The sequence below is a fragment of the Uranotaenia lowii genome, chromosome 2 (assembly GCF_029784155.1).
Source record: "Uranotaenia lowii strain MFRU-FL chromosome 2, ASM2978415v1, whole genome shotgun sequence".
NCBI classification, from domain to species: Eukaryota; Metazoa; Arthropoda; class Insecta; order Diptera; family Culicidae; genus Uranotaenia; species Uranotaenia lowii.
This window is the reverse complement of record NC_073692.1, coordinates 258,070,450-258,358,807: the sequence shown is the minus strand read 5'-3', so window position 1 is coordinate 258,358,807 and position 288,358 is coordinate 258,070,450. Positions and strand designations below refer to the sequence as shown.

The 288,358-nt window shown below is 36.9% G+C and overlaps 8 protein-coding genes and 1 long non-coding RNA gene across 16 annotated transcripts; 3 read left to right on the top strand and 6 right to left on the bottom strand.

The window, feature by feature from the left end:
• Nucleotides 1-5,854: 5,854 nt before the first annotated feature.
• Nucleotides 5,855-6,863, bottom strand: LOC129747001 (chymotrypsin-2-like). Its single transcript, XM_055741012.1, has 3 exons — nt 6,690-6,863; nt 6,107-6,627; nt 5,855-6,045 (listed from the first exon to the last, which is right to left on the bottom strand). The coding sequence occupies exons 1-3, from the start codon at nt 6,751-6,753 to the stop codon at nt 5,902-5,904; spliced, it is 729 nt and encodes a 242-aa protein (XP_055596987.1). The 5' UTR covers nt 6,754-6,863; the 3' UTR covers nt 5,855-5,901.
• A 51,751-nt stretch (nt 6,864-58,614) lies between these two features.
• On the bottom strand, nt 58,615-168,520 carry LOC129745659 (uncharacterized). Its single transcript, XM_055738916.1, has 5 exons — nt 166,625-168,520; nt 123,983-124,081; nt 62,710-62,881; nt 62,575-62,636; nt 58,615-62,504 (listed from the first exon to the last, which is right to left on the bottom strand). Exons 1-5 carry the CDS (start codon nt 166,761-166,763, stop codon nt 62,251-62,253), a joined length of 726 nt encoding a protein of 241 aa, XP_055594891.1. The 5' UTR covers nt 166,764-168,520; the 3' UTR covers nt 58,615-62,250.
• A 16,206-nt stretch (nt 168,521-184,726) lies between these two features.
• Nucleotides 184,727-186,782, top strand: LOC129744367 (guanine nucleotide-binding protein subunit beta-5). The gene is made up of 5 exons (XM_055736853.1): nt 184,727-184,973; nt 185,241-185,496; nt 185,559-185,970; nt 186,033-186,296; nt 186,358-186,782. The coding sequence occupies exons 1-5, from the start codon at nt 184,859-184,861 to the stop codon at nt 186,367-186,369; spliced, it is 1,059 nt and encodes a 352-aa protein (XP_055592828.1). The 5' UTR covers nt 184,727-184,858; the 3' UTR covers nt 186,370-186,782.
• Nucleotides 186,783-186,914: 132 nt separating this feature from the next.
• LOC129744366 (serine/threonine-protein kinase ATR-like) lies at nt 186,915-196,831 on the top strand. The gene is made up of 8 exons (XM_055736852.1): nt 186,915-188,304; nt 188,511-190,554; nt 190,692-191,090; nt 191,164-191,256; nt 191,316-191,516; nt 191,587-193,914; nt 193,982-195,385; nt 195,441-196,831. The coding sequence occupies exons 1-8, from the start codon at nt 188,027-188,029 to the stop codon at nt 196,458-196,460; spliced, it is 7,767 nt and encodes a 2,588-aa protein (XP_055592827.1). The 5' UTR covers nt 186,915-188,026; the 3' UTR covers nt 196,461-196,831.
• LOC129744368 (spermidine synthase) lies at nt 196,596-198,504 on the bottom strand. Of its 2 annotated transcripts, XM_055736854.1 has the most exons (5): nt 198,388-198,504; nt 198,127-198,236; nt 197,704-197,926; nt 196,994-197,591; nt 196,596-196,927 (listed from the first exon to the last, which is right to left on the bottom strand). In XM_055736854.1, the coding sequence occupies exons 3-5, from the start codon at nt 197,838-197,840 to the stop codon at nt 196,793-196,795; spliced, it is 870 nt and encodes a 289-aa protein (XP_055592829.1). In that variant the 5' UTR covers nt 197,841-197,926; nt 198,127-198,236; nt 198,388-198,504; the 3' UTR covers nt 196,596-196,792. The 2 variants fall into 2 exon arrangements, with proteins under 2 accessions (XP_055592829.1, XP_055592830.1); XM_055736855.1 differs by lacking the exon at nt 198,388-198,504 and having other exon boundaries at nt 198,127-198,308.
• A 562-nt stretch (nt 198,505-199,066) lies between these two features.
• On the top strand, nt 199,067-200,618 carry LOC129744215 (GPN-loop GTPase 1). Its single transcript, XM_055736627.1, has 3 exons — nt 199,067-199,526; nt 199,587-200,411; nt 200,503-200,618. The coding sequence occupies exons 1-3, from the start codon at nt 199,307-199,309 to the stop codon at nt 200,589-200,591; spliced, it is 1,134 nt and encodes a 377-aa protein (XP_055592602.1). The 5' UTR covers nt 199,067-199,306; the 3' UTR covers nt 200,592-200,618.
• Nucleotides 200,619-200,747: 129 nt separating this feature from the next.
• LOC129744214 (nardilysin-like) lies at nt 200,748-274,584 on the bottom strand. 3 transcript variants are annotated; one of them, XM_055736625.1, is made up of 11 exons: nt 274,450-274,584; nt 218,836-219,085; nt 209,112-209,475; nt 208,433-209,014; nt 208,291-208,376; nt 202,634-203,100; nt 202,300-202,570; nt 202,111-202,234; nt 201,889-202,049; nt 201,610-201,829; nt 200,748-201,550 (listed from the first exon to the last, which is right to left on the bottom strand). In XM_055736625.1, exons 2-11 carry the CDS (start codon nt 219,066-219,068, stop codon nt 200,765-200,767), a joined length of 3,294 nt encoding a protein of 1,097 aa, XP_055592600.1. In that variant the 5' UTR covers nt 219,069-219,085; nt 274,450-274,584; the 3' UTR covers nt 200,748-200,764. The 3 variants fall into 3 exon arrangements, with proteins under 3 accessions (XP_055592600.1, XP_055592599.1, XP_055592601.1); XM_055736624.1 differs by lacking the exon at nt 274,450-274,584 and adding an exon at nt 236,130-236,279; XM_055736626.1 differs by lacking the exon at nt 218,836-219,085 and having other exon boundaries at nt 274,450-274,573.
• Nucleotides 268,072-268,786, bottom strand: LOC129744216 (uncharacterized). Its single transcript, XR_008736854.1, has 2 exons — nt 268,740-268,786; nt 268,072-268,551 (listed from the first exon to the last, which is right to left on the bottom strand). It is a non-coding gene; the product is annotated as an uncharacterized LOC129744216 (long non-coding RNA).
• A 758-nt stretch (nt 274,585-275,342) lies between the features above and the next one.
• LOC129747242 (protein suppressor of sable-like) lies at nt 275,343-282,228 on the bottom strand. Of its 5 annotated transcripts, none has more exons than XM_055741343.1 (6): nt 282,142-282,228; nt 279,718-280,072; nt 279,508-279,653; nt 279,139-279,444; nt 277,235-279,079; nt 275,343-277,044 (listed from the first exon to the last, which is right to left on the bottom strand). In XM_055741343.1, the coding sequence occupies exons 2-6, from the start codon at nt 280,007-280,009 to the stop codon at nt 275,971-275,973; spliced, it is 3,663 nt and encodes a 1,220-aa protein (XP_055597318.1). In that variant the 5' UTR covers nt 280,010-280,072; nt 282,142-282,228; the 3' UTR covers nt 275,343-275,970. The 5 variants fall into 5 exon arrangements, with proteins under 5 accessions (XP_055597318.1, XP_055597315.1, XP_055597316.1 ...); XM_055741340.1 differs by lacking the exon at nt 282,142-282,228 and adding an exon at nt 281,620-281,835; XM_055741341.1 differs by lacking the exon at nt 282,142-282,228 and adding an exon at nt 281,651-281,835.
• Nucleotides 282,229-288,358: the final 6,130 nt, after the last annotated feature.

The window sequence follows — 288,358 nt, the reverse complement described above, 5'->3', positions numbered from 1 at the left end:
AGGATGCAAAAAATTTCCACAATCAGTTTGCCAATGTTTTATTTTTTCCCTTGTGGAATAAAACTTTCCCGTTATCAGTCGATTGTGTTTTCGGCAACAAAGCAATTCATCAAGCTAACATTCGGAAGAGCTTTTTGTTACTTTTGACTTATACTGCTGGATTTCAAGTTCTAGACCAAATATAACGCGGAAACTGCTTTCATATGATCCACATAACAATTTTTAAATTTTGAATTAAAATCCAGTTTAAGGTTTGATATTCTACATCTGAAAGTAAGGCAATTTCAATTACAATTGATAAATACTCTTCACTAAAGTAACCCGTCATGACTTCATTCATTTTTCATAAATCAATATACTTTCAAGAGTTTGGAATTATGATTAGGTTCCTACATGAAGAAAAAAAAACGATTTTTCACTTTCTGTATAATTAATTTTTTGCTATTTCATTTGATCCAATACAATTAAAATTGAAAATTTTGTATAATAAGCTGAAATTTGAGAGCTAATCAATTAGAATTAAGTTCCAGAACCTTCATACTTCAGTATCTGATTTTTATAATCTTATTTTCAACTGAATTTATCTATATATAGAGTGTTGATTTTTTATATTCAGAATTTGAAAAATCAAACCAGAATTTTGAACGAGGGTTGTGTTTCCAAATTAAAAAAAAATCAAAATTTCCAAATCTCTATTCAGTAAATTACTTCATTGAAAAACTTAATCACCGTTCATCAGTTTGAAATTCATAGCAATAATTAACTAAAACTCATATCAAAACTATACTTTTTGTTTGGCCTAGCACTAATACTCAGAAGCTCAACAACGTGTGTATAATTTTAAATTGTAAAATGACATTTATAACATGAAATTCTTTAAAAATCTGAAAGTGACAATTTCAAACTACCAGATATACAAATTATGACAATTTTCTTTTTATGAACATTTTTTTTGCAGTAAATATTGTAGATTTGCTGGTTTTTCTATTGATATTGAAAAAGTTTGTTAAAAAATTTCATTATTCTTCTCTTATTTCGTATTTTTGGAAATAAATTCAATTTTGTTTATTGAAATTTAATTGGGAGAGGAGGAGCAGTGCAAGGTTGCCGAAAAAAAATCTGTGTTTTTGAAAAAAAAAATTCTCGAATTCTGTGATTTGAACCTAAAATTCTGAGACGGTTTTCTGTGACGCTTATTTTATGGAGTACATAGGGAAATCACGTCAAACATCAACAAAATCGGAAATTTGTTACAGTTTTTATTGAAAAAAATCAATTAACATTACCCTGTTTTCATATTTTCATGTCTCATAGTCAAAAATAAAAAGTCGAAAATTACAAAAAAAAAATTTAATTTTGGAAATCTGTACAAAATTTAGAAAATCTGTGAATTCTGTGAAAATTTTAAAAATTCTGTGATCTGTGACACAGATTCTGTGACGAAATTTTGCTCAAAATTCTGTGAAAATACAGATTTTTCTGTGATTTCGGCAACCTTGGAGCAGTGTGCAACTTATAATTACTCATTTGAAAGTGGAAACCCTCAAACACCCCCCCCCCCCTGCCACCCTCCCCCTCTTTTCACTTTTTCAAAATGATCGTTTTTTCACCAGATATTACGTTCCCTTCATATTGACTGATTTTTTAAAATTTGGAAAATCACCCCCCCCCAAGAGCCAACTCTAGGACCGCCCCTGGTTTGGCCTGATTTTCAATCAGTTTACCTACTATTTAAAGGATGTCCTCAAGCGAAAAAAATTTAAGGTCCATACCGAACTATGAACGTTTTCAAAAAATTCGTTGAATTCCGTTGAAGCAGAAATCTTAAATTACTTAAAGAATATTGAAAACGCTGAAATGTCGTGAAATGTGACGCAGGACGCAACGAAGGAAAATGGCTTTATCTTGTATACAACTGCATAGAAAAAACCACTATTGGTTTCAAATTAACACGTTCGTAGCCAAAAGTGGGTGATGCAAAATACGTCTATATTTGAAAAGTCACAACGCAAATTTGGAGATATATTTTTTATTAAAAATTATCTCGGATTATAACCATATTCTCCTCCGCAGAAATGATATTTTCTGTTGGTGTTTGGCTTTTCAAATTTTGACATTGAGTGTGTGACGCTTGGCGGTGAACGTATTAAAAGTTAACTTGTGCAAAGCTGTATAGTTTGTCTGATGAAATTCCAACACCTAACAGTTATTTTGAAATTAATAAAAAGGTTTTCCAATTGATATGACGCAACGGGTCATTTACTTTTCAACTACATCGAACCTATATAATAAATTTCGATGTTCCCTGGATTTTGAGCATGTTAACGCAAAGTTATTGCATATTATGGCCCTTGAAAGGGACCGCCTCCGAATTGGATCGCATTTGAGGCCCTCAGAGCCAAAGGGGTATACGTGACAAAATGGTCGATTTTGAGTTAATGATGCCAAGCAATTCTGCATACTTCAGATTATATTTGATGATTTTTTCTGATTTTTAGAATTTTATTCTCATACTTTTATGTTCCAAAGCAAAATAATAAATTTTGAAAAAAAAAATGGAAAATAGTCAAACACTACAACTTAAAAGCCTGTTTTATCGAAATAAGCTTCTATACACTCATACCCCTTTGGCTCCAAGGGCCTTACTTGAACTAGAAGACTTCATAATAAACTTCCGTACCAAATATCGGCTCCGCAGACATATTATAACTGAGCCTTTAGAAGTTTTAAGATGTGCACTCAACAATCTGTAAAATTATAGAAAATTTGCTTTAAAAACTTGCATTATTGAAATAAAATCTTGAATCAAACTGCTGTTCTCTTGTTTTGAGTTGTACCCTTCTGTGAAAATGATACACCAACTTTTCTTCAATAGGTACAGTACTCGCTCGTTGATCGGACTCTTTTGAATCGGATACGTTTAATAATCGGACGTTTTTGGGAGCTAATTCCACTACCAATTTTTCTCAAAAATCGGACGTTTTGTTTAAATAATTCCAAAAATATATTTTTTTAAATTATTTCACAAATCGAACGATTTACTGTTAATTAATCGATGGATGTTTGTGCTTGGTTTGTAATCAGACAAAACTGTCATAAATTTTTTATCAAAATATCATGGTTTGAAAGAACTCTGCTCCTGTGGATAAAACACAAAATTTTCGTGACGAAAACTTTGGTTTTCGATGCTTTAAAAAGTTAAAAAGAGAAGACTTGTTTGATAACTTTGTAACCTACGATCTCAAATAATCGATTTCACTTTTAACTGAATCTTATGATGATTCTACTATGTTTTTGTCAGGTTATGAATGCTAACATTCCAATGAAAACGTGTTTTAGTGGCACAAAAATAATCAAGTCTTTTTAAACCGAAAAAGCTGAATCCACAAAATTGTACATTGTTTCTGTCAAATAAAAAGGATTGATCAAAACAGTAGCGGAAATTGAGGAAGAAGAATTAAGAATCTGGGAGGGTGGTCTTCCATATAAACCGTCCAATGCACTGTCCAATTCCAATTCGGCCTCAAAAAAAAAACACACACACACAAAGCAGCCGGTTGAGTGTCTGGAATAGCATTTATCACACGTGAAGTTTTCTCAGAAACTCAAATCCACCTCTTAATTTACCCGAAGCCATTTGAGTGGAGTGTTATTCAACCTAATTTGCCCAGTGTTGAGCGTTTTTCTACCTACCAACATAAAATTTTATGTCTTTAAAATCCCATAGAATGAACTGAAAGGTATTTAATGGTTAATTTTGAAGTGGCTATTAACAGGTGAAAAGATTAGAGAACGTGATCTGTTTTGCCCCCTTTTACCCCTATGAAGAAGATGCGATTATAAAAAACAAATGTTTTAGGACTCAGTTGGAAGTCGATCGATTTTTACATAATGAATCTCAATTTAAAACTTGAAAATGGACACAACAACGGCCAAAGCTTCAGATCGTTTGACTGATTTATGCTCATGATATACAATTTTGTATAAGATTTTTTTTTTCGAAAAGTTAATTGATTTAAATATCTTTTTCATATAAGTGGGTTTATTTGTAATTAATGTAACCTCTATAGCATTTCATCAATCTTCAGGAAACAATCACATCTGGATGATAAGGGCCAAATAAAGCTTCACATTTATGTCTCCAACTCGTCGGCAGATTCGAATTGCTGGGAAAATTGCACGTCAGAAAAGTAATATTTCGGGTCTTCCAACCTTCGACTTCTAGTTTTTGGGATTAAAGGTCGTAGTTTTTCTCCTGTACCATATTTGATAATATAATTAACAATATCAAGGGGATCGCTGTTGACATGGAATAAAATTCTTTTAGATTTGTGTCACGAAATTAGAGAAACAGATTTTTTCAGACCAGCTTTTAGATTCTTTGCGTAACATGTTGAGTAAATGGTCGGGATAAAGGATTTCAAAATAAATCTGATAAAAAAGTAGTCTCTCAAAGCCAATGCAGTTGAGTTGACTTTGACACTTTTCAGACAATGCAAATTGCCCGACTTTTATACAAACATAAGTTTTTTCAACGAGTTTAATAATTTCAAAACTTCATTTTTAAGATTTAACGGTAGAAAAAACAAACTTATGGATATATAAAGTGTCTTTGAATTATTGAATTTATTTTTAAAAATCAACATTGAGTGCAAAAAATGTGAAAATTCTGAGTGAAAAATAACTAATTAAAGCACAGAATTTACTAAAATTACTAGTTAAATGTAAATATCCACTTATTCAGAAAAAAAACATGTCATATCAATAGTCAATTCGAGTTGTTTGAGTTGCATGTAGTCAATGAACGTGTTCATTTTTGTATGACAATTTGTATGCAAGAAGAACTATTCGCATATACAAGAAATTCAAATAAGTTTGAAATGAATTTTGTTTTAAATTATGGATTTTGCCCGTTCTTAAGATTAATTGTTAGCCAGCATGAGAAGAAGCAAAGTATTTCATGAAAAAAAGTTATAAGCATTTCAAAATAAAAAATCGTAATCCATTGAAAAGTATTGTAAAATTGCAGGATTTGCTTTCTGAAGCTTTCAATAATTTCGCGAAAGTTTTAAATATTATTTTTTTGAACTTTCAGTACATTTCTGATGGTTTTTGAAAGAAAATTTGGATTTTTCCTGCCTCCTTATTAATTCAAAACACGTTGTTATAATTCCGGACTTAATCAATCGCTTCCAAAACTTTTATTGCTATTTTTAGCTATAAATGCAACCAAACAAAGTTATTGGAGGTATACGAATTTATAAATTGGAAATTTCTAAACAAATTTTGCAGCGGAATTATGTACAACAATGGGGCAGGAGGAGATTGAGCGGACCAATTGTTGCACGATCCAACATATTTTCTGATTAAGTATGGATCATAATTTTTTTTCAAAATCAGGGTGTTAAAATTGTCCAACAAACTTTTCGTATAGAAAACTGATACGAAAAATGTTTTGTTCTGACGTAAAACATTATTTGCCGTAGAAGGAATGTTAAGGTTTTTGTTAACAATTAGCACAAAAACCGCGCGAAAAAAACAAGAAAAATTACAACTGTCGTAAGATACACACTTACCAGCAGAAAATATCACAAAAGCCTCATTTCATTAGAAGACATTCCGAATTACATGATTCAGTATTATTTTTGAGGAAAAGTTGAAAAACAGCTGAAATATTGACAATTTAAGTCATGCTGTGCAACAATGGGTTAGGGGACAACGATTGGCAAATCTCCCTACGTCAAGACCCTCTCGGTAATCGGACGTTTTCGGCATTCGGATGCACCCTTCGATCCCATTAGTGTTCGATTAACGAGCGAGTACTGTATAAGAAAAAGAAAACAGTTTTATCGGTGTTTTCGAATCGATTTATCATTCAAAATTTCCTAAATTCCTATTAGTTCATTTGTTTGTATTGATCCACGAGGTATAAGGTAGCACATTCATGAAAACATCAGGCTTATTTCCAGTGCATTGAACACCGTAAACGTAGATTCCAACAAGCTTTCCAGTAGCAACATCGACCAGAGGTCCTCCTTCGTCACCCTTAAAGTATTCAAATGATAATAAACTAGTTGAAATATATAATATGTCTTTTTTAAATTACCGAGCATGCCGCTTGACTTGGTTGGATTCGTGCACAGATTTGATTGGTAGTAAGTGTCCCGGAATTTCCCATTAGCTTAGCACAATCCGCATTGGTTAAAGTTCTTTGATAAAGAGTTTGCAGTTCATTCGACCTTGTGGATCCGTACTGCAGCGCACCCCAGCCGTAGAATGCAGTCGTCTTTCCAGTAGTTATTGCAGCATCATTAAGCGCTATAACAGCAACTAGAGACGATGTTACAGATTTTTCCAACTTCAGAATGGCCAGATTGTTGGCACCAGTCGTAGAACTATATGACGAGTGAAGTACAGGACTAGCGTTAACCCTTTCTCGATTTGTAAGAAGTCGGTGAGACCCAACAAGGACTTTGATATTTGTCCGACCAGAAACACAAGATGCAGTTGTCAATACAGATGAAGTTCCTACCAAAGCCCCTCCGCAAATGTGAGTTGGATTTTGAACCGAAACCATGAAGTGAGCTGAGCTAGAATCCGCACGGTGGCCTCCAACGATACATTCCACTGTTTAAAAAATGTTCATTTAATTTCGAGTTAACTAACTGAGCAAAGAAAGTTATTATCACCTTTCGTAATTCCCAGTAGACAGCATGCCAAAAACGTTAATATGAAATACGAAACTCCACCCATTTTGAATTGAATTTGTTGTTAAAAATATTCTTTTTCACCGAAACCACTTTCTGCTATTCCTCCAGAACAACCAACTCGTTACACTTTTCAGCACGGATTCCAACCATTCGATTTTTAGCAACTTTTTATAAACAGCCAAGCTTCTATAGGAAATGGTGGACGAACAAACAAATCATCAATAGTATTGTCAAACACTTGAGGGAAGTCGGTATCAAAAGTAAACTATCTTTATCTGTGATAACACCTATGAAGAAAGCATCTAGCAATTGCAATCAATAACACGTGATTCGGAAGCAGCAGCAGCGCCCATCGGCTGACTTAATGACTAAATAGGGATAAACTCAATTGCACACATTTCATTACCCAAAGATTGTATTTTGAGACTTTTTTTTCTTAAATAATCTTCACAGTTACAGGGAAATCATATTTTAAAGATTTCTCATATGCATTTGCATCATTTTCAGATTATCTCAAAAATAGTTCTTGTACAGTCAGTTCATCTGACTTCTCAACTTGTGCACTAAGCAGTGAATTAAAAACATGGGAAAATTTAAAAATAAAATTTAAATGGCTTGTGGCTATTGGTGCTAGGCAATCAAAAAGATCCATAAAACTCGACCCAAAGAAAACTCACGACATTTTGAACCTGTCGAAAAGTCCTTTTAACATGGCATTATGTCCATTAGACTGAGTCGATTTGGAGTCAGTTTTGAATTTCTCAAACCCTGGGGTCTAAAAAGCTTCGTTTTGGTTTAAAACTCATTCATAATTTTTCGCAGAGTTTTTAAGGAAAGTTTACATGAGTTTACAAACTGAATATTATGTTCTGAAAAATCAACCCCCTGGCAACTTGACAGTTCTGGCGAGTTTCGTGTGCCTGATTCAAAATCGCAGATGTCGCATGTGTACTGCTTGTTTACATACTTTTCAAGCCATGCGTATGGAAAGGGCACATCATCAAATGTGGTGCGAATCAGGCAAATTCATAAATTTCGAATGAATGAAAAAAAGATTCAACCGAAATTATTATACACATTCAATAATCTACCTCTTCATTTATTGTAAAGGAACAGTTTTTCCATAAAACAGGAAATGTTCTGCTATCATGTGAAAGTTTTGGCATTCTAAAATTTTCATATGTATCGCAGTTTATGAAATTACTTGATGATTGTTGTAGTAATGTATTGTTTTATATTTATTGTGTACGATTGTCTACAATAGTTTCGGTGGAAGGGATACTTGTTTCAAAAAACTGCCGTATATCAGTGGATTATTTTGATCAGTCCAGAAGTTTTAGACCTAATAAATGACACACAGATTTACGTCTGTGAATCGTTTCCATCGACTAAACTTTTGAAAACAGATCATTTTTACATAAAACTGAGCTTAAATTTTTAAATTCAAATCATGTTTTCATTTGTTCAATCAATTGAAAGAGAATATATTTCAATATGTGTCCTTCCGACATGTTAAGTCGCTTGATTTTCGATTTGACAGAACCAGAGAACCAGAAAAAACTGGCACACGCGATTTGTATGGGAAACGTCAAGTTGCCAGGGGGTTGTGAAAAATCAACATCGTTTTTGTTTATTTTGTGGAACCAAACCTGCTTATAGTTCTTGTGCCAATTTTTAAATTCTCTAAAGGAAATTATCCGCTGAACAACTTTGTTGAAGACCGTAGCTTCGTATCTTATTGGACAAAAAATTTATTAACTGTTTAACAGAGGAATGTCTTTTTTCATTGATAAACCATAAATTCAATAGACATCACTGATGGGTGCCTAGCGGGGTATTGCATACTTTTTTCATGCAATACTTCCATGTCCATGCAATCATCACTTAAAAAAAAAAAATAGCTAACTCAGTAATGATACATGCTTCGATAAGCAGTAACTGCATAGCACTTAATGTCCGGCTGTGGATATCTTATGACACATCGACTAAAAGTTGTTGGTAAGTAAATCCTAACGCCCGATGCCACTTAGAAGACGAAGGCCAGTAAGGTGATGGGATTCATAATAAAAAAACATCTCAAACTGGAATTATGTCTTGATTTCGACAACAACTGACATCTCAATTAATGATGACAGTACGATGTGATCAGACAATATTCAATTAGCTTTTTACACAATAGATCAAATAAATTGGTCCCAGTGGATTTGCTCATACAAAAAAAAGTTCTTCAATTTGGCCACAAAAGTTTCATAATTTTGTTCCCAACGTATATCAAAAAGTTTGTAGCGAATGAGACTCTCAATGGAAGGTGGCGCAATTTGTGGCCCAGAAAAAGAAAAGGCTTAAACTTCCGGCCTAATGCCGGGCACCCTAGCGTGAGACAAATTTGCGTGTCACTCACCTTCTAATTCCGGCAGCAGCGCGGGCCTCTTGGTGATATTCGCGCTAACGGATCTCGCATGAGCGCGGCACGTCCTCCGAGCCTTCCACTTCCTTTCCTCGTGCGCCGCCCTGGCTCTCTCCTCCTCTGCGTTGCTCGCCCAATCTCGCTTTTCGCTGGAGGCTTTCAGACAAATTTCATCTGCTCCTTCCAACGTTTGGCGTGCGAACGTGCGTAATGTATGCGCGATGATTGAACCCGCACTAGGAATCTTCCGCACCGCGATGGTCGAATATCCAATGTTTCTGACCCGCACAAGCTCTCACTGTACTTTAAACCGGACACCGTACCATTGAGCAGGGTATGTGAGCAACGAGGCAAAATCTTCCGATTTTTATTGTTGTTGCTTCTCGACGACGAATTCGATTTAGGATGCTACTTGCTCGAGAAATCGGTGCTCTGCAATGGGGCCCCCTTATTCGGAAAATAAGATGGCGTGCACAAGGTGAAAAATTTTCCGATTCCCACAAAACGCGTTTCACTTTTTTGCTCGTTTCTGCGACGGATCACGGGGTCACTCTCGTGGCTAAATTGAGCTTGTAGCACCGGGTTTTTGGCAATCTATCGATAAGCTACGATTTTCTTCCACTTTCTCGGCCAAATTGATGTTTAAAAATCGACGGAAAATTAACGCGGGTAAATTTCTTTCCGCACCAATGAATGTTGGATTCAGCCGCGCCACGTCGACACCTCTTCCACCGTCGAGATCCGAAAAAGAACCGAGAGCCTTTTTTCTGCCGCGTGGCCTCCTTTCTTTTTTGACGTTTTCTCCTCGGTTGTCATAGATACACGCTCAAACGCATTTCATTATTTTAGGGTGCTTAAGCCATATCATACTCAATTTTGATAAAGACGTTACAAGTTCCAAGTTTCAAGTCACGCTTGTCATTTGTCATTTGTTATTTATTTCTTATCAACGGATCACATGTTGATCCAAATTTTTTTTTTTTTTTTTTTATAATCAAAGGTCTGTTTATTAAGGCATTTTACTTACAAAGTTTCATTTTGCCGAGTGTATCACTTAACTTATCTATGTTAGTAGAAGGGGGAGCCGTAATAGTCGCGGCGACTCAACTGTTAGATTATAATTTAATTTAGGAGAGGGAAGGGGAACGTCTAGGGTTCAGTATAAAAATTTTCCATCTGGGTACGCTGGTGGCTTCCTGTAGCTGAGGTTCCGATAGCTGCTCCAGATGATCGTCTTCCTGGCCAGCCTTTTGGTAGAGTTTATCGGACCCATCGCATGAGAGGTTACTCTATTAATGAAACGAAGCCACGATTAATAGGGTACATATACAGGGGGGAAGATTAATAGGGTACATATACAGGGAAGGTAAGAGGACTAAACGACCGAGTCAGACATTTTAAGATATTTGTAGATAGGGTACAAATATTCAAGATCAAGTTTTGCCAAGATGTCTCGAATTGGAACACCAGGTGGTTTACGTCGGGCCCTAAGGGTATCCAGTAGCCAAGCCCTCGATCGATCAAACCGTTCACACGTCCACACAACATGATCAATGTCGTGGTAGCCATCCCCACAAACACAAACATTGCTTGTAACTAGTTGTATACGAAACAAATGCGCGTCAAGCCGGCAGTGATTTGACATGAGCCGAGAAACCACGCGAATGAAATCGCGACTCATGTTAAAATGCTTAAACCATGCCTTCGTCGGAACCTTAGGGATAATCGTATGGAGCCAACGTCCCTTTGTGCCATTGTCCCAGCTAGACTGCCAAGCGTTAATCGCTAAAGTGCGAGGTATTGAAAAATATTCATTGTAAGTTATTATCCTCTCAAAGATTTCACCTTGTAACGCGCCCACCTTAGCCAATGAGTCCGCATTCTCATTGCCTTGAATAAGACAATGAGACGGGATCCAAGCTAAGGTAATCCTGTACGAATTTTCGATCAAAGCGCCCAATATCCCTGAAATTTCCAGCAAAAAATGGGAAGAGCGCTTCATCAGTTTCATCGATCGAATTGCCTCAACGGAGCTGAGACTATCCGAATAGATGAAATAGTGGTCTGCGGGCAGTGTGCGAATGTGTTCCAAGGTGCAGTAAATAGCGGCTAGCTCAGCAGTGTAAACAGAGCATGGCTCTCGAAGCTTGAACGAAGCTTCAAAGCCCTCATTATACACTGCGAAGCCAGTCGCGTTGTCGATTCTAGAACCATCAGTAAAGAACATTTTTATAGGATCAATTTCACGTACTTTTGAAGCAAAGATTGAAGGAATAATGTTGGGTCGGACGTGATCTGGAATTCCACGGATGTCATCGGTCATGGACAGATCGAATCTTATCAAGGAACTGCTACTCGGGTAAAAGTGACTCGTGTCCGAATTTAATAAAGAAGGATTTATTTCTAATTGACTAAAAGTTTTATAATTATTTACATATTTTACTTGCGGATTAATATTCATAAGCCTTTTCAGATTTTCTATCACCAAAGGATTCATAGTTTCACTTCGAATTAGGAAACGTAGCGATAAATCGAAGAACCGATTTTTCAACGGCATTATTCCCGCCAGTACTTCGAGACACATCGTATGTGTCGACTGCATACAACCCATGGCAATACGCAAACAACGATATTGTATTCGTTCTAGTTTAATCAAGTGGGTATCCGCGGCTGACCCAAAGCAAAAGCTTCCGTATTCTATGACCGACAGTATCGTTGTTTGGTATAACCTGATGAGGTCCTGTGGATGAGCACCCCACCAGGTTCCAGTAATCGTTCGAAGAAAATTGATTCTCTTTTGGCATTTTTGTGTCAAGTACCTAATGTGTTTTCCCCAGAGGCATTTAGAGTCGAACCAGACACCCAAATATTTAAAACTAAGAGATTGAGTTAGAGTTCTACCCATCATAAGGAGCTCTATTTGAGGAGGGGAATGCTTCCTTGAAAAAACTACTAACTCGGTTTTACTAGGCGAAAACTCGATGCCTAGATTCCTGGCCCAATGTGATAGATTATTTAGAGTTTCTTGTAGCGGAGGTTTTATTTGAGTGTCTGTTTTACCTGTGATATGAACAACACAGTCATCCGCAAGCTGTCTTAGCGTACAATTTTGTGCCATACAAGCATCGATTTCTCGGACATAAAAGTTGTATAGCAGGGGGCTTAAACATGAGCCTTGGGGTAGACCCATGTAACTAATTCGTTTAACGTTGGTTTCTCCATGGCTAAAATGCATGATTTTTTCAGACAACAGGTTATATAGAAAATTGTTCAAAATTGGTGAAAGTCCGCAAGAGTTAAGATTACTAGATAGCACTTCTATGGACACCGAATCGAATGCCCCTTTGATGTCCAGAAAGACTGCCCCCATCTGCTCTTTTTGGGCAAACGCCAATTGAATGTCTGATGAAAGTAATGCTAGACAGTCGTTCGTACCCTTGCCTCTACGGAATCCAAATTGTGTACTTGACAACAGATTGTTTGATTCAACCCATTTATCCAGCCGAAAGAGAATCATTTTTTCGAGCAATTTCCGGAGACACGAGAGCATTGCAATCGGCCTATACGAATTGTACTCTGAAGCTGGTTTTCCCGGTTTTTGGATGGCGATGACTTTCACTTGTCTCCAGTCATGCGGAACAATGTTTAGCTCCAAACACTTATTGAATAAATTCAACAAGCGTTTCTTAGCGGTATCTGGCAGATTCTTCAACAAGTTGAATTTGATTCTGTCCAGTCCAGGAGCTGAATTGTTGCAAGACCAGAGCGCAAGTGAAAGTTCGACCATCGAGAATTGATCCTCCGTTTCGGAACTATTCTCTGTATCCCGATAGTGTTTCTGAGCTGGTGCTGCGTCCGGGCAGACCTTTTTCGCGAACTGTATCAGCCATCGGCTTGAATTTTCTTCAGTTTCGTTCGAAGGAGTATGATTTCGCATGTTTCGTGCCGTTCTCCAAAGCGTGTGCAAAGACGTTTCTCGAGATAACCCATCCACGAATCGCCGCCAGTACCCCCGTTTCTTGCCCCTGATCAAGTTCTTGAACTTGCGTTCCAAGGCCAAGTAACGTTGGAACTTCTCTGGCATTCCGGTTCTGCGAAACTCAACAAACGCCTTGCACTTTTCAGTTCGCGCGCGCGAGCAATCTCCATCCCACCACGGAGTGGGAGGCCGTTTCTGTATCGTCGAGCTTTCATTCCGTCTGACCTGTGCCCCGATTGCACAGTCCACAATTGTCCCGGAAATAAAACTGTACTCTGCCTCCGGAGGCAGTTCGTCTGTTGAGTCGATGGCTTCAATGACATCCGATGCATACTTTTTCCAATCTATATTCCTTGTGAGGTCATAAGGAATATTGATTTCTTCGGGTGGACTACGACCACTGGTGATAGAAATATGGATAGGCAAATGATCGCTTCCCTGAGGGTCCTGGATTACCTTCCACGTACAATCCAAGCTCAGAGAGGAAGAAGCTAAAGAAAGGTCTAAAATACTATGCTGTGATTGGGATCCATTAATTCGAGTCACTTCCCCATTGTTTAAGACAGTCATGTTGAAGTCGTCGCACAGCTCATATATCATGTTAGCACGATCATCATCACGTGAGCTACCCCAGCCCACGCCATGGGAGTTGAAGTCTCCCAGAACTAGTCGGGGTTCTGGAAGAAGTGAAATAATATTCGCCAATTGGTTCCCGCTCACGCTTGAATTTGGCGGAATATATACCGAGGCTAGGCAAAGGTCTTGGCCTTTAATTCTAGCTTGGCAACTGACGACTTCAATACCTGGAGATGGTTGTAGTGGAATACGATAGAAAGAGTGGCATTTCTTGATCCCCAAAAGAACGCCGCCCCCTCTTTGACCATCACGATCCAGGCGAATAATGTTGTGGCTGTGGAAGGAGAAATCTACGTTTGGAGAGAGCCAAGTTTCGCATAAGGCGAACACATCACAATTCAAATTGTGTACCAAAGCTTGAAAAGAGTCTAATTTTGGTAGAATACTTCTGCAGTTCCATTGTAATACAGAAACAATTTCTCTTCCCTCATTGAATGAATTAGCCATCAAAAGAAATTGTTTCTGAAATGAGGGTCATGGTGAGAGCTTTCTTTTTTAAAATTTCTCTCAAAAGGGGTACAAACATATTAATCATAGTTCTCCATCCTGCTGGTACACTGAAAAAGTCCAGGATGAACGCAACAATTTCCGAGAATTTCATCTTACCATCAGTCGAAAAGCTGGGAAAACTATTCGACGATGGATCAGATGCAGTTTCTCTGGAAATTGTAGCATTCCTGTTAGCTACTGATGGGCCTGAGTTCTGAAGGGAAGCCTGGGGTTTTGACTTCCCAGAAAGTGGAGGGAAGTCCTTCGGGGATGGATTAAAACCCGGAGGATTCTGAATAGGAGGGGAAGAATTACTATTTCCACTTTGAGGATTTCTTTTAGTTTTAATTTTGCTGGCAGCTAATAGGGGTTGTTTGTTAGTTGTGCGTTTCCTTTTTGGAGCCTGTGAAACATTTTTATTAAAGAATGGCCCAGTTGATGTTCCTTCACATGGATCCTCCCCTTCGGACTCATCCTCGCTTAGAAGGCCAAACTGGTTTTCTGAGACGATTGGCAAAGACTTTATTAGCATGTCTCTATAGGACTTTTTGACACGAGTTTTTAGAGAAGTCTTGATTTTTTCCCGGCGCGATATGTACTTCGGACACGCCGAGAGAGCATGAGATGCTTCCCCAGTGCAATATAAACACCTGTTTGCTGCTGGTGTTGTACACGAAGCTTCCTCATGCTTCTCCCCGCACTTAGAGCAGCGTGCCTGATTGCAGCAGTAGGCGGCCGTATGATCCAACTGCTTGCACTTCTGGCAGAACATGACCGAAGGCACATAAAGTCTCACAGGTAGACGAACCTTCCCGATCGCAACGTAATCAGGAAGTGCAGTGCCGGAAAAGGTAACCCGAAAAGAGTTCGACAGGGAAAACTTCCGTTTTTCCCCCTCGCCAGATGCTGACTTTAGTTGACGCGCGTCCAACACCTTGACCGTGGGAAGAGCAGGGTCTTTGAATCGGCCAACCCCGGACTTCACCAGATCATCGACGGTCAAACCCTCTTCCGTTACCACTCCGTCGATTTCCACGTCACGAGCGGGAACGTAAACGCGGTATTCGATCGTAAACTTCGGGTCACAAGCAATGGCATTTGCTTCCTTCAAGCTACCAACAACAATGCGCATCTTGTGCGGTCTCATAGGCTGGTAGCTTATTACGGAAGGGTAAGATCGATCGAGGTCCCGTGCAATTGAAATCACGTTGGGTGATTTCCCATTAGTTTTGGACCGGATGTAAACCACCCAAGGTCCCGTCGATTCAGGTTGGTAAACCCGACGACGAGGGGGAGGTTTATCCAACTCTAAAAGGGGGGCGTTTGATATTGGAGGAGAAACATTTAAGGAAGGTTTGCCGAAAGTAAAGGCAATAGGTGAAATCGACCGTCGACAGGGTTGAGGGGTAGGGGAAGGAGAAGGGTTATTTTCGGTGTCCGATATATACATGGGAACATTAGGTGCTATGTCATGGTCAGATTCATCGGAAAAAAAATCTTTGGAAATAAGTGCCTCTCGGATGGGAGGATCTTTTCCTCCCTCGCCGCCGTCATCCATTAGTGGGTGACTTCCCTAGCTAATGGGTTAGTGGAGAACGAAACCGTGTAAAAGTTATATCGAAATTTGATTTATCAATTGAGGTCAAATTGTTGAAAAAAATTAAAATAAAATGAATAATTAAATATGTTAACATAAAAATATAGGTTCAGCATAGAAAACGAAAGGGTAAAAAAGGAAAAAGGGTAAAAATAATAAGAAAAAAAAAAAACCAAAAAAAAACTTGTTGGGAAAAAACAACTTTGTATTTTTGGGTAACCCTATTATTGGATACACCCTATACCACCTGTTTCCAACGTGGCCTTTTGTTGGCTTTTCAATATCTTCAGCAGGGTCTATTGTCTTCGCTGCTGGAGAACACCAAAGATGGAGGATCACTTATGGTGGGAAACACTGTGATTATAAAAACCACCCGCCTAGTCCTTCTCCCATAGACGAACGGCACATAAGACCGGATCTATCGGGAAACACGGAACGGCACGGACGGTAACCACTCACTGCACTGGTTGGTATCAACACTTCTCACAATTCGGTTCACTATGACAGAAACACAACCGCTTGAGTCAACTGTTGCGAGACGAATGATGTTGATCCAAATGATTACTTAAAATTAAAAATTAAAAACATAACATTAAGTCTAACTATGGGGTTCTCGAGGCCCGTATCACTTTTCTTCGGAAAACATCCCTCGAAACGTCGAAGTCAAAATGCGCCGAGAAACGGTTGAACGATCTCATTGCGCCGATGAGGGCGCTGTTAGCTCCGTAATTGTTCATTCGAAGAGGAATGTACAACTGAAGATCCAGATTTCTAAGACCACGGGGTCGTACACTAAGCGGAATAGCCTCCAGAAGCGTGGGACAGTCGATTCGCGATGACAGGAGGTCGGCGACGAATGAGGCACGTGTTGCTTGTCTGCGAGCTTGAAGAGTATCGATATCTATGAGGCGGCATCGATTTTCGTAGCTAGGTAAGCGAAAAGGGTCATGCCAGTTCAGGTGTCTAAGGGCGAATCGCAAGAATCGCCGCTGGATAGCCTCGAGCCGATCGACACCGTTCTGGTAGTAGGGACACCAGACAGCTGATGCGTATTCAAGGATGGAACGAACGATGCTGCAGTATAGGCTTTTCAGGCAATACACATCCTTGAAGTCCTTCGCCACTCTAAAAATGAAACCGAGACTTCTGGATGCTTTGTCAATCACGTAGTTGGTGTGTGCCTTGAATTCCAAGCGCTGATCTAAGATTGCGCCAAGATCGTTAACCTAGGAAGTACTCCGCGATTAAAGGTTGCCGCTTACGAGAAAAGCTGATGACTGCACATTTGTTGCGGTTTAATGGCAGACAGTTAAGGTCGCACCAATCAGCGAAGAGGTTGAATTGACATTGCAGAAAATTTATGTCGTCGTGGTCGTTTATGGTGTAAAATAGTTTTAGGTCATCGGCATAGCAGAGTTTGGGGACGTCGAGGAGTGACAACACGTCGTTGAAAAAAATTAGGAAAATGATCGGTCCTAGATGGCTACCTTGGGGCACACCAGAGGTGTATGGGAAATGCCTGGAAAAGGTGTCACCCGTTCGAACAATCAATTTACGACCGGTTAAGTAACTGCGGAACCAGCCCAGTAGCGTACCACAGAATCCTAAGCGTTCGAGTTTTCCGATGGCAATCTCATGGTTCACCTTGTCGAATGCAGCGGATAGATCGGTGTAGATTGCATCAGTTTGAGATTTGGCAGCAAAACTTTCATGCACAACAGAAGTAAACGTTAGCAAGTTACTTGTTGTAGAGCGTTTGGGCATGAATCCGTGCTGATCATTGGAGATGTAATTTTTGCAGGACGTGAAAAAAGGATCCAAGACCACCAATTCAAATAGTTTGGCAATAGAACATAAGGCAGAGATTCCACGGTAATTGTTAATATCTCTTCTATCTCCTTTTTTATGAACCGGGAACATGTAAGCTTCCTTCCATAGTAGAGGGAAGATGGCTCTATCAAGCGAAGCTTGAAAAATGAGCCGAATAGGGGTCAGCAAAACAGGCATGAAACTTTTCAAAAAAGCAGCTGGTATCCCGTCCGGACCCGTAGAAAAGGAATTCTTGAGCTTCGCTGCTGCTTTAGAGATGACTGCCTCCTCGATTTCAAAACCATTTATTGTCCTATATACAACATATTTATTGTCCTATATGAAATATACCCGCAAAGATGTCCCACATGTCTATTGTTATAGAATTCAAGGCAATAATTGGATTAATAAACATATTTTTTTTGTTATTAGTGTATTGTCGTTTGGTAAATAAAACTTAACTTATGTACAAGTATTTATAATTTGATGAAAATCTAATAACTCATTCAATCACCTTTCAGCTAAATTGCACAGCATAAGAAAGGTTATTTTTTGATGTGTATTTTTCATCGAAAGATTTTCAGTTTACTGAGTATGTTATCGTTGAAATTTAAAAATTTTTGTATAAATTTATTTAAACAATTATTCTTTATTTGAAACATAACTTTGCCATAAATTTAGCTATGTCAAAAAAAATTGTAGCAATATGATGGTCAAAAATCCATCTTTCAAGAATAATATTAGTTAATGAATAATCACTGCAAGTTTACGCTCTAGAATCGGTTGTAAGGCGTTTTGACGTAACGAAAATTCTACTGTTTTTCCAATTCATGATTCCCTTAAACGTCACATATTGTCGAAAATTGGGGGTCTCTTCAAACTATTTGAGAGGCATTCAACGCAATTTTCAGAATGAAAATCGGGTCAGAAGGTTGTGAATTGCACCCGGATAAAGAATGCGTGGTGACGTCACGAATATTGATTTACTATTTTTGTTGAAAACATTCACGACTTTATTATGGCATTTCTTAAATATAAGTTCAACATAAAAATGCGCTTCAATAAACGAACTCAATTATCAAATTTTAAACGAAACTAAGAATTTTGATCGCATTAACGCGGTTGTTTTTAAACATCTCTAATAAAAACATATAAAATCGGGCTTGTTGAACACTTGATTCGAGAATAAACAAACTATCGTAGTAATGAAATCCTCATCGATTTTTTTAAAGTATATTTTTGAATCAGAAAGCGGGTAGTTATTTGTAATTTCAATAGAAATCTAGCAAAACGATCAAGTTCTTCATATACATATCTATACTAGAATAAAACACCCCACTAGTAAGTAGCTTCTATTACTTACTGGCATTTTGTTCAAACAATATAAGTTCCATGAAATATACAATGATTAACTCTAAATATAAAAAAAATCATAAGACTTTCATAGAAAATAAATTTCTAGCAAAATTATTCTAAAAAACTGTCCTTTATTGAAATTCCCACCTCAAAGAATGTTACTAGAAAATCTAAATCGAACCCTTGTTCACATAAAATCTCACGAAAGAGACCTTTAACTGAATAACAAAATTAAACGAATTAAAATACGTACTAGCACAAGGTCCCATGAAAAATTTGAGCCAATCTAGGCGATAAGCCTTGGATAAAAAAACTGCTCAGCTCTGCATAAAATTTTTGAAACAAACAGATAAGAATAAAAATATTTATTTATCCTGTTGCCATATTACACACAATATGCATCATCACTTATTCTTTACTAGATGACAGATGAGTCATTTTAGTTGAACTCAAGTTAAACTTAATGCTAAAGCAAAAAGTGCAAATTAAATTCATATGGACACTCTGTAGCCCAATGAATCAAGAAAAAGAATGGGTTCAAAGTAGAAAAAATGTTTTTTTTATTAGACTGAATCACAGAAATTTTCTCTTTTTTGTGCTAGGGATCCTTTTTAAGACTTTTCAAGATTTAAACTTCAGTACCTTATCTGTTCATTAACAATCGATTGAAAAGCAGATTTTCAAGAATTGAGTGGATGAACAAAAAAATCTGTTCACGCTTCGTCATGGTATGAATATTTTCTAAAAAGTTTCATGTAAACGTCACACTAAACCTTAGAATGATGTTTCCGCAAAAAAGGGTTTGTCCCCCCCTCGCGATGTTCCATCTCCGAGTGACAAAAGAAGGATTTGAAATTTGTTCCGGCCTTATTTGAAGTCATCTACGATTTCGATACGAGAAATTAATATACGAGTAAAATGCGTCTTAAGAACTAAATACGACTTCATCCAACATTTCGTAAATAAGGTCGTATTTCATTTGGTTTAAACATCTTTTACGACGTATATACGAATGTCAAGTGTACACGTTTACGATTCCGATTTGAGTTGAATCCATATACGAGTTCGGCGATGATTCCTTTTACGATTTCATGTTGGCTGATCATGTAAACGTTACTTTAAAATTCTGCAAAAATCATGGATAAGTTTTGAACCAAAACGAAGCTTTTAAGACTCCAGGGTTTGAGAAATTCAAAAATGATCCCAAATCGACTCGGTCAAATATATACAACAAAGACACTTTTTACCACGTAATTACCGATCTTAATTTCAGTAATAATAAATGATCAACAAAAATTTTAAGCATGCAGGCGAAATTTCCAGTAAAAAATGACACTAGCATGATCGCTACAATATGATACGGTCAAAATTTAGTCAAGGGAAAACACGTGTAAATCGGTGAAATCGTTTATTTAAAAAATCAAATTAAATTTCTTTTTCAAGTTTAATTAGTATAAAATCCAGGAAAAATATTCAGTTAGGCTTCCGCTTTTCCAAATCCGAATTGCCGGGCTTTACGCTTAACCCCTGCCATCAGATTTTGTACAGCCACCTTTTCCACCTTCTTCGCCGCAGAAAGCCAGTTTGCCTTGAACTGCTGCTCGCCCTTAGCAGTTTTTTTGGTCTCTTTTTTTTTACTTTAATTCAGTTTATTGAGACCGAAGAAGTTTGAAAAAAACTGTTGACGGTCCCCCGACGGTGATACATTTCAAGTGTAGTGTGTGTTTGCTTTTTGCTTATCTACTACTTAAAACTATTCACTTTTTGCTGCCTTCAGGTTAAAAGAAAAGGAAAGAAGGGATAAAGGATGGGATTCGGGATTTATTTTGTAGAAGGAAGGGTAAAGGATGGATTTAAGGGTGATACTTTAAATTTCCCACGCCAGGTTGCACACGGTTATGAAGACCATTTCCTGTCTTCTCCTCCCAAGAGTCCATGGTGTTGACAAGGTTTACCGCGCTTGTCACGCGTTACTTTTGTGGTGAACTGTTTCTTAGGAGGTCCGTGCGATTTAATTTTGTGTTTTGCTTCAAGAAGCACAGTAAGATCACACCCCTCCACTAGCCATACTATCTATGTACAGTATGGTTTCGTAAGAGTGGGAGGACCCTACTGTGCTGAGTTTCGTTTAAGGTATAGTTGGTTTTATTGAAGTCTAGGAATAATTTTAATTGTTTTTTAAATATGGAGAATCTGTTAATGCTTTTTATTTCACTTGGTAGTGAGTTGAATATACGAATTGCTTTATTCACAACACTTTTTTGAGCAAAAGGTTCCGCTTTAGGTTCCGCTTGACAATAGCCCAGTATTTCTCAATTGGACAAAGCTCTGGCGTGTTGGGAGGGTTCTGGTCCTTGGGAACCACCTGCACGTCGTTGGCGGTGTACCACTCCATGGTCTTTTTACCGTAATGGCAAGATGCCAAATCCGGCCAAAACAGTACGGAACAACCGTGTTTCTTCAGGAAAGGCAGCAGACGTTTATTCAAACACTCTTTCACGTAAATTTCTTGGTTGACAGTCCCGGAAGCTATGAAAATGTTGCTTTTCAAGCTACAGGTACAGATGGCTTGCCAAACCAGATACTTCTTCGCGAACTTTGACAGTTTCATGTGCTTGAAAATATCTGCTACCTTTCCTCTTCCTTTTGCCGTATAAAACTCCTGTCCCGGAAGCTGCTTGTAGTCTGCTTTGACGTAGGTTTCGTCGTCCATTACCACGCAGTCAAACTTCGTCAGCATCGTCGTGTACAGCCTCCGGGATTGCGCTTTGGCCGTCGTATTTTGTTTATCATCGCGATTTGGAGTCACTACCTTCTTGTAAGTCAATAGCCCGGCTCGTTTTTTGGCTCGATGCACGGTTGTAGACGATACACCCAGCTTATTTGCGGCATCTCGGAGAGCGAGGTTAGGGTTTCGCTTGAAACTACCGGCAACTCTCTTTGTCGTCTCAGCGGCTTCCGGTTTTCGATTTTCCCCCGATCCAGACTTCCTGGCTGTTGACAAACATTCCCCAAACACTTTAATTACATTTGTCACGGTTGATTTGGCAACTTTTAGCGATTTTGCCAGCTTTGCGTGCGAGTAGCTCGGATTTTCGCGATGCGCGAGCAAAATTTTGATACGCTGCTCTTCTTCCTTGGACGGCATTTTGACAACTGAAGAGTGAATTCCAAAATCAAAATAGGAGCAACATTCTACACACACACAAAAATTGAAAGAAATACGTCAAGTTGATATTGATCAAATTTTGACCGTATCACCCTTGGGAGCAAACAAATGTTCTACAATGTTGTAGATTTTAACCTTTTACCAAACTTTGCTGAACACGTTAAAGCCGTACGATGGAACGTTTTCATTTTTTGACCATAACTTTTTCTAAACAATTGATCAGCATAACAGTGCGCACGTTTTTCTCTAAGATTATAGGGAGCTATTGTTTCATTTGCAGAAGTTAGGAGCACAAATGTGTTAAAAATGGACCATTTTTGGGCTGCAATATCTCTGATTTGTGCAAATAAAAGGATTATAATTAAGTAAAATTCTACATAAAAAATCACGAAAAATTACGATTTTCTAAACTAAAAATCTCGAATTAAAAGCAAAACCTAGATCCAATTTTATCAGCATTAGATATTCATATTTTTAGCTACATTTTGCAATAAATTTTAGATTTTTTGATTTGCACAAATCAGAAATATTGCAATCCAAACATGGCCAATTTTTAACACATTTGTGCTCCTAACTTTTGCAAATGAAACAATAGCTCCCTATCCCCTTGATGAAAAACGTGAACATTGTTATGCTGATCAATTGTTTAGAATGCATTAACACTGTACAACTTCACTAGAAAAAGTTATGGTCAAAAACTGTTTTTCGATACGCTGTAATATGTAAATCTTAAAAAAAATATAAAATGAAATTCCATCGTACGAAAGTTTGTTAAAAAGTTAAAATCCACAACATTGAAGAACATTTGTTTGTTCTATCTAGCTTCTAAAAGAAACCAGAATTAAGAATTCCCAGGAGGATGACACGCCCTAATAAAATATTCTTTCAAAATACGGCTCTCAAAATTATGAACAACTTTGCAGAAGACATCATATGTCCAAAACGTATATATTTGGCGTAATCTATATATATAAAAATGAATTTCTGTCTGTCTGTCTGTCTGTCTGTCTGTCTGTCTGTCTGTCTGTCTGTCTGTCTGTCTGTCTGTCTGTCTGTCTGTTCCCTATAGACTCGAAAACTACCGAACCGATTTGCGTGAAACTTGGCAGATGAGGGTATTGGAGGCCAGGGAAGGTTCCTATAATAGTTTGGGACCCTCCCTCTTCCTGGAAGGGGGGAGGGGGTCATATAAATAAATGTGATAAGTCGGCATAATTCGAGAACTGATAATGCAATTGAAACCAAATTTGGCATGGGAGTGTATTTTGGTATGAGGAATGTTTCTATGATGGTTTGGTACCCCTCCCTCCTTCCAGTGTGGAGATAGGAAGGGGGGAGGGGGCCTTCTTTACAATTTTTTACATATCTGAAGAACTGATCAAATAATTGGAACCAAATTTGGCATGGAAGGGAAGTGGAATACGAGAAATCGTTCTATGATTATTTCAGATCCCTCCCACCTTCCAGTGGAGATTAAGGAAGGAGGGGAGGGGTCTTTATCCCATTTTGTATTACATAACTTGAAAACTATTCGAACAAATGAAACCAAATTTGGCTTGGAAGGGTATTTGGGAACGATAAATAGTTCTATGATTATTTGGTACCCCTCCCTCCTTCCAGTGTGGAGATAGAAAGTGGGGAGGGGGCTCCTTTACAATTTTCAGAATTACTGGAAAACTTATCAAGCAAATTAAACCTAAATTGGCAATGAAGGATATTTGATTACCAGAAATGATTCTATGATATTTTGAGAACCCTCCGTTCTTCCAGTCGGAAAATCTTAAGGGAAGAGGGTGCTTTCGAACAATTTTTTACATCACTCGGGAAATTACCCAGCAAATGGAACGAAATTTGACTGATAGCAAGGAGAAAAAGGAGCTCCTTTACAAATTTTCGCATTATTCGAAAACTAATAGAGCATGGAAATAATTTTGGCATAGGAAAGCATTTGGATACGTATAATGGTTATTTGCCTATTTCAGACTTCTTCCTCCTTCAATTGGGGGTACAGTTAGGAAAGACGAGAGCTCATATACGATTGTTTTGCATAAACCAAAAACTTATCTGACAAATGGAACGAAATATGACATGGGAACAATCATACCATCGAACAAATGGAACAGAATTAGGCATGGGAGTGTATTTTAATACACGGAATGTTTCCGGAATCTTGGTCCCCTCCTTCCAAGTAGGGGATACGTAAGAAGTGGGGCTCCGATAAAAATTGTATAGGATAACTCGACAACTAATTAAGCAAACGAAACCAAATTAAGCATAAGAGAGTATTCGAGCACAAGAAATGTTTTATCCCGTGGTTTAGCAACTCTTCCCTCCATTCAGTGGAACGATAAAAAGTGGAAAGAGGGTCACTCATACACTTTATCTTTAATATTTCGATAACTAATCGAAAAAAATGGAATCAAATTTGTATGGGAGCCTATTTGTGCACGGGAAATGTTTCTTCGATGGTTTGAGACACCCTTCTCTTGCCAAAGGGGAGTTATAAAGTAGGGAGAGGGTCACCCATTTTTTGAATAACTCGAGAACTTATCGAAAATGGAGCCGTATATGACATGGGATTGTATTTGTATATAAGAAGTGTTTCTCGGATTTATGAGACCCTCCTTCATTTCATTAGGGATTAAGGAATGGGGGAGGTGTCACTCTCACAATCTGTAATAATTCGAGAACGAATAGGTAAAATAAGTGCCCCTTGGCGTTGTTTTGTTACAACAAAGATTTCTATGATAGTTTGAAACCTTTTGTACATTAAAAAGGGACAATGAAGAATTCATATACAACAAAAATATTTTGGCATAAGCTATAAACTTATGAAGCAAAGTAATCCAAAGTCATAAAAAGGTTTAAAACACGGTTTTAAAATAAAATTAATAAACATTTAAAAATAAAAAAATTGCAATTAAAAAAAAACATTTTAATGATTTTGAAATTGAATTTTAAAATTTTGAGCAAATAAATTAAAAGTTAATAACTAAGTACCACAAATTTCAGTTACTTCTGGAAGGTGTAGCAAAGCACACCGGGTCAGCTAGTTAACGATAAATGTTTGTTCTGGACCACTGTGAGTGGTGTCAATTGAGTTTATCGTTTATCAATGCTAAAAGACATACCCTCGTTAAACAACTAATAACTCTTTCGTCTAATAAGATACGAAGTTACGGTTCATAGTTATTCAGCGGAAAATTTCCTTTAGAGAATTTATTAATTGGCACAAAAACTATTAGCAGGTTCGGTTCCTCTGAAGAAACCAAAATGATGTTGATTTTTCAGTACCAAATATTCAGTTTTCCCATACAAACCTAAAAGTTGAAATTTACTCATGTAAACGTTACTTTAAAATTCTGCAAAAATCATGGATAAGTTTTGAACCAAAACGAAGTTTTTAAGACCCCAGGGTTTGATAAATTTAAAAATGACCCCAAATCGACTCAGTCTAATGCATACAACAAACACACTTTTTACCACGTAGTTGCCGATCTTAATTTCAGTATAATAAATGATCAACACAAATTTTATGCATGCAGGTGAAATTTCCAGTATGAACTGACACTCGCGAATATGATCGCTACATTCATATTAATTTCTACATCTAATTTTCAAATTCTGTATGGCGGCATCCATTAATTACGTAACGCAAAAAAAATGAATCTTCTTCTCCCGTATTTCACATTCCTCGCCGAAAAAAGTCGATGAAAACAACAAACAATTCATCGCGGCGATTAAACCAGTTAATCAACTATTTCACAAATAGTAACGTTGCGGCGTACCCCCCTATAAAAATTACGTAACACCGATTAATACCCCCTCCCCCCTCTACTCATATTTTTTAACTTTGGTCTTTGAAAGTTAAAAAAGGTTAAAAGGTTTTAGCATAATAGTTTTTTTTCATCATTCTTTAAATTACGTAGGTACAACAAAATAAACTGAGTTAATATCTGTTCAGGTCGCTTCTTAGAACTCAAAATGATAACTTTCTGTTAACACTTATTGATTGTCTCATTCCGGGTTTCTCTATGCTTGTGAGCTGATGGCTTCGTTTAAATTTTACTCAAGGAGCATAACTTGATATGTAAAATATACTTCACTTAGTAATATTCGTCGGAACTATTAATCTTTGCATGTTAAAATCTTGGGGGACTAACATACGGTTTTCCAACGGTTATTTCATGGATATTCAATACAGATCTTAAAAAATCTCTCTCAGAATCTTTATGAAAGGAAAAGATACAAACCAGAGGGATTTAAGTAAGCATGGATCGTTCGAAGATGTATTTGACAGTCGTTCCCGAAAATGTTCTACATCATCATGAAGATAAAGACAAAAAAAAATCTATACCATAGATTCAAGGAACGAGAGCTTTTGTTGAGGTTTAATGAAAACTTTTACATCACATGGTTGCCCTAGCCGTAGTTGATCTGTAATGCATGTTCTATGTATCAGAAATCTACTATGTTGAAACGAAAAATGGGGAACGCCAGTTTATCATTTTCCAATGTGCAGTTTTGGCCATGTAGATGTTAGAAGAAGAAGCAGAAGAAGAAGAAAAAGAAAGAGAAGAAGAAAAGAAAAAGATACAAATCAATTAGGATCTGGTTGAAGCTTACAAATTTGGTTTGCATTCCCAGGAAAAATTGCATGACATCAAAATATCTGAGATAAAAACGAAATTTGTTAAAGAAAAATTCGTTACATAACGACGAGCATACCTCCCTCCTCCCCTATGTCCCAAATCGTAACGCTCGAGCTTACTTCCTCCCCCTCCCCCCTAGGAGCGTTACGTAGTAAATAGATGCCCCCTAGAACCTGTGAAATCTGAGCAAAAATCAGGGAAAAATCTATTTCCAAGCAATATATGGACGCAGGGTCAAAAGTTTGTGTTTTACTGAAAAATCCGGCAACCCAGCTTCAATACGAAAAATAAATCATTCATAGGCTCAAAAGTACGTAATGGATTGATCTATATTCTGCAGAGTTTCATATAACAATATTAGAAAGATAGATTAATACCTATATAGATAAATGTCAGTATTTAAACCACCATCGAAGGGAGTTCTGTTAAATAATTAAAATAGCTACCTAAGGCCGTTGTCTTGGGCGCCTCAATCCGATACATACTTTCACAAATGATTAATTTTTCTGACATTTTGGTCGAGGGTTAAATATTATCATAAGTTACTGATTAGAACAAATTTGAAACATGTCTCCAAAAGGTTTTCTATTTCTTTGTACAATATTTGTTTTTGAAACATAAGCATAACATTATTTTAAACATTGGGGAAAGTCGGGTAAAACGGACACCCTAAGGTAGAATTGCAATAGAAAATCAGATATTGCTCTTTTCATCGCAGTTTTCGTGCAGATGGGCAGTTTAGGTTGTTTGCTAACGCATTAACCGTTGAAATTAGTAAATTTCCTTCATCAAAACTGTTTTTATAGCTATTCAAAACATGCTTGCAAATTACACTTTTCAAAAATGGTCGGGTAAAACGGACACTGCTCAGAAAAGGTACATTTTGCCGCAAAAATTGCTGAAAAATTAGATATTTTTGTGAGTTAAGTATTTGAAAACATTTTTCAACCAAAATGGAACCAACAGGTCCGAGTCCAGAAGCGAAACCGTGTGGTTTCGGAATTTCATATTTTATAGGCGCTTTCTTCACCGGAGATCATGTTTTTACATTTTTTATGGCCTGTTTGAGATGATGAGTGCTTTTCGACCGACAATTGCTCTTGCCAAGGTCTTCTGAAGGCATATGGAGGAACAAACCGATGAAAAAATTAAAATACCTGGAGAAATTTATGTGTCCGTTTTACCCGACCTTGAGGTGTCCGTCTTACCCGCCTTTGCTACTTTTTTTTTCAAAACGTTTGTTGTTTAAGCCCTTGGACTGAAATTCGCAGATTTTCCTCCGAATGGTTAAAAAAGAAGCCTAATAATCACTCTACCTTTGAAAACGGTTGAAATTTTCGAAAATTTTGCGAGTTATGAACTATTTTATGAGGAGAGAAAATTACATCAGATAATGGATCCTCAAAGTTTTTGTTTGTTTTGTTTACTATTGTGGGACCTTGCTTGCTATAAATAAGCAAAGGGTCTCGAAAGTGTTGATACACTTAGACGAACATATTCCCATCATTAGATTTGTGCGAAACATTGTAATTTTCGAAATATTGAAAGTGTCCGTTTTACCCGCTGTGTCCGTTTTACCCGACTTTCCCCTTAATATTTGAATAATTAACTAGGCACCCTGAATCGTAATTCTGTGTAGGTATACCACAAAAAATCACCGGGCGATCCTCCTTCTGTTCAAGATAATTTAGCCAAATAATTTAGCCAGATAATTTAGCCAAATTTTTCAAGTATCACACCAATAACACTCTGGTCGAAAATAACAACAGCAGAATGCTTCATGAAGTTTAGTGAATTGCTGCTATGTTTACTATTTAAAGAAAATATTATATCGATGAATCATATTCTATCTAAAATTATCAAACGTTTTTCGAATTCCTTTGTAGAAGAAAAACAAACACCTACGAAAATTATGCCAAGAATGAAGGATTTACTACTTTAGTAGCTTCCGCACGTTTTTTAGATTTGGATTTTTTCTACTCCCAATCTGCCTATTAGCTATTTTAACTCTTCCGTTTTTATTACAGTCCGAAAAAGTGGAAAATAAAGTCTTCCTACGCCCGCTGCCCGATTTCCGACGACTCAATGTGGTATGTGCCGGTAAGAATTTTCACGAATCCAAATCAACCTTGAAGATAAAAAGCAAATCCTGCTCAAGCTCAATCCGATGACGACCATATCGTTCAACTTACCCATGAACCCCGGACAGCCAGACCGAAGGCACCAGAATCCGGCAGCAGCAGATTCGACCACCCTGTCGGGTTTGATCAATAAAATATGTCACACGATGTATAATTTACGATGGACAGATTTTCAACACCAGCTCAATATAGAGTGGCCATTTTTTTCGAGCTCGTCTAAGCTAAATTTTCCGCCCAAAGTTTACGAGTTTCCGTGTGTCGGGAAATTATGCACCTTTCGTCATGTTTGACGGAAGCGAGCGATAGATCATAATCTCAGCTTCCACATCGTTACATTGAGCTGTCGTCGGGAACAACTGACAGAAAGATCAGGAGAAGTTTATTTGGTGATTACTGTTCCTCTGGATCGTCAAATAACATTTAAAAATTATCGTCCAAATAGCGACATTCAAATAAGTGTTTTTAGCATTACTTTAGTACAGAATTTCATATACAGTTCGTTTATTTGAAACGGCTAGGGAGATTTTTTGTTATGAAATTGCATTGTTCGAGACTGGTGTAGATATAAATAAAATAATAATTGAGAGTTGCAAATAAAATAGCCATCAGTAATAAATGAATTTCCGACCCTTTAAGTTATTTTTTTCCTTTAACTCACTTTTTTAAATTAAAACATGCGTTTTCATAGTCTGTTAATAAATTTGAGATCTTGGATTTTTTTCTTGATTCTTTTTATAAAAAAATCTCTCTTAGCTTTTGAACTTCTGATGTAAAACGAATCTTTTTTAACCTTTAATTAAAATTGAAATTTTTCCCAATGAAAAATGATTGAAATTCCTGGTTGGACGGTTATAGAATAAGAAATTAATTTCAAAGAATTTTTATTTTAATTTAAACATAGAAATCCGTATTTCTTATCCATGTTCAAAGTTTGGCATTGGGGATTTAAAATTTAATTCTTAATCATTTCTTAATCTTATTCTTAATCATTTTTCATGATTTTTAAAATTTGATAATAAACCAGTGTTCAGTAGTACATATTACCAAAACTTTTTCATTCATTCTTAGTGTTGATATTTGGTTATAAAAAAATGCCAGTGCTTAAAGTGTAAACTACCAAAACTGCTGATGATTTTCTTGCGAATCTGCATGATTTATTAGCCCAGTTGTGGAGCAGCTCTTCGTTCGCGTAACGTAGACAGTCGACACAGAGACCCCATGCCACCTGCAGTGGCCAGCTGCTGACCAGCCAAACATTCGCTCAAACATACTCAGGGTGTCACATTGATGTTGTTTTTTCCCCGGCATTCCCAAAATGTTTTAATCCCGAGACGCCTTTTGTCATAAAATTTCGTGCTTTGTTGATATTGTGATTCAATCTCATAACAACATTCTACACGATCAATTATCCTGAGATGTCAACAGCCTTGTTTAATCAAGTCAAGGAGATGTTTTTGGCATAGCACTACAAAAAGTGTGACCATGTAGTCACGCGTATATGACTTAATGCATCCTGACGTCTATTATTCTCATCCGACATTAGAAGCAGATTCGAAAATGATGGTTCTTGCTCAAGTATTTGATACCGATTATTTAGATTAAAATAAAAATTATAAAATCTAATAAAAACTTATAAAATCAATCAAATTCAATTTATGACCGCCTACATAAAAAGCCGATTCAACTTTGTGAACCTAACTCTAATGTTTTTCGCCGGCGTTCAAACTTCAATTGATTTATTTATTTATTTGGATCCTAATCTGAGTTAAAACTTAAATTAACACTCACTTCTTATTCTAATTTGTTGTAAAACACCTTCTAACACTTGTTTCAATTTGGTCTCTGGACATGCTCAAGTTGATTTCTTCGAAATATGCGTTGTAGAGTGCCATCATTCTATACATAGGTTCGTTTCGCGCGTAATTCATGATCCTATTTGTAAGCTGAAATGGCCTCGCCTCACGCTGCGCAAACTGCTGCGTCCTTGTTTGGGCGATATCTGGGAAAGCATATACGGCGAATAATACCTTCCACTTGCTAAATCCTTCAGAAACAATACATCGATTGATTTTCTACGATTTTCGAGCGAATCTAATCCAACCAACATGCACAAAGCACGGTAATCCGGCATTGTCTCTTGCCATCCAAAGTTTATCAGTGCGTATTTGAGAAATTTCTTTTGGACTCTTTCTAATCTTTTAATGTGGACGTTGTAATACGGTTGCCAAACAATATTTGCGTACTCAATTGTTGTACGAACTAAACCAACATAGATTTTCACGATAGTATATGGGTCATTCAACTCATGACAAATTCTGCTGATCATTCCAAACATAGAGTTTGCTTTGGCTACCACTTGTTCTATATGTTTCGTGAAATTTAGTTCTTTGTCCAATTCGACTCCAAGATCCTTTACCGATGTCTTCCTGGTAATTATCAAACTGTTTTCCAAGCGATACTCGTACATAATGTTCGTTATTTTGCGAGAAAATGATATAACGTTGCACTTGGATACGTTAATTTTCAATCCATGGCTTTTACAACATTCTAAAAATTGGTATAGCGCAGAGGTCGGCAACCTTTTGAGCCAGAAGAGCCAAAAACTTCAAATTTCCAAAATTTCAAAGTCTTAAGGAGCCTCATTCAAGATTTTTTTTTCTTAGAATAAATATGAATGATCATCAATGAACATAAGTTTTACAAAAAAAAATAAAATCAAGAGAGTTCGTTCTTTCTCTTGAATATATATTTTTTTAACTGTTTCTGATCACCATTACGTACATGGGTTCTCTTCTGGATCGTCGAATCTTCTAACATGGTTGGATTATAAATCAATTTGAATGAGAGTATTTTTATTATTTCTTCGGCAATGTAAAGCTTTTAAAATAACAAAGTGAAAAGAAATACATTTTCTCAAAATTATCAAATTTTTATGACATTTCGCCAGATTTCTCCGAAATCCAGAAGTATGAGGTTCAACCGAAATTAATGTAGACGAACATTTTAATCTTCAAAAATTATACTCCTGATAACTGGCTGTTACAGATGTAATTCCGAATTTTGAATTTTTTAAAATATATGACATCAAGCCAACGTGTCTTCAGAATTATTATGCATCTGGCAAATAAAAAAATCTCATTTTATGTCACATGTTCTTCAGTGATGTACAATCGATTGAATGAAGAATGAAATTTAATACATTGTAGATTATTCATCAATGCTTGCTAAAGCATAGATTACTGGAAAACAAATCTGTAGTGAACCAGTATAAATTTATAAAAATTAAATTTTGTAGCCTTTATTGAAAATTCGTTAAAGTATATAAAGCAACAGTTCATTTTAACTGGCAAGATAAGATCAAAGATACTTTTAAAGTTTCAAAACAAACATTAATAAAAATAAATCAATGGTAGTTACCTTTTGAAAATAAAATAAAAAAATATGTCTGTTACTGAAATTTCGGTCAAAATTTGTTTGCATTTGAGCATTCGGGCATCACACTTGAAATTTTAAATGTGTTAAAAAAATCAACACTTTACGTTTTTTCAAACAGTTTAATTAAACCTTTGCTCCGGGGTGCAAAGGTCAATTTAGTTATCAATTTCAAGTGTGTTGCAAATGATTAAGTTTACAAATATATTTTCAGAATTGAAATTTTCATTCATTCTCCCTTTTTTCTGTACGTCGCCAGGCCGGGTAAATCCGGACATTAAGGTTAAATTTTAAATTCAAAACCCGGTGATATTCAGGCAAATCTAGCCAAAACTGGGCATTTTCCATAAAGAGGCAAGATAAAGCTGAAAAAAATGTTCACCAAGGCACATCAGCGGATTTCAAATCTTATCTCAAAATTCTAAAAAAAATAAGATGCTCGTTTACTTCGATAAAACAAGTTGAAAATTTGGAGTTTCGTAAAAATTGTAAATAATCTGGGAGAAAACTGGGGCTTTTTTCTCCAGGTAACCGGACCGAAGCGGTATTTTCTCACTTTTATTTTGAATATCCAGGCAAGTCAGGTTGAAACTGAGCAATCTGGAATGCTAATCTATATTTAGATAAAAGAAAACTATCGTTTTCAATTCAAATCAATAGGATAACATTGAGGTGGTTTTTCAAATATTTTTATGTTGAGAAATGCTTAATTGATTCAATTTCGTAAATTTCAAATGAACGTTTTTCTTAGAGGGCAAAAAGTGATGAGTGCTAAATATAAAATGTGATGAGGGTAACGTTGATGAATAAAAAAACAGAGGTTATCTAAGAACTTCCTTTTGTAAATGATAAACTTTGATTTTCCTGTTAGGTACAGCTCAACTTTTGATTTCGATTGATTCATAATTATAAAAGCGTTTTGGTAATACATATTTTGATTTTAGTTTTTGTTGTTTGAAAACACGGTTAATGATAGAATAAATCTCGAAGCATCAGCATAGATGCTTTAAAAACAGTGAAATGCAAAAAAAAATGTAAAATTAGGCTTAAAAAAAACCTATTTTGACTTTTCGTCTTTTCCGCTTGATGCTACAGCGAATGTAAGCGCATTTTGCAAAATTAAGCAATCCTTCGGAGAACGAACGGGAAGGAATATTTTAAGATCATCTGCATATATCAGCACAAACACGTCCTGTAGAACCTCGGGAAACTCATTCAACACAGTGATGAAAAGAAGGGGTCCCAAGTGACTCCCTTGTGGTACCCCACTGTTAATCAAGAAAGTACCGGATCTGACGTTTCCTAACTTCACATATTGAACTCTTTGAACGAGGTATGAACGTATCCATTTGAGACAGGTACCACCCATTCCATTTTTACAGAGCACGAAAAGTAAAGCGTTGATTTCGTTCACATCAAATGCTTTCGACATGTCTGTGCATATAGCGTCAACCTGTAGTCCTTGCAGCATCCATTTTGAAGTTGTTGAGACAAACTTTCCAAGATTTGTCACGGTCGATCGTCTTCGCAAAAAACCATGTTGTACGTCGGATATTCTCCTTTCCAACCATGGGTACATATGGTCGTAGACAATAATGCTCTCAAAAAGCTTGGGTATGGCAGAAAGAATAGCGACTCCACGATAATTTTCAACAGGAAGCTTAGAAGCAGATTTATGTATCGGTATAATATGGGAAATCTTCCAAAACTTCGGAAAATTTCCTTCGTTAATAGAATCCAAGAAAAGGCGATGCAAGGGTGCTTCAAGCCCATCAACGCACTTTTTTAGGAGTGAGTTAGTTAAGCCGTCAGGACCGCTGCCTTTAGCTTCGTCAAGCATTAAAATTTTCCTTCTGACTTCTGTTATCGATATTGCTAGCCCGGGAATAACATTCCCCGGAAGCTCATACTCGAGATCTGTTCCAGTCGAGCAGTATACGCTTTGAAAATATTTTGCAAGTAGTTCCGAAGCCTCTTCTAAATTGTTTGCATATTTAGAGCAGTACGAAACATTTTTCGGTATTAAATTAGACTTTCGTTTGGAATTACAATACTTCCAGAATCGTTTCGGTTCAGTTTGAATATTTCGTTGAAGATTTTCAAAGTACAAACATCGCTGGGCTCTATGCAGGCTTTTAAATGCATCACCGCAACTCGATATGCGGTTTTATCAGACTGAGTTTTAGTTCTACGGTATCGATTATGTTTCCTTCGTTTGTCCTTTAAGAGACGTATTGTGTCAGCGTCAAACCACTCCGGGTATCTGGAGTTATCGATTCAAGCTTAAAGCGCTAATCGCCAATCGCTAACTGTTGACTAACAATAGCGTAAACAGCATGGCAACAGCATGGATTATGCATCTCATATTGCTTAACCATTGTAGAATAACCAAATTCAAATCAGGCAGCCGATTTGAATTTTGGTTGAACGACAACTGAACTGCTATTTTAAAATTGATATAAACAAATGTTTGCTTTTTCAATTTTTAATAAAGAAATTTGTAAATCAAATCGGAAGCTAAAAGAGCTGTATCTTACAGAAATATTACGAAAATGAACACTGTCATGATCCATCTCTCAGTAACATTTTTTCTCGACGATTTTTCTTCATATTTTATTTTTGGACCCAGAGAATTGTTTTGATTTGAGCTTCATAATAAGTTTCAAGCTGACTCTGATAATCAAAAGGTATTTCTAGTTCGTAGGAAGATGGCAAATGATTAAAACTTTTGAATCGTGATTCATTCGGCGTATCGTAGCAATAAGTCCCAGGTTTGGAAATTGTATATTGTTCAAAAGGGTGTTAGGTTGTGAGGTTAAAATTGATAAACCGCTGTAAAAACCTGCCTAAGTAGACGAATTAGTTTCCAAAAAGAAAATCCTTGGTTACCTGTTAAACGAGAAGATTATCGATTAACCGAAAAACACTATAGGTGAGTAGGAATGTGTTATCCTCCAGATTGAAAAAAATGATTCTGGGGCCAAAGTTTGATCTTCTGCCCAATAATTTCTTCGCTTCATGCTCATCCGACCAAGACGCTGTCATATTTTGACAAAATTGTCAACAGCAGAAGACGATACCAGGCATTGAGTCCTGTGGCAAAAATACGTCGACGGCATACCCTTTGGCCACCTAATTGGACAGTGATGCACGTTTGGCTTATTTATTGTTTATGATGGTTTCTGTGTGCGGTCACCGAAAAGCCACAACTTGGCGCGAATATCTCAATTAATTACCTGGTCGACGGAACGTGGTGGTCAGGAAACAACAAAGATTACGCGAGTAAATAAATATTCCTATCTCTCACAGCTAGCAGTAGCATGGGATGCCTACCGGAATGTTGGCAGCTTAGGAAGGAAGGCAAGCAGCTATTTTAATATACTTTGTGACATATTTAGATGAAAGTAAAAATAGGTGCCCAGCCGATTCAAAGTGACGAATAATATAAAATAGATATAAAAAGATGTCATAAATTTGCCCCTTGAAGATGATATTTTCCTGTTGAGGCACGTAAACAAAATTCGGATGTCATCCATCATTGACAGTTCTCATCATACAACAAATTTACATTAACGAATAATAGCGGCATTCTTGCTTTGAACTTAATTTCATAATGAAATTAGTTAAATGATTTTTTAAAACTTAAAATCCATCTTACATGTTTTGAGAATTCATTGTATTCTGATAATGATGTCTGATTCGCTCTTTTAAATGCAGCTATTTTTCAACAGCCTGTCTGGCAAACAACATTTTCGAAATTCAAAACACATTCAACTCAATCTCTCTTAATTCTCTACTACGCGTGAAATACAATCTGGAAGAGTTCGTTTGAAGTTTTTCAAACCTTCAAAATTAAAATCAAACGATGCAAAATCAGTTTAAGATTCAAGCTTTATAACTCAGAACTAAGAATTTAACTTTGAAATTCAGATTCAGAACAAGAAGAATTAGCAAATCGGAAAAAGAATGTAAATAAGTCTTTTATTCATTTTTACTAACGCATCACTACCGTAAAGTTTAGATTACCTTATTTACATTATTGCAATCACCTTACAACCTTACAACCCGGAATGAATGAGACGTTTCAGTTTTGCAGACTTTAGAATCAATTCTATCAATCCTCAATTCCGAACCGGTTCAAGCGGCTGCACCAAAACGAATCAAAACCGGTTCCATGTTTAGCACAACTGGTATGAACATTTTCACAAATTCTTTGCCTAACTGAAGGCGTTTCCATAGTGGGCTGAAATGGAGAGTTGAATGTTCATACCAGTCTCGCTGTTCGATCGCAAAACTGAGTGAAAAGAGAGAAAAACATTTCTGAAACAAAACCTTTCTGAACGTTTTAAAATCAAATAGGTATTTCGTTAAATTCTGTCGTTCAACTCAAGTTTTTTTATATGACTTATGGAAGTTCTAAAACTTATCCGTTTTGAGTCAAATCAATCAATAATTGAGAACTGAAGAGCTACACAAACATAGTTTGAATTTATTTAACATCCTCGAGATTCAAATGTTTAAGTCTCAGAGATGCAATGAATTAAGAAATAAAGAAAAGTTATAGAAGAAATAAGCAAAAGTTATAGTTTTGTATAAATTCCATCGTAAAGGACATGTTTGAGGTTAAGATAGTAAATTTTTTATTTACTTGTTGAAGACTGCAAAACATTCTAACCTATGCTTTAAAAAGAACAATGATTCATTTTGTTTTAAAAGGACTCTTAAAAGTTTTTAGAATATCATTCATACTTAACTACATCTGAAGTTTATATATTCTCCTAACTGTTTTCCAAGTTTGAAAGCTTAAATATCAAGCTTCCAAAAGGCAAAGTTTAGTTTGAATTTCATATTTATAGTAAAAGCTAGAATTTCAAATCCAAATTCTAAAATATTTGTTTATCGAAACCTGCGACCGAACAGCTCTTCTAATAAAATTCAAGCACGAGAAAGGAAACGCTTTGCTTCAAGTGAAAGATTTTGCTTTGCATAGGTAGGGGAGAATTAGGATACTTGATCCCTGGGGATACTTGACTCCCCAGCTATATTTCGAAACTGGAATGTCTTACATAGTTCAAATGTTCTAGAACAATTTGCCATATAAAACAATAAAAAACCTGCTACCTCGAAAAAATTTCAAGATTTTATTTTTGAGTTGCTGAACATCGTTTGAAAAATCTAACAAAATTTGACTTGAAGATCTTTTTTTAATCATTTTTAAATGTTTCCCACACGAAAAAATTACTATAAAAATTCCAAGTTTATTTCTGTTTTAAAATTATTCCGTCTCACGACATAACTTGATTAACATTATTCCTAAAATATTTTTTTTTAAGTTAAAGGAGTTAGGGGCCCTAGATCCATGGAAGATTTTTGGAAATATTACTTTTAATTCAAGAAAACGGCTATTCTAAAAGTATGTCTTGAACCCCGTAATCATAACATACTTAAAGGCATTTTTCAAATCTGTTGAGTCCTTTTTACTTTTCTGAAACTTTTCTATAATAAGTTGTGAGTTAGTCGACCTTCTAAAAATATGGTATTTTGATGTTTATATTATACCCTAGGGGAGAATGGGGTACTTGATCCCCTTTCTTTATTTTCATCATATCTTTTAACGAAAATTTAGAAACTTGCACTTTGCATTTTTTGACAGCGTGTAATTTCATGTTTATATGCCCCAAAAGTTAGAATGATACATAAACTCGTAGATAAACTAGAAGCATTTTCGTGGAACTTTAAAAAATTGTGATAGGTATTATTTATGTTAAAGGAGACTTGATCCTTAATTCATGATGCCTTGACCCTAGGCAAAATTCTAGTTAAATCGAAAGATAAAAGGTCCGTTGACTATTTTTTGCCACATTAGTTGAATTTGCCATATCATTTCACAGTTTGTAAATATCAGACAAATAGAATTCTAAAAGTATGTTTAATACCCTATAATCATTGCATACTTTGAGGCGCAATTTTCTAGTTTTTGGATAAATATAGTGTTTTAGTCCATTTCAACAGATAATTACCACTCGATAAACATTAGTTATTGGATGGATATTTGTAATCTCATGATAACCAATGTTCACGATCCATTCAGAAGAAAAGTATATCATTTTGGATTCTAGGGATTTTTCATGTGAGAAACATTATAAAGTGATAAAAAAAATCTGCAAATCACAATTTGTTAAATTTTTCAAAAAAGTTCAAAATCTCGATTAAAAAATTTTTTAAAACTTTTTGAGATAACAGCTTTGTTGTTTTGTTCTATTTGGCTCATTTTTCTAGAACATTTGATATTTGTGAGACATTCCTGTTTCGAGATATAGGGAAGGAATCAAGTATCCCGAGGGATAAAGTATCTTCATTCTCCCCTAATGATTGACATATTGGAATAAACATTTTTATTAATATTTTTCATATTGGAAACATTTGAAAGTTATGAAAAAAGATCTCCATGCCACGTTTGGTTTTTTTTTTTCATTCGAAGTTCAATAGCTTAAAATACATATTATATTTGTTTAAATTTTGTGAGCTTGCAGCACACATTTGTTGTGCTTTATTCGGAACATTCATCTAGAACATTAATTTGATCTTTTTAAGATATTGCCGTTTCGAAATAAAGCTAAGGAATCAAGTCACTCCAGGGATGAAGTAAACATCTCACTCTGCCCTCTCTTTATTTTATAGTCATTTTGTAGGTTCTGATTTTAATTTCTTGTAGTTTATCTTAGTGTTGTTTTTATCCAAAAATAAACATGTAAAGTAATCATCCAATGATCTGTTTTCCAGCGAGTTTTCTATTGTTTAAATTATCGAGAATTAAAATAAAAAGTTTTATCCTTAAACTTATGCATCCTGAATACTGTATTTAATTTAATTTGTAAAAGTGATTCTGAATTGTTAAGGGAGTCCTGAATTAGCAAACCCGTAATTTCAATTTCAAATTCCTCCTTCAAACTGAATTAAATGTCCCAATTTTATACATAACTTAATAATCTGCGTTTTGAATCAAAATTATTTTTTTGAATTTCCTAATTTTTTTCTGAATTTTAATTTCCATTTCATCATATGAATCCAAAATTAAATGATCGAAAACATCCAATTTTCGAAAGAAAATTGATAGCGCGTGTGATAAATTTTAAAATTGAAGTACCTACGAATAATTTTGAATCGAAGATCTCACTTGAATTGTGAATTTAAGATAAAAATCTTTATCTTTCATTTGAAGAAGAAACAAAATTTTAAATCAATTTTTTATACTGAATTGGAATGCTTGTTTTTATATCTTCAATAGTTGAGACTTAATTGCCTGCATTAAATGATGATATGGAGAGCATATCTCAAACTCAAGGCACAAAACTTGAAGACTGATCGTTCCATGCTATTCAATAAATTTAATCTGGAATTAAATTAAAAGTTGGGTTGTTTCTAAGCACTTATAATATTTGATCTTAATGTTAACATTATTTTTTAAGTTATTTCCAATTCCAATGAGATACTAAAGTTAAAAAAAAATCTGTATCAATTTAAAGCTTTTAGCAAAATCAATTGTTTCAGTTATTCGAAGTTCATTAAAACTTTCTATTTCTCTAGAACAAAAACCTATGAACCACATCGTGAGAAAGCTTGGAAAGTGTACAACTTAAATGTTTTTTTCCTGTAAGAATCCAGCTTGGTTTTCATTGCTCTTGGGAGATGATAATTATACACATTTGTATGATCTGATGTATTGGTCGCTTCCTCCAGTACAAAAGACCCGAAAAATATGTGGTATAACGTTTCCACTGATTGATTGGATCAGACGCCCTCCCGCTTTCTGGTCAATGAATAGGTAGATCCGTACGTTCTACCTCGCTCTGTAGATAGATAAATTATTCTCCCATCTAGAGCCTTCAATTAATCGAATTACCTCTTAGCATCTCAAAACACGCATTCATCTGCCCATTTTCAACAAGTCCATACATCATGATGGATCAGTTCTCGGCTCCTAGCGGCACCTTTTTCTCGCTCCTAGTTTGTTTTAGTTCTAACTTCGCCTAATTGGAACTTTCCTCCGTGATTTCAAATTTGTTTACCAGCTCTCTCGAATCTGGCCTGTCTGTCTGTTTGTCCATCTCGGAAATAATTTTCCATACGTTCGTATGGTGGGGGCAGTTTCTTTATTTTACTTTATTCTTACTTTGCTTGCGAAAGACGTTTTTTTATTGGTTGCATGATATAGCAGTTTTGGGAATATGTATTTCATTTCCGATTTTGTCAAAAAAAAAGTAGGAATAAGAATTGTATATAATGTATAATTGTATATTAATGCCTTTCTCCAATACACATAAAATTAAACTGAAAAAATGCCGGATATCGCTTACTATTTTGGAATCCTTAATTTCAGAACCAATTTTCCAAAATCTGATCACAGAAACCACGGAATATCGAAGAAGAAAGAATTTTTCTTGGTTTTGATTTCGATTCGACATCTCTTCGTTGTAGAAGTTTATGATGACTATTTGAATAAGGTCAGTTTCAACCCATGTTAAGAGCCCTTAATAAGAGTACATATAGTGAAACTTTAACGATTTGATTCAGCTTGAAAATATTACTGGATTCTATTAGTCAAATTTGTGTTTATATTTTTTTCATCACCGCAGGCAGCTGGCAAATGGTGGATGATGTCATAATGTGCAACACTAGACCCCATAGTGGTCATATCACCTCTTATTCACAACTCCTATCTACCCTCCCGTGGTGCCGGCTGGGTTACGAGTAACCTAAGCGGAGATCGGGTACCCAACCCCGGTGGATGTTTTGGTCGCATGCAGACTTAGAAGGTTGCCGCACGCGTCTGTTCTCCAGGTCAGGGGCGTTATGATAACAACCTGCTGCTCCTGATTTATTAAAATATTACGGAATCCGAAAGAAATGACCGACCTGGAACTTTGGCAACGACTTTTAGCATGAAAACACGGACACGAATTGGAACTTGGAACGTTTTAACCCTTGCCCAACAAGGCAAGCTGTCTCAACTTGCTAGAGAAGCTAGCCGCCTCAAGCTTGAAATTCTGGGACTGAGCAAAGTGCGTTGGCCAACACTGGAGAACACAAGACACAGTCCGTTCAAGTCCTGCTTCACCCTGGCATACGAGGAGAACACGCTACTCGGGAACGAGGAATTGGTTTCCTATTAAGCCCGCAGGCCCATGCGGCCCTCATAATACGGGAACCGATAAACGAAAGAATAATCGTAGCCAGATTTAGAGCACGGGTTAGAAACCTTACAATGGTCCAATGTTGTGCGCCAACTGACGTTGCCGATTTGCAGGAGAAAGAGCAATTTTACAGTCAACTGAACAGCATGTAGAGAAAATTCCGAAGGGTGACATTCAAATCCATTTGGGCGTCTTCAACGCAAAGATTGGCTCCGACAATCAGGACCTTGAGCGCATCATGGAGCGCCATGGCCTAGGACAGATGAGCGAAAACGGAGAGCTGTTTGTAGAATTCTGTGGTAACAACAACATGGTGATTGGTGGTCACTTGGGTATCACGAGATGGCCGAACAGAAAATCAAACTGACCACATCTGCATCAGCGAAGCGCAAACATTGCATCTGACCATTACCTCGTCCTTGGCGAGAAACGACTGAGAGTTGCGTGTGTCCAACGGCGTGAGGAGAAAGTCGGGTGTCGATACGACGTCCGCCGGTTGCAGAATCCAGTGGTGAAAAGGGCATACGTTGAACAGCTAGAATCTCGAGCCTCGGAATGGCCGACAGACGGAACAGTCGAAGAACAGTGGTGTGGAATAAAGAATGCCTTTATCAAGACAAGCCATGGTACTCTCGGTAAAGTTTGAGGAAGAAGAAGTGAATAGATGTCGGATGAAACTTGGAGGATGGTCGATGAACGGAGAAAGGCGAAAGTCGAAATTGAGCAGGCATGTACCGGATCAGCCAGAGAAGCCGGCCGTTTACGATATGCTGAGATGAAAATAGGCAGTTTATCGAGCTTGTAAACGAGACAAGAGAGTCTGGACAAACTCCCTAGCCGAAGACGAAGGAAGAGCCGCCGCCAATGGAGATATCCGTTTACTTTATGACATTTCTCGCCGCCTCGGTTGTGCAAGGACTAATGCAGGAATGCCGCTGAAAGACCAAGCAGGTCAGTTATTGGCCGATCGAACTGATCAGCTCAAACGATGGACTGAGCACTTCGAACAACTCTTCCGAGTCACGAATAGCCATGGCCAACAGAACCCGCAGCTTGAAGCGCCAACAGTAAGTCGCACAATGGCGTCAACTCGGAAGCGCCATCGCTGGCTGAAATAGAAGCGGCAATCAAAGACATGAAATCAAACAAAGCACTTAGGATCGATTGCATCCTTGCTGAAATGCCGACCCTGCCTTGTCGGCACAAATTTTGCATCGTCTTTTCGCTGATATTTGGGATACTGCAACATTCCCGTCCGGCTGGATGCAGGGTATTCTTGTAAAGGTCCCGAAGAAAGGTGACCATACAAAGTGCGGTAACTGGCGAGGCATAACGTTGATCTGTACAACCCTCAAAGTACTCTGCAAAGTGATCCTGAACAGGTCCAGAAGAAAATCGACGCTACACTCCGACGGCAACAAGCTAGATTCCGATCCGGACGATCGCGTGTGGACCACATCACAACGCTACGAATCATATTGGACCAAATCAACGAACTCCAGGACTCTCTTCTGCTGGTGTTAGTTGATTTCGAAAAAGCATTCGACCGACTTAACCATGAAAACATCTGGGCGGCTCAAAGGCGGCGAGGCGTCCCAGAGAAACTATTCCATCTCATCGAAGCACAGTACGAGGCATTTTCGTGCAACGTCTTGCACGACGGTGTCTTGTCCGTTCCAATCCCAGTAACGGCTGGAGTGAGACAGGGATGTATCTTAACACTGCAATTTTTTCTAATCGTATTGGTTGAGATTCTGGCTAGATCGATCGTCTGTGCACCAAACCGAGGATTGCCGTGGAATCCTTCAAAAATGGAGCAACTGAACGACCTTGACCTGGCTGACGATATTGTTTTGCTCGCCCAAACACAACCGGATATACAGAGCAAACTCGACGTGCTCACTGAAAGCTCCAAGACAGCAGGTCTCAAAGTCAATGTCGGAAAGACCAAGTCGATGGAGATCAACACATCTGGCGCTCAAGTCAGATATCACTACGAACGAAAATTCGAATCTTTAACACAAATGTCCAATCCGTATTGCTGTACGGGTGTGAAACTTGGTGAACATTTGCGGTAACGACGCGAAACTACAAGTATTTGTAAACCGCTGCCTACGGAATATCATCCGCGCTTGGAAGCCTGGCAACTGGATCTCAAATGAGGAACTAAATCGCCGGTGTCATCAAAAGGCGCTAGAAATCGAGATTCGAGAACGTAAGTGGAGATGGATTGGGCACACGCTGCGAAGAGATGAGAACGAGATTTGCAGAGAGACGCTTGAATGGAATCCAGAAAGACGTCGAAGAAGAGGCAGGCCCAGAAGGTCGTGGCAGCGTCACCTGTGGAGGTCTTTTACCACGGCCCCATGCACCGGAGGTTCGGCGCGGGAACATTGAGTAATTAAGTAAGCACTAAAATCACAGACTTATACCGCCAGGACACTCTTTTTCAGTTTTTCGCAAGATTTATGAGCAATGTCGGCACTAGAGGCACATCGATCGCACGAAAGACATCTAAGCTGGCGATTTCAGTTTGGTCAAATTTTATAGTAAAATTTCAAGTTGCAATGGATCGTTTGTTTTTGTTTGTTAATAGACTTGAAGGACTAAACTGCGACTCCAAGAATCCAAGAACCATAAATTAAAAAGTTTAATTTGTGCCTTTTTAAAGTTTAATATGAAATGTGAAGATGAAGAAGAATTGAAAATCCGATGAGTCCATCACAAACAACACGCTTCCGGGTATAAGGATTGTGTGAAGTCACTGCCGGCTGACGAAGGATTTGGTGAGATTGTTTTATGTTGAAACTTTTCAATCCTATCTGCCAAGTAGGATTTCCTAAATTGTACCCTTCCAGATCCCTTCTGAAACAGTTTCCTAGGTCGTATGAGTTCTCTGCACCTAAAGAGTTTATTTTGCTGTTTCAGATCTTCCCTACCATGGTTACATTGACTTGTCGCGGTGTGCAATACGGTACCACACTGATTTTCAAAAGTAACACTTGAAATAAGCACTGAATCCAGCAGATCCCTGCAACGTTACACGATTTGTCTATGTATCGTGTGACCAACATCTTTTAAATATGTGCTCGTGAATCTCGTTTTTAAGCTTTTTCCCTCAGATTTAAGCTTTTTTTGCCTTGAGAGCGTAGGGGATGAAAGCTCAAATCTGAAGAAAAAAGCTTAAATCTGTCAAAAAAGGGGAAATCTGAGGGGAAATCTGAGAGATGTGCTCCATACGGTTTGTATAGCATTGCCGGGAAGTGGAATCCAGGTACTTATTTTGGCATCTTGTGTTAGTTATGATTATCAGATTGCTTGAAACAGAAAAGGTGTTTTATAAAGATAAAGTGTTCATGTGGTTCAAAAATATATTTGGCTTTCTCCACAAAACTCACAGGATAGACCTGAAGAAAGCCAAAGTCATTGATAAAACACGAAGGCTAAGTTCTCTCCCGATCCTTGAGATGTGTCGTATCTACACAACAAACAAAACTCTCAATTTCAGAACTGATGTAAATAATCTCAGCTCAACTTACGCAAACATATCAAAATGTACCACGAACACAAGAAAAATACGACTCAATGTTAGTGTTACAACCAGAACCAATTACAAACATAACACTAATACAGTAATACCTCGATATAAAGCAACCTCTTTTTAAAGCAACCTCGATATAACGTAACCCAATATAAAGCAACTTTTGCCTCTATATTACGTAACTTTTAAAAATGTTTCTAATTTGAATAAGTATGTTTAATTTCAATACTTTTTTGTCATAAACATATAATAATGTTGTTTATGAGCCATGCGGTAAATTCTCAGAGGCATAAAGAGCGATTAAGCGCAGGGGTTGAAAATGTAACTCCAGTACTTCAGTATTGTGATAGTCGCTTTTGTGCTTTTGAAAATCCAGTCTAGAGCATGTACATATCTCCATTTTAAAACTTATTGACTATATTTGCTCCTCCAGATAAGTTGCTTAAGCTGAAGTGAGGTTAGTGCATGTAGTATTTTATTCAAATAAGTTTTTGTCATTTTTGTAATATTTGTCATTTTGGTAATTTTTGACATTTTTGTCATTTTTGTCATTTTTTGTCATTTTTGTCATTTTTTTCATTTTTGTCATTTTTGTCATTTTGTCATTTTTGTCAGTTTTGTCATTTTTGTCATTTTTGTCATTATTGTCATTTTTGTCATTTTTGTCATTTTTGTCATTTTTGTCATTTTTGCCATTTTTGTCATTTTTGTCACTTTTGTCACTTTTGTAACTTTTTGTCATTTTTGTCATTTTCATATTTTGTTCTTTTCATACATTTTTCAATTTTGTTATATGATTTAAATCGCCGTAGTTTTTTATGATTATAATTTTAATAGCATGTCCGGCGGAATGAAAACTAGAGAGAATTTATTTTGTAGAAATTTTAAAGAAAGGTGGATAGACAGGCATTAGTGCGCCAATAGGAGAAAGATTGGTTGGTGTTGAAATTTTAGGCTAGAGGGGCTAGAGGGCATTTTAATGAAAAGCTCCCATGAATTGCTCCCGCCTTTGCTCTACGCTAGCTAACTATAGGGGGAAGTGTTCCTAAATGCGCATGTTGGGTAATATGCGCATACCGCCGATTGACGATATGGCTGGAGATTCATCATATCTAATCAGTGCAGTTTGAGGGTAATACGCTTTTAACACATGGCATGAAAAAATTAAATTGTTATATAAAGTCGAAAAAATTTAAAAATTCAAACAAGATTTTGTCAGTTTTGTTAGAATATATTGAACTTTAATTATCGTGCGTACAGATTCTGGGAACAAAAATTTTGATGGTTTTTCTTTCTTATTCATCTGGAAATCGGAAATTCAACAATTTGAAGCTTTTGGCAAAGTTGTAAATGATAAGATATTGGAATATGAGACAGGTTCTGAATGCCCATATCAAGGCAGGTTAAATGCCTATATCAAGAAAAATAGATTAGTTTTATAATTTTTTTACTTTTTATCATTTGAACATTAAATCTACGCCCAAATCACGATCTTGCAGCGAAAAAATAAGAACTTCATACTGATCCGATCAAAATACGATATGAACAAAATATTACCATGAAATATGGCCATATGGCATACTTAACTATGTTTCATGCAAAAGAACAAGTGATGTAAAAAATTTCACCAAAATTTCAGCCTTGACGTATGCTTAACATCCGTTTCTACCATTTTCAATTAAATAATATCAAAATATTGCAAGTGTTAATGAAATATAGCTAAAAGTATAAATATGCGCATTTAGCCCGCCATTTTCGGAAATCGGCTATTTTGACTTCTTTTATTATAAAATTATTCTCACAAAAACTGATTTTAACAGAAAAAATGCTCAAACGTATATAAAACAGATGCCCGCTCATGTGTATATAGTTTTCAGACTCCTATCTATTGAAATATGGGAGAATATGAGTGCTTTCCTTAATATGCGCATATAGCCCGCCTCTCCCCTACATGAGAAACTCAGAAAGAGAATTCCCATGTATAGCGAGCTCAGTGATTTGAGAGCGTGTTTTTATGCACACTTCAAACGAGCAAAAACGTGACAACCCAAGAATACGGTATCCACCTTCTTAAACTAAGCGGAGAAAAATTGTCCAGTAATATAGAAATTATAGACGAATACATCGCCAAATTTACAAAAGAAGTCCAAAATAAACATTAACGATCACTATCGATGTTCCAAAGGACCATTTTAAGTAGTGTTTCGATATAACGTAACTTCGATATAAAGTAACCAGTGTTCGGCACAAAAGCGCTAATCCGCTATTCGCTAGTTAGTCCGCTAACTTTTCGTTAGCGGTTTAAATTTGCCGCTAAGTTTTGATTGATCTAGCGAATTAAAAAGTTCCGCTATTTGTTGGTTCCGCTAATTATAGACCGCTAACTTCCATATATTTGAATCAATCTCTCGAATTTTTAGTGACCGAATATACTTGTTATCATAAACAAGTTAAGGTGACATTGGGCATCATTCTGATTGATTAATTAGATCAGTTAACGGAATGCATACTTGACTTAGAGAAAAGATGTATTAGTGTAATTTTTTTTTCTCTTTTAGCACTTTTTTGCAACAATAAAAGGTGCTAAACAATATCAAACTATTTTTAACATCCCTTCATCAGCATTTGTTTTCAAATGGTTGAGATATTTACTTTTCACAATAGGGGAGATGAGGGCATAACGAGCACCCGAGGCATAATGAGAACTACGCTTTTCTACGAAAGTGCGTATTTTCTTAAATAAATTTTCATGAGGATTTGTTTCGTACTTCCTATAGTATTAATTTTTCACAAAAAAAGGAATCTCCTTATCATTTTTACAGAGATATTTAAAAAAAACTAGCTTGGTTCTCAAGTTACGAAAATATTATAATTTTTGAGCACCACGAAATAAGCTCTTATGATCTTAAAATAACCTTGATCTATAATGTACGCACTGCAACATGATGTACACATTGTTTCTCAATTTTCACCATCATAAAATTTTTGATTTTTCACTTTTATCAATTTTAAAACACGTTTTTATTTAAATTTGTTGACTAGGGGCATATAGAGCACCATATTATCGAGGCATAATGAGCATTTTCTGCCGTAGAATCTAGCAGCGAATAAAAATTGATTTATAGCGCCACACCTTGACTAGTTTTCATCCGACAATTCAGCCTATTGGTAAGGTGTCGGAGAGGTAATCAAAAGACTAGAGTTAGATTTCTGTTCGAGGTGATTTTTTTCCATTCACAATTCATGATCGATTTTTTTATTGTTACATTATACGGCTAGCAGCATCATCCTCCGAACAAAGCACTTAATGTATGAGCGTGCGTGAATTGTTTGTATTCTACAAACAGACCTAGATTATTTTGTTATTGCTTTGTTTGATGAATCTACGACTCACCTGACTTCATCGAATTGAATTCGCTGCTAGATTCCCCGGCAAAAACGCACATCTTGCTCTGATTAATGGTGCTCATACTGCCTCAGGGGGGGTTCTCATTATGCCTCCACAGTGGCTGGTTTTCAGCTTTTGGCAATTTTTTTTAAAATGCATTTTTTAACGTTTTCATCTAGTTTTTCACGTTTCAGCCCGTTAGGGAATAGGCTTTTCAAGTGTCTGAACACGAAACAATAATGTTACCTCCATATTATAGCTATTTTCTATGGTTAAATAACCGTTTTCCTTAAGGTGGCCATTATGCCCCCATCTCCCCTACAGTTTTTATGAGATTTTACGGATCAGTTCATATAAAAATAAGATAAAATCACCATTGTAGCCTTCGTTTTAAGTTCAAATAGAAATTGTATAAATTTTAACGTTTGACAATGCTCCTGGACAGTTTAATGATGATAATGTAAAATAGTGCAAAAAACAACAAAATAGAATAATTTTGTTGATATTGTTCGGTGAAATAAACGACTATGTACTTGTTCTTTAACGTTTCGAGTTACTGTTATTTTTCAATAATTTTCAAATCTCCAATAAAATATTTTAAAAAATTAATAAAACTAATTATAAAATGAGTTACAATGCTGTTCGTACATTAATTTTTATTCCCATATCTATCCGCATAGGGGTACAGAAATAGACTGATCTCTCGTGTGTGAGTGGTGGAAAATTATGCAAACACTGTCAAAAGTGTCCACAAAGATCAAATCAGGCATTGTATTGGAGCACATGATCGGTAGCATCGGTTTAGGGGAGGTCAGGGAAGTCAAGTTTCATATCAGCATTTTTTTATTTTGAATTAGCGAAAAACTAAGTGTAGATCGCTGAAATGTCCAAAAACAATTTCTCCAATAACCTGAAAGTGTTGCTTAGTTATGAGTCATTAAAACCTAACCTCAAACGATAATATTTTGCTCCATTCTCTCGCAGTCGTTCGATCAGTGCGGATGTGCGTTATCACTGCTGATCAAAGTATTATTTTTTTTTCCTCGCCGTATCAAAGTGGACCTTTCGTGAACAAAGAGTGCTTCAAGCGGAGTGTTTTTTCTCGCTTTATGGTTCGGTCGTTACCAAAAGACTTTTTGTGCTTGGAAATTGTGATCCAGCACAGACGCCATCGCCATCTTACATCGAGGCCGTTATCATTACCACACGGCGCCTTCCTGATAGCTCCTGATAAAGCCGGGTATTGGACACCGTAGGGGCATATACTAGGCTGATCCGGATTTGAGTGCCATAACCGGGTGAATTCGGAAAGGATCGATTGGTCTCGCTCTCCCTTTGACGTCGCCATCTTTCTTCAGAGGAAAACCACGTGTTTGGACAGCGGACGGTGGAAACAAAAATTAAAAGAAAAATTGTGAGTTCTTTTTTCATTCTTCCTTCACTTTACTACATCTATTTTTTCCCTACATTAGTTTTTGAACTTAGTTTGCATCGCTCATATTTTCAACACGGAAGACATCCGTGTCTCCGTAAGAAAATATGAGCGATGGCGGGGGGTTAAACCCGTCTTCGGTGGACGAAGAGGAAGGTATGTTCGAGAATGAAGAGCATCTGGAGGATTCAGATGATGCTGGTCCCTCAAATGCTAATCATTCTCGGACGACTGTTAATTTCTCATCACCCACAGCTGACAGTGTAGCACCCCGGCTCCGAACCTACACAGATGGTTCGTCTTTTTCTGGGCCATGGGTGGTTTTCATCCGGCCCAAAGCTAACGGTAAACAGCTCAACGTAGTGCAGATCACGAAAGATCTGGCTAGATGGTCCTCCGTAACCAGCGTGACTAAGGTGCGACCCAACAAGTTGCGCGTTGTCGTGGACAATCGAAAATTCGCTAATGAAATTGTTGCCAGCAAATTCATTACCTTGGAGTACCACGTCTACATTCCGTCTCGAAATGTAGAGATAGAGGGCGTGATCTCTGAAATGAGTCTGGAGGCTGGGTACGTTAAATCCCACGGCGTTGGTAAGTTTAAGAGCCTTGATTCGACTTCGGTCGAAATCTTGGATTGCCGACAACTCAACACTACCACCGTCGTAGAAGGAGTTAAAAAGTACTCGCCTTCAGCCTCATTTTGAGTGACCTTTGCGGGTACCGCCCTCCCTCACTACGTCTTGATTGACGGAGTTTTGAGGCTTCCTGTGCGGCTCTTCGTGCCTTGCCCGATGGAATGCAAAAATTGCATTAAATTGGGGCATACTGCTTCCCATTGTTGTAGCAAGAAGCGTTGCCCCAAATGCGGGGAGGTTCATGGGGATGGAGCGTGCTCAGCAATAGAACAGAAATGTGTCTATTGCGGGGGCTCACCTCATGACATCTCTTTGTGCGAGGCGTTTAAGAGCCGCTGGGATAGTCAAAGGCGCTCTTTGAAGGAACGATCAAAACGTTCCTATGCCGCCATACTAAAGGGCGCGGCGCCTCCGATCCAACCTCAGTCCTCAAACATCTTCTCAGTGCTGCCAGTTGACAACGAGGATACAACAGATGAGGAGAATCCATTTATTTTCGTAGCGAACTCACGAAAGCGTGCTAAAACGAATACCAAGACCCCCAAGATTCCGAATAAAATCCCGACGGTCAGCCCTACAACCAACATCACCAAGAAAGCGATTGCTACAGAAAAGAAGAAACAAATTCCTCCTGGATTCAGCGCGACCTTTTCACCACAGAATAAATCAACAGCAGCGGGGACCTCAAACGCCCCCATTACTGATGCAGTTTGCCCAGAATCAACTCCTCAAGCGGGACTTTTCAAGTTTTCTGACATCCTCGATGGAATTTTTTCGTTTTTCAACGTATCTGAATCTATAAAAAGCATTATTAGTGTAATGCTTCCTATTGTAAAGACACTTTTGAAGCAATTGATGCAAACTTGGCCCCTTCTTTCAGTTTTTATCTCTCTCGATGGCTAATTTACGCCCAGAGGTCGGAGATATCACTGTTATACAGTGGAATTGTCGTAGTTTAATCCCTAAATTGGATCCGTTCAAATTTCTTCTTCATGAAACTAGTTGCGATATTTTTGCCCTTTCTGAAACATGGCTTTCTTCTCAATCAAACATCTCATTCCACGATTTTAATATTATCCGTTTGCATCGCAACGATTCTTATGGAGGGGTGCTTTTGGGGATCAATAAGCGCCACTCCTTCTATAGAATCCACCTCCCTTTATCAGGAGGAATTGAAGCTGTTGCATGTCATACAACTATAAGAGGTAAGGACTTATGCGTTGTCAGTTTGTACTGGCCTCATAGAGTTGCAGTGGATCGAAATCACCTAGAGGATCTGTGCTCAGTACTTCCTGAGCCAAGGTTGATCCTGGGTGACTTCAATTCACATGGAACTGTCTGGGGAGAACAATTTGACGATAGTCGTTCTACTCTTATTTATGACATTTGTGATAGTTTCAATTTAACAATTTTGAACACGGATGAAAAAACACGGGTACCTAAACCTCCTGCAAGACAAAGTGCAATTGACCTCTCACTCTGCTCAAACTCACTATCATTGGATTGCCAGTGGAAGGTAATCTCTGATCCCAATGGTAGTGATCACTTACCAATCAAAATAACAATCACCAATGGGGCCAGCACTTCAAATTCAACATATATGGCATATGACCTTACTAGACACATCGATTGGAAAAAGTATTCGGATGAAATAACAGATGCCATTGATTCTATGAATGTTCTACCTCCTTTGGAGGAGTACCACTTTCTTTCACGTTTGATCCATGAAAGTGCACTTTGTGCTCAAACAAAACCCATCCCAGATTCATCTGTTCCTCGAAGGACCCCAAATCCATGGTGGGACCAGCAGTGTTCCAAGCTCTATAAGGACAAATCAAAAGCATTCAAAGATTTTAGAAAACATGGAACCCTCGTCCTTTTTGAATCATATGTTTCCCTTGAAAATCAGTTCAAAAAATTGATCAAAGGGAAGAAAAAGGCATATTGGAGAAATTTCGTGGGTGGTTTATCACGGGAAACATCCTTGAGTACTTTATGGAAAGTTGCACGAAGCATGCGTAATCGATCATCTACAAATGAAAGTGAAGAATATACACATAGATGGATATTCAACTTCGCACGGAAAGTCTGTCCAGATTCTACACCTGTGCAAAAAATAATCCGGAACGTGCCTCCTGATAGGTGTAGTCTGGATTCCAGCTTTTCGATGGTCGAATTTTCACTTGCCCTCCTCTCTTGTAACAATTCAGCTCCGGGAATTGATAAAATCAAATTTAACTTGTTGAAAAACCTTCCGGACGCCGCAAAATTTCGCTTGTTAAATTTATTTAATCAATTTTTGGAGAACAAAATTGTTCCTCAAGAGTGGAGACAAGTGAGAGTTATCGCTATCCAAAAGCCCGGAAAACCAGCGTCCGATGCGAATTCGTACCGTCCAATAGCGATGTTGTCTTATATACGCAAATTGATGGAGAAAATGATTTTGTTTCGTTTGAATAAATGGGTAGAAGCAAATGGTCTCCTTTCAGATACTCAATTTGGGTTTCGAAGGGGCAAAGGGACAAACGATTGTCTTGCTTTGCTGTCTTCAGAGATACAAATGTCGTACGCAAAACGTGAGCAAATGGCTTCAGTGTTTCTAGACATAAAGGGAGCTTTTGATGCAGTCTCAATAGAGGTGTTGTCAGACAAGTTGCACTCCCGGGGTCTGCCTCCTTTATTGAACAACATCTTATACAGCTTGCTTTGTGAGAAACATCTGAACTTTGCTCACGGAGATATTGCAGTTAGAAGAACCTCTTACATGGGCCTCCCCCAGGGTTCATGTTTGAGTCCACTTTTGTACAACTTTTACGTAAGTGACATCGACAGCTGTCTCTCTGAAGGCTGCACTTTAAGACAACTTGCAGATGATGGCGTAGTATCTGTAACAGGTGATACTGAGTCACATCTGCACAGACCTTTACAAGATACTTTAAACAGATTGTCTTCCTGGGCTTTGGGGCTTGGGATCGAGTTCTCTCCAGAGAAAACGGAGTTGGTAGTTTTCTCTAAAAAACATAGACCAGCTCAACCACAGCTCCAACTTCTTGGCAGAACGATCACTCAATCGAGGTGTTTTAAGTATCTTGGGGTTTGGTTTGATTCCAAATGTACCTGGAGAGCACACATTGAGTATCTGAAAGGAAAGTGCCAACAGAGAATCAATTTTCTCCGATCAATCACTGGCACCTGGTGGGGAGCCCATCCAGAAGATCTTTTAAAATTGTATCGAACAACTATTCTTTCAGTGATGGAATATGGTAGCTTTTGTTTCCAATCGGCTGCCAAAACTCACCTCATCAAACTCGAGCGCATCCAATACCGTTGTCTTCGCATCGCTTTGGGCTGTATGTCCACAACGCACAACATGAGTCTTGAAGTTTTGGCAGGAATACTTCCTTTGAAAGATCGATACAATCTACTATCACTTCGGTTCCTCATCAGGTGTGAGGTCATGAACCCATTGGTGATCGTTAATTTTGAAAGGTTACTAGAGCAAAATCTTCATACCAGATGTATGTCTATATACCATGTCCTCATGTCAATGCAGGTAAACCCTTCTTCGTACTCTTCAACTCGTGTTTTCATCCCAGACTACGATAATTCTTCTGTCCAGTTTGATTTGTCTATGCAGCAGGAAATTCGTGGAATCCCGGATTCGCATCGCCCACTTCAGATTCCAAGAATTTTCGAAGCTAAATATAGACACGTCGATGCTGACAAAATGTACTTTACCGATGGGTCTCTAATTGAGGAATCAACGGGATTTGGAGTTTTCAACGAAACAACTAGCGCCTCTTATAACCTCCAGTCACCATGCTCTGTATATATAGCAGAGTTGCACCATGCTCTGCGACGTAGTTCTACCTCCCCGTGGTGCAGAGTGGAAACGTGTCTACAGAATTGACCAGCTGTAGATGTACGGCCAAGAGAACTACACGTCACACTTGGTACAGTCAGCTGCGACGAGCTGCGTGCCGAGGGTGACAAAACGTGATGTGACTGGGCACCCTGGTACCAGTGCTCAGTTGCAAGAGGGAGGGGTCGTAACGTGTATCGGGTAGTCGCGACCCCGATATGCGGGACGACCAAATGTTTGGCGAGTCTCGATCGATCTGCCTTTCGGGGAGGTTCCTGGCCCCGATTCGCGGATACGATTGACTCACGACAGACAGAGGGGCCTTGTGCCGTAACATGTGGCGCCCAGTGGATGGGCCTCAGGTTGGGTCTCGAAGAGTCGAGATGGAGAAAAAAGGATATGTGTGGTTATCTCCAGACCCGAGGAGAGGCGAGTTGTTCTCGTCTCGAATTGGGTCAAGAGACGATTTGAGCGAGGACCCTCAAGACACGAGGAGAGGTGAATGAGCGCATTCTCGAATCGTGTCAAGAGGATGAGTGAGTGAAGGTCTCGAGTCACGAGGAGAGACGGGCGAAGACGGCTCAAATTGTGACAAGAGGCCATACGTGGGACTCGAGTCACGAGTAGCGGCTAACGGACTGCCAACCCGTAAGTCGTGAATCGTGACAAAGAGTGGTTGAGATTGCTGGTGTAGTACGAATAAAACGAGTATTTGCCGTGGAGCGCATTGCGCGAGTATGGTCTCCCATCATGGGTAAAGCCTTCGTTGCTAGGTCCGGATGGGAATTATGGCCAGAGGCCCCAGGTGGATTTTATGGCGTAGGGGTACATAGTATCATGAGTCGTCCAATTGCACCCATGGACCCAGAGTAGCAAACTGGGGGGACGCGGTGGCTCGCCGTGCCTTGGAATGCAATCCGTAAAAAGGATTTACCACCTGGGTGATCAACTAATAAAAAAAAATATATATATAGCAGAGTTTGCTGCTATTCACTGGGCCTTGGACAGCATCGCCTCACGGCCTGTTGGGCACTACTACATTGTAACGGATAGCCTAAGCTCAGTTGACGCAATACGCTCAATACGACCGGGAAAGCACTCGCCGTTGTTCCTAGAGAAGATACGGGATATTTTGAGTGCTTTAACAAGACGCCGCTTTTCCATCACCTTTGTTTGGGTTCCCTCGCATTGCTCGATAGTGGGCTATGAGAAGGCAGACTCTCTGGCAAAGGTGGGGGCGACGGAAGGCGACACGTATCCACGTGAAATCGTCTTCAACAAATTCTACTTCTTGGTACGAGGGAACTCTCTTGTCAACTGGCAGCGCAAATGGGACGAGGATGACAAGGGTCGGTGGCTCCACTCGATTATCCCAAAGGTAAGCCTTAAACCATGGTTCAATAGATTGAACTTGAGTCGGAATTTTATTCGTATATTTTCCCGTCTCATGTCCAATCATTGTTCCTTAGACGCGGTACTCTATCGTTTTGACATTGCTGGCAGCAATTTGTGTAGTTGCGGCCAAGGTTACCATGACATCGAGCATATTGTTTGGTCGTGTGAGGTCCATCTTGTCGCCAGAACGAATTTAATAGACTCCCTTAGGGCCCGAGGAAAACCACCTAATGTTCCAGTTAGAGATGTACTAGCTGTGCTAGATTTGGACTACATGTTCGAAATCTACCTTTTTCTAAAAGCTATCGATCTTCGTCTATAATTTCTTTTTTATTTTCATATTTCCCTCTCTATCTTCCTTTCTCCTCTCACAAAGTGTTAAGTTAAGAAAACAATTGTAAACAACAAAATCGATTTTGGCTCCTTAAAGCCTAAAGGTATGAGCCGTTTCAAATAAAGAATTGTTAAAAAAAAAATAAAACAATGTTTTGCTTGTTTCAGTGCTCGTAAGCGGTGTAGCCGGTACCGAGGCAATGAGACAGATGATTTCTGACATACGACAAAACTTATGAAAACCCCTATTTCAAACCAATTCCAGCGTTTGAATCTTATACCATGTCTGGTCGTGGCAAGGTCCCTAGCATATTAAAGTGATTGTATCCCATTTACCCGAAAACCATTGCCCAGAATGAATTTTTCCCAGAATGACAAATACCCGAAATCAAACCCCAGAATGAACCATTTCCCAGAAAAAAATTCCCCAGAATGCACCATTTACCAGAAATTTTTTTCCCAGAATGGACCACTTTCCAGATTTTTTTCCCCAGAATGGAACATTTACCAGAATGGCACAAATTCCAGATTTTTTCCCCTAGTATTTTTATTTGTTTTTTTTTCTAATGAATTCTTGTATATTTCATATGATTCGAAATTAATTTTTTCAAAATGATTTTTTAAATGAAACTACGACTTTGAAATTTTCCAACTAAATTTATTTTAAAACCAATATTGTGCTTTGTTTATGGTTTGGGTACTTTAATTGATTCAATGCTTACCATGGTCCTTTAGAAAACCGTTTTGGTATCCGACTCCTCACGCTACGCGTTCGAACTTGAAAGACGTTTTGTCCTTCACGCTGTCGCGTGGCGGACGGGGCTAAAGGATCACCCCTAGCTTTCACGCAGACCTAGGAAGCCCCGGCAGACCTAGACCAATGTCTTAGGGCCGCCGCTTCCGACGGCGGGTCGGCGGCCTCCTCGGATTTGGGAGCTTCGGCGGCTTTGTGCCGCCTCAGCCCCTTCATCTTCGTTGGTTGCGGCTTTGCCGCAAAAGAATAAAGTTATGAAACCCCATTTTTTTGTAACAATTCCTTTTTTTTAAATAATTTCTAGTAAGGATAAATGTTTTCAATTTTCTCGGAAATGGTTCTTCTGGCGAAAAAAATTCTGGTAAATGGTTCATTCTGGTGAAAAAATTTCTGGGAAATGGTACATTCTGGCGGAAATTTTTCTGGGGAATGGTTCGTCTGGGGAAAAAAATTCTGGGGAATGGTTCTTTCTGGCGATTGGAATTCTGGGGATTTTTCATTCTGGGCAATGGTTTTCGGGTAAATGGAGTACAACCTATTAAAGTATGTATTTGCTGGTTGTTTTGAATAACATGTAATGATTTAACAAGATTATGCTCCTGTGGAAAAAAACAACAATTTTCACAACGAAAACTTTGATTTTCGCTGTTTTTAAAAGCCTAAAAAGAGTCATCTTGTAGGTCCCCTTAACAAACTACGATCTATACCAACTATACCAATTTCACTTTTAGTTCAATCTCATGATGGTTTTACTTCGTTTTTGTCAGGTTTTGCGAGCAAAAAATCCTTTTAAAACGCTATAAAGTGGTTCAAAAATAATCAAGTTTTGTTATTTGCAATCAGCTGTATCCACTTAATTGCCCTTAGCTTCTTTCAAAAGAGAAGTATTGGACCAGAAAGTAACAAATTGAAGGAGGAGGATGCAGCCACCTAAAATACAGATTAGACGAAGTATAAGTTTCAAAAACTGATCGAAATCATGACTGAAAAAAGTGTGCGCTGGCGTGGGGAGGTACCAAGAATAAAGTAGAAATATTTCTTACAAAAAACGATAAACTATTTTTTTCAATTTTTTTCATGAATTATCATAAGATAACCTTCATTTCTTTCATAGAATGCATTTCGATTAAACAAATGGTTTCTGAGATACATGCTTTCGTAACTGTCCCATTTGAAAAAAACTAAGCTTTAGTAAAAAACATTCGTTTTGATTTTCAAAAATATGACTGACTCTAACTGACGTTAACAATTAAAAGTTCAAAATAGAAAATCTATAACTAAAAAAAAAAAAAGAAATATTGGAGCACGAAGTACACATAGGATCTCAGTGAAACTTCATGTTTCTTTGAAGAGATCTAATTCAAACTTAACACTAAGGCGTACATCTTTCAAGGACACAATGGCTAGCATCTCACAAATGCTAAAAGCACCAGCCCATAGAAAGATTACTACGTATGCCGTGACCGAGACTGGATCTCATGACCTCTAGCTAAGAAGACTTGAACGCTATCCTCAAGCCCATGTCAGCTCCATAGGTCTGAAGACATCTGAAAAATACAACACGAACTAACGTAGGCTCTAACTAAACAGTGAAATATTTACAAGTGAAAATTTCTTACGACTCAAACCTACAACTAGGGAAGTTATGGACGTTTCGGATTCGTTTTACGCATGGAAGCTATTCAAATTGTCTTTAATAGTTAATGACCAACAAAAACATGTTGATTAATTTTATTTAAAGCTCAAAATATACAAAAAAATGTGTGTTTCCTTTTTATACAAATCAATATTATACAAATTCTGATGTCAGTTCTAATACCATATTGCACTGCCTTTCAAATTATATTGGTGTCCGGCTGATGATTATTTCTTTCAATAAATTAGGAAAGTAAAATTGAACGCGCAGCTTAAAGGAATGTAAGTTTGGTTTGATTACTAGCGTGCCTCGAAAATGATGATTTTTGTTTGCGATGAAGTTATACCAGTAGTATTCTCAGATTATATTCAGCCCTAAAATGAAATAATCGTATCACACCGATACTTTGATGCTGCAAGACACCGAAACATTCGAACAATGGGCAGGTAATATTGACGGCGTGTTTCATTCACTTCTTTACATATATTCAGATTTCATTCGATTTTCTCATTGTAATTTCAAACATACATTTGGCAACCTACCAAACACGCCTCGTTATTAAGCGATAAAATAAAATAACTTTGTAATGAATTAAAAAAGGTCTACCTAGTTCAATGATAAACAATACATTCGATGGCGATGTTTGTTTTCTTGATTTATTTTTGTTTGTTTGCCGTTCTTCTATTCGAATTTGAAAACATATTTACAATACTTTCATGTTTTGATTTCTAGTGAATACTTTTGCCGGTGTCTGTACATTCGTTAGTTCCTAATAATATTAGATAATAAAATAGTGTTACTCGTGACGGTTTATACTGCGCTTTAATTAGATTGCTTTTCCTTGCCTTGGACAAATATCATTTCGGATCCGATTTTGGTTAAGAAAGTGAGGGGGTAAACCTTCAATTTCGCTGGGAAAAAAAAGCTCTGAAACTCATCAGGCACGACGAATTCTAAATAATATTTGTATAGGCGTTGGTAATTACTAAATAGCTGTCGAATTATTATTTCTTTTGAGCTGCCATTTATCGTTTAGTTCTTAGCAGCCTTAGCGTCTTTTGATAAATTATTTTTGCTAGTTTTGTCCAGGTTTTCGGTATGGGATGCTAGAGAAATGAACTAATGATTTACGGATTATCACAAACTATCATCGATATAGTAATTTTGATGGGTTCTTTTCCAAAAATCGAAATACTTTTTTGCTCTGCTTCGGACCGAATCGGAGCCAATTGAACCACATACCTTTGGCTGGTACAATAACGAAAATAAATAAATTAAATAATAATTATCGTTCTATTAAAGTTTAGTTGGGCGTTCGTGTATGATCGTGAGCTAGCAGACTAACAGAAATTCAAAGCCTATTCAATGGGATCGAACAATCAATCTGACAGAAGGAATCACTCAATAGTATTTTTTGTTTCAAAAACAAGAAAAAGTAGATAAATTCCATAATAAAAACATTTACTCTACAAAAGTGTAGAGCAATAATGAAGTAGTGAAAAAATAATAACAATCGAATTTACAAATAAATTGAAATGTATATAACTTTGGTGTTTTACAATTTTCGTGTTTTCAAATTGAGAGCAATTGAACGTCAAATTTCAAGCGAATGTGTCAGTTATTCAGCGGCTATTAGTAAAGCAGTTGTGTACTAGTGGTCCATGTGGTTAAATAAAAATCCTGTATGTGAAAATTAATTCTCCAAGCTCGGAAATGGTTCGTTTTCTGGAGTAATTGCAAATTAGCGAAAAGTTTTGTAGCAAAAAATATTTGAACTGTCAAAAATATTCATCAGTATGTTAGAAATACTCTGAAATTTGTAATGTTATTTTGCTATAAGAAGTTACTTTTCTGCATTTAAGTGTTAAAATGTCTGATTTTCAATACCGATTTCTTTGCAGAAAATTACTTATTTTCGACACCTTTTCAAAGCGGGAAAGTTCATTTAACTACGTAGGTACTTGATTTGAAATGATTTATGATCAATGATTTAGTCGTGCAACCTCAAATTTTCATTAAGATGGCCTTCTTGCAGGCGCAAATGATTTTTTAATAAAATGAAATTTGGAGCAAAATTTTCCACGAACCAGTAGTCAAAAAAATCATTTTGCAACCTATTAAATAAATAAGCGAATATTTCCCACAGCAAATTCCTTTTAATTCAAAAAAAAAATAGCAGAAGAAAATAGATACTGCTCCAAGCAGCTTGAACTGTTGCTGAGCTTCGAATAAATTTTTCAATTTGCTTAACCGTTAAAAGTCTACGAAGGAGTTACTCAGTATTCTGCTTGTGATACCTTTGAAAACGATGAGTTTATCTTCTGTAGACTAAAATGATTTTCATCTACTCCAAATAATGAATCAGATCTTTTCAATAAGCTCCTTAGCATAAAAATTAAGTCACTTGAATAATTTTGAAGGAAAAAAAATCCAGAACGATTGTTCATTGAATTGAATTGAATCAGTTGAAATATTTTAAATTATCTAAATGTTTCTGATTGGTAGTTTTTGTTAGTATTTCTTTTATACTGCCAAAAGTGCTTAGCATTGTAAACTTAAATAGAATATTCAGTTAAATTCTTAGGAGGCTTCAAAGCATTTTCAAAATTTCACATTTGGATTAAACAATTATTTCACCCAATTTACACTCTTAGGTTCGTTTCTGTTAGTCTGTGCGAATGGTAATTTGATTTGTAGAGTTTATAAGAATATGATTTTCGTTGAGAAGATTTTGATCTTGAAGATCAGCTTTGACTAACCAGATTCGTACAATCTGGGCCGTTGAGGGATTTCGTTCGATTTGAGTTTGAAGGTGATGTTAACCAACTGGCTAACTAAATGCTGCGTTATCTGAGGAATGTTTCCAACTAAGTTTGATTTTAGAGTTAATTAACTGAAATGGTTGACTGATTTGTATGTTTGCTGTTATCTCTGTTGAGTAATTTTAACTTTGCGATGAATTCCGAAATAAGAAAATGGCACGTCAAATAATTTGTTAAAAACTGTTAACCGTTCATGTTGGCAAGATCGTCAAAACTTTTTTTTATCTTTCTTCTAGAGGGACAAACAGTATAAAACCTAAGTAAAACTTTCGATTCAATCTTCGAAATACAACTTTTAGGTGCGTTTCATTGTTCTTGAAAAGGTTTGGATTAACAACGGCTAAAGTGATTGTGGGTCCCTGACTAATATTGTGGTCTATTTCTAATTCCCAATTGAGTCGTTGCTCTTCGTAATCTACATACATATGTATGTATTGGTTGTAGTTTGGGTTTGTTTATCTCAAAAACGGTTTCAGCTGCAGCTTGACTTCGTATTAGATTTGATTTCGCTCTTTCAATCACAAATGATCTACAGGCACCTGTTGTTGTTTCGTATCAGTAATATAACGAACATGTATAAAAGTAACTTTTTTGTCAGTGCTTATAAAAACTACACCTGGGCACTTAGTCTCTGGTCGTAAGAGAATTGTTTCCGATGTTTTCTTCCAGTAGTAACTGTGCATCATCTATCGTGTAAAATGTTACTAGAATCATGGCAGTTCAATGTTTCACTGAAAACACACCATAGGCCACAACGCACGGTCATCCGTATAGTGTCCAGCACTCTTAAAAGGCGCTTAAATGTCTTTTCAATCTTGTATCCTCTGATGGCTATAGGGTTAGTGTTTTTCTATCTACAAGGAGATTGCTCTCGGCGTCTATCGATTCAGCGATTCGCTCAAGGGTATCGTCTTCAGATGGTGTGACCCGAACGGTCGCTTTGGTTGATCACTTTGCACTGCTCGAAGTGCCCCATCTACCGTATCTACACCACCGTTGGTGCTTTCCAGTCTTTTCTTCTGCTGATGTTTCCGAACGCAGGCGTAACAGCACACGATCGTCGCCAGCACTACCGCAACAATGGCACCACTTGCTATACTTGCAGTTTCCAGCATCACCCGAGGTCGAGTTGCTACAAAATAGAAGAAAAACCAAGTTAGTCAAAGTTGCTCGGTGGACAAAACACTCCAGAAAATACTTACGCAAGTACGATCCATCTAGATCTTTGTATTCACATCTAGGACCCATGAACCCATCGGCACATCTGAAAGTGGAGATAAAGAATAGAAGTGGTTATAAACAAACAATTCCAAAATGTTAAATCTCGGTATACTTACTCGCAATTGTAAAGAAGCGAATCTCCTATTTTTACGGTGAAACAGGTAGCATCGTTGAGACAGTACCATGCCGCATACGCCGGCGGACATTTGTAGGTGTGGAATGTAATATTTGGTCTAGGTGTCGGACTAGGTGGACGAGGTTTGGGCGTTGTCCGACTCGAACACGCATCTGGAAAAGAGAAGAGAAATGATAACGAAAATTAATACCTATTATGTGTTGCAGATTTTTCTTAGAGTATTTGAAAAATCAGTGAATATAAAAAAAAATAAATCCTTTTACCCTCAATTCTGCCCAATTCATTGAACTGTCGAAGGTATCACGAAAAGAACGCCGATAACAAATGGAAATTATGTGGTAAGATGTAAAGCGGTTTTTTCCTTCCTAAGGGCATCTGTATTCGTGATCTATTTATTCTTGGGTCTAATTTATACAAGAATTGAACCAAAGAAATTAGATCCGATCCAATGAAAAAACTGGCAACTGCACTCGTGTTCCATTAACTGTCAAACGGTTTAGAACTGCGTCAAATTGGATCCAAATCTCATCAGTTTTGGATCAATCCTTATACCAGCTCTAAAAAAAGTTTAGTTGAAACTGGTATAATGGATCACCAATGCGGTTGCTCGGGTCGGAATTTGGGTCTAAACCGGCTGTTTGGACCACGGATACAGGTGCTCTAAGGTCGCATTATTATTGTTTTGCTATAACTTTTTCCCCTACATCCGAACAAACTGTGTGGGGTAAGCTAATTTGTGAACAACCTTCTCAACCGACTCGGTTGCGGCTACCTTTCCGACTAGGTAGGTTCCACTTGTCGTCAGAGCGACGGTTTGATTTTTTTCCTTCCTCCATCACAGGAGTTTCTATCGCCTTCAGTATGGGGAAACGTCGATCATTTTATGGTAAAGCATTCGTCGAAAAGTGATAAAATTTGGTTTTCATGGACTATTGCACTCATCGTAGTGAGCCATGGATGGGTTGTGTACGTCCAAGACAGGCCCCCACAATTCGATTGAAGCAGTAATCGTGAGTAGAAGACGGGCGTGTGCAATGTTCTACGAGTGGGTATAGTTCCAAGTCCGCCCTAGTAGGTGAACGAGGCTACAAAATGAAAAACCAATGAGTCGAAACGATTGTGTTCTGATGGCAGAATCGTCTGCATCATAGAGTTTCACATACACACAGGTTGTTTTAGGCGAATGTGCTTTTTTCAAAATGGACACAGCAGACGCCTAAAGTCATGTGCCCTAACAACCACTAAATAGTGAGGGAGTGCAACCGCAAAGCTGAACTGATCCTTGGAAATCCTCACTTTGCTTCAACGGGAAAGAGGAGGAAAATAAAACTTTAATCCTCAATATTCGAGGGTAAGCATAGAAAAAAAAACACACCTCACTTGGGAAGCCTTTCGTTGCAAATAAATAACACAACATTGCAATTTTATTGTTATTGTTATACCTAGGTACCACAAAACGTATGGGCTCATAAATCACACATCATTACAAAAGCGCCAGTGCGGGTTTACACGTAATCCTTTGCACCGGTAAGTGGCTCAGCTGATCTTGTTCAAGTGCTACAGAACTATAATCTTGTTTTTTTTTATTTCATTTGAACTATTTCGTTTGTTCGTTTTAGATGGGACATTGAATTGCATTGGCACAAATTTGTTGGGATACAAATTGACCAGTCGCACGAATTTCATCGGTCACTTTGTTTTTAATGAAAAACAAATGTTTTATTTCTTAGAGCAAGCACGCAAGTTCACTGGTGTTGGGAGAAAGTGGTAGAAATTTTGACACTTTTAGCACGTTTTGAAAACTTTACTATGCGAAAATATTTCAAGATCTGTGGCCTTCAAGAGTTTTTACAACACGTGTTGTAGTCTCGCATGCTGTGATGCAAAAATAGCAATATTTCTATCACATACGGCTGGAATAGCAGCAGTGCTGTAAAAAAATATAACGCCCCAGGATCTTGAAAACATTTTTTGCATGGTAAAATTTTCAAAATGTGCTACAAGTGTCAAAATTTCTACCACTTTCCCCCAACACCACGGAACTTGCTCTTATTGATCGTTCCAATCAGACTCAAACACTCATGATGCACTACGCCATTTTTATTTAAGATTGATTGAAAAAAGTAAGGCCCTAGTCAATCGATATGGTATAATTCTCTACAACCTCTTTGATGTTGATTTCACGATTTATCAATTTTTTTTGACAAAGAAATACGTCTAACGAAAACACTATTCACACGGGTGCAAATTGAATAAATAAAACTGTTTCACTTTGAAAGAAATCCTTCCGACATCTGTGTAAAGAAGCTTTCACGATCGGTTTCCACCATTCGAGTTTGTGCGCAAAAAAAAACGAAATATTTCTTTGTAAAATTGTTGTTATTTCAAATAACTTATTTGCTCTACTTCCAAGAGCAGTTAACTCTCCGCGCTGCGTTCCAAACCCCCAATTAAGCAATAATTCAATTTAGTGAGCTTCTCAACCACAAACCGCTGCTCAAGAATTGCAATATGTATGCTCAGCAACTGATTTTTTTAAGTACTGCCGAAATAGCAACCTGAAGAAACGGTTCAATCTCAACACAATAATCAGAATCTAGATCAAGATCAAGATTAGGATTTTGATTATGACAGAATTAGGATCAGGATCAGGGTTTGGATCAGGATTAGGACAAGAGTCGGAAAAAGGATCAGAATCATGACCGAATCTGAATCAAGGTTCGGGATCTGAATCAGGTTCACGATCAGGATTTTGATCCAGGTAGAGGTCTGTATCTATATCGGGATCAAGATCTGGATTACAATGATAACCAGTATCTGGATCAAGGTTAGGATTATGATCAGGATCAGAATCTAGATATGTTTATGGATCAGGATCAAGATTAGAATCAGGATCAGGGTCAGGACCAAGACCAAGATCATGATTAGGATCAGGATCTGGATCTGGATCAAGATAATAATCAGTAGCTAGATATTTTCGGGATCTTGATCACGATCAGGATCTGGTTCTGAATTAGGATTAGCGTATGGATCACGATCAGTATAGAAATCGGGATAAGAATAGGGAACTGCATTTGTATTAGAATCAGAATCAGTGTATGGAACATGGTCAGGATGAGCATCAATAAGGGAAAGGTTTCCTAAATGGTCCTATCGGGTTAAATGACCCTACGGCCGTTTGACGAAATGGCTGGCAAGACAACATATCTGATCAATGCATTTTTAGGGCAATACGCTTTGAACATAAGGCAAGAAAGAATTTTATGAACAAACCAACTCAAAAAAATTAAAAATTCATACAAGGTTTTGTTAATTTTGATGTGATTATTCGTAAAGAAGCTAAAAACAAAAAGTTGGGTGGTTTTGTATAAAATTCAAATAAACCGTAGAAGTAAAACAAATTCAGGCTTTTATAATGGTTTCATAATGATTAGAAAGTGGAATAAGAAAGTGTTTTTGTATGCCCACATCATGTTTGTAAAATGCCGCTATACTCAAATAACAGGTTAAATAGAATAAATATATGATTTTTATCATTAAAACTTCGAATTTAAGCTCTAATTAACACCTTTAGAAAGTTGAAGATCTCAAAACATACTTGATGAAGTTTTTCTTATGGATGAATTGCCTGCATAATATGGCAACCCTAACTTTTGTTTTATTTTATAAAATTATAAAAAGAAATAGATTGTCGTTTGAAAGTTATCAGTTTCTAGCATTTCCAATGAAATCATACGGAAATATTGCCAAAAAACAAAAATTTTGCCTAAAATATAAATAGGGTAAATGTACCCAATCTTGGCCCCTAAGGCATGTTCGACTAGATTTCCCATGATTGTAGTCTTCCTGTAATGTGTATCTTCAAAAGTCCTTCGACAAATATGATTGCTTACTAGCCTGAAATACAGTCAAAATATGTCCTTGCTTGAAAGCGGTTGATAATTTGAGATAAACCTGATCAAACTATTGATTGAAATGCTCCTTATTGTAGCCCCCGCGCCGAATTTTGGCCCTTTATGAGTTCCCTAAATTGGCCGTCTCTAGAAAAAATTTGCCTCACTAATACAACAACAGCCCCAACGAATTCATTGAAAATATCCCGAAAGGAAGCACATCAATGTTCTGTTTTCTTTTCAAAAAGTCGGAAGTACGAAATTTCAATAAATTTGTTGAATTGATATTTGTATGTAGAATTATAATCTTACCTAAAAAAGTTTTACTTGTTTATTTCAGTTTTTGTGTGTTTAAAATTTCTATTATAAGAATGATAATCTATAACAAATAGGTTCCAAACTATTGCATTGGTTAACATAAATATGTTCATTAATCAAGCAAACAAATCGTTAGCTCAATTTTTAACATGCAATCATGATAGATCTGTTTCCATTGAAGTGAACACGTTATTATGTTCATATTTTTTTTTATTCCACTCCCATAAAAAGAGGACCGACATTTTAAAAACCTTTATGATCGAGGCAAGAAGCAAACTAAAGCTTAAACTAAAGTAAGCGAACGATTCTTTGAATCATAAATGCTTAAAATGTCGCCCTCAGGAATTTTCTAGCAATCGTATGCGAACATACTTTTGCATACTCCAGCCAGCCTGATAGAAATAGATTGCATCTCACTCGTTCGTTTGGGAACTGTAGTCAATAGAAACGAACAGCAAATTCAAAAGCTGGGTGAAATTCGGATCTGGATCCGGTGAATTAATTTATTGAGAGGTAAATTTTATTGAGAAATTTACCATAAAAGAGCAGCTCAAATTATAGCATTATAATTCCAACTAAGATGCCAAACACGCTTGAGTCGGCTTGAGAGATAAATAAATTGATTTTAGTCCAAAATACATCCATGATATTTTTAAGTTATTTCAATCATTCATTTTACTTTCGACCGGCTTTTCAATTCCCAGACCACTGTTTTCACACATACATGCATACTTCTTTTTGTGGAATTGTGTGCCAAGACTAGGCAAAAAATATGTTTATATTTTCTTGAATTCTAGATAGAAAATGTACGTTGTTTGGAGTAAGTTATAATTTTATATTTTTTGCCATGTTTTGCTGCAACCAACGGTAATAGTTTACTGATTTTTCTATAATGAGGAGTGTTTTTAAAATCAATCCGAAGATGGCAGATGCACTAGCAAAGTAGGTTCATTTTAGATTTTTTCAGAAGATCATAATTTTATTTGCAGTTTGTCATGCAAAAAAAATTTTTTACGCAGTCATTTGGATTCAATTGTGGGCAAATGCTATGCAGAATGTTGCCATATGCGATTTTCTTTTATGTTTAATTTTTTTTTCATTTTTAGGCGTATGTTTGACATGAAAATCATCAAAATGCATTTTGGCATGCCAAGATTAGGAGCATGCCAAGTTAAGGCTCACCCTAGGCTATCCTAGGCGCATTTAGCCCTCACGGTTTGAGGTTCTTTTGACAACAGTTATAATAAAAACGATTTCTCAAAAACTGAAGGAGATTTCAACATAAAAATTACTCCAATGTATAGAAAACAGATGTTTGCTCGTGTGTTTGTAGTTTTTGTAAACATATTCGATGAAGTATTTGATTAAATCAATATTCTGCTTAATAGGCATATAGTCCGCTCCTCCTCGATTTGGATCTGAATCTCAATCTGGATTATGATCCTGGTCAACAGTAAATTTTATATTTATAATATATTTCAACAAAACTCAACGAAATCGAATAAACTTGTATTACAAAAAAAAATCCCGTTTGATTGGTGAGATGAAGACAAAATCGTTAGGTAAAGAAAATCTCCTTTCCGGCATTTTATTTCCTACCGTTCTTATTAACTCCCATCCCCCAAAAATTTAATATTTACACAACAAACTGTGTTGAAAAGCTGACTTATGTAGCAGTTTTTTGGTAATAGTATTTCGAGATGGTTCGAACTTTCATCTAGTGCAGTAATTTACTAATTAAGGGGGCTGCTCCGTGAACCAATTGCCTTGATAACCCGAGCAGACTTCGATACCTAAAACGGATAGCAAAGGATACCAAAATAAGGTGTTAGCATATTTAGGTGCAGATTATTTTTTTTTTTCTCGTAGTGTCTTCAGAACATATTTGTAAGACAACATATTGTATTGCTATCATGCCCCGTAAGCTAGGTTTTGTATCTTTTTGTCGGAAAAAAGGTGGAACGATACTAAAACTTTGAGTCAATTTTCATATAAGGATATCACAGATACGCCTAGTTTCAGCATTTTCGAAAGGCTAATGAATCCTTGTTTAGTCGACCTTTGTAGAGTGGTTTTTGAGAGCAGCACAATGATGTCACATTTATTCAGTAAATCATACCAATCAATAGTTTCATTATGCTTTCAAAACTCGTTTCGAAACGTTGGCCAAACAAGGCTTTAATTTGGGGTTCCAGTGAAACTTACACTTAGACTAATCGAGTTATCCGTATATGAAAAGTGGGACCCTAATTTTAGCATTGTACATCTACCATGATTCGAGCAAATAGTATAATTCGCTATCATTTTGCCGTCAAAGTCTGCTCGGGAAGCATCTCACACCCATCGATCGGTAGTCATAGTCAGGCGCACCCTTTCCAGCTGGTGGTGTCAGTCTTAAACTCGTTCTAGTGTGGTACTAAGAGGTTGAATTTTTTAAAATATGTTTGTATCAAATCTTATTTTAAAATTTTGAAACATAATTTTGAACAAGAAAATCGTTGATAAATCTCTAAATGAGAGCAGAAACATGTTGATTATCCTATTCTGTTTATTTATGAAATGGTTTAAAGGATACCTACTTGATTTGTAAAAGTGTTTTAGAGAAAAAATTGCTACATGAAAACCTGCTCAAATGTGTACCACATAATCACAGAATAAGGTGTCGTGGTGGCTTAGTTAGTCAAAAAAACTCAACGAGCGATCCTTTGCGAGTCGGTAACGAGCTCCTTGCACGAGGAATTTAGGATAATGAAGTCACATAAACTCGCAGCAGTTCTTCTCAAGGATTGTTGTGTAATAATGGACGGTGACCGGTTAGCCAGTTCGTAGTGCTACTTTTTCTAGCATTAAGAATCAAACCGGACAGGGTTCGGAGTGTTTCTTTTATAAATAGGTAGGTACACAATTGCATTCGGGCGGCTTCCATCAGACTCTCACTCACGTGAATCTAACATTTGTGACCCGCCCCCATCATCGTCACCATCGTCGTCATCATCATCATCAAAGGCGTCATCGTCACCATCTCGGAAGTTGATCAATATTGTAGTATGTAGTATTTTTGTTTTACTATATCCAACCACTTTCAGGACGGGGAAGTACTCACAAAACAAACACATGATTTTGTGTATGGCAATCATTCCCGTTCGACACGTAAACCACTTTACTGGATTTCTACTTTTTATAGCGTGAGTCTGATTTTACGGAGGATTGCATTCCGATTTGAAACGTAACTGTAGGTGCCTACAACATGCATGAGGGTACAGCAAGGCTCGTTAAGGGCTGATTTTTTGCCTGCTCTTTTTAAGTACGTACTTTCTAGATTTATGATAGGTGCTACGCCTTAGTCGTACTTCGTAAATTCACTATCCGATTCAGAAGTCGAGTGCCATTTTGTGAATTTTATAGTGCCTACAAAGTGTTCTGGCACAGAATTGCAGGGCTGGCCTTCAAGTGACTGCGAGCTGATGCATCATATCAGCACCTGTTGATAAACTGTTAAGCTGAACTTCCTCTAGGTTTATTTTGTGAAAATAGTAGTGGTTGCCAGAAGAACGAGTAGGAAATTTTGAAGTCTTTTACATACACCGAATCCGTTATATCTCGTGTTTGACTTTCCAGTTCGAAAATAATTTCGAAACTATTGCACATACCATGATATGTGTAGTTTTAAACCATTGGGTTGATTTTCGCGAAAAATTCTAGCTGCTAAATTGGTGACAATTTTTAACAAAACACACTAATATTACACTAACAGGATATATGTATGTATACAGTTTTATCGAAAAACGTAGTGCCTCCTCTATTGGGTACTACTTCTTCAATACAGTTAATTGGTGCGGGACAAAGAATTTAGTATGTGGTCAAGCTTCTATTTCAAATGCTCTTCGCTATTTGCACCACCTTAGAATTTTCTTCTGATCTTCTATCCGTCTTTCATTTCAACTCTTTAACTCTCACCGATAAAGCCGCAAATTAATTTCATTATTTTTCAAGTAATCTAAAAATTCAAATTGGGTTATTATAATTTTCGTTTTTTGCTAACAAATAACATTTAGTTTTAAAGCCAGTTTCAATTGAATAAATATGCGAAACAGGGTCAGGATCAGAATTAGGGTTAGAATCATGATCAAGATCTCAACAGAATCTGGATCTGATTCAGGTTTAGATTAAAAACACTTGAATAATCATCATTTGCATCATAACAGGCGAGTACCCAGTTTTATTTATCATATATATTGGCTCATTTATCCAATAACCTCGTGCTTTAGACCCGTGCTACGATGAAGAAAAAACAATCCTCTAAAAATTTTCACTATCAAATTTTCAATCATCAGCAGGCTTTAATTCGGTGTTAAGTACACGTGAACTCTGGATGTTCGTTTTTAATGCCCGGTCCATATCGTGATAGTGAAAACACCCCGCAAAAGGGAAAAATTTCGGTTTACAAAATGGGTGCCATGACTTTTGGTTTGTGGGAATGAAAACGAATGTTGTATGGGAGGGTCTCTTTTCTTAGATGGGAGAGGCTCAAAACTATTACTAAAACCTTACCCAGGTCCAAAAACATCAATGTACCAAATTTCAGGCTGATCGGTTAAGCGGTGTGGATTTGTATAAGGTGCATACAAACAAACAAACATATATAGGTCCAACTCATCTTTATATATTAAAAGAAAAGATGGACGTAAAATTAAGAGAAGTACAAATATTGTGCATATATTTAGGGGCTTAAACAATCAACAAATTTATCTTACAATTTTTACTACAATTCCATTGCGAATTGACAGCCATAATTTTTTCAAATCAAGAATTAATCCTTATTTAACGCAAACTTTTTGCATTGTTTAAAAATAAATTTGAAACAGAAACAGAATAATGCCCGTTGTTCTTGTTATTGGTATGTTGATTACTTAATATCTTAAACGGATATGAAGATAACAGTGTCGTCTTTCAAATAGTAAATAGCACACAACAGTCAACCTTCGAACGTAATCATTGGGCACCTTCATCGCAATCTCAGCTCATATGCAATCCATTTGAATAAAAAAGTTAAAGAAAAAAACCGCTCCAGGAATGTGTGATATCTTATCAGATCGCGAAGTTGTATTACTAGGTATTCAGCTGGATGCAATCACACGCCCTCGAGTCGACGGCGCTTAGCAGTTGTTTTTAATTTCCTCAATTTCCTTACCCGCTTAGTCAGTGACAGGACAGCAATCAGCAGCCTTGATTTGATCGTGGCCAATGTCGGTAGAAACCTTTATGAAGGTACCCATCGTTTCGATAGAGTTGTCTGCCACAGACCGTAGGATTAGATTCATATGTTTCACGATTGATTGCACACTGTATGTTATATGTATCGTCTGAATCGAAATGACTTGCACAAGGTTGTGTGCCAAAGGGTGCTCAAATATTGTAAATATCGCCATTACATTTCAGCTCCTCCCCGAGGAACGAGAAACTAACCGAGAACCAACCAGCATGATAGGAAAGTCCTTTTTCACACAAATTTTTCATCAAAGTGAAAACGTTACGTTGCGATCTGCAAGTCACACTCACAGCCATCAATATTCGAATGAATAAGTAATTGCGTTTCGCCGGCCGGCAGTTTCGAGCAGGGGTTGTTTTCGTAGGCGAACGAGCAAGTAAATAGTCTATTTGAAGCCTCGGCCTGTCTTCGGTGAAGTGGTCAATTTCTAAGAATGTACAGAGGTACTTTGTTGCCCGGTCCAAGGTTTCCTTCCACGTGGAGTGGGACAAAATGTCTAGTCTGCGGTTTTAATTGTGTCACGTTCATTTTCTCGCGTCAATTTCCTGGTGACAGTTTTTCCAATTACTGTGTCACTGGAGAGACAGCGCCAATCATTCAGGCTAATAAAGTTTCTTCACATCGTCTCACTATTCGTGAGAATTACGCCAACAGGTATGCAATTGAAGCGCCAATTTCTAAGCTTGGATCACAAAGATCACAGTTCTGGTTCTTATTTCGGTTCACATTTCCAATTCTGATTCTGTTTTCTAAATTTTGTTTCTAAAACCTGTTTTTTATTCTGACTTCTAAAATAAAAAAAAAATAATAATAAAGTCATTTAAAGAAACTCCAGCGAGGAGTCAAACTTTTTTTCCCTAAATTTTCTCCGTCATGAGTCCATTATTTCCATTGCTGTGGGAAATGTCGGCGAGTGGCGCAAACAAAAAGCAATACTTCCTGGAGTGAGGCCGCCCAGGTTATGCCGAAAACGGCTCCCGGAATTAAGTGAGATATAATCACTCAATACTGGGCAAACCGCGTCCAGATCATCCGCCCCAGGCAAATAAATAGGTACACCATCGTTACGAGCCCAGTCAGTTCCAGTGCATAAATAATAAATTGAAAGGAATAAAATGAAAAACATTAGAAACTTGCGCCGATTCCAATCAAAATCACAGTTCGACAACGCTAGATGGAGGCCACACATCAGCTGAAACAACGGAGAGGTCGATAGATCAAATTATAATAATCATACCAATTATCTGGTTTTCCCATTGCGGCGGCACTGAGCTGTTCTTTCTTTCTCATGCGCTTTTAGAACCTATCATCGTCTGGGGGTCTTGATTTTTTTTTCGAATGGCCAGGGTTCTATGAACAGTACAAAAAACACTTAGTCATTACACTGACCAGTGAATCTATCGTTCCACGCGGTAAGAAGCTTTCTTTGAGTGCTAGGTAGGATTCCGATAAGCCGCGTTTTGAATCGATTGGTGGTGCCTGAGATCCGTGCTATCCATTCCAATAGCTGGAAGTGACCCATTAGATGCGGTTCTACATTAGTTTCCTATGCATAGTTAAGGGTCCGGTGTGGTTTCGAATCAGGCATCATTAGCATTCAATACTTCCTAAATAATGCTTCCGAATGAAAAATTAAAAAAAAAAACATAACAGTGAAGTTTTTAAAGAAGGCCATAACAAGATCTCTTTTAATTTATTAATATTGATAATTAAATATAAGAAAGATACATCGACATTTGTTGAAGTCAGAGGAAAGTTATATTGAGTCCTCTCACAAAACAAAACACAAAGCGGAAATCAGTCACTGGGAACCTGTCTGCGGGAGGGAAAATGTTTTCCCTCAATCCCTGCGGCACATCTCGATGGGACGTGTGAACTTACCTACAACTTTATTGCCGAATGGGTGTCCAAATTACCTCGGCCTCGGCCATTAATGCAACCTGTCACCTTTGAAGGGTTCCGATCCAGCGGGTAGCTACGCCAAATTTAAGTTTAAGTTGGCTTAATGGGTAAATGAAGCTTTTATTAGCAGACCGCAGGCCTGGCCCAATATGAAATATTGCTTAGTATGATTTTTTCAATTGTTATTTATTTTTAAATTTTATTCAAAATTGATTCAGCTTTTTGATAAGAAAAACACATTTTTTTGACATTCACTCTAAAGCAAACAAACTTTAAAAGAATACTCATTCCGAGTGTTGGCACATCGAACAATTGAGTAAATAAAACATACCTTGGCTTAACTAACGTCGTAAAGCTGATGAGTGCGGTTTTTTTTTTATCCATTTCTTAACAAGAATAGATTTACTTTTATTTAATGAACTCAAGCGCGTTGTATGAGAATGCTTGGAATAAACACAAAAGATACAGGTATTTTATGGAAAAAAAACTTTACATTTGCATCTATTCTGTTTAAAAACCTGATCTCACAAATGATTATGATACTGATACCTTCCAAAGTCACTACGCGGATTCCTTTGAGCTGGTTCCATTATTAAAAAAATCGTTTGCTTTATTTACATATGATATTACAGTTTGAATGATAAAAGGCCAAAAAGATCGGTTTTCGTAGAATTACTGTATCTAATGCCACACAAACTTTAAAAGGCACAAATTTGGTGAAATAAAAGTGTGATTGTTGATGTATCCTCAGTAGAAAATTTGATCAAAAAATATCATCAGAATAAAGAGTTATGGAAGTTCGAAGTCGAAGTTACAGTGCGATTGCTCCCCATTTCTTTACAATTATGAACGTTACTGTATATCAAAATGTTTATCTTAAGCGTCAGCATTACGTTGAATGATATTCATATTTTTCTTTAGAGGTCAGAAAAATTGTTATATCGGGTTCGCAGCATCCCGATCAGATAAGTATTTGCATGGATTTTTTTTTCACACTATGAATATTTCCAGGTTTTTTAAGCTATCAAAAGTATGCTTATCGCAATCCATGTCAATTTGAGCAATTTTTAAGAAATGAACAGCCTCTCATTTGATAACTGGTTAAACAATTCTGATGTTACGATCCCCTTCGTTATTAAAAAAAAGTAAGAAAAAAAACTTTAACATTGTCCTACTTTGTAGAGACTATTTGTTCACTCGTGTTGGGAAAAAGTTGTAGAAATTTTGACACTTGTAGCACATTTTAAAAACTTTACCATGTAAAAACATTTTCAAGATCTGCGACCTTCAAGTTTTTTTTACAACACGTGTTCTATTTTCGCTCGATTTCTATCACATACGGCTGAAATAGAAACAGTGTTGTACAAAAATTGACGCCAAAAGATCTTGAAAACATTTCAACCACTTTATCCCATCACGGATGAACTAACTATCTCTAACGAATGGTCTGTTTTTTCTCTATGTATTGAACAGTTTTTTTTAACTTTAGAGCAAGTTCACTCGTGTTGGGAAAAAGTGGTAGAAATTTTGACACTTGTAGCACATTCTGAAAATTTTACCATGTCAAAATATTTTCAAGATCTTTGCGTGTTAAATTCTTTTACAGCACTGTTTCTATTTCAGCCTTATGTGACAGAAATATTGATATTTTTGCATCGCAGCATGCGAAATTAAAACACGTGTTATAACAAAACTTAAAGGCCTCAGATCTTGAAAACGTGTTTGCATGGTAAAGTTTTCAAAATATGCAGAAGGTGCCAAAATTTCAACCAATTTTTCTCAACACGAATAAACTTGCTCTTACAAACATTATTTTTTTTAAATTTTAAACTTATTTTTCTTATAATTGAATGTCCTGAATTAAATTCAGGACCATCAGAAAATCAGTGATTTTCTATTTGTGTCATAGTTTGTGCAAAATTTTTGAAAAAAAAAGAAAAATTGACAATTTCAACAACAAAAAATCAACTGTTTGCTATATTTAAAACAGGATTAGGTCCTTTCGACAATTTACAGCCCTATGTTTAGTTCAACTTTCGCCAACCTCATCCCTGATCGTTACTTCAAGTGTATAGCGTTCTGCACAATGATGGGACAATCGGTGTGATTACGTGCAGCAAACAAACGAAACCGTTTTCCCGCATTTCCACAAGTCGTCGGTTGGGCGCATAACAAATAAACACCATCAACCGTCGTCGTCGAGGGTTGCTGAAGGAATCCCGTGTCCGTGGGTGGTTATCATCACAGCGCACATCTATCAAAGAAGAACCATAACCTCTCCACTGTTGTTAAATACGAGACCATTCTACGGATCGGACTACATAGCTGATCGATCTAAGCCGGGTTGGTTTGTTTTTATCGGAAATGGCACTTAAACCTTCCTAACACTGCACTGCAACAACAACGGGGCAAAAGGAGCCACAACCAGACGAGCACTTGGTTAGGTTATAAGGACACGCTCGGGATTTATCGTTTCAATGCTTTTTTCGGTTCATGCCTGTGTCAATATTTTTACCGGGCTGGCCTGCTTCGTTGCAAAAACGGAACGATAAATGAATGGTGGTTGTAAAGTAGCACGTTTCTGTGTTTTTCGCACACCGAACTTGTTCAAGTCTTTCGTCGAGTGCCACCGATGCTCGACAGCGTAGATTTCCGTTTCCTTATTTGAATTGTCTTGAAAGATATACAGACCCCGTTCGATTTTGGCAACACGCCCGTACATTTTGTGTTGCCAAAATCGAATGTTGCCAAAATCGATCGGTTTTTTCCCAACTTTTTTTCAGTTATTTTTACAAAATGACTATTATTATTATCAAAAACGTTATTTTAAGTCAATTTGTGACCACTTGTAGTCATTTTTTATTTTTTTCATCAAGTTTTTGATGCATTTTGCACTTTTCTTGTTTTGTTTTCAATGGTTGTTTTTATTTGTCATAATTGCTGTTTTTGTCATTCTTCATCTTTTTTTAGTTGTTTTTTGTCTCTTCCAGCCTTTTGTTTGAATTTGTTTTTTAACTTTTTGAATTTTTTATCTTTTTGTAATTTTTGAGTACTTTATAAAATTTTTAAAAAACTTTTGTTTTTATAATTGCATTTTATCAACATTTCAGAACATAAAAACGTATTTATGGTATTTGTTTAAATTAAATTGGTCTTGTTATAACGAAAACTAAAAGGTAATGTTGTTTCTGAAAACCGTTCGATTTTGGCACATGTGCCAAAATCGGATGTTGCCAAAATCGAATGTTGCCAAATTCGGATGTTGCCAAAAACGAACGGGGTCTGTACATAATCAATTTTTCATATTTGAACTTTTCCAGCATAATTTCTAACACTCTGTCGATTGAAAACAGAAAAGTGATCCAGTATAACACTGAAATAGGGAATTTTAATAAGAAGATCTATGAAACAAATTCATCGATAACATTAATTCCATGATTTAAAAAACAGTTAAAAACATTTTAGCCATTTAGTTATAATATTATAGTAAACAAAACTATTTAAACTGCTTCAATAATTATTGATTTAATACTCATTTCTGGATCGTGTTAGGGATTTGTGAAATACGTGGACAAAAATTGAAGCCATACATACATACATTGCAGTGGGTGAGAAAACCACAAAATTCAAACAAGATAATCCACAAATTGCGGTTTTCACTCATCATGGTGTCTGATATTGGTTTTCTTTATCATCACTCAAATTTGTGCTGCTCACATGAAGGAGAAGAAATAAAAAAACAACTCATCAACTGTGTATAACTGCGGCAAATTGAAAATTAGTTTTTACTCTAATAATGTGTTGCTTGGTCTATTCCAAGTTACACGCTACATTTTCACTGTGCGTTACGACAGACAGAAAAAACATAAAATTATAGACTTGTTCATAACAATGAGCTCGTACTGAAAAGCGCATCGTCAGTTGCAATTAAAATGATTAATCTGTCTCTAATTCCTTCCGATGATCGGGTTCTCTAAATTATTTCTGTCTCGCGAGCCGTTTTTTTTTCGCGTTGCGATTGGAGATGTTTCTTCCCGAAAGTAGTTGGTCGCTTTTACTTCCCATCCCAGTTTCGACATAAATATTTCCTCAAACTATCGCACGCCTAACGATGATATTATTTTGCGTTCTTTGTTTGATCTCGTTATCCGGTCTAAAGAGGAGAAAAGATGAGCGATGCAAAAATCTGCCCAGCAACAAAAAACTTGTTAAGGAAACAATCGCAAAAACAGACCAATTTGCAGACTATAAAATTTACGACATTGCTCCGCAAATTGGGAAAATAGATTTCGTTTCTGAACGCTTGTAGTTGCAGTAGAATGGGTTAGACGTTTCCTCTAGCTCAGCGCAATAAAATAGGCTACTAATTCGGACAAGTGCAGCAATTTGTGGCTTATCATCATGCGACAAGAACGACTTCCGTTTGTACTTTACTCCATTCAGAGTTCAATAGACGAATAAATCGCCGAACGCGTTTTGTTTATGATTTATTATCGTGAGTGGCTTTTCTTGAAAGGATCAGACTTTTAAGTGAGGTAAATCTTGTGTAATTATTCATCCAAGTCTCATTACAAGACGCCATGCCATGGAAACAAGGGCAATAATCCTAGTTTTATATGCTCCTAATGCAATACAATTTTTCGTAATATGAACTCACCACTGTATGAATCAGTCCCCTTCAAAGTTGTTTTTTTCTGAACTGAAATATGCCTTTAATTAACATCAACATCAAATTAAGCAATAGGACAACTAATCAACAGACACAACAGGTCCTAGTAGGCAAGTATCAAGCCAAGGTGAAGTTTTATTGTTTCTTCCCATGGTTAAACTTGGTTAGCGCTGTTACTCGTAAACATGACAACATTTCTCCGCCTCCTTTTTTTGTCAAACTATTGTGGTGCGTTGCCGGTGGGTTTGATTTTTGCTCCATTTTTTTTCTGGAAACTAAACCGATATGCTCCGGTTCGGTGGTGCCTGATTTGCATTGCATGATTTCTGCCAAAAATGCCGATAATGGGTGGCAGGAAAACAAACTAATGGCTGTATTTACTTCGCCTATTCGGTATACGTATAAATCACGTGCGGAAATTTGAGGACGGATAATTTTTGGACGGTCATGAGATGGAATGATTTACACATTTGTAACCGCTTTCCCATGGGTATGAATTTTATGGATCCTTGATTGATTAAACAATTGGTTCTAACACTAACAATTTGTCGATTTCATGATTTGTTGGGTTGGTCCCAATTTAAAATTTAAGCCTCAAACTTATCCGACATAATCGTAAAGATCAAACAATTAGAAAGTTTTTATGTTTTCCAATTTATTAGATTTGAGATACAAAATATTTTTACATCGCCTTCTACAATAATACACAAGAAATTGTTATCGATAGTTGTATGTTGCGACACGGGGGAATCGAATTTCTGATTTTATTTTTCCTAAAACATGAACTTATTAGCTCGAGCCTATGAAAATTCGCATAATAACTTATGCTAACAATAGAAATTATGATAATTGTACCGCAATAATTTACTACCGATGGTGCACAAATAATTTCAGGGCGCCTTTTTCACCCTCGAGGCAGCTGTTGGTCGTTTTCAAACGAAGGAAAAGATTCGGGAACCTAATCCGCCACCCATAATTCGCCCTACAGAGAAAAAAACTCAAGCGATTCGTTTTTGGTAAATCAGGAGCGTGAAAGTGCAAAACAAGGAGCAAAACAAACTATGAAGCACGTGCCTCAGACCGGTAATCCGTAGTACATGTGGTTATAACAAGGTGGTTCTCCATGGCACTACTGCACGTTACCTTTCTCCTTGAACTTTTTTCATGATCCTGCTCCAAGAGAATCGATAAGGCGTAGGTACGAGCGAGTCAGCCAGGCCAGAGCACTGAGCCACCTGCATCTACATTTGAATAGCAATGAGGCCACCATCGATTCTTCTTCAGATTCGGCTAGACGGTAGAAGAACAAAAAAAAAGCAAATAAAACCACTCTCCCCATCCGAATGAGGAAAATTTGTGCGATACCTTAGAAATTTGCCGCATCAGATCATTCTTGCCTTTTCTTTCATTATTCAAATCCTCGGAATTGGCCTCTTGCCTCCTTTACGTCACGTCGCCTCGTCATCATCAGCCATCTAAGGATCAACACACTGTTTGGTTCCTGGCTCCTGGGTCAGCCCGCTCTAATAATTTGTGAAAAGAATGGAAACTCCCGACGAGATCGGATCAAGGAATCGAAACCAACATCTGGCAGCTGTGTGAGGTCGAGCGATCGCACTGAACCAGAAGAAACAAGAACGCAATCAAAGATATTGTGTTAGGACACGCTGCTTGCTGCTATCCACCGCACGAGTGCCTCTTCATTGCTATAGCAACGGCTGGTGTTGAGTAGGTATTTAAGGGATGGAAATCTCTTTAGCCGAAAAGCAAATTTAACCGATACCGATCTTCTTACGTTTCCAGTCCAGCCAGGATTTACCACCACCTCCACACCCGAGCATCCCTAGCAGCTTGCGGGAGTTATTCGTTCTAAGCGAAGTGTTTCATGGAAGTCCTCCTGGAAATGGAGGAATGAACTTATTCCTGTTTAGTCCCGTGTTAAAGGTAGCTGGTCGGGCACGCGGTTGAAAAAAAAACAACACACACCAAAGAGGATGAGAACAGCGACAGACGGTTGACGGACAATAATCAACCAACAGTCTGTCTGTTTCGGGCAGTGCCGGTTTGGCGTAAGACGACGCCACTTGTGCCCCCGACCGACCGAAAGCCGCTTGCTTATTCACTTGGTTTTCACTTCTCGTTTTTCTTAGCTCTCTCTCTGGATGTCTCCGGTTTACTACCATATATACCTATAGGTGGATAGGTATGTTGTTTGCCACCACCATAAACTTACTAACCCCTGCGGTGGTTCTTAGGACCATGTGGAAACTGAGCTTCGTACTTTCAGAATTTTTCAATAAAATTCTTCTCAGTGTCGATCCAAAAATTTTAGTTTTTATGTTACAAAAGGTGTGACAGATCACATCTGACGAGTTGGCCCAAAAGCAAAGTTTTGGAAAGGTATCTCAGAGGACTCGAGTTCGATCTTGGTCAAAGTGATTTTTTTTTCATTTACTATTAATGATTGATTATTTTGATTTTTGCATTATACGGCTAGGCTAGTCGCATCATCCACCAAACAAAGCACCAGAAAAATAATGTAGAAATGAATGTGTGTGAATTGGCACAGATTCATTAATTTGTTGTTGCTTTGTTTGATGGATGATGCGACTAGCCGTGTAATGCAGCAATCAAAAAATCAATCATGAATAGTAAATGAAAAAAAAACGCCTCCACCAGGAAGCGAACCTGAGTTCTCTGAGCTACCTCTCCAACACCTAACCACTAGGCCAGAGCCGTAGGAAGAACCGGCTCATGGGCCATCCCAGGTTTGATAACATTTTTTTCCTCATATCAGTTTTGCATGAACAAGTTATACCTAAAATGTGTAGGTTTGGTAAAATTATTCAGCTTAGAGTTATTTTACTATAATAGTTAGGTATTTATTTCAAATCTTAACTTTAGAAATTAAGTCCTCTGATTTGTTCTTATCTTCATTCTAGAGCAGAGTTTTCTGTATCCTCTTAAATAAGCAAATAATAACCTTATTCCTTTCAACCACAAAATATTTAAAACTAAAAGTAAAAGATTCTGTTTGCGGTTCAAATCAGTTTCATTTTCTACTCTTGTTAACTTGGTTAAAATTTAAAATATAAGTAAGACTTTATTTTTGAATAACTAAGCAGTTTTGATTAATTTATTTAGTCTGTACATCCTCAACCGTCAAAAACAGTGTATGTCTTTAATTTGCAATATGAAAAACCATCCACATATATTTACTGGCAAATTTTTGCTTGAAGATAAAGTACCAATATATCTGACGAATAAAAATTCATAATTAATTATTTTATGATTGGAATCCTGAGAATACTTTTTTTGAATCAAATCTATATTTTTCAAAAAATTAAATTCTCAAAATACATCCAAAATTAATTTAATTCTTTTTTAATGTGGTTTACGCTGGTTTGTGTCTACCAACTGACTCTGATTAAAAAATTAATTTAAATTTTCAACGTAGAATTAAAACTATGAAACAGCGATCTCCTGAAATTTGAATCCTTAATGAAGTTCTCACATTGATATGTTTATTTTGATTATAAAACTTAACTTCGAGCTGAATCTGAATCTGAATTTTTATTTGAATTCCGGATCTGGATCCTGCCTTTTAAACCTGAGTTCAAAGAGTATTTTCACATTCCGAAATGCTGAGTTTCGAATATGAAAAATGTATCTAGTTGAGGTTTCAAATGTAAAACCAAGATTCGAATCAGGTTTCTTTTCCCAATGATGATAAAAACTGGATTTCAATAACAAAAAAAAAACTGAATCAAGAATCCGAAATCTGATCACAGACATCCAATTTTAGTTTATAAGCAAATTTGATTCCACAAAATCGAGAATTATTTTACATAACCTAAGCTTACCCAATATTTTTCCGCTTATATCCGGGCCGTGCAATTTCGGATTATTTTCCCCAATATCCGCAATATCAAAATTATTTAATAAAAATCATAAAGAAAAGCACTTAAAACCTGTTTTTCATATTAAAACACATCAATAAATTTTAAATCATATTTTAAATTTAATCAAATATCGCTCAGGTAAATTTTCATGAAATTTTCTTAAACATTTTGGACGCAGAGTACACAATTATATTTCTAATTAATGAATTCAAATTTTCGTTTGTTTTTGCTAGTAAACTAACAAAATCGAGCTATATCTGGGCAATCTGGCAAGCTTAGTCTTATCTTATTCAAATTCGATATTCGGGACTCAATTTCTATCAATATAATTGTGAACGTTGAATGTTTTGGCATTAGTTTGAATTCGAGATTATTACACTTGAAAAATTTTAGTCGTTTATCAAATTTGATTAGGAATTTAAAATTTTCAGTTAAGAGAAGAACATTTTGCTAGGCTTTTTAGAACCTCATAGGGAGGGGTTAAACCCTCCGAAGACCCCCCTCCCATTCCCCCCTCGTTCCTACGGCCATGCTCTAGGCTTACTAATCAGATGAAATCTATCAAGCTTTCGAGTTGAATTCGCTGCTAGATTCTGTGACAGAAAATAAAATGCTCATCTTTCCCTGATCAATGGTGATTATACTGCTGGGAAAATTGGACCCAAAATCGATAAAAATAAAACACGAAGCCGCCGGTTTGAGTGTCTGGAATAGCATTTATCACACGTGAAATTTACTCAGAAACTCAAGCTTTCTGCTGAATTTAACCGAAACCATGTGAGTGAAGTGTTATTTGACCTCATTTGCCCAGTATTGAGTTTTTTTATTTGTCCTACCAATATGATTCCATAGAATGAACTGGAAGGTATTTAGAATTTTTTTAAAGTGCATATTTACAGGTGAAGAGATAAAAGGGCGCGATCTGTTTTGCCCCCCTTTATCCCTATGAGGAAAATGTGATTTTATAAAAGATTTGCTTTAGGACTCACTTGGATGTCGATCTATTTTAATAAAATGAATATCAATTTAAAGCTTAAAAATAGGCTCAACCACGCCCAAAGTTTTAGATCGTTCGACCGATTTATTGAATTTCAAAAATTCATTTATTTTTACCTAATTTTTTTTTTCATGAGAGTGGGATTATTTGTAATGAATGTAACCTCTGTAGCATTTCATAAACCTTCAAGAAACATTCATTTCACATTGAAATCTTTTCCAACAATTTTCCGGCTGAAAAACTGTTTTGATCAAATTAAGTTTTATGAAGTTATGACCGTTTATTTTTCTGAAGAGCCGAATAAAGCTTCATCCAAATGTCTCGACTTCGAGTCTTTTGGGAAGTTTGAAGTTTTCCTACTGTACAATATTTTGACAATATTTTTATCAAAATCAAGGGGTTTGCTGTTGACATGGAATACAGTTCTTTAAGATTTGTCGTCTCTAAATTTCAGAAACAGGGTTTTTTAGAGCATTAAAAAATCGGAATCCATTGAAAAGTACTATAAAATTGCAGACTTTGCTTGCTGGAGTCTTCAATAATTTCATGACATGTTTTTGGGAAGGTTAATTAAACTCATTGGCTATGCAAAGCAGTTACTTAATCACGATTTTATATTCTCATCCTATGGTTAAACAGCTTTTACGTTAGCAATCAAGAACACTAAAATTGATTTTTTTCTTTGACTTTTCTGCTTGGCTTCGTATATCATTTCTGGGGTACATGTTAGGTTTGGTTTTTGCTCACATGAAATGTATTGCAAGAACCTAATAATATTTCAAAAATCAAACAATTAAGTTTTTTAAACTTTTAGTACATCTCTGGTGATTTTTGAAGGAAAATTTTCCTTTCTCGTACAAATCAAAACACGTTGCGCTAATTCAAGACTCAATGAATTCCTTCCAAAAATTGTATTGCTATTTTTGCCAGTAAAAACAACCAAACAAAGCTTTTGGAGGTATACAAATTTATAAACTTGAAATTACCATACAAATCTTACAGCAGACTTATGTACAACAATGGGGCAGGAGGAGATTGAGCGGACCAATAGTTGCACGATCTGATTTTTTCTCTGGTTATGTATGGATCGTATTTTTTGCAAAATCATGGTGTTAAAATTGTCCAACTGACGTTTCGTAAAGAAAACCGATTCGAGAAATGTTTTGTTCATACGTGAAACCTCATTTGCCGTAGAAGGAATCTTAAGGTCTTGTTTAACTATTAGCACAAAAATCGCACGTAAAATTGACATTTTCTGAGGTGCATTTCAGAGCCAACTTTGAATAATTCGAGGCGCTGATTCCAAATATGCGATTAGTTTTTTTCTATCTGCTCTGGTTTTCAAGGAAACTTTTAAATATAGGTTAAAAAATTGTAAAATAAATTTTTGCACTATTTGAGAAAAAACTTCAGAGCTTTAGCTAAATGATATAGAAGTTTCCTTTTTGTAAATTTTCCCACAATTCTGCACAATACGAAAGTTTTTTTTTTATCAAATCGAACCCATGATATTTCTTAAAGCTCATGTAAAATCGTTTTGCAGTCTTCAACAAAATTGTTTATTAAGTTCAATATCAAATATTGAAAGTCTTTCTCAAATGATAAAAGAAATAATTTGATACTTAGCTATTTAAATTCCTTAAAATTGAATAATTTTATTTTTAAGCGTTGTTCTTTTGAAACTAAAATATCTATGCAAGATCTGAACCCTTAACTGAATGAAGGATAATAAACATATTCAAAACCTTTTTTAAGTTTTCATGTAGGTTTATTAGTTTATCAGTTATCAAAAATCGAATTTACTTAAAACTGATCAATCCAAAAAAGATCCTAACGCCATATTACCAAAACTAGAAGTGAAAGTTCAAATCTGACGAATGATTTTAATTCAGAACGCCACAACCTTCTAAAATTATTGTTATTGAAGCATAGGCTCCAAAAATGTTGTTCGCTTGTGATATGTTTGAAGAAAGGTTACTGTCCAGTTCTGTTGAATGTGAATCATGAAGGTTCAAAAATTGATAACGCCATTTACTTCATCAATACCTAGAGTCCATTTCTGGGTTGATGAGCGCCTGAGAACCACTGCCATCGCAGATGGATCCTCCTCCACCATCCATCGTTCAAAGGCCATCGAATTTGGAGCAACGAGGTAGAGGTAAGATGATGAAAGTCTGATCGGCACACGCCATACGCGTTCCGTACAGAAGACCCGGTGGACATACCCTAACTAACTATGTAGGTACCCCTGTATATCCAGCCATTGGGTATATTATGTGTAAGTATGGACGGGTGACGGCAAGGCGATATGGTGACCCGATATGTGTATTTAGCCTACAAATAGGTGCCCACCTTCTTCCCTGCCGAATGCAAGGACAGCCAGGCCCCGCGTGCGGTCAGTAGCAAGCAGCGGCGGCGCGATTCGGTCTTTATGGTTTCGTGTTCATACCCGGGATGGATGAACGAACGAAGGAAAAAAAAGTGTGTCGGTAGGTATTCCGCAGCAGCAGCAACGTGTCTGTGCATATGGGTTATCGTTGGTGAAAAAATATATGACAAGTAGGTATACGCAAAGTGACGGCGCGATGATATCATTCAGTAACAAGTGTGAAATGATGTTTAGGCTAAGCAATGAGGGACAAGGCGTTTTGCTGTTGTAACCCAACATGTTATCACAGATTTGCTAGGTAAGGGAAATGGTTATCAAATTTAGCATGTTTGCTGTAAGCTAATAAGATTTATAGGCACTGCGGCGCATCACCTGATTCTGATTTTTACCAATAGAATAAAAGTCATTGTCTCAGAGAAAGAATTTCTGATTCTTTTAAAGGTTAAGATAAGTGTAAGTTTTATTATTTGTAATTTTCATTTATCAATAAATACAATTCATAAATATTCTGAATCAATCTCATCTTTCAAACGTGAAAAGCTGAATTCCAAATGATTAGGAATTTGATGTTTTTTTTTTTAAAACATAAAACTTTCATTTGAACATAAAAATTAAGTAGTGAAACGAAAAAAGTTAATCCAAATGCAATAAAGGCACTTGCAGTTTTTTAGAGTACAGTCCTTATTAACTTTACCAAAAAAATGTTTCTTCTACAGTTCTACCTCCAAAAACATTAATATGACACTTGGAACCACTGCAGACAAAAACTGAATAAATACCTTCAATAGTTTGTTTTCTAATCAGATAATAATGGACGAATGGGAAACCATTGTCAGGGAATACAAATGACAAATTTGAAACAATGAAGAAGCAATTTTTGAAAAGAATACTTCTGTCCATCTTCTAGTCAAACATTTTAGCTTTGCTAACCTTAGGAATGGTTAATCTTCTGGAATTTGTCAACATTTGAAGAAAAGATCATAGTGAATCGACTGCGCCAATAATGTAAAAGGCTACGAACACGAAATTATTGCGACAGGGCATAACTTTTTTTATCATTGGGTAAAACCAACCAAATTTTGCACACTTTCTCATTGATGTGTATTGTTTACATGCTGTCAAACTCGAAGTCGTGTTTTTCTATTCAACGATAATAGCCCAAGCAACCAAAAGTCCCATAAAACAGGTACAAAAACGCTTACTCAGCCTCATCATTGATATGAAGTGCGTTCTATGCAGCTCAAAATTTAAGTTCTTTTTAATACTTTCAAGTTCCAAAACAAGTCTCAATGATCTTCTATTCAGCTTCCAGCGGCCTCTTAATTCAGTTTCCAAAAAATCACAAAATGAGCAAAAAAATTTCTCTCTATCTCAACTGAACAGTTGGCTTCGGTTCATATCACCTTCTCTTGATTATTTACTTTGTTCTGTACCGGTGCCGCCATGATGCTACGCGCCGGATTTCAAACTCGACAAATTGCTCAATTGCTTCTTTCCTACATTTCCTACATATATCGCATCAGAATGGTCACTCAAGTACAAAATTACTTATTGAAAAAAAAACTTACCCGGCTTGGGGATCGAACCCCGACCTTCGTGGTGAGAATCGAACACGCTACCACTAGGCCACGCCTAGATGCCAAAGCAACCAAAAGTCACATATTTACTTGAATGAAAGCATTGAAAGCTACATATTGGCTGACAAAGAGAATCAACTGCCCAATTCCTTTTAGTGAACTTTATGTACTCATTAATGAACTTGAAAGTTGCAAAAGTGATTAATATGTACGTTGTATGTGACTTGTTTTGCCCAATTCCCATTAGTGAACTATATGTACTCATTAACGAACTTGAAAGCTGCAAAAGTGATCTATACGTACGTTATACGTGACTTTAGTCACATAAAGGGCACAAAAGTGCTCAATACTGGATTTGGTAAGTCACATAAAGGGCACAAAAGTGCTCAAACGGGTTGTACGGACGCAGGATTCCGTTCTTAGTGTCCCACGAATTGGGTCCCAAACGGCGTCGAAGGATTCGGAATAGCAGGAACAACTTTGGTCATCAACTTGACCAGCGATGGCGGAGCAGAACAAAGGCCGAGAACTGATGTACTTTCGGGTGATAAAAAAGCACGTCCGTTGCGCGCGAATAGGTTTGAAAAGTGATTTTTATTGAAGCATAAAAAATACATACATGTCACTTATATACTAGTATTGGAATTCACTTATCACTTTCTCGTCATGTTTTTTCTCACTCTTAGAACTATATGGTGTGAGTGTGCAGTGTTGTCAATTCAATGTTTTGTGTTGTGTGTTGTGTGAAATTGTGTTCGGTGAAATTCATGTTTGTGTGTAGATAATATTTACATAGAATTTCTTCCCTTAAAGCTATTTCACTTCACATTCGTATTTTATAGTATTTTTTCGTATTTTCTTTGTAATTCATTGATGTCTTCGTATTTTATCGTAATTAATTGTTGTGGACCGCTGTTCATTGTGACTGCGCCGGAACATGCCGCCCCCCTTGAAATGTTCATTTCAACAGCATCTCGATTGGAAGGAACGGCTGTCGCGATGTGTACTGCAATGGAACCTAGGATGATTACTCGTCGTTGTCGTCGTCGGAACCAATCTCGCTGTTCGGAGCCAAAAGTTGAGCAGCGGCCGGAAGTGTGGATGGAGCCTGAAGATCAATTGTGGGAGATGGTTGGGGAGTGCAGCTCGGAGCGGAAGGCTGACGCTCGGATTCCGTGACTGTGGAGGCTTCGCAATGTGGGAGCGGGCACATTTTGCGGATTGAGCAACGGCGGATTTGGTTTCCATCACACAGCACGTCTGCAACTCTGCCACACGCATCGTCGCCAACAATCGTCTTCAGGACTCGAGCGATGGGCCATTTCGTAGGAGGCAAGTTGTTGTCTTCGACCAGAACCATGTCACCGACGGCTAGATTCGGGTGTTTACCGGGCCATTTTTGGAGACGCTGTAGAGTGGGCAAGTATTCTACGTACCAGCGATCCCAAAGCGTTTGGAGAACACGCTGTTGGTCTTGCCAGCGGGACAGGTGATTGGAGGGTAACGAGGTAAGGTTTGGTTCGGGAAGAGCTAGGATTGGACCACCGATTAGGAAATGGCCTGGAGTTAGGGCCTCGAGGTCTGTGGGATCGTTGGAACGGGGAGTAAGCGGCCGGGAATTGAGGCACGCTTCGATTTGTGCGACCGTAGTGGTCATTTCCTCTTGCGTCTGAAGGACATCAAGAGTCACGCGATGTAGGTGATGTTTCACGGACTTGACGCAAGCTTCCCACAACCCTCCAAAGGTGGGTGAGCGTGGTGGGATAAAATGGAAAGCGATTCCCATTCGGGCTGTTGTTCTGGCAATCTCGGACTGATGCCGTTGCGACAGGAAGAGAACACGAAGTTCTTCCAGTTGGTTCTTGGCGCCGACGAAATTCGTGGCGTTGTCGCAGTAGATTTCTGATGGACGTCGTCTTCGGGAGCAGAACCGTTTTAGCGCTGCGATGAAAGCGTCGGATGTAAGGCTCATTACCAGTTCGAGGTGTGCGGCCTTGGTAACCATGCAAACGAAGACGCAAATGTAGGATTTGATTGGGCCCTGTTTGCGAGGAGGTTTCAAGTACACTGGACCCATGAAATCGACTCCGGTGCTGGTGAATGGAAGCGATGGTGTAACGCGTACAGCAGGAAGATGTGCCATAACTTGCTGAGCGAATCTCGGTTTGTTGCGGAAACAGACGATGCATTGGTGGACTGTATTACGGGCTTTATTTGGACCATCTATTGGCCAGTAACGACGACGAACCGCTGCCAATAGATGAGAAGGTCCTGCGTGAAGCGTTTCTTCATGGGCGTCGAGGAAGATAAGATCCGTGATGAAATGCTTCTTCGGAATGAGAAATGGATATTTTCGGTCGAATGGAATTGGAGCGTTTTTGAGGCGACCTCCCACACGAATCAACTGTTCATTTTGGTCCATGAACGGGCGAAGTTTCAGCAACGGAGATTTCTGCGAAACGGTCGAGCCTTGCCGTAAACGTTTGTGATCTTCGGCGAACTCTTCGAGCTGCACGCATTGCAGAAGTGACAGCTCTGCCGAACGAATCTCGGAAGGTGCCAGAAATCCCACGGTGCGTGCATGTTCCAATAATTTACAGTTGTTCATGAAACGCTTGCAAAGGGCGATGATTCGAAGTAGGCGGTAGTAGCTATCAAAATAGCCCAACGTTTCTCGGGTCCAGGACTCTTGGTGAGTGCAAACTGCGGAAATAGGAACGGATTTCCTTTTCTCGGTGTCTACTTCTGGCGGCGGCTGGGTTTTCCAGGAATACGCGGACGCAGGCCAATGTTGAGGAGGACGAAGCAGCCATTTTGGACCATTCCACCACAATTCATTGCCAACGATGGATTCTGGAGTCAAACCACGCGAAATGTGGTCAGCCGGATTGTCTTCAGTAGGCACATGCAGCCAAGTAGCGGTCTCAGTTAACTGCTGAATCTGCGAAACCCGATTGGCGACGAAGGAATTCCAATTCGATGGATCGCGCGAAATCCAGTGCAGCGTGATTGTAGAATCTGACCACAGAAACCGGGGACATTGGAGTTGAAGGCTCTCCAGCAGTTGATTCTGTAGATTAGCCAAACGAAGACCAGCACACAACTCCAGACGTGCGAGGGTAGGTCTACGCTTCTCAGTTGGGGCAACCCTGGATTTTGCTGTCATAAGGCGGACAGTGACTGCACCCGATGCGGATATCGAACGAAGGTAGATGCAGGCACCGTATGCACGCAGCGAAGCATCAGCAAACCCATGAAGCTCTAAAGTGGCTAGCTTCTCCGTCAACACGAAGCGAGGAATCGAAAGCTGCGACAAAATCGGGAGCTGCGATGATATCTCCATCCACTGGTCGGAAATACTTGTGGGAACCGGATCATCCCAGCCTAACTGCATTTCCCAAAGGAGCTGGATCAGCATTTTCGCACGAACAATCACCGGACCAACTAACCCTAGCGGATCGAACAAGCTGCAGATATGCGACAGGATATTTCGCTTGGTCGAAGGGACGTCTGGCCATTCAGGAACTTTGAACAGAAGCTCATCGGAGGTAAGCTTCCAAAATAAGCCGAGTGCTTTGATTGGAGACGAACGATCAAGTTCCAAAACGGAGGCCTGTTCTCGAAGCTCTGCTGGAAACTGCTCAACTACTTCTGGAACATTGGATGTGTATTTACAGAGAGGAAAACCACCGGAATTCAGCATCAGAGACGTCTCTCGTATAGCTGCAACTGCTTCCTCCACTGTGTCGAAGCCACGCATAACGTCGTCAACGTAGAAACCTTGTTTCACTACGGGAACTGCTTTCGGAAACTTCTGGGCTTCATCGTCGGCTATTTGCTGCAGACATCGTGTTGCCAGGTACGGTGCGGTTGTGGTGCCATAGGTGACCGTCGTAAGCTCGTACGTACGAAGTGGTTCTGAAGAAGATTTACGCCAGAGAATCCGCTGATAAGCCCGATCTTCCTCTGCTACCCAGATTTGGCGGTACATTTTCGTAACGTCAGCTGTTACGACCACAGAATGCATCCGAAACCGTAGAATGATCGAAATCATGTCATCCTGAACAGTTGGACCCTTCAGCAGCAAGTCGTTGAGGCTAAAACCCGAAGTGGTTTTGCAGGAACCGTCGAACACTACTCGCAGCTTCGTAGAAGAACTGTCCGGCTTGAAAACAGCATGATGTGGCAAATAGAAATGGCGACCCGGAGCATCCTCGACAGCATCAACCAATTTCATATGTCCAAGCGCAAGATATTCGGACATGAACGAGGAATATTGTGCCTTGAGATCGGAATTCTGCTCAAGACGTTTTTCGAGGCAGTAGAATCGACGAGTGGCGATAGCACGCGAATTTCCCAGCTGACCGATAAGTTCCGGTTTTTTGGGCAGGCTAACGATGTAACGTCCGGAATCATCCCTGCGAGTTGTTGATTCGAAGTGGTTCTCACAAAGGCGCTCCTCAACTGACAACGTAGAATTTGTCTGACACATTTCAAGCTCCCAAAATCTGCTAACGCTCTGCTCAAGATCGTGGAACGTCGACAGGTTACAATGGACCCGAACTTCATCCGCATTGGAACCGCTGTCGTGAAAACCGGATACGAGCCAACCAAACACCGAATTCTGGAGCATCGGTTTTCCGTCGCCAAGTTTGGAGTGACCGCTTCGCAAGAGCTCGAAGAAAACCCGTGCACCAATCACCATATCGATGGGACCACGCGTAGCAAACGATGGATCGGCGAGACGAATGTTCTCCGGAATGGCCCAATCGTTAACATCGATGGTGCAAGTTGGAAGATCGCTGGTCACCTTATCCATCACAATAAACTCCAGCGGAACTCGGAAGTTGTTGAACCGTGAGGCAACCGTAGCGACAGTCGAAAACAGCGAAACTGCAGAAATATTTCCACCAATGCCAGCGATCTCTGTGTTACCAGGAGTCTTCCGCGAATTCAGAAGACGACGAAACCTTTCAGTCATGAGATTCGGCTGCGAAGCGCTATCAAGCAGAACTCGAGCGAGGAACGAAGTACCCTTTGGACCGAGGACTTTGACAACAGCAGTGGCGAGAAATACTTGGTTCGAAGGGGAGAGGTCGAGACGTTTGGTCCCCGAGTGCGTATTGGCGGAGAGGCTGAGAGGAACAGGAAGCGAACTATCGACACCAGCGAAATTGGAAACGGAAGACTGCTTCGGAACTTGATTTGTGCCGGATCCTCTTGCTTTACCCACATCTGGATTGTGTAGTAGCGTGTGATGCTTGGTTCCGCATACTCGGCAGGCTCCGTACTTGCAGGTAGCGAACGAATGCTTTCCAAAGAGGCAGTTGACACACAATCCAGATTTTTTCACGATCGCAGCACGTTGAGTAACCGGCATGTGTTTGAACTGCTCGCAGAAATACAAACGATGTCCCTTCCCGCACGCCGCACAGTTGTCGTTGGATTTGACGTCGGTAGCAGCATTCACGCTCTGGAGATTGGGTCTGGAGTCACGCACTGGTCGATCGGACTGCAACGTCTCTAGCTCCATCACGTACTCACGGATAAACTTGATCAGCTCGTCGTACGTCGGCATCTTTTTTTTATCCGCTGCTCGCTGCCACTCGCGAAGCGTGTTGTGATCCAGCCGCGCTGACACCATGTGCACCAGAAGTGAACTCCAGCCTTTCGTGTTCTCGCCCAGCTTCTCCAAAACTCCTAAGTTGTTCTCGAAGTCGCCGACCAAACTTGTCAATTCCCGTGGACATTCCTTGCGCACCTTTTCCACTTTGAACAACGCCTCAATGTGACTGCGTACCAGGATGTTCAAGTTCTGATACCGATCAGTCAACATTTTCAGCGCCACTGAATAATTGTTACCCGTTACAGACATTTTCTCAACAAGTTTCAATGCCTCTCCTCGAAGAGTCGACTTGAGGTAGTGAAACTTCTGCACATCTGATAACTCTGCGTTGTTATGTACTAACGAGTCGAACGTGTCGTAGTACGAAAACCACCGTAAAATACTGCCACTGAATTCCGGCAGTTTAATATCCGGCAACTTCAGGGCCCGAAAAGAATGACCCGATGAACCTGACAATGGTGCTGGCGTGCGGGGTACCTCTAGCGATGCGTAAAACGCTTTAAGCGTGAAGTAATCCTCCTCAAAAGCAGCCATATCCTTGGGGAAATCTATCTCAGTATTTTCCTCCTCCTCAAGGCTCTCAAGATTCAATGAGGCTTGGCAAAATTTCTTATAATTACTCTCAAGAGCATTTTTTCGAGCTAAAGCTTGCTCAACTTGCGTATCCGGATCGAAATTTTGCATGAAATTCATGGCTCGTTCCATTGAATCTCGAGCCTGGCGATAAATCACCAAGTTTTTCTTAAACTCCACTTCTTTCTTCATCGCTTAGCGGAAAAAATTCAAAAAAAACCGCAAAATACCGAAAAAATATTTTTTTTTTGTTTTCAAATATTTTCCAGTGGTACTGAGAGGGTTAAATTACCCGAAAAATCGATAATCGCAATCGATCCGCAAAAATTCAAAAATAAAAAAAACTTTCAAAAATATTTTTGAATTAGGCACTTTTTGTGCTACTGGGACTTGAAGGGTTAATAGTGAGCTCTAAATTGATCTTCTATGGCCTACAGCAATGGCCGACGAACAATATTCGATGATCAAAAAATATCCGAAACATGCACCAATTGTGCTAACTTTTCACTTGGAACCGTTTCCGGCTAAAGAATAGTGGGCATATGACTTACCGGACCGGTCCAACCTACGGTTTGTTGATGTTGACAAATCGGAAAAAAATCACCCGGGATGTTTCCAACGAAGTTCGAAATGTTCCGTCGGATGTCGAATTTCCCAAAAAAAAAGCCTCAATCACGCACTCGGGACCGATGACCAACCCCCCTTTCAGGATTGCTGTTGGTTCCGCGGTGATTGATTGCTGCTGCTGCTGGTGCTGATGAGCAAATTAATTGCTTCTGTTGCTGCTGATCGATGAATTGTTTGCACTTTCTGCTGCTGATGAACGTCGAAAAGTTCCCGCAGGCCTGGCAGGTACGTGTGCAGTTCAATCCGGGTGAAGGACCATGTACGGACGCAGGATTCCGTTCTTAGTGTCCCACGAATTGGGTCCCAAACGGCGTCGAAGGATTCGGAATAGCAGGAACAACTTTGGTCATCAACTTGACCAGCGATGGCGGAGCAGAACAAAGGCCGAGAACTGATGTACTTTCGGGTGATAAAAAAGCACGTCCGTTGCGCGCGAATAGGTTTGAAAAGTGATTTTTATTGAAGCATAAAAAATACATACATGTCACTTATATACTAGTATTGGAATTCACTTATCACTTTCTCGTCATGTTTTTTCTCACTCTTAGAACTATATGGTGTGAGTGTGCAGTGTTGTCAATTCAATGTTTTGTGTTGTGTGTTGTGTGAAATTGTGTTCGGTGAAATTCATGTTTGTGTGTAGATAATATTTACATAGAATTTCTTCCCTTAAAGCTATTTCACTTCACATTCGTATTTTATAGTATTTTTTCGTATTTTCTTTGTAATTCATTGATGTCTTCGTATTTTATCGTAATTAATTGTTGTGGACCGCTGTTCATTGTGACTGCGCCGGAACACGGGTATTGATAAGTCACAAAAAGTGCATTGAGGTGCTTTCAAAATCAAATCACCACTTCGTGTTTTAGTTTCAGTTAGAACAACATCTAGGCGTGGTGTTGTGGTAGCGTGTTCGATTCTCACCACGAAGGTCGGGGTTCGATCCCCAAGCCGGGCTAGTTTTTTTCAATAATTAATTTGGTAATTGAGTGACCATTCTGATGCGATCTATGTAGAAAATGTAGGAAAGAAGCAATTGAGCAATTTGTCGAGTTTGAAATCCGGCGCGTGGCATCATGGCGGCACCGGTACCGAACAAAGTAAATAATCAAGTGAAGGTGATATAAACCGAAGCCAACGGTTCAGTTGAGATAGAAAGAGATTTTTTTGCTCATTTTGCGAATTTTCGGAAGCTGAATTAAGAGGCCGCTGGAAGCTGAATAGAAGATCATTAAGACTTGTTTTGGAACTTGAAAGCATCAATAAGAACTTAAATTTTGAGCTGCATAGAACGTACTTCATATCAATGATGGGGCTGAGTAAGCGTGTTTGTACCTAATTTATGGGACTTTTGGTTGCTTGGGTGAGGTGAACCAACGTGAGTCGAGAGAACAAAATCTTTTCAAACACCAAACAGAGAGAAGCGGTTCCAGGAGTGGTTGACGTCGGACCACGGCAAAGGAACTGGGTTAAAACCGGGACCGGAGAGCAAAAAGACGGAGGGAAAGTGAAGCGGATGATTATTTGAAGCAAATTCCAACGTCTCAAGCCATGATTTGGCTAAAAAGATCGGCATGTCGCAGAGCTATGTCCAGAAAGCAAAGAAAAGAGCTGGACTACATAAATACATACAAAGTATAGAACTTACAAAACCGATATGAGTGGCAACAATCGACGGCCGAAATTCGGGCACGGAAGCGCTACGAGAAGATGCTGACAAAATATGGCTGCTGTGTGATGGACGACGAAAAGTATATAAGCCGATTTTAAGCATATTCTGCACCTGTTTAGCCATGTTTTATCGTAGAAATTGCCTTTTTTTTTAAAGTTGGATGGCTCTTTCTAACTGGGATAGCATTTCTCAAATCGATCGATGCGCGCTCTGGAATCGATATTGCGTACTGTTGGAAAAATTATCCAACCAACGAAATCGAGTGTCCTGTCAGTATGGTCAGTGGTAGAACTATCATTTTCATTGCTCAATATGATTCATTTTTCCAATTAAGATCGTTTAAATTTGTAGAAATTTAGAACATTTTACTGGCTTCGGGAATTCCCGGGATTTTTTAAGCGTTTCCCGGGATTCGGGAATTCCCGAATTTTTCTAATTCCCGGAAATTCCCGAAATCCCGGGTAGTACACTCTACTGTCAAACTCGAAATGGTTTTTTTCTATTCAACTAAAATTGAACCATTGAATCGTCTCCAGAGTGTTGAAGCAGTTCCAAGAGCGGTTGACGTTGGACTACTTCAAGGAAGCTGGATTAAAACCGGGACCGGAGAACAAAAAGACGGAGGGAAAGGTGAAGCAGATGATTATTTAGAGCAAATCCCAAAGTCTCAAGTCGTTATTTGGCTAAAAAGATCGGCATGTCGCAGAGCTATGTACAGCATGCAAAGAAAAAAGCTGGACTACATTCATACAAAGTACAGAACTTCCCAAATCGCGATGAGCGGCAACAATCGACGGCCAAAACTCGGGCACAGAAGCGCTACGAGAAGATGCTGACCAAATATGGTTGCTGTGTGATGGACGACGAAAAGTATATAAAAGCTGATTTTAAGCAAATTCCGGGGTTGGAGTTTTTCACCGGCAAGAGCAAGTTCGATGTGGACGGCAAATTGAATAAGAAGAAAAATGTCGAAGTTCGCCTCCAAACATCTCGTTTGGCAGGCCATCTGCTCTTGCGGAGTTAGCCTTTCGTGACAAAAGGCACAGTAAATGGGGAGATCTACAAATCTGAGTGATTTGAGAAGCGAAAATGCGTTCAATTTTACACTCAAGCTCCATCGATTAACTTTCTTTTGATTTTTGAAGGAAATATATGTATAAAACTACCCTAAAATTTTGGTTTGATTTTAAACATTATAAGAAAGCTGGCATGACATTTTCGGTGTCGCAATAATTTCGAGTTCGCCCTTTACTCAACATGTCACTTGAAATCTGTTTCTACATTTTTATCCTCTTTAAATCGTAGAATATATAGAATTGTGCAAAAATTGTATCGCAGTTATAGTCGTTTTGAAATATTTTGTCATTTGTGACTACTGTTTTTATCAACGATCCTGTAGGCGGACAATTTTTACAAAACTACAACTGAGTGAGTGTTTACTGAGTGAGGCTCGAACTCATGGAAATCGGCTCAGAAGACTAGTGTTCTACCTTCTACCAACTGAGCTTTAAACCCTGAAAAAAATAAAATTGTTGGCACGATTTATCCCAAGAAAGCGTTTTTCTAGAAAAATTCAACGATTGTAAACTCAAATTTCTTCCATTAGAGCAAGTCCTTACATTTGGATAGCTGACAGATCGTTTTCCAAAGTTCTTTAGGGCACATTATGGAAAAGAAAAAGGAAAGTCCAAAGATACTCAGTTTAAACACATTGGTAATGGTTGCAATTTTTATTTCGGAAGTCATACCTACTTATCAAAACTTAAAACATCATACTTTCAAGCTTGCTAACATAGAAGGGACTTGTGTATCTTAAATTTGCAAAACATTTCAGAAGGCTGAACAATGACCCATGCTGCAAAAGAATCAGCTGATGAAATTGCTCCAAATAGTATTGTCATATCAAAGGTCGGTAAACCTTTTGAATGTAGAACAGTGCAAAAATTACCCTTTATTTCACTGTGTAGCATGTCTTCCGAGGTGTCAAAAGTCTTCAGCACCCTGCACAATTTATTTTTTGAATAATTGTTACCGAAAATATCTCAGGGCGCTAACAATCGGTGCATCTTTATCGCTATAACATGGCAGTTGATTCAACACTTTTGAGCACAGCCGGTATTTCCACCACCAGCGCGCTGCAAATCGCGACCGATGATGAAGTCGGTGGTTCCGTATTTTAGTCTCAGCTTAACTTATTCAGCAAGGACTTTACAATTTTTCGTTTGCTCGAGGACGGTCCGTCCAGCCGGCCGGTTCACAAATGGTGCACCGTTAACCAATTTCCCACGGTCGGGCCGGGCGTATTAAATATGTATCATTGACGATTTTATACTTGTGCACCACGAAACGTGGAGAAGAAACCTTTTCTTTGGGGCTCTTTGATAAATTTTGCTTCGCGTTTTACCTGCGACTTCGCGGTCTGATTCGATTGAGAAAATGCAGCGGAATTGAATTTAATGGTCCAAAAATTCACATATATCAGCCCCGGCAGCAGGTTGAATGCACCCGAACAAGAGCACAACAGCTCGAGTTTGCAGCTGCAAAATTGTAATAAATCATCACCAAACAACAAAACAACGCAATTGCGCCGCCACTAAATGAGCAATTCTTAGCGCATGCAATTAGAACTCATCTGCTTCGAACAGCTTTTTAACAATTCCAATTGCCAGTCGACAGTAAGTGAGCATATCTAAAAATAGATAAAATCGTAATTGATTCATTTTCATATAGCTCTCGTTGGCGCCAATTATGTTTAGAGGAAATTGCGCTGAGTGATTAAAACCGAATATGTTGGTTCCACCATGATGCGTTTGCTTCTCGTGATTCGACAGCTTTTGATTCAGAATGTGCAACCCGGAACATTTTAATCTGTGCCAATGCATTTCAAATGCCATGAACGTCCTACCTAACACACCCGGACAAGTCGAGTAGAAGATTTATACAGATAGAACATGCGCGAGAAGCATGGGTGGCCAAATACCAGTAGCGTGAACATTAGTCATTGGTAAATGATAATTTACCGGCTACGGTAACAATTATGTAGAATGGCAGTTCTTTGAACCCGGGTGAATGATCTCAACTAGTTTTGAAAAACTTGATCCTTGTTAAGATGCTTCTTAAATAGGTTCAATATAACATTTTTTTTATATTATCTTAATTTAATACATGCATTACGAAGGGGCTCAGAAATTTCGGAATGCATAAACCATCGATGCTAGAAATCTTTTGAGAAAAAAAATGAGTTGTAGGAGTTGAGTTATAACTGCAGTGCAACGTTTTATCTTAGAGCCTTACAAATAATTAATAATCTCAGCAAACATTGAATTTAAAAAACCTTCACAATCTCTGAAACATTGTAAAAAAGATCCACTTCAAAGTCATTCGTGAAATAAACGAAAAAAAAATGAGAATCATCTCTCAAAGCTTATTATCTAATATGGTTAAAACCCTCTTTAAACAAATAAAATAGTCATAGCCAATTGATCCAGTGCATCCATCCTCAAGAGTGCTGTTCCTCTCTCGGTCTACTATGATGATTGACGTTTTGTAGCAAACTGAGCATTTTATCAAACCACCAGACCTGTCACCATAGCATTTCGATCAATCACCAGGCGGCCATGCTTGGGTGTAATTAAAATGGTTTTATATGATAAATCATTTCCATTACGCTTACCGCTGCACAACGCGATTAGGCGGCTATTTGTTGTAGTGAAAAGGGGAAAAAAATCAGAATCATAACCATCCGGGAAATCAGCACCTGAACCCCAGCTATTCCTACACCTAGCCCGCCAGAAGGCGTGTTGCGTTCTGCTTGACTCGCCGCCGACCAAAACCAAAGCGCGGTTCTATCTACCCATGCATTTTGCATTATTTGTTCGTATCCATTCTTTCGGTTTCATTCATAAATTTGCATCCTGGTTTGCAATCACTTCTAGGCGTATCGGTATGCAGCTCACCGCATGTCGTTCGATTCATTCATGCAGTTATTCAGTTTTTTTTATATTTCAATTTTTGTGGCGACAAAGTTGTGTTGGTGGCGTTGCCGGTTTCCTTATCGAGCGAAGAGCGGGTCGGAACCTGTTAGAAATGTCGGCGTTAGAACGATCGCAACGCAATCAATCATCCGGTAGCTCAAGCACGGTGGGGCTGCCGCCATTAATGCGATCACGTACATACGTATCACACATACTCCCAACTAGACGTGGCTATAAATGAATACCACGGCGAGGCACGTTTAGTATTGTACGATCTAGCAGACGAACGTCGCAACGCAATGGTCCTACCATACAGCATTGTACCGACAGAAGTAACAGTAGGCCACATGAGGAAAGGTCATTCATTCAGAAACGATTCATTCATAGCCAATGTGCCGCTCGCTCGAAGTTGATTTATGAATGAAGCGACGCAATTAAACGCATAAACCTGTTTGATCCTAGTAGACTTTGGACCATCGAGATGAAGTGTGAATGATAACTGACCGCACATATGATTGCAACTGGATGAATCATCATAACGGAAACATAGCCGCCTAGGCAGTTTGGTTTTTGCCATTCACACTTATTCATTTACTATGGGCTCCGAAGGCGTGTTGAGAAAATACACCGTTATTTCTTTAAAAAAAATTATCAATATTTGAAAGAAAATATGAAATCTATCAAACTTTTCATTCAACTAACGAAAAAATAAATCGTTCTTATATGTACCTATCAAAAAAATATGAAATTTCCGTAACTTTCCTTAAAGTTTTTTTTCATAATGTCTCAACAATCATTCATAAATAGCTCGATTGCCAACAGTATGAGTGAAATAATGTTGTTTGATTCATAAAAAAATCACATTAAATAGAATTCGCCACGATAATCATTTTCCAAGGAGTGTTAAACCCATTATAGAAGTGATAACAGAGTTTTCAACCACAAGTCGGAAAAGTCCATTTACCGGATTCTTCAAAAGGTTCATACGTAAGAAACACAACACGAAACTCACATAAGTCCTACGCAACATCAGCGACGTGGAATTGTGAGTATGCATATTTTATGACACGTGTAAATAATGCAAGCTAATTCCACCTATAGGTTTGCACTGGATTGGTGTGTTCAGTTCTAAGTTCCATTTCTATAAATGCAAAAAAAAACAAGAACCATTTCAACCTAAACAACTTATCGGATGCGGAAAACATGATAAATAATGAACACAAAACCGTTTATGTCCCTACGACGAGCAATAACTCACTCTGAGGGGTAGATGGATTCAATTTCGACCAACCATGGAAAGTATATTGCAAATTTGAATAAAATATTCTTTAAATGCATAAATTGCTCATTTCAGAACGTGAGGTAAATAAAATGCAGACATCAAATTTAAAATAAAGTTTAATTTGAATATCGATTAAGGAACAAAGATGTCAAAATTCTGAATATGAAAAGTTTTGACTTCCTTGAAGAAAGTTACATCGAATTATTTATGATATTTATCCTTCTTAACCTTCCAAAGCTGTTCAAAAAAGATCTGTTTCGGAGAAATTTGACTTGTAGTTTTTTGGCGTTCCCCTGGCCTTAACCCTTTCCTTCCCATGGTAGCACAGGTGATAAAAAAAAAATACTGACGTGCATAAGGTTGCTTATGCAAGCAGAATCAAATGTTGGTTTACTTAGATTTCAACTAAAACATATAAATTTTGAAGTTATTAAAGTGGATCACTGGTGATACACTGGGAACAATACGTACTTTTCTTCTTGTGAAATTTCTTATCAATACTCATGAAAATCATTTCGTCAAAAAAATCGCTTCAGGATAGTTATTTCATCTGCTTAAATGACCACATGTCTCGAAATATTTGCAGAAGCTCGTAATTTTCTCGATAAACGGCATGTTTTGTTTTCCTTGCGCAAAGTGTCATGGCGACCATTGTTCAATGCAAAAATGAAAATTTCAAATATTTCCATGAATAGACTATCGAGGGATGCGTATACCAATGAAGTTTTTTTTAACAAATAAGATCGTTTTAGTTTATGATTAATGAAGTGATGAAATATCATGTTTTTTCGCAACTATTCCTCGCTTTTTATTTGCACCCTACGGTTTTTATCTTCCCAATGGAGCATGTATTATCCACCTCAAAACCCAAATTTATCGAATGGATCATAAAAGTAGCCTTGAATTATACATCATTTGTTCTAGAACTTTAGTTGTAAATCAATATTTCTATTTTGAAAACGTAAATCACAAGTTTTTTCCTACCGGAAAAGATTAGCTGTATTGTTTGTAAGTGTTTCAATGATATTTGGAACGAACGAATATATCTTTTCGACGATGAATGAATATGTTGAGGTCCGATGATTGTTTTGACCACTTTCTAGGATCTTCTGGTAAATAAACTTACTTTAAAAAATAGACATCCAACTTTGGCTTAGCTCGGCTAAGCTTAGCTAAATTTCATTTCTCAATGAACCGATTTTCAAAACTCAAATATTAGGTTTTTTTCGTTAACTTGATTATCATTTTCATAGAAAATACTTGGTCTCGGATAAATCCCAGTTCTTCAGTATATTGGAATGATGATAAGGATGTTTGAAATCTGCGTTTCGGGTCATATTGTCTCGAACAGCTTTGTAGGGTTTAAATTTATTTGTCCTATGGATGTGATACGCGGAATATGTAGAATATAAACTTGCTGTTTTGTTCACAATAAATTCATTTAGTTTTGTATAATGTTTACTTGAAAACTGCCCTTTACCATGTAAAATTTTTTTTAAAGGATCTTAAGAGAAAAAACACCCCGTTGAGTATGACAGTTTATGACATTTTATGGCAGTAAATAGACTCCAAACTATCATTTTGAATATCCTTAGCCTTTTTTTAGCTTTCTTGGCAACAAGAAGTGAATCTGGTCGAAACATGCGGTTGAATGTTGAATTCGTATCTACGTAAGAAATCACAGCTTCCGTTGATAATAGTATAAAGCTTTGGGTCATACTGGACCACACAATCGTAACAATCTTACCCTAGCGTATTTTCCGAAGCGGAAGAAAGTAAGGTATACCTCTCCGTGAAAACAAAACTACAACCAAATTTAAAGCACACCCAAAGGCCGGCGAAAAATTGTGCACCTCTTTGCAGTCAGTAGTCTTTATCCAACCCCACCGAATAAATCATATAAATTGACTGTTTTGACGATTTTAATACATCTCTTTTGCCTCCGGTGGCTTCGCTCCGTAATTATAATTGTTATAGTGCATTGTTGGGCAGCAGCTTTTTTTACGGCCACCGGGACGCGATTTTTGTGTGTGAGCTGATTGAGCCCCAAGTGGCAAACAGATACCACCCTCGCCGGGAAAATGAGAAAAAGAAGAAGTCGAAAAGAAGAAGAAACTAAAACGAGTACAATTATAATAAGCACTCGTTGAAAGCGTCGAAAAAATGAGATACCGGTCACATCACGTCATCGGTATAAAAGTTGATTCCGGCAGAAAGCTGAGCTTCGTTCGCCATCTCGCCCGGTTGCCCATCAATTGTTATGGCCAGGCCGTCGTCGTCGCCGTCTTCGTGTGTCGCGCGCGGTCAGGTCACGACGATAATCCAGCCACAACCCATCTATTCCCGCCAACCCATAACAGAAGATGATCCACCAACTCTCCAGCAAAACCCCCATCAACAAGAAAAATAAGAAGCAAAACTTAGACAATATACCTACTTGCGGAAAGGAAGAAGTCTGTCGGTCGCTCATTGTAGCAGTAATTAATTGTCGATATCCATTGTTCTTTTTCATTTGCTCTTCACTTTTCGACGACGCATTGATGTCGGTCGATTATGAACCGCGTGGACTTAGCTATATAGCCAGCTAAAGTCGAGGGAAAGACTTTCCTGGGACAATTTAAGTTGGTAGCTATGTAGGTAGGTATGGTTTATAGAAGTGAAAAAGCAGGGATGTTATGAATTACGCCCGGCGAAAAAAAAAATGCCGAAATGTGGCGCTTTAAATTCAATTAAATACCATTATAATTTATTTATAACGAATGGCTGGCCAAAATATCGGTTTGATCGTTATTGGGAGTGTCTCTTGCTACTTGATAATTCGGTAGCATTGCGCTATCTCCCCTTTCCTTTTAGCACGATCCCCAGAGATTATTTGTTTCAGGTTGCATTTCAGAGAAAAAAACTGAATATTGAAATAACCGTCAGGCATTCAAACTTTATCTCTTTATCAATTGAAACTATGGACATTAAAATTATGGACTACATTATTACTAGGACCTGCAGGTATCAACATGCTCCGGCTCATTAACAGTGATGAATACCATCTTCAAAAAAGTTATTTATCTTTACTCTTATCGAAATGCATGTATTCGGATGAAATATTTGTTATAGTTTAGCTTTAAGAAAAACCGTATCCAAAAGAAATCGACCGAAGGGAACAAAAGTTATTGATGAAAAACTGGTTGTTCATGTTCCTCCCGAACAAAATGTCTCACAATCCCATACAAATTTCAAGTTCTCTGTGCTTCAAGCTCGTTGAGCAACCCTTTCCCGTGATTCGATCAGGCCCGAATTTGGCATGAGACTTCGTACTAGGGTCACCTTCAGCCTGCAGCGCCTAACATTTCACAGGTTTTGAATTTCCAAATCAAATTTGGGGCATCTACCCAAATATTTAGGAGTAAAAATGGAATTAGGGGCATAATAGCTATATCACTCTGCTTTCAACATTCTAAAACCGAACCTACCTACCTAAGGGTCCGGCGCCGATTGACCGAAGCATGGGGCTGAGATAAAAGATCTCCACTGCTGGCGATCCGGAGCCAGCGTCTTCAGTTGCTGCCAGCAAAGGTTCTCGTCAACTGTGCGGATTTCAGCGGCTAGACTACGCCGCCACGAGCTTTTGGACCTGCCTTTTCTTCGATACCCATCTGGATTCCAGTCAAATCTCGTTTTCATCTCTTCGCAGCGTGTGCCCAAACATCTCCACTTACGTTCCCGAATCTCGAGCGATTTCTAGCGTCTTTTGATGACACCGGCGATGAAGTTCCACGTTTGAGATCCAGTTGTCAGGCCACCAAGCGCGGATGATGTTCCGCAGGCAGCGATTCACAAAAACTTGCAGTTTTCGCGTCGTCACCGCATATGTGCACCAAGTTTCACACCCGTACAACAATACGGATTGACGTTTGAGTTGATGATTCGGATCTTAGTTCGTAGAGAGATCTGGCGTGAACGCCAGATGTTTCAGAGACTCGCAAACGCAAATCGAGCTTTTCTGATCCGGGTTTCGATGTCCTTCTTGGTACCACCATCAGGCGTAATCTGGCTACCAAGATACTGGAATGCACTCCACTGTCTCAACCTGTTGTCCAGCTACCACGAAATTGGAACGATTTTCTGTGTTGATTTCCATCGACTTGGTCTTTCCGACATTGAATTTGAGACCTGCTGCCTTGGAGCTTTCGCCATGTTTTTTTTTAAACCGAACAGTTTCTCAAATTTTGTTTGTTTCCTAGCCTTTGGATTATTACAGATACAAATAACCAAAATTAAACACGGAAAAATAACATAAAGAAATAGAAATATTGATGAATCTTCCATTATGTAGGTATTTAAAGGCTCTTACAAGATCTGTGGAATAAGTTTACCGAATTTTCAGTTCGCGTTGTTAAAGCTTAGCTTAGCTTAGCTTGATTAACTGAATTTACACAGAATAATCTTCACTGAAAAAGTTTTTTTTATTTAGAATTAATGATATCATTTTAAGTGTTTTTTTACAATAAATTTTACAATAAATGCATTTCGAAAACAGTGATCGTAGGCGTGGCTCAGTAAAACGAATTCCACATTGCCAATGCAATGGTTGCTACTCCGTAATTGACCGAGGCCATCAATTTTGTTCAAAGGTCTAGAATGATGCCTCGGATTAGCAACTCATTCTCATTGTACAAAACTGATGCTCTCTCTTTAAACATCACCGGCCACGTCCTAGTATTTGATAGATAGGTTGGAAAGGAAAATGGAAAAAAATGGAAAGGAAAATGGTAAAAAAAAACTAATTTGTGCATTAAGACCGAGGTCACTTCTGCGTCTTAGCAAATAGTTTGAAGATCTTTATAAACAATCATTGTTATCCTACACTCCTGCTGATTTCTTGAGAAATTTGGTAATTTAACAGTTGATTGATGATGATATTATGTGTATAGCACCAAACCGAATAGCGACAGTAGGACTAGCGACGCTTTTTTACTAGCGAGATTTCTGTCATTCACAGGTTTGTTTTTCTTTTTTCAGTCCAGCAGGCGATTTCGATGTAGTACTCGAACATTGTTTATGTTATTTACTGTACATTTTCCTTAGGCCATCAATCGCATGGTCCAGGTCTCCTAGGAAACTTGCGGTGCGTCGTTATGATTTTCAACGTCGCGACGTATGCGACGTGTCGCTAGTAGGCGAAGCTGCTATGATTATTAGCGCTCATATTTTGGATTTTTTCTGCATGCATAATATTTCCACTATACTATTCAATGAACAATTTTTAAAAATTCTGTGGTAGGCGACGATCTTAAATATCTGTCGTCTTTATCAAACTGCAATCTCTAAAGTCTTTTCATTGATACTTTAAACCGACATTTTCTTATTGTTCTGTGTTGACCTTAAAAAATTAAAAAAAAAATACTTTCTATTAAATCTCGAATTAATAGCTCTCACTGATCTCTTCTTAAGAACTGACGTTTCACCATGAAAAATATTGTAAAAAATGTGGAAGCTGTTCAATTGTACTCAATTTGGTTTATAAATCTGAAAACTAAAGAAATTCCGTAACAATTTTATTTTTAAAGGTAAGATTAAATTATTGATGGGTACGAAAATCTACCAAAGTGATCGAAAATCATGGAACACATTCAGTATCAAAACTTGGGACTTCTAAACGAACGGAAATACAAATCAAAAGTTGCATATTTTCAAGGGTTTTTATATACACCTTTTTCTCGAGACATCTCTTCTCATAGAGTCGTTTAAGTTTGTCTTAAATAATGGAAGCATTGCGAATGATGTTCTGTTAACATTTTGATTAAAATTACCTAACAAATGAATTCTTTATTTAACGATGATAGACTTTTAAAACTTATCATCTTCGAAAGTGAAAAAAATCCAAAACTTGACATGTACTTTTTTTTACGTAATTTCATAAATTAAGCGTTTTATTTTGTATTTCAATCAAAAGCACTACTTTTTAGGTAAATAATATGGTATGGGAGAGTGGGGAATCATGGGCCACTTTTTTTCGTTGTTCCATAGCTTCTTTATTTTAAAAGATAAAATGAAAATAAAAAATGGTATGGTTTTCTACATTTTCAAGGTATCATAAGGTTTTTTTTTAAATTTTTTATAAGTTATTTTCCCCAAATTCTGAGTGTTTAAAAAAAAAACAATATTTTTTGGATTTTGAAAAATGGTGGGGAATCGTGGGCCACCAAATCCAAATTGACCAAATAACATGCAAAGTTCATAAGCTGACCCAAAACTGTGATTTCCTAATTCATTTCGTTATTTTAAAGCAATTTCGGATAATGAAATAAAAAAGAGAGCTGTGTATAACCGCATAGGTTCCAAAACTTGGCTCGCGAACGTTTTGGCAAAATTTCTTATATAGGATGGACAAAATATTTTTCATAACTCTTCATTTGGCATGAGAAAACTTTACAGATAAGTGAAACGTATTTTAAGTTCTGAATGTGTATAAAAACATAAAAATATAGGTGATTTAAGATGTGTGGCCCACGATTCCCCACAAGCTATGATTTGCAAATTTGTTGCGTTTGTGTGACTTATTGATGTTGCATCAAAAATTCCTTTTCCACGTGAAAGATCATGACAATACTAAGATAATAAGCGTATGAGCATATTTTTGTTATCCACTTTAGGTTCCCCATCGATGAAATTAGCGAGTGTTTTTTAAATTATGTAAGTAAATTTTTCTAACTTTTTTTAGCTTGATAAATAAAAGAAGCATATGATACGTATTTCAGTCAACAACATATATGAATATATGCTCACGCAAAGCGACAACGATGACAGTTGGTTTGAGATTTTTATCTCAACACACATCTGAAATATTAAAAGTTGCCCACGTTTCCCCATGGCCCACGATACCCCACTCTCCCCTACTTATCTGTTTGTCCCGTTAGGACATGTGAATGTAAAAGTTTTCCTGCATTGAATTTCACAGTTTCCATCTCGGTCCCGGTCCCGTCTGTTCAGCTTGAAGAACGTTTGCACATACATCATTTGAAATCCATGGGTTTTTTTACTTCGATTTTAGTTTTTCATGAATTTCTTCACGAAAAATTTTGCTGTCAATAAAACTTTGTCCACCTTCTACGAACACCGCCTACTCTTCTCTCGAGTTTGATTTGTTAAAATAGATATTATTCGATTTTCAATTTTGTTGTTATGTTACCAACATTTATCTTACTCGAATTTAAGAACGTGGTTTCCATAATTTTAAAGCCTGCGGTTTATCACTTGCTAGGTCCGGTGAAACAATTACGAACGTCATGGCAAATCCCAACTGATCTTCCCAAACTATCCGGAAAATCGACTTTACAGCACATGCCAACATGTTTAAGTCTCTTGGCTAAGACTTATAACACTATCAAATGTGTTATCATGTCTCGACTTTATCAGAACAATTTGTAGATTTCATTTTTGTTTTTCCAAATACACAGGCTAAATCACGTGTATGTATTCATTAAGGGGGGAGTAGGGTCTAACGGGTAAAAAAAAACACCATTTTCACGATTTTTTTAGAGCTATCGTTCAAACAAATGTATTCAAATTTTTTGCATTATACAAAGCATTGTTAAAAGAACATTTAATAATTTTTTCGTAGAAAAATATTGAAAAATGAGCCGGTAACGGGGGACTTTCGAGGATGTCTTTTAGAAAACAGGATTTGCGGTGGACACTGTATCTCAGCACAGAATCATCTGAAGTCAACAAATCAGAGCAAAATATTTTTAATAGTCTTTTTTCTGGACCCCAACGAAAAAATCCGCCATTTTTTATCTGTAAAATCTTCCCAAAGTAAAAAAAAAGAAAATCGTTGGGGTGTGGTATTTTATATGTAGAAAATATGTTCCAAATTTGAAAAGAATCGGTGAAGTAGTTTTCAAATGACGATGTCCAAAGCACTTTAAAAATGTGCTTTCGAGAAAAACGCGTTTGAAGTTTCTGCTCTAAAAATGAAAGAAACAATTTATTTTTTCAACTCACACTGAATCGTCGATTCCAGCTCCATAAAGTACGTTCCCTGCAGCAGTTTCGTTGTCTTCGGCTTTTTTTTTGAAGTCTCTGTCTTATTCTGGCTTCTTCAGATTATCGCCAAGATTATCACCGAGATCGGCACCGCTTTCTTGCAGTATTAGATAAGAGGAGATGAGTATTCATGAGTAAAAAAGAAACAATTTTGAAGTTTTGGCAAAGGTGTGCTTTGAGTTGTGGTATAACGTGATCACAAAACCGAAAACATCCTCTAGTTTCTCAAGTAGAAATTTGTTTAGGTTGGTAGTCGGTACTGCTGGAATTTTCGTGTAGACCGATGTTATGTCCGAAAGTCTAAATATATACACCAAGTGTATAGGTATTGAATAATTTGAAACTCGAAGTTCAAGGTGAGCTTTATTCATACAGTACACGTTAATGACTCGATTTCAATAGATTTCAAATAAACTTTAACGAATTATGCCCAGCTAACGACTAGGCAAACCTAAAATTTCTCTTACAAAAAAAAAATAATAAAGTTCATCGACACCTTGCGAATAACCGGCATCTTCAGTCCAATAGGCCTAGGTGTAAAATCATCCCCAAGTTCGGCCAATTGTTTTCGGAACTAACAAACTTGGTGCGCCAGAACCTAATTGTGTCGTGACCCTGAGCCGTTGTACCACCTGTGTATCGTGACCGCGAATCTTTTATTTCATATTTTCGGACGGGGGGTTTACCTCACACAGTGTGGGCTTGGATCTAGATTTTCTGCCCCCACAACCTACCTTCTAACAGCCAACATCGTCGTCGGTCGGCCGTTTAGCGCTGGTCGAGTCGAACAGGTCCATATAATAATGTGACGAATTGGCGAAAAATCGTGACCAATCACGCATCGGCCAACGAAAAGGTTGTTGCCAATGAATTTCAATTAAGTTGAAGGAAAACATTCTGGCGAAAATAAGCTGTTAGTTAGCTTGTAATCTTTGAGGGCGCACTAAAAAGAAGAAAAATTGATTTCTTTTAAATCAAGAAAAAACAGAAGGTGACAAAACTATCCACTATCCACGTGAATATACAGTAAAATATGTAGTTTTGATCCAACAATATTATCAATTCCCAACCTTAGTTGATAAGCAGGAAATTCGCTATTCCAGTCCCATTTATCCGATTATATAAATTGAGTTTCGTTTTCGGTTTTAACAAACGAAACCGAAATGGCACACGCGTTGACATCGGTTTAGTTTTTGGCCCATTTTTTTCGGCTGGGGGATGGTTGCGTGAGTAAACTCAATTCATCTTAGTCGGTAATTTTTGTTCAAAGTTTCTCAAACTTCTGCCACTTGGTTGTATTCGACATTTTTCGAGAGAAAAACAAAACCTTACGAACGAGTACTGCTGATGGTGTGTTGATTGTATGCCTATTATCGACAAAAACGGAAATTAATTATCGACAAACATTACAGCTTTACTTCTCGGTGCTTTGGTCATTTTGGTTTTGCACCATTATAATTTTACTTCAGGAATCACGAACCCTGTTCTTGAACAGTGCCAAATAATTCCCAGGCCATCAAACGCTTGAGTGAGTCATGTTGTTACATACAACCATATTGTTCTTTCACACAAAAATCACCCTCATTTCTTCAGTTCTCTAATCTAAAATGAAAATCTCTATCTGTATGTGAAATTTTTCCCCTGCTCGAAGAAACATCAATTCCACAATCGGTTTTTCGAGTAAGAATAGGGTCGAGTTGTTAGCAAATAAACCGCAAAAGGAGCATATTGCAGTTAAATATTCAACGAGTCAACGATCTTCCAAGTTAAGTCCTTCGACTTTGGATTCTATATTTTGTTCTAAATGGTGTCCCACATAAAATTGCACCACTTTGCAGAAAATTACTCAATGGATATTGTTGCTTGAAAATTTTCACAAAACTAATAGAAAAGGTATTTTTTAACCTTCCCATGCCGTTCGCAAAATATCCGTTTCGGGGAAATTTGAGTTGTAGTTTGATTTCGTTCTCCTGGCTGTAAATGTTAACCGATTTTGATGATATTATATTCATTGTGTAGGTAATTTGTTCTTATTACTCAAAATTTTAAAGTAAAGTCGATATGTATTACCAAGTTATCAGAAACTGGTTCAGAAAGTAAAAAGTCCGAAAAAACAATTTTATTTTTAAAATGCTCATAACTTTTGACAGCTTTTCTGTATTTAAGTGTTTCATTGATGTTTGAAATCGTCAAGAATCCATCTATCCGACAGTGTATAGATATGCTGGGGTCTAATGAAAGTTTTGACCGCTATCTCAGATCTTCCGGTAGAAAAAAATCTAACTTTAAAAAAACGATATCCAATTTTAGCTTTGCATAGCTGTATTTCATTTCCCAATGAACCGATTTTCAAAACTCAAATTTCAATTTTTTGACGTTAATTTGATCATTATTTTCATAGAACATACTTGGTCTGTCAAAATTCCTAGTTCTTCAGTATATTGGAATGATGATAAAGAGATTTTAAATGTGCGCTTCGGGTCATATTGACCCGAACGGCATGGGAAGGTTAATAACGTTTTTTTTTATTTTTTCTGTATTTAGAAAGTTGAATAAAAATTGAGTCACTTAAAGAGCAACGACACAAATTTATTTTGCGTCAACTTCAGAAAATAACTCAACTCTTTCAACGGTACGATGGAGTACAACTTGATGTCCTGCTGCAACTATAAGTTATATGATTAACATGATTTAAACGTTACCACACAGTTCTGAGAATCAGCAGAAGAAGATTTGCGGTCCAAATGGTTGTACTTTTAGTGGTTAAGACCCACAAGCTTGTGACTACAGATTTAAGCGGGATCATCATAATTCGTTCAGAAAACAACGGAGTGAGTCCATGCAAAGTTGCAACCAAAATATTCTATTATGTTATTATTCATAAAATAATAGATAAATAATAATAGATAAATAGATAAATAGAAAAAGAAATCGGTAAACAGTGAAACCGCAATAACTTTTCTGCTTCAAATCCAATCGAGTTACAGCCTTCGAGTGAAATATTTGTCTCAACTAAGGCTTTAAGAAAATCAACCATAAAAAAACAATCGGCTAGTGATGAAAAAAGTTATTGATGAAAAACCAGTATTTTTGTTCCTCCCGGGCAGAATACCTTAAAATTTTATTCACGTTTGAGACTCAAGCAACCCCTCCTTATGGTCAGATCTTCCTGAAATTTGGCATGTGACCTTCTGGTAAGCTAATAAATTACTTTGACTTGGAGCGAGTGAGATATACCATGTGTCACTATTATAAGTGTACTGCGGTTCGTTAAATTATTAAAAACTACAAAAATACTGTTATGGTAAAGTAGCCATAACTTCTTCAATTTTCAACCGATTTTGATAAACAACCGCTTGAAATCTTTGTTTTGAATTGAAATTTAAACGCAAAGGAAAAGATTTTTTAAATGCTACCATCGAGTCTAAAACTTTAACTGAAACAAAATTTTCTCCTAAAAATGCATTTTTTTAAATTTTTTCTATCATAAAGTCATTAATGTCAACAATACTGTTGACCATACGCAAAAACAATGTTCAGATGATCGATAGAAAATTTATTAACCTTCACTATGCAAAAGCGGGATTTCAAATCACTGTTTTGCCGCCCGAGATATTTCAATCTAAGTACAAAAACTTTTTTTATTTTTCCGAAATTTCATATTTGGAGCATAACTCCAAAACGGTTCTACTGAGATTTTTTTGAATTTCATTTTCGGATTCAGCGCCCGATTTTACATTAAAAATGTCCTTCAGTTTACTAAGTTCAAAAATGCTGTAAACTAGTGTAACAAGTAACGCTGAAATATCTTTTGAAGACGGAAAGCGTCGAAAAGAGATCTTCAGATGCAGGTTTAATAAAATTGCCTGGATTAATCATATCTTAACTGAGCTGATTAGGGCATCAACGTTAAATTGTTATCCAAATTTGTGTTTGTATTGCTTGTTACCAGGATAAACAACAAAAAGGAATTTACAGATTAATTTCACAATCGAGAAATGTGTCCAAGAAGTCACAACAAACAAAAGCAGATGTTCGGTTTCAAGAAACGAGGAGCCGTCCCTCCCCTAAGCCAGCCGTGCTATATGCCGACCGAAAGAAAATTCCGCACAACGCAACATTCAAAGTAGGCGGCAACGCACCGCGAGACAGGAGGCGTCGATCGTCCATGCTCGCAGGAATAGGCTGCCTACTGTGCTCAAGCATTAGGGGTTTTTCTTTCAAAAAAAAACGTCCCTCACTCATTTCGTCTTGAATGAACGCGTTCACGGTAGGGTTTTTTTTCAACGGGGTCAAAAAAGAGACATGGACTCCGACGATTATAAAACTATGATCTGAAAACAATTTCCCTCAGATTATCCATAACCACTTGCTGCCCCCCTCTTGAGTCTTGCGTGGCGATGACGAGACGCGGCTTTTCTAACTTTTGAAAGAGGGCAAAACAAACAGTCTTCTGTGGTTTTCCTTACCTATACCCGGTAGAGTACGACCCGACGGAAAGTGAAAATATGATTTTAATTTTCAGTTATTCATCATCAAACGGTGTTCGATACAGGGAACGCACATTGCGTAAAAAATCATCCGAAGGAAAGTTAATTTTCCAGTTTTGGTTGATTTTTGTTTTTGCTTCCGATGATCCGGGGTAAATACCTAAGCATTTTCAAACGTATGCTTTTCGATGTTACCCTCGTACCTACTCAGCCAATGGTTGTTGTTTTTGCGTGGTGTTGTTTCAGCTTTTCGGTAAGGTACCTACATAGACCACCAGTAGCAATAGATGGTAGGTTTTTTTTTCTGCGCTGCATTCGTCTGGAAGAGTACGAGGTAGAGGTACACGAGTAAAAAAGTAAGATCGTACCCGAGTAAGTTTCGATGCGCCGGAAAATGGAGCAGCACACAGGTCTATAAACGTAATTCCCGTTATGATTGTTTATTAAAGATGGATTTTACTTCTCGCTTCACCACTTTTCTTCATCGGGTCCGGAAATTTATTGACCTTTCATCAGATGCTATGCTACAATGCTACATTGTGTGAATGTTAAGTTTTCAATCGTGAACTTGGCTGCAAGTGAATTATTTGAAAATGTTGGCCCAAGTGGTCATCCCTAAGGTTAAACTGAAATCGTTTAAATTTTTCGAATGTCATTTGGATATTTTCAACAGCTAAACAACACTTTGGATTGTAATAAGTATTCAATATATCTATTTTACTACCCCATTTGAAGGTCAATTCCCACGTGCTTCTATAAGTGTGGGGGGGACTATTTTCCGCAAGCAAAACTGTGTCGGCGATCGTTAGAAGCTAGCGCAGTTTGTCCAAATAAGTTTACCCGGTAGCATCTCCGTATTAGGGATCATTACACCAGCACCGGTTGATCGGGGGTGTAACGTCGCGATAGATTATTTGAATTAGAATAAATGAGGCTGTTGACAATCTAGATTCTAGATGATCGTTCCAAAAGGTTCAAGAGGGGGTGGATTGAGTTGACTGATCCGCCGTGGCCACTCCACTGCGCAGAAAGAATCTTAACCGGGGTTACAGATTTTATACAAGTAATGATTATCAGCTAAACAAATACTAAAAATGGCAAACATATTAGCACAGATATTGTCTGTGATATTAGTGTTAATGTATAAGCTATACAGTACAATAAAAATTGCAATTATTTTTAAATAATAGAAATAAAAACATTAGCTATCAGTATATCTCGTGTGAGCTTTCAGCCTGGAGCCTGGACAATATATGTGAAATACAAATTTTAAAATTGTTTTGATAACTTTTGCAGCAGTTTTCTGTGAATTCTTAAGATGTTTCATACGACGTAATGAAAGCTCACGCGAGATATTATTTTTACTTTAAGGCATGGGGTTAAAAAAATCACATATTTTCTTATTTTGAACAGTGTGTAAATATATTTTTGTAATGCCACAAACCTGTTACTATAAATACAAAGTACTTAAATTTTCAGACAGGCAACTGATAACAAGCTCTCTTTGCAGTGCTATTTATGGACACCGGAAATGCATATGTTCAACTCATGTAGTCTTCACGGGAAAGAATTATGCTATTCTGTTCTGGGCTATAATTCTGGCAAAAAGCTTCCCGGGCAGCCACCTAAATTTATGGTTTCCATCAATGGGCTGCAACAACGGTCAAGCTAACGAACTATTAATTACTTTCCATTTTTGCACACCGAGGCTATTTTTCGTTGATCCCATATATCACTGGTACCGTGTGGTGGGGTTGCTTTGAAACCTAAATACGTATCTTCAAAGATTTCAGAAATTGGTTATGAGGTTAACAGCATCACTCAAAAGTTCAGTGGACAAAGTTTGAAGCACAGTATAATATTTTTTTCATGGAGCCTTAACAACCACCGAGACAAATTTTGCTTTAAAAAACGAAACATTTGTGGCAAAAACCAGCGTAGACACCTCGTTCGGAGGGGCTGTAACAACATAATGCGGTATAATTTTACTTTCCTTACAAAACGCGGAACCGAACGCGCGGTCGGCCTCTGGCTGATGCATTATGGTTTTGAGCTTTGGTTTTTGTTGCTATTTTTTCCCATAGGTTTTCGTTCTCGGGCAGCCTTCATAGTTGCATCAAATATTTTGCTCGAACCAAACGTCGTTGTCCTGTTTTTAGTTCAGGGTTCGCTGCGGCTTTGCGGCTATTCGGAAGCGAAGTGTGTTTTCTTACTGTGAGTGTGGTATATAGGCAACCAGGCATAGGACATTCCAGCCCAGGCACGTATTGGCATGTGGATAGAAAGCTACGACAACGGCTCTCCCATATCAGCAGGAGCCTCCGGTCGTTGTCTTTATCTTGGGAAAATTTGTTTCCCGAAAAATATTGCCTGTCACGTTTAGCCATAAAGTCAACCACCGCAGTTGTTTATGTTTCCACTATGATAAATTTTCTTCCGATTTCCCTACCAATTGATTGGACGTGGAGTGGAGCAGCTTTAATGGTGGAAGGATTGATTGCTATTTAATGGATGCATACTTTAATGCAATTAAATAGAACCATCTTTCGAGGTTTGGTTTCAGGAATCAATAAGATATTGCAGATGAATATATTTTTGACAATATAAATCGTTAGATAAATCAAAGTAGTCCGCTAATTTTTCTTAACAAGACCATCAAAACTGGTCGAAACGCTGCGTATTTCCAAACATAATTGTTTTGTATTATGTAGGTACTAAAAACATCTATATCCGTGGTCTGTTCTTGGATCAAATTCCCAGTTCAGTTTTTTATCAAACAGACAATCGGGATGTGTATCTGGCGTAGTCTTTCGTAAATAAACTTCAAAACTTTTGATAGCATTGACTATTAAATTTCTACCTATTTATCCGTTCATTCGAGCCCATATACATATTTCCTCAACGTTTTGTCACATTTAATGCAAATTCAATTAACAATTATAAAACCTGAAAAATATTTTTTAATTTTTTTCTCATTTTTTAAACTAATTAAACAATTTTACAATACTTGTTAAAATCAATTTTGTTTTTTTTTTTGCATAAATTGCTTAGTTTGAGGTCAATGAAATTATTTCCGATGACGAATTTTTTTTTCTCAACGGATCACTTACGATTAACTTATTTTGATTGTATTTAAAATTTATTGTAAAAAATCTTTTCCCATTACGGCATTCAGACAGCGAGTGAAAATGGTGAAACTTGATACGTCACGGTTTCGGATTAATTTACCGGTATATTGACGTCGAACGTCATTCCTTTTCTGTCACCACACCATCATGTTTGTTTTCTTCCGGAAGGTAGGTACCTATACCGGGAAAGTTCGAAAGCCACCGGTCGGCCTAATTACCGAATCGATCAGATTAACCTGATAGAGACGTTAAACACACAAGCAACGGCAGCAGAAGAAACCACTACCTCGCCTTGCATGTACCCAAGGGGCATAAAAGGACACAAGGTGTCCTTCTGCTGTTTAGATTATCTGCTGATGTATGCCTGCCTAGACAGTGGGAGAGAGAGGAAAACCAAAGGACAGAAAGCGAGTATTAGCTTACGGCGATGCCTAGTGAACTCCATTTACCTCTAAATACACATTCAGGTCAAGCGAAGAACGGAAAAAACGTTCAAATTTCAATTACTGCTCGCTCCTGGTTTTCTAGGAAAAGGCTCTCCATGTAGCTAGGCTCGTGGACTCTGCAGGGCGGGTGCGATCAAATGGAATCGTTTTGTCGAGCTGTCATTATTTAGTTTACGCATAACACAGAACACCGCCATATAAAAACATGGACAAAGGCAAGATTTTTGTGTTTTTTTTTTCTTAAAAGAAACCCAAATGTATATAGCACATGTTTTGGGAGAGCTGACGCTGTTGTTGTTGTTATTGTTATTGATGTTGTGGGTTCAAGTTTAATAGGACGGCTGCAATGTGCCATGTGCGCACCGGAAGGACTGTATGATTATTGGAGAGACGCATGGCGTGATGCTTCGAAGCTGCAGAAGCGAGACGAAAATCATTACAAAACTGACAAAACGACCGTGTGTTGTTGTGGGTGAAGTGGGAATCGGAAAGGAAAGCAACAAATGGCATCCTTTACAGATTACGAGCGAATGGTTCGACGAAAAGGTGCACCCACCTGAACAGACAGATTCCTTCGACAAGACAGGGTGCAATGTGCGTGCTGCTCAAGGATTGGCCCAGTGCAACTAAGTAGGTGTTTACCGATCGTCATAGTAACCGCGCGTCGATCAACAGCTTGTTTTTTTCGTGATGCTACACGAAAATATTAGCGATGAAAAGAGCTCTTAAAAATCGGGCTGATAAAAATGGATCACTCATCTCAAATGTTTTCTAGAATCTTTCAATATTAATCATTTTTTTATCAAACAAATTCATTTGGGTAAAACTTTGGCAAAGTAACTCAATAAATTTTTCGCTTTTGAATGATGTTTGTTATCATATTTGAGGCCCTTGGAGCCAAAAAGGAATAAATGTTCAAAAGCTTGTTTCAAGAAAACTCGCATTTAAATAGTTGTGTTTGATCATATTCCATTTTTTTTATTTTGAAAATTTGTGTTTTTCTATCAAACGTATAATTATGTAAAAAAAAATCGAAATTTGATGAATTTGGTTCATTGGTTTCTGATCGATAGGCTCGGTAGGCTGTGACGGGAGTGTTTTTTTTTTGTGCAAGAAAATTTAATTTTTCCCAAATCAAATTGACTCAAGGCCGGGTCCCAAAAATTGATCATAAGAAGTGGCCTCAAAAAAAAATAACCAAGTCTTTTTCCGGAGAATCTCAGAAGCAGATCGTAGCACTGTTCAGGGATTAAAAAGGAATATTGCCTTGGGAGTCCTCAATGTGATTTAGGAATTGGTGAGTCCGTTCCTTTTTTTGTATCGCTGATGATTTTTTGAATGTGTTAGGCTTGTTTTTTATTTTTAGTAAAACATTAAAACTAGATTCGGAATGTTGTTATTTGGTTACAGTATGACTGTTTTACAACATAAGGTTATTATATTAGACATATCCCGCGTGAGCATCCATGACGTCGTATGAAACAAAATGTAAACAAACAGTATTACCTTCCTACGATTTAGAATATTTGTAGCCTGGACAACACATTCTAGATGTGAAATACCAATTTTGAAGTTTGCATTTTGCAGCAATTTTCTGTGAATTCTTAAGATGTTTCATACGACGAAATGTATCCCATAGCATAACATCCATGATTGTGTAATAAAATAACGCTGAGTGTTCAGAATATTTAAAAAAAAATTGCAATGTTCTCCGTTGATTATTTTTTTAATTTCGGAAATGGAACATGTTTTTACTTTTCAGTTTTCAAAACCCACGAAGTGCAAGGAGACTAGCCAGAAAAGCAATTTAAATTTTCAAAACAATTGTTCAATTTTTATTTCAAATTTTAACTATTCGTATAATAAAGTAACAAAAATCCAAAAGTTTTTGTACCAAAAAGTAAAAATCTTTTATTTGAAAAGATAATAAACAACACTTGAAGAAGAAGATATGTATATTCATATATCACTGTAGTGAGAAAGGTAACGCAATCGTATAAAATTGTTATGAGTTACTTTTAAATGACAAGTGCTGTTACTGATGTTAAAAGTAAACCTTAACCCGCTACTTGAGTGAACATCTCACTTGTACACTTTATGGTTGATATGTTTCCTCCGTGCAAGCGTGAAATCAATATGAGGCAAAGAGTTGAATGGCACTGATGAGTTTCCAAAAACGATCTTATTTAGTTATCACAAACTATGTACATATTAAGTTCAAAATTAGAAAGAAAAAAAGGAAATTTACTTTATCCATGAACAAAATTTTAATAATTGAAATATCTCCTTATAAATATTCTTCGAACTTTGAAAGAAATATCTTTACTCTAAGTCTTAGGGTCGTTTTTGAAAACACATTACTTGTATTAGGAACAAGATTTAGGAAAACTAGTTAGTTTTAAAAAGTTAAATACATTTTTTACTTCACTATTAAACTTGAATGATAGAAAAAGGAGTTTGCTAAATAAAAATCTAGGAGCATAGGAGGTGTAGGAAAACTCGATCGCACCTTAATCCAAAACGGATCCTGATCTATAACTTTTTCCCTACTATCACAACCCTTTCCGTGGATATTTACTTAAATATAGATTCGCAGACGTATAGACGGTTCCTATGGTTGGTGATATTGACTTAACTTTGTTTCTGGATTTTTCAAAATATGTCTTTGGAATATATAGAGACAAAAGGTAGTTGGATGATCCTTTGCAGTATCTTACTAACAATTCTTCCTTTGTTCCTTGACATTGACAAGTAGGAAGTGAACGTTATTGATAATTTTCAAAGGGAGATCATGAGTTTTATGCCTTGTGAATGAACTGCTGGTCACAAGTACCATTCTTTTGGCCTCTGCACAAAACTGATGCCCTCGATCAATCACGGAGTAACAACTAGGAACTATTGGCGAGGTAGAACTTGTTCTGCTTAGCCACGCCAGCGATCATGGAACTTGAAGTGCGTAAGTTGAACAAAGTCTAATCAAATATGTTGAAGTTCTTAATGAATGATCATATCTAAGCACTTCAAGTTCAATGATTTAAGATGGATATGAGTAATTAACTAAGCTGAGCTAAGAATTTGGTTCATTGGTGTCTGAGATATAGACTGTTTCGGTGTTTCCCGGCTTAGATTTATTCGCGGTCCTTAATGTTTTGACAAAGTCTTTCAGTGCAATAGCACATTTTGTTATATAGCTGTTTTATTCGTATTTGGTTTGTCGCTTTTACCAAAAACACCAGATAACTTTTTTATTTAATAAAAAATTATTCTATTAGAAAAAGTAAGTTCAATAACAAAGTTAAACTATTTTTCTCCAAAATTTTTTTAAATTTTTTTTCTGAAAACTTAATCTTTTCTGATACTCATTTTTTTTAAAAAAAAACCTTAAATTAATTTATTTTAAAATCAGCAAAAAATCATATGTTTTCGTGTCGTTAAACGAACCAAATTTCAATTTTTGGAATAAATCTGAATAGCACCGCCGCAAATTGTCAGATTATAATTATTAAAATTCCCATGATGTAAAGTCGATACTTTTTAGAACATTTTTTTTATTAATTCATAATTTTTTGTTTGCCGATTTCCATCTCTATTTGATTCAAATAATTTTCTTATTTTTTCAAAAAAAAAATTGTAAATTTCTGGTTTTCAACATCATATTTGCATCAAAAATTCACAAATGTGAATTTTATAAAAAGTTTTGATTTTGAACATTGATTTTCAACAAACCTTCCATTTCACCATAGTTTAGGTCAGTTTCTAGAAACAAAGTGCTCAATTCAGTAACATACTCCATCTCGAAAGCCGTCAAAAAATGAACGCAATGCGCCGATGCTTCTGAACTTCCAGCAAAGTTGCGCAAACACAGGATGTTGACACTAAAGGGCGGCTGCAAAAATATTGTGTCCCACTCGCTATCCTAGAACAAGCCAAGATGCGCACACGACGAACGCTCAGCTTTTTTTCTGGTCTAGCTCAAATTGTTGCTTCCAGAACACCGGGATCAGTTGCGTTCGTGTTCAAGTTTTGCATCTTTTCGTACAGTTTGATTATGTTTCTTTTTTTCTCTCATTTTTGGTTATAATTCCATCCCGAATTCTTGCTTGCTTCCTCCTTTTTCGAGGTTTTCTTCGTGTTTTTATTCCGTCCCTTGCTGCAGCAACTTTGAGGAACCGGTGTTTTCTTATGATCAACCTTAACAAGCACGCGCCTATGCCATAATGCACATTTTCCAACTGAACGCGCTGTTATTTCTTCCTCTCAGCTACTTGTTTTGAAAAATTTTAAAGCTCACTTGAAACCTGATGGCGCGCGATCTCATGTGCAATGTTGCACTGCCATATGTTATTAGAGCTTCTCCGTCCTCTTCTGTTCTGTCTGTTTGTCAGTCTGTCCATGAGCGCCTATCTTCGGTGGTGAAGACGACGAACGGCTGTCCGAATTTAAAAAGATCGAACTGCATCGCAAACCAAGCCATGTACTTAACTCGTTCTGGTATTGCAGGAGATGCAGCATTCGATTGCAGCTTCTTGAATTCAAATATCACAAATAATGAGCGAAATTATTCCAAATCATCACTAGGTTTTAATGATTTGCTTAGTCCAATCGCCCGATCGCGCGCCATTCGTTACCCACTACAAGCTCTGTGTATCGAGAAGGAATTCCTGAGCATTGGCTTGTAACTCTTGTGTTGTCCTGGTATATGTAGAGTACGCCTATATGCCAGCGGGCATGCAATCAACCATCGATTGGCTTGGCTTCAAGTTTCTTCGATTTTTTGTTGTCTCGTTTCGACAGACTGACTAATCATCCCTTACTTTACTCATTATGCTCGGGACACTCGCGTTTTTATGGCCAGTGTTTGTGTGTGCCTGGCCGCTGGACCAGAAGTGTCGTGTGCCATTCCACGCATTACAGAACAACGCAAGCCAGCCCACTAGAGTGGGTCCCAAAATTCTATTTTCCAGCTCTCGTTAGCCTCAACTTTCTGAGCTCGTTCAATTGTTCTTCAAGACTCGTCGTTTGGGTGATTCAAAATAGAAGCTGTAAAACAAAACGCTCAGTTAGAGTTCGTTTAAAAAAATCTCATTTTTATCATTTGTTGTAAGTGAAATATTTAAAATATAAGTTTTGGTATAAATTTCATTTTTTTTCTTCTTATTCAATTATTTTTGGCTCAATGAGTTAATTATATCATAAAAAAAAACAATAATTTAAAAGAATAATCAATCGGATGAATTCGCTTAGTGAAAAACTGGCTTAATCAAACTTCAATCAGTATTAAAATTGTTGAAATAAAATGTCACCCCCACCCTAAGGCTGACAGGTCATATGAGACGCTTCCAAACATCTTTTGGTGTATGGAAAAAAAACTCGAAACTCAAACCGAGAAGCAGTCAAAAGGTGCACTTTTGGTCCATTCATTTTGTCGCATTCTCCGAATGTCACGGGTTTTTTTATCGTCGATTCTACTCTTAAAATTATTTTCCGTCTCAATGGCCTGACGACAGAATATGTACGTGCATCATCGTCCTTATGTGATCATGATGCCTTATGGGTGATCCTCCCCAGCATCGGAAAAACGGAACGATCGTGACAACTTTGTTTGCAACCCTCTGGTCCAGGAAAAAGAGGAAGCAAAAGCTTAAAATCACACATGGTGCTCTCTTCCAAAGAGGAGGACTTATTCGAAAATAGAATCTCCCTGCCTTGCTGATATTTGATATGATCTACCGGTGGGTTTTGTGCGCATCGTCGCATAATGCAAACTATTGTATCCATCAACATCACCTCCATCATCATCATTCCGGTAGAAGAGAGAACATACAGGGCAAGTTGAGCAGCGAAAAGCGAGCGCACACACAATTCTTCGGGTTTCCCGCAGGTGGTTTTATTGCGGATGAAGCCCATTCTTTGCACCTTTCATTCGGAAGAATTTTGAAGTAAAATTTGCAGTTTAGCTTAAAAAAAATCGAAATTATGTTTCAAGTCGATTGAGGACAACACGATCTTCTACAAGGTTTTCCAGTTTTTTGCTCAATCTATAGATTTCTCGACTATCGGTGGAAGCTTCTCATGATAATATTGCACCTCACTTCGTGTCGTATGTAAAGTGAATACGCTGAGTAGAATTTTCTGTTCACAGATGAAGGAAATTTTAGCGCATGATGATTTTAAAAAGTTAGCCTTTTGAGAGATTCTTAAAATACATCAACATATGTAGCCGGGAAGTTATCTTTGAAAATAGATTCAGTTTGTTTACGAAATTCAGGACTGCTAAAGAGCTCTCATAAAACTCATTTTAAAGAGTTATCCAACGCTTCATGATAACACATGTCTCTCTATTGAGGCTTAAATTGCTATCTGAAAATTCTTGAATACTATTCCTTAAAATTGCATTATGGAATACAAATATTTAACGTTTTTCATCAAATAAAATAAAAATATATATCAAAAAAATTAAATAAATACCAACTCACCTGATACTCTGCACAGGGAACTTAAAACTAGAAAAATTGCTACGCAGGGAAAAAACACACTAGATATCCTTCGTAACCGGTAACTTATTCGTCTCCTCCCTGGAAAAAAGAAGAAACACCAGAAAACAAACATAGAAAACATTAGATTACAACTGTTTTATGGGAGATCTTCACGCTGATACGCAGATACGGGTTTCAAGTACAAAACGAAATATCACTAATATAAATATGCTAAACAATTAATCCAACTTTGCATGGGCGCTCGCAGTTAATGATCGGAACCACCTGACTAAGAGCCTGAGCCTGAGCTTGAGCTTCTGGTGGGTAGCCACAGCAAAACAGCTTTATGATTTCATTCATCGACCGCCAACGTCGAGACGCGATTGGCGGCATTCGGTAGGGAAATCATTTAAAATGAAATTTGTTCTAAAAACCGTAAAAAATTCAATTGCTTCAGTTAAACCGACCAGCAGCAGCCAGCAACGGCCAAAAACACCCGTAAAAGAAACAAAAGTATGAAAAAGATCGTTTATACACTCCAGCAAAGATGTTTCGCTTTTCTCTCTCTCTATGTTTCCCTCTGTATCTCGCTAAAAAGGTTTTCGATTTCGTTGTTTTGTTTGAGCATGATGGGCGCAATTAATTAGACCTTCTCGGTCCGATTTGATCCGACCATTTATGGGGAAATCTTACTTTAGGGTGTATGGAAGTGAAACCTTGGTCGGCTTTTGGCAAATGCAACCAAATTATCTTAACTATGAAGCATGTTTGAAAGATTTGAAGATTGAAATCCAATAGAATCGAAAAACAATTTAAAGGTTTGCTTGGGAAACAAAATGAACTAGTTGTTAGGATATAGATAAATTCCCTGAAAAATTGACCAAATGTGTCACTAGAAACAATGTGAACGATTAAACTACGTGATAGAAAAGTAAAAGAGCACACTGAAGCAAACGATCGAGTGCCAGAATAACTGTGTAAAATATGTAATCTTCTTATTGTAAAAAAATGTCACAAAGTTGAGACTTTTGGATGTCCCAGCAAACATAACATCCCGATCAGGAGAGAAAAACAAAATTATATCAAGATGAGATATTTTGATACTATTTTTTTTTCTATCTAAATGAGTTATAATTCAGTACTCGTAGGATGTTAAAATATCTCAAATTATATCAAAAAATCTATACGATCATTATTAAATTGTATCAGTTTTTGATATGCTCCTATCAAGATTATATCTGGTTCAGATAGCATAGTTTGATATTGGACAGAACAAATTAGATCAAAATTATAACTTATCAAGATATGAATGCTTCGAGAAAATTTTCTAGTGGAAGGTCAATAAACCACATTATTTGATAAAACCATGCCCCATTTTTGGTTTCCCAAAAATTTGATTCAATTTTATGAATCTGTTGAGCGAAATTCGTTAATGTAAGGTTTGAGCCGTTGACTTCGATGTCCGTGTTCCAGAAAAAGTTGCACGTATATCAAAATAAGATATAATCATTTTATTTTAGGACAATCCGAAAAAAATCTTGATCATTGAATATGAGCTGAACCCCATTCAAGTTTGTCAATCAGAATAAGATATAATTCAGATGAGAGAAACTTAAAATCGAAAATATGGAGTACTTAATTATAACTGAACCAGATGTAAATATCTTGGTGAGATACGTTTGAGTTTTTATTTTGATATGCTCTCCTGATCGGGATCGCATAAGAAATGTCAGCTGAACTCGTTAACAATGTTAATGCGAATCGTAATTCCTACCAAACCAAGTAAATGGTCGTAAAAATGGTTAGTTAAAGTCTACCGACTCGTATATGACAAAAGTCCGCCATGTTTGTAAATTTGTCTCCCGCGTGCGGGATTCAAATGAGAAAACAACCTTGTTGTTCTCTTTGCGATAAGCAGTGCAACCAGATTTCTAAAAATCAGAGGGTCCATTTGGATAAACTGGCCAATGAGAGAAGCAGCAAATATTGTCGCTGGCAACGGTTTGCATGCATTGAGAGCAAAACTTGTGCTCTCTCGCATACTGTCAGGATGTACGGTAAAAGGTGTTGTATATCGTCCAATTTTTACAACTCTTATCGCTTAAGCCGGAAGTTGAAAATATGTATGTATATTGCCTCCACTTTAGTACGTAAATGCTGTTTTTTCGAGTTATATAAGATGATTTTATAATGTATATGAAGCGTAAAGCAAAGTTTGTTGAGAAATATACCTACAAAAATGTTTGCTGGGGTACTATGTGTGAAACATATCACTTAGAAGCCTTACGTATATTTTATTTACTTCTGTAATGCATTTAGAATCCGATTCTGTCGATTCTATTTCCACACATGTTTGCATTCAGAAAATGCAGAATTTTTAGCTTATTTTCTATTAGGGTAAATGTACCTAAGACAACGGCTTAAGGAAGCTTTTTTCATCAATTCAATAGAATTGCCTTCCATGTAGATTTAAAACTGATATTTATTCATTGAACTATATTTCGAATACTGTTTTATGAAACTATGAAGGAAATAGATCAATCCATTACGTACTTTTGAGTCAATTTATGATTTATTTTCCTCATTCAAGTTCCTTCATTGTCGTACCAGGTTCCTAATTCCGTCGTACAAGGAGACCGAAATCACACCCATGTAACTTATCGAAAATCCTTTCTATACGCTCAGTGCTGCTCCCTTCTGAGTGGGGGTATCATAACAGGCGGCGAAAATAGCTTGTACACCCTCTTTACTACCTAATAGTTCGAGTCTTTGATAACGTAAACTTCAAAAAAGGTTAAAAAAAATCAAAGTAGCCGATGTTTGAATTCGTTTTGGTGGCATAAATTTCAAGAAGTCATTCAACCAAAATGGGCCGCAAAAACTGTGCAGTTGTTGGATGTTTTGCTTCCAAATCCGGAATAGCAAAGAAAACATTCTTTCGTGCATCTGGTAAAGGCAGGAAAGTGTTCTATTTTCAAAATTGATAAGATTCGGTTACATTGAATGATCTCGGACATTTCAGATCATTTGAGTGTTGGAAAAAGTTTAGCGGCAATCCAGACATGAAGCCTCACCACTTAATCTGCGAGAATCATTTCTCAGAGGATGATTTTTTTTTTTAATAAATCCAACCATTCCCAAGGGTAGGTAGTTTTTTTGTACGAAGAAACAACCGGACAATCATTTTATGATTTTTAGCCTTATTCAAAATTTACTAAAATAAAATACTTTTCTTCTTCTACAAACCACGATAGTTTCGAAAAAGTTTAATGATAGTTTTTAATCCAGACAATCTTAATTCAATTTAATTGATTAACAGATTTTCAATTAACTCAACGAAATAATCAAAAATATTCTTCACCTTGTAAAGCATTTAGATGTCGCTATTGTACTGACTGCCAACCATAATAACTTTGAATGCGATTTGTTTTCCCAAGACACACTTTGGTATCCTTAGTAACATGGGTGAGTTTTGTTGCCCCAACTCATTAGATGGCGTTGCGAACATCGAATATCCATATAGAAGAATTTATGTTCGCGGCAAATCCCACTTCTTTATCTTGAAGTGACGGTATCTTTGCCGAAATTGTCTCAATTTATTCCACCCTCTTCAGAAATACATTTAAAACTTTGCGGTTGCGGTTCACGCAATTGGCATCAGCTTACATTGAACGGATCAACCGCGCAGGATAACAGCAGAAGTTCTCTCGAGTAACCAGTCGCAATAAGCTATGAAACTAGGATAGCTTTATTGTAAAAAGGTCTACCATTGCTTGGCTAATGCATCTGCAGGCAGCAAAATATTATACCTTCTATTCAATTATACCGAAATTGTCTCAAACTATTCCTCCCTCATGAGGTATAGATTTGAAATTTTGCGGTTGCGGTTCATATAAATGCGATTATTTACTTCGCACGGATCGACCGCGCAGGATAAATGCAAAGTTCGAATGAGATCTAAGTCGCAATAAAATTGACTTGCCAAGAAATCCCAAGGTAGCGTTTTTGTAGGTAGGTACCATTGCTTGCCTAAGGCAATTGCAGGCAGCACAATATTAGACCTTACAAATTGAATCGACCCTGTAAATGTATTTTGTACCAACACACTCTCCAACGGACAGAGCTGCCATGATCCAAGATTTGTCTGTAAAATAAGATTTTATAACATTCAAACAGACATTTTTCACAAATTAAATTGCACAAATTTACACAGTAACTGCATATATTTAAAGAACATCAACATTTGTAATAGTACTATATGTTTTTCTACGCAATGAGACTGAATAGTAAGACATTTGAAGAGAGGCAGAATCACACTTGCGTTTTGTCAACATGTGTATTCTTATGCATGTGGGAACCCTGGCGAAGGATATCGACACAAAGCAAAGCCACGTTGATGCGAGTAATGCGCATTAGACTGGTTCAGCTCATCTATTCAAGTATTTTTGCGAGCGATAAAAATTTTTGCAAAAATGTTTGACGCTTCGTTATTCCAACATTTTGTTGTTTGGGTTCAAATTTTTGGGAAATGACGTAGAGTAATCCAACTGAAATTAAACTTTTCGACTTTTTTCATTCAAATTGTAATATGTCAAAAACGACAAAACATCTTTTGTTGAAAATTCACTGAGAATTTATAAAAATGCAGCAAATATGAGTCAAGTATTAATCTTATACGGTAGAAATCAGAATATAAGCGGGTTTGATTTTGTTGAATTTTGAACGATTATATGTACAAAAAATCATATCTACCGATTTTTTATCCAAACTTGTATTTAGATCCAAACCAGAGACTCATGAACTCTTATTTCAAAGTTTAAATGATCCATTCATCCAAATTCTCTTGTCATTTTGACCTACAACGGGAATTTTTTGCATCGTTTTTCTATGCATCGTAAAGATTCAATAAAAATCGAGGTTTTCGGTCCAGGAATTGAAATTTTGTCCTCGAGTTGATCCCAATTTAGAGAATTTCTGTAAACTGCAGACCATTCTGTAGAGCAAAGCGTTTGGTCGTATGTGAGATATTGCAGTTTGAATGCAAAAAGTTTAAAAAGTCTTATTGATGTATCTCATGTTTCAAACGCTTGAGAAAGGTTTAGTGCCATCAGATAATAGAACAAAAAATAATCAAATCTTAAAATATGAAATAATTTTGAAGAAACAATGTCATTGGAGTTGAATGTTAGAAATGTGAAAGTTGGAGATATTCTTGCGTGCACCCAAAAGTCTATTTAATAAGGCACGATACTGTTAGTAAATATTTTGTAAAACACCAACCACTAAGCTAAAAAATCCATCAATTCTTTGTTAATTTGAAACCATGCATCATAAGCAATGCTGAATACATTCAAGTAATTTATTAATATAAATAGACTTTTTGCACTTATCTCCCAGCGCATCAAGTTCCTAGCTTCAAAATAAACAAAATTACTGTTGTGATTACTTGGAAACCCATTATGTTCATTCTCTATGAGTCCGACTGTGTTCAGCAAAAAATAGTAAAAATGAACCGGTCTAATTCCAATTCTTGCAAAACGGTTTCCTATTCCTGTCGCAAAATTACGACGAATGATAGGGCCCGAGCGGTTCGATTTCAATCGAATATTGGCAAATTTATATAGTTCAGATTAGTTTGAAATCAATTTTCTAATTTTATTTCATCACTTTTCTGTCGAATTTTATGATTTTGATCGTTATATGCATTGACAGGAAGCGATAAAACAAAGAAACACGTTTGGGGGATCACTAAGTTCGTTTTACAATATGGCGGAGTGCGTCAATAATTCAATTCACTTCGCGATTTCAATATCAAATAAATTTAGAAATAGTTTTAAAAGTGACAAATTTGTGATAGAAAATAAATTCACAAGCTTAAGTTTACCATGTGAAGTTGCCAATTAAAGTGGAAAGTGATTTTTCGGCTCTAAAACATGCATTCTTGAATTGCGACGAATCAGAGGGATACGACGGAGGAGGGTACACCTACCCTAATCTTCTTCTTGTCAGTTCTTTTATCTTTTGTTTTTCGAATGGCAAAATTTGTCTGCATTAATGAAAATTATTATTCATTGAGAAAAAACTAGAAATCTTTATTTGAAAATTCATAAATGAGATTATGCTTTCGATTGTGATTATGATTTAGTAAGATATTCAAAGTTTGATTAGCATTTTTTAAGACTACGAATTAAAAAAAACCAAAACCCTTAGCTTTAAATTCAAAATAATCCTCTGGAATTAAACTGTCTCTAGGGTTTATTGAGCAATAATTTAATGTTATTTGCCATACCCTGATTTTTGATATCTCTATTTACGCAAACGACTATGCCCTTAGCCTTGGTGAAAGACTAAAAACTTTAAAACTCCCTTCTGTCTGATCGAACGGCTTCCAATTCCACAGTGCTCGCTCGATTGCCGGGACTTGCAAGAAACGAGCAGAATTTCCGTAGTTTGATGTTTGTTTTATATCTCCTTCAATTATGGTGCATAATGGGTTCAATTTTATAACATTTTCATGTTTATGCTATTTACTTTATGGGTTAGAAGTTGTGTATGTACATATATCCAGAACAGATAGATCAGAGCACTTTGAGCCAACTTATTCCGGTAACCAATTTGTGCGAGCTTATGTAAATGTGCAATAAAATCTATAGCGCGTTCCTTCATTTTATTATCCTGTAGTAGGTACCACACATTTATCTATGGTCAAAATTACGAAACGATGAGAGTGTTGTAAAACAACGCACGGTTACTCATTCATTTACCCACCCTCGTCGCTTCAAGAAAAAAAAGCATATTCAAACGGGTGTGGGGGCCACTTACTCAATTTAAAGTTTTTCCATATGAAGCAATTGCGGGTGTGCTGCTCGCTCGCTTAACTGACGTCTTCTTCATGGGAATGTTTTGAATACTCGCAATTCAGCAGCGTCAAGTCATCGAGCGAGAGTGAACTTATGACGCATGGACGTTAATGGAAAGCGGATATAAATTTGGAAATTAGTTTACACAAGCAACGTAAGAATTGATAAATTTGTAATATACCCAGACAAACCCTCCCACACACTGCAGTGACGCATTCGAAAAAAAACTGCGGATTAAATCGAATCGTTTGTAATGCTGATTCTTAGTAATAGGTATGATGTTTTATGTTATTCGTAAAAGAACTGGTCTCGACATACGATTGGTGATGCCTGTCAGAAAAAATAAAACTTATGGGTAACGAAATATTTTTAACATAATGAGTCCTGTTTTAGTTTAATCAAATATATAACTCGTTGGAAGACTAACAGTTTTTTAAAGGTATTTAGCGCAAAAGTAGAATAGGAATTAAATGGTAGTTGTTCATGCTCATGTTTAATGTTTCATGTTTATTATGGGTTCAATTGATCCCTAGATTTCAAAAATGTATATTTTTTCTTCTGAATAGATCGTGATCATTGCTGAGTAGGAGATTACTAATATTTATCCAATTACTGAATTTAATCCAATAATTGTCATGGCATAAAAATTGATTTTTTTTTATTATTAGACTTTATCTGACTTCTTCTGACACTAGTAAACTGTGAAATGAGAACCAATATGGCCAAACAAATCGATTAACATTCTTTCTTGAGATTTTGTATGTTTTTTTTCCAAGGGTTTGGATCCGTTTACATATTTCCAGAAATTATAAGCATATCTCATGTTAACGGTCATTTTGAACCAAACTTTTTTTTTCGAATTCTACTGGCTGCGTCCTTTTGTTTACACATTTATGTACGTCGTAATAAAAAAAACATTCAGTTAGTGATTATATTTCAAAATGCGTGGTCATACTCCGGAGAAAAGAAAAAGTATAGTGCACAAATGGGGTGCTGTGAGTGGAATCTCATTGAGAAAATTGGCCAGAGAAGAGAATGTGAGCGTTGGAGCAGTACGGACAGCCATTCAAAAATATGGTGAACATTGTAAATTTGAAAATGAACCGAGGAGTGGTCGAAAATCTGGTCCTGTAAGTCCTGCTATCGACAAAAAGGTCAAGAATGCTTACGAACAGAAACCATCGGCTTCGGTTCGGGATGTGGCGAGAAAGGTCGGGACCTCGACGTCTAACGTGATGCGTGCTAAACAGCGACTTGGGCTCAAGACGTACCGGAAACATAAAAAAACCCTCAAAGGATCCCTTATCACGCCGCTTCTGTCAAACCAGGAGCCCGGAAACTGTATGATTCAATATTTTGCAAAAGTTCTGGATGTATTATCATGGACGATAAAACGTATGTGAAATTGGACTATAAAACCCTTGGTGGGCCACAAAACTTCACTGTACGCAAGGACAAGGATATTCCCGAAACGGAGGAGACCATTTTCACAGGCAAGAAGGTGATTGTGTGGCAGGCAATTTGCTAGTGCGGCAAAGTATCTAGCCCGTACGTCACATCGGAAACAATGAACACCCAGAACTATATCAAGGAATGCCTCCAGAAGCGTTTATTGCCAATGATCAAGCAGCATGATGGACCCGTCAAATTTTGGCCCGATTTGGTATCATGTCATTAAGCCAAAGACACACTAGGGTGGTACATTGTCTACGACGAACTGCTGAGGCTGCGTCTCCCCACGGAAGTGAGACTTGTGGGATTCGCCGATGACGTGGTTCTCCTGGCATCGGGCCCATCATCAGAAGAGGTCCAGCTACTCGCTACAGTAGCTATTGAAAAGGTGGATGCGCTCCAAGCGCTTGGTCTGGCTCACCACAAGACCGAGATGATGCTGATCACCAACCTGATTTCAGTACAATCAGGAACGATTGCAGCTGGACCGTGCGCAATCGAATCCAAGCGTGCGATCAAGTACCTGGGAGTGTTGATCGACGACCGGCTGAGCTTTACGGCCCACGTCGACTACGCTTGTAAAAGAGCGGCAATGGCGACAGCAGCCCTCTCACGGGCCATGTCGAATAATTCGGCGATCCGCTGCAGCAGTGTGACCTCGTCCATTTTGCGGTACGGAGCGGCAGCCTTGAGCAGGCAGTGTAACCTGCAAAAGCTCCAAAGTGTGCAGCGGCTGATGAACCGGCGAGTAATCAGTGCATACCGGACGGTGTCCTCGGTAGTTGCTGACATCAAGGAGTGGATGTAGAGAAAGCATGGCGAAGTGGATTTCTTCATGACGCAATTCCTGACTGGTCATGAATGCTTCGTGAAGTATCACCACAGGTTCAGACATGCGGCCTCGCCGGTCTACTAAAAATGCGGTGACGTGGACGAGACACCCGAACACGTGGTATTCCATTGTCCAAGATTTGAAGAGGAACGTGCCAACATATTCGCCGCCTGCGGACCAGAAACGACAGCGGACAACATGTTGCAGAAGATGTGACGTAGGATAACGTAGGTTAACATTACTAGCTTAAAGAGTCTGAAGCTATGAAATGAACTACGCAAAACAATCAGCGTAGCCGATGGGACCACAACGTAAAGATGATCAAGAGCGAACAGGTTGATATTTAATTTAAATATGAACTTCTTAACGAGTGTTGCATAAGTAGCGCATATGCGTGAATTAGACACCCCCTACTGAAGTATTGCCTTACGGCAGGTACCGGTATGGGAAATTGTCTGAGGCCCCAGGTGGAGTTTAGGGCGTATGTATATACGGATGAGTATATAACGAGTCGACCCATTGTTCCCATGTAGACACGGCACTTGACGTGCATTGGAACCAATTCGTAAAATCACTTCTTCGAATTTACCACCAGGGTAACCAAAAAAAATTATAAAAGAGGATGATATCTTCCGCTACGCACAGGCACATGCCCGATGTGCGGAGACATGCCAGAGAGGCCTCGATGTCCAACTGGCAGCACCAGTGGGATAGCTCGGAACGTGGCCGGTGGACCCATCGCTTGATCCCTAATGTCGAATCCTGGATGGACCGGAGTAGTGTTCAACTGGCCGAGGTTCGAAGGGGTATGCGCTAACATGCTTGCCGCCTGCGGACCAGACACGACAGCCGACAACATCGTGAGGAGGATGTGTGAGGATGCTGGCGCGTGGTCAGCGATGGGTTCACTCGGATCATGACCCTGCAGACGAGTTGGAACCAGCAGCAGTCCGCGAACGGTGTAGGGTGACTGCTTCTTCGGGGAGCATCTGAGTAGTGTGCGTCCGATCCTGGCAGTAAAACATACAAAGATAAGACTCTACCTTCTGCATATGCCGAGCTGTTAGGTGCGTCTCGAACGTTGTGTAGGATACCTCCACCGCCGCGGAGTATCTTAGTAGAACGCGCTCTCCCTACGACGGGAGCTGCGGGGATAAGACTTGATCTTCTTCGCAGTCGAACTTGTCGGGGGAGGGGTATTTACGCCGCGAAATACTCTCGGGTAGGGTGACTTCACGTTGTCGGCGCGGCGGTTGAGTCACTCGAGTCAGTGTAGGATGACGTCTTCGCCGGGAATCATCCGAGTAGTTTCGTTAAGCCCCGAACGTGTGCTGTGACAGGCGCGTGTCCAGGATAAGCTGTCCTTGATTCGGCACACGGACGGGCAAAGAGGAGAGGGCCTCGAGCCAAACCAAGCGGAACCAAGATCTCGAGTCGTTAGAGGAGAGGTCATTGGTCCCTTGCAGTGGTCTCGAACAGAGGCGGATAGTCGTGCAAACCAAGCGAGCCTCGAGCTACGAGTAAAGGCCGGATCTCGAGTCGTCAGAGGAGAGGTCCTTAGTGTTGAATCGTAACAAGAGGCAGGGTATATACTGGAGTTTTGACTTGAAATTGAGTTAGCCGATGAGCGCTTAATCACGGACTTGGTCTCCCATCTCGAGTACAGCCTTCGATGCAGGTCCGGATGGAAATTATGACCAGATGCCCCAGGTGGACTTTATGGCGAGAGGTACTTAGTCGTCCAATTGCACCCATGGACCCAGAGCAGCATACTGGGGGGACTCGGTCGCTCGCCGTGCCTTGGAATGCAATCCGTAAAAAGGATTTACCACCTGGGTGATCAATTAACACTAGGGTGGTACAAAAGCCAAAACGTCTGTTTTGTGCCAAAAAAACATGAACATGACCAAAGAAAAGCTACGAAAATGCATGACACCAGCTGATGACATCGGAAAATTTAAAAAGGATTGGCCAAATGTGGTGGAAATGGTGGGTAATGTAACTGTGCAGAAGCTTATGAGTCATGTTCGTGGAAAAGTGCTAAGTCTGGCTTATGATGAAAGATTTTCATCTAATAAGAGTACAGTGTTGCGTAAGACACAAATAATGCCAAATAAAATTTAATAAAACAATATTTTGTATTAATTTGTATTCAAAGTGCTTATAATTTCTGGAACAGCCTATAACACTCATTGAGTAGAAACATTTTTTTAAGTATCAATACAATTTCACTCAAGTAACGAAAATTTAATTTAACCCGTCAATTTGGCCAACATTGATTCACAAAGATCAGAGAAAGTAGAGAAGCTTTAAAGCAGTTATTGAATGGCATTTTTCTTTAGAACTGTAGAAAAACGATTTCATATAACTTTCTAGGTGTGACATGATCAGTCTCATGATACCATATCGTGTCACTATACAGGATATGGCACGAATTCTTCGAGACTTGGGTATTTTTTAACTGATCACAATGTGTCAATAAACGAGATCTTTTAATCTGTAGAAATAGAAATTATGCAAGAAATCAAATGTCATTTAGTTAATCAGTTGCAGTTAACTATTCTACCTTAACAAGCCTTATCATAAAACAGACCACAATCGGCATGAAATACATTACGAGCCATGAATAATCATATCTATAAGGTGGCAACTAATTTAACTATCTAACATTGGTCATAGTCAGTAAAAGGCACAGAACAACTGATAAGACACCCCAAATGTGTTTCCCCGACCTACAATCTTGTGATGGACAATCGTGAAATAGCAAACGTGTGCCAGCCAGCCAAGTAGGTACTTTAGTGGACAGCCGGCACGTGACAACAGATCTATCCAATGGATAGCCACGGTTCGAAAATTTAGTAGGTAGTACCTAGGTAGGTAATCTGCATCCTAAAGATGTTTTTTTTTCCGCTCTCCCTCGTATAAGTAGATGGAGTGTTAATAAAATGTGTACCCCTCAACTTAGTTACAGATAGATATAGCCGTAAAGCGAACACCCGGGCGGCAGATTCTTATCGTGCTGGCGTTGTTTTGCTCCTTCGGACGTTCGGGTTCGAATTCCCGCTGAGCTGGCCGATGATAATGTAAAAAAGAAGTGTAAATTGATGGTAAAAAGTCGTGCAATTTTTTCTTCACCTTCAAGGGAGCCCCTGCGAGAGGGTTAGGATCTTTTTTTTACATAATATGCATACATTTACATAGAATCGTCCGGAGAACCGAGGATAATTTTAACCTTAATGAAAAGATGGGATCACTTGTTAATCAGCTTAACAACTTGATAAGAGGAATCTTACACATTAGACGCAATGGATAAAAAACATTTGAACTGAAGAAGCCGGATTACAACTGATGTTTGCTGTAATGTTACAGTAATCTTCATTTTGGGTCTACATATAAATAGTTCGAGTTTGTGAAGTTCTTTATTTTTTAATGAACAATTAAAGATCATAAAACAGAATTTTTAGCTTTATGATATTAAATGAAAAAACCTGATTTGTCTAATTTTGAATATTATTTTCACTAGCTTTCTGCCAGATTGTACATATACTAAATAATATATTTTGTATCTGGATTCGGAATTCGAATTGCAGATTTTCTAATATTTACCCGATTTGCTAAGAAAATTGATGCAACCCGTAACTCAGTAAGTGAAATGTGAGTTTTCGATCATTCTATTCCACAATCTGGATTTTTCCAAATAGGGGTAAATATTTGTTTGCAATTTGCAAATATCACCCCAACAACCTTTTTCGGCATTTGATTTGAAAAGTCGACCATTATGACGATCATACATATCTCATCAACAGAAACTCGCTCAAACCCAGTTCTGCTGCGTACAATAACACCTGTTCCAGACAAATTAAAGAACATGCAAAGTTTGAGGAGAACCAATCGATCGTCAAAAAATTTCACGTTCAAGCCAATTGCATCCCCCCCTACCGTACGGTGCCGAAATACTGGAACCTTCGGGGGTTACACAGTCAAAGTAATTATATTTGAATGAGGTTTTTCGCGTATCAGAAATCTTGTTTATTTGTATAAACAGAACTTCACGCTTTTTGAAAAACCAATTGCCATCAGAAATCCATAACCAAACAGTAAAGAATCGCTCAACCACATGACCCACTACACTACTCTGAAGCCGAGTGAGAGAGCGGGACGCGTCGTTCTTTTGCAGTTTTGAACTTTTTTGCACACAGTCTGGGGTTTGTTGAGTTCTGAACTTTGGCTTGGCGTGGCGTGGCGTGGCGTGGTGGCGCCTCAACAACATTTCCTTATCGCAGATAGGTCTAATTTCTGGCAGGGGCGGTTCAGGTACAGTAGCCCTTTGCCCTTTGGGAGCGGATCGGAGGCAAGTGAAACGGGCGGACAGCGGGTTGTAAACCTGTTAGTCGTTAGTTGATGTCTGCAGTCGAACAGGTTTGCATATATTCTTGATTTTTTGTATTGTTTTTCTGAAGCGGTCGTGCATCATTTGATTTTGTGGCGGGATTTTTTTTTCCAAAATTCTTTGAAAATATTCTACCTGATATATCAGAGCAGTTTCGAAAACTTTGACAATCACTTCAGCGCACCTGCACGATGATTACTTCCAAGTCTTTCGTATTGCTAGCTTGATTGATCAGGTGCATCTTAATTTAAATACCTTATCTTAGGCTTGCCAGATACTTTTAGAAAAAAGCGGGACATTGCACGAAAAAAAAACGGGACATTTAGGAAACCCCTAAAAAAGCTTAATTGTGTTTTTTAACGCGGATTGATTTTGCTATAATTTTCTTAGATGACTTCCATTTACAGTTTTTTACCATATTTTACCGGGACATTTTGAGGAAAAGGCGGGACAGCGGGACATTCAACAAAAAAGCGGGACATGTCCCGCTTTTGCGGGACGGATGGCAACCCTACCTTATCTCATACGCCTCATATTGACTGCTAAATTGTATAAGTAAAAATTCACTCACACAATATCTCTAATGATATTCAATAACTCCATTGTTCATATGAATATCTGTAAATGTATGCTAGTTTTTATAAAACCATTGGTTCATTTTTTTTTTAATTTCAATATATTTTTCTCTCACTCAAGTTTGGCTATAAACAAAAATGACCTCGTATCGAACAAAATGACCTGTATTCCAGCTTTAGTTCATTTTGGAAGATTGTGAACACCTGTTCGTTTAGTTCTGTCTTCCTATGTTCAGAAACACATTCAGTAGAACTGTGAATGCGTGCTTGAAGATGTTTGTCATTGCAACGCTTGAGTGGCCATCTCTACGACCGGGACCGGGACGGTTCCAAGCTCACCCGAATTTCGTATGATTGCAGGGACCTCCAACTATTGCGCTCGAGGGAGATGGGACACAACATACATAGGTAAAGCTCTCACACGCGCTTCAATGAAACAGATAAAAAGTTCACACTATATCCAATTTGGACGCACCTAGGCGTGCAGAGAATTCTATTTGGAGGCATCACAAAAAAACTTCTTCAACTGACTCTAATATTGAGTAATTACGATTGTATCTTTTCCCCTAAACCTTATGAAGGCAAAAAAACAAGTGTTCCTAGTTGTTTGACTCAAAACATTAACCCTTCAATTCACATCGTCGGAAAACTGTAATGTTGTTTTTTTTTTAAAAACACACAGTACAGCGTTAGAGTATCAAGTGTCCACCGTTTTAGAGTCCTTATTTACATTAAATAATGCTCAATAGTATGGCATTAGGGATGAACCATCCCAGAGCATGAAAATCCTACACAAAAAAAATGTATGGCATAATATCATTAACTCTGGAGTATCTAATCGTTTTGCTATTATTTTTTCTGATCTGTAAAAATTGACTTACTGTCCCAACAATCAATTTCCAACATGTATTTATGATTTTCTTCATTCCTTCATAAATTTTCTTCGGAAAACGTATCCAGCCTTTCAAGGGTTTCTACGGAGAAAAAGTCCCAAGAAACACCTCCGAAACATTTAAAATTTTGCCCTCCGAACTTGGCATGTCGTTTTTTAATGCCTTATTACCAAATCGCGGACGAAATTTAGTCATTATGAACAATGATAGCAATCATTGACAATAATTACCGTTCCAATTCGAGAGCTCGATGTGCGTGAGTCTATTCTAAGCTCCTGCTGATGTCGGGTGGAATTGTTATATTTTTTTTCTTGTTTTCTTCTGCCCATCACCATGCAGTGTGTCCACACAAGTGGGAAGACGATGCCTCCGGGACGAACTTCGGGGAAAAGGGGAACACTTCCGATGGAACCTCCGCAGTAGCGAGCGTAAGGCCAACGATGCGAAATGCGAGACATGAAAAGTGTCAACTATAATCACTTAAGGCAATCAACGTTGCGGAAAATCAAAAGTAGAAGAGCGTTTCACTGTGAGGAACAGGGCTGCTGCTGGCCTGGCACTTCTATGCGCGGTTGAACACTTCCATGATATAGCCTAACTATAGTGACGAGCTACTAAGAGAGCATTGCTAAACTCTACGCTGGAGTGGCCGCAAATGAGCATATCTGGAACAAGGAGTAGGTTGCGCTGATATCACATTTTGGATATTTATTTATGAGCCTTTGCAGAATATTGCGACAGCAATGAACAAATTCAACAATCGCGACAACCTTTTGTTGAAGTTAAAGTTTCTAGGCACAAGAACATTCTAGAAATTATCTGCCAAATCAAGCAATTTCCAGGTAACACTTAAATACTAGTTTCTAGATATTAGTTTATAAACGATTTATAATACCATTTATTGTTTTAAAAAGGCGTCATTTGAAAACCTTTTTACAACTGGTCTCCAGATCTACAGGCATATTCTATGTCCAACTTATATGTATAACAATAATAAAGCTTAGTTCATTTAGAAATGGGAAAGTTACGAATGCGTGTATCTCAAAAACCATTCATTTGATTGAAATACTTTCTATGAAGAAAATGAAGGTAATGTTTTGATGATTCATGAAAAAATTTGAAAAAAAATAATTGTCGGTTTTTGTGAGAAAGAAAATCTACTTTATTCTTGGTATCTCCCATCGGCCCACGCACCCTTTTTCAGTCATGATTTTGATCAGTGTAACGTATAACTACTGTTACTTTCCAAAAATCGTTTACCAAGTCCATAATCCGTGTAACCCCCTAGACCATAGGTCGGCAACCTGCGGCTCGCGAGCCGCATGCGGCTCTTTTAATGTAAAGCTGCGGCTCTTTAGTTAATTGCGCAAATTTTATATATAAAAACATATAAAATCGTGTTAAAGTGATGATTGAGTCTTGTGACCTGGCACACGGGTTTTCATAGGCCCAGAAGAGAATTTTGAAAATTGCATCTAATCCAAAAAGACCAAATGATAAAATATCATTTTTTAAGCCTTATTTTACAGTCTTTAGCTTTTTACTGTTTTTGAAGCATCAGCATAGAGATAAAAATTAGTTAACCATTAACCGTAAATGCAAAGAAAAACTGTTGTTTTGAAACATGTATATTTTTTAATTAATCGAACACAAACACAGGAAAATCAAAATTTATCACTTACAAGATAGTAGTTCTTAGACAGCATCTGTTTTGTAATAAAACGATGCAACTCATGAAATTTTATATTTTAAGCACACGCAATAACTTTTTTACCCTCTATGAAAATTTATCAGTTCATATTTCCAAAATCTTATTAGTATCAATAAACCATTTCGACTCAACCAAGCGCCGATGTGGTCTAGCGGATAGGCTGCCGCGAGTCTGGTATTGGTATGCCAGGCGTACTGGGTTCGATTCCCGGTATCGGCAAGAAAAACTTTTTTGTTCGATTCCCATAAGTTGCCGACAGGTAAGATGTGTTTCATTCTATAACTGACTATATAATAGGAATGTTCAATCTGTTGCCAGCTGGTCAGGTATATACACGGATGCCGGAATACCTGTAGGTAAACTAGCCCACCAGATTGATTCGTTCTTCCAAAATATACCTACATCAACACAATACATTCATCCATAACAGTTCATACGAAGCCATGGGGCGGGTATGATGGCGCGCTGCGCAATTAAAAAAAAAACTCTTTAAAACACCGATAAAATATGAAATTCTCAACAAATTTTCTCACGTGAAAATTATGTTTCTTTTTCTTTTTTTCAAAAAACAAACTACCAAATATAATAAAGATCTGATCGAAATGCTAAATAGTAACAACATTACCGAGTATGAAACCTTGTCTGATTACTTAAGGAGTACAGGAAAGAATATTTAAAGATACATTATATACATTACCAAGTTAACTTAAAATAAATATCTTTTCACCTCATATAAACTGGTAAAAACATACCTCTAACCACCTCTAACCCCACACAATGAGAGTAAACGGTCGTTTTAAATTTTAAAAAAAATATACGCGAACTCAGTCAAAATCCACAAGACTTGGCATTTCTGGATCGATAGGTCTGAGCCAAATGAGAGACACAAAAAAAAACTACCAAATAAAATCAAATTTCGCTTCATATTTGTGATCTCCAGCTGAAAATTTGTAATTACGTTACCAATCAACAATATAAGTTTGCGATCTCTTGACATTTGAATTCCTAAATGGAATAGTCATCTTGATATTTCTATGATGATATTAAAAGTCATTTTCCATCTAAATCGGAACTTGAATTTTTAATATAGGTCCTTTTCAATACGTTTTCTTAATCTTAATTCAAAATCAATAATAATGAACCAAGGTGTGAAATATGTTTCAGAGCCCTCAACCATGAACTCTTTCATTATATTTGGTTGTTTTGGGTTTCAATCAATATTTCATTTTTTTTATCATCCGATTTGTGAACCTGAATTTAGATATAATAAAAATTTTGTTGTTCTGGGTTTGACTCATTGTTTGATTTTTTTTTCATCCGACTTGTGATTCTGAATTTAAATATAAGTTTCAAATGAAGATCTGGCTCCGAGTTTTCATTTCTGGATCGCCATTTTAAAGCTTGGCTTTACCTGAATTGCGTAAAAGAATGAAGTTCAGGGATTTCGAATCTTAAAACGAAACAAATACTCAGGATGGGGGGTAGGCTTAATAGCGGCACGTTATCCAAACATACGGGAAAATTGTGCCTAAATTTTAAAAATGTACATGCATTTTCAAATTCATGGATCAAATTTTGTATGAAATGCAAAACAATACTTTAACCAGGATTTCAAAACATTATCCGTCTACCAAAAATTTTCAATGACTATTCGAATTTCAAATCAAAAATCTTAAACTGGATTCGGAATCCAAATTATGAACACAGAAATATAATTATGATTTTGACAGTATGAAACCAGAATTCCGGAATGAATTAAATCTCATTTAAAATTTAATATAAAGAACTGAGTTTCAATCGACAAGTGAGAAAATTTCAAAAAAGTTGTCGCAGAATTCTGTACTTGAGATTAGTTTTTGAGCTTTTGGCATCAATTCGAAGTCAAGTTCATTACTCTTGAATAACCTTACTCAATCATAAAAAATTGATTTGATTTGATTTGAAATTCATTTATTTGGAAGGGTGCCGTGCGCTATACCGATTAAGCACCCTTCATAAAAAATTGAATAAGAATTTAAAGTTGAGTGTAGAGATAAAAACCTCGCTTGCTTTTCCTGGACCCTCATGGAGGAGGGTTTAAACCCCCAAAACGCCTCCATTCCTACGGCCTCATTAGCATTTCAGTTTGTCGTTTTACCCGAACTTGTCCAGATTTTCAAAGAAAAAAATGGAAGATGCCAGGTCCGGTTCGGTTGCCCGAATATCAACGAAAAAGATTGGTGTTTATTGTTCAGCTTATTTCTTGCCTTTCTATGGAAAATACTTCGATTTTGGCTGGATTTGCCCGGATATTAACCGGTTTTGGGTTAAAAATTTAGAAACCCGATACCCGCATTTGACCTGACAATTTTTTATTTATTTTTGATTTAGAGTTATTCTTTGTTGATAAATTTTTATTAATTTTTGTTTTGAAATTTAAAAATATCATTGAATTGATTTTGCGAGTTAAAATGTGCTGTTGTCAGGAGCCTAATTTTTGAAGATTAAAATTTTCGACTACATAAGTTTAAGTTGAATTTTACCTCATACTTCTAGATCAGCTAAATCGGGTCAAAGTCTTAGAAGCTGGATGAATAAAAAAATATTTTTCTTTACTGTGTTCTTTTAAAAGCTTTTCTTTGCCGAAAAAAATAGTAATATTCTGCTTTTATAAATATGTTCAAATCTTTCACATTAACATCATGTAAAGTATTACTTTAAGTTTTATATGCACTTAAAACTTTCTTGACTCGATATTTGCCAACGTATTAAATTTGATATACAATCAAACCATGTTGGAAGAGTTGACGAGCCAGAAGAAAATCCATGTACTTAATGGCAATCAGAAACAGATTGAAAGAAAAATCCAATAGTTGGAAAAAATTCTAATGGGTTTCAAGTTATTTTCGTAAAACTAATGTTCATTGATCATTCATATATTTTGTTTTTTTTTTTTTTAAATTAAAAACAAAAACAATTGATATTTAATATGGCTCTTTCAACCTCTGAAATTTTGAAAATTAGAGGTTTTTGGCTCTTCCGACTCAAAAGGTTGCCGACCACTGCCCTAGACAGTGGGGTAAATATGAACAGACGGGGTAATTATGAACATACGTCTCAAGGACATAGGTTGCACCAAAAAGAAAGTTGCTCTACAGAATGAAGAAAAGCAAGCAAATATTCATTGTTGGTAACTTTTCAAAATTTAGGATAAGGAATAAACTTATGGTGGCTGTAAGTGTGTCAAATTAAGGAAATTTGTTCATAGCTACCCTACTTAGCACTACTTTGTTTAATCTGTACTTTAGGTGGCTGCATCCTCGTTCAATTTGCGCTACTTTTCGGTCAAATACTTCTATTTTAAAAGAAACTGAGGGCAATTTTTTGGATACAGTTGTTTCGAAATTAGCTAAATTTGATTATTTTTAAGCAAAAAGCGTTTATAATGGAATGTCTGCTGGCAAAGTCTGACAATAACAAAGTCAAACCATCATGAGACTGAACTTGAAGTATAATCGGTTAGGTAGGTTGCGAAGATACATACAAGATTACACATTTAAGGCTTTTAAAAACAGCGAAAACCAAAGTTTTTGTTTTTAAAATTGTTGTTTTTTTTCACAGGAGCATAGTCTTAATAAATCATAATATTTTTAACAAAAAAAAGCCAGCAAATATAAACTTTAATATATTATAGGGCCCTTGCCACGAGCAGACATATTATAGATTTCATACGATGGAATTTGTTTCAAATAAGGATTTTCATAAGTTTTGTCGTCCATCAGAAATCATCTGTCTCATAGCCTCGGAACCGGCTATACCGCTTACGAGCCCTGGTACTAGCAAAAATGTGTTGTTTGAGTTTAGGTTTGAATGACTTATAACTAGGCAACACTTTCAGTTTATCGGAGAAAAAATTGTTGGAGATTCCAGCGATCTACACTTAGTTTTTCGTTTATTAAAATTTAAAAATTCTGTTATCAGACTTGACTCTCCTGATGTCCTTTAACCGTAGTTGCCGATCATTTGTTTTGGGGGGCCAATGCTTGATTTGAACTTTGTGGACATTTTTGACAGTGTTTGCATACTTTTTCATCACTCACACACATAATTCTTTGAATAATCAACGGTTTTATCAGCTATCAATTTAATTATGATGGATTTTGAAGAAAACAGTGCCAAAATTATTATTTCTATAAGAACTAAGCTTTAAATTTGATTCGATATATTTTGCACTTAAATCGCCTTTTAAAAGATGAGAAAATAAACAATTTGGAAATGTTTTAGAATACCTTCTTATAAACTTGTTTCGAACTGTAAAGGGCCTTTCAAACTTATTCGAAGTATTTGAGTTCTTATACTGTCATTACAAGTCACTTTGGTTTTAAACTCGCAAAAAAATTCAAGTCGTTTAACAATCGACCAATATGTCAACAATAAAATATTTTTCGTAGGCAAAGTGAGATAATCCGTATTCTCAAATCTTCTAGGCACAAAAATGACCAAAGTCACCTCACCGGATGTCTAAAAAAAGAAAGTCCGCTGCCTAAAATGTGCTAAGAATGTGTAGTGTTGTTCGCAAGAGAAACTATTTTTGGTTTGCTTTGAGCCGGGGTAAAATTGGTTTTTTTTATATTTATCGGAGAAAAATCCGTGAAAAGTTTATTGTGTGCTAGAAGAACAAGTATAACAATGTGAAATAATTATCAATTTTATACAGGATTTTGAAATATTTGAAAAATTTCATTCAATAATTATTCAATGCTCTAAATATCCTCTATATCCTTTGAATCAGAAAGGTTTTATAAGGTATATGACTTTCTTTTGGGAAAACATAATCGTTTTTAAGGGTTCAGTAACGACTGTTACTAATTGATTATCGCCCAAACGGTGAATTTTTTTAACAATAGTTTTTTTTATTTTAGGAAGTAATCCTCATCATATTCATGGTTTATATCCTATGCTTGGCCAACTTTACGAGTGAGGTAATATTGAAATTTTGTTGAACGACTACACAAAGATTCAATACTAGGATATCATTTTTTTCCAACTATTTATCGGATTTTTATTGCTTGAAAGAGCAGTTGACAGCAGCCGAAATAATTTTATAGAGTTTTCTCATACATAGGGTAACGGACTTATTTTGGACCGGGTACATATTTTGGATCACCTTGCAGCTTTTTTTTCAATATTTCTCTCATAAATCATGTTCATCATGGAAATTTTTAGCAAATTAGTTGAAGCTACTTCTTATGATTCCAATCATATCTAACATTCCATTAAAACAAGCTGATAAGGGAGAGAAAATTGAAATTAAAGTTATGATTTCTCACATTTGGGCTGATTCAAGCATATTTCAGGAGCACGTGACATTATTGCAGTCAACTTTCAAAAGGTTTTCTGCAGAGCTATGATGAGTTTAACAACTACAAACATGTTCACAGCTATGATTTAACACTTGAAAACTAGTTTGCAAGATCGAAGAACTAAAAAAACTTCATGATGTTAAATGTTCATGAACGTAATAAAACGTTGTACGACGATATGAAAAGAATAATGCACTCTTTTTCAATCGCTCATTATACATAAAATTTGAAGTTTTGACATTATTCTATTTAATAAACTCGCTAAAGCCCAAACCCGCCTTTAGTTTGTACACAGATAAACAGACAGGACACTCTTAAGAAAATCTGAACAATTTTTCGCAAATCGATTTCACTGCCATCTGTTGTCGACATTGCCTACCAAAATCAGAATTGTAATATAACCATAGTAAGTAGCCATGAAATCGTGGCATAAATTTCTCCAGTGTAAACAAACATTTGTTACTTAAAAAAAATCACTTGAGAATAGCGCAAGATTATCGAAGATTAATTGTGACCGGGATCGCAAAACTAAAATTAAAAGCAAAAATTTATACGGATATAGCCGTACCAGTGTTAAGTGGTTTTCTAACGGCTGGATATATCTGAAATTGAAATTTGAATGTACCTTAGAATCCAAGGCTAAGATCGGTTCGAATCCTTTGAGTGGCAGCTAAAAACCTTCCAACGGATGATTGGACAATACCCAGCATTATTGGAGGACCACGACCGTGAAAACTATCGTGATTTAAACTCAAATGTCTTAAACGTCATTTTAAATAAATTTCGCTCAGAAAATAAACAAATAATATGTATGTATACCATAGGACAATTTTGATTTGGCAAAAATCTGAATATGTATTAATATAGTCATGTCGGTGTCTTAAATTTTTTTTCCTGAAAACTACTTTTATTGTTTGGAAACTGGGTCCCTTATCAAATCCTGGATTCCAAATTAAAAATATCATATCTTTAAAAAAAGAAATGTTAAACCTTACTTTCAAAGAGCGTGACACTCAGAATTTTACAAATAAAGAAAATTACGCAGAGTAAATTATTTAAGTGGAGTTTATTAAAAGTTTAATTTAAAAGAATTTTCACATAACATCACACAAGTCTTCAACGGTTTTTCTCCTGAAAAGCCGACAGCTTCTCTCAATTACTTTCTTCTCCACAAGGCTTCCCGTGACTGCTTAGACATCCGCTTCGATATTTGAACAAAATATCTTGTATTTTCTTTGATGTGGTAGCTTTTAAGGGACATAACTTGCACGATATCGCAATTCTCGATAGTTTCAATTTTCTATTTCCTAAAATGAAAATTTGTAGGTTTAAGAATATTTTTCCCGTTACTGCAAACAATTAGTCAAGTTTCTATAAATAACAAACGAATCTTACCAAATGCATTAAATCAAACTGATACGCTCTAGATACGCGTAATCTTGAGAACATCAACTTTTGGCATTATTTCATTCGCCGAAACAGAAAAGATGGCCATCATCTGCTGTAGGGTTTCTGGATCCTTGGATTGAAAAACGTGAAAAATAACAACTGGAACTTCAACTTTTTTCTTTTGTTCCTGCCGTAACACTTGCTTTGTTTGTTATTAAAATTTAACGATATTCTAGACCATAGAAACGGAAGGCTACCATGATCGAAAATCTTTCATTCGAATGCAGTGCCTCTGGTGGCGACATTGCCTAGCTTCTTGAGAGCTAAAATCGCTTTGCGAAGAATGAAAATCGAGTGTCCTGTCTGTTTGTCTGTGCTTTGAATGTCGTTAATCTTACAATCCACATTAGTGGCAACTGTTTGATAAGCAGTTGTCAAAAGCTACAGCTTATAAGGAGCTGAAAAAACATGAAAAAACTAGACATGCACAAACTTTTTAATAAGATCACAATTTGTAACGCTTCATGGAAAATTATTGACAGTTTGGTCTAAAATTTACAACCATTCAGGGTTGCTTTCGAGAAATAAAGACACTTGATTAGGTAGAAGAGACAAAATATAAAACCCTTCTAAAGGAGGGGTTGAAAAAAAAAAGGCAAACATGTAAGAAGTTTAATTTTTGTACAATTTGAAATATCTCAGTTAATAGTAGAACAATTTAAACAAAAAATATATTTAAAAAACAGAAATATTCAACAATAAAGTGTACCTAAATAGAGGCTGGGGAAAAGTAGAAGAAAGTTTTATATGGAATGCATTAGGAATGCATTATCGTGAACAAACAAAACTTGAACAAGAATAAGAAAAGAAAGATTAACTTAATTATTCGCATAATTGCGCATCAATAGCTGTCGCAAATTTCGCGAAATTAAGAGAAAAAAAACTTATCCAAAATAGGTCCAGAGGGTGGTCCAAAATAGAAACCTGGTGATCCAAAATACCGACCAGAGTAATGGTCGGAGAAATGAGTTTTTAAGGCTTAAATCTTGTTACGTTGCAACAAACGACGATATGTTTCGATAGAAAAAGCCTTGTTCTTCCCAATGAACGGATAAAGCAGTGTAACATGTCCTTTTTTATTTCAGAAAAAAGCGGTCCCAAAGCAGTCCAAAACAGGTCCGTTACCCTATATAGAACGTAAAAAGTGTATTTGGCTGGTCAGGGATTTATAATTTGCTCTACAGAACCTTTTACTGTAGACGAGCCTTTTTGTGCTGGTAACCGCTGTACTGGTGTTTTATAGATTCTTACATAACCAAACATGAAGTGCTTTAAAAAACCTAAATTGTTACTTGGGTTGTATCTGGTGTATAAAATGTTGGTTCTAGAAATTCATAGACATTTTAATCTGAATTCGCAAATTTGAACTACGAATAATGAATTTTTAGTTCTTTAAACCGACATTAAATTTCAAACCATAAAACAAACGTCTAGGTAAATTATGACAACTGATATCAGGTGCCTCGAACATGCCATAATCTTCCTAAGAAGTCGAATTATGTAGCATAGTTTGATACCCGGGTGGTCTTTCGTTTATCCGCAGGGCTGATATCAACGACTTACGGTTGCGCGACGGCGGTACTGCCTAATTAGTAGCACTCTCGGATACGATCGACATGTTTGTGTGAGTCGGTTGTGTTTCAATGGCTTTTTGCCGCTCTTTAATCAGCGCGGGGTGAACTTGAAACCGATCAAAAATTCCCTCTAACGCCCATGGGCAATTATGAATGCACCCGCACATGATGACGATCGGAGAGGAAATCTTTGCAATCAACGCATATCTTGTCACCACCTTGTGAGGTCTCCAGTGCGCACAAAACCAACATCGGAACCGCTCTTTAGGATAACCAACAGGGGGAGAGTTCCAAATTGAGATTAATTTATTTTGTCTGGTCTGACAGAGCCGCTCATAGGCGGTGATAGAAAGATGAAGGTTGTGTTTGCTTATATAGTATAGAAAGACCTCCGATGGCTTCCCGGTAGGTCATCACCTTTTTTGCCTTTTTCGGACCTTAGGTGGGTTCCTAAAATGCGTCGTTTGTCGCTGCGTGTGAGAATGTGTACCTGAAAACTTCCGAATGAGGAGAAAATTAGGCAAAAACTCCACCCAAAACGTGACCCTGTCATTGTTGTTAATAATCGATAATAAATACGTTCCAACTTGCCGACAGGCTCAATAGCTGAAGAGAGCTCTAAATGTCTGCCGTAGTATGGGATCGATTTTTTTTTCAATTTTAGCCCTTAATCGACTGCTAATCAAAAAAATAAATTCTATTCATAGTACAAATACAACTGATACATAACACAAAACGCATAAACACAACAAAAGCTATCTTAATAAATACGATCTCACCAAAGAGGAATTACCAAATAATTCGGACAGTTTGTAGAGCATTTTAATTTAAAAAAAAGAATATCAACTAGAGATAACCGCCTTTTTAATTCAGATACCTACTTTCTATTTTTAAATTTTCAATCGAATCATTCTTGGAACCGACACTTTTACTACCGCCTAGAGAGCGAAACGGAAAGGAATTTTTACAAAGACTAAATCCACAGTCCATCAGAAAATCGGTGTGGGCATTTGAGCGACAACAGAAACCAATGTTATTTAATTTGTGTAGTAGAAGGTCTTCTGACGTCCTCTGTTCTGTTGTGTGCCATCACGTACGGTTTAATTTTTGGCCCTATTCTCTCCTATTATTATAGCGGAGATTCCACAAAGTTTCGCCCCGGTCAGTGGCATTGACTGCGAGTATGTGTTTTTCCCTATGCGAGTGCAATTTTTCGGTGCTTTTTGTTCGAGTTTCCGTTAGCATTTTTCACATCCAATGGGCTAGATTGCATGTAGGTAGAGAAACATCATGGCTGGGCTCTGCTTTTGGGACTAGACATGAACCGATCACAAGCATTGTATTGCCAAAATACGGAACTGAATAGTTCCGATGAGCAGAGTAACGATCAGACAAATAGTCAGTTCCGTGATCGGACCCATTGTTGTCCATGGTGTTGCAGAACAAATTGAATCCATTGTAATGAATCACTCTATTACCCGAGGCCTCGAAGTTTAACGATATGAGTTTATTACCATTAAGTTTTGAAATATATTTCACGCTTACCCGAAATTTGCGAACACATTTTGCGTCACTAATCGCACAATGAATTTCACATTGGAATTGTTTCAAACTTATTGCACTCGTGAATTTGCTTTTGAAAATGAAAGCTTCTAAATTTGAACGCATCTCAATTAAATGGTCGTAGGAGGGATGAAATAAGATCAATTACCTTATTTTCAATAAGGTTTCTGAAATTGGTCCCATTTGATTTGTTTCAAGATATTTGAAATATTCATTCCAAGTAAATACATTTTTGTAGCAACAGCTTCCAAATCTAAGTGTGCACGGAATGAATCATAATGTTCATCTTCACAAGCAAATTCCTCGAACCTCTGTGATCGCTTCATACTCTCGATCCTTCCTGTTCCTTCCTGTTTTCTCTCATTTTCATTTTCGATCATCCTAGAAGAAATTTTCCCACACCTCGTTCCTGCTTTCGCTCGGCTGTTCCTTCCTGTAAGTCGTGGGTCCCTCACTCGACGGGTGAGATGCTTCCACCAGTATGTATTGTATATAGAAACCGAAATTTGCTTTTCCGAATACGTTTTATGCTCGTTACCGAAAACATCAACAGCAATTTGATACCGTAAACTGATGTCACATAAAACCTAAGTTCTCTTAGACGTTTATTAGTAATTATAGCATAAATAGGATAAAGCTTAGTTCTTTTAGAAATGGGACACTTTCTTTTGCTAATAGCTCGTTTGCAGTAATCGGACATTCAAAATTTTGACAGCATTTTGCTGCCTGTAAAAAGCACTATCAAACCTATTTTTATCAAAATTTAAAATTTATGCGTTATTGAGATATTAACGATGTAAGGGAAAAAGAAACAAAAATGTTTTGCACAGTTTCCTTCAAAATCCGTCATTATCATATCGATAGCTGACAAAACCGTTGATTATTCAAAGAATTACTGTGTATGAGTGGTGGAAAAGTACTTTCAAAAATGTCCACAAAGTTGAAATCAAGCATTGAAGTGAAGATCGGCAGCTACGGTTAAGGATCATCAGGGAAGTCAAATCTCACACCAGCTTTATAATTTTTAATAAACGAAAAGCTACATAAGTGTAGATCGCTGAAATGTCCAAAAAAAATTTCCGATAAGCTGAAAGCGTTGGCTAGTGATGAGTCATTCAAACCTAACCTCAAACAACAAATTTGTGTTGGTTTCAGAGCTCGTTAGCTGTATAGCCGGTACTGAGGCTATAGAACAGATGATTTTTGGTGAACGACAAAACTTATGAAAAACCCTATTCCAAACAAATTCCAGCGTTTGAATCCTACCTATACCATGTCTGCTCGTGGCAAGGTCCCAAACATATTAAAATATGTATTTACTGGTTATTTTGTATAAAATATAATGATTTGTCAAGATTCTGCTCCTATGGAACAATTTTCAAAACGAAAACTTTGGGTTTCGCTGTTTTTAAAAGCCTGAAATATGTAATTTTGTATGTACCCTTCGCAACCTACGATCTACTAACCGATCATACTTTTAGTTCAATCTCATGAAGTTTTTACTTTGTTATTGTCAGATTTTGCAGCAAAAATTCCATTTTAAACGGTTTCATAAATAATCAGGTTTTGTTAATTCCGAAACAACTGTATCCACTAAATTACCTCAAGTTTCTTTAAAATGAGAAGTATTAGACCAAAATTTAGCAGAAATTGAAGGAGGAGGATATAGTCACCTAAAATACAGATAAGACGAAGTATAAGTTTGAAAAAAATGATCAAAATCATGACTGAAAAAAATGTGCGCCGGTCGCTGGGAGGTACCAAGGATAAAGAAGAAATTTTTCTTACAAAAAACGATGAATATTTTTTTTTAAATTTCTTCATGAATTATCATAAGATTGCCTTCATTTCCTTCATAGAAATATTCAGATCAAACGGAGTGCCTAGTGTTATAACTAACTGGATTAGCGCAATGCTAAGTAACAGGAATCTTCATTCGTCTTTAAGACAGGCTTCAATTACAAAAGTAAGCACACGTGGTTGCCCACAGGGAGGTGTACTATCACCTCTTTTGTGGAACCTAGTTGCAGACGGCTTGTTGAGAAAACTCAATGACCGTGGAATACCGACCTATGGATTCGCAGATGATTATCTTCTGCTGGTAAGAGGTTTGTGCATAAGCACATTATTTGATATAATGCAACAAGCTCTGCGCTCTGTTGAACGATGGTGTTCTCATGTAGAACTTTCAGTTAATCCTCTAAAAACTAATCTTGTTTTATTTACTAAAAAACGTATCACCCGCGGGGTGCGCCCTCTGCTGTTTTATGGTTCCGAAATCACCGTGTCTAATCAAGTTCAATATTTGGGTGTCATTCTTGACTCCAAATTAAACTGGTCTGATCACATCGAATTCAGAATCAAAAAAGCATGCATGGCCTTCGGACAATGCCGACGTGCAATCGGAAAAAACTGGGGACTCAAACCCAAACATATTCACTGGATTTACTCCACAATAGTAAGACCAATTCTGGCCTATGGGTGTCTAGTGTGGTGGCAGAAAGGAGAAGTTGCACCAGTTCGGACTAAACTAAATCACCTTCAAAGAATGTGTCTTTTGGGGATGTCCGGATCGTTCACTACAACTCCTACTGCAGCACTAGAGGCTCTGTTTTCTATCAAACCTCTACACTTGTTCCTAAAACAGGAAGCCTTCTCATGTGCTTTTCGTCTACAGGCAGTTGGTCTCTGGCTGTCAGGAAATATCGAAAGATCATCGAGTCATACAAATGTGTGGCCTGAATTAGTTAGATTAAACAAGTTTAATCTAGCGCCAAACGATTTAACACTCTCGAGTAGTTTTCCCTACATGGGGTTTAAAGTCAATTTTCCTTCTCCTCAAGAATGGTTATCAGGTTTCGTAGAGGACCAAATGTCCTCTCATATTGTATTCTATACTGACGGTTCATTATCAAACGGCCGTGCAGGTGCAGGAATTTACTGTCACGAGTTGAACATAGAATATGCTCAACCTCTAGGAAAATATTGTACAGTCTTTCAGGCTGAGCTATATGCTATTATGTATGGAGTGCAAATTGCACTTCAAAAGAAGATTATGTTCAGAACAATTTATTTCTGTTCAGATAGCCAAGCAGCTATCAAATCACTCAGTGCTTCCAATTCTAGATCAAAACTGGTAATCGCATGCCGGAAAGCAATCGAAGAACTTGCTGAAGGCAATGGATTAAACCTTTTATGGGTACCCGGACATAAGGGAATTTTTGGAAACGAATGCGCCGACGAACTCGCTAGAGCTGGGTCGGAAAAGGAATTTTACGGACCAGAGCCGGCTGTCCCAATATCACCATGTTGGTTCAGAAACCAAATTCAAACTTGGTCCTCTAACCAGCTTGAACGATACTGGGAAGAGTTGGACACTTGTCGTCAAACTAAATTATTTTTAGAAAAAACATCTCCAATCATATCGAGTTGCTTATTAACTTTAAATAAATCTCATTGCAGCATCTTGATCAGAGCACTCTCCGGTCATTGTAAACTCAACTATCACATGCACAACATTCAGCGTGCTGAATCTCCAGTATGTGGTAGTTGTGAATCAGATGTGGAAGATCCCTTCCATCTCATATGTAACTGTCCCTCATTTGCCAGACTACGTTTTCGTACTCTGGGATCTTACGCTTTAAGCGAATCTGAGTTTAAGAAATTAAACTTAAAAAACATTCTATCATTCCTTACCGAATGTAGAAAAGAGCTTTAATGCTAATAATCCCTAGTGGAAAGGCTTTATGCCATCTTAAATAGATTGAATTTATTTCTTCCTTTTATAAGTTTTTCAGGTTTCTCAGGTAAATGATGAAATCTTGGATAAAAAAAGGCTAGGCACAATTTTCCCGTATGTTTGGATTACGTGCCGCTATTAAGCCTACCCCCATTCTGATACCTGATACCTGATCCACTAAATTACCTCAAGTTTCTTTAAAATGAGAAGTATTAGACCAAAATTTAGCAGAAATTGAAGGAGGAGGATATAGTCACCTAAAATACAGATAAGACGAAGTATAAGTTTGAAAAAAATGATCAAAATCATGACTGAAAAAAAAGTGCGCCGGTCGCTGGGAGGTACCAAGGATAAAGAAGAAATTTTTCTTACAAAAAACGATGAATATTTTTTTTAAATTTCTTCATGAATTATCATAAGATTGCCTTCATTTCCTTCATAGAAATATTCAGATCAAACGAATGGTTTTTGAGATACACGCATTCGTAACTGTCCCATTTTTTGAAGAACTAAGCTTAACCTATCTACATAAACTGACATATTTTAAAAACATTTTCAAAAACTTTATTTCTCAAAAAACTTTTCTCTTCTTAATACTTATTCAGTATTGTCAACAACTACAACAAGCAATAGTATCTTTTTACCGTTAACGTATTTTCACTTGGGTGTACAACTCCCACCGCTCAAATCCAAAGTGACTGCATCGTACGGTACTTTCTGTTTCCTCTATCATTGTTCACAGTTTCGGTTTTCAAACCAAAGAGCCAAAACATTGGCAATCACAGCAAGACAAGATGGTTTGTTTTGTGCACTATGAAGGCACAATTGCTCTGCTGGCTGGGGCGGTGCAATGAAGTGAGAAATCTTCTTCCGCTTATGATCCGCACCATCAAACATCTAGCCGCTAGTGTAGTGCTATTTCTTTCCCGCACTACCCATCGTAAAGTTATAGTTTTCCACCGGCTGCTGTTGTGTCTCAATTTTTTTTTGCCCCGTTTGTGATGTTTTATTGCACATCTCGACGACGAAGACCGGCACTGATCATGAGAACCTTATGGTTCACACGTTTACCTTTTTGTCTAGTTTTCTTTCACCCACCTCAAAAGCACGGCACTTGCAGTTTGCGGATAAAAACTCGACTGAAAAAAACTGATAAAACTGCTTCGTGCGAAGATTTGCGTTCCGGATACTTTCCGAGTTGGATGGAACGAATTTTGTTCCGTGATGCAGCACCCTGGAGGGAGTATTTACACTTTTTCTATTCTCTATATATACTGTGTACTTCATGAAAGGGTAGAGAGGAAGAGCCCGGGTTACCCGTTCACCTCGGCCATCGGCTCCCGAATGGTGATCTCCTACGCTAGAGAAGTGGCCCCAAACATATGATGTTCATAATCCAAAATCCATAAATACGACTCTCACTGATGATTGCATCAGCGCCCTTTGAAAATATGAAGGTATTTCCAAAAAGTTGTAAAATAGTAGGCGTTGATTATACGAACCTAACTTACTGTGCATGTGAACAAGTATGAACACCGCCAACGTCGTCACAAATAGATTGCCGTAATTCACGGAATGATAAACAATCTGGAATAGCTCCAAACGCAGTTTCAGCAACAGAAATCTAACGCCGCCGATCGAGAGCTCTGGCCGGCCATTTGGATGGAACCGACTGCGTGGGCAAACAACGCGGGGGCGCTGATAATTTCAAGGTTGTGAATGAATCGTTTTGGCGCTCCATATTGTTTTTTTTCTTTTTGATAAATTTAATCTTTTAATAGATCGATCGATCGATCGAGTTGTGGAAATTGTTTAAAACCCTTCTTCTCTAAGTTTCGACTTGAAAATTTACGAGGCTGTCAAAGCAATGATTCATTGGAAATTTTGTCACATTCATTCTTTGCAACTTTTAATTGTGTCTTGGGAAGGGCCCAGCTAACAGGAATGATAATTCAAATCGACTATTTAGAAATTTTCAATAGCCCTCGTAAACACGTTGGTATTGAGTGATTTTCTATCATTCATTTACGACCAGCTTTGCCTGACAAAGTTGAATCGGACAGCAGTTTGCGTTTGGTCAGTTCGTAATAGTTGATGAAAAAAGTTGAGAATATTTGATTTAAGCTACGTATCTAAAAGAACAGAGACCAGACGTACAAGCTAGCCCACGAAACTTGTTTAAAAATCCCAACACCCTTTTTGAATTATTTTTTTGTTTTTTGGCTGGGCCACAAGATGTCTTCAAACACACCAAAGGGAACTGTCAAAACAAAGCTAAGAAAAATGACTAAGAGACTGATCGTTAAGAATGTTCTTTGATTGGATTTGATTGGACATAGATTATGCAATTTCTAATATAAATTACTGTTCAAGAAGTGCGAAAACGGTTAGTTGTCTTAATTGGCTTAGTAGTGCAAAAATGAAGAAAGTGAAATTTTGACCAGTTAAAAGTGACTCTGATTTCATTTATTTAGCAATAAATTAAAGCCGTCCATTTTACTGAGACATTGGATTGATTTTTTGTGAGTTCATATACGATTACACCTTTTCGAAAACTGGGCGCTTTAAAGTTGATTTGTAACTTTTGAACGGCGCAATAGATGGATGGCACTGTTTGTAGTCAATTTCTAACGTATTTTTTTGGTGATAGCATTTAAAATTTTACACTCTTTTTTGACGATTTTTTGTTTTAGTTGTACCTCTGTTTCTCTGTGCTAAAGTGAACAGATTTTCAATGCCCTTCAATGCAAACTTTATCCGATCTCTCCCTTTCTTCACTGGACCGGTTCGTAAAAAGATAATGGCACCTTTAGAACTATAGCGTGGGTCATATCAACTGATGAGTTGGCATTGTGGTAAGATGTCGGACAGCGAACTCGGTGGACTGGAGTTCAATTCTCGGTCGAGGAAATTTTGTTTCGTTTTACTCAAATTACTTAAAATCGTTTATTTTGCTTTTTGTGGGAAATTAAATTGTTGGAATCTTGCTATTCTAGATATGTCGCCTCACCACCTTGTTCTTGCGATATACCTTCTTAAAAGAAAGAGAGAGAGAGAGAGAGAGAGAGAGAGAGAGAGAGAGAGAGAGAGAGAGAGAGAGAGAGAGAGAGAGAGAGAGAGAGAGAGAAAAGAGAGAGAGAGAAGAGAGAAAGAGAGAGAGAGAGAGAGAGAGAGAGAGAGAGAGAGAGAGAGAGAGAGAGAGAGAGAGAGAGAGAGAGAGAGAGAGAGAGAGAGAGAGAGAGAGAAGGGGGTGATGCAACAGCTCAAGTCTATAATTATTGCTGTACCTCCTCTTACACTAAAATTTCATTGAACAAAATTGTTTATTGTTTATTGTTTATTGTTTATTGTTTGAAGGTATTTTGAAAAACATGTATATTAAACATGAATCGAAAATACTTTTAACTAATTTTCCAAATATACTTATTTCGATATCCTTTAATGCAACTTAAATCTGTGAACCTGTAATATTCGATAGCATAGCATAGCATAGGGTGACTACACACATCTTGCATTGGCTGATACACAAGGTACAACTAATAATCAAGCCCAACACAAGATGCCAAAATGAGTACCTGGATTCAATACCCATTTCAAATGTTGTTATTGAGAATCAGTGTGGTACCACAATGCACACCGTGGCAAGTCAATGTAATCATATAGGGATAGTCTGAACAGCTAAATGAACTTTTCAGGTGCAGAGAACTCATACGACCCTACATATAAAGATGCTGTTTCAGACAGGAAAGGGAAAGGTTATTGGTTTTGTTGGAAAATCCTACTTGGCAGATAGGATTGATGAATAAGGAAAAGTGATGTAGTTCAAACTTACAAAAGTATTCAACACTTCTTCGAAATGAACCTTAATTAAATGGACAGATCTCACCATAAAACGACCATCACTGCGCCAAATGGGACTGGGATACATCCAGAGGAAACTTGTAAGCGATTAACTGCTGCCGAATCTGCCATGATTTTGAATCAAGCTTCTCCGGAAAGCTCTTAAGGCCATATTCCGTTTCAATGCAAGAACGTTATCCAATCCGGAAAATTCAGGTCCTCACAATTCGATTCACTTCACTTTTAATGTTAATTTTCGAAAATTTTCTCTATTTTTAATTTTGCTGCTAAGAAAAACACACCGCAGCAAAGCCTACTTCTCCTCGTATCTCATCTGTGAACCTGTAATATTCGATGCGTAAAAATATTTAAAAGAAAGATTTTAAAAATTTGTGTAATCTGGAAGTTTAAAAATTCTCGGCATTTGAGCTCTTTAAGGAATCTTTCGTTTGAAATGCTGTTTTTAATGAAAATATTACAAATGGTTTTGAAAAAGATAATGAAGAAAATAAACTGTTAGTTTTTTCTGGGCTTCTTCAGCGCAAGGCACACAACCGAATTTTAATGATTCGTTTGAAATACGTTTGAAAAAGCAAACAATTGAGATAGGTGTTTGAAAATAGTTGTATTGAATTTAAAAGTGATTGTAAAACGCTGATGCTTCAATATTATTCTGCAATATGTTACTGAATAAATGATTCGGAAATATCGTATTATTATCATCAATTCTAGAAAACAATTTTGATTGTCAATTCTGGTTATCTCTTTATCTACCTCTATGATTATTTCTAAATATAAATTTATTTCTGAAATAAGATTACCAAAATCAGATTCTGAGGCACGATGCTTTAAGAACTTTATTTTAATGGATTTGTTTTCAAATTTCAAGCAAACATACGAGATTTTGAATGTTTTTCGAACTGAAACGAATGAAAAAGTAACCAATTTGAAACAAACAATAAACAAAAAACTGAAAAATCGTATTTTCCGAAGAATTTTGTCTACCACATAAAATTTTCAGATTTTTTTCTAAACGTATCCAGGTCAGGCGAATACAGCATTTCTGCACAAAAAACTGGCATAATCTTTGCCTTAGAATTCAAAATTTTCAACTAGAAAATCGGGCAACATCCGGGAAAATCCGGCAAAAATGTTGATATTTCTCTAAAAATTCAAGAGAAAGGGGGAAAAATAAATACATGTAAATTTTTTTTTATCAAGTCTATGTAACGTTGGCGTGGCGTTAAAATCAAATTTTAAAAGTCAAAAAAACTGTTTACAAGTTTCGATGAAACAAGTAAAAAAAAGTTGCATTTGACTCAAAAATAATGAACTATGGTAACTTAATTTAATATTTTGGTTTGGTTTCGCTTATATTGTGGATGAATCCGGGCAAAAAATGGCCTTTTTAAATAAAAAACAATGAGAAAACATCTATAAGCTTTTCCTTAAAAGTCAAAATTACTGGAAAATTGAAAATTCAATTGAAACTTGTTTTTCAAGATTTGGAAATTCAAATGTACTTCAAATAGGAAAAGTTCTAAGTTTTGATAAAAATTCAAGCGTTTTCGTGTATTTTCTAAGGGTTTTTGCTGCTTGGGAGAGGAGGGGGGATGATCACCCCGAAACCCCCCCTCCCCCCACAAGGTTTAAAATTGAATTTTACTCCAGTTAGAAAATTATATTTATTTTCAATATAAAGTTGAAGATATTTTACAGAGAACAAAGACTAAATTGGTTCGAGAAATTGTAGCATGCAGATAACCAGAACTGTCGGTTCATAAAGTGAGCATAATTGTCACCCACTTTTCAAACAAATAAGTCATCGGCTAATTGGAACTGTCTGCGAACGCGTGAAAATCTCGTGGGACTTTCTCGCTCAGCTCCTTAAATATGACGTTTAAAACTCAAAGCCAGTCAGTTCGCCACTCCAACACGCTGCGAGCCACGCTGTTTCGTCATCCGACAAAGACGCAGACAGCGCCGCCGTTTCTATTTTGGAGGGAAAACCGTTGCATGCAGCCGTAAAGTGGACGCAGACCGAAAATGTTCTGTTGTTCCAATCCGATCCGATCCTGCACCAGATCCTACACCAAAAGTCGAAATTGGTTGCGTTATTTTTAGAACGTTTCACACCCTATATTCCCGTGAGTACGGGAACTCTGACATATCCTCACCATTAAACATTCAACAAGTTTGCCTGGCTGGCTGGCGCGATACTGATCTTGTGGCAGTCCGTTGTTGTTGTGGGATGTGATTGCGTTGATAAACCATACAGCCATGAGTCCACCCGAAGAAGTCGGTACCGGAAAGTCAATCCATGCGGTGCAGTTTTTTTTTTATTGAAACAAATGTATTCTTGAATGACACTTCACTGAAGTTAATCAACGGCCTATGAGCGAGACTTTTTGTATTGCTTGAAAAACTGTTAAAGGATAAATCACAGATAAATATGTATGTGTTGTGGTGAGCCTACTTGGTTGAATAATTCTACTGAATCAAAGCAATCAAAAACGGGAAATTAGGGCTTGGAAAAATTAGAAGCCACAGGTTGGAAGACCTAAAATACTTTTTATCTCTTATGAATCTTTCTCAGAAGACATCTAAGCGAAGTATTGTTTGGCCCTAATTACACAGAAGAAGAGAAAACAGTCATAACTTTGTGAAACTGAATTTAATCTAAAAAAAAATTCAGCTGACATGTTTTTAGAATCATTTCAAAGTGATGTGAATGTTCCATGAAGATTGTTGAAATGCTACATGAGTTAGCATTTCATCATTTCCATTTTCATGGAAAAATAAATTCTCATGAAAAAAAGGGATTTCATTCAATTCACTTTTTCAAAAGAGAAATTCTTATACTATACTGCATATACAGCATATGGAGTGTATTCGAAAAAAATGCAAAACTTTTTTATGTAATTCGTTTATTTGAAACGGCTCATACCTTGAGGCTTTAAGGAGCCAAAATGCAATACTTGAATTAAAATTGATGAAATTTTTAATGAAGCTACCTGCTAGTATAATGTTTACATGTGCAGATGTTGTGACTTTCTTTAAAATGGTTTTTGAGATATCGTCCAATACATAAGGTCATTGAATAAATGTTTTGGACAGGATCACGAAAAATTCAGCAAAGTTCCAGTTAGAGACTCAAAAACAGCTGGAAATCAACTATTCGACTGAAAAATTCATGCGGTAAATCGTTTAAGGAGTCCTAGAGGATCCAAAAGTGTGCTTATTCATTCTAATTTTCACTATTCGTGAAGTGAAGATGATTGATTCCAAGAAGGTAGGGAATATTAGAGGTTTTATCAAGCGCAAATAAAAAATTTCGATTGGGAAAGTGACAAAAAAAAACTTTTCAACCTGATCAACCAAAAGTTCGCATAATGCGACACCCATCCGACGAATACATCAGCAGAGTAGGAAATTGGTTACGTTATTTGACTTCAAATAATCAGTCGGACATCGTCCTGTAGATGGGCAACATCGAGCCCGAAACCGGTTGACAAAAAAGGTAATTTTAAACCCTTTTTCCGTTAAGTAAGAACGTTAAGTGACGTGTCCTGTAATGCGTCGTGTGTTTTGTGTCTAGTAAAAGTTCTTACGTGAACACATATTATTTAAAATGAGGGACAAAAAAAACTTCACTAGTTCATCTAGCTGACAACAGGCTTGACTCCATTTGTGCAAGCAAAAAAGCTGCCCGCCGTAGAAATAACCAAAATATGGTGGTCAAATCGTGCGCAAAATATTGGAACCGCTAGCGGGGAGATATTTTGAAAAATTACGTAAAGGACAGCAAAACGAACTCTTTAGCGGGCACCTGGCAGGTTTCCAGCAAGAAACTTTTCGTTGACAAATTTCGCCAGGATGTTTCAGAGATGAACAAAGGGAAAAAATTGAAAAATTTTATGACTAGCACTTGAGGTGGTCGACGATCTGTTAATGCTGCAAATTAGTCAGTATTACTTTTTTTTCTTTTTTTATAGGAATTTAACCCTGTCAGTGTTACATAACTATTGACACAATGGATATACAAAGAAGATTGCCTCCAAATGCGACCTTCTTCCCTGAATAACACTTCCATAGATCCTACAAAGTTGATACTGTGTTTTGGTTGAATCTGGAATGGTGCAATTACTCGAAAACAGAGGTGGGGTGATTAAAAGTTTAATATTTTGTTTTTGTATCGAAGGAGGACAACCCGCTAAAATTGTCATAAATTCGATCAAGTTAAAAGTTTTGAGATGTTTTGAAAGTCAAGCTTTAGAAACCAAAAAAAAAGTAATTAAAAAAAGTCTTAATTTGGAAAAAGGGTGGTTCATAGTACAAATTATAGTCGATGAAATGCTTCATTGGAAGTTTTCTCATAAAAATGTGCACATGTGATCATTACATAATTAGGTTTTTTTATACTTTGGATTATCTTATGCAGTAATTTCAAGTAGAATATTACTTTGAAAAAAATCGCAGGCCTAGCGTAGCTTAGCTTTACTGGATTTTCTGAAGATTTTTAATTCCATAAAGTATTATTAAAATCTGCATAGTTAAGCCATTCTACGCATGAACATAAACTAATTTGATTGTTCTCTTTCCAATTAATCCATATGCAGAAGATGGGAAGCAAAAAATCACTGTTCATAGAATTCATGAACCCGATAAAAGCTGATACTCGCAAACCCCCTCCTTATAGTAGGTATAAGTAGGTAGGTACAGGCAAGCTGTCCGCGTCTCATCAATCGTCAAACAGTCTTCAGCGTGTCTTGCCTTACTGCCATCCGCCGCCAACACACCGCATCGATCCCATCAGTGCACCCACTTCTGACTCAACCGTTGCTGCTGCTTGCTGGTCCCCCTCCTACCCATCTTCCGGATACGTTCGACCGAACTCGATGCCATTTCCTCTCTCGATTCATCGCGCCGGATCCCATCAAAAAGCCGTCCTATACACAGCAATAAAGCGGCCTCAAACGCTCAACAGCAGCAGAAGCATAAGGAGCATGTGGTGCATTGCCAAAATGCTTGTACACTTTTTTTTCGGAAGAAGGAACCTTCTGATATTATATTTTACTCATATGTTTATACTGTGTATGTGTGCGCAGTATTAAGCATACATAGCTGCCTAGACGCGACAGATGTGCGTTTTTTGAGTCATGATTTTTCGTGTTCTTTCCCATTTTCTGTTTCTGATATTCTAAGAAATTAATATCGCCACGGTGTGGCGAAGGCGAAAGAAAAGACCTAAAAGCGTATGCAGCATTGAACTCGAACACCCCGGATGGAAAAAGGAATTGATATTCCGGAGTGTCTATAAGAGCAAAGCAACACTGGCTAGAGACCCACGAACCCACGAAATCCATAGGTTCGATGTATGTATGATGAGACCACGAATTGTTAAGAGGATTTACCGATCCTTGATGGCCTTATGCATTTTCTACGCCACTTTCCAGGAGGCGAAAACTAGAAACTGAACAAGAAAACCTCAACCAATCGTACACATGGACCCATTTAATCAGTCAGAACGAGCCTGTCCTCATGTTGTTGTTGGTGTTGTTATAGCGAAGATGGGAAATAAGGACCCTCTCGATTGAAAACAAACATAACTTCCTGGACGATAGGCATACCTCTAGATCGAAGGAGGGTAAAATAGGAATTTGCAACTTTTTTCAGCCTTTGCACTACTGCAGCCGTTCCATCTAGGGCCATATCCGTTTTAACAGGTCAGGCAAACATGCACGTGCGCCCGATTTTATGTGCAGGACAAACGTACATACTTTCATTCAAGGGTAGCAATTTTGGGTTATTTATGAGCAATCTTCATTGAGGTTTGTCAACCAATCCAATTACTTTTGCAATAACTGCGATACTTCAATCAAGAGGGCATAAATTAATTCCATAAAATTAATGAGCAAACCTGACCAAATCGTCCTTTTGGTTTTAATGTAGTTACCCAAAAAATAGTATTTCAATTATTGTTTTCAAGCAGCAATATTTACTACAAATCAATTTTTCTTATTTTAGTTGCCAAATGAAGTAATTTTTTCTTTTGATTCTGTGACAAATAAAAATTCCTTGGTTCCTCATCCGTTTTCTTTTACTTAAAAGAATGTTTCGCCTTTGAGACTAAAACGAATTCGTTGATTCAAAGTTGTGGGGATTCAAAAATTAAATCTCTTGTATCAAAAATTATTATTCCGAATCAAAGTAAAAATTATCTCATTTTTTTAAATTAAAAGGTGTTTGTTTCAAATTGAAACTTTCAATAAAAGAATTTTTAAAGAATCAAAATCAGTATTGTTTGTTTCAAATACGAAGTTTTCTTTGAGTGTAGATTCGTTTGTTTCAAGTTTATCCGACTTTAAAAAATATGTCTCCACAACACAAAAATAGAGTGGTTGTTATTACCGCATTTCAGTTCAGGTGCGAATTGTTATAGGCTTTTCGAAAGCTCTTGGAAACCATCGGGTAAAAAAATTCGTAAAAAAATATTCAGGTTTAGGCCAAAGTGCCACGCTGAAGCGACAAATCATTGCTTTGGTTTGTTTTCCTCTCATGAGAAGTAACTGATCTCATTTACTCTCCGTTGATAACGCTCAAACCTGACATACTGAGCGCTTTGCAGCAAAGCACGACAAAACTGATGCCGAAGTGTTTTGAAGCGCGACAAGTTGAAATTCCAATATGAATATTGTTTTTTTTTTGCGACTTTTGAACCAGAAATGGCGGGTTTTAGGGCATCTGTATTCGTGATCTATTCTTGGGTCTTATTTATACAAGAATTGAACCAAAGAAATTAGATCCGATCCAATGAAAAAACTGGCAACTGCACTCTTGTTCCATTAACTGTCAAACGGTTTAGAACTGCGTCAAATTGGATCCAAATCTCATCAGTACCCAGTGCGGTTGCTCGGGTCGGAATTTGGGTCTAAACCGGCTGTTTGGATCACGAATACAGGTGCTCTTAAGCACAGTAATTTGAAGATCCGTTCGAATTTGTGTTAGGGTAAGAACACTATATATTGAACACCATCTTTGGGATTCAGCGAATTTGTGGCCCACTAAAATTATCGAAAGGTTTTTTGAATGAAATTTTAATAGTGTAGCTTAAGCTTGCCCCAAAGCTACGAATCGATGTGTTTTTTTCGCGGAAATATGTTTTAAAATCATCATTATTCAAAATTCTTTTTGTCCCAGTCATTGAACACAATGATTCTAATGTTGAACAAGCAATGTTCTAATTATTGAACACGTAGAATTTGGAAATCATTGTATATATTTAGGGGTAAAGAAGAAACAGTTTTTTTATATATTTCCAAGCAGCAACCGTTGCTTGTTCAATAACTTGTAAATGCATTTTTCACGAAACGAGTACTGTAAGATTGAATGTTCAATAATTGAAACATTGGCGTTTTCGGTGATCCAATGATTGAGCACTTTAATTTGCAAAATTTTAAGAAAGTACAGATAATAAAGGCTGCCACTCTTTCCATCCAATCCAATCCAATTTTTTCTGTTAAGAAAAAAGGGCTGTTCTCTTCATCCAGTCCAAAAGTCATGTTAAAATTTTAGAAAATATTGACGTTTCGCAGATAGTGGCTCTTAGAGTACGAAATTCTTAGCTTAGCTTAGTTGACTACTCATATCCACCTTAAATCATTGAACTTGAAGTGCTTAGATATGATAATTCATTTAAAACTTTAGATAACATATTGGATTAGACTTTGTTCAACTTACGCAGGCTCTTAGAGTCCGAAATTCTTGAAAAAAATTGAACAGTGGTAGAAAATGCTTCAACGATTTTTGTTTAATTTTTCAACTGTAAATAATTGTTTTAATTAGTTTATGTTTTACTGGTGTTCAATAACTAGTGCTTCTACCCTAATAAACTAAACATATTTTAATCGGTCAAAAAATTCTCATAAATTCCGCAAAAATAGCAAGCAATTATTTCGATTATAATTTCGGCATTCTCGCGATTCGCTCCCGATATTAAGGAGACCATCCCAAGCAATAGCAGATGTAGCAAAGTAGTAATCAGTAGTGAAATTCAATGCGCTAGTATGTCATACCAAATCGTTGCTTCGATTTCCTAATGGAACAAATAATGCAAAGCAGTGCTTGAGCATTTTATCAACCTTATAAAAACCAGCATTTAAAAAGCTTAAAAACACTCAATGCTGTTTTTGAAAAAAAAGTGTATAAAAAATCAAATTGGCAAGTCCAATTGCTTTACATTTGATTATATGAAAATTGTTACATGTTAATTCAGGTACCTATACGCTGTTGAAAAGCATTTCATTATGACACATTTAAAGAAATCATTTGAACTTGTCCGATCATGAATCATGTTTATTTTCTCCTGAGAGTAATACCTATAGACATGTCTAAAAATTGATATGCATAAAAATAAAATTACCTGAAAATCTGGCGAGGAACTTGAAAAGGCCACTGGTTTGTGTGGCGATTGTGCGACTTGTAAAGTGATACATATTTCGTATCGTCATCAACTCTAGGCTACTGCTGTAGTAACGTTTATTGGTTGCGAAATAGATCATCACTATTCCGACCTCAATCCATGCACATCTGCTCGTGATGTTTGTCTTCGTTTACATTTGTACCGATCCCCCAGAAACCGGTTTGTTCCTAATCACAAATAACTTCTTAAACGCACTTTGAATTGTCCAGTCAGGTTTTAATAGACTTCCAACGCTTACTGAGATTATTGCCATGAAAACCGTTTACACCAAACTCGAAATCCGGCAAATTCTTCATTGTATCTCTGACCCGCATAAAGTATTGCATCACATTCACATGACGATCCTCATGACTCTATTTTCGGCCAACATGAGTTGACTACTGTTGACACCAATTTGAAATTTTTAGGTTATTTCTCACTCTCAGCTTTCTACGTGCATCCGATTCGTTTTTGAAGTAACTGGCCGACCTTACTAACGAACTGTTTTCGAAACTATCGGGCTATTGCGAGCGATTCATCGTTGTTTTGGTCACACTGCTGATTGCTGTATTAGAAAGCAACGTTCAATTATAAACACCGCTTAAGACAGCAAGTATGAATTTTGGGGCACTTTAAAATAACTTTTTGAATTTTCACTTTTTACATTTCGGTAAAATACACTTATTTGCGGAATCATTGGAATATATTGAGTTAGCATATTAAATTCTTATTCACACAAAGTTCACTTCAACCTTTGCTAAATACAAATTGTTCGGTTTTCTGAAACTTAAAATCAAAACATCGCAAAAGAAGACGTACTCGTTTGTTTCACTACTACGATGTGTCTGGTGCTCAACCCTCTAACCTCATACATGTGTATACACGCGTCCGTGGAATGCAATCAGAAACTATGCATATAAACTCTAGCAGTACCGTGCTGATTCTATTCTCAAGTTCCGCTCGATGTACACTTCTTGAATTTACTATTGGTATGTTCGATGTAATTATAACCGAGTAGAGCAATTTTCTCAAATCGCCTTCTATCGTTGTTCAGCTGCTCTGTGAGAAAACTTCTTCACGTATTTGTATATCTCTCTTAAACACTTGACGGTGATCTCTCTGGATATATGTCTCAACATTTACTTGTTTACATTAATAAAAGAAATAGATGCCCCTTACACAAATAAAAAACGTGAACGTGCGAGGCAACGTCTGGTTAAAGGTAATATTTCTTCACGATGTATAAATACTGCTTACTTCAATCCAGAGTATGTTTTGTTTTTTTTTTTTCAATCCACCATTTTTGTAACACAATTGTTATTCATTCTTGTTGTGCTCTCAAAGGTGCTGTTACCATTAGCTCAGCAGCATCCTAACAGTTCCAATTGATAATTTAATAACTTGTTCGACTGCATCTGCATTGAATGATTTGCAAATGACAGTTTCCTGCCGATGTATGTTTAGGTCATTGCAGTAGCAGCGAGATATTTATTACACCGTGATAGATTCTCCGGGCTACCATCGGTGGCCTTTCATGATCGGTTTTCTACACACTTCAAGGCTTATACCATGCACTAAGCATATGAAATACAACAGTCTTTGAAATAACTGCACTCTCTTTCCACTGCTGACGTTTTCTCTCGATAAAACGATTGAAGAATTTTTGATTTTACAATTATTATAATACTCGAGTGAGCTCAGCATTCACTGCACAAATGGGTACTTCTAATCAGGCACGTAAGCTGGACCTTCTTCACCACTGTTGTGCTAAATTGATCGAAATACAAAACTAGAATACATATAATTTGTGTAACTTTATCGGCCGCACTACCTCTCAGACTTCCCAACGCACATATATTTCCATTCGAACTGACATGGCTATGTTGAAAGTGGACTTTTTTACTCCATGCTCAACCTTTCTTCAATCGGACTGTTTCGTGCTTGTGTGTGTGCCTCGTTTGTCTTCGGTTTTCCTCGGGTGCCGACTGGAACAGAAGCACTGATAGAATTTCGCAGGCATGGGCTTCATTATAAATCTTAGATGTTTGTCTTTCTGAAAGGCTTTTAATTTTCTTGATTTTGAATTTCAAGAAAATGTCAACCATTAGCTACGTATTCCGTAATTTTTAATTAATGACAGAGCCTTTAAAAAATAGTATTGGAGGTGTTTTGAGATATCTTTGTGGAACAAACTGCAATCCATGCTTCCTCTACTTCAGTCGGTGCTCTCGAAACTATGCATAACTGTAGTATAGATTTGGGTGTAGTTGTGAGCTACAAAGTATTCATTGAAACTCTCGCTAGTTGGTCACACAGTAAAAAGTTTCGTCGAATTTATGCGTTACTATCTGTATAGCCGATTTCAAAATCGATAAAAAAATTTAAAAATTGTGATAATTTTGCATTAAGTAATCACCATCAAAGGGCGCTAGAAATCGAGATTCGGAACGTATGTATGTGGAGGTGGTTTGGGCACACGCTGCGAAGAAATAAGAACGAAATTTGCAAAGAGGCGTTGAATGGAATCCAGAGAGTCATCGAAGAAGAGGCAGACACAGAAACTCGTGGCGGCAAAGCCGTGCCGCCGAAATCCGAACTGTCGACGATAATCTTGACTGGGACCAAGTGAAGACGCTGGGATCGTCAACAGTACAGGCCTTTTACCACGGCCCGAATGCCCCGGAGAATCGACGCGGGGCCATTACGATAAGTAAGTAGGTAAATAATCACCATCCACCCAAAAAAAAATTGAATTGATAAATTTTACTTTTAATATTTATGACTATATATAAGATTGAAACATAAAGCTCGCTAAATCATTCTCTTGTTTCGAATAAATTGTACTTAACTCTTTAATTTGATACATAAATGATTAATGTCAATTGTACGTTCGATTTGTATCACGTTTTATTAAAAAAAATCTACTGACTTTCATCCCATTGGAAACGTGTAAAGTATGAGTGAATGAATACTTATCTATATCATACAATTTGCGCCAATTAGTTTCTGATTATTTGTCCTAAAAAAGGGGAACATTTAAAAATTTGTTCGAAAAAGTCGTGATATTTATATGTTTGAATGTTTGTGGTACTATGGGTGTCAAAGTGCGGTTCCTTTATACTTGAATATTAAATTTTATTAATCGGTAACTGAGGCATAGCTCAATTGATAAAACACCTGTTTTAAACCCAGGAGTAAGTATCTAAGAAAGTTGAATGATTCAAAAGCTTTTTCGCCAACTGCATCGTTGGATAATAACAGCTCGAATGACATCTTTGTTTGAAATAAAAAAAAGTGATCAATAATGAAAAAGAAAAGAAAAGAATAGCAGGCGTTCTTATGTTTAAAAAAATCTCTGGATATTTTTTGATTTCCACCATGATTTATTTGCACACTTTCACTTTCAATGCGAAAAAAATGCTACACCCAAAATAATTTAGAAATTTTGTCTACAGGATTTTTCACATAAACTAAGATTTTTTTTACATAATACCGATTCTACGTGTGTTGTGTACACAAAAAACATAAAATTGATTTGAAACGGTCGTCGGGACTTTACACACTTTTTAAGGCATAGCTTGCACATCTGTTCAAGCTAAGCCATGCGTTCATAACTGACGCATGAATTTCACGTAAATTTTAAGTGAATGACTCAAAATCCGTTTTGTCGCATCATCCGCAAATTTTTATAAGAAAGGGGAGTAATTATCAGAGAAGGGGTAGGCTTAATAGCGGCATCAGTCAGCTGTGAAGATTTTATGGTCGCGGTGTCTGTTTGGATGTTAAAAGTTTAAAATGTATCCGAATATTGCGCGGAAAAAAGAATATCAATTCTTCCACCTTTCGGAGAAAGAACTAACAATTTCCGGCACACCAAGAGTGGCCTTGAGCAACTGAAATTCTGTGCTGCCTCGGAAGATGTAATAACTTTGATGTTTCCTTTCTAAATGAAACCACGTCTTCTAAGTTTCAGCCACTAAATAAACTGACCATGATCAGCCACTAAGCTTTATTTATTTCTTTCCTTCGAAAGCTCTAAGGGGGCATCCATAAATTACGTAACGCTCCTAGGGGGGGGGGGGGAGGGAGTAAGCTCTAGCGTTACAAATTGTGACATAGGGGAGGGGGGGAGGTATGCTTATCGTTACGTAACGATTTTGTTCCTGAAAAATTTCAGTTTAATTGCAGCTTTTTCGATATCATGCAATTTTTGCTGAATGATAAGTAAACCAAAATCAGCTTAAAATTTGTTAGCTTTAACAAGATTGATACTGGTTTGTAATCATTCCTATTTAAAGATTCTAAGATAGACTAAATGTGTATTGGATATCCGTGAATTAACCGTTGGGAAACCGAATATTAGGTACATTTACTCACAAGAACTCAATCCATGCTTAAGATGGAAATTTTACTATTTTTGCTTAATTGATTCTGATTATTCCGATCAGCTATTTTGATTATTCCGACAAATATTACCAAATGGAGTATATTTTGCATAACAAGTTATTCCGCTTGAACAAAATAGAGTAAACAAGGTAGATCACCAGTTAACAAGCACAGAGCAACTCGTAATAAGACAATTAATTTACTTTATCAGAGAGTTATCATCAATGAGTACTAAAGAAGCGATTTGGATGGATAACAATACCGTTTTAAAGAACGTTAAAAAAATTATGTTATATTTTTTAACCTTCGAAAATCAGTGTTTAAAATCCTGGGAATATGGGGGGGGGGGGGTAAAATGTCAGCGTTACGTAATTTTCATAGGGGGGTATGTCGAATTGTTTCGATTTGTGACATACGGGGGGGAAGGGGGTCAAAAAAATGCATTTTTCGCGTTACGTAATTTATGGATACCGCCTAACTCACGAGCGCATACACGCAGAGAAAGGGTTTAGGTACAGGACACAGGACCGTAAGAATAACCGACTCATGGGGGGGGGGGTTTTGGTGACTTATTTTTACCTATGATTTTTTGTCCAACAACACACGAATAAAAAAAAAACAAATTATGTTTGTAACTAGATGATTATTCATTTTTAAGTACTCATAAATAGTTTTTGTATGAAATCGTAACTTTAGAGAAGACACGAATGCCACAAGGATTTTAAAGTGTCTTTCAAAAAAACCTTAAAAAAGTAACTTTAAAACAGTGGTCCTTAGCCTGAAGAATGAGCTAAATTTTTATAATGAAGCCAAAATATGAAATTTGCTTTCATCGATGGTTGAAATTTATGAATTTGTTTATCAAAGTTATTTGATTTGAGCATAAAATAAGTTCTTTTTAGGGTAGCCTTCAATTTCTTTAAAAAAAAACTTATTCTATACTCAAATCAAACAATCCCAATCTTCTAAACTCTTTTGCAAATTCTAAGATTCTAACCTTGATGAAAATAAATAAAATTTTACAAAATAAAAAACAGTAAGAGATAAAAAAATTTCGGATCAAATATGTTTGATGCAAACTTGAACTAAATTTATGATTTTAGTTTGAAATTAGGCTTTAAAAACTGCAATGTTAATAATGTTTAACAATACACTTAAAAAATAAAGTATTTTATGCAGATTTTTAAGTGAAGATCAGGTACATGTTTCTTTAACTGGAAATATTTCTCATGAAGAATCAATTCCATGATAAAAATCTTGTGGATGATTTTTTTAAATATAATTTGAGATATTTTGCAGGAATCATAACTTTGAAAATTTACTCAAATTCTACTTTAGATTTATGATTTTCAGTTGAATTGTATGTACAAACTAATTCTGATTAAAAATATGATATTTGGAAATTGAATTGACAAGCAAGTTTTTAAGTTCATGTTTTCTTGAATTTTTCAACTATTTTATGTTGATTGAAAAACTCATTCAATTGAACTTTGAATCTGATTCCAAATTTCTATACGATTTTTGAAATGTACAAAAAATATGATTTAGGAACTTTACTTCTAGATTAGAACTTTATCATCCAAGCCTTTTAGCCCTCATTCATGAATCTATTATTTGAATTATGTAGAGCTGGTTTAATCTTCATTCATCATTTCAATCAATGATTGATTTTTGATATGTTTTCTGAATCAGGTTAAACATGTGAATTTCAAATGATGAAACTGAATCTGAGTTTTCAATTTTGGATCGCCACCTACTAGAAGCTTTATATGTTAAAATTTTGTGCTAAAATAAAGTTTAAGAATTTCGAATATGAATATAAAACAAAATTCTTCTTTTTTTATAATTTGAAATCTACTGAAAATGCATGTGATTTTCGAGAAACATTATTCAAATTTTATATGAAATGTAAAACCGAATTTGAGCCAGGATTTCAAAGCAGCTTCCATTCTTAATTTCTTATGATTACTTGAGCTGAAAATCAAGAATCCTAAACTTGATACAGGATCAGAAATACGAAAATATGTCGAAATATAATTTTTGTTATGGGAATATGGAACCAGAACCTTCAAAATGGGTTTGATTTAAAATTTAATATTCAGAACTGAATTTCTATAATCAGATTGCCAGATTGCCTGGTTTAAAAAGGATTGGCCCGGATATCTATATATATAAAAATGAATTTCTGTCTGTCTGTCTGTCTGTCTGTCTGTTCCCTATAGACTCGGAAACTACTGAACCGATTTGCGTGAAACTTGGCAAGTGGGGGTATTGGAGGCAGAAGAAGGTTCCTATTATGGTTTGAGACCCCTCCCTCTCTCATGAAGGGGGGGAGGGGCCTCCCAAACAAAAGACTATTTTTCGCATAACTCGAGAACCAATCAAGCAAATGGTATCAAATTTAGAATGTGGTGGTATTTGGAAACGAGAAATATTTCTATGAAAATAAAGTACCCCTCCCTCCTCTCAGTGGGGTGATAGGAAGGGGGGAGGGGTGCTACCTTACAATTTTTCATATAACTCGAAACTAATCAAGATATCGAAACCAAATTTGGCATGGGAAGGTATTTTGATACAAAAAATATTTCAATGATTATTTGAGACCCCTCCCTCTTTCCAGTAGAAAGGGGGAGGGGGCCTCTTTAATATTTTTTCACATAATTCAAAAAATAATGAAGCAAATGGAACCAAATTTGGCATGGGAGGGTATTTGGATACGAAAAATATATCTATGATTATTTGAGACCTCTCCCTCATTCCACTAAGGAGATTCAAAAGGGGGGGGGGCCTCTTTTATATATTTTTACATAACTCGAAAGCTAATTAAGCAAATGGAACCAAACTTGGCATGGGCGGGTATTTGGGAACGTTACATGTTCTAATGATTGTTTGAGACCCCTTCCTTTTTCCAGCGGGGAGAAAGGAAAGAGGGAGGGGAGTTTCATACCAATTTTACTGCATAATTCAAGAACTACAATAGTAAATGGAACCAATTTTGGCGTGGAACGATATTTGAGTACGAAAAATGCTTCTGTGAATATTTGGTATCTTTCACTCCTCCAAAGAGGTGGAAGTAAAGGGGGAGGGAGAGGTCTCCCCCTTACAATTTTCAGTATAACTGGAGAGCTGATCGAAAAATGTTTCTATTATAAACTAAAGCCCCACCTTTTTTCAGCGGAAAGACATAAAGGGGGAAAGGGGGCTTCCATATCATTTTTTGCATTACTCGAGAATTGATCGAGCAAATGAAACCAAATTTGGCATCAAAAAGTATTTGAGTACCAAAATACTTTTTCTTTGTGAAACAATTCCTTTCTTACAGAAGGATGATAGAATTGGATATAGAGGAAGGGAAGAGGAGGCTTACATTTAACTTTTTTTTTACAATATCCGAGAAATTGACAAAACTCAACATGGAAAATCATTTTGGTATGATTCTTTGATTATCTAACACACCATCCTTCTTTCAGTGAGTAGGTACATGGAAGAAGGGAGGTGAGCTCAATACAATTTTGTTAGCATAAGTTCTCAATTTATGCTAACGAAGCCAACAAATGGGAACAAATATGGCTTGGAAAGGTACATGGTTACGAGATATGTTTCTACGATTGTTATACACCCTTACGTTTGCATATCAAGCAAAAACAACGATATTTTATAAGTTAGATTGTTCGCGTACGATTAATATGAGACCCTTCAGACAGATCCAAATTTTCAGGTCTTTAACACAAATTTATAGAGCAAGATTCAGAATGTTAGTTTAAGATATTTTTTGTTGCAATTCTTTTTATAGCGGTTGCTTATGAATTATGTTATAATTTGATTTAAAATAATGTCAATAAAACAATAAAAATTTGAATAGTTTCTGAAAATATCATTTGATTTTGAAAGGTGTAGCAAAGCACACCGGGTCAGCTAGTTTAATATAAAATTTGGGAAAAGTCTGGTCCGCCCCGTTTCCCGGATTTCATTGGAAAAGCCCGGATTTTGCCCGGGTTTGTTTTCATTCTCATTCTTAAATCAAACTAAAAAAACAAATTGTGTAGTAATTTTTTTTAACTATGCGTCCAAAATTTTTTCAGCAAGTTTCAAAAAAATAATCATGAAAGGTTTTTAAAAGTTTTTTTTATAGATTTTTGATGAGCAATTCCTAGGTTTTGACCAAAATTGCCTGGTATTGCCTGGATTTTGGTCGACAATTTTGAAATCAAATACCCGGCTTTTGCCAGGTTTTAATATAAAACAGCATGGATTTGTCCGGCCCGGATGCGTGCTGAAAAAAATCTGACAACCTTATTCCACAGAGAACAGACGTGCAAGCTAGCCCACGAAACTTGAGTAAAAATCCCAACACCCTTTTTGAACTAATTTTTGTTTTTTGGCTACGATTACACCTTTTCGAAAACTGGGCACTTTAAAGTTGATTTGTAACTCTTGAACGGCGCAATAGATGACACTGTTTGCAGTCAGTTTCTAACGTATTTTTTTTGGTGATAGCACTTGAAATTTTACACACATTTTTGACGGTTTTTTGTTCGAGCTTGTACGTCTGTTTTCTGTGCTTGTTCTATGAAGCAGTGAGAAAATTTTGAAAACTGTAGCAGATTTCAAGCTTGGGATGGATTCTTGAGGTTTTTGCATTAATTTTTAATCCAGATAGTTACTCTTGAATATCTTTGCTCTATTATCATAATTTGATTATGAATTTAAAATTTTGAGTCTAGAGTAGAATACCTCGCTTACTTTTTTGGACGCTCATGGGGGGGGTTTAACCCCCAAACCCCCCCCCCGTTCCTACGGCCATGACAGGACATAACAAAAACTGGAGTGTAAACTGATCAAGTGTTTCCGTTCTGGTGTGATTAATTTAAAAAAAAATCTTCGAAATCTGTATGTTTCGAAGTATTTCATTTTGTTGATAATATTTCAGTCAAAGTGACCGTTATTTAAAAGAGAGCTAGAAAGTGTTATCTAGGCCAAATTTATGATCTCCACAAGGACGCCCGGTAGGCTCTGAGTGAGTGTTACACCCAGGCTTCATTTTGCTCATCTTGCCCAAAAGGAGACAGTGAACATTGGCCCCAGCAAGTGCTGAAATAAACCACAACCGAAGCGTCCATCTCTGTTCGGTCGTTGATTTCTCAGTCAGTAACTGAGAAGCTGATGAACATTTCTCCCTTCGAGAATGAAATTGGTTGACTGCGTTTTTGAAATGCTCTGCAACAAAACGTGGGCTGCTTGATCGGTTTAAGGGTGAGAAAGCATGTTTCTCTTAGGCGTTCGACAAGCAGATGAGAAAAAGTGAGCAAAAATCAAGAGAATCGAAGAAGCCTGGTTACACCATGACCCGAAGAACATGAATGGCTAGAAGAAGGTTTTCCTAGTTATGTACCATCCCCGGAAGAGGAATTACAGTGACTGCATGGCTTTTCATCCGGTTTAGGAATAAATAATAAGCAGTCTGTAAGCTTTTTTTGTACTACATAGATATTTACTTGTACCTTTGAAACAAAAAACTACTCCTTTGAATTAAGATTCTAGTGATCTTTAAATTTAAATTTTATTTATTAGATTGAAAAACTTTTTTGAATTCCTCTGCTGTTCACAACGGATTTCGTCTGGAACCATTCCGAAATCGTGAGTATTAACAAATTTGAATGAAAAGAAAATTATTAAATAGTGCCATGAATCAATGAACAATTTTTTTTATTTTGATGGCTTTAACTTTTGAAATGAAGGCCCAGGAGTAGGATAAAAAGTTGAAAACTATTAGAATTCGAGACAGCCTACGCGACCAGTCAGGCTCCACACAGTAAAAAAAATACTAGAATTTCTAATAAAGCTTATAGCCCGATTTTGTTCAGTGTCAGCCAGGGCCTATGCCTCACTCACGAACACCTGTTTACGATAACCGACCTCCGATTTGTCCATGCTATGGCACGCCCAGCCAACATGAAATCGTAATAGAAATCATCGTCGAACTCGTATATAGATGCAACTCAAATCGGAATCGTAAATATGTACACTTACCATTCGACCATATCGTTTATTCATCGTAGAAGATGCAGCTTCCCAATGAAATACGACTTAGTTACGATATGTTGGATGAAGTCGTATTTAGTTTCGCCGATGTCAAATGAAATCTTATAACGATCGCATAAGATTTCTTAAGAAGCATTTTATTGGTACACAAATTACTTTCGAATCGAAATCGTAAATGACTTCGAATAAATTCGTAAAGAATACTACGTAAGCATCGTCTTTCGTATCACGTTGTATGTTTACTAGAATGTCACATTAGTAGGCAAATTAACACCGTGCCTTTCCGATATAGCTACAAATATTATGTAGCGTTATAATTAAGTATTTGTGATTATTAAGTAATGAGCGTGCAGTAATTGTATTAATTCGAGCCAAAATTAACTGTTTAGTATTAAGAGTGTAACCTGTCAAACGAAAACACATGTGCACGTGAACAAAGAAAAAACAAAACAACATTGCACAGCAAAACAATTCACCGTTTCTTTTGGTGTGGCGTAAGCCGTTGCATACCGAAACCGTAACCTTTAAAGGACCGGGTAGGTCCGCATCGGCGGAAGGTGAGCGAAAACAATTTGGTTAAAAGCAGATCGGATAAACATCCATTATCTTAACACCCAGGCAACGTGCTGAACATCACGCTACAACATCCAGCCCCGAAGATGAACACGTCAAGCCAAACAGAGCCGAAAGATGCAGACGGTGCTGGTAGAACCGGTTTATCATTGCAAACGGCCCCAACAGGGTGAGTGATAAAATAGGAAAGGAAACCTTTGAGAATAGAAGAAACAATGTTTGTTTTCTACAGGGCCGTTGTTGCAGAGCCGAGTGTCATTGTTCGGGAGCACAACGCACTATTAGTGCTCGTTTGGCCAAGTCGCAACAGAACCAGCTGGAAGCAGACAGCGGAAGTGCTCCGGGCAGTGGTGCGTGCCCGTGGAGCAGTGCAACCAGGCAGGGTTGCCAGAAAATCCGAGATATTAAGCTGTGATACACCTGTGCCGTCCGAGCTGTGATATGATTGTTGTTATTGTTTGGATGTTATGGTAGGAAACGGGCCCGTGAGTAGAAATTGTGTTAAGCTAGCCTAGGTTTTTAATGTGTCGTATAAGTAAAAATGTAAATTGCTACAAGTTTTGGGTTTTGAGTGTTTGTGTTTTGGGATTTAGTTAGCCGTGCAGCACACACTGAAAACCAGTGGTGCTTAACCTGTTTCAATTATAACAAGTATAATCACAGAGAACAGACGTACAAGCTAGCCCACGAAACTTGTGTAAAAATCCCAACACCCTTTTTGAACTAATTTTTGTTTTTTGGCTACGATTACGCCTTTTCGAAAACTGGGCACTTAAAAGTTGATTTGTAACTCTTGAACGGCGCAATAGATGACACTGTTTGCAGTCAGTTTCTAACGTATTTTTTTGGTGATAGCATTTGAAATTTTACACACTTTTTTGACGGTTTTTTGTTCGAGCTTGTACGTCTGTTTTCTGTGGTATAATTATAATCGTATAATCGGTCACTTTACCCACGATATAAATATATTTAATTCGATCAAATCAGATTCGTATTAACAGATACTTAGCGTTCGCCCACATCTCATCATGATATTAAAACTTCATCGTGATAAATCGTGTTCAGTGGATGTGCAATTTCGCGATCGTGCTTGCAATTTTGTATCAGCATTTGAATTTTGTGAAAGTTGACGACTAAAGCAAACAAGCAAACGGATGAAAAAAAAATAAAGGTAGGTTTTGGAAAAACAACGTTGGACTTCTGTCCAGGTTTCTACCTCACTAACATTTTCTTTTCAAAAATAACAGGATTACTCTCCCCTACTAGGCTCAGATTAAAAAAACCCGCCGGATAATTACCCGGCGATTTGCATGTGCATACTACGAGTATCAAGGAATGTTCACGGACAGAATTTTGGCCCGGCAATTTCCGCTGTAAACCAGGAAGAAAGAGGCGTCAAAGATCCTGAGGGAGGCATGGAGGCGGTGGCAGGTAGGAAAGTAGCGAGCGGGACAATGCCCGGTTGCGGTACCTACGAAAATATATGTAGTGCATTTCAATGTTAGTTATAATAAAAATAAGTTAAAATCATCAATTAATTTTATTTCTTCCTAGCGTCGTATTTCAATCACAATATTACACATAACATGCTACATAAAATGGTCCGCAAAATCGTTTTATGATACAAATCGTACATGAGTACATCCCAACTCACATAAAATATCGTTTAAAGAGTCCATCAAATGTCAAATTGCATCATATCGTACAAGCTTACAACACACATCTTATAAAATGTGACTTAAGTTGTCAATCGATGTTAAAATCTCTGAACATCGTATAAGACTGCAACACATCTCGCATAAAGGGTGACATAAATCGACATTCCATCGTCAGATTGCTTCGAGTCATACAAGAGTACAAAACATCTCGCATAAAGGGTGACTTAAATCGCCAATTCATCGCCAAATTGCTTCAAGTCGTACAAGAGTTCAACACACCTCGCATTAAGGGTGACTTAAATCGCCAATTAATCATCATATCGCTTCAAGTCGTAAAAGGGTAAAACACACATCGCATAAAGTGTGGATAGAACTGTCAATCCTCCCATCATCGTAAATGCGCATGAATCGAATCCTTTAATGTAACGTACAAAACGACGCCAATGCGACATAAAGTACCAAAGTATTTCTAACATCGTAAATGACATTACATATGATGTTGTCGATGTCGTAAATCAGAAAATAACGAAAACATGTACGTATATTGCCTCCACTTTTGGTAGGTATATTCTTTTTTCTATCGTCATGTACGATGATTTGTGTCGACATAGACGCACGTATATCTTTTGATATACCTACCAAATTGTTGGCTGGGCGGTTATCACAATAAAACTCATCCTCACCGTATGTACTCAATTCTGCACCACCCGACAAATCTTGTCTCAAATATGCGAGAAAAGGCTGCCACACAATACAGCGTCGATCGTCGCGTCGCGTTGACATTTAATTTTGAGGATGCCATTTTCCGTTTGAGTCGCCACAATGGTGCGTCGCGTCAGCGAAAGCATTGTACTAAAACGCAAAACTTGTTCTAAACGGCAGCGTTTTCGAGCGTCGACGTTTTGGTTTTGAAAAATATCAAAATTTAAGCGCGTCAGCATGGGTTTGAACTATTCGTATTTGATATTTTTCGTCAAAGATTGACACAAAAAGATTCAAAAATCATATCATCGTCATTTTATCTCTTCGATGATACAAATTTGTTGAAAAACGTCATTGAAATTTATTTTTAACATTATAATGATAATGATGAAATTACATATAAAGCGTTTTTTAGAAACATTAACTTGATTTGTATGTTCCCGTTTTTTTTAAATAAAAATAAATGAAACATTTTGCGTTGGAGTTTGCGAGTTTTCTCTCAATATTTCCCTGTCAGCCCTGTCAGTGGACGCTATATTGTGGTGCGAAAATTGAAGAGTGCGTCGTGTCAGCGTTTTAGTACACAACGACGGCGTTGACAGCTGACGTGACGCGACGGACGACGTGGTATTGTGTGGCTGCCTAAATTCCCAGCCCTCAAGAAGAATCCAAATTAGTTGCCTTCCACCGCAAATACCAAAGCTACCACAAAGCATGACCCTTACGGCCCAAGTAACCATAAGCACTAAAACATAGCCCTTAATCAACACTATATTCCCATATATAACTCTGTATTAATGCTTGTTTTGCACTATATGCGTATATAATGCAGATTTAATGCTAAAAAGGCGAAATAGCGGGCTGAATAAATGCTATCACAACATAGCCTTTAATAAGCATTACAAATGCTGAATTAGTGCACCATCAAAACGTCATTTTTCGCAAGCCGTATAAAAGCATTAACAATGCATACTTAGAACACCTTTTGTTTACTTAATTATATTTTTTATAATAATTAAAATAAACAAATCAAAAGAATAATCACTGATGAACTGATGTACAAGCTAAGCCTTGAAACGTGTGTAAAGTTCCAACGACCGTTTTCAATCAATTTTATGTGTTTTGGTTGAGCCACCAGATGTCTCCAAGGACACCAGAGAGAACTGTCAAGAAGAAAGTGAAATGTAAACAAAACAAAATAACAAACTATTAGTCAGTTATGAATATGTCGAATTACTATTTGACGAGTTTTGAAGATCCGCAACACATTTATGATTTGCGTAATGAAAATTTTTTAGCTTCAAGCTGTTTTTCTAATTGTTTCAAACTAGCATGAAGCACTAAATAGAAACAGATATGATACGATAAAATGCTCGCTCAGAATAGCCTAAAATCGGTATTGTTTCATGAGATTTTTAATTTTAAACTCAACTGGTTAAAATAACTGGTTCGTCTGGCTTGTCCGAAGTTCTTAGTTAGTCTTTTTTAGTAAAAAGAATGAAGATAAAATGAAACAGGCAAATTTACCTTGCTGTGAATATATTGAAGCCGTCCATTCTACTACGATGTTAATTTATCAATTTTTGAGATCATATACGATTGTGCTCTTCCAAGAATGAGGTACTTCAAAAGTTAAATCGGCTTGTTTAAATGATAGCATTCGAAAATTTGTACTGGTTTCTGGAATATAATAATTCAAGCTTGTACATCTGTTTGTTATTTCGGCAGTCTCTGTAGTGAAAAAAAAATATGACAATGCTATTTTCCCCAGCTTAAAATTATTCGTGGTTAATCTAATTGTATAGAATAATTCGTCTTATTGTATTTAAATTTATTCATTTTTGAATTCAAATACCATTGCGTCCTTTCGAAAAATTGTTACATTTAAAAGAGCTATCTAGAAACAGTGCCATCTATTGCGCCGTTCAAAAGTTAGAAATCTAGCAATAGATGGCACTGTTTTTCGTCATTTTTTAACGGCTTCTTTAAAATAGAGCACTGGAAATTTTACACAAGTTTCTGAAGATTTTTTGTTCGAGCTTGTACATCTGTTCATCTGTGGAATAATTAATTATTATCTACAACATCAATCAACATGCATGCTGAATGGAGAATTATGCCTGCTTAATGAATTCTTCTATGAAATAAGAAGTGAATATAATTGACATATGGATTACATTTGATGAGTCTCGAACCGAGGATCCCGCAGCAGCCTTTATCTTTCCTTGCGCCTTTACCATTTCGACCACTCTTGATGCTGATAGGGTGGGTGAAAAAACCCGTACTTCAAGTACTGTCCGGGTCACACCACTCTTAATGCTTGTTAACTTTGTAGAGTAGCTCTATATGTGCATATAGTGCTATCATCACTGATGAACTGATGTACAAGCTAAGCCTTGAAACGTGTGTAAAGTTCCAACGACCGTTTTCAATCAATTTTATGTGTTTTGGTTGAGCCACCAGATGTCTCCAAGGACACCAGAGAGAACTGTCAAGAAGAAAGTGAAATGTAAACAAAACAAAATAACAAACTATTAGTCAGTTATGAATATGTCGAATTACTATTTGACGAGTTTTGAAGATCCGCAACACATTTATGATTTGCGTAATGAAAATTTTTTAGCTTCAAGCTGTTTTTCTAATTGTTTCAAACTAGCATGAAGCACTAAATAGAAACAGATATGATACGATAAAATGCTCGCTCAGAATAGCCTAAAATCGGTATTGTTTCATGAGATTTTTAATTTTAAACTCAACTGGTTAAAATAACTGGTTCGTCTGGCTTGTCCGAAGTTCTTAGTTAGTCTTTTTTAGTAAAAAGAATGAAGATAAAATGAAACAGGCAAATTTACCTTGCTGTGAATATATTGAAGCCGTCCATTCTACTACGATGTTAATTTATCAATTTTTGAGATCATATACGATTGTGCTCTTCCAAGAATGAGGTACTTCAAAAGTTAAACCGGCTTGTTTAAATGATAGCATTCGAAAATTTGTACTGGTTTCTGGAATATAATAATTCAAGCTTGTACATCTGTTTGTTATTTCGGCAGTCTCTGTAGTGAAAAAAAAATATGACAATGCTATTTTCCCCAGCTTAAAATTATTCGTGGTTAATCTAATTGTATAGAATAATTCGTCTTATTGTATTTAAATTTATTCATTTTTGAATTCAAATACCATTGCGTCCTTTCGAAAAATTGTTACATTTAAAAGAGCTATCTAGAAACAGTGCCATCTATTGCGCCGTTCAAAAGTTAGAAATCTAGCAATAGATGGCACTGTTTTTCGTCATTTTTTAACGGCTTCTTTAAAATAGAGCACTGGAAATTTTACACAAGTTTCTGAAGATTTTTTGTTCGAGCTTGTACATCTGTTCATCTGTGCTATCATTAGTGCTAATTTTCTTTATTGCTTCTATGCATTAATAATGCTTATATAAAACTAAAAAGCATTATGAATGTTGATATAATGCCAACTTGCATTAGAAATGTTGATTTCATGCTAACTTGCATTAGAAATGTTGATTTAATGCTGATTCAGGGTTTTGGCTTAATGCTTATGGTTACTTGGGGGGTTAACCAACCACTCGAATCGAGGAAGAATGACTAGGGATACCATACGTACTCTTTTTAGAGTACATGTACTCTTTTTCGATCGAAAAATGGGCGTACTCTTCTTTTTGTGAAATTTGACCAAATGTACTCTTTTTTTTTTGTTCAAAGACATTTGATCAGAAAAAAACAACGTATTTCTTCCATTTTATGAAGTTGTTTCACATCTAATGCAAAAATTACGAAAGGAATACAGCTTATAACAAATTACTTTAACAATTTGTTCTTAAAAACATGCATTTTTAGTTGTTATAATCATTGAAAGCGAAAAGCGATTATAGTCGTTTTACCATATTTATGGCCTTCGCGACTTTATCAACGTTGCAGTTGGCGGATCGTTATTGAAAAACTTATCCGGTACAATTGTGTTTAATGTTTACTCTTGGGCTCGAACTTTCGGACATCGGCTCAGGAGACAACAGACTTGCCAACTGAGCTATATCACAAGCCCCCATCAGCGCCTTTGAGTATGCAAATAGTAATCAATATGCACAAGCTTTAGGTATAGTACAAGAATATTTAAAAAGATAATTTAAATTGTTATGAAATTCACATAACCTCCAAGACATTGTCAGTATTTGATTACATTGAAATATCTCGGTGTCACCTCTTATAGCACGAAATATGTACAGCAGAAACCTGCTCATCAATGCTCCGGTTAGCCGATCCTCCGCTTTATTCGAGCGACCATTTGTATCCAAAATTTTTACAAAAATGTGTTTTATTGTCGCAATATATTGTTAAGCTATTAAATTGACGTCTATGGCTAGTTTAAAATCTAAACTTACCAGAAAAGTCGATTAAATAACAAAAATAAAATCCATGTAAAATCCGAGCTATGCGCCTTGATGATATGCCAAACCAGAGCAAAAGGGTTTGTCAATATGTAACAAATCACTTAATCCAGAAAGGTGCGAAAATGGTTATTTATGAACCGAAATAATGGTTATTGCAAATCCAGCGTGCATAATTTGGCAAAAGTTTCATCAGAACAGTATTTATTTACCTTGGTTGAATATGATGGTACCTTTTATATTTGCTGCTTTGTTTTGTTTTTGTTTTTCGCGTTTGAACTGTCAAATGGTGCAAAATTTTACCTTTTTTCTTAACTACTGGTCGATATTTTTAAGCAAGGCAAGTTTCACAAGGAAAAATCCCGTAATAGTTGCACTAGAGATATTAAAAAAAACAGGTAATTTCCAAAAATAACGGTTAAAAAGATGACCGATGTGCTCAGTAACAATACCACGGATAAGGTAGCATCTTTGGTGAAGGAAGCTGAAGCCCTCAAATCTAAATTGGAAGAGGAACGCCAAAAGTTAAACGATGTTACTTGTGAGTAAATAATATGTTTTAGTATATTAAGCTTCTCACTTAATCCAGAACCATTAGATTAGTCGCAAAACATGAATTATGGCTCTAAAAACCTCATTTTTTTTGGTTACAACTAATGAATTAAAGGTATTTTACTTTGAGAAGTTTTTTTTTTTGTACCAAGTGCATTCATTTCACTAGATTAGTCGGAAGGGAGGCCGTCGCGGCGACTCAACAGACTAAAAACCTCATTTGAGTTAACAATTTCCCATGTTGCACACATTTTAGTATCATCTGTTGCTGAGCGTTTGGAAATGATAACTTACATCAACATAAAGCCAAGAAGAGTCCTTAAAGGTCACCAGGCTAAGGTTCTGTGCTCCGATTGGTCACCGGATAAACGGCATATTGTATCATCCTCACAGGACGGAAAACTCATTATATGGGATGCTTTCACTAATTACAAAGAACATGCAGTCACAATGCCAACTACTTGGGTTATGGGTTGTTCATATGCACCCTCCGGAAATCTCGTTGCTTGCGGGTTAATTTTTTTTGTTGATATAAATGTAAACGAAATATGCTACCTATTTTTTTTTTTTTTAGGGGACTAGACAACAAGGTTACAGTCTATCCCATTACGATGGAAGAAGACATTTCATCCCGAAAGAAAACAGTCGGAACTCACACTAGTTACATGTCATGTTGCATTTTCCCAAATTCTGATCAACAAATATTGACGGGCAGCGGAGATTCTACTTGCGCTTTATGGGACGTAGAATCTGGCCAACTTTTACAATCGTTCCACGGCCACACCGGTGATGTTATGTCCATCGATCTGGCCCCGAATGAAACCGGTAACACGTTTGTTTCTGGTAGCTGCGACAAGATGGCATTTATTTGGGACATGCGTTCGGGGCACGTGGTACAATCTTTTGAAGGTCATCAATCCGATGTTAACAGTGTTAAATTTCATCCCAGCGGAGATGCGATCAGCACTGGTTCCGATGATAGCACGGTAAGTCAATTTTAAAGATTTTGGTAAAACGAAAACCTTACATCATTATGTGCGTTCCCCAGTGCCGCCTGTTCGACATGCGAGCTGACAAAGAAGTGGCCATTTTTAGCAAAGATAACATCATATTTGGTGTAAATTCGGTCGATTTTTCTGTCAGTGGAAGATTGCTCTTTGCTGGCTATAATGATTACACTGTAAACGTTTGGGATACTTTGAAAGCACAACGCGTCTGCTTGTTGTATGGACACGAGAACAAGGTTTCTTGTCTCCAAGTATCACCAGATGGTACTGCACTTTCCACCGGAAGCTGGGACTTTACCCTTAGAGTAAACTTCTTCATTTAAATTGAACAGAGAGCGTATTAAATTAAGCAATCTCTTTTTTCAGATATGGGCCTAAGCGATCTAGTCAACTGTATATTTAAAGTTATGTAGTATTTAAAGATTATATACTATATCTCATTAGTCAACGTGTCATATAAATGTTCGATGTCAAAATCTCTGTCTCAAAGCAGTAGAAAATAAGAGTTAAACAAAAATCTAACAAAAGTGAAATATATCAAATATGTTACACGATGATTCTTTAGTCGAAAAATATACCAAAAATGTTAGATTATGTTTCTCATAACAAAATTAGGAAATTTAAAATTAATTTTATCCACACATCAGCCAACACTTATTTTTTAAGTTGAGTACATTTGTGTGCCATTAATTTAGCATTATGTATACTCCAATAATTTTTATCAAAATAATGCAATTATTCATCCCATTTCGTTATTGAAATAAAACCAAAAATCTAAGTATGAAACCAAACATAGTTTTTAGAATCTAACTCTCCGGTACAGAATTGAATTTATTGTAATCCGAACTTTTAACACCTTTAACGTGTGTGCTTTCGATTTTCATAATTGCACTTGTTTGCAATAGTTTTTTTACGTTAGCTGGTTTTGTAATCATTTTGTCAACTAATATGTCCAATCGTGCCATTATGGATAATGTAAATCTTGGTTCAATCGCATAACTTATTGTCATAAAATTTCAAACAACCGTTCCTACTATCCACCAGGTAGAACTACTTCAATTCGTTTTGAATTTTAAAGTACCTACTAGTGACAGCTAGCGGTCAATAGAATCCGTTCTTGTATTCAGAGCAGGGGTGTCAGGTGTCCTGATTTATCAGGATTTGTCCTGATTTTTGAGAGACTGTCCTGATTTTTCAAAAACGCTTGAATTGTCCTGATTTTTGAAAAATGACCCTTAAAATGTCCTGATTTGTCCTGATTTTTAAAAAATATCCAAATTATAACTAAATTTATTGTTAAATGATGAGAACATCAAAAAAATCTTAAATAAAATAGTTTAACCAGTTGAACCAATGAGATTCTTTGATTCAAATTACATTAAAATGAGGTTTTTCGATATTAACTGCAGGCCAGCCAAGGTTATTCTCGCTTCAGTTGCATAATTCGAGGCGTCTTCAGCACCTATATTTCGCCTTTAGTTAGGCAATTTAAGCAGAACTGCATTTTGTTTTCAGCAATTTGGGGGTGTCCTGAAAAATCCTGATTTTTTCTTCGCGGTGTCCTGATTTTTTGACAAAACGACCTGGCACCTCTGATTCAGAGTAAAGTCCAAGGCGGGTAAAGCTAGGTGTGTTCTTATACCAATGCACGGAATCGTCCATCTTGTGACAGGGGTGACAGGCAATCGTAATCGTAGGCATGGTAGGCGAACAATTCGCTGTCAAAAAGCGCACCGTCTCCACCCCCAACCAATGAGAAACTTTTGGTACCCCTTGCCTACTTTTCCTCAGTATGCACCCACCCTACTGGAGGCACTCTGGTAAAGTCCGTATCAAAATTCGTATATGGCTGTTTGTTTGGCAACACTTCCATTTTGTTTTGATTTTCGCGCCGGTCGGAAAATTTGATTTTATTGTTCGCTATTTTCATCGGTTTTTCTCGTTTTTCATTGAATATAGATCAATTTTCTTGTAATCAAGTTAGTGTTTTCTGCGAAATTTGTTCAAAATTGTACAACTTTATCGAAAAGAAACTATGGATCCAACTAAAAATGTGCCCGATGTAGCCGACAGGAACAAATCTGACATCATGTGGGAAACGCTAATAACAACGTTAACCGACATTGTACACAACCGTAGTTTGAACCTGGAAAAAATCCTCAACATGATACGAAACGATCTAACATACGATGATCCAGGACTTTTTCCGTCCCTTTTGTTAGCGAACCCAGAGGAACGTGATCCAATAAGAGCGTTCAATTTTTGGTTGCTGAATCAACTGGTGCACATCGCTTCTATAGCAAATTATTTTGGGTAAGACTCAGTTACCTATTCACTAACGATGTTTTGCCCTTTGCATCTGCGTTTTAACAGTTTAGTCATGTATGGGATGAATCATCCAATAGGTCAAACAAGCAGTCTAACGAAAACATTAATTTTTGCTATAAAATATAAATTTCATTTCATTACTTTAAACATTCTAACTTAATAAATAAAAATTATACGATTTTTTTTTTCAGCATAAAGCGGAGCACTTCCGAGCTTCAACAAACAATCCTTTCTGCTAGCTTTGTTAAGCAAACCTGGTTCTTCTACGAAGCTAGTCTGAAATACTTGGAAATACTAGAAGCCTTGAATACGTTTCAACCGGAGAAGCAGCCGATACAATTACTAGCTTTTCACATGCCTGGCACTTACTTTGAGCGACTGAACTGTAGTTGCTCTTTTGCGGTGGTTGAGGTTGGTGATAAAGTAACCAAGCGAATTCTGACAGAGAATTGTTTGAATGTGCTGAGTCAGGTGGTTAGTATAGCTGATGATCGTGGAAGTCCAGAATTCCGGGCACAATGCGCTGAAGTTGTACTGAATACTATGAATTTCGGGTGTTTAGAGGAGAAAACTTTGTGCTTGATGTTCTTTGGTAAATATCTGAAGATGATTTCTGAGATAACACCATGCGTAGAGCGATTGGCAACTGAGATAATGGGGATCGTTGAAACCTGCTTAGAACGTTTCAATCGATGGCTCAGTAGTGAGTTAACACAAGTTAAGTCTATTGAACAGTTCAAAACTGCGCTGATGGATTACTACAGCAAACTGAACGTGATTCCTTTCTTAGACGTTCCTACAGATCATCGCAGAAATCTAGTACTATATTCAATTAAAATCATCAAACAAGTCATTACCTTGAAAACGGACAACGAAGAACTAAAATTGAAACTCTTAGATCAAATCAAAAAGTTTCTTTCTATTGTGCTCAATCATTCACCGACGGTTGTTTTAGGAGATGGATTTGAAAGTTTATATGTTATGATTTTCCAATTTCCGGATTTAATTCATCTCGTGGAGGCGCCAATTATCAATGAAATCAATGCAACGGAATTGACAAGTGAAATTATTGTTACAAAAATCAGTAACATATGGGCATCCGTACTTGGATATATTCAAAAAGAACACCAACATTTGAAAATATCGCAAAAAATTGAAACAGTTCAAAAACTAGTTCGTCTAGCAGTGGATGTGATACATGGTTGTTATTTGCAAAAACAAAAAAGTAATATTTCACAATTGACCATAAATATGTTCGATAGTAAATTGGTTGAAATCCTCGAGATAATATTCGAAAATGTAAAAGAATGTCAGATGAAAAAAGACATATTCCTTTGGATTCAAGATACATGTTTCGACGTTGTTAACCTACAAGAATTCAGCACATTAGATGAAACATTCCAGAAAACTATTTGCTCTTGGTGCTTTGTGCCATTCATGAATTCCTTTGAACATTCCAAACTCGAAATACCAGACGACACAATTCAGGTTCTAAACGATTGTATTCAGAACGATAGTGATCTTAGGATCATCCAAATTGGAACGCTTGATCAGTTATGTAAATTTGCCGTGGAGAATCTTTGTGAAGCTGCGAAGGAAATGTTCAAGGATATATTTTGGTCAATAATAGTCACTATTAAGAACTCAAACGATTCGGAGCTCAAACGTGCACTGTTTCGGTTTTACCAAAGTCTACTGCTATCTATGAAATATCCTGTAGATCAGCTGGCCAAAGAGCTACTCTTTCCTTCCCTTTTTGAACCAGATATTCAAATGATTGCTTGTCGATATCTGTCGACACATTACTGCATAAAATCGCAGAACTATCAAGTATGGCAAATCAAGGGTGATACAACTTCCCGTAAACGGAAATTCCGCTGTCTCAGATGCCAACCAGACAACTCGGATGAGAATTTTATGTGCACTCAGCTGAGTATAAGTTCACAACGAACAGAATTCACAACACGTCAGGAAGGATTTCTTCTAACGACGTGTTCAACACAGAAAGTACGCTGCTCTCTATCAGTTGATGAGTTGGAAAAGCTGTTCGTGATTGAAAATATCGAAACGCAACTGGCAATGGTAAATCTTCTTCCGGTATTGCTCAAACATGTTCCGACAGTAGTGCTAAATGAGCGATTAGTGTCAACTTGGAGTAACCTCATAACTAGTCACAACGATGAAGTAAACATTGCTTTTGCGAAAAGCTTTCCAGTTTTGATGGAATCTCTTGCTGTAAGTATATAAATGTAGTATATAAAATTAAGTTCCCTTAACTTATTTATTCTCGAAAGTTATCTACAGTATTGCAATTAGCTATCTTAAAGACATAAAATTGAACAATTTTATTTGTGTTTTACTTTATTTTACAGTGTGGCTCGGTTTCCCCAGATGAAAAGAATAGTATTATTCAAACCTGTCTAAATAAACTTTCGGAAGCGGTTCGACAAAGCATAAATAAACCAAACTATAATCGCCAATCTTCCGTTATGAATATGGTTTTGAAGTTTTCCACTTCTGGCAGTGCCGACATTATTCACGAAGAACGGCTTATGCATTGTATTCGGATGTTATTTTTCTTCTTAATGCTACGTGAATCCGAAATCACGCGAGAGGCATCATTGATCGTTGCGGAAATGTGCGAGCATCATGGTGTTTCCACGAGGGACATGTTGAACTGGTACCGACATGACATTATAAAACTGATGATAGCGATCAGTGCCACCAATTATCATTGCCACGAAATATCCCTCTACAAATCTTTGACTCATGTATGATTTAGTATTGCGATTAAAAATCAGCTCTTCGACACAATTGATATATGTACTCACCTAATTTTTCTAGGTCAGCAAAACATTCCAGTTTAGTGGCCCTGTAGAGTTTATAAACAAGTACTATAAAATTATACTGGCTATGCTTCTTCCCTGGTGTATTAAGGTAAATTTAAAATGCCATCATTGGAAATCATTTTGTTACTTGATATTCCTTTATTCCAGCGGCCTAGTTGTGTAAATCTTTTGCAGGAATTAGCAAACATAATACGAAAAGAGAAAACTATGGTTTTATCAAATTCGTTTCTTACCATCTATCCTTATCTCTTCATCAATGAACCTGCTAATATTACCAATCAATGCATTGATTTCATTATGACAAATACGGGCAACACTTTAGTGCGGTTGTTACATTCCGACATCAAGGTAACTTGGAAATGTTATTAAATTATATTGTTCTTATAAATAATTCAATAAACTCATTTTAAACTTGCAGAAAACGGTTTCTGAAATATTAATTTTCTACCACATCAACGCAGAGTGTGTCCTTCATGCGTTTCGCAGTCTGTTGGCGAAAGATGGCGATGCTGAAGATATAACTACCGCTCAAATGGCCGAATACATTTCCAGTCGATTCCTCGGAGTGTTAACTTTTTTTGAAGCCTCGCTAATTAATCCGGAGAACGAAAGAGCCCTCAAGCGGGAAACACTCCTTAGTTTGGGCGAGATAATTCGATTGCTCGGAGGACACCACATTACACCGTTTAGGTTCAAAATCATCGCCCTACTGAAGACTACCTTGGCAATTGATGAACCCAACTTGAAAAGCATTTGTGTCAAAGTTTGGCGTATATTCATCTGTACAGTGGATGTGCAACAACTGGGTCCTCTCCTTAGCACGATTTTTGTATCGTTAGAACTATTGATCGATCAGTTCACTGAGGATATAAATTATATCTTTCATTATTTGGTCATACAAAACAACAGTTTGTTGAGTCCGCATATTTCGGACCTTTTCTTTTTAAGTGAAACTAAAGTTGACGAAGAGATTAAACAAGTAGTTGCAGCACATACACGAAATGATCGAGATCGTAAAGAGTTTATGTTTAGATTCACAGAGCTCGTGAAACATGTAAATCATGAAAACCTAGCAGTTCGAGTATACGGCTTAAGATTTTTGCGCCAGCTGTTTGCCGATAACCGTAGTGAATTGAACGATTCTGTCATCGGTCAACTTTCCTTCAACCCTATGGTTGTGCACTTGCTGGATAATTTAATCAAAAGCTGTAGCGATGTTGATGTTGGATACAGATTAAGAGCTGCTGAATGTTTGGGAGAGTTAGGCGCACTAGCTCCTAATTATCTTCCTCCAAATTATGCACCGCAGGAAAGTTTCGCTTTGAGTATCCATTCGGACGCATTTGCTAGTATGGCGCTTGCCGAACTTTGCCGAGCCTATCAATTTCAAAAGGATACCAAGTATGTAGATAGTTTTTCTTTGGCGATTCAAGAAATTCTATTAGAACGAGGAGTTTCACCGAGTAATGGCAAAAAACTAGAAGTTTGGGAAGCTATTCCTGATCGATTACGACCTATCATGGAACCACTTCTTTCGTCTTGTTATACCGGATTAGATCGTGTTTCGTCTACAGAGTGCCATCCAATTTTTGGAAGTTCCAAAGCTCAAACTTGCCAGGAATGGGCATTCTTATGGGCTTGCCAATTGATCGAAAAACTGGAGAAGGACCAAACTCAAAATTTATTAAAATCTTTCAAACCAAGCATCCGTTGCGATATAAGCACAATGACGAATTTTTTGCCTTATATCTTACTGCATGCTTTACAGAGTAGCAACGAAGAAAATCGGAAAATGTTCGTCGAAGAATTACAGTTCCTTTTCAATGCGATTCTCAATAATAATCCAGAAATTGATAGTCCAGAATCACAGGACCACTATATTAGAGGATTGCGTGCTATGCAGTTTGTATCTAAAGATCGTAAACCCCAAGCGCCTGATGTGCCCACTTCAGACATGTCAATGGAATGTGCTAAGCTAGCCTTTCGACTTTTAGATTTTCTGGAGAAGTGGAAACGTCAATGGAAAAAAGTGTATCAACTAGATGATTCGAAAGTGGATTACCATAATGTAGAGGGCTTTCTAAATGAGTTCAACCATGAGATGCTGGCCAACATAAATTTCAAATGCCAGGAGTATGCACGCTCGCTTATGTATTTGGAGGCTTACATAGAAGAAGAACCAATGCGCTTCCAAGATCATTTGTTCTTTTTAGCCAAAATTTTTACTCATCTCAATGACCCAGATTCAGTCGAGGGAGTTATTTGTTCTAAAACAACCGAACCAACGCTAGCCGAACAAATTCTGCTTCACAACGCAACTGGGCGTCTCCACCAATCTGCGGCATGCTATGAACGAATGCTTCAACTGAGAGACATTAGTCCGCTCGATATCTATAATATGGTAGAATGTTACCTCAGATTAGATCAACCGGAAACAGCATTGCTTCTATCGGAAAGTTTACTGAACCAATACTACGAAAACGATGTACAATCATTGCTACAGGAAATTAAAGCCGAACCACTTTATCGTTTGGGTCGTTTCGAAGCGCTAGAAGAACTTTTGGAATCTCCGGGTATGCAGGAAAGTGATAATTGGGGTGTTATCTGTGGTTCATTAATGGTTGGTTACCGGAAAAACCAACATGAGCAATTCCTACAAAAACTCGAACAAGCTCGTCTAGCAGTGCTCAGAATTCTTCATAACTCGGATCTTAAAATAAGTGCTTATGAAAAGGGTTATGAACAGGTAAATGATTTTTTTAAATGAAACTTGCCGATACAAAATACTTATAATATTTCAAAATTGTCCCCAGGTTCTTAAACTGCACATGATCGATGAGTTTGAGAAGTGCGAACACATATTGGAAAATATTCGCTCTTTCGGAATCCACCGATGTCAAAATGATTTGCAGAATCTAATCGCTAATTTCGACGCACGGTTAGAGCTCTTACAACCGAACGCTGCCACAGCTGAACCAATCATCAGTCTTCGCAGGATTTTATTGAACGAAACTAAAATCCTGATAACGGAATTAGCTTCGACTAACCCTAGTGCAGGTAATATTGTTAAAGAAATTAAGGATACAATCGATGGACATATCGGTCATCTTTGGATAAAAAGTACTGAGTTGGCTTCTCGTGCTAAGCTTTTCGAACAAGCCCATCTATACATTTTACATGCTGAGAGCTACAAACCTAAAGAGTTGTTTATAAAGAAAGCTCAACTGCTCTGGGAAAAACGTGATGCATCGAATGCATTTAAAGTTCTAGAGCGCGGTTTGGGAGAAATTTTGGAAAGGTGTAAAGTGAAAGAGGTGAAACAGCTGCCCAAAGAAGAGCGACTGATTTATGCGCAGGGAAAGCTTCTGATTGCCATCTATAATGCCGATGCTTCGAACGTCTCAGCCAGCGTAAATCAAAGATGTTTCAAAGAAGCGGTTCTGGCACATCCTGAATCGGAGAAAAGTATGGTTCACTTAGCACAGTATTTAGACAAGCTTTACGTAAACTATTCATCGGATGATCAGGACTCAACACGTGGATGGGAACTACTTCAAGACGTGATGACTTATTACGGTAAATCTATGATATACGGGTCAACCTACATTTATCAATCAATGCCTAGAGTACTTAGTATCTGGTTAGATTTTACCGCGCGCAGTGTAAATAACGATTCCTACAAAAAGATATGCTCCAATATGATAAAGCTGGCACAAAAATTCAGCGAAAGCCTATCGCCGTACTTTTTCTTCACTGCTTTTTCTCAACTCATAAGTCGTGTTGCTCATCCTTCCGTCGAAGTTTATCAGGTGTTGAAGTCGATAATTGTTAAGCTAATATTGAATTATCCCCAGCAATCGCTGTGGATGTTGTTGAGTGTTTACAAATCTTCATATGCCAATCGGGTTAAACGTTGTCATGAAATTTTCCATGATAAAAAATTGTCCAAAGTAACCATGCAGAAAATGATAACCGACTTTAATGCGCTGGCCGAACGGTTCATCGAGTTGACCAACAAAGAACTTGGATCGTCCAAAGATACTAAGGTGATGGTTTCTTCGTTGGTTAAAACACTGCCAAAATTATTCAGCGACGGAAATCTGTCAGACATCGTGATGCCAATTCAGAAATGTATGCAGTTGGTGTTGGACAAAAATTCTTCAACTTTCGCTCCGTATGCAATGAATCTCGTTTACATTCACGGTATTAAAGAAGAGGTAAGTTGAAACAAGGAAGACAATGAACGAGCAGTAAAATAAATTGCACTTTTAGGTAACCATTCTTCAATCGTTGCAAAAACCTCGCAAGATAACTCTTATTGGGAATGATGGCCGGGAGTACACAATGATGATGAAACCGAAAGACGATTTGCGGAAAGATTTTCGTCTTATGGAGTTCAACGCTGTCGTTAAGCAGTATCTCTATCAGGATCCTGACGCCAAACAGAGACGTTTGAACATTCGAACATACGCAGTATTGCCGTTGAACGAAGAGTGTGGAATAATCGAATGGGTTGATAATTTGAACACATTTCGAAGCATTATATGCACGTACTATAAACAGCGAGGTTTAGGAATGCCAGCCAAAGAACTTCGCAATTACAACTACAAACGGCAGGATCCGTTACAGAAGAAGCGTGATGCTTTCGTAAATTGCTTACTGCCTCGCCATCCACCAGTATTTGGCGAATGGTTCCGAGATCGATTTTCTAACCCGCACAATTGGTTCCAAGCGCGCAGCTCATATATTAGAACCACTGCTGTGATATCAATAGTAGGGTACATTCTAGGATTGGGTGATCGACATGGTGAAAATATTCTATTCGATGCTACCAATGGTGATACCGTTCACGTGGATTTCAACTGTCTGTTCAACAAGGGTGAAACTTTCGAAATTCCAGAATTAGTACCGTTTCGCCTCACGCATAACATGGTTAGAGCAATGGGGCCACTTGGAGTTGAAGGTCTTTATCGCAAGTGTTGCGAAATAGCGCTACGAGTATTGCAAAATCAAACGCCCACCTTAATGTCTGTGCTAAAACCATTTGTGTACGATCCGCTTGTGTCCTGGAATAAAATAAGTAAACACGACGGAGCGACAGAACGGACTGATCCGCAGGCAATGAATAACGTAAAGCACATCGAGGAGCGATTAAAGGGATACGTCAGGATTAACGGGAAGATGTCTCATATGCCATTGTCTGTAGAGGGTCAAATAAATCATTTGATTAGCGAAGCAACTAACCAAGACAACCTCGCCCAAATGTATATTGGATGGGCTGGATATATGTGAAACATACAGCTTAAAATGTATTGTGTCATAAAATAAAACTAAGTGTTGAAATTAAAAATTCATTATATAATATAATTTTTTAAAGTAGTTCCTGATTTTTGAATCGTTTGAAACAAGAAATGAACAACACACTGATGTGATGTGAATTTTATTCGTATTAAATTTATTGTAAATAAATTCGATAGTTTTCAAAAAAAAGGCTACAATTACATTGTACTTATATACGGTCGCTCAACAATGTAAATGACCATAAAATGTTAGTTCAATAGTTCAATAAAGTATGAACCTGATAGCAGTCAATAGACAATATCAGGTTAAAACTTAATCGGCGCTTACTTGAGGTACCGAGCAGCGAACCTGGGCAGTGTAAATGCTGTTCTGTGAATGTCAGTCGTGTAGTATCGCAATTCCATCTGGTCTATTTCCTCTTCAGTAAATGTAGTAGCAGGAACATTCAGCTTTGTATCCTTCAAAACAAAATTATATGCGTCTTAAACAGTACAACCGTTGAATGTGTGCTTGCATATACTTACCACATTCAAAGAAGCTATGAAGAATCCGATCTGCCCCGAAGGATAAGAAGGTACGTTGGCGACACCGTAGCCTACCACCGGAAAGTGTTTCCTGCAGTGGTCTAAGGTTTCTTTGACGTGCTTCTTATCAATCCAGAAAGTACCACCCTGTGAGCAGATAATACCATTGGGTTTGAGAGCCTTTCTAGCCAGCCCGAAATAAGATTCCTGGAACAGAGATTCCGCTGGCCCAATAGGATCGCTGCTGTCTGTAATGATGACATCAAATTCGCCCTGCCGCTGCTTCATATACTCGAAACCATCACCGATAGTGAGTTTCATTTTGGGCGAATCAAACCCACAGGCCATAAATGGTAAATACTTTTTCGACAACTCTACGACCCTTTCGTCAATTTCAACTTGGTGAACTTCTTCGACCAAAGGATGTTTAACAACCTCCCTGGCCACTCCTCCGTCTCCTCCACCGACGATCAAGACCTTTTTAGGATTCGGATGGCAACAGAGAGGTAGGAACGCTATCATCTCCTGGTAGGCGAATTCGTCATTTTCTGTACATTGAATAATTCCATCTAGCACCAAAACAGTACCGTGGGAATATCTAAAATATATGATGTGAGATTATTGTTTTATAATTGTGGATGCTTGTTATAAAATGTGGTGCATGATTTAAGGATTTCTATAAAAAAAAAAGCTATATTAAAAATGCTTACGTGTCGAGCACTTTGATGTCCTGAAACTGGGATCGTTCTTCGTGAATCACTTTCTTGACCTTGAGGGCGAAGCACTGCCCGGGCCAGAGCTGATCGGAGACCTCGCAGAACCACTCCGATGGATTCATTTGATTCATGATTACTGCTCGACAGCCTTCTTTTGATGTTATAATTCAATAGCGCAAGGAAACGGGTTATCGCAAATGAACTCTCCTAGTTTCGGCTGAAAAAATAAATTGATAAGATGATAAATGAACGGGGCATTATGAGAGTTCAGGTGATTTACGATATTAAGGATTCTACTATTGAATTTCACCGTGACATCATGCTACTTGATATTAAGAATAATTAACCGATAATAAGTAGTAAGAGAAATTTATCTTAACAACGGAAGTCAAAAATACAAAGAACATTATAACATACCTTAGCCAAAGACCAGCAAACGAACACTGATTAAAATAAAGATGCTCGCTCTGCTCAAGTCTGCGCTCGTTCGGTGCTCTTTACGTGGTGTGTTCAATATCAAAAGCTTGCTATATTAAACAAAAAAATGTACAACAGGCTTGGTTACATTAAATTTTAGTATGATCTTAGAATTTTCTTTTCAAAAATTTATATTAAAATAAAGAAAAAAAATTACAAAAAAATACGCATTATTGTTAAAATTTTTGGGTTCCTACATACGTCGTGAAATTAACTTTTTCACTCGTGAAATTAACTTTTTCAACTCGCGAAAAAGTGTCAACAAAAAAAACTTTCTTTTGGATTTGTCGAAAACGACTGGCTAAAACCAAGTATGGTCCAACTTGCCTTTTTCTTGTTATGATTCTATGTTATTATGTTTTAGGCTCTGTTTGCTTTTGTTGTGGATTTGATGGTGTAGTTTAAATGTAAATGTTCGCCTTTTTCAGGAAGTTCACAATTTCGTTCATGGAGGTTTCGCATTCTTCTCTGAAAATCTGGTCGAGCGGCTTGCAATATTCCAGTACTGGGAATTGACTGCGAACCGTGTTGAGTCTTGGGCAGTGATATAGCAGGTGTTCTAGGTTTTCGGTTTCATTGCATGTTTCGCATTTGTGGTCTGGCTCCAGTTTCCATTGGAAGAGCCGGTTTTTGGTGAGTACATGTCCTGTTCGAATACGGCTTAAGATTCTTATTTCGTTGTTTTTCAGGACTAGGTCTTTGAACCAGATGGTATTCCTGGGCTGTTTTTCTATTTGTACGTACTGTTTTCCTTTGGTCAGACAGGTTTGTCTGAACTTCTTGGTCCAGCAAAAAAAAAAAAAAAAAAAAAAAAAAAAAAAAAAAAAAAAAAAAAAAAAAAAAAAAAAAAAAACTATTGAACGCAGGCTATTATTTACGAATATGAAAAAGCCGGAACAAATAGAAACGTCAACAGGTTGAACACGCTTCCGCATTCCACACCATAAAAATCACGTTTCCAACCACTGTTTCCCTGCGATTACATTAAAAAAAAGTATTAAGTGGTTATATATTCCTATGTGTGTATTACGAGAATTTTGTTAATTTTGGAGCACGCATCCAAGTCGTATTTGCATTCGTACTCGATATTTTAATTTTAAACTGCGAAATAGTCCCGGCAATGGCAACAGGAATCGAACGTATGGAGACAGGCGAACAACAACCACAGGCTTCCGATGGAACCAAACGAAAACCGATCTGCATGATCGTTCTGGGAATGGCTGGATCCGGTAAAACTACATTCGTTCGAAAATTGGCGCAATACAATCACAGTGAACACAATCCGTACCTTATTAATCTTGATCCGGCATGTAGGGAGGTTCCATATCCGGCTAATATCGGTAAGTACATTGTGGCATATCAATTTTTCATTTCTATTATTTTTATTGTACCTGCTTTAGATATACGTGATACCATCAACTACAAGGAAGTGATGAAACAGTATAATCTAGGACCCAACGGCGGAATTGTCACTGCTTTAAATCTGTTCTCTACCAAATTTGGCAAGGTCATAGAATTAGTGGAGCGGACGGAGGATAAACATAAGTATTGCGTGATTGATACACCGGGACAAATAGAGGTGTTCACGTGGTCTGCTTCCGGAACAATTATAACGGAAGCTTTGGCCACTGCGTTCCCAACAGTGGTAGTCTATGTAATGGACATTGTCCGATCAGCCAGTCCAACGACTTTCATGTCTAACATGCTATATGCGTGTTCAATTCTTTATAAAGCTCGCCTTCCATTCATAATCGTACTTAACAAAATCGATGTTCAAGAGTTTGATTTTGCCATTGAATGGATGCAAGATTTCGAATCATTCCAGGAAGCTCTAGAAAACGAAACATCATACGTAAGCAACCTCACAAGAACAATGTCTCTCACATTGGATGAATTTTATCGTGATTTGAAAGCTTGTGGTGTTTCATCTAAAACTGGTATAGGCTTTGGTAAGTTTTTCGAGTTAGTTCAGGAGGCGGCAAAGGAATATGAAACGGACTATAAAGCAGAATATGAAAAACTAAGAGTTGAAAAATTAGAAGAAAAGAAACAAAAAGAGCTAGAGCAGTTGAACAGAATCAGTCAGCAGGAAAAAGGCCAGGAAGTTCCGTTGATCAATGAATTGAGCAGTGGTCGAGAACGAGCGGAAATCTACCTTAAGCATCCCGGTAATGAAAGTTCCGAAGATGAAGAAGGCCTGGAAGACGACGCACCGGTTTGTCCAGGTATGATTGATTTATGAAACTGTTTAGTCTTACCATCATTCACCTACCACATTAAACACTTTGATTGATACACGTTTAATTTTCTTTGCAGGCGATGACGAAATAGAAGAAGCGCAATTCAGCTCATTTATTAGACGACACAAAGAAGATACTGTAAAAAACCATACTATTGGTAAATAAAAATGATCTTTTTTTAAATTAAAAAAATGAGAGTTGAATATTTTTTTGAGAATTTTTTAGGTTTCTATTGAAAATTTCGAAGCTATTGAACTAAGTACAACTTATCACCTTTTTAAGTTAATTCTCATATTTTCTACAATAATCAAACAATCAATGTTCTCAACTATAATGTTTTAGAACTGAATTTTGGTAACTGGGTAAACTACTAGCATTTTTCCAAAGTCAACGATATCGCCTATGAACTTTCGAGTGGAATTTTCCGTCAAGTATTGGATGGAGAAATCGCGTTGCAAATCTTCACTTTCCGCACCGTCGCTAGCAGTCAAATGATGGTTCGATTTTTCTGAAGATCCAACTACCTGAACAGCCATTTTTCGCCGGTGGTGATTATCGAATAGCAACTGTTCATAGAACTGTTTAACGTCCGTTTTAGTAAGATTTTCGATGTGGGCCATCTCAAGTTTATTCCGGTTGAAGATGTATTCTTCGGTAGTTATTTCAGCCCAGTTTCGGCTGACCTCGGTTTTCAGTTCAGTATCTACAATTTGTTTACGTTTCAAGAGTGAGCTCTTCATTATATCATAATCCGTATCTGGCATTTTTTCCAATATTTCAAGAAATTTATGATTGAAATCTTCAATACGTTCATCAATGTGTCTGTAGGTAAACTTGTCCTCCTGTGAGTGAATAGTTATAGAAAACCCAAGTATCCCGAAATTATCACGGATTGTTGTGGATACATCGTAACCAAGTTGTTCCTTGGTACGTAGAATATCAAACAAAGGTTCTTCGAGTAGCATGACTAAAATTTCCAACTGAGCATTTAACAATGGTGTTACAGGACCAGCCTGATAAAAATTCGTAGTGACAGTATTCACATCATTATCACGAAATGATTTGACTACTAGGTACAAATCACCTAGTGGTATTTCTCTGGCTCTTGATTCCACTAGAGTTTTCTGGAAAAATTGAAAAAGAAAATTACTTCACTCGAATGAATCTGGCGGGAGTAACTTACGTTTTGAATAGCTCCGCAATTCAAATTAGACATCACGGTTTCCATCACTGTCACCGCATCTTCTTTCTTGATGTTTCCTTGAATAAGAGTTTGAATTTTAACTTGACGGAAATATTTGTCAGAAAACGCTGCTAGGTCTTCCATAGTCAAATTTTTCAACTCAAGGAATCGATCTATGGTGGTCCAATAAGTTTGTTGAACTACCTTCAAACGAATATCTCTGAAAAGTACAGAAAAAAAAGATTAATTGTGAACGACAAATAATTTTTTTTATATTACCGGTTTAGTTTGCTAGCCTTTATTATTTCGTTGTAATACGTTTTTGTCATTTTCTTTATAATAACATCGAATACATCAGGATTCATATTGTTTTTGAAGTTTTTCATTGCCTGCGTTATTACATCTACTACGACGGGTAATTTTTCATTGTAGCCATCAACCTGCGGAGAGGCATAAGATTATTAATACTTAACTATTAATAATGCATCAATTGTTTGTCACCTTCAATACCAATCCCTTTTCTGATGCAAAAATTTCATAATTCAAACCAGCGACTGTAGCAGGATAAAGGTCTTCCGCTATTTGAAATTTCAGCATAGCTGTGTATAAACTGGCTAAAGTTGCACTGCAAATAAACAGACATTGAGCAATTCACAAGCTAAGGATCGGCAAACCGTCCTGAATACTCACTCTCTTGCACTTTCCACCAGTAACGGAGAAACGAAGTAAAAATACATCATCGCTAAAGGAAGGTTGAATTTGTTATCTTGCCGGAACCAAAGCTCATAGATTTCATTATGCAACAACTTTTCTGGGAACAGAGGTATCAAATTTGCTTCCGTTGCATTTTTGTGAGCTAGGATAGTAAAATCAGTACTGATGTATATATTTTTCTCTGGTAGTTTAAGCTCAGCAATAGGGGTTGTATTTTCCCAGAGAGTACGCCATTCTTGTGGTACATCTGAAAGTAAAACAGCACTATTGTATTGCACAGGATGTTATCGGTTGATTATTGGATGCGAACCTCGTTCTGCGTATTCAGTACCAAACCAATGTTCTTCCTTATCATAAACTACATTTTTGTAGGGTTTCGATGACGAAATCATAATGTTGAAATTTGGTTCATTTAGATTATCAATTACTTTTTGCACACTGTTGGCGTCGTAATGGAAATACAATTCTGAGCCCGTTATAATGTCTTTCGATGGATAGTAACGCATGTTGACAACCAACTCCTCCACATTGTCGGTAGCTTCTTTTTCTTTGCGGTACCGGAACGAGGTGTCTTCTATATCTTTGAGCTCTTCGAAAAGCCATTCCACCGGTCCCGTTTCCTTCAATAGTCTCACATAGGCGTAAATTGCGTGTAGAATTTGGTCCACATTGTCAAACCCTTTATCTGTCATGGTAACGGATACCGAAAACAGCGTGTAAAGTGTATTCTTTTCGAATCCATAGCTCGCTCCGGTTTGTACATCTAAGGCAAGCGTTCTGAAAGAAACATAAGAAGATACGATCATGTCACCATCTACATGTGTAATAAAAAACGACGTCAGATTTTTATTCTCTTTCTTTTCCAATACATCTCAAAACTGCTTTACTTTCAATAAAAAATTTAATGGAATGCGAAAAACGTACGCTTTTAAAAATAATTAACTTAACTTTGGGGTATTCAACTGGCCCTATTACTGCCCACTCGACTTTTTCGGGTATCGATAATGTTTTCTTAAGGAAAATCTATCTAACAACACGAAAACTGTTAGTATTTTCCATGTAACGAGCTGTCAAAACCATACTTTGGATCTTGAGAGAATGCATTTTGTGAAATTTTTCCCCGCAAATGTTGTATAAATTTTAACAAAGTGCATTGACTGACAAAATGATAATTACCGGCAAACAGCCTCAAGTAGCCGATTACTTTAAGCGATAAAACATCATTTTCTAACATAATCAAACTAAATGTTTTTACAATTTACACATTTGACACAATATATGCGTTAAAAACAAAGAAATTGTGCGTGACCGGTCATTAGGAACCAACACTTTTTTTATAAGGTACACCGGGGCAAGTGCAAACTCGGGGCAAGTGCAAACGCTCAACTTTTCTATGTTACAAAAAAAAGTAAAAAATATTTCGTCTTCTAGAAATTGTTGTTTAGACCCAAACGAACAATCTGACATAGATAAACTAAACTTTCTTTTAATTTTTCACTTAAAACACGGCACTGTTTGATCACACACAAATTTAAATACGTACTAGACATGAACAGTGTGTTTTTGTTTGGCATATTTTGGCTACAAAAAAGGGCATTCAAATCCGAATTTTCGTTAAAAGGTGAGTGTTTGGGACCGATATTCAAGTGAAAGCAGAAAATTTATGATAAATTTTCAGTACACCCCGAAAGTTGTGAAAATAATATTCGCTCTTGTTAACCCACACTGCGGGGAAAGTGCAAACGACACTACCGGGGTAAGTGCAAACGCACCTATAAGCCATGTAACATCAGCCATTTCAGAAAATTGATCACCAAAATGGTTCAGCATTACATTAAAATGGTCAGAAGGGGTACCAAAGTGTTGTATCTAAAGCGGATGTTCAAAGTTCCGTAATAACTTAGTAAATAAAGGTCTTTTGCTTAAAACAACAGTCACCAAAAATGGAGTTCCAAAAAGTTATCAATATTGCAAAAAAAACAGCAAATATATGAATAAAAGTTGATAAAACGTACCGGAACATGTATTCAATTCATTTTAGGACCGATACACTGACTCATCTGTGAATTAGTTAGGAAAAAGTATGGCGTTTGCACTTGCCCCCATAAACGGGGCAAGTGCAAATTTTGAAATTTTTTCACAAAAGCACCGTTACTTTTTACCAACATTTTTTTATTTTTCACTTTCAACGGGAATTTGTTTAGAACTGTTTTAGTGATGCAACGAACGATAATTGATAATTTTTGAACATAAACATATTTTTCTAGGACATGTGAAAGTTGAACTATGGTGAAAACCGTTTGCACTTGCCCCGGTGTACCTTACACCAATTACCGCCCATCACTAAGCGCTTCTAAAAACAACAACTATTGATAAAAATCGAAAATTTGCATGCAGTGCGATGCAAATCTATTCTAAGAGAAAAAAAAATAGCGTTTCAAGTCGATTTTAGGTCAAATAGGGACTATCTTGTAAACAAAAACCCTTTTTGCCATAGGAGCATAGTAGAGTTCGCTAACAGGCGTCGAATTCAATAATTTGCCGGAAACGAAAAACTTACTTACTTACTTAATGATCCCGCGCCGATCTTCCGGTGCATAGGGCCGTGGTAAAACACCTCCACTGGTTCCAGTCAAGATTCTCGTCGACAGTTCGGATTTCAGCGGTTAAGCTTCGCCGAAACGAGTTTCTGGGTCTGCCTCTTCTTCGATGTCCTTCTGGATTCCAATCTAGCACCTCTCTGCAAATCTCGTTTTCATCTTTCCGTAGTGTGTGTCCAATCCATCTCCACTTACGTTCCCGAATCTCGATGACCCGCCCTTTGATGACACCGGCGATGTAGTTCCTCATTCGAGATCCAGTTGCCAGGCCACCAAGCACGGATGATATTCCGCAGGCAGCGGTTTACAAATACTTGCAATTTTCGCGTCGTTACCGCATAAGTGCACCAAGTTTCGCACCCGTACAGCAATACGGATTTGACGTTTGAGTTAAAAATTCGGTTTTTCGTTCGTAGAGAGATCTTGCGTGACCGCCAGATGTTTCGGAGACTCGCAAAGGCAAATTGGGCCTTTCTGATCCGGGTTTCGATGTCTTTCCTGGTACCACCATCAGGCGTTATCTGGCTACCAAGATACTGGAAGCACTCCACTTTCTCAACTTGTTGCTACCATGAAACTGGAGGAATTTCCCGTGTTGATCTCCATCGACTTTGAGACCTTACGCCTTAGAACTTTCGGTGAGGTCGTCGAGCAAAACGAGGGCGAGCAAAACAATATCGTCAGCCAGGTCAAGGTCGTTCAGCGACTCTATTGTTGAAGGATTCCACGGCAATCCTCGGTTCAGTGCACAGTCGATCGATCCAGTCAGAATCTCATCCATTACGATGAGAAAAGGAACGGTGTTATCAACCAATTCCGGTAACTGCTGGAGTGAGACAGGGATGTATCTTATGATACATCCCTGTCTCACTCCAGCAGTTACCGGAATTGGTTGATAACACCGTTCCTTTTCTCATCGTAATGGATGAGATTCTGACTGGATCGATCGACTGTGCACTGAACCGAGGATTGCCGTGGAATCCTTCAACAATAGAGTCGCTGAACGACCTTGACCTGGCTGACGATATTGTCATAAAGCAAGCGCATATTTCCAGAGGCTGCGGCTCTTTCTCACTCTTCGGCTAGGGAGTTTGTTCAGGCTCTCTAGTCTCGTCTACAAGTTCGTTTAACTGCCTTTTCCAGCTCCGCATATCGTAAGCGGGCGGCTGTTTTGGCTGACCCGGTACATGCCTGCTCAATTCCGACTTTCGCCTTTTTCCGATCATTGACCATCCTCCAAGTTTCATCCGACATCCATTCACTTCTTCTTCTACAAACTTTACCGAGAGTACCATGGATCGTCGTGATAAAGGCATTCTTGATTTCACACCACTGTTCTTCGACTGTTCCGTCTGTCGGCAATTCCGAGGCTCGAGATTCTAGCTGTTCAACATATGCCCTTTTCACCTCTGGATTCTCCAACCGGCGGACGTCGTATCGGCACCCGACTTACTCCTCGCGCCGATGGACACGCGCAGCTCTCAGTCGTATCTCGCCAAGGACGAGGTGATGGTCAGATGCAATGTCTGCGCTTCGTTTGTTGCGGACATCAAGAAGGCTCCTTCTCCATTTCCGGCTGATGCAGATGTGGTCAATTTGTATTTCTGTTCGGCCATCTCGGGATACCCAAGTGACCTTATGTGCTGGTCGATGGGGGAAGAGCGATCCACCGATCACCATGTTGTTGTTGCCACAAAATTCTACAAACAGCTCTCCATTTTCGCTCATCTGTTTAGGCCATGGCGCCCCATGATGCGCTCAAGGTCTTGATTGTCGGAGCCAATCTTTTCGTTAAGTCGCCCAAATGGATTTGAATGGCACCCTTCGGAATTTTCTCTATCACGCTGTTCAGTTGCCTGTAAAACAGCTCTTTCTCCTGCAAGTCGGCAACGTCAGTTGGCGCATAACACTGGGCCATTGTAAGGTTTCTAACCCGTGTTCTAAATCTGGCTACGATTATTCTTTCGTTTATCGGTTCCCATCTAATGAGGGCCGCGTAGGCCTGCGGGCTTAACAGGAAACCAACTCCTCGTTCCCGAGTGGCATGTTCTCCTCGTATGCCAGAGTAAAGCAGGACTTGTGTTAGGCCAACGGACTTCGCTCAGTCCCAGAATTTCAAGCTTGAGGCGGCTAGCTTCTCTAGCAAGTTGAGCCAGCTTGCCCTGTTGGGCAAGGGTTAAAACGTTCCAAGTTCCAATTCGTGTCCGTGTTTTCATGCTAAAAGTCGTCGCCAAAGTTCCAGGTCGGTCATTTCTTTCGGATTCCGTAACAATTTTATGAATCGGGAGCAGTAAGTTAGCCTAAAGTCCCTATCCCGCGATGGGGCTGTCATCTTGGACTTAGCTGGCGGGAGCCGCATTTTGTAAATTCAGCCGCTCGCTGCGAGACAGACGCTGTTTGAGCCGCCCCTGACCTGGAGAGCAGTTACATTCGTTTTTTTTTCTTTTTTTCCACTTCCCCCTCCCCCTCTTTGGCCTAGAAGATACATTCATGTTTTTTGCGTTATTTCAGGAGCTCTTATTCTTGTTTTCTTAAATGCTTATTTTTTTCGAAATCTGATTCAAAATTTGTGTTTTAATCATTGTTTGAAATCTGATATTGTCTTTTTTTTCTATCGAAGTGATTTTTATAGATGCTGGTACTCGTAAATTTTAAACAAACTGTATAAATAAGCTTTGAAAGGTGATTTGACATCTACTTAAAAAGTCTATCTATAGATACTAGTATACTGATGCATAAAAAAAATCAATTTTCGAACGCTAATTTTTCTTTTTTTTTTTGCAAGGATTTTCATCCGTTTGGATGATTCATCCCAAATTTCGAACGCTAAACTATCAGTGTCTAAAAAAGTTTTTAATTTATGCCAAAAATTTATGTTTTATTTGCATAAAATCCTCACTTTCTTTCTCTCAATGTCCCGAACTACTATAGAAACACATTTTGTGACAAATAACATTACATGCTACATTTGACTACTCTGCTTGATAAGTTCTCGAGTAATGCAAAACATACGTTAAAGAATCTCCCTTTTCTTTCCCGTCTTCCCTATGAAAGCATAAGAAAGAAATACTAGTTCTCGAGTTTCCCAAAAAAAAAATTGTAAGAACGCACCCTACCTCTTTTCTATCTCTCTAAAAAAGGAAGGAGGGGTCTCAAATAATCCGAAACATTTCTAGCACTGAAATACGCTCCAATGCCAATTTGACTTCATTTGGCAAATTAGTTCTTGATTTATTAAAAAAAGTGTACTTGAACCCATCCCCTCTCTCTATTCCAAATAAAAAAATAAGATACTCAATGTTTGGTACCTTTTTTCATATTTTTATGAAAATGATACTGGATCGCAATGAAAAATAACACCACTTACCTATTCCTTAAGTAACTTGTTAAACTGTATTTTCCTTCATAGCCGAGGAGATACGATAAGTAATCGACCGGTTTCACTTTATAATCCTAGAAGATAAGCGTTCAATTAAATACTTGAAAACGTTTGAAAATCTAGTTCGTACCTCCACACTGGGCGGTAAACACCAGGTAACATCTAGCCGGCAGATGTTGGATTTCGCTTTCATAAAATAAACCTTGTTGTAGAACTCCGGCTTAAATGCATTTTTTTCATTGAATTTGGTGAAATCATTAGATGAGGAATTATTGCTTGGAATATTTGAGAAATATTTAACTACTAAAGCTTCCAGTTCATCGAGACTCATTCGGGCTTGAATGGCAAAATGCATACGATCAGCGGAGTAGTATCGTCGACGAAAGTCGTGCAAGATACTGTAGAGATCGTCTTCGGTTTTGTTATCCTTGAGGGTACGTAAATTACCCCAGGTAAATAAGCTGCATGGATGATCCTCCTGGCCAAGTGAAGCCATTAACTGTTCACGCATCGATGAAAAGCTGTTGATGTTTGTTTGGAACTCAGATTCTACGGCATCCCGCTCGCGACTGATTGAATCTCGAAGCATTAACGGAGATGCAAACAAGTTCGAAAAACGGTCCAAAGCACCGTCCAAGTATTCTTCATCGATTTCGAAAAAGAAAGTAGTTTCTTCTAAATCGGTAACAGCATTATCCGAACCACCGCATTTCTGTAACAGTGTCATAGTAATGATACCTATTATTATACATCCATTCGATTGAGGATATTTTAAATTTTGTGATGCTTCGAAACTTCCCATTACTTACCCTTATGTAGGCGTCATACTCGTTTTCGGTTGGATACTTTTCACTACCCATGAAAATCATGTGTTCTAGGAAATGGGCTAGGCCCTGTACCGATCTGGGATCGCTAAAGGATCCTACCCCGATGGACAGAGCTGCGGCGGCAAGTTTCTCGCCATCCTCATCTGAACCTTCCCCAGCTACGCTCGCTTCGTCATCACTGCCACCGCCACTGCTCTCATCCAGCTCATTTGTAGCGGAAGTTACACTCGCTGCATCGTCACTTTCATCAAACGTACTGCTGCTATTGGTGGGTAACAACTTCCGGGGCCGATCTGTAGGATCCGATATAAGGAGTGCGCGAAAACCTGTGGGCAGACGGATAGACCTATAGGAAGGAATAGACACGTCGAATCATGGCTTTAGTGAATTGGTATTATTCAAAATCAGTTGGAAGAAAGACTTCAAGCAAAGGTAATAATCAATAATCAATTTCTTGTTTGGGTTCGTCGTTTATCTATCGTTTAATGTTATTTAGCAAATTCAAATTCTCTGCAGAGGTAAATAAAACAACAGTCCTAGTTTTATTTTCTAGAATCATTCGTTTGATTTTTTTTTACAACATAATACTGGATATTTTTCACAGTTTTCCTGAAAAGCTATTATCCTTAAAATAAGAGTTTGATCTATCTATGATAGAAAAAATAATTGAAAAACATTATCAGGTAATTATGGACGTAATTCGTTTTTTTTTTATAGAATTATGAACTGTATAGCATGGGAATTAAGTTAAATAATCTTGGGAATGATCTTGTTCAAAACTATAGACATTCAAGCACATTCAATTTATCTATTAGAGAAAATTCTTCGTTTCTTTATTTTGAAAGGTCATTGAAATGAATTAGGGTACAACGGGGCAAGTGTAAACAGATTTCAGTCATAGTTCAACTTTCACATGCCCTAGAAAAATATGTATATCTTCAAAAATTATCTGTTATCGTTCGTTGCGTCACTTAAATAGTTCTCAACAAATTACCGTTGGATGTGAAAAATAAAAAAATGTTGGTTAAAAGCAGCGGTATTTTTATGGGACAAATTCTAAGTTAAAACTTGCGCCGTATATGGGGACAAGTGCAAACGCAATGCTTTTTTATTGGTATACTAGCTGACCCGGTGTACTTTGCTACACCTTCCAAATATAAATGGAATTTTAGGAAATTATTTAAATTTGTTTTTTTATTGGCATTGTTGTAAACTGGGGTAGCACGGATACAAGGTAATAAATAACACGTAGTTACTTAACACTACATATTAAAAAGACGATTTATTGACGAGGTAAAATCACGTCGCGACTTAACGTTTACAGAACAAAACATAAAGTGATTGGTTGTTGTTGTTGTAATCTACCCGCTGGTTGGCGCGTCGATCGGCTGACAGATAGGCTGCCAGCAGTGAGCCCAGCGGTATTGTTTGTAGGGTGTTTCACGCCCTAACAGGCATCTTTTTAAATTAAATTACTCATAATTCAGAAGCAACCGCTTCGAAATGAGAGCTTCAACTGGAGTAACGAATTGCTGTACAAAGATGATTTAATCTAATCTTCTGAAACTTTATCTCTAAAGATCTGCAATTTTTGCTCTGTTTTCATAAGCTTCACATTGATTCTTCAATTAGGCCAAAATGTATGTTTAAATGGTCCCTTTCTCTCTTAGAAAGGGGGGGAGGGCTCACTAACTACTATAAACACACTTTTAGTATCTAAATACCTTCACGTTTCGTTCCATTTTTCTGATAAGTTTTCGAGATTAAAGCGAGGGTCTCAAATTATTCGTACGCAAACAACCTCTCTCATATAATATGGTCTTCCTTGCTTAACAAGTAATCGATTTATGCCGAAAAAACTTGTGTGGAATCAACTTTCTCTTTCCGATCTACAACTGCTGGAAAGATCCCATGTTTTCGTAATTGAAAACTTTATCATATTAAATTTTGTTCCATTGGTTGATAAGTGCTTAAGCAACACAACCTCCTCCATCCCTCCCCTCTCCACACTGCAAGGCAGAAGGGTCTGTAACATTCATAGAAACATATCTCGTATTTAAATACCTTCCTATGTCAAATTTGATTCTATTTGCTTTATTGCTTCTCCGGTTTTACCAATGAAAGTGTATTGGAGCCTCCCCCCTACTCCCTACTATTTTTTATGCAAAACAATTGTATGGGAGTTTCCCTCTTCCCTAACTTTGACTCAATTGAAAGAGAAAGGAGTCTCAAATAAACATATAACAAATTCCCTCCCATGCCAAATTTGGTTCCATTCCCTCGATAAGCTGTAAAGTTATGCGAAAAATTGTAAAGGAGCCACCCTCTCTCCTTCCTATTACCCTACTGTAAGGAGGCAGTAGTGCTAAATATTCATAGAAACATTCCTCGTACTTAAATAGGCTCCCTAGCTTAGTTTGGTCCACTCGCTAAATAAGTTGTAAGTAGTGACTGCCGCTCATAGCAAGTCCGTCCCATTTGCATTTTCATCATTTTTGAGTTTATCCGTGGAATCACCTTAAAATTATCGGTAGTTTTAGGAGAAAACAAATTTTTGAGAACTTTGTTCTGATGAACATTGAAAAAAACCTCAAGTAAATTTGTCCCATCGTGAAAATGATCGCAAGTCGGTCCCATCGAAAAAATCATCACAAGTCACTAATCACTAATCATACTTCCACAGCCAGAACTTATGTCTGAGTCCCAAAGAACAATAAAAGCTAATTATTGTTCATCTTGTCTTTGTTCATGCTTTCAATCATTTTAACATAAAAATATTAAAATTATCAAAAACATAAAGTGGTTGGGCCTACCATGGAGCAGAGAACGCAGAGATATCTGGAACACAGGAACAGGAAGAAACGTGGACCACCAGTACCATACGTTTCAAATGGGCAATATCGTTGGAAGCATGCTAAGAAAAATGCTCCTTGATGATCATGATGATGATGATGACTATGCGCTATGTAAAGTAGCTCCACCAATCGCAATGACCATTCGTCAGTGGCTGGAAATGACTTATTTTGTACATAGAAATCTCAAAATCTTGAGAATAGAGACATCTTACAGAATGGGATGTTATAAATATAATGATTTAAAAATTCTAAGAATTATTATTCTTCGTACAACTGTTTTGAATTTCAATGTACAATCATTTCTGGTCATCGACCAAGGATAAAGCGCCTTTACTCGCTCTTGAAAATAAAAAGGGAAACGGGAAACATTAAAAAACATAAAACCTTTCGGGTCCTGTTTAGAACTCGAAAGGTTTTTTTAAAGAATTTAGCATTTATAAAAAAAAATAATTCACACAATCTAATAATTGAACTACTAAAAACATGTTTTGCAACCAGTAAAAATAAAACATAATTATGTAAAAGCATATATTTTCACAAAGAAACGATCTCACCAAAGTTCATCAAAAGATGTTAGGTTTCAGCCGTTGTTATCTCCCAGTTCTTCCTGGTACTGGTAATCTTGAATTGGGTTGCTACTGAATATTTTCATTAATACTAATTCCTAATAACTACCGCACTTCCGATGTTTTGTAAATTCTTGATTTGAAACGACTATACCGCACTTCCGTTGTTTTCTATAAAATTATTGTCAATCGCAGCAACCGATCCATTCCAACAACAATTCTATCTATCCTTCTGCCAGGCAGCTCGTAAGACGAGAATTACAACAGGGAATAGTGTACCGCTTTAAAGCCGCCCATTTTCCTCACACTCTTTTAACTTCATGGAAAACACATAAGCTTTCTGCTAACATTGGGTGATGATTCCATCCGTGCACATATATTTTGAAATCGTCACGTCACCACTTCAATCAAAACCACCTTTTTTGTTCTAAACTCAGAACCAGAACAAACAAATCTTTAGAATTTTTCCAAATTTCTTTCCAATTAGCAGCTCGACCCTCGGAAAGTCATTCTGCTTACTCGCAGAAATATAAACCAAATCGATCATCAAACTCTTTTCCGCACGATTTGGATAATCAAACTAATGTTTAAGTTTTTCAACACTTCTTCACAGTAGCTGTACATTAAGTTACTTTCTTCCAGCACACCGATGGTTTAGTATTACTTTCACTATTCGATCTTTAGTCCATCGAAAAAATCATCACAAGTCGGTCCCAAAGTCAATAATTATAGTGATAGACGACCATGTAGTGTGCTTTGAAATATAACGTTGCTACTGTAACAATTGTGCAGCCTGCAGTTCATATCGGATATGATAAAGATCAACCCGGTTGTTACAGCAATTTCTCGCATGTTATAAAAAAGCGAAATATTTTTGCTAGTTTCCCGAACATTCTACATAAAATTTTAATGGTATAAAATAATAACGCAAAAAGGTCTTTACTTACAGTTCTCTTCATACCCTACAGTAGAACATTGTATGGAAGCATCCTCTCGCCTTAAAATTATCCCTCTGGAAGAACAGGAGGTTTTCAAAATATCATAATAACGTTTCTCGAATTCAAATTCCTTTCCATACAAAGTTTGATTTCATTTGCTTGACAATTTTTCCAGTTAGGCTGATAATTCTAGAGAAGCCCCCTCCCCACTTTCGATCTTCCCATCATTTTCCACCACCATACCACCCAAATACCCTTCAAGCCAAATTTGGTTCGATTTGCTCGAACGGTTCTCAAGTTATGCTATAAAAAGGTAAGGAAGCCCCCTCCTCATTTCCTATATCCTCGCTGAAAGAAGGGAGGGGACTGACAAAATCACGTTGCACCGTTATTTTCCACGGTTCTCGCGAATTAACACGTTATTTGAGGGAAAACATTTCAAGTCGTACATGTATACGGTAGATTGTATACCGCGCAAAAAACCTTTGTGTTATTTGTATAAAAATAAATTTGTTTGGTAATTTGTTTAAAAATTTAAAAACTCAAGAAAACTTCAATCTTTATATACTTTGGACAATTGAGACAATTTGGAGTCACCGTTGAGCCGTCAACACGTACGCCGTAAATTATTTGAATAATAAAAAACACCAATTTTTTACGTACGACACTAGAAGTGATCGTCCATTTAAAGTTGTACTTCGTGGTCTCACCGGCGATCAGACACCGGATGAGATTACAACTGAATTAGATTCTTTGTTAGGTTTTTCTCCTATTCAAGTAATTCAAATGAGGAAAAGAACCAACACGAATAATATCAGTAGTGTTGGTTTTGCTCCTGAGCTTTATTTGATCCATTTTAAAAAGGATCAGGTGAATAATTTGCAAATTCTTGAAAAGGCTCGTCTTATGTTTCATTGTCGAGTCAAATTCGAACCTTTTCGAAAACCTTCTACAAATTTTCTACAAAATATTACGCAATGTCGTCGTTGTCAAGCTTTTTGTCACGGCACTAAAAATTGTAGAATGAATGCCAGATGCATGCTTTGCGGCTCATTCGATCATGAAAAATCTAAATGCCTTTATGGTGGTGATAAACCAAAAACAGAATTTTTCAAGTGTGCAAATTGCGCAGGTAATCATTCCACGAATTCTCTAGACTGTCTTGTTAGGGCAAAAATTATTGCTTCTAGAAAAAATCCCAAAGTTTCCAGAAAAGTTTCTTCTTCTCCTTCCTCTTTTTCGTCTTCACACGTCGGGCCGGCAAACAACCTGCCTGTTCGCGGTCAGCCTCGGCCTACATTGGAATCACGGCTGGGTAATACCCGAAGTGATTTTAGTGTTACCTGTGCTGATTCTGCGCCCCAGACTCGTTGTTTATCGTTCTCAGAGGTGGTTGAAAGTGGATTGCCCTCTTCAGGTTTAACTAATCAAAATGGGAAAAAACCAAGTCTCAACGTTCATGCGAAGGCTTGGGAAAATCTCCGAAATTCAAATACTTGTTCTTCTCCTTCATTTCCTGATCCTAACAATTTTGTTGATTTGGGTGAGATTACTGAGGAAAAATTAAAATTTTTGCATCAAAATTTAATGGAAATGATGCAACTTATGTTGAAAGCAAATTCAATGTTTGAAGCTTTCCAAACTTCTTTTAATAATGCCAACAAAATTATTATGACTTTACGATTCCCTCATGGATCCAAATAGATGTTTAAATATTATGAATCGGAACGCTAAATCTTTGCTGGCTAACCAAGATGAGTTCTTTTTATTTTTGAAAACTCAAAACATACATATTGCTGCCATCACTGAAACTTTTTTAAAGCCGGACAATAACTTGAAAAGCAATGCTTTCTTTAAAATTTTGCGAAATGATCGACTTGATCGACAAGGTGGGGGTGTAGCTATTGTCATCAATAGTCGTCTCAAATTTAGACTTCTTCCTTCTTTCAATACAAAAGTCTTAGAAACAATCGGAATTGAATTAGAAACTTCTATGGGGAAAATTATAATTATTGCCGCATATTTGCCTTTTCAATGTAGCGGTACACAGAAAAATTTTTTGAAGGGAGATTTACAAAAACTCACCAGAAACAAATCTAAATTTTTTATTATTGGTGACTTTAATGCAAAACACCGATCTTGGAATAATATGTCATCAAATTCAAATGGGAATATTTTATTTAATGACTGCTCTGCAGGTTATTATACTGTTGAATATCCTAATGGGCATACTTGTTTCTCTTCGATTAGAAATCCTTCCACAATTGATTTGGTTCTAACGGATTTAGGCGAGCATTGTATTCAATTAGTTACTCATGCGGACCTCGATTCAGACCACCTTTCAGTAATTTTTTCTTTATCCCAAAGTCCCATTGAAAACCCTTTAAAATCAACTTTTAACTTTCAAAAGGCTAACTGGGAGCGATATAGGAATTTTATTGAACGTAATTTAGATGTAAACGTTCCACTAAATTCAACAGAAGATATTGATTTGGCTGTAAATAGAAAATTTGACAACTTCAATAGTCAATGCTAAAGCCGCTTCAATACCCAAAGTTAAACATAAATTTAATCAACCTTTGATCGATGATGATCTTCAGTTTTTGATACGACTGAAAAACATTCGTCGACGCCAATATCAACGAACTAGGGATGCTTATTTGAAATTTATTTATTGCGACCTTCAAAAAGAAATCAAACGTCGTTTAAACTTTATTCGTAATGGAAATTGTGCAAAAGCAGTAGAGGACATAAAACCCTACTCAAAGCCATTTTGGAAATTAACTAAAATTCTGAAAAAGCCCCAGAAGCCAATGCCTACTTTGAAAAATGGGAATAAACTTCTTTTAACTAATGCAGAAAAAGCTCAAAAATTATCCAAACAATTTGAGTCTGCTCATGATTTTAATTTAAACGTTGTAAGTCCAATTGATGCTCAAATTTCCCTTGAATTTGATGATATTCTTTCTAAACAAAATGTATTTGAAAGTTCTTGTGAGACAAATATTGATGAACTTAAATTGATTTTCAAAAAATTTAAAAATATGAAAGCCCCGGGGGAAGATGGAATTTTCTATATTCTTATTAAAAAGTTGCCTGAAAGCACATCAATTTTTTTAGTTAAAATCTTCAATAAATGTTTTTACTTGGCTTATTTTCCAAATAAATGGAAAAATTCCAAAGTAACTCCAATTTTGAAACCTGGAAAAAGTGCTTCAGAGCCTTCAAGTTATCGACCAATAAGTTTGCTTCCATCTTTAAGTAAACTATATGAGAGAGTTATTTTGAATAGAATGATGATCCACATTAATCAGAATTCTATTTTCCCTAATGAACAATTTGGTTTTCGTCATGGGCATTCTACTACACATCAACTTTTGAGTGTAACTAATATGATTAACGCTAACAAATCTGAAGGTTGTTCAACTGGTATTGCTCTTCTTGAGCTTTTGACAGTGTTTGGCACAAAGGTTTAGTAGCTAAAATAGCTCGATTTGATTTTCCCGTATATCTCACCAAAATTATACAAAATTTTTTGACTAGCCGAACCTTACAAGTAAGCTATCAAAATTCATGCTCTGAAAGGACACCCATTAGAGCTGGTGTCCCTCAGGGTAGTATACTTGGGCCAATTTTATACAATATTTTTAGTTCTGATCTTCCTGATGTTCCAGAAGGAAAAGGTAGAAGATTATTTGCTGATGATACTTTGCTTTCAGTCAAAGGTCGGAATTTACGAGTGGTACGCAGTAGATTGCAACAAAATTTAAATTCCTTTTTGAATTATTTGAAAATGTGGAAAATTTCTCCTAACGCTTCCAAAACTCAACTTATTTTATTTCCCCATAAGCCAAGAGCTCAATTTTTAAAACCTAATGAAAATCATTCCATAACTTTTAATGGGGTTTCATTAGAATGGTTTGATCACGTGAAGTACTTGGGATTTACACTTGATCGGAATCTTACTTTTAAAAATCACCTTGAAGATATTCAATCTAAATGTAATAAATACACTAAATCTCTTTATTCTCTCATCAACAGGAAATCCCGACTATGCCTGAGGAGTAAGATGCTGATATATAAACAGGTATTCCGACCAGCGATTATGTATGCAGTTCCGATTTAGTCTAGCTGCTGCGCGACGAGGAAGAAAGCCATCCAGAGGATTCAGAACAAGGTTCTGAAAATGATTTTGCGGCTTCCCCCTTGGCACAGCACCGAAGATCTTCGTCGGATTGCGGGTATTGAATCTATCGAAGAGATGGCCAACAATGGAACACCTAATTTAATGTAGTAATGTAATAATGTGATGATGAATTGATACAAATAAAGACATATTTAAAAACAAAAAAAAGAGACAATTTGGAGTATTGAGTATGAGGCAATGGTATGAAGATTCCGGAGAAATAATTGATCTCTAAAATTCTATCATCTATAATTATTTGGAAGCAGCTTAAACAATACATTGGTTGAACATGCCTTAAGAACGCTTAACTGAATCAGAATCTTACTGTAATGCTAAGAGCTTAAGATTTGTTCAGTATTGTCTTACATAAACTATTAAAAATGCTGCTTTTTTTGAAAAAAAAGACGAATTTGCAAGATTTTCTGTTCATTAAAGAATTCTAATTGAGACTAAAATTTTATTTTTTTCGTGTTAGTCAGTAAACTTTGTAAAAGATTTTCAAGAAAAAAAAAGCGGGACATTCAACAAAAAAGCGGGACATGTCCCGCTTTAGCGGGACAGAGGGCAACCCTAGCAGAAGGCTCTGAATTCTCATACATCTGTTAAAATGTATACTTTTTAACGATATTTCACACTGAGTTTTGGATTTTTTTAAAACTTAACTTTTACCATAAAAAACAGGGGTGGAATTATGAATCCTATTCGATTCGAGTTACCCGTTTCGAGTTGAACTCGAATCGAATTAGCATCAGTATTACGAATCTCATTCGAGTTCTAAATTTTCACGTACTAGATTTCGAGTAAATCGGGTAGTAGATCATCTCGAAATGTTCCATTCGAATCGAGATCGGTAATGCCAAAGTTGGTCGAATCGAACGAAACTCGATTGTTTCGAGTTCCATAATCCCGCCCCAGGTGTCCACTTTCGTTCGTGAACACTTCTTAGTTCAGAATTTCAACTCAATACAAACAGTTGTAAACATTCAAAACGAGTTCGGCTCCTCAAAGCTTGAAGGTGTGAGCCGAGAATTTATAGTTGTTGGTATGTATTTCTTTTCTTTCAACCTAGAAAATTTAACGCATTCGATACTTAATTCGAATTGTTTTGACTTTTTAAATTTATTTGACAGTTATATTATAACCATTCATTTCTGCACTCACCTGTACAACTTCCTATCCGAGAGGGATTTGTCCGGTGTTTCGAGATATTCGGTGCCTCCACTGCTATCTCCCAGGTGAGATGTCTCGTCTCTGATGGCTGGCATCTTGAGCTGCGAATTTGATGGAACCAGTTGCGATGCAGGTGATAGTGCTCGTTTGCGCGTCATTAAGGGACCAACCTGTGCGAATCTAGTGCAACCGTTTCTCGCGAATAAGGTGAAGCATGCTATCATAACCAGCAGCGCATTACCTTAATAATGCGTGATTGTCGTCGGCCGAGGGTGATTATAAAGAAAAACCGATTATCAGATCGATGAATCAAGCGACGGCGTTTAAGGGCAGCAAATGAGGCAGCACAGGACCGGAAAGAAAGCATAAGGAAACAGTCAAGTAACTTATTTGAATAGACTAGATTAATATTCATGTTTATTTTCTGCTTTACTTTCTGCGCTTGGAATTACTAAACTTAAACCTAAATCTGTAAGATTTTGAAAATTTCAATAATAACAACAGTTTAACTTCTAAATACTTTGGGCTAATTTATGATCGGAATTTGAAAATCACATTGAAGAAAGATATCTAGTCAAAATTAAATATGCCTCCAGAGGATTAACCTTGGCACAACACTTTTGTTGAATGGATTGATGCATGATTTAGAAGATGGTCAATAAATCATTTCAAATTTCAGATACGACATTCAAATTCATCTTTGAGATTCGTGTTATATTATTTAAGTTGTTTCGAAGATGGTTTTTAGATAAATAACAAGCTATCCATTCACTTGAATAGTTTACAACTGAATCTAAAGTGAACACTCAGCTTAATTGATGAGAATTAAATGTAATGATTAAAGAAGAAAAAAAGACAAGACAGTCGTTAAAACTGGATTGAATGCAATTTAGTTAGAGTTTTAGCAAGGCAGCCGTCATCTTGTCACGAACTTAGCTAGAATTACCTTACGTAATAGTAATTGAAAAATAATCGACACCACGGTGAATGAAGATTTGGATCAACGCGGAGCTTTGCGATGGTTCAACATTCGTTCTCGGTCATTTTGTTTTTCTTTGCTTAAAATTTGAATGAGCCATTGAAATGCTTATTATTTAGATTGCAAAACAACCGACGCTTTCCCCATTGATCAACTATTTATGAATAACACCCTTACCATCATCAACGGCTACAAAAATGCTGCCATTTCATTGTTGATGCACTCATCCGGAACATTCATTTAAGAAGCCTTCATGCAATCTCCTGTTTACGAACACGAGCTTTTTTATAATTAACTTTGAAATTAGTATTAGTACTTTGCAGCCTTCCCGTAAAAAATGGGGTATAACCGTATAACTATGCATTGATTGGTTATCAAACTTTTATTATTCAAACAATAATGTTTTAAAAGCCCGTTGTTAACTGGCACCCATAACTTTGAAATACGTACTGAAAACGATAATTAATTTTCTTATTAGTCATCTCTCACCTCTCCATTCTATTGCATTACAATCTTTACTATACTAAACAATATAAACTCAAATGTCAATGCAGGTTTAAAAAGATCATCAAAAATTCGTAAAGAATTCTAGATATTTTATCATAGAATGCAAGGGCATAAAGAGCACCCGAGGCAAAAAAGCACCTCTAGTTTTACAGAAATTGCGCATTTCCAAAAAAAAAAACTTTAAATGAGGAACACATCAGTAGTTCATAAAGAATCTATCTCTAGACAAAACATTGATTTTCTCTTCAAATATACCGAAATATATTTAAAAAAACAACTTTTTTCAAATTGATGAAAATATTATAATTTTAGAGCACAGCTTTCAGCTGTTTCGAACATTTCCCTCATAAATCATTTAAATCATGAAAAGTTTTGAACAAATATAGTTAAAGCTACTGCTTCTGATTCTAAATATCATCTTATTTGAAAGAAATTTGAAAGTAAAGTTTTAAATTTTCACAGTTGGGCCAAATCAAGCCCATTTTAGGAGGACGTGCCATTATTGGAGTCAACTTTCAAGAAAATTTCTGCATAGCTGTGATTAATTTAACCACTACAAACATGATCACAGCTATGAAAAAACACTTGAAAACTAGTTTTCAAGCTCGAAGAACCAAAAAAAACTCCTTTTGGTAGCAATTTGACCCATGTCGAAAATAGGTCCTACTAAATTCCTTAGACCAAACCCACCGGGCGTTGCTATTTCGGTCGGTATTTTAAATGTTTTGATTGGTTGCGTTTTTATCTACTTACTTATTTTCGCACCCGTTGTTGCGATCCAGGTAGGTATTTGTGCTTGTTTATTTTCTGATAGCGACTACCGGCTGTGTTGCTACCGGGTTGCTACATAAACGCATCCTGTAACAACCTACTGCTCGAATGCTATTTTTCGAATCAAGTTAGCAACTGTTGGTGCGATGACTGGTTGATAAATATGTTGCTGAATGTAATGTACTCGATTCGAGGTTTAGCAACCATTGGTGGGCCTGGTCTTAGGGACTTATTTTGGACCACTCAACATAACCTGGTTAATAAACTTGCAGTTAAATGTTCATGAACGTAATAAGACGTTGTACGACGATGTGAAATTAATTTCGCACATTATTTCATTTTTTTTTTCATTTATTGTCGGGGTTCACTTCAGCCGGCATTAAACCAAGCCAATCATTTTTTAACTTACTTTGTGTGCTTTAAACCAGTATTTAACACTGCAGAGTAAATTTCGTCGAGATTGCAGTCGTAATTTTCATAACATTTGAAACTCACTATATAACGTGGGAGTTTTTCTGTTTTTACTCTATCTTTTCGAAAATTATTGTTTTAGTAAGGAATATTCAACAAACTAGTGTACCTAAATAGAGGCAGGGGAAAAGCAATTGCATTCAGGCAATATCTCGCCAGGCACCAGCAGTGATATCAATTGAATTGTTGTATACTGTTTACCGGTATTCCATTTAACGAAAAACCATTTACCGGAATGCTAAAGCATGGATCATCCTAAATCTGGACGCACTGTTTATTATACCATAGCGCTCCTAGTTGTCGGATCTGGAATGTTTTGACAGTACTTTGTTCGGAAATGTTTCCTCTATGAGTGCGTAAAATTTCATAACGATTCGTTTTGTTCCAATAAAGTTACACGTAGGGGAGATGAGGGCATAACGAGCACCCGAGGCATAATGAGAACTACGCTTTTCTACGAAAGTGCGTATTTTCTTAAATAAATTTTCATGAGGATTTGTTTCGTACTTCCTATAGTATTAATTTTTCACAAAAAAAGGAATCTCCTTATCATCTTTACAGAGATATTTAAAAAAAACTAGCTTGGTTCTAAAGTTACGAAAATATTATAATTTTTGAGCACCACGAAATAAGCTCTTATGATCTTAAAATAACCTTGATCTATAATGTACGCACTGCAACATGATGTACACATTGTTTCTCAATTTTTACCATCATAAAATTTTTGATTTTTCACTTTTATCAATTTTAAAACACGTTTTTACTTAAATTTGTTGACTAGGGGCATATAGAGCACCATATTATCGAGGCATAATGAGCATTTTCTGCCGTAGAATCTAGCAGCGAATTAAAATTGATTTAAAGCGCCACACCTTGACTAGTTTTCATCCGACAATTTAGCCTAGTGGTAAGGTGTCGGAGAGGTAATCAAAAGACTAGAGTTAGATTTCTGTTCGAGGTGATTTTTTTTCCATTCACAATTCATGATCGATTTTTTTATTGTTACATTATACGGCTAGTAGCATCATCCTCCGAACAAAGCACTTAATGTATGAGCGTGCGTGAATTGTTTGTATTCTACAAACAGACCTAGATTATTTTGTTATTGCTTTGTTTGATGAATCTACGACTCACCTGACTTCATCGAATTGAATTCGCTGCTAGATTCCCCGGCAAAAACGCACATCTTGCTCTGATTAATGGTGCTCATACTGACTCAGGGGGAGTTCTCATTATGCCTCCACAGTGGCTGGTTTTCAGCTTTTGGCAAATTTTTTAAAATGCATTTTTTAACGTTTTCATCTAGTTTTTCACGTTTCAGCCCGTTAGGGAATAGGCTTTTCAAGTGTCTGAACACGAAACAATAATGTAACCTCCATATTATAGCTATTTTCTATGGTTAAATAACCGTTTTCCTTAAGGTGGCCATTATGCCCCCATCTCCCCTACCTAATGGAAGCCGCGAGGCGAAAATTAATTTTGGAAACCCACACAGGAAATAATAAAAAGGTAAAACTTACCGAGATAGAAAAGGTGAATGCTAGTGAGATCCAAATAGGTAACTTTTACCTCACCGAGGTGAAACTCACCTCACAACGAGGTAAAGTTTACCTGAATCGAGCAGACAAAAAAGGTAGAATCCACTAAGAAAAAAAGGTAAATTCAAAAAAGGTACTTTCTACCTCTTCGAGGTAAAGCTTACCTCGTAGCGAGGTGAAGTTGACCTGGATTACGCTGAACAAAACGGTACAATTCACCTCGAAACAAAGGTAACTATTTATTTTCCGAACCCGTTTATCGAGGTTAAGTTGTTTATCCATTCAGGTATAAGTTCTGTTTGGTGCGCAATATGTGAAAATGGGAACAGAATGGTATATTAAGTATTAAATTTCATTTTGTTGTGCTGGTTCTCATCATATAACTTTATTACAGATTGGCCTACTAAGCTACGAAGTGTTTTACTCATCATTCCGGAACAGCCAAAATTATCCCCCAGCTGATCGGGTGAATCAAACGGAAAAGGGACGGAATATGCTAATTGTAGGATGATTCAGCGGCCATGGTGGACACGGAAAAGGCAGCGTTGATGACCGAGAGGATGCAATAGTGTTTTCCTCCGAAAAAGAAAGCTCAAATTTTGTGTGATAAATTGATCTATCTTACGCGGAACATTTAATCAAAAAATATCATCAGACTTAAAAGCTATGGAAGTTCAAAGTCGAAGCGACAGTACGCGAATTTCTATACAATTATGAACGGTACTGTACCTAAGGGTCCGGCGCCGATTGTCGGATGCATAGGGCTGAGATAAAAGATCTCCACTGCTGGCGAACCGGAATCAGCGTCCTCATTTGCTGCCAGACAAGTTTTTCGTCAACTGTGCGGAATTCAGCGGTCACACTACGCTGCCACGAGATTCTTTGCCTGCCTCTTTTTTGATGCCCATCTGGATTCCAGTCACGCGCCTCTCTGCAAATGTGGTTTTAATCCCTAAATTTTCCAAAAATTTTCAAATAGTTGAGAAAAAGCATGTTCGGGCTTGAAAATTTTGAACCAAATCTGTGATGTGTGCGTTTTTCCGAGGAATCCAACGGAGCCTATTTGAGTCACCGCACGCATTGGAAACAGGCTGTTTTACCATCAATTCCCTTACATTTTTCAAATAGTTCAGAAAAAGCATGATCGGACTTGAAAATTTTGAACCAAATGAGAATTATTTTAGGCGATTTTTTTTCGAGGAATCGAAGGGAGTCTATTTTAGCCACCGCACGCATTGGGAAATGCAGTTTTGGCTGTTTTATCCTCAATTTCCTTAAATTTAGCAAATAGTTCTAAAAAGGATGTTCGCACCTGGAAATTTTGAACCAAAAGGGACGTATCTTATGTGATTTTTTCCGAGAAATTCAATGAAATCTGTTTGAGCCACCACACACTTTGGAAACAGGAGTTATGGCTGTATTCCCCCTATCCCCCTCAATTCCCCAATAATTTTCAGTTATTCAAGAGAAAAGCATGTTCGGACTTGAAAATTTTGAACCTAATGGGACGTATTTTGTGTAATTTTATTCGAGGAATCCAATGGCGGCTATTTGAACCACCGCACGCTTCGAAAAATGAAGTTATGGCAGTTTTTAACCTCAATTCTCCTATATTTTCCAATTATTTCAGAAAAAAACCATTTCGGACTGGAAAATTTTAAAGCAAATGGGCCATATCTTGTGTGATTTTTTTCCAAGGAATCCAACGAAGCCTATTTAAGGCACCACACACTTTGGAAATAGCAGTTATGGCTGTTTTACCCTCAATTTTCTGAATAAATTGAAAAATGTTGTGAAATTGAGGGTGAAACAGCCATAACTCCTGTTTCCAATGCGTGCTCAGGCTCTAAAAGGCTCCGTTGAATTCCTCGGTAAAAACATTCAAGATACGTACCATTTTGTTCAAAGTTTTCAAGTCCGAAATGCTTTTTTTTAAATAATTGAAAAATGTTGAGGACTCTCATTGGATTTCTTAGAAAATATCAAGTAGCCCTCATTGGATTTCTTAGAAAATATCACACAAGATACGTCCCATTTGGTTTAAAATTTTTCATAGAACGTGGCGCCCCATGATGCACTCAAAGTCCTGATTATCGTGATGCCGTGAAATCCTTCGAAAATGGAGCAACTGAACGACCTTGACCTGGCTAACGATATTGTTTTGCTCGCCCAAAGACAACAAGACATGCAGAGCAAAGTCGACGACCTCACCGAAAGCTCCAAAGCAGCAGGTCTCAAAATCAATGTCGGAAAGACCAAGTCGGTGAAACTCTACACAGTAAATCCTCCCAATTTCTTGGAGCTGGACAACAACCTGAGAAAGTAGTGATCAGATTACGCCTGATGGTGGTACCAAGAATACATCGAAGCCCGTATTAGAAAAGCCCGATTTGCGTTTGCGAGTTTCCGAAACATCTGGCGCTCACGCCAGATCTCTCTACGAAATAAAATCCCAATCTTCAACTCAAACGTCAAATCCGTATTGTTGAAAGGGTGCGAAACTTGGTGCACATATTATACGGTGACGACGCGAAAACTGCAAGTTTTTGTGAACCGCTGCCTGCGGAACATCATCCGCGCTTGGTGGCCTGGCAACTGGATCTCAAACGTGGAACTTCATCGCCGGTGTCATCGAAAGGCGCTAGAAATCGAGATTCGGGAACGTAAGTGGAGATGGATTGGGCACACGCTGCGAAGCGATGAAAACGAGATTTGCTGAGAGGCGCTTGACTGGAATCCAGATGGGCATCGAAAAAGAGGCAGGCCCAGAAGCTCGTGGCGGCGTAGTCTAGCCGCTGAAATCCGCACAGTTGACGAGAACTTGGGGTGGCAGCAACTGAAGACACTGGCTCCGGATCGACAGCAGTGGAGATTTCAGCCCTATGCGTCGGTCAATCGGCACCGGACCCTTGGTTTAGGTTAGGTACACAGTTAGAAAAATCCTTGTAACATTACATGCAACTGCATGGGTAGAAGGGAATCGGGTATTTACATGTATCAATACGGCTTAATTCATGTAAACTTCCCATCGCCTTCAACTGATTTGTTTACTGTAAACCTACATTTCCAATCATTCTTTTTGGTATGGTTGTTTATCCAATAAGAAAAGCATCGATATTTGTCGATAAGAGATTTTAATATCTTACACATACATTTTATTTGATCCACACAAGAAAAATTGGTACCTATTCGATAAATTTTCACGAATTCCGGTTTTTTTGGTGCTATTCCCCCGACGACGGCAATAGCGATTGACATGCTGGTAGAAAAATAAGTTGCAGTCACACTTGCGGTAGCCCGTGCTTTCGTTGAATTCAAGTGGCATTTTTTTCTGGAACAAATAAAATTGACAAATTGATATAATAATTACAATAATTAGAAGGGTATTAGGTTTTATTTCTCACTTACTTGCTTTAAAACTCAGCATGCACCCCGTCGATTCGAACAGAAGCGAACAGCACACGAGCAGGTACAAGATTTACATGAAATTGCAAGCTAATTGATGAAGTTCGCCCTCGTTGGGAATCCAATAGGAACGAAAACAAAACAGAATTGGCAAACTGACGTTGACGCTGGATTTCGCATGCGGTGACATGTAAAGTTCATCTTAGCCTTTAGATGTTATACTCTTTTTCATATTTTTCGTGGCGATGATGTGAAAACGTGCAATGTAAGATTACATTTTTCTTTCTGTGTAGGACAATTTTTGACGTAGAATTACGTCATACGGCAACACTATAGCGGTACAAATTGAAACTCGCGAACGGATCTCTCGTCACGAAAATCCCAGCCAACAATTTGGTAGGTATATCAAAAGATATACGTACGTCTATGTCGACATAAATCATCGAACATGACGTTAGAAAAAAGCATATACCTACCAAAAGTGGAGGCAATATACGTACATGTTTTCGTTATTTTCTGGTTTACGACATCGACAACATCTTATGTGATGTCATTTACGATGTTAGAAATACTTTGGTACTTTATGTCGCATTGGCGTCGTTTTGAACGTTACTTTAAAGGATTCGATTCATGCGCATTTACGATGATGGGAGGATTGACAGTTCCATCCACACTTTATGCGATGTGTGTTTTACTCTTTTACGACTTGAAGCGATATGATGATAGATTGGCGATTTAAGTCACCCTTAATGCGAGGTGTGTTGAACTCTTGTACGACTTGAAGCAATCTGACGATGAATTGGCGATCTAAGTCACCCTTTATGCGAGGTGTGCCGAACTCTTGTACGACTTGAAGCAATCTGTCGATGGATTGGCGATTTAAGTCACCCTTTATGCGAGATGTTTTGTACTCTTGTATGACTCGAAGCAATCTGACGATGGAATGTCGATTTATGCCACCCTTTATGCGAGATGTGTTGCAGTCTTATACGATGTTCAGAGATTTTAACATCGATTGACAACTTAAGTCACATTTTATAAGATGTATGTTGTAAGCTTGTACGATATGATGCAATTTGACATTTGATGGACTCTTTAAACGATATTTTATGTGAGTTGGGATGTACTCATGTACGATTTGTATCATAAAACGACTTTGCGGACCATCTTATGTAGCATGTTATGTGTAATATTGTGATTGAAATACGACGCTTGAAAGAAATAAAATTAATTGATGATTTCAACTGATTTTTATTATAACTAACATTGAAATGCACTACATATATTTTCGTATGTACAGCAACCGGGCATTGTCCCGCTCGCTACTTTCCTAACTGCCACCACCTCCATGCCTCCCTTAGGATCTTTGACGCCTCTTTCTTCCGGGTTTACAGCGGAAATTGCCGGGCCACAATTCTGTCCGTGAACATTCCTTGATACTCGTAGTATGCACATGCAAATCGCCGAGTAATTATCCGGCGGTTTTTTTTAATCTGAGCCTAGTAGGGAGAGTAATCCTGTTATTTTTGAAAGGAAAATGTTAGTGAGGTTTCTGTCCAACGTTGTTTTTCCAAAACCTACCTTTATTATTTTTTTTCATCCGTTTGCGTGTTTGCTTTAGTCGTCAACATTCACAAAATTCAAATGCTGATACAAAATTGCAAGCACGATCGCAAAATTGCACATCCACTGAACACGATTTATCACGATGAAGTTTTAATATCATGATGAGATGTGGGCGAACGCTAAGTATCTGTTAATACGAATCTGATTTGATCGCATTAAAAATATTTATATTCTGGGTAAAGTGACCGATTATACGATTATAAATATACTTGTTATAATATTTGTAGCTATATCGGAAAGACACGGTGTTAATTTGCCTACTAATGTGACATTCTAGTAAACATACAACGTGATACGAAAGACGATGCTTACGTTGTATTCTTTACGAATTTATTCGAAGTCATTTACGATTTCGATTCGAAAGTAATTTGTGTACCAATAAAATGCTTCTTAAGAAATCTTATGCGATCGTTATAGATTTCATTTGACATCGGCGGAACTAAATACGACTTCATCCAACATATCGTAACTTAGTCGTATTTCATTGGGAAGTTGCATCTTCTACGATGAATAAACGATATGGTCGAATGGTAAGTGTACATATTTACGATTCCGATTTGAGTTGCATCTATATACGAGTTCGACGATGTTTTCTTTTACGATTTCATGTTGGCTAGGATAGCACCTTTAACGGACATCTCTTAGAAACATCACTTCGGGATGTTGTGTGTTGGTACACCAATACCATTAAAGCGCAAATACGAATTGGTGCTAGAAAATTTATAAATATACCTGTCACGAAAATCAATTGGCAAGTTGTGTTAAAACATTTCAAAGTTCTAGATGTGTGTTACCGAAATTGCTTGCGCGGCTGGTGCTGAGCGTCCAGCCAAAAGTAAGAATTCAAACGCTCTCACGGAGATAAGAAACCTGGTGCTGGCAGCCATCACGACAAGACGTTGTAGAAGCGCAACAAGTCGTCTCTCCGTATGAGGTTTTTTTCAGGATTTTAACCATGGCCATTACCCCCATCTAGAAAGCTTTCAAGCCGGCAAATCTGCCCCGGTGAAAGCAACCTACACCCAAAATTCAGCCTCTGTGCCAATGGCGTGTAGTCAATTACATAGCATCATTGGTACAAGAAGATAACGCGATCGGTGCTGATTCGATTTGCTCCCACCGGCATTAATCTCACAAGTTAACCGAATTGCGTATGTCTGAAAGAAACAAAATAAAAACGCTTTCACGTCCCTCCCTATCGCATCACAAGACGAAGAAGGATAGAAATAAATACCGGCCAACACCAGGCAGCCAGCCATCCGAGCACTGTGCGTGTGAATGTAGCAAAAGCAACAACAAAAACATCCTTCTAATTCAATCCCTTCAATCCACCGGCAAACTACCACGGCCAAGCTGTGCGTGTGTATGCAGTAAAAGCAACAAAAAAAAACATTGCTTCAATTCAATCTACCGGCAAACAACCACGGCTAAGCTGTGCGTGTGTATGTAGCAAAAGCAACAACAAAAACATTCCTTCAACTCACCGGCAAACAACCAACGGCCAAACTGCCCGGCTTTAGCAGCTGTGTATATGTAGCGTGTGTATGTAATAGCAGGCAGTAAGCAAAGCACAGTTCTCATTCAATGGGTTTCCCGTTCCTTCACTCCCGTTCCCTTTCCCGTTTCCATCGCAAGACAAAGGACTACCTTGAAAGGCGGCCAAACGCCGGGAAGCCACCGTTGTGCGATTTTTTTGTGATTGTTCGGTGGCAGAAATCCTATGACAAATATCCCTCGTCCTGCACACTAAGATTGCAATTATTCCGCTCGGGACTATGATCCTCTGAATCACAGGAAAACAGTTCAAAATGACACTTGAAATGTCAAAAACAAAAGATTTTCCTGTGGCACTGGGAGATAGCAAACCGACTCCCGTAGCACTCAATTTCTCCTGAAATTCGAAAGAAACTTCGAACAAGATTTCAGGTATTTGATTTAATGTCGGGACCGTTTCTTCCTGAATCACGTTTCGCCGTTGTGAATGAAAAAAAAACAAAAGTTTTTTTCGCAACTTGTCTATGTGTGTCGTGTTAAGTTCGTTTTACAGCTTCTTGCACGACAGATTTAATCGCTGTTCAAAGTAAGTTAAATCAGTACGATAAAATTACCAGTTCAAGAGCAATGACAACAGTGTCTAGCTGCTGATTTCCAAGGATTTGAAGGCGTTGTCAAAGAGCGAGTTCTCCGCAACAGGGGCAGTTATGCCTCCGCTGCTAAACTCCTGGGAAGGCTTCCCATGATAGGTTCCATAATCCGTGTTTTTGTTATTAGTGTTCCGTGTGTTCTTCCAGCTATTGTGAACTTCGTGCGACAATTTTTAAAATAGATCTTATGATAAAATAAAATGTTTGGAAATAAATACTCTATTTATTCATTCATAATCTGTGTTGCTTTTATTTTTAATTTTTTTTTGCATGGTTGGCATTTAAAAAAAACGGTTCCGAACGTACAGGAAACCAATTCAGAATTCCCTACAAATCTCGGGAGGAAAGCGTTTCGAACGCACAGGACATTTTGACAGTTGTTTTCCTGTACTGTTTTGCTGTCCTGAAATCGTCCTGTAATTTCAGCTGTTGAAAATACAGGACGAAATCGTCCCGACCACAGGAGAAAAGATTAAGTGTGTGCATGAAGCTCAAATAGTACACTGGTTAAGACGTCGGACTGGCAAGACGATATAATTGGTGATATGAGTTCAACACTCCCTACGGGCTCAGTTTTTTTCCTTGTTTCTGGGGTGAATTATCCAATAGGAAAGAAATCCCGTAAAATGTTTTTCTTGTTTCGCTTCAATGTAGTGGTCATGCATCATTTTAGTTGGAAGCCGAGTCCTTATGCCAGTTACGGTTTTTCAAACATATCATCTTCGGCACAGTGCACATTTCAGCGCATTATCGGCACAGAGATTTGCTAAATAGGCATTGGATTTCTGCAACCTCTTCTATGGGTGTAGTAATGGGGTACGCAAAAAGGTCACGTTGCAAATTTCTACTTAAAAAGCCACAACAATCAAAACCTGTCCTTCTCAGGACTATGTATATACTCTGAATTAATTTAGAGTTATATAGCCGACGAGAAAAAAATGCAAAAAGCTGACACTAGCAACAGTTTTATTTTCAAATAATTTAATGACAATTTACGGTATACTTTTTCCCAGCATTGAAAGTTTGAGAGGCATTCTTCCCTAGAATATTTAGTTGTGTACCTACTAACTACACTGCTGGCTTAAATTTTGGAATCACCCCTTCAAAAATATGATTTTTTTGCTGTCATACCTTAGCCAACTTATGATAATCTATATATATAAAAATGAATTTCTGTCTGTCTGTCTGTCTGTCTGTCTGTCTGTCTTTCTGTCTGTTCCCTATAGACTCAGAAACTACTGAACCGATTTACGTGAAACTTAGCAGGTGAGGGTATTGGAGGCCGGGAAAGGTTCCTATTATAGTTTGGGACCCCTCCCCCTAACAGGAAGGGGGGGAGGGGCCTCTCAAACAAAAGACAATTTTTTGCATAACTCGAGAACCAATCAAGCAAATGGTATCATATTTGGCATGAGGTGGTATTTGGGAACGAGGAATATTTCTATGAATATTTGGTACCCCTCCCTTCTTTCAGTGGCGTGATAGGAAGGGGGGAGGGGGGCTACATAACATTTTTTCATATAACTCGAGAACTAATCAAGATATTGGATCCAAATTTGGCATGGGAAAATATTTGGACACGAAAAATATTTCAATGATTATTTGAGACCCCTGCCTCTTTCCATTAGAAAGGGGGAGGGGCCTCTTTCATATTTTTTTACATAGTTCAAAAACTAATAAAGCAAATGGAACCAAATTTGGCATGGGAGGGTATTTGGATACGAAAAATATTTCTATGATTATTTGAGACCCCTCCCTCTTTCCAGTAGGGAGTAATAAGGGAGGGAGGGGGCCTCTTTTATAGTTTTTAAAAAGTAACTAAGCAAATGGAACCAAACTTGGCATCTGGGAACGTGACATGTTCTAATGATTGTTTGAGACCCCTTCTTTCTTCCAGCGGGGAGAAAGGAAAGAGGGAGGGGAGTTTCATACAGTTTTTACTGCATAACTCAAGAACTACAACAGCAAATGGAACCAAATTTGGCACGGAACGATATTTGGGTACGAGCAATGCTTCTTTGAATATTTGGTATCCCTCAATCCTTCAAAGAGGTGGATGAAAAGGGGGAGGAAAGGTCTCCCTTACAATTTTCAGTATAACTGGAGAGCTAATCGAGCAAATTGAACCGTATTTGACATGTGAGTGTATTTGGATACAGGAAATGTTTCTATTATAAATTGAAGCCCCATCTTTTTAGCGGAAAGATTTGAAGGGAGAAAGGGGGGTTTCCATTTTTTTTTGCATAACTCGAGAATTAATCGAGCAAATGAAACCAAATTTGGCATCAAAAAGTATTTGAGTACGAAAAATAGATTTATGAATATTAAGTTGTTACCCCTCTTTTGAAAGGAGAGAACGGAATTGGGAATATAGGAAGGAAAGAGGGAAGCTAACATTTAACCTTTATTTTACGAAATCCGAGAAATGGACAAAACTTAACATGGAAAATCATTTTGGTATGACTCTATGATTATTTGACATATCATCCTCCTTTCAGTGAGAAGGTACATGGGAGGAGGGAGGCTAGCCCAATACAATTTTGTTAGCATATGTTCTCAATTAATGCTTACGAAGCCAACAAATGGAAACAAATATGGCATGGAAAGGTACTTGGTTACGAGATATGTTTCTACGATTGTTATAGACTCTTACGCTTTACAGTGTTGAGAGGGGAAGAAAGGATGAGGCTCCATATAAATTTTGTTGTAAAGCTTAAATACTTATCAACCAATGGAACTATATTTGATATGAGAGGATTTTTGGGAACGAAAAAAATGGGTATGATTATTAAAGATCACGAACTCCATTCAGCAGGGGGTTAAGAGAAGGACAGGCAGGGGCTCTCGAATCAGTTTTTAGCATAAATCCAGAACATTTCGAACAAAAACAACCATATTTTATAAGTTAGATTGTTTGCGAACGATTAATTTGGGACCCTTCTTATTAAGGACGAAATTTAAGGAAACAGATGAAAATCATCAATTTGAAACTCCAGCTGCAGCTCTCATTTTATAGTGGTTGCTTAATGATTACGTCATAATTTGATTTAAAATAATCCCAAAAAAAACAATAAAAATTTTTATTATTTCTGAAAATATCATTTGATTTTGAAAGGTGTAGCAAAGCACACCGGGTCAGCTAGTTTGCATATATTTTCTTCAAATGTATTTTCCAATAGATCCTCAATAACCCGTAAGATGACAAATATTGGTAAATATTTTCGGAAAATAATCAATCTTTAGTTGAAGTTTTCATGAAACGTGACTAGATTAAATTTCACTAAATATCAAACAAATAAGCTTAACAGATTAGCGAAACGCTTTTTAATAACAGAGATACAGATGAAATAAAATAACAAGCTTTTAAAGACCGATCTCAAACTTTTGGCCGATACACCATACTGCGGGGTGATCCCAAACTTTTGATCGATAACTTAGGTAGCTAGTTGATAATTTGGAGTACAAGTCAATTTATTGCTCAAAATTCAACAAATGTTTTTTTTGATAAGTGTGTATTCATATTTTGAAGGGGTGATCAAAAACTTTTGGCAGGTTGACGTGGAAGAAAAACCAACGGATCAAAGCAAGCTTTTACACGTTGCAGAGCTCGTGGACTTAAAGCTTAGTTCTTTTAGAAATGGGACAGTTACGAATGCCTGTATCTAAAAAACCATTCGTTTGAACGAAATACTTTCTATGAAGAAAAAGAAGGCAATGTTATTATCTTTCATGAAAAAATTTGAAAAAAAATATTTACCGTTTTTTGTTAAAGAAATTTCTACTTTACTCTTGGTATATCCCATTGGCCGGCGCACACTTTTTTCAGTCATGGTATTGATCAGTTTCTCCAACTTATACTTCGTAAAATCTATATTTTAGGTAGCTTCACCCTCCTTCTTCAATTTCTGATACTTTTTGGTCCAATACTTCTCTGGAAACTGGAAACTGGAAGCATTTTAGTGGATAGAGTGGTTTCGAAATGATCAAATTTTATTATTTTTGACCACATTTTTGAACGTTTTTTCTTCGGTACCTGTTTTTCAGCTTAAGAGTTTTGGAACTATCAAAAAATGGTTGTTTGAGGTTGGATTTCAATGAGTCATCACTAGGCAACACTTTCAGCTTATCGGAGAAAATTGTTTTGGACATTTCAGCGATCTACCCTTAGTTTTTCGTTTATTGAAAATTAAAAATGCTGATATGAGACTTGACTTCCTTGATGATCCTTAACCGTTGTTGCCGATCATGTGCTTCTCTCCAATGCTTGATTTTAACTTTGTGGACATTATTGATAGTGTTTGCATACTTATCCACCACAAAAACTCAGTAATTCTTTGAATAATCAACGGTGTTGTCAGCTATCAATTTGATAATGACGTATTTTCAAGGAAACTGTGCAAAATTATTTTTTTCTTTTTCTCTTGCATCGTACATATCTCAAAAACACGTAAATTTTAAATTTTGAAAAAAATAGGGCGAATAGTACTTTTTACAGGCAACAAAATGCTGTCAAAATTTTCAATATCCAATAACTAGTTAACGAGCTATTAGCAAATGAAAGTGTCCCATTTCTAAAAGAACTAAGCTTTAGATCGCTATTCATCTCCATGACTCCGATAGTGAACAATCAAAATAGGTGGAAAATTAACAAGTCTCATAAACACTAACGATAGCTATTCAAGAAAATCGAAAGAATTCCCAAATAAACATTGTGGATCACATTCTATGATTAATTCACTTTTTAACGCATCCCAATTGGATTTGGCTGATGAGAAAATTTAAATTAGTACTTTTATAGACACAGATGCGGAGTTCTTTATAATCACTCAAGTATGATCTTATCGGCGAACTTGGAAGCGACAGAATAATTTATCACTGGAGCCGGTAATGAAGGTCGCGAGCTTATACATATAGAACGTGAGAAGAAATTTGAACGAAAGTATGAAACACTTTAACCTTTTATGAGCCAGATTCCGGAAAAAACAGTAATAGTAGAGCTATAATGCTATAAATATTTATAACGTATTCCATTTTTAAAAAATGCTCTACGAAATGAATATTTCGTACAAGCATATTTGGAAGGGGTCGATGTGTACTTTTCAACGTTCCAGCATCACTTGTTTTCACAGGTATTTTTACCCAGTTTTTTCATAACTTTCGAACAATGATTCATCACATCAAATTACAACTGGAATCACGGTCAACAAAATTTTATCAGCTGCATATTTTATTCCTTCCAATCATTGTTATGGTTTGCAATCCAGGTAATCCGTTAAACATATCCTTCGGTATACATAAGCCTTGGACAAACATACACTGAAACACTTTTCAAATGGATTTCTTTTTTCTACTAGTTAAAGCCTCTTGTTAGGAACATATCGATTACTTCATAGAATCGATATGCTGCGTTACTAATTTAAACACCATTTCGTTTCCGATGGTCAAACCAATATCCATAGCTATGAATCGAATTTTCTTTATAAGCCTTAATTGATCACTGGTGGGACTTTGATCTGTAAGATGTATGGATACTGAATTTTCTTCTCGTTGTACTTGTTACTATTATATTTTCATCAGAATATTCCTTAAGAATCTGTTGGCATTGTTTTTCTAACCATCCAGATCTGATATACACTATTATATCACTAAACACGACGCGATGAATAAGCTTTCTAAAAATCGATTTCGCTTTCCAGCTACGATAAACATATCAGAGCGATCGTGTAGAACAGTAAAATTCGATCGCGACGAAATATGTTTGCGATATGATTTAGCTAGCGTGCGAAAAATTAATCAAACGAGAAAGAAAAAGAGTTGTTGGCTGACGCTTTTCGATTGTATTACTTGTAAGGGACCGCATTTTTGGCACCACGCTGGTTATTGGCCACACAACACGAACGGTTTTCGCGACACAATTTGGCTATTCCGTCTGCACTTGGCGCGCGTCTTCAGAGCACTGAGCTGAACGTTCTGAGCTCTGGACAGTGATAGCTCGTTAATGGCACGTAGTGGTCAGCCAACAGAGTCAGTCGATAGCCGCGTTATGGGGGAACAGCCAAATCTATACTCTAAAACAACCTATGAGATATACTGGTCGAACTCGCATCGATACCTCCTACATATATGCTCTTTCCTTCAATGGGGCTGAATTATTCATTCTTAATAAACCAATCAATCAGCCGGTAGTCGGTATATAGTAAATCTCTGGAAATCTATCTATTGTTGGCGATCAATGGATGAAATTTTCGCTCCGGAAAGCTCGCTATGGGACGAAACGGTAGGGTTTCATTCATGTCTCGTTTCTTTTTTTTCATCCACTAGAAACGAATTCAAAGCTCTGAATATTTATAGAGCTTATCCGAATGACAGGCAAAGTTCAACCCTGTCGTGGTTGTTCAAATATTTCTTTGCAACATTTTTTGCATCTGCAAATGGAATGATGACCTTTTTTGCGTATTCATTATCAAATTTTTAAGTTCTGCGTAAAATTCATTCTATTTTAGAACGGCGTTTTTGGTGCTATGTATAGAAAGATTTTAACGTCTTGAATGTTCCGGCCTGGATGTTTAAGCTTCAGAGATGCAGAGCATTGCAATTACTTTTTCCTCTAAAAGCAAACATTTGTGTCGGTTTCCAAGAGAGTTGATTTTAAACTTCCAAAGCCGTTCGCTAAATATCCGTTTCGGAGAAATTAGAGTTGTAGTTTGATTTCGTTCTCCTGGCTGTAAATGTTAACATATTTTGATGATTTTTTTTTCTTTTTTTGTTTCGATTATAGTCGTTTTACCATCTTTATGGCATTCGCGACTTTATCAACGTTACAGTTGACGGATCGTTATTGAAAAACTTATCCGGTACAACTGTGTTCGATATTTACTCTTGGGCTCGAACTCACGGACATCGGCTCAGGAGACAACAGACTTGCCAACTGAGCTATATCACAAGCCAATATTTTGATGATATTATATTCATTGTGTAGGTAATTTATTCTAATTACTCAACATTTCAAAATAAAGACGATATGTATTACCAGGCTATCAGAAACTGGTTCATAAAGTAAAAATTCGAAAAATCAATTTTATTTTTAAAATACTTATAACTTCTGATAGGTTTTCTGTATTTAACTGTTTAATTGATGTTTGAAATCGTCAAGAATCTATCTATCCGACAATGTATAGATATGTTGGGGTCCAATGAAAGTTTTGACCGCTATCACAGATCTTCCGGTAGAAAAAAAAATCTTACTTAAAAAAATGACATCCAATTTTGGCTTTGCTTAGCTGTATTTCATTTCCCAATGAACCGATTTTCAAAACTCAAATTTTATTTTTTTGTCGTTAATTTAATCATTATTTTCATAGAACATACTTGGTCTGTCAAGTTCATCAGTATGTTGGAATGATGATAAAGATGTTTGAAGTGTGCACTTCGGGTCATATTTATTGACCCGAACAGCTTTGGAGGGTTAAATTCGCAAAAAAAAATTGAAACTTCATTTACCTTTGCGGGTCTATATGATCCGAACTGTACTTTTTGGCACGACGCGATATCTCAGGAACGGTTTTTTTTTGTAGCGGCCCACCACACTCCCCCACACCAAAAGGCTCAATTGAGCCCCCTGGTAATGGACGCTACTGTTCTCAGCATGTCTGGCAGCAATGATAATAAAAGTTAACGCGAGTAAATTTTATTCATGCTGAGAACACACATTTTTTTTAATGTCGTGCGAGGAAATGTGTTGTTCAACTAAATTGACTACAATATGAATCTCAATGGAAAATAATTTCCTTTGAAGAGATTCATTATACTATATTTACTATTACACTATTTATTTTTTGCTTATTTTATCAAGTTATGTTCAATAATTTAATATGATAAAATTACAAACTACAAAATTTTTAAAGAATAATACTATTAGAAAATAACGCTACAAATGTACAAAAGGTAAGCAAAACAAAGACTGGTTGATGATCGACTGTTTTAATGGTTCAATTTTTCTTTCAAAAGCTGTATCACTTTGGTTTTGAACATGGAACGATTGGTTATATTTTTAATTTCAGTTGGTAAGGTGTTGTATTTAGTAGGTCCAATAAACGAAATTCTTTTTTGCCCTAATGATGTTGTTGATCGGCTTCGTTGCAAGAAATCTGACTGGCGAGTGTTATGAGTTCGCAACCCCGTAGTAAAATGGAGGTTTTGAATATTTTCAATTGAGTGTATTTAGATTATCATAGACATATATAACAGTTTGCAAATCACAGAGTTCAGATATTGGAAGAACGTTATGCGTTCTTAAAGAGTATAGCTGAAGGGTAGGGAATAACAAAGGGAGCTTTAAGATGTTTTTCAAGCATCTATTCTGGAGCGTTTGAAGTTTCTGTAAGTGGGACAAAGAGGCTCTTCCCCATATCATAATAAGGTAGTTCAAATGAGAGTGAATAAACGCAAAATAAAATTTAAGGAGAACATGTTGTGGAACAAAATTTCTCAGTTTCCAAAGAACACCGCAAAGAGGAGTAATTTTTTTTCCAGGTGTTCAATTTGACGATTCCATGAAAGAGTTTCATCTAAGTAAATTCCTAAGTATTTGAAACAACTAACTCTCTCAATCGTATTACCATTCATAGTTGGGTCATTAGTACTACCCAGCTGAAGTTGAAGCTATTAAAATGAAATTTTCTTACTTTTCGTGAAATGAGAAGCTTTAGATTTTTCAATAGGGTTACCAGAGTCCTCAAGCAAAAAAATGGCACAATTATCCGGTTAGCGTTAGGGTCATATAGACCTGGATTCGTGTTTTGGTTAAAAATCACAACTACTGAACCGATTTTCAAAAACCCTGCCATTTTGAAATTGTCCAGATGTCTGCTATAATTTTTTTTTGTTTAGATTTTTATGGTCTTCAGAAAACGACCTTTAAGCCAAAAAGTCCTTAAAAAATGGGCGTTTTGCATCTAAGATAACTCATTTTGTTGAAGTTGTATTGAAAAACTTTGGATTGATATGAATTCAGATAGATTGGGAGCTTAGATTTAAACAATAAAAGTGTTTGGTTTTCAGACCACAGCTGGTTATCTGAAAAGTGCATTAAAAAAAAACTCAATGATTTTATAACTATATTTTCATGAGGATCATGGAGTAATTATAAAAAAAATATTTTTTGTCCAATTACATTCATTCATAATGGAGAGGGAGTGACCAATTTCAGTATTAAATCATAGATACATACAATCATACAATCATACAATCTATTTCAAATCGCTGATTAAAAATCGCTTGAAATTTTTGCTTTTTATGAAAGACAAACGATTTTTAGAAGCATCCCCTATATGTTAGAATAGAGGAATATCAATTTTCATGAAAAAACAACGTGCTATCATAGAAAGAACCTATTTTGTCTAGCCTGTTAATACACCCTTTGCTATTTTCTTATTTTTAGCTTAAATTCTAAGCTTGTATTCATTTGCTACTATGTTTTTATGTGAATGAAGAGTCAAATTAATTATTTTGAGTTTGTTTGCGGAGTAGTAGCGAAAAATTGTTCCGAAGTAAAGGGTGCATATTAGACTGAGTCGATTTGCGGCCGTATTTGAATTTCTCAAATCCTGGGATCTAAAAAGCTTCGTTTTGGTCCAATTTCATCCATGATTTTTCGCAGAATTTTCAAGTAGCGTTTACATGAGTAAATTTGAACTTTTAGGTTTGTATGGGAAAATCGAATGTTTTGTACTGAAAAATCATCATCATTTTTGTTTCTTCTGTACATTTTTTTTTCTTCTGAACAACTCTGTCCAAGACCGTAATCTCGTATCTTATTAGACAAAACAGTGATTAGTTGTTTGATAGGGGTTTGTCTTTTGGCACATCACTGCATGTACCTTGCAAAGTATTGCATGAAAGTAGTCATGCAATATTTAGCTAAGCACCAAGTAGTGATGTCAATTGAATTTATTGTTTTTCAATGCCAAAAAAATACCCCTGTTGAACAGCTAATCACTTTTTAGCCTAATAAGATACGAAGTTACGGTCTTGGACAAAGTTGTTCAGCAGAAAATTGACTTAAAGGAATTTATAAATTGGCACAAAACCAATAAGCAGCCCAGGTTCAACAGAAGAAAAAAATGATGTTGATTTTGAGCTTGAGCTTGAGCTTAAATATACCGTACATTTCAGTAGTTGCTACTCCGTGATTGACAAGAACCATCAAAATTGTACATAGATCCAAATAAATGGGGCTTGGGATTAGCTTACCATTTTCTGTGTACATGTTTCGATGGTTCCTTATCTTATATGATCAATAACGGCACCGGCCACGTCCTTACGGTTCATCGGGGAAAGGGAAGGATTGTTAGTTCGACTTCCGTTGCTACTAGAGACCGAATACACCTCTAAATCTCCACGGTCGTCACAGGAAGGGTGGTTTGTTAGTGGGGAAGGTGAATAAGATCTGGATTCCCTTTGGGAAGGGATGTGATGAAAGAAAAGTTAAATATTTGATGATCGTCGCGTCGCACACTATCGAGTACCTCGCGTTTTTATTTAGGGCAAATACGTCCTAACGTGGTATTGTAGCGCCGGTGCAACTCACCGAATTTTACCGCGCGCTTATAACGAGAAGAGCTAAATGTCCTAACGTGGCATTGTCATACACGTACAATGCACTTAGCACCGGTTCAACTCACCGAATGTTATCACGCGTTCAAAACGAGAAGCGAAAGAACGACCTAACGAGCAAAAACGTTCTAACGCATTATACAAACGGGGAGAGAAAGGGAAAAAGAAAATCCCATGCAAACACACTCACACAACGAACCGACCCTAATGGCGGAAAAATTAAAATAAAAAGTTATCTTCTAGCATGCAAAAACTGAATTAAAGCCTTCTGTTCTTCAACCACATTTCATACCCTTTTGCTTGAGAAAAAGGATAGCGTAATACCTGAAACTTTGCCAGGTTGAAGATATGTGGAACAAATATGCTTTAAGTTGACGTATCTCTATTTCGGTGCTGCTCTAAAAATACTAGGTAGTTGAATACAATTTCAAAGACTCATTCCTGGTTTACAATGTAGAAGTGAATTATATGTCGTTAACAAAATTATGTACCTCATCCTTGAACCGTCTCACATAAGAAACCGTCTACATTGCACATTACCAAATTGTGCTGATTAGGTTAAAAATAATAAAAAAAACCCGATCTGGCATTTTCGTTACAATAAAATGATTTTTTTTGTACTTACGAGTATCCTGTTATTTGTTAAACGTGCCAACAAGAAGAGCCGGGAAAACATTTTCCGGATCATACCGGATACAACTTACCAACCTTCTGGCTATCGGATTTGTCCTAAAAACTCATTTATTGAAAATTGTATCCGACTTCAATCGCCCTGACATTGATGTTTTGGTCTTTTTCAAGGAAAAAATGATGTTGATTTTGCAGTACAAAATATTTAATTTTTCCATACAAATATAAAAGTTCAAATTTACTCATGTAAACGTTACCTAAAAATTCAGAAAAAAATCATGAATGAGTTTTAAACCAAAACGAAGCTTTTAAGACCCCAGGGTTTGAGAAATTCAAAAATGACCCCAAATTGACTCAGTCTAGTGTATAGCAATGTGATGATAGTTCTGGTTTTGGAATGTTTAAAGATTTTTAACTCAAATTGAGTTTTCAATGTAACGGAATATTATTTTCTCAAAAGGGTTTTACCGAGAGGTAGCGCAAATGTTGGCCTATCATGAGGTACTGAAAATGGTTTTTGTTTACTTTTGGAGATATCCTTTTCACGTGTTGGTACAGATATGATATGACGCTTCAATTAACTCAAGAAATTGAAATTTACATATTTGATCCATTTTATGTTGAAATACGGCTCAGCGAATATCTGAAAACCTTTGTTGTATGTATCTCACGGTTCTTTATTTGACAAAATTAAAGTTTAGTTAGTTTTCATTGGTTCTCAAGTTTTCATGGATTCAAAAAGTTATCAACTCAGTTTTATAAATTTAAGCTAATACTTCAGCATTAAAAACAATGGTTTTCAAGAGGAAAATCTGTCTCATGTCCAATCATTATTCCTTAGACGCGGTACTCTATCGTTTTGACATTGCTGGCAGCAATTTGTGTGGTTGTGGCCAAGGTTACCATAACATCGAGCATATTGTTTGGTCGTGTGAGGTCCATCTTGTCGCCAGAACGAATTTAATAATTATTCATGTGCTAGTTGTGTTAGACTTGGACTTCATGTTCGAAATTTATCTTTTTCTAAAAGCTATTGATCTTCGTCTACAATCCTTTTTATTTTAATATTTCCCTTTATATTTTCTTTTCTCTGCTAAGCTAAGCAAACGATTGTAAAAACAAAAAAAAAAGAGTTTGGCTCCTTGAAACCTAATCGTATGAGCCGTTTCAAATAAATCAGTTACAAAAAATAAAGAGAAAATCAATTATTTTTTCAGTTTTCCTTATATTTCCATTTATGACATATGATATCGGAAAACAACACTTTTTTTTACTTTAAATATAAACTTTAAATCAACCAAAATTTAACTGAAATTTCATTATTTCAACCGGAATGGTCACGATCTTTGTGCAAAAACGCCATCTTTTTTTGATCATTTTGTATTTTGGCTCAATTTTCAGACACCAACAACCAGTGTCCTTTTTTTTTAACCGTAAAGGAAGGTTAACATCATTTGATATGAAGTTATCCCTTGGACCCTAATCAGTTAGAGAGAATTAAGTTACACATTTAAGGCCCTCATAGGCAAAGGGGCATAAGTGAAAAAAAATTCAATTTCAAGTTAATAATGCTGCACAATTCTCCATATATTATATTATATTTGATGAAATCCTCAGATTTGAAGAATTTTATTTGTTTATTTTTAGGTTCTATCAAAACCTGCATCTTTTCGAAAAATGTATGGAAATTTGCGAAACACGATATTTCTATTGCATGTTTTATCGAAAGTAGCTTTTAAACACTTTCAACTTTTTCGATCTGAGGGACTCACTTGATTTCAAAGCACTTAAAGTTGAAATTCTGGGACGAAAATCAACAATTTATTGAGAAATAAAACAAAACTATATTTACAACAACAATCGCAACTGAATAATTATTTCGATGAACTGTGGGATTTTAAATGAAAACAAACAAGGTAATTTACATTAGCTCACACGAGCAGAACCAATCTTTAAACAATTGGCATATGGGAGCTTTTTCAGATTAGGATTTGTGCAAAATGGCCATTCGCAAGGAATCACCCAACATGCAACACGAGACTTATCTGCTGAAAGGTTGACTACTGAATGGCACAGCAAGAGAAGCAAACACACACAACCGCACGGCAGCTATCGGGAGAGAGCAGAGACTAAGCTGTCAGTGCTGTCTCTCACACATTAGATAGACGCCTACCACACATCTTCCCCTTTCTCTCAGGAAAAGTAAAAAAAAAGATTTTTTCAGTTTCAAACAGGCAATATGTATGCAAAAAACTCGGCTGAATATGTAACATATACGGGCTTTCAAGCTACCACGCAACGATATAGTAAGAAGTCCGTGTACTCATCATGCTTAACTAAATCCTAGAAATATCTTCCAAACAAATTTTCTACGAAACCCTGGAACTGGAGTATAGAATTTAATAACATTAAATTCCAAAATTTAAACCGTCTGCTTAACGGACATGACTATTCGTCGTATTATTGGGAATAATTAGAATTCCGGACACAGCTTTTGTCCCACAAACTCAAGTGTATAATTATAAGAAATGAATTTCTTAATAGAGCATGCACTTTTGAAGCCATCACATATGGAATTCGATTTTCAAGTTAGAACCATATGAACATATTACAAATGGACAAATGACGATACAATGGAACAGGGAGCATTAATTACTAGAAAGAATACGATATAACAATAATATTCGTAATACTAATGATACAGAGAATTCTCGGCCATCCACTTAGATATACACATAGCATCATCTCCCTCCCTTATAGTTTCTCTCCGCTCACGAAATGCAAGTTACATCGATTGAATCTGTTGGTTGCGCCGTGAAAAATCAACTCAGGAGATTGCTTGTAACTTAACTCAGGAATTAATGACATCATTCAAGATGAAAACTAATACAAGTGTGTCATTATTTTTCTGTGGCGAACTGATGTACTGTAACTGCCTGATAGCTACAATGTTGCAATGCTCAAAGAACTTACTTATGTGATTGTTTTTATACCTGAACGTGAAGCAATCTTTTAAACAACAGTTCGTGAGGAGCCATGAAACTACCGAGTGGTATACTCCGTATTGGAGATTTGTTAAACTAAAGATCCAATAAATATAAGCCAGTATGTATTTGATACTTCCCTTTCCAGTAATAAATATGATTTATTTTGCGTCAAATGAAATTCGGTCTTCGGCTCAACCACTTTTTTCAACTATCCTTCCACTTCACTTCCAGTTGGAAGTGTCTTTCCACTTCAGATAACATAATTCAATGATAACTGTTTTTCTTGAAATTATATTCTAAAATATGTATCTTGCTATCCATCTAGCCTTCAGGAACAATTGTTAAAACATAAGTTACTTGGCCCTTTCAGGATGATTTTTCTATGGTGTCGTATGCCTCACATGACTAAATAATATGCTCGAGTACCGCATTCAAGGAAAATAAAATCACTACTCAGGTTCAATCTACTAAACCAGCGTTTAAGGTTTACCTTTGAGACCCACCGACCCAATTCGTCCTTTAGAGAACGTTGTTAGTGAGTAAGCTGTGTATTTTTCACTTTAATGGCAGTCAGGCAGGCTTTTGACCTAGAATCTAAACAACAACTTATACCGTTTGAAGCTCAGAAACAACTGTAATTTCGAGTATGACTCTTATTTGCGTCATATTGATACTCTGCAAAGATTTTCTTTTAAACCTCAGTTTACAGTTCCTTACAATCTTGCATAAGGTTGCCAGAATTTTTTTCAGCACCTAGCTGAGACGAATCCGGGTTAGTTTATCAAAAAACCTGTCCAAATGCTGGTAGTTCATTTTAAAATTGACAACCAAAAACTCGGGCAATATCCGGGCAAATTCGGTCAAAACTCAGGAATTACTCAACAAAATCAAGAAACTAAAAAAAACTTGAAGAAAAATAAATCACATAACTCAACAGCAGATTTAGATCGTATTTTAGGATTAAAAAAAAAATTTAAATCGCTTTTCAAAATACTTTTTTTGACAGTTATTACAAATGAACATGCGTCTTATAATACAAATACAAATATTTCGATATATGTAAGTTGCTTTATTTTCATTTTTTTTGTGCATACTTCATACTCATCAAGTTAGTTCAAATATTGTAACTCCGATTTAGAAGAGTCTGAACAGATCAATCTTGGTTTGATGCAATCGAAATACTTAACCAAACTTGTACATTAGCATTGAATACAAGCAAAACCTTTTCCTCCTGCTACCCGAAAATATGCTTATTTGTGTTCAGTCCACTTGTCACCTCATGTTTTCAGGAACCTCATAGCTTTAATGCTGCCAAGAATTGCGATTTAATAGTCATTTAAACAGGACGAATTTAATATTAATCACTTTCCGGCAAACCAACAGTTGAAAACACTTCATCGCATTCTTACAATTAAAAAAAATCGAAAATCTCAAATCTAGTATCAGTTTAGGTTTTTTGTCGAGATTTTATTTTCAATAACAAAAAAAACAGAATTGATAACTTTCTAGAAATCAGCCAAACTCAGTGCCCGCCCCGAGCTCATCAAGATTAAAATTCATTAAAATTTCTGTCCCAAGATACTACAATTTAGTATTGGCTCGGCTCGAGTTTATGAACATTTCAATCAAACTAGTTCCAAAATTGTAAATACTTAAATCTATTTTCCTTTGAGTTACTTAAAATATTTAAAATTGTGCTGGTCTCAAGCTTCAAAGGATTTATTTATTTTTTTTGCTCATTCAAAATATTAATATAGAAAAAAAAACATATGTTCATTCCGAATTTTAAGAGATTCGTTTTAACACTCTGTAAATTTTTTGTCTTGTTCGTCTCAGCTTATGAACAATTTATTTGTGCTCGCCACCGTGCTTACGCAAATGCCAATTTACTGATGCTCGCACCACGCTTAGAACTGTAGCTATTTTGAGTACCCCAAGCAATTTCATCAAATCAATTTGCCCAAGCTGAAAATAATTTTTCTTGTGCAAAGATACAAATCAGAATTTACTGTTCATCCTGAACCATCATACTATTCACATTCATAATGATCGCCTCGAGCTAAGTGTTGATAAATTCCGTGCTCGTCCCGAACTAAAAAAAAAATCATTTTGCTTGGGCTCGTTCCGAGCTATATTATATTTTTACCATTTGAAATGCTCGTCCCGAGCTTAGAATCATACGATTTCGTGCTCGTCCCGAGCTATTCACTTTTCGTGGTGATGCTCGTCCCGAGCTTAAAATCGTACTGCTTATGCTCGTCCTGAGCTAAACCACATATCAGAATTTCTGCTCGTCCCGAGCTAAGTGTCAAAAAATTTCGTGCTCGTCCTGAACTAATTCACTTCTGATGGTCCTTGTCCCGTACTAAAACTCTTCTTATCTATGCTCGTCCCGAGCTTAAAATCGTATTGCTTGTGCTCGTCCCGAGCTAAAACACATATCAGAATATCTGCTCGTCTCGAGCTAGATGTCAAACAATTTCGTGCTCGTCCCGAGCCAATTCACTGTTTATGATGGTGCTAGTCCCGAGCTAAAACTCTTCTTATCTATGCTCGTCCCGAGCTTAAAATCGTGTTGCTTGTGCTCGTCGCGAGCTAAAACACATATCAGAATATCTGCTCGTCCCGAGCTAAGTGTCAAAAAATTTCGTGCTCGTCCCGAGCTAATTCACTGTTCATGATGGTGCTCGTCCCGAGCTAAAACTATTCTTATCAATGCTCGTCCCGAGCTTAAAATCATATTGCTTGTGCTCGTCGCGAGCTAAAACACATATGAGAATATCGGCTCGTCCCGAGCTAAGTGTTAAACAAATTCGTGCTCGTCCCGAGCTAATTAACAATTTATGGTGGCGCTCGTCCCGCGCTAAAAAATCTTGTTATTTATGCTCGTCTAGAGCTAAAAATCATTTTACTTGTGCTCGTCCCGAGCTACCATACAAATCATAATTACCTGTTCAATACGAGCTAATATTTTTCTAGCTCACGCCCATACGTGTCATCAACATGACCAAAACACTAACAAACACAATTGCGTTCCTTCTCTATCGCCAATCCTTCCCGGTCAGCGCACACCAGCGCGCACAAATGAACGAAAAAAAAAAACATCAAACACATGAGCGCTAGCGCTCCTTCTTCTTCTTCTTCTTTCTGATTCGGAGCTGGTGCTCCTTGGGGAGGGCTAGTAACTGCCGCTAGCGCTCCACAAACTTGAATGTACACAACACAACGTAAGGCGGAAAATTACTCGGTGTAACACTTTTCCCCCATAAATATCACTTTGCTGCTGCATGTCGGATGATTCCTTGGAAGCCGAAACCATTTCTAGTTGGATTTATTTTGCTAATAAACAAGAGAAAAACCTGTCACGGTCGTCAATGTGCAAAATGGCCATTCGCAAGGAATCACCCAACATGCAACACGAGACTTATCTGCTGAAAGGTTGACTACTGAATGGCACAGCAAGAGAAGCAAACACACACAACCGCACGGCAGCTATCGGGAGAGAGCAGAGACTAAGCTGTCAGTGCTGTCTCTCACACATTAGATAGACGCCTACCACACAGGATTTAGTATCAAATTTAGGAACAAAATTCAGATTCAAATTTTAGAAATATACATAATTCAAATTTAAAACTTGAAATGTTAAGGTCAATTTTATTTTGAAAACAATATTTTTGCATCTCCGTACTATTTAAAATGTTTGTATTTCAAAACGCAGTTTGGTTTGAAAGGCCTGTTTTTTTACCGAAAATAATAGCAGGGTTGCTAGCGAACCATGAAAACTTTGGAGTTTCATCGCGTCACCAGCAAACCAAGGAAAACCGGGAATTGTCATGTTTAAAGATTTTTAAAATTAATTTTCAAATGTAAGAGGAGTTTTTGACAGTCTCGATATAGATTTACCTCATGAGAGCTTATTTTCGTTAATCAGTGAACGAACGAAGTTTAAATCACTTTTTTAACTAATTGCAGAGCAAATATCAGATATCTCATTTACTAAATGAGACAAAACTAAACACAAAACTTTTGAACGCAATTTTGTAAAATTTGGTCCAGTGGTTTCTGATAGATATAAAGCGTATCAAATTTCGGTGTTTCTCGGCATAGATTTCTTTCTACTACCAGTTTTAGTTTTCGACGTCAAATGGTTCAGTGTTCGATATACTTGTATCATAAAATTATTTTATGCAAAAAGCAAATATTTTGGCACCGTGAGACGTTTCTAAGTAGTGTTACATTTTTTTGGCGAAATAAATCTCTTTTTCATCAGAAAAATGTTTTTCAATGTTGTTGTGAATATCATTTGAATTGGCCTGAGGAACGAAGGCTTACATATATCGTAATCGTAAGTGATTTGTTTTTAATTCGTCCTAAGTTGAACCACAGACAAAGTTAAACTTTTGCTTAAAGTTTCCTAAGCTAGAATATATATCTTATGTAAAAATTGTGTAGAAACAAGCTCCTGTGGAAATTAGAGGTCTTTAACACTAAACATACCGACCAGCGATGGAAATGAAATGAATATGATGCGATAAAGGTTTTATCCTGAACTGTACACTTCGCGATCTGTACAAGTAGCGAACAAACTTGGTTCCTCTCAATCCATAACAAAATGTTGGTACGGTTGTCACTCGGAGATAACGAATACATTGTTAGACAACATATAGCTCTGACAAGTGAGTAACTTTCTTTGCTCGATGTGTGCTCAAATCGCAAGCTGAAATGCTGCACGGAGAATGAGTGTCGATAACATTTTTGACTTGTGACAGTCGAAGATTCTGTTGGTCCTCTGACTGTCGGAATGACATTTTTGAATTTTTGATTCCGTGACTGTCATGGAAAAATTTAAAAAATGTCATGATGCGACACATCAATAGAAAGCTCTTGATCTGTACATGATGGGAATTGATAGGAAAAGTGGTTCGGGGCCATCTGGTCCTGGCCACGGCCAATCTGGCCAGTTCCGGAATCCGAAAAATCTTAATGATCAGATTTCAACTTGCGACGCATCAATAGAAAGCTCTTGACCTGTACATGATGGAAATTTATAGAAAAAGTGGTTCGAGGCCATCTGGTCCTGGCCATGGCCAATCTGGCCGGTTCCAGAATCCGAAAAATAAAAATGATCAGTTTTCAACTTGCGACACATCAATAGAAAGCTCTTAACCTGTACATAATGGGAATTGATAGCGAAAGTGGATCGGGACCATCTGTCCTGGCCACGGCCAATCTGGCCGGTTCCGGAATCCGAAATATAAAAATGATCAGATTTCAACTTGCGACACATGAATAGAAAGCTCTTAACCTGAACATGATCGGAATTGATAGCGAAAGTGGTTCGGGGTCATCTGGGCCTGGCCACGGTCAATCTGGCCGGTCTCGGAATCCGAAAAATCAAAATAATCAGATTTTAACTTGCAACACATCAGTTGAAAGCTCTTGACCTATGATGGGAATTGATAGCGAAAGTGGTTCGGGGCCATCTGGTCCTGGCCACGGCCAATCTGGCCGGTTCCGGAATCCGAAAAATCATAATAATCAGATTTTTACTTGCGACACATCAATAGAAAGCTCTTGACCTGTACATGATGAGAATTGATAGCGAAAGTGGTTCGGGGCCATCTGGTCCTGGCCACGGCCAATCTGGCCCGTTCCGGAATCCGAAAAATCAATATGATCAGATTTTAACTTGCGACACATGAATAGAAATGGAACAATGATTATATGGAAAGTTAAAATTGAAACATTAAATGTTTTATAACATGTTCATTGTATTATAATAAACTTTATATATTTAGGAAAAAAAAATCATTTACTATTGCAAAACTTATCGAAAATTTCGCTTTTCAAAATACACTTTTTTATATCCTTTTAGGTAAAACGCTTTCATTTAGGCAACGAAATTCAATTTCTTGAATTTCTTGAATCAATTATTGGTGCACCTTTTAAACTTGGAAAAGGACGTTATTCAATATAATTATGCATTCTTATTGTAATTTGGGAACCAGAAACTTTTCTCAAAGGGTAACAGCATTCTTAATTTGAGCGAAAAACACGTGGTCTGGCAGGCATTCTGCCTCAATTTTGATTGATTTTAGTTAAAATTTGTGGGAAGTGTATAAAATACATTGAAACATTTATAGTCTTCCGAAAGTGCATACGAGTGTAAAAACGCTAAGCTGTAGTTTCATCAGACTTCGCAGGCAGGTTTACCATATATTACCATATATATACTAACCATGCAAAACTCAAGAGCTTTCTATTCATGTGTCGCAAGTTAAAATCTGATCATTAAGATTTTTTGGATTCCGGAACTGGCCAGATTGGTCGTGGCCAGGACCAGATGGCCCCGAACCACTTTTCCTATCAATTCCCATCATGTACAGGTTAAGAGCTTTCTATTGATGTGTCGCAAATTAAAATCTGTTCATTTTGGCCTGTTTCAGATTGGCTGTGGCCAGGACCAGATGGCTCCGAACCACTTTTCCTATCAATTCCCATCATTTGCAGGGCAAAAGCTTTCAATTCATGTGTGGCAAGTTAAAATCTGATCATTATAATTTTTCGGATTCCGGAACCGGCCAGATTGGCCGTGGCCAGGACCAGATGGCTCCGAACCACTTTTCCCATAAATTCCCATCATGTACAGAGCTTTCTATTGATGTGTCGTAAGTTAAAATCTGACCATTTTGACAGTCGTTTTCGTACTGATGAATGTCGCTCTAGGCATCCCTGCTTATTAGTAAGAAAATCATCATCTTTGACGAAATGATTATGATAGGATCGCTTCTGTTCGTCAGATGTACATTTTCCGATAAACTCTTTATACCAAGTTGTGCACTTTAAGATCCACATCTTGTGGTCAGCGCACACTACAAGAGAAATATGGTAAGAAGGAGAGCGTAAAGTCTGAACCAACACGGATAGTATTTAGATGGTGCTCTTTTGAGATACTCGTAACTCGTTTCTCACAGAGATCTGTTTGCAATTGTGAGAGGAGTATGTGAGTGTCGTCGACAGGCAACGATTTCAATGCATCGTAGACGAGGTTTGTATGTATTCAATTATCGCTAGAAGCGATTTTTTTCCATCGCTGATACCGACACTTTGTATATACCTATTCATACCGCGAGCGGTCAAATGACGGTTTACACTGTTTTCGCTAAAACTTTCTTGTTTCTCAACCGATTCCGGTTATATTTTTGATTTTTTAAATCAAATTTTGTTTGTTTTTGTAGCATCGTAGTTTTCTTTTGTAGTACTTTTAACTATTAATAAGTAAACTTAAGTAAATGTAGCATAATATTTGATTAGTTAACATTATTAAAAAAAAAAGAAATGGATCTCTTTAAAGGAAATTTTCTTCCATTGAGATCCTTATCGTAATATTGTTTAATTATAGCATACATTTCCTCGCAGTAAATAATAAACTTTTGTGTTCTCAGCATGATTAAAATTTTGTTCGCGTTGAAATTTCTTTGTTTTGCTGCCAGACGTGCTGAGAACAGTAGCGTCCATTACCAGGGGGCTCAATTGAGCCTCTTGGTGTGGGGGAGTGTGGTGGGCCGCTACAAAAATAAAAAATAAAAAGCCAATGCAGTTACACCACTAGAACCGGTATGAAATTTTCTTTCTTTTGCATATAGTTTTATCGCCTAAACCTCACGTTAAAGTATTCAAAATCCAGTGCAAAGCTGAGCTTAGTTGTAGGAATTGTATCAAAAATCCAAATTCATAAAAAGTTCGAAAAACAGCTACCTTTGAAAAGTCGTCATAAATTATGTATTTCGTATTTCACAAAAGCTAAAGATGCCAAAATGTGACAAATTACGTCCCCTTTCCAATTCACTTTTTAAATTTTCTCTACTGTAACAGGAACAGCTTTGGCGGTGATTGAAAAGTACGGGTTTTACACAACTTTTTTACATTTTTTGTGGACATGGTCTTAAAAAAAATTTTATAATAATTTCCGTATGTGCAGCATATAGCTTCTAACTTCAGCTTTCTCAGGCACTAAGTGAAATTTTTTTCGAGCACTAAATAACTGATTTATAGCAGTTTTCCTGAAGCATGTTTTTTCATAAAAAATTTTTTGGACTTAAAATAACTTTGAAATATTGATTGTAGCTGAAAACTGTCTGAGAAACATATTTGAGTCACATTATAGGCTTTTCAAAACTATAAATTTTAAAGGAATCGGTTAAGGAACAATAAATTTTTAGCGAAAACAGTGTAAACCGTCATTTGACCGCTCGCGGTATGAATAGGTATACCACATGCGTTATTCGAAAACACAACACTTAGAAAAAATTAAAAACGCAAAAATACTTGCATTTTGAAAATAAAAATAGTCCTGTCGCTAAATTGGCGAAAAAAAAATTATATAAGGCGTAACCATCCTTCAAAGTTTAAAAACCGTCATTTGACCGCCTCCGGTAAGTTTAGTGTATAGCCTTAAAATAAAATATTGCAGCTGAATACTGTCTGTGAATCATATTTGAGTCACGTTACAAACTTCCCGAAACTAAAACTTTTGTTTTAATCGATTGACAAACAAGAGAATTTTAGCAGAAAATACCACATACCTACGTTATTCAAAATTTCAAAAAACTTAAATAATTTTAAAGCATTCTCCACAATGTACAAAACGCTAAATTAATAAATCCTACTACGAAATGTGAGGCTTCATCCCAGTAAGCGCGTCCTCTCAGAAATCGACAGAACATGCAAAAAATTGAGAGTTGAGTCACCGAACTTAGAATAAAACGGTTAACTTCGGCGACACTCCAAGAACGCAAATATTTTCATTCGGTTTAATGGATCGATGGATGAAGCTATTTTACAGAGAGATGTCGCCACCAGAGTGTAGAGCTGTCAAACCTCATGTCAATGAAAACGAAATGCGTAACATTTCATATGGGCGAAACCAGCAATTGGCTCAAATCAAGAAAAACGTATTTGAGATTTCCGAACATTTTAGAAAAACCTTTTAAAAAATCAAGCACTATTTATTTAAAAACTTATGCTAATTATTCGATTATTGTTCGTTGAACTTCAAAAATAGTGCATTTTTTCAGTAAGTTTTTGATATTTGAAAGTTTTGCCCAATCTTGTTTTTTGTATCTGGAGGATTTCCTCATGTGATCGGTCGCTTTTTATCGATTTTGCAAATGCATACTTCATTTGTTCCTACTCGAAAACCAATAATATGCCATTTTTCCGTGAGGTGATGTAGGGTAAAAAAAGATAACTCATCTTATGTGTTTATGTTATAAATTATTAATTTTGAATAATAGAATCTTAGTGTTTATAATCTAACTAACTAGCTTTTTATGACCATAATGACTAAAATTTTCATTTCAAGATTCTTATATTTTGTTTACTATATACATAATTCCAATACGACCAACCCAAAAATATGACTTTTTATTGTACCGCCATCTGTTAGCAGCAATCAGTTTGTTTGAAAATGCGACAGATGGCATTGCGTTTTCCCTCTATCGGTAGAATAATTCAGAAGGCCCTTAAGCAGGGGGGTGACATCCCTATTCTTTGTCATTGATTTTGACAACCATCAAAATTACGGGCCCACGATTTTGTGGGCCCATAACAAACCTGACATTTTGCTGTCAAGGAACCGGACTGATGTCAAATCTTAGAGAATTAAAAATGATTTGCACACTAACACAACAATCATTCTGGTCCCTCATTGGTTGAAATTTCGACTTTTTCAACTATGTACTGTTTTGAGAGGAAAACACCATAAACGTTTCTCCCGATGGATAGAAAAAAAAGAAAAAGATTCTTGTTCGCAAGAAGAACCAGATTGTCACCCCCCTGCCCTTAAGTTAATCCACAAGCTAACTTTTGGCTACCCCTTAACGAATACTTTTGACCCGTTATTCGATGAGACTGGGAGAACTCCTTTTTAAGGATAAAGCCGCTGTACCCTTTAAGGGGTACTCAGCTTGATAACGCTTGTAGCGGATCAAAATTACCCCTTATTTCAAACGCTCGTACCGGATGGAAATTACCCCTTATTTGAAACGCTGTTGTCTGCTGGAAATTTCAGGAGCTGCTTATGGGAAATATGTTTCCTGGACGATAAATTAAAACTAAATGTTTTGTTTTATTTTTTTAATTTAAGTTTCAATTATTGTATAGGATAAACTTTGTTAAAAAAATGTTTCACTGATTTTTTCATCTTTTCCGTTTCCTCGTCTGATGAATCCTGAAACAAAATAGAACATAAGATTTTAAACATAGAATACAAAAACCTCTAAACTTACCAGCAATTTTAGTCCACCGCGGTTCATTTTTTCGTCGAGTTCGTCCTGAACTTTGCTGTGATGCTGAAACAAAATTAATGAACAAAAATTCTGAAAAAAATACAATTTTAATTATCATCAAAACTCTTATCACAACCTCTCTCATCTTGCCAAACCTATCACTTTGGATGTAACGCATCTAAAACTACCCCTTCCGAAGGGAAACGAGCTTTTTGAAATAAGGGGTAATATTGATCCGATAAAATGACCCGTTATTTGACAGATCGTGGAGGTTCTCAATAACGGGTCAATATTACGCCTTTAAGGGGTAGCCAAAAGTTAGCGTGCATTGTCCTGCCGAGATACCTATAGGCAACAAATACGAATGCGTACATGCGAAATCAGTTTGAATCGTACACTCGTACGGTGTGGTCGCATTTTATCCCCGTGTCCCGTGTGTGCTTTCAATCGTAGCTGTCGACTTCTCAAACACGATTCGGATTGTGTTCGTGTGTTTCTCTGGAGGGCGTGTCTTAGCTTAATTCGTGGCACTCACTCAAGGCACGCGTATGGTGTGTTCCTCTTTAACGATGTGATGATGCAAAATCGCCAGAGAGATCGTTACGATCCCTCTGGCGATTTGAGTTACCTCTCTGCCGATTCAAATTTACCGGGATGTACTGATTCACGATGAATGCGATGGCGATGAATGAATGGAACATGGTTTTTTTAAACGGAGACGCCAAAATCAATCGTGTTGATTATTTAGGCAAAACAAATCAATTTAGTTTTGATTTATGTCGTTGGTATTTTTTTTTCGTCATCGTATCGTCATGGGAATTTCGCGATGAACATGTGAATATAGAATGCACAGTGGTGCAGAACATCAATCTAGCTGTACGAAATTAATAGCGCCCAGGGATGAAGAGGTAGACATTTGATGTCTTCAGCAACATTGTTCAGTTTTACAAGGAGCATATTCTATTATCAAAATTTTTGCCGAGGGGCCCACCGATAGCGAGATAAAAATGCTAACTTTTTTGTTTTTCAAATTAGGGCTTTGATGTCTTCAACAAAGTTGTTTATCTGATCAAAATACATAAGTTTGTTGAATATATCAATGTCCTATCACATCGCCCTCAGGAGTTACAGTCAAAGTAAAAAAAATCTAATGAAAAAACAGTTTTTTGAACCTGACACGTTGTAGATTGGATAATCTGGCCACGATCTACATTTTTCTCATACATTATGATGGGTTTAGAAGTTGCTGAAGCTCTCTATAGAAAGCATTTAGTGCATTTTATTGGCAATTTTGGAAGGCTCGTCCATCGAAAAGTGCACATTTTCGCAACACCCCATTTTTTTGGGATTATTTTTGATGATAAGCGGAACCATTACCATTTGAAATTAGCGGGGAAATCGGTGGAACTAGTAGAGATTTGAATGATTGAAAATAAACATTTTATAAAAAAATTACCTATTTTACTTATAGAAAAAACGTTAAAACATTTAATTGATTAATTAAATGTTGCAGTTTTCTTTTATACACGCAGAGAAAACTAGGCTTTTGAACCAAAACAAAAATGATTTTGTTCCAAAACATTCATTTTTTTGAATCTAACTCCTGTTTTATTTGAACCAAAAACTTTTGTTTTTGATTCAAAAAAATATTTTTTGAAACAAAGAATTAATTCTTTGAACTAAATATTTTTGGATTTTGAATTTAAGCAAATACTTTGATTCTAAATAAATGTTAATTGAGCTTATTTCTTTTAAAACAAAGTCAACTTTTTTTTAACCAAAGGAAAATGTTTTTAACTTGAAGAAATGATTCCTTTAAATAAAAACTTCAGCCTTTGATTCAAAAGATATTTTGATTAGCCTTGCAAGAAGAATACAAAATCGAAAAATCGAATCAAGTTTGGCCGGTGGTCGTGTGAAAATGTAGGTCAGTGTTAGCTATATTAGAAGGATTCAGGATGAAGTATGGTAAGTATGTTAATTAAAGAGTGAATATCGAAGATTTTCTAAAAGTGATTGCGTTTTTACAGAACCAGAGCCGAATGATGGTTTCCGTGGATGCCTCAACCGAGAATTGAAAGCTGCGCACGATGACACCGCTCCAAATCCAGCGGTCAGGTCGACAAAAATTTGGACCGGATCGATTTTAGTGAACTAGTTTGTGGCCAAGTGTTTCATCTGTTGTCAATAAAAATAAATTTAACATATAAATTTCTTTCTTTTTATTTTTTGAAATTCCTAATAGGAATTTCAAAACAACAGGAAATATGTCCTCCAATAGGAATAAATGGAAAATGGTTCAATGAACAAATCTTTCTAAATCTAAATCTAAATAACATTGTAGCGAACGAAAACAACTTTGTATCAAATGAAACTGTTTTTTGTTTCAAAGTATTAAGATTTTGATTCAAAGATTTTTCAAAAGAAAAATTCTTTGAAACAAAGGAAAATGCTTTTGGACCAAAAGAATTTTTATTTGTCCCAAAACCAAAGGAAAAAATCCTTTGTTTTTGCGGCACTTTCCTTTGAAATAAAAAACCTTTTCGCTGCGTGTATATTTTGTTTTATTAAAAAGCATTTAAATTCTATTCAAATTTATGACTCAACGAAAAGACAAAAGCGAATTGCTTGTAAGATTGGTTACTTGGAAGCAGTTACTTGGAACCAGTTGAAGCAGTTATATTGGGGCTTATTCTGCGACGCGAGTGACGTGACTTACGAAATTTCATATAGTTTTGCTGGCTTAAATAGCTTCTCTAGCCACGAAATTTTCGTTCGGATGAGCTGTTATTGGTCTTCAGAGCTCATCGATACACAAATTTCTTTTCTCAAGCATTTCCTGGAGTCAGGACGAAGAAGTGAAATTTCGTGAGTCACGTCACTCGCGTCGCAGAATAAGCCCCATTGTAATGACAAAATTCTATTATTCATTTGAAATTCTATTATTCATCATATCAAATACTAATTTAGTGCTCTACCAAATTTAACAGATAAGTTCCATTTGTTTTTTTAGGTTTAAATGATTTGAAAAATCGAATTTCAATGTCTTTTAATCCATGGTCTCCAATTTTCATTCAATCATTTGAATCTAGACTGCTTTGGAAGTTCACAATCGAATAACTTTTTTTGCCGCCAAAAGAAAACTTCATCGCCGGTGTCATCAAAAGGCGCTAGAAATCGAGATTCGGGAACGTAAGTGGAGATGGATTGGGCACACGCTGCGAAGAGATGAAAACGAGATTTGCAGAGAGGCCCAAAAGCTCGTGGCGGCGACGTCTAGCCGCTGAAATCCGCACAGTTGACGAGAACCTTGGCTGGCAGGAAGTGAAGACGCTGGCTCCGGATCGCCAGCAGTGGAGATCTTTTATCTCAGCCCTATGCGTCGGTCAATCGGCGCCGTTAGGTAGGTAGGTAGGTAGGTAGGTAGGTAAAAGAAAACTTATAAGTTTCAGGTTGCTATGAAAGTCAGTGAACAAAACATCCAGACCGGTCCGCATAACATTCAAATGAAAGAATTTTTTTTTCGATTGAAAATCATCGCTTTCATTTTCATGCCTTGTTGAAAATCTTCAAATAAGTAGATTATTAGTCTAAAAATGCAAATTATTGGGACGGTTTTTACACAATCAAGCTGTCAAAATTAAAAAAAAATATTTTTTTTAATAGGTTTTAGGATTTATTGTTGCTTCAAAATCGATTCCTCTTACTTAAATCAAAAATTAATATAAATATTAAATGAATATAGAGTTCTTGGCACAGTTCCTTTTTTAAAAAATGTATAATCACAAAAAAATATATTGAAAAAAATCACATAAAAATAACAATTTTCATTTTCGTTTGAAATTGAAGATCTCGATTTTCATTTGAAAATCATCAGGTGCACTTTGAAAATCATTAATGTCATCATCATTCGAAACACCGGCAAATTTCAACTGAAATCATCGTAAGCAAACTTACAGTAGTATTTGGTAGTATGCTTTGGCCTTTCATTTGAAAGATTTTCCTGTTGTGAATGTGAACATTGGAGACGCTGTTTTAATCAAACAAACTATATAAAAGAAAACTGCAACATTTTTTTTTACTTTATTCAAATAGATTTGTAGCAAAGAAGTTTAAAAAAACTGTTGCAGCTACCATTTAAGTGAAACTTTCAGAGCGAGTATCTTAATCTATCTTAAAAATACTAGTTTTACAATTCAGTGTTCTTTTTTGTAGATATGCCTGGCGCGATCATTTAGAGATTACAAAATGTTTTCAAAGCTATATAAATCAAAAATAAGACTTTAGACGTATGTTGGAAGATCATGAATATCACAAATTTTCAAAGGTTTCGAGAATTCATCTTTTTTTAAATAAACAAATCCGTTAGTAAACCAAGCAAATTTAAAATTGTTTTCGTTTTTCAATTTCCTTGCAGCACTAAGCAGGTGTTGGTTCGCACTAGTCAAACGGTGATTAAAAAAAATTTGTTGATCGACACTTAATCCCAAGTCCAAGCAGCTTAATCCTCTGGCAGCTCTCATAATTTTTCCCTTCAATACATCGCTGTTGAAACGTATCAAGATCGGTGCGACTCCTTTACTGTTTGAAGATGAAAGGCGAGTTATCCCAGAAATTTGATCAGCATTGTATTCGATTTCCAAATGTTTCATAATGTTGTCAAAAAGCTTCCACAAATCTTCATCGGTGAGGTGTATTACGTTGCTTATAAGAAGGTGATTGTTCAGAGATACTTGTTTGAGCATATTTAACTCAAAATTAAGCTCTTCTGTGTTTTGACGGCTCGGCATTTGATGATTTCAGTGTACTCACATCATGCGTCAACGATAGAATAGCTTCTTTTTGTTGGCTTATCTCCACTTTCATGTTTTCAAATTCAGATGAAATGAATTGCTGGGAGGTTTTGATTTCTTCAATTTCATTTTTCAATGAAAGAATCGATTTATTTATCGAACTGGCAACACCATCAATCCTCACGTTTGTTGTGTCAATAGCGCTCATGATGTCCGCTTTGATCATGTTTCGCAAATCTAAGAGAGAGATTCCAGAACGATCATCACCCAACGTTTTATTGTTTACTCCAGCTTCAGCATCATCATCATTGTTTCGTTGCTTCTTGGTATCCTTCTCTGGCGATGCATCATTTCCATGCGAGTCACAATTTACGGTTGCGTCTGGTCATCGTTGCAGAGTAAGTTGTCGCACAAACGCTTCACGGTGATACACACCTCCGGCTATTGTTATTGTGGATGTGGTTCACCAATTACAATATAGAATCACCGATTCAATCGAAATTACGAATAGGAAAAAAGCGATTGTCTATAAAAATAAATGATCGCACTTCTAATGTTCCGGAAGATACACCATTCGAGCAACAGTTTCCAAAACTAAAAAGCGTAAGTAAGATATTTTTTCCTTCGTTTAAACGCTTCTTCTAACGACACAAAAAAAAACCAGCCGGTGAAGATACTCTAATAGATTTTATCACAGAGAACAGACGTACAAGCTATCTCACGAAACCTGTGTAAAATTTCCAACGAACATTTTAACCAATTTTACCTTTTTGGCTTAACCACCAGATGTCTCCAAATACACCAAAGAGAACTGTGAAAATAAGATTTGTAACTTTTGAACGGCGCAATAGATCGCACTGTTTTAAGTCAAGTTTCAACGTATTTTTTGGGTGTCAGCATTTGAAATTTTACACACTTTTTTAAAGATTTTTTGTTCGAGCTTGTTCGTCTGTTCTCTGTGATTTTATTAATCAATTAAATGTTTTAACGTTTTTTCTATAAGTAAAATAGGTAATTTTTTTTTATAAAATGTTTATTTTCAATCATTCAAATCTCTACTAGTTCCACCGATTTCTCCGCTAATTTCAAATGGTAATGGTTCCGCTTATCATCAAAAATAATCCCAAAAAATGGGGTGTTGCGAAAATGTGCACTTTTCGATGGACGAGCCTTCCAAAATTGCCAATAAAATGCACTAAATGCTTTCTATAGAGAGCTTCAGCAACTTCTAAACCCATCATAATGTATGAGAAAAATGTAGATCGTGGCTTGTTACAACTTTGTTTCAAAGACAGCGAACCATTTTATCCAATCTACAACGTGTCAGGTTCAAAAAACTGTTTTTTCAATAGATTTTTTTTTTTACTTTGACTGGTACTCCTGAGGGCGATGTGATAGGACTTTGACATATTCAACAAACTTATGTATTTTGATCAGATAAACAACTTTGTTGAAGACATCAAAGCCCTAATTTGTAAAACAAAAAAGTTAGCATTTTTATCTCGCTATCGGTGGACCCCTTGGCAAAAAAATTGATAATAGAATATGCTTCTTGTAAAACTGAACAATGTTGCTGAAGACATCGAATATCTATCTCTTCATCCCTGGGCGCTATTAACTGTGGAATGGTTTCACATTCACCTGAAGAGTTTAGTAACCCACAGAAACTTTATTTTGTTATAATGAACAAATCTTTGAAAAGATAATACATTTTACCTCCAATTTACGCCTAGGTGGCCGAGCGGTTTGCGTCAGTTTATTGTTAATCTTAAGTTGATCACGCTTATTCAATCTGTATAGCTTTAATTAGTTTAATTAGATTAATATAGAAAATTTTTCATACTGAAAATTCAGTGCAAAGCCAAATTTAGGTGTAAGAATAGTCTCAGAAAATGCAAATTGATAAAAAGTTTAAAAACACAAATACCTTTAAATAGCCGTCAAAAATTCTGTGTTTCGTGTGTTTTTCAGAAGATGCCAAAATGTCACAAATCACGTTAATTTTCAAATTCTCTTTCGATTTTTTTTAACTGTGACTGGAACAGCTTCGACGGTTGATTGATTAAAAAGTTCAATTTTACACCACTTGTTTACATTTTTTGTGGTCATGATCTAGAGAAATTAAAAAAAAATCCATATGTGCAACATATAGCGTCTAACTTCAACTTTCTCAAGCACTAAGTGTTTTTTTTTCGAGCACGTAATAACTGACTTACAGTCTTTTCCCCGAATCATGTTTCTTCGGATTTATTTCTTGGACTTTGAATAACTTTAAAATAAATTATTGTAGCTGAATATTGTCTGAGAATCATATTTGTGTCATGTTACTAGCTTTCCAAAACTATCAATTTTGTAAAAATCGGTTGAGAAACAAGAGAGTTTTAGCGGAAAAGTGTTAGGGGTCATTTAACTTCCGGAGGTATAAATAGGAATATACAATAGACTGAGTCGATTTGGGGTTAATGTTGAATTTCTCAAACCCTGGGTTCTAAAAAGCTTCGTTTTGGTTTAAAATTCATCCATGATTTTTTGCAGAAGTTTTAAGTAACGTTTACATGAGTAAATTTCAACTTTTATATTTGTATGGGAAAAAATTTATATTTTGTACTGAAAAATCAACATCATTTTTGTTTTCTCTGTGGAACCAAGCTTGCTTATGATTTTTGTGCCAATTTATAAATTTTTTAAAGAAAACTTCTCGCTAAACAACCTAAGAAACATTTAAAGTTTTCTAACATGTGTCAAGACCAAGCTTAGGTTTCATAGAGGCTTGAAAAGTCTTACAAAACAATCGGTGTTACTTGGGAACTTTATCGAAGATCGTAACTTCATATTTTAGTAGGCAAAAAAGTTATTAGCTGTTAAGCAGAGGTTTGTCTTTCGGCATTGAAAAACAATAAATTCAATTGACATCACTGTTGGCGCCCCGCTAAGTATTGCATGAAAAGTAATCATGCAATACCTCGCTAGGCACCCAGCAGTGATGTCTATTGAATTTATTGTTTTTCAATGCCAAAAGACATGCCCTCATTCAACACCCTATAACTTTTATGTCTAATAAGATACGAAGTTACGGAGTTCGACAAATTTGTTCGGTTGAAAATTTCCTTTAGAGAATTTATAAATTGGCAGCAGCCTAGGTTTCATCGAAGAAAAAAAAAAGATTTTTCAGTACAAAATATTCAATTTTCTCATACGAACATATAAGTTTAAATTGACTCATGATAACGTTACTTAAAAATTCTGCAAAAAATCACGGATGAGATTTGAACCACAACGAAGCTTTTTAGACCCCAGGGTTTGAGAAATTAAAAAATGACCCCATGTCGACTCGGTCTAATATACAAAGTGTCGGTATGGTTAGTGTTAATGAAATTTTAATGACATCGGTTGAAATGTTCCAAGTAAGAGTAAACACATATTTAGGAGGAAATGAAGAGATGAATAAGACGCATTTTCGTGGAGCGATCGCAAAGTTTCATGCATTTCGAAGTCATTTGGCACCAAAATTGAAATTTCGATTTTTCCGATTTCCTTTGGTCCCCCTTTGATGATTTTAGACGGTCATAAAACCAAATCAAGTCCGATTGAGCTGAAATTTAACAAAGGTCAGTTTTTTGGGCAAATCTGTAAATGTATATGGTCGGTTCTCGAAATTCAACATGATCCATTTGGCTGCCACCTTAATGAATATACATTGAATAAGACTTAGGTTTTAAACCATGGATGGCCAAGATTTTTACCAAATTACTATCATCATGAAGCTAGCGGATAGCAGAAAAAGTATTTTATGCAGTTTATGAACATAATAAGAAAAAATATGATTGTAAAAATTTACGGATCTTAAAAAAACTTTATGACCCGCGGACCAAAAGGTTGTTGATTGTTTACCCCCGATAATATGCAATATGATAAAATCTATTATATAAAATTCTCTTGTAACGGTGTTTGTAGTACTACTCCTCCGAAATTACCCAAACTATTCGAATGAAATTATTTTTAGAATATTCTGTAGCCATGCGAATCGGTTTATATCGAATAAAAACAACACAAAGTCGCATCAATTGTCCGTAATAATTAAATTTGTAGTTTTTGAATGAAATAAAAGTCATGGCTTCCATTTTTTCGAGATTTTCATTACTTTGGGCGCCAGGCGGTTTGTTTATCGTCTCCATGGTCGAGGCGTCGCGAGCAAACGTCGCGGAGAATAAGGCTATGATCATTTAGTATCCGGGCACTTTATTTCGGCGATAGCTACGTTAATAGAGCTCGGATATGCAAAACTTTTGTAGCGTTGTGTTGCTTATGAAAAGGACTATCTTGCCTATTTTTGATAGATTTTTAAGTTAACGTGTGTTTGAGATAGTTACGATGCAAAAAGACATGGTAAAAATAATTTAGCACAAATTTGCTCCTTTTACGCCTTTTGCGCCTCGAAAATCCTTCATTGTTGACTTGAAAGCTCATGAACTGTTGGTTTTTTTCTGATTTTTTTTTTTCGAACCAAATGGTTAAGAAGTATAAGGAGCCACTCTAGGATCCACACGAAGTTCAAACCAACCATGGGAGTGCAACCCTTGATCTTAAATATGGTAAAAAGTCTATGGTTATTGGGGATAACTGAATGCAGACTCCTTAAATATGCAAAAAATCCATTTCCGGCAGGCAAAAATTGTTGCTTGACTAGTAGACACCAAGTAAATAACTAATAATGATCAGTTCCAAAGATCGCAATCTGTGCATCCGGTTTTTTACGCAATATGACAGATGTGTTCTGATGGACAACAAAATTTATGTTAAAACCGGATTTAAGAGATCAAATTCTTCGAGATGCCTGCTCATGAAAAGGTTCCAACCAGATTCCAATTGCTTTTTCCAGGTGATTTTGTGTAAAATATCATGATTTTGCAAAGGTTTTGCTTCTGTGGTAAAAAAAAATAAATCAATACATGAATGAAAAAGTGTGCAAAGATAAAAATGAGATTTTATGAAAGATTTACAGTATTTCTTGAAATCATTGATAAATATTTTTTTTTATATTTTTACATTAAATGTCATATCAACACTTTCATTTCCTCTATAGAAAGTTTTTCGATCAAATGAATAGTTTTCAAAATACACACGTTTGTAACTGCCCGGATACTAAATGATCATAGCCTTAGTAACCATGGCATAGCATACTTATTAGTGGGAACATTTGGGCGCGTATTTATCAACCAGGCATACTGTCAATGCACGTGGTGGCGCTATGAAGCCTAGATCTGATATTTTTCTTTATGATTCCCAGCACATTTGTACAGCACATGGTAATTTATGACGCCTTGATGTGACCCAGATTGATATTTTGCCGAACAAATCTAAACCATTTAAACGATTCAAAAAAATAAAACTATTTTAAATTTGTGTTAATTGAAGAAGAAATTGTTGTAAACAATTTTTGAATTTAGTACTGATGCATATGAAATATTGGTATGACTCTTTGCGGACATCTGAAAAAAGGAAAGTGGGAAAATTTACATAATATTTTTTACAATCCAATACGCCTAGAAACATTTTTGGAACATGTGTAAATGTGCTTAAGGCGCATTTTAAATTAAAAGGTACACTAGAACAAGTGCAAACGTTCAACATTTACATAAAATGTGTACATTATTTCTTCATTCATAAATGGTTGGGTCCAAATGAACAAGCTGACTAAATTAACTCAACTTTTTTTAAATCATTCACTGAAAAACTGTTTGTTTACACAGAATTCAAGTACGTAATTATCATAAACGTGTGTTTTTGTTAAACATATTTTGGCTACATAGAAGAGACTTTAGATCCGCTTTTTTGTTGGAAAGTTTTTTTGTGATTGATATTCTAGAAGCAAATTTTTTTTTGATAGCAGAAGCAGAATTTTTTTTTGATAAGTTATTATTATGACCTGAAAGTTTTGAAAATAATCTTAACTCCTGTCATTTCACACGGTGAAACAAAATGCAACGCGTCTTTTAGCCATGAAACATATACCTTTTAAAAAAAATTTCTCCAAAATTATCAGAAAGGGTATCCCGAATGTTAAATCTGAAAAGGATATTCAAAATTATCAAATATGTCTTTGTAAAACAGTATTCAGTGAAATTGAAGTACAAAGCATTATTTTATTCTGGAGAAAAACTGCAGATATATTAATAAAAGTTGATAAAAATACAAACATGAACAAGTATTTAATTCATTTTAAATTCTTTGCACTGACGCATCTGAACAAGAGCAGTGTGTTTTCAGTTGCATCAATAAATGGGACACATGTATACTAAGATTTTTTTTTAAACAATATGAAAGTTGAACTGTGATAATATCCGTTTGCACTAGCCCCGCTGTTTCTTTATTGAAAATTACATTTTAGAATAAAAAAATACACTTGAATGTTTTTTAAGATTTCGAGGTATATTTACATTAAAATTTCCAGAAAAAAGAATGAACTCATGAAATCATCGTAGCCTTAACAGATTAGTTCTATTCGATCTATTTAATTTTTTAAACCTGAGTTCCAATTAAATGTTATTGAATCTTGAAAATATCATATAAACTTAAATGAAATCTCCAACACTGTTCAAGAAATTTTTGAATCAGAACACCCCAATGCTTCAGTTAGAATCTTTAAAAACTATGATTTGAATTGGCAGACATTTCCTTTAGGATAAAAAAGAAAAAAAAAAGCTGTAATTCGGTTGAATAATAGAAAATCTAAACATATTTTTTCCGCCTTTCAAAACCAATCCTTTTCATGATGGATTGGGTTAATGTTCGAAGGAATTTAATTCGCAATTTTTGCTCAAACAAATAAAAAAACGGTGATTTTTTTTCGGACATGATTTTGATGAAAATATAGATATTAATTACCACTGCTTCCAAAGGTGTGGATAGTTAACAAAAAGCTGCTTGAAAATGGTTAGTAAAAAATATCTTCTCTAATGTGTTTTTATTTCTTCAGTTCTCTACTCAGGCGCTAAAAGTGCTGCGTTTGGCAGAATATAGGGCAAATACTCCCGATATTCAAAATTATTTTTCCATAAAGTTTCATTCATATTATCAACATACAATTCGATTGAGTCAAGCGGGAAAATTCGAGTATACGGAAAGGAGGGAAAAGTAAAAAAAAGACTAGGACAAGTTCACAAATGCGAAATGATTGACAACTCAATATTTAATGATTTTTAAAATTAATCAGTGAAAAAAAAAAGGAAAATTAACGCCAAGTTTAACATGGTAAGACGAAGTTTACCGGGTCTGCTAGTATTATATACTATTTTATCATGTTCTTTATTATCTGAATTTACATAACAAATTTAGTTACAAATTAAATATTGTCAACTTACTCTACATCGTTGCACTCTTGTAGCTGCCTTCATTTCACTACACAGTTTACGTGCTGTTTTTCTATGGACGTAAACACACGTGATCAGCTGTCGAAAATCAGTTTGAGGCAAGGCACAAGACAGAGTTCTGATAGGAGGAAGCATTCTTCTTAACCCTCATCTAGAGGTGCCAGGTGTCCTGATTTTTCAGGATTTGTTCAAACAAAAATTTATTTGTTTGACTGATCATATCTCAATCGCGTTTTCTAAAACGATTTCTTTTCAGCTCAATTTTTAAGTAGTTAAACGAGCTTTGTGAACTTAATTGTATAAGTTTACATAATTAGAATGGTTTATAACAATCTGTCTAGAAATTCACTATCTATTGCGCCTCATATTGATTTTTAAATATTTTTTCTCGATGAAGTCATTTTCGAAATATGATGTACCCAAATCGTGGTGTCACAACGCGCCACTTAACCCTCATCCGCATTAGATTTCATTACCCTAATCAGCACTAGGAGTGTCAATTTGACACCACAAACTCAAATCGTTATAACTTTTGGCGTGTTAAACCGATTTAAACAAAACTTACATCAAAAGAAACGTTGTAAGGGCATCCGCAGCAATCGCGAGTATAGTGAAAATGCTCACGCGTTTGATCACTTTTAAACCGCACCGGGGGTTAGTATGTGGGTGAGCAAAATAGGGCCGTTGCCGTCGGGACCGACAAAATCACCAAATTTGCTCACTAGAAAGGGGCGAGAGCAAACATGCACTGAAAAAAATCTACCATTGAAGGCTAAGTTCAACAAACGATGTTTATTAAAATTTTGTAATTTTGGTAAACAATTTGTTGATTAATTAAGCAATTGTGGCTCTTCTTTTGATTCGTTCGAACGTGCGGACGGAATTTTGTTCGCGGGGGGATCGGAAATGTGTCGAAAATTATATAGAGCCATTTTGGAAGTATTCTGTGCTGGGTCGAAAGAGGTGAAAATTTAGGCCCTCGGAATCGGTGGCCCAGGGTTTGTTCTTCGCAGCCGAGTGGGTCGTCGGAATTAGCATAATTTTGAACAGTGCAGAACTTGCAATTGACCAGCATCGAATAACAACAACGTAAGCAATGCAGGTAAGTGAAAAAACTGTTTATTTAGCGAAAATTTATTTTTTTTAAATTTTTTTGGTTGGAAAAGTATAGGCAGCAAATAGAAAAAAAAACTTCACTGTCTGACCGGGGCCATGAGCAGCATCTTTAGCAGATAAGTTTGAACCGGGGCAATGACGCATACAATCCTCCTTCTCGCTGCGCTGCACCAGGGAAAACGGTTCCGACTCACTGAGGCCAAAGTCTTGGACCAGCGGCGGAAAACCTCCTGTTTGATCGTGGAACTCCACAGCAGCTGGCATATTTCGCGCAAGTTCCGCTGAATTTCGGATGATTCCGGCTGACACTGCACAGAAGTTCTAGTTGCATCCGCAACCTGACCCGGTTGCTGGTCGCTCGAAACTGCGTGGCCCTGTTGCTGCTGTATGGCATCTTCAACCAGCATGTCGACTTTGGCGTCACATAACGGATAGCAGTTAACCCGTCGAATAACCTCCAACAATCGCTATGCATAGTAATAATTAATAATTAATAAAAATGATAATAACCGAAATTCAAGCGAAAAAACTATCGACTCCGAAAATTTATTCGATCAGTAAATTTAATTTAATATTTTCTGTTAAAGTTTTCTCAGTGCAATGCACAATTTAAAAATAATATGCTTCCACCCGGTGCGCGAAAGAGTGTGTATACCAAAATCGGTCCGCTGAAATGAGCAAAATCGGGCCGCGTATACTCTCGTATTGGTGCGTTTGCTCTAATGTCAGTAAAATATGTTTAGAACATTATATACAGCAAAAGTTACAAGTTTTCTCGTTATTCAGCATGAAAGAAAAAAAAAATCCGAAAAAACATGCCTCACGAAAACTGCTGTAGTTCATATGTTACACGTCCAAAAAAATATTTGCCTTATGCATATGAAAGCTGAAGTTAATGCCTACATCATGAGAACAAGAAATATTTTTTTAAATTTTTTTAATGAAATGGTCACAAAAAGTTCAAAAATGTGGTCTAAAAAACCTACTTTTCATTCGATTGCTAGTAAATACTGTTTGAGCGATAGTAGAGTTTTAGAAAAAATATGACAACAAACTTTATTAAAATTCTAACATTTTGCTATCTTTAGATTTTTGATGCAACAAAAATTTAAATTACTGGATTTTTTCAAAGTTCACTACTTTGCGCATTTTTTTTACAAATTGAAATTTCATCTCTTTTTGTGGTCCACCGTCAGGTTGTACCCGGATTTTCAGTGCTTTCACTTTGTTTAGACCAATCAAAAGTATATTCATTGGAAAGCTAATTTAATCTACATTCTAGTGAGGTGCAACAAATCACGCTGTGTGATTTCACAAAAATATGAAAATTATAAACGTGAAATCATTCCTGAATTTCTAGAACCACAGGCAGCGCGTCCAGCAAAACGTGTTTGTTTGCTCTCCGAGTAGGTACGGTGGGTGGTGATTTGGTCAGAGAGCGAAGCCGACAGACGAAATAATGATGCGTGTCGTACGTTTCTTGGTTGGAAATTTTCTATTGATAGTAGTCCACGTTTGCTTGTCACCAGTGATGCCACATTCAAATCGGTATTTTTAAACCCAAAAAAATCTGTTTTCGGTATGGAAATCCGAAAATTCGGTATAAAAATCGGTATTTTAAGATGATTGAAAATTTTTCGGTAGTGATTCTGATGTCTGTTATTTAATACTTTTTCTAATAAATGCCTTAGGGGGAAGTCGTCTATGGCCGGACATCGCCTATGACCGGACAACAAAGATTTTTCGAAAACACAATATCCTAATAATGTTTTAACACCATGAAAATGAATTAAAAAGTAGCCTGACATGGTGTTAGAAATATGGTAATCCAATCTGAAAAAATAAACCAATGCAGTTTTTTCGACTTGTAAAATTTGAACTGCACATGAACGACATCGTCGATTGGTTATCTTTCGGCTACAGTAGATATAAGATAACAAAACGGAAGTTCAAACGAAATATTATGAAAATTAAAAAAATATGCGATTTTTCTATGACCGGACACAAAATTGTTGTCTATAACCAGACAAAAAAATATTCAAAATTATAGATGATTTCAACTTAAATCTTTCATTTTATGTCTATAGCACCCTCAAATGGTTAACAGAAAAGAAGGATTCAATAACGAAACTATTTTGGTCTTCTGAGAAATTTTAAATTTAGCTGTTCGGTCATAGACAATTTTTCTTTAGTTTTTTCAAACGAATGTTTCATTCTGGTTTGTCAAAAAAACTGTTATGACCGGCTTCATAGAACGTTCATTATTGGAAAACACACATTCACAAGACCTGTGCAAGCGATTTCAGTCATTTTACTACGTTTTTGTGCCATTGGTGACAACTTTGGTGAAGTAATTCGTAGTGTCCGGTCATAGACAACAGTTTTGGAAATGAGTGAAAACTAACATGAAATGATTTTTCTTACCACATGAATATGTTTTAAATTTTTTTTCTAATATAGTTAAGGGATCATAGTATTAATACTCTTCAAATCAGTAGAAGAACCAATATTTACAAAAATCTATTTTTGAAGTTATTGCATAAAAACCTTAAGTGTCCGGTAGTAGACAATTTCCTCCTATTGTCGAGAAAAAACGCTTTTAACCCTTTCCTTCCCATGGTAGCACAGGTGATCCACAACTTCGCACAGCTCGCATTTGAACTGGGCGCTTTGGATCAACACAATTTTTTCACCGGATGTGTGTGAGTGAAGAAACATTGCACGAAATTTGAAGAAAATCGGTTCGCTAGGTTTTGCTTGGCAGGTCAAAAGCTTCAAAAAAGTCGGATTTTTTTTCGAATTTAAATCAAGTTGTCATTTGTTGTTCAATAACTTGTCAAGTTTTTATAATTTCCTTCAAATAAAATTACTGACGTGCAGAAGGCTGCTTATGCAAGCAGAATCAAATGATGGTTTACTTAGATTGCAACTAAAACATATAAATTTTTGAGTAATTAAAGTGGATCACTGGTGATACACTGGGAACAAAACGTACTTTTCTTCTTGTGAAGCTTCTTATCGATACTCAAGAAAATCATTTCGTCAACAAAAAAATTCGCTTCAGGATAGTTTCATCTGCTCAAATGACCACGTGTCTCGAAATGTTTGTAAAAGTTCGTGATTTTCTCGAACAACTGCATGTTTTGTTTTCCTTGCGCAAAGTGTCATGGCGGCCATTGTTCAAGGCAAAAATGAAAATTTCAAATATTTCAATAAATAGACTATCGAGGGATGCGTATACAAAAGAAGTTTTTTATCAAATAGGATCGTTTTAGTTTGTTATCAATGAAGTGATGAAATTCCATGTTTTTTTGCATTTATTTCCTGTTTTGCATTTGCACCCTATGTGTTGTTATCTTCCCAATGGAGCACATATGATCCACCTCAAAACTAAAATTTATCAAATGGATCATTAAAGTAGGCTTAAATTATGCATTTTTTGTTCTAGAACTTTAGCTGTAAATCAATATTTCTAGTTTTATAACGTGAAAAACCTCGTGGGAAGGAAAGGGTTAAGCAGTTGTGTTTGGCAATTTTCCATTCGTTTTGAAACAATTTGTATTTTTCTTCCGAACATAAAGGTATGAAAATAAATTTCTAAAAATCTGAAGAAATCACGAAACATAGTTTGAAATGTAAAATCGTTCTGTATTATTAACTCATGGATCATTTGCACTTATATTCTTTTGGCTCTGTGGTTCCTAATAAAAAAAATCGCATATTGAAAAGTTTTTGTGGAATTCTTTATCAAAAAAAATCCTGAAGCTTCCTTGTAATATTCTCAATCATAAAATTTCTTCTTGTTTTCGATTAACACATGATTCTTTATAGGTGTAATCCTTAGGTGTACAATTTGTTTATGTTTTCAAAATTCTGAAAACTCATACATCTTCAACCTCATTAGATTAATTTCCGCTGGCTATCTTGGCGCAATTATAAATAACTATCATAGAATCTGTTATAGAAAACGACAGTTTTCCAACATTCTCAATGGAAAAATTACCTCCAAATTCCAAAGGATAGTTAAAACTTTCGACTTTCAAAAACAAAATGCTTCTTTCCTTTAAAATTTGAGAGTTTCGACTGAAATATTGAAAAACGTGCACTTATCATAAAATCTTCAAGTGTTTCTTACTTAGCTAACGCCAAATAGTATCATTTGGTCGTCTTCAAATTAACAGAAACCCAATATTTTCGATAGTCTTGCTTATACTGAAATAAATTTTACATTTTGTATCAAAATCTCAAAAATCGGTATGAAATCGGTATGTTTTGCCAAAAATCGGTATTCGGTATATACCGATTCTTGGATAAAAATTTGCCCAAAAATCGGTATGAATACCGAAAAATCGGTAGGTGTGGCATCTATGCTTGTCACGACACGCATCATTATTTCGTCTGTCGGCTTCGCTCTCTGACCAAATCACCACCCACCGTACCTACTCGGAGGGCAAACAAACACGTTTTGCTGGACGCGCTGCTTGTGGTTCTAGAAATTCAGGAATGATTTTACGTTTATAATTTTCATATTTTTGTGAAATCTCACAGCGTAAATTGTTACACCTCACTAGAATGTAGATTAAATTCCCTTTTCAATGGATATAGTTTTGATTGCTTCAAACGGCGAGAAAGCAGTGAAAATCCAGGTACAACCTGACGGAGGACCACAAAAACAGATGAAATTTCAATTAATGAAATCGCGCAAAGTTGCCAACTTTGAAAAATTCCAGTAAATTCAATTTTTGTTGCATCGAAAATCTAAAGACAGCAAAATGTTAGAATTTTAATAAAGTTTGTAGTCATATTTTTTAAAACACTCTACCATCGCTCAAACAGTATTTACTAGCAATCGAATGAAAAGTAGGTTTTTTAGACCACTTTTTTGAACTTTTTGTGACCATTTCATTAAAACAAAATTAAAAAATATTTCTTGTCTTCATGATATAGGCATTAACTTCAGCTTTCATATGCATAAGGCAAATATTTTTTTGGACGTGTAACATATGAACTACAGCAGTTTTCGTGAGGCATGTTTTTTCGGATTTTTTTTTCTTTCATGCTGAATAACGAGAAAACTTGTAACTTTAGCTGTATATAATGTTCTAAACATATTTTACTGACATTACAAGGTTTCTATTGATATAAGTTTTATATGAAGTTCATAATAATTCAAACGACTTAAATAGATTTTACTTTTGTGGTGTCAAAAAGACACCTAAAGTCGGAAAAGGGAGTTCTTTTTGTCCAGGCTTCCAGGGTTCGTCCATAAAAAAAGTAAAGATGCAATATTGAAGAACTTTTGAATTCATTTAGGGTCCCCGAAGAAATTTTTGTATTTTGAAGCTTCTGAAAAAAGTTACAAGCCTTCAAACTTGCAATGGTGTCAAAATGACACCCTAATGCGGATGAGGGTTAACTCATGCGCAGCAGAATTCAATCACTGGTTAATTGTTTGTATTCTACTATCAGACAAGCATATTTCTGATATTGCTTTGTTTGATGGATCTCATCGTTTAGTGCCAAATGCATCGATCATGAATGGCAAATTAAAAAAAAAATATCCACGACCAGGAATCGAACTCAAGACCTAAGATTATCTCTCCGACACCTTACCAAAAGGCCAAATCGTCAGATTAAACAGATAAGCTGTAGCTCTATAATACAGATGACTTCATCAAGTTGAATTCGCTGCTAAATTCTACGGCAGAAAATGATCATCGTGCCCCGATTAATTGTGCTTATACTGCCTCAGTGGGGATTCTCATTTTAAAATGCATTTTTAAACGTTTTTATCTACATTTTCAAGTTTCAGCCAGTTAGGAAGAAGACTTTTTTTATTGTCTTAACATAAAACTATGATGTACACATATTATAGCTGTTTTCTATGGGTAAATTAGCGTCCTTATTAAAGCAGCCAAAATAAAAAGGTCCAATTCGTTCGTATTCTTGGGAAAACCTTTTTGGAGTTGCTTCAAAATTATTTCTTAAAGAGCCTGCATGTACCAAATGAATTCGAAATGTTTCATACCACAGAAGATAGAAAATGAACCCTAAAAAAGAATGTGCTTTGAAAAAAGACTTTAAACGCACAGTTTCACTAAAAATAAAAGTGCCCATCTTGCCTCGTGTGGCCATCCTGCCCTAAGGGTAAAATTGTTTAACATTAAAATTTTTATTAAGGTTTTGAAAATGTTGTTTAAGCCAAGGGGGTATGCAAACATCTTATGTTTGACAAACAACAAGTGCGTTTATGGGCAACGTTTGGTATATTTACGCAAACTAACGGTGCATGAAATTGAAGCGCATTTCGCCGGCTTTCCGAAAAAATAATAAACATTTAATATCAATACATTAGGATAACTTACAGTTTTGAGCGCCTTCTGGTACAAAATACCGGTGTATCTGCGAATTTCACTTTACGATTGAACACTGTCCACAGTTTCACTCCATGCGGAAGCATGCATGAAAATACCAAAACATTCATGCTTAGATAAGAATGATCGTTTATTGATAATTTTTACCCGTTAAACTATTGGTACACGATAAAGAACAATCACTCACCAAATGACTAAATATAATTCAAATTGAACTTTTATTGATTGTCGATTATTTTGATTTATTGATTGTCGATTATTTTGAATCTTTCATTACTTTTACAGAGCAGCAGCGAAACTATGCTATTAAATGTATATTTATATTCAAAGTTGAAGCAGCAGGGCATGAGGGAGAAATGGTGCTATTTCCGAACTTTGACAATCTGCAGAGTAAACGTACTGAACGAATCGAAGTCTATTGCATCCGACAATAAATAAAAAAATAAGTATAAAAAGGCAAAATATTAATACTCTATGTTCAAACGTTACCCGTAGTTTTTTGTGCATGAAACTTACAAATAAACATGTAAGATATACAGTTTAATACAACGTGAATTTACAACAATGTGTTTTGACTTTTAGGCTTACTATTTGCTCGGATATTTAAATATCAGCATAATATTTATTAAGTATATATTATTAAGTAGAAAAAGAATGTCTTATTACCTACCGTAATACGTTGTTGGACAAACCTGAAAGAGAAGCATACATATGCATTGTTGAAATGCCGATCATATTCGCATCCATTGTACCTGCAAACAACATGTTTAACGTTTTTCATGTGATATTCAAATCACTTTTTGTTCGAGTTGTAACCGATCGAGTGATGATGGGGCATTGTTTCATGATTCGAAAAAACAAGATGAGCGTATGATTGTTTTAAATTAATTTTTCACAAACTTCCTATATCAGAATCTCTTCATTATTTTAAATATTTAATACAATGAACTTAATTTCGACGCATGAATGATTATTTAATTAATTAATTAGTCCTTAATTGGCTCTTTTTATTTTATATGAATGACGTTAGAAGTTCTAGCAGAGTCAATATACATCAATGAATTTTGATGTGAAACTTGTTTTACAGATAGACTCTCATCCATTTACCACACTATAATCTGATATTCTTAGATTTTAATAATTAAATTCCCATTTATTCATTCATATACGCACAATGTGTTGAGTAATGTTTCCCACTTCATATGGTACTTATTTTTTGATAAATTAAATTAGTATTCACAAAGATCTTACTTTAAATATTTACACGTTAGTCTTCCAGTTAAAAAATGTTGACATTAACATCCAATGTCAAAAGTGTAAATTAGGGAGCCAGGAATGGAAGCGCACGTCGGCAACAACCTTGCAAACTATAACCAGTAACACAGATAACGGTCACTTGGAAGCTTTTGGTATGTGCCGATGTTGGTGGAGTTTGGTTTTCGCTATCACTCAGATTCCAACAGTTGGTGGAATCTATCGTACGCGTTTCGTACGCCAACCACATAATATTGATTATTTTTTCTTATCCATCCGTCGATGATTGTTATTATTTCGCCTATTTGGACCACCCGCGTTGTTCCAACGATCATTGTTTCTGAAGTTATGCCCTCCTCTGTTATTGTTTCTCATAGCATTGTTGTTACGTGGGTTGCTGAAATTATTATGATTACGTTCAAAATTGGGTACAAATCCTCCAGGGCCACCTGGTCCTCCAGGACCTCCAACAGGACCTTCTTCGTCCCAATGGTCTCCCCAATCGTCTAGCAAAGATGGTGGGTTCCCTTTGTTCACTTGACCCATTGCTAGAAACTGTTCAAATGGCATATTGGGAGCTACTCCAAGCAACCCAGGTCGTACTTCCGGTGGGCAGTTGAAACGCGGCAAATCAAAAAGCGATGGTGGTTTATTACCCGGCGCTGGGAGGTTCACTGGGGGAAGAAGATTCATCGGAGGCATGCCGATGTTTGGTGGAGGTACAGACATCAGTGGTGGTGGCTGGGAAGTAACTAAAGGAACGTCACAAAATTGAACCGAATCATCAACATACACATTGAGATTAGACAGGATAAATTGTAACAACTGATTTGCCGCCACTTGTTGCATAAAATCCGCTAATTTATCTGTTGATTTATCCGAATTGTGGAACTTTTTCATTTCGGTCGATAAAATGGCCAGTTGTTGATTAACCATAATTTTATGCTTAGAGCTCAAATCCGTGTACCAGGTAGATCGTTGTAAAATAGTCTGTACGTCTAGAGACGAATTTGGTTGTCCACAGGAACCCATTCCGTTAATGTCATTTTGGCCAGCAGCTTGAGCCTTTGCTTCCAGGTTACGTTTACGGGGATCAACACGTGGTGCAATAGGAACAGATGCCGATGGTAATGTTTGGGATGATGTTCCCTGGGATGATTTTGGTGACCTCATACCAGAGAAAAGCGTATCAAACTTGTTTGACTCATTACTTTGATCTTCGCTGGGCATTCCAAATATCCTTCGCAGGCGGGGATCCTTGGTTCGTTCCGGTCGTGGAGTATTCCTACGAATATCTTTGTAGTTGGGCTTTGGAATATCGACTTCATGAACCTAAAATAAATCAAATGAAATTGAGAACATAATTTAAGTTGTTAAACAATTGCTTATCGCTAAAAATCACATCATACTTTGAGTACTGATAACAAAAAAACATGTTTTTTTCTGGAAACTTCTTTTCTAGAAAATCAAACTATGTACTAATTAACTTTTTATGTTTGAAATCTAAGGGACGTTTTCTCACCTTATAGACAATTGGTGCGTGCGAAGTGATGGACGCATCTATTTCCGTCGCTGGAATATAATTGGTCATAATAGGTTTGAAAGGGAGCCTTAGATCAACGTCACTATTGCTCAGTCCATCCTCGCCCATTTTGTCTTCTAGATTCAAGAAGTTCAATCGCATGTCTTTGTCCCGTTCCGCGTACATTGACGTGGGTTTTGATTCGGAATCACTGTCGTCACTATTGTCATAACCACCAGGATCATCGTAAATTGAAGGTCGGGCGGGTTTTGTTGAGACTTTTGGAACACTACTGCTGCTCACTGCCGGTGTACTAATATTGCCAGAGTTAGGAGTCCAACCAAGGGTGGATGTAGGAGGATTATTATTTGGTGACCCAAATGGTTTGTGTGTTGGAGAGGGTGAATGTTCACCAGCAGAATCCTGAGAAGCTTCGATATTGCTGTACATAGACTTACGAGAGAAAACGTCATTTTTCGCTTTTGTAGAAACAGCTGGTTCATTTTTAACAGGTAGATTATCTTGAATGCATGACGTCGAAGGCTTTTCCTCATCCCAGAAATCTTCGTCATCGAGAGATTTGTATATATCGAAAGGTTTGGAATACTCTATCTTTGTCGTCGACAATGAACGATTATTAAATCTTGAATCGAAAACTGCTGGTTGCGGAGAAGATGAGAATTTATTTTGAAATTTATCTTCTTTTTCGCTTCTGATTTTTTCCGCGGGTTTATCGTCATAATCTTCATCGTCGAGACTGATTTTGAGATTGTTTTCTTCATCGTCGTCGTCATCATCGTGTGCTATCATAAGTTTGTCGGGATTCTCACTATTATCGTAATCATCATCATCAAGATTAGAATCTTTTAAATACTGAGAGTAATCAACAGTTGGCGTTTTGATCAGGCCGGTAAGTGAATTTGAGACCAGCTCTAAACATTCATCTTGATGACTACCATTATCGGTTTGTTCCGACTTAACAAGTGGAAGAAAGCGCATATCGACATCCTTTCCACCAAGAGCCGACAAATCAGACGATTCACTTTGTAGTGGCACGTGCGATGGCGTTATCCGCATATCCTGATCTTTGCTATGAGTGAGCGATGTTGACGACGTTGACCCTTCATTAGCTTCGTCCTCTGTTTGGTTCACTGGTTTACCCATATTTTCTCGTAGTTTTTTCATATTCATTGCATTCAGTTGCAATTCATGTATTTGACTAATATTTAAACCTAACTCATTAAGTTGAGCCACAGTAAGTTGGCTGATTTGATCTATATTTTGTATTCCCATTTGCTCTAAGTTGGCAATCTGCTCATGCGATATCACACCATCTAGATATTTCAAGCTAAGAAATTCTCCGCCGTTACCAAAAACGTTCATATTATCCGTATTTTTGTCACACCATCTCGATCTCCGATTTTTTGCGCTACGATCATCCCTAGACATCATCTCCAACAAAGAAGGTATTTTGCTTTCTCCTGCGTTTTTATCGTCTTCTGTAGTCTTATCAGTCATGCCGTGTTTTTCCAAAAGCTTGCGGTGTGTGGCGTTGACCATTGTTGTTGCACTGTCTCTACTTATACGAGGGAAATCTCCCAGAATCTCCTGGGGAGCTGATTCCAAATGCTTCAACAAAATTGCTTTTAGTTCATTAGTTAACGGTTCACCGTGGCTGAACAAACATTTTTCCTTTTCTTTACACTTTAAACCTAAGTAGTAATACTTGCAAGGGAAGTCCGAATGCATGTACAAACACTTTTCCCGTTTCGCACAGCAATCCATCAAATAAAACTTACACAATTCCATTTTGCGTGGCCCGTTGTTTCGATGATGTCTATCATCCTGCAAAACGGAATAAAAAAGTTAAAAAAAATCAATAAGGACTCGAAAGTTTAATTTACATCAGAGTCATCTCGTTTGCGTTTTCTGCTGTCCCTCTGGTTCCGATTGCGGGGTCGGTTTTTGCGCTTTCTTCGATTGTATTCGCGGTCCCGTTCCCTTTCTCGATCTCGGCGATCCCGATGATCTCGATCACGTCGATCGCGTGAATCATCTGACGAGTAACTATCTTCCGATTCACTTCTATCACGCATAGGTCGTGCATCAGGTAAATGTTGAGGTCTGGGGCTGCCACCTCGAACGTTCAACATCTCGTATTCCAAATCGATTTCTTCCATTTCTTCAGTTTTTTCTGGCTGAGATTTTTTCTATGAGGAATCAGAAGTCAAATTAGTAAAATGTGAGCGTTTCAATTGATTTTTTTCTACAACCTTGGATTTTTCACGACGCCTACGTTTAGGTTGTGCTTCCCCATCCTCATCGTCGTGGCGGTTACTGAGCGCTGGCATCGGAGGTTGAACTCCATCTTTGATTAGGGCGCTGGCTATAGCATTCTCAACACTGGTAGCCCAATCGTCTAAAACATGTCGAAAAGCACAGTTTAGGTCAAAATACCATTAATTTAAAGGACAAAATATTACCGACGACTGGACCTGGTTTACTTCTCTTGGAGGACTTAGGGGGCGGGGCATCATCTAAAAGTCGAGCTTTGCCTTCGATCAAGTTTTTAACGGTTTGAACTTTGTCGTTTATCTCCCGTAATCTGTCTTCTGCTGAAGTAGACAAATTTTCTGATGGCGGATGGTCAGGCCCTGATGAGCTATGCTCCTGTGATTTCCCCTCTTGGATAGACTCATTCAACAACCCTACTGGAACGTCTTCTTCCTCGTCGTCTTCAATCTCTCCATCCTCTAGATCTTCATGTTCACTCATTATTCGGGTTATTGGTTGTGTATCGAGTATTTCAATTTAATAAGTTGTAATGTATATAATTATCTGTAAACAAAAGGAAAACTTTTTTAGTTACCGATTTTTTAAAAATAGTTTTCAATTAGGTAATAATTATTTTGAAAACAATTATTTTAATTTTTTAAATAAATTTCATGATCTTCAGATTGCACAAACGAGAAAGTTTTTAATTGACTTTTTTTTATTAAAAAAATCTGATATTTTCTGAACAATATTCAAGATGGTGTTGTCTCAATAGCGACACCTTAACAAGGTCAATTTTATTGTGTCCAAAATAAGCCTGCCCGTGTCTTCATAGAAAAGAACATTAGAGTACGGTAAGTAAGATAAAAAGGTAAGGTAAAAAAAAACTACCTTATAGTAATGAAATATCAAAATTTAATTAACTAAAGAACTTAATTCGTGTCAAGGCGGAAAAGTTAAATATGGTAGTAGTGCACGCAGTTTTTTTCAAAGAAAAAATCTCATTGTAAGTTAGTTTCTTTGATATTAAAACTTTGAATCATACAAAAATTTAAAAATTTATTGAAGTAGATTTCCAGTTAACATGTGGACTATTAAACGCACCCGGCTCTGCTGTTCATTCATACCAATCTACATAACCGAGGCAATGAAAAGAAAATACTACCTCATACTCATCGTATATACAACGTAACTCTCTCTTTTCGATTTTCATTGATTCTCTTCTCATGTTGTATATGAATGCTCTCTAAGTATGGTACTAACACATACAATTCGCCATGCTGGTCAAACATATTGAACGTGTATGATGCCCACTTAATAATAGTGGGCTTGCTGTCACTGCAGAAATCTCGGTCACTTGTTTACTCATAAAAATAATGTTGTCAAAAAAACCACCACCACCAGCTAATTACCCCTTCCATTAAATATTAGCAAGAGAAAAAAAATTACGTTCAATTTAAAACCGTGATAAGCACGAGAATTTCCAATATTATGTCAAAGCAATAATTTTACTGAAATTAATTTGTTCATAAAATATCACATTTTTTCACCAGATGTACACCGGGCTAAGATATTTGAGCACGCTAGCTCTCTAGTGAATGCATGACGCGGACACTAACACATTGAAATTAAGCCAAAATATATTAGAAAATCGTCAGTATTTACTGCGTTTACTGTATCCGATTATTAGCAGCAGCCTTGTAAGACTGTATACGTTCTCTCCATTCTCGCTAAATGAAATCGATTTCCTCTTTGCGCGATGCACGGAATGAAAATCAAAGATGGCCGCCTTTCTTTCTATTTTATCATTGGCAGTGGCCTTTCTCGAAAAAGTTCACTGTTGAAAATTCGCGACTTTCGCTTTCGAAAACAGGATTTCTGGTGACTGGAACCGATCGAATTGAAACTGCCCGTTTTCGAATGTTAACTTTCACTTTAAACGCGATTTCCCAAATGCTCGAGTATGTGCCCTTGCCTACAAATGGTCATGTGCGCAAAAATGATACGACGTAACAAGCGCTACTCCCTTGCGAAGAGTGGTGGTAAAATGGCCAAAATCATTAAAATTAAAAATGGTACAAAATTGCAGAATTTTCATCCGCTATACTAACGATTACTAAGTTTTCTTTCCGTCAATTTTACCGCTTACTGGTGCCTCATAAACAGGATACTTTCCGAGGGTTCTATTTTGGCAATCAACACTTAATTTTCGATGATCATTACATTTCTCTCATAATGGCATTATTTTTTTTAATCAAGATCAAAAATTGGTTGGATTAGTGTTTTATAAAGACAGCGATTTTATAAAATACGACTGCATTCCTTCGCGTACAGAACTGAAATGATTCATTGTCTCGCGATGAAGTGTGTATTAAAAAGAAAAGCACCGCTTGCTTAAAGCTCAATCTACGAAAATGAACATGCAAACGATGAACACCTTAAAAGGGCGTCCGTGAAATACGGTTACTACCTGAAGTAGAGTAATTTCCCATTTTTTTTTCAAAATTTCACACAATATGCTCCGAGCAGCGTATTAAATATAATTACATTAAAGTCCTTCTTCAAGAATTATAGGTGCGTTTTACGTAATTTATGGAGGATTTACGAATAGAGGTAGCCATAAAATTACTCACCGATGAATGCTTAGAAGTGCACACACACATTGTTCTTCGTATATCTTCGAGTGAACTTTAATTTAAGCTCAGCTTTAGAAGCTGAAATAATTCATCCGATAATAATACCAGAATTCATATTTTGAAAACCAAAAATATTTACTTTAGGTTGGATATGAGTCACGAAATGCTACTGAAACATAACATCAATATTTAATTTGTTTTACGCAACATCCTGAGAAGTTTCGCTAAAATCAACCACGAACGTTCTTCAACGAAAACGACGAAAACAGAAATGCTGTCGCGAAGTTCACCCTCATGAAAGCTTTGTACAATTTTTCGACCATTCACTTTTTACAGCAGCCGCCTGGTTTTAACAACCATGATTGAAAATATGTGTTTGGTACACTATACTCGTTTGTACTTTAACAACTTTTTAATGGTAAAAGCAAAATATCTGTTTTTTTGATGTAAGATACGCATATGGAATACTAAAAAATTACAAAACACCGTTAAAATATGTTTAAAACAATTGGTCTAAAAGAATTATTGAAATAAGGGCACCTATGTATCCGTGGTCTATTTTTGGGTCTAATTTGTACTACAATTCGACCAGCGAAATTAGATCCAACCCAGTGAAAAATTTGTAGCCCCACTCGTGATCCAAACGGTTTAGAACTGAGTCAAATTGGGTCCAAATCTCATCAGTTTTGGGCTGATTCTTTACTGGTTCTAAAAAAAATGCGTTGAAACTTGTAACTTGTATCGTGGAGCACGGATGCGGTTGCTTTAGTGGAAATTTGAGTCTATACCGGCTTTTTGGACCACCCAAGTAACCATGTGCACAAAAATAGCAGCTTATTTCGCCAAAACTGGCTCAAAGAGCAAAGAAGCTCTTAAGCTGTTGTTGAGTGGCATTTTGACAAGTCGTAAGAGCTTACGGTTTCTTGGGCAGGACCATTACTGCAATAAATCCAAACTTTTTTGCGCACATTGCATTTCGAATCACAAAACTGAATGGTCACTGTACAAATGAGCTTTTTTATTTCGAAAAACGTACATTCGAAAGCGAGAGTCTCTGCTAGAGCTTTCTAGTTCCATATCGAAATGTTTAGCAGAAACGTGGCGCTAGTGTAATCGACTTCTGCATGACAATGCTTTTTGATCCACAGCATTCCCTCCATAGTGTTACACAATGTTCCACAGCATATAGGCGGAATTAAACGAGCATTTCGAAAAACTTGTACATGTTGTAAGGACGGTTCTTTTTTTTTAGTAAATCTTAATTTAATTTGTTTGAAAATGAATTAGCTATTTGATTAAGTTCGTTTCGAACAATATAGGATCATATCGTTCAATCGGAAAAAGAATTCCGTAAAATGGGGTGATTCGGGACACAAATGGGAAAAAAAAAATTGTGATTAACCGTCAACTGGGGCATCATGCAGCTCTTTTCAACTTCAATGCTTCAAAAAACTTAATGTCCACAGATAATCATACACGCGCATCAAAAGTTTTAAGGTTGTGATATAGCTCAGTTGGCAAGTCAGTTGCTTCCCGAGCCGATGTCCATGAGTTCGAGCTCAATAGCACACATCGATCACAGTTGTACCGGATAAGTTTTTCAATTCAACTGCATCGTTGATATAAGTCGCGAATGACATAAAGATGTTAAAACGATTAAAATCGAAACAAAAAAAAAAGTAGTCAGAAAAATGATTGATTTCACCAGTTATTTTTAAACTTACAAATACATGCGATTTTTACTCTACTAATAAAAATGGAGTGCTTTTTTTTTTAAGCAAATTCAAATGGAAACGTCTTAAATTTTTTTATTTTTGTTATCAAAAAATGCCAAAAATGTTTTTCAAGAAATAACATAAATGTGCTGCATACATTTAGGGGTATAGTAAAAAAATGTTTGAATGGATGAAATTTTGAAAAAAAAAACAATCGCGTGATGGAAAACAATCATATTCCAGCATATGAAAACGAGATTCAAAAGGTGAATCTTTAATTTGCATTTTGATGCATTTCAACCCAGATTGGTAACTGAATTATAAAAATATTTATGTCCAAAAAATTGGTGATTGTCGAAAAATATTTTGACACCTACAGTGTTGGTATAGGATAATAAAAACAATTTAAAGTTTGTAGGTTATATCACAAACCAATCCGTCATACTGAGTACTGGTTTTACGGCATCTAAAAATGTAAAAAATTGTAAATCAATTGCTCGATTTTTTAAATTTTCTATGAGAATCAAAAACTTCAAAAACTATCTCGCAATGTGCAACTGACTTGCCTCTGAAATATCACAAGCCCTAGAAATAAAAACCTGAATATTTTTTTCAAGTTTTTATTCCCCTAAAGCTAGGCACAACCATCAACATTTCTTCGAATATATGTACCTAAGTGTGGGTGATAAAAAAAAATAATACTTGGGATTGCAAAATCAAAAAATATCTGCAATGCGAAAAACTATGCACTGATATGCGTTTCAAATGATGGAAGTAAAATGAAAGTATTTTTATTGTCGTACGATTCCTATGTAAACGCGTTTCTCAATAAATAAGCAACTGCCCCTACTCATCCCACTTGGGGGTGAACATAAATTAATGTTTTAAAATTGATAGTAAAAAACTCTTTTTTCTTTCTTTTGTTTAGTCCTATAATATCTTCAATAATAAGTTTCTTTACGAGTTAATAAGTTTTACACTCAAAATAAGATTTTGATTTCGATAAGGTCCAACAAAAGACATTTTGAGATAAGTATGTTTGAAGTTAACATAATTTCAAATAAAAAGTATTGTTATTTCTCCGCAATTCTCCGCATTTCTCTTATTTACACTTCCCGGTAAACAATCCAAATTTCTATAATAAAGGGAAGAATGGGGAAACTTGATCGTAATTCCTTGTTTCCATCATATCTTTATGGAAAAAATTAGCAACTTGCTGTCTATTGCATTTTCTGGTAGCTTGTAATTTCAATATGCTAAAAAAAAAAGAACAATATTTGATCCCGTTTTTGTGGGACGAAAAAAGTGATTTTTTTAATGTTAAAGGAGACTTGATCCTTTATTAATGGAGATTTGATATTTTATTCAGGGGCCTCTTATCCTTGGAAAAAATCAAACAAAATCCCAACATATAATGTGAATTGACTATATAGGTCATGTTAGTTTTCATTTCATGGTTTATGTGTCAGAAGAAGAGAGTTCTTAAGGTCCTAGAGTCATCGTATACTTAAAGTCGCTATTTTCCATATTTGAGATATTATCACCTGTATCACCTGTATCCGTGGTCCAAACAGCCGGTTTAGACCCAAATTCTGACTCGAGCAACCGCATTGGTGATCCATTATACCAGTTTCAATTCAACTTTTTTTAGAGCTGGTATAAGGATTGATCCAAAACTGATGAGATTTGGATCCAATTTGACGCAGTTCTAAACCGTTTGACAGTTAATGGAACACGAGTGCAGTTGCCAGTTTTTTCATTGGATCGGATCTAATTTCTTTGGTTCAATTCTTGTATAAATTAGACCCAAGAATAGACCACGAATACAGATGCCCTGAGACACTCAATCGCAGAACAGAATGAGGCAATTCCGCGATTACAAAAATTTTGATGCTGCTTTGTTTTAGGAAATACTTGATCGAAATTTGGCCTACGAAGACTGGAAGCATGCAAATGTAAACCAAAAGGATGAAAAATGGCTGAACTACAAAATAATTCGTAATAATGTGACCTCATTGATAAGATGTTCAAAGAAATCTTATCTTGGTCGACAGTTTAACGATCGAATCACCGCATCAATGACCTGGAAAAAGCTTAATGCGATAGGAATAGGGAAAGCTAAGCACAATGAAAGCTGTTCTTTTGATCCTCAAGATGTGAACAATTTTTTTTGTGTCTCATCTCAACACAGTTACTAGTACACTCAGAGGAAATCTTATTACAAATTTCATAAGATACATCTTATGAACCGCTTTTTTGCGTCTAAACTAAATTTTCATAAGAGTCTTATGAAATTCTTTCAATATTCATACGAAGTTCTTATGAAAAATAGAAGAAGCGGCATTGTGAAAAAATAATGAACACATTCATCCCATCAGTCATTTTCTCATCGTCGTACCAAGCACTTGTTTTTCTCAAAGTTGAAGTTGATTTTGTTATTCTACATGGTAAGTTGATTTTTTGTGAACGTTCAAATTATTTGTTAACTAGAACACATATTTTAATGTTTACTTTTCAGCATGTTGATCGGCGAAAAGGATAAGTTTAATGAACCAGGTGCGGCAGAATGACAGTTGGAACCATGCCTGAATGTGCTGCTAATGGTGATCATGGTGTAATTTTAAACAAATAACAAATTACCCAGAAAATAAACTGAATGTTTTTAACATCAATTATCTTGATATTTACTCATCAAAGGTAAAATTTACTGTTTCCATAAGACCCTCTTATGAAAAGCAACAACCCCTCAATGAAGCAGGTGTTCATCTGAAGAATTCATTCGCTTCATAAGACAATCTTATGAATTTCATAGATTTCTCTTATGGCGCCACTTCATAAGAGAATCTTATGGTATATATAATAGTATTTTTCTGAGTGTACGCCTGATAGACTTGAGCAACGTGCAATTCCCAGCTTTGAATTTAGGCAAACTCGTGATTTTGAAGTGGTCAATGCAATATATGATGTAAAATCGCACGCAATAGGTATGGATGGTGTCTCCATATACGCATTATTAAAATCATCGCTCCTCTCATTCACACTTCCATCTGTACCGTTGAGCCGTCAACACGTACGCCGGAGCATCGTATCGTTGCTGTGTACCTGCAGGAACATTTTTACATTATTTATTTTTTGCTTACCTGTTTTTCAATCAGCACTTTTCAGTGCTAAAATTATTTTCATTTTCTTTTATTCATATTTTCTCTTTTCTTTCCAGCATGGGGAAGTCATCGCCCGGCTCAAGGGCCGGTAGAAAACGGATTGCCGAACCTAATTCAGGTCCATCGCCCAAAAAAGTTGAAATTTCCAATTCATTCGATGTCCTTCATAACATCGGTGATGAGGAAATATTCATATTTAATTCTGATAAGAGTACTAAGAAACCTTCTTCTTCTTCTTATACTCTTAAAAACGAAAAGATTCCACCAATAACGGTCACGATTCCTGACTTCAATGCCTTTCGAAAAGAAATCGTCACTTCCGTCAAGGATGTGAAGATTTCTTTCCAGATCGGTCGAAGGGGAACTGCTCGTATATTGGCGGAATCTTTTAATGATTTTCAAAAGGTTTTAAATTATTTGAATAATAAAAAACACCAATTTTTTACGTACGACACTAGAAGTGATCGTCCATTTAAAGTTGTACTTCGTGGTCTCACTGGCGATCAGACACCGGATGAGATCACAGCTGAATTAAATTCTTTGTTAGGTTTTTCTCCAATTCAAGTAATTCAAATGAGGAAAAGAACCAACACGAATAATACCAGTAGTGTTGGTTTTGCTCCTGAACTTTATTTGATCCATTTTAAAAAGGATCAGGTTAATAATTTGCAAATTCTTGAAAAGGCTCGTCTTATGTTTCATTGTCGTGTCAAATTCGAACCTTTTCGTAAATCTTCTACCAATTTTCTTCAAAATATTACGCAATGTCGTCGTTGTCAAGCTTTTTGTCATGGCACTAAAAATTGTAGAATGAATGCCAGATGCATGTTTTGCGGCTCATTCGATCATGAAAAATCTAAATGCCTTTTTGGTGGTGATAAGCCAAAAACAGAATTTTTTAAGTGTGCAAATTGCGCAGGTAATCATTCCTCGAATTCGCTAGACTGTCCCATCAGGGCAAAAATTATTGCTTCTAGGAAAAATCCCAAAGTTTCCAGAAAAGTTTCTTCTCCTCCTTCCTCTTTTTCGTCTTCACACGTCGGGCCGGCAAACAACCTGCCTGTTCGCGGTCAGCCTCGGCCTACATTGGAATCACGGCTGGGTAATACCCGAAGTGATTTTAATGTTACCTGGGCTGATTCTGCGCCACAGACTCGTTGTTTATCGTTCTCAGAGGTGGTTGAAAATGGGTTGCCTTCTTCAGGTTTAACTAATAAAAATGGGAAAAAACCAAGTCTCAACGTTCATGCGAAGGCTTGGGAAAATCCCCGAAATTCAAATACTTTTTCTTCTCCTTCCTTTTCTGATCCTAACAATTTTGTTGATTTGGGTGAGATT

What these genes read in the sequence shown, in the direction of transcription:
- LOC129744368 (XM_055736854.1), bottom strand. Translation starts at nt 197,840, where the DNA reads ATGAATCAAATGAATCCATCGGAGTGGTTCTGCGAGGTCTCCGATCAG. An exon ending in GACATCAAAGTGCTCGACAC is followed by an intron (nt 197,592 to 197,703) that starts GTAAGCATTTTT and finishes CATATATTTTAG; the next exon opens with ATATTCCCACGGTACTGTTT. An exon ending in TCATAGCTTCTTTGAATGTG is followed by an intron (nt 196,928 to 196,993) that starts GTAAGTATATGC and finishes TTTGTTTTGAAG; the next exon opens with GATACAAAGCTGAATGTTCC.
- LOC129745659 (XM_055738916.1), bottom strand. Translation starts at nt 166,763, where the DNA reads ATGATCTATTTCGCAACCAATAAACGTTACTACAGCAGTAGCCTAGAG. An exon ending in TTCCCTGTGCAGAGTATCAG is followed by an intron (nt 62,882 to 123,982) that starts GTGAGTTGGTAT and finishes TCTCTTTTCCAG; the next exon opens with ATGCGTGTTCGAGTCGGACA. An exon ending in TCGCTTCTTTACAATTGCGA is followed by an intron (nt 62,637 to 62,709) that starts GTAAGTATACCG and finishes CTCCACTTTCAG; the next exon opens with ATGTGCCGATGGGTTCATGG.
- LOC129744367 (XM_055736853.1), top strand. Translation starts at nt 184,859, where the DNA reads ATGACCGATGTGCTCAGTAACAATACCACGGATAAGGTAGCATCTTTG. An exon ending in GGAAATCTCGTTGCTTGCGG is followed by an intron (nt 185,497 to 185,558) that starts GTTAATTTTTTT and finishes TTTTTTTTTTAG; the next exon opens with GGGACTAGACAACAAGGTTA. An exon ending in CTGGTTCCGATGATAGCACG is followed by an intron (nt 185,971 to 186,032) that starts GTAAGTCAATTT and finishes TGCGTTCCCCAG; the next exon opens with TGCCGCCTGTTCGACATGCG.
- LOC129747001 (XM_055741012.1), bottom strand. Translation starts at nt 6,753, where the DNA reads ATGGGTGGAGTTTCGTATTTCATATTAACGTTTTTGGCATGCTGTCTA. An exon ending in TCTACTGGGAATTACGAAAG is followed by an intron (nt 6,628 to 6,689) that starts GTGATAATAACT and finishes TTTTTTAAACAG; the next exon opens with TGGAATGTATCGTTGGAGGC. An exon ending in CAAGTCAAGCGGCATGCTCG is followed by an intron (nt 6,046 to 6,106) that starts GTAATTTAAAAA and finishes GAATACTTTAAG; the next exon opens with GGTGACGAAGGAGGACCTCT.
- LOC129744366 (XM_055736852.1), top strand. Translation starts at nt 188,027, where the DNA reads ATGGATCCAACTAAAAATGTGCCCGATGTAGCCGACAGGAACAAATCT. An exon ending in TCTATAGCAAATTATTTTGG is followed by an intron (nt 188,305 to 188,510) that starts GTAAGACTCAGT and finishes TTTTTTTTTCAG; the next exon opens with CATAAAGCGGAGCACTTCCG. An exon ending in TTCACGGTATTAAAGAAGAG is followed by an intron (nt 195,386 to 195,440) that starts GTAAGTTGAAAC and finishes TTGCACTTTTAG; the next exon opens with GTAACCATTCTTCAATCGTT.
- LOC129744214 (XM_055736624.1), bottom strand. An exon ending in CTGGTGGAAAGTGCAAGAGA is followed by an intron (nt 202,235 to 202,299) that starts GTGAGTATTCAG and finishes GTTTATTTGCAG; the next exon opens with TGCAACTTTAGCCAGTTTAT. An exon ending in ATTGCGGAGCTATTCAAAAC is followed by an intron (nt 201,551 to 201,609) that starts GTAAGTTACTCC and finishes CAATTTTTCCAG; the next exon opens with AAAACTCTAGTGGAATCAAG.
- LOC129744215 (XM_055736627.1), top strand. Translation starts at nt 199,307, where the DNA reads ATGGCAACAGGAATCGAACGTATGGAGACAGGCGAACAACAACCACAG. An exon ending in TCCATATCCGGCTAATATCG is followed by an intron (nt 199,527 to 199,586) that starts GTAAGTACATTG and finishes TACCTGCTTTAG; the next exon opens with ATATACGTGATACCATCAAC. An exon ending in CGACGCACCGGTTTGTCCAG is followed by an intron (nt 200,412 to 200,502) that starts GTATGATTGATT and finishes TTTTCTTTGCAG; the next exon opens with GCGATGACGAAATAGAAGAA.
- LOC129747242 (XM_055741343.1), bottom strand. Translation starts at nt 280,009, where the DNA reads ATGAGTGAACATGAAGATCTAGAGGATGGAGAGATTGAAGACGACGAG. An exon ending in GGCGTCGTGAAAAATCCAAG is followed by an intron (nt 279,445 to 279,507) that starts GTTGTAGAAAAA and finishes GATTCCTCATAG; the next exon opens with AAAAAATCTCAGCCAGAAAA. An exon ending in GCAAACGAGATGACTCTGAT is followed by an intron (nt 279,080 to 279,138) that starts GTAAATTAAACT and finishes TCCGTTTTGCAG; the next exon opens with GATGATAGACATCATCGAAA.